We start from the raw sequence: 266,018 nt of genomic DNA, 5'->3' as shown, positions 1-266,018 counted from the left end.
ATCCAGGGTGACTGTGTGCCCCGCTTTTGTTGTTTAAACTGCCAGCAGCTCAACCGATGCAGCCTCCACAGCTCCTCTCCGCCATTTTTCTTCATGTAAATGAAGTAGACGGAGACGAAGCAGCGGCGCCCCCTGCAGGCCGACCGCTGCAGTTTCTTTCCCCTTATGCGTCGACTACCATGCTAATGAATAAAATACTTCAAAATATATTTGGTGTTTAAGTAAACAGTAAGATAAATGCACACTATCATGCTAATTAATAATATATTTGGTGCAATATAGAATATAAAAATAAAGGCTGGGACGGCATGACATGGGACGCTCCAGGCTGCAGCCATACCCGCCTCTATTTATCAGACAAAATTACATAAGGAGACACAAAAACCAGCAACAAACAAATAGACATGGAAATAACACAAAAAACTGCCAGTTCACATAAAAAGTGCACATAGCCTATGTCAATCTCGTCTTTTTTTTATCGTCCTTTTGATCACCTGTTAACTCCATTTTATTTATTCAATTGTCGTTTTTCTGTCCCCATCTTCTATTTACACTATTACAATAATGATGTGTATATATGTGTATGAGTACTGATTTGTTTGTTCTTTTGTTTCTCCTGTTAAAGCACTTTGTAAACTGTTGTTTTTAAAGGTGCTGTGCAAATAAAGTTATTATTATTTATATATTATTAATACAAAAAAAAGAAGAAAAATGACCACAAGTGGATTGAGAGTCAGAAATAGTCCATACAGCCAAGACCAAGTAAGGTTGATGAAGGCCCAAGTCGAAGGCTGGAAATCTGAAATCCTGGCTGATCGAAACATAAAACAATACAGTACAGCACAAAATACAATATAGTCTTATATACTATCAGTTCCAAGGTTGACAGTTTTCTCCTAATATGTCCCATATCTTAAGAAATTGGACATTGGACAGAGTATACCCAATTTCTATAAAAACTAACCTCCCTAAAAGTATAGGCAAGAAACTATGTAATTTAGCCATTTTTAAAGCAAGGAGGAGAAACTGATTTCCACTCTCTCAGGATTACTCTTTTTGTTGTGTCCATACCAAACATGAGGGCTTGCTGTAATGTGGGGGGAAGAGTCAAAGAGTAGTTGGAGCAACAACATATTGCAGAGAGACTGTCAGGGATTACCTGCATGCTGTATGTGTCAATGCAATAATGAAAGAAAATGAAAATAAACAAAAAAAAAATTATGTTAGTACTCTAACTAGGGCTGGGCGATATGGAGAAAATCAAATATCACGATATTTGTGGCCAAATACCTCAATATCGATACCGCAACGATATTGTAGTGTTGACTATTGGTGCTTTCACAAAATATATTTACACAATGAGATTTTTGATAAATAATCATCAGTAATGTGGATATAATGACTGAGTGGGTCAAGGCAAATAATAGAACAGTTACAACAGTCTGATAAGTTCAGAAAATGACATCACTTTACTGTAATGCAGCCTTTAAAACCAGGAAAAGACAACACTTATGTCATATTACGATATTACAATATCGTCCCTCTGGGATGATATCAATAAAGTTTAAGTTGAAGGTATTATTATTCTTGAGGTTGGGGCAAGACCAGAAAAGATGACCGTCACCAGACTTTCCCTATAGGGCTGTACTCGATTAAATAAATTCTTATTTGACTAACACTCATTCAGTTGTACCGACTAATCAATTAGTTGATTTAATCAACAGATCTGTAAATCTGAGTTTCTCCACAAAGAGTCATGCAAAAGCACCACTTTAATTCTTGTGTTTACCAGAGATGTTCTTGTACGTTTCTTGGAAATAAGTCATTCAGCATGAAAAAAGTAAAACGTGACTAATGGACTAAAGAAATCTAAGTTGACTAAGACCAAAAGGACTGATTAGTCGACTAATCGACTAAGAGGGAGCAGCCCTATTTCACTATCCACAGGTAGCCAAAACAGAAGGAAAGATTTTGTTCAGTTTGGTCTTAGAAAAATGCCTGGACTGGACTATTATTTATTATTGTACATCCCCTGATCAATATTATAGTACACCCTGCTCTGTAGCCTACTGTACAGTCTTCCTTCTTTTGCTTTCTATATTATATTGTACATATTTGTTGTTTTGTTATAGTGTCTTTTTTTACATACTTTTTATTTAGACCTATCTATTCTGTGTTTAGGTTTTTGACTTTGCCTTATTGTTTCTTCCCTTTTTAATATGTTTGTTGTATACACAAAATACACCAAGGAAAATCCCAAAGTCAAAGTGAAAAGTTACTCTGGTAATAAATATGAGTCTGATTTGTATTTTATTATTTATACTTAAATTTTTCTTCTTTGTATATGCCCCTCTGGTATGGACAGGTCTGTGTGTATATACTATGTACTTGTGGTCTTTAAATAAAGTGTATATTAAAAAAAGGAAGAGAAGACTCTGGAAGAACGAAGAAGACATTTTTGAATCGTCACTTCCTCTCAAGATCTCGCGGGGTCACGTGACGCTGTATTAGCTCGTCGACTCTGCTATGTTTGTCGTTAGTGCTAACGTTTTAGAAATGCTAACTTTCTCGGTTTTATCGGTTTATTGTGATGCGTGGACGTCCGGCGGCAACTCGGAGAGCCGTTTTTACCGACGCTGCGCGAGGAATTTGACTGCGAAAACGGGCCTGCACGTCACGTGACCAGCATGCGGCTAAACGTTTGATAAAAAAGATGGCGTCTGTGCGGTGGAGCGAAGAGGACAACAAACTGCCGATCTGCTGAGCGCCGCCACCGGGAGCCAAGAGCTGCCGTTACACTGTCAAGTAAGTTGATTTCAGCGTGGGCATACGTTAGGGCTCACACCAATGTCCCGGTTATTAAAAACGTGAACTTTTCGTGGCGCGGTGACACGCAAAGAAAGTATTATATTTCGATTTGTGACAGCTTCGTCTTCGTTTACTCCTCGTTGCTAGTGTTAGCTTAGCGACAGCAATGACACAGAACAACATCACAACAATGCTAGGGTGTACCGTTAGCTTAACCCCGCCGCCGAGCCCGGCTGCTGTGGGTGGAAAGGTTGAGGAAGGACACACTGACAGTCAAGGTTAATGTGGTGTTTTTGTAAACTAAAACTATATAACGTCATTTTGTCAGCAACTCCTTCCAACGTCTATTATTTTCTTTATATCTAGGATGGCGAAGGCATGTCCCGCCCTACGTTGCCTCTGATTGGCTTACTCTGACATCCTTACCCTAACCAATCGCACGCCTCTTGTCTAAATCCAACCAACCCAACCAGAGCAGGTAGCGAGTGCTAGCCATTCAGAGGGAGAGTAGGACGGGTCGTGCCTTCTCCATCCTAGGAAAAAACAATTTGGCTTACCGACAGGCTAGCTTTGAAATTTACCTTATCAACCTGTTTATTTTGTATAACTGTCACCATTAGCCGTTTACTGTTTTGGCAGGTTATATTTATTACACTTAACCTATACACGTTTCTGGCATTATGTACATTAGTTTATTATTTGTATTGCACTCTATAACGTTATATTTATACTGACTACAGATAAGTACCTAGCTAATACAACCCCACTTAAGATATCAGAACGTTATCCCTTTTAATGTAGCTGTATTTTTAATAAATTACCAAAACTATTGCTCTGTAATAACAAGTCTGTACAATTTTGTTACAAAACAACTGCTATATGTTGACAATATGATTACAGCACCTCTTCACCATGCTATTGTTTTTTTTAAATACAGAAATCCGCTTACATATTTATTTATCTATTTACTAGAATGTAATGTATAATTCAGCTTTGTAACATCTGCTTTCCCCCTCACATGCTGCACCTTAAATGGAAAACATTAAACCAAGTGTAGGACAAAATAACCGGTATTACATAGTTTGTGGAAACAGCGGGGATAAGGTTAAAAGATAAGTGACAATTGTGAGCAAGTCTCCGTGGTTACATAACGATTGTAAGATGTCTTTCTTCTTCTTTCATACAGTTATTTCTACAATGTTTTGTATTTAACTATAGTTAAATTAGGGCTGTGTGACTTCACTGTGTGGTGTCACTGAAATGAATGTGAAAGTTAGCCATCGGTTAGCACAGTCAAGCCGTGTCATCCCGGTCCAACCAGTCCGTTTAGCTGGTGCGACTGCGTGTCAGTCAAAGGTAAGCTGGTGCCAAATTAGCCATATTGAACACTTAAGTGTAGCAGCGCTCAATATATCTTGTCCTGTCATACATTGTGCTTGTTTGTGTAAATAATGATTAACCGGCGGAGCTAACAAGGAGTCCGGGGAGAGGGGAAGCTACGTTTGAGTCAGAGGGACCAGGAAGTTGAACGTACCAAAGCAGGGCATTGCAAACACGTGTCTTGTTTTGGGTCACTTTGGAAGCAGTCCTTGCGTGCAGACGTTGCTGTTAGTAATGGCTAAGCCTTGTTCTTCTCTCGTTAATCTCGATTTTGAGTGAATTTAGTTATTTCGAGTAAGTGTTGCGTTTTAGTGTTTCATTTTAGCTTTTTCGGCGTGCGCAGCAGGAGGAGATACAGCGAGGTAAACCTATAATACGTTTCTAATGTTGCTTACATTAGATACAAAAATAGTGTGTTACAGTTAACACACGTTTGCTCTTTTTTTTATACTGAATGTATTACCGTTTTGTTTATCATTTGAAAACTGGGCTTTGAAGTTAACATTGCATTCCGTGGAGGATCACATGTGTGCGCTATGCATGTGGGTCCTAATATCCATTTGAGATTTTTGGTTCATGCTTTTTTTTGGAGGTCACATTTCTGTGTTGGTTTTCTATCTGTAAGCATGCACTGTTGCATCATTTCACTCATGGCTTTTTTTAACTATTATTATTGATGTGCTTATGGTTGTTAACCACTTCTGGTTCACCCAATAGGGTTAAGGGGAGATTAGTCTTTTTGGAACTGTTTGAAGAAACACTCTGGACAAATGGAAACTTCAGGTGGGGTAGGGTGGGGGGGGCAAGCAAACAATCAAATTTCAATGTTAAATTATGTTGTGAAAAGTTTATAGTTTGGTGAAAATGGCATGAGTTGGTAAACCCCTCTCCTTATGTGTAAACATGCATTGTAAACATTTAAAGTTTACAGTTTTACATTTTCTTGGCAGACGAGACATTTATTTTTTACAATCGCATCCATTAAACTAAGCTGTAAATCCTTTAACTGAGAGGCCGGAACCTGCACATGTTCTCTTAAATACCACGTTTAATTGACAATCAAAATTGATACAAATGTATTTTGTGTATTAGGTTAATCTACTTACTTCTATACATCTTAAACATTTTTGGTATAGTTTTATCATTGTTTTTAATCATGTTTATATGTACATTTGTCTCGCAGATGGATCCTGGACAGGATTTACTTCTCGCTGCCCTAAGTGAGAGTGGCATTTGTCCGAATGATATTGGCCTATTTGATGTTGATTCTCAGGATGTTGCACAGCCCTCTACAACCCAGCAAGTAAGATGGTCTTTCTTCTTTTAAAGGAAGAGTGATTTTATTAATGTTTTTGTAGCTAAATGTTAATGTTCTGATTCTCTTGCAGTCTATCTCCATCAGTGCCCTGGATGTTGGTGTGGGGACAGAGTCAGTGGAAGGTGTTCGAGCTGAGCTTCCAGCTCCAGTCCCTATAGTTACTATCAGGGTAAGATTATAGAGAAGGAGCTCCCTAAAGTCCTCTTAATTAATTACAAGTAGGGCTGTCGATCAATTTTAAAATGTTATATCGCATGATTTCCATAGTTGACTCGCGATTATTCACCCATTTTTATCTAAATGTTTCTAAATGTACTTTTAAAAGGGATATTTTTCCAGATTTTAATGATCAAGTGGTATTTGAGACTTGAAGTACTCCGGTGGTAACTTAATTTGTGTAGATGGTATGCAAATAACTTGAGTCTTGTCAATAGAACAATCCCTGCTCGGCTACTAACGTGTCCACCAGTTCAGAGACTAACCTCGCCCTGCTCATACGGCAGTAACTTCCGTACACTCCAGCTATCCGCCGTCTGGCAAGCCAAATGTTATCACGGAGCAAATAACGGTTTCTGCTATCCATGCACAACGTTACTGCTAAATCGCTTCATGATTTACCAAACTAAGGAGCCGCCCAAGGCCAATATCACAGAACGTGTGTGCGTTAATCCCGCATCAACATTTGTTGTGGCGTTAAAAGGAATTTTACGTTATCGTGTTCATTTTGACAGCCCCAATTAGAAGACATTGTTAATTTACAGCCGGTGTTTTGTTTTGTGGTATGTATTAAAATCAAAATTTCTTTCTGCTCAATGTCTCCAACAGCACAAACCTCAGCCATCAACCACCACGTTTGTCTTAAATCAGCTGAATCAGTTGCCGTCACTAGGAGCTGCTGTGACCAAACAATCAGTTACAAACCCTATCAAACATACCATAACTGTCACCAAAGTGGTCCATGTTACTAATTCAGCCCTGCGAGGTTCTTCGAACCCCTCCTCGAGTATTCCTCCTTCAGCATCCACAGTAGTGCCTTCCAACAGAGATCAGGTATCAATTTTGAAAAAATTCTTAAATGACAAAACCACACAGAGAAAAGCATTTCTTTTGGTTATGCTGATTATACATTTTCTTTTTCAGCAGATTCAGTTGAGAGACCTCCTTAGGACCGGCAATGTGAAGACCACCGGTCTCAAGGGCAACAGTCTGATGGAGCTCATGAAGCTAAAGCCTCCACCTAACATTGCTCCACCAGTAGCAACGGCAACAGCCACAGGTCATTTAATGTTATTTTAATGTGCATTAGATTGTTTTTTACAGATAAGGGCTGAGCAGTATCTTTTACATTTTAATTAACAATAAGCAAACATGAAAGTGATGTATGGTTTTATTTGGAGAGGCTTATAAGATATTTAAAGAGGTTATAAAAGACAAAATAATGACCACAAAGCTGTGGAGTTTGGTGTTAATTCCTGTTGGTATGGAGTTTGTATCGCAGGTTCAAATCATAGCAGAACAAAACAGTTTCTCTGTTTACCCCTAAGAGGAAAAAACTTAATACAAAAAAAGTGAAAATTAGTCCGTGTGAAAACTCAATTTGTTTATTTATTTTAAGATGATATATACTTTTATTTGACAGGACAGTGTATAAATGGGGGCAGGGGGAGAGGTGTATAAGATGAAATAACAGTCCCAAGGTCCTGTAGGCCCTACCATTCACATTTCACAAAACATTAATGAAAATGTGTTTGATTTTTTTAAATAATAAATGCACCAGGGCTGCAACAAACTATATTATTTTCATTAAAGACCATTTTTATATCCATTCATCATTTGGTCCTAAACATGTCTGAAAGTAGTGGGGGGGAAATTTTTTTTTTTACATTTGACAAAAAAAGCTTTTAAGTCTCACAATTAAGAAGCTTGAACAAGTTAATGTTTGATATCTTTGCTTGAATAACCTAGTTATCCACTAGGCCTGCACGATTTGGGGAAAAATATGCACGATTTGGGAAAAATATGAATCATGATTTTTTTATGTATGTATGTATGTGTATATGAACCATAACAAAACAACCCAAGCCTGTAAACATAGAGGCTTCAATGAATAAAGTACATACTGGCCTTTTCAGGACAGTAGGCTAACAAAAATAGTGACTTATAACACATTGAACTAAATATGGCCCTGATACAGGCTCTATCTGACCTTTTGAACACGTCTTTACATAATTAAAACATGTTAATGTCAAATGCTTTCAGTAAATTAATTGAGGGAAAAAAAAAAAAAAAATTGGAAGTCATTTAAAAGTTAAATCGTGAATGGGTGAATTGAGATCGCGATTTAATAAAAATTTATTGTGCCACTAATATTTTCTGTTAATCCAATTTTTAATACTTTGAAATGAACTCTTGTCAGTATTTGAGAAACTCGTGAGGTAGCGACGGTGGTGTCTGTTGGTGTTTCAGGTGAAATGAACAATGGGATCAAGAAGGAATTTTCGGGTAAAGATGCTGCCAGGATCTGGAACAATGATGACCTTAAAATGCAAACTTTCTCACATTCTCTGGTGAGTATCATAATATTAATTTTACAAAGCTGTTGAACGTTGGCAAAGTTGCTGGTATGTTAAAGGCAATATTGGGAAGTCAGTATTTATGGTTATGTAAATCTGTTGACAGAAAATCCCAGGGATGAAGGAGGAGGATGAGCCTGAGGAGGAAGAGGAAGACGAGTTGGGTCATGCGGAGACTTATGCAGAGTACATGCCAATGAAATGTAAGTATGACTTCTGTGTTGGGGAAACGGGAACACAGTTAAACAAATCAACGGTGAAAACACTTTGAACTGTGAAATTTCCCTTAATACTTTTCCCGTTTGAACTTTTTTCCACCCATTCAGATCACCAAGACAAAAAAAAAAGTTTACTTGCAAAGCGTAATGTGCAAACAATTGTTTACTCATTACATTGTTTTTTTAATCGCTATCAAAATTCGATTTAATTTGATGCATTGACACAGCAACTCTGAAAACAAGTGATGAGCTTTGCTACACTCAGGCCTAAAAAATTGGACAGGAGTAAATGATAACAGCAGTGCACTGTATCGCCCTTCATCGATGGCACTCACTCAAATCATAGAAAATACAACAGTGTTTCACACAGGCGGAGAATTAACTTGTGGTGCAGGATGTGACTGCGCGGCATCATGCCATCAGATGGCAGACTACATAACAAGATAATTTAGAAAGAAATAACTATTTACATATTTAACAAACCAGTCTAGAAGATAACAATGAAGTATAGCTGCGCTTTGTCAACTAAATCTGGTTGATTTGTCAAAAAAATGTATAGTTCAGAAGACAAACTACCAATTGTTACCCAGAGCTGAAGAACTTAACCTTTAACCCATACTATGATTCATACAGAAAGAAAATGTTATAATCTCAACCCTGCGTGTGCCTCCTAACTCCTGTTAAATCATATTTAACACTAAGGCTATCCAAAGTCTATTCTTGTTCATTTTGGTTGTTATAGATCATTGTTGTTTTTTTAAAGTGTTTTAATCTCTGTTATGGGGAGCCTAATAACATTAAATGCTGTTTTGGACTATACATGTCCTTGTTGCATTCATTAAGATCTCATCTGAACAGATTTCTGTCATAGACCTTTTTCACGGCAGACATGTTGACATGTGATAGTAGGAAAAGCACACGTGTATTCAAAACCATTACTGATGGCTGCATTCCACTTAGGAGAGGTCCTGGTATTCTGCATGCTGACTCACTGAAATAGCTTACTGGGACACTTAATGGAATTGAGCCATCATTAAGGTTATCAATTTCAGCTGTGCTTTTCCTACTATGACAGGTCAACATGTCTGCTGTGAAAAAGGTCCATACTAACAACTCTGGATTGAAGTTCAAAACTTTTACAGCACACTTAATAAAATGTTGTTTTATTTGGGCTAGAGTGCATCATTAACGTTACAGTTAATGGGTACGGGCATGGAGAGAACAAAAACTGAAGGCTCGGTTAGCAACGACCTCACGGAGAGGGTGAACAACCAGACTGTAACATTAAATGATGTTTGGGGAGCTTTCACAGTGGTGTTGCTGCAGCGTTTTTTTACGTTTTATCAGTACAGTTGAGCCCACAGAAAGAAACAACATCACAAACAGCGTGCTACTGTAAAGAATCTTTGCTACTACTAATGTAAACCAGACTGAGCCTTGCATGAAGTAAATCGTTGTTGACGCTGTGACGTGCATGCGGCGGGCGAGTTCACAAGAGGAAGGGGCTGGAGGCAACTGGTTTGTGTGCTATAAAATTCCATCGTGATAATAATAATTGGAAAAATAATGTTCGGATTTTATTGACTGAATTCTGATTTCATCTACCTGGGTGGGGCGCCAAAGTGTAACCTATGTATGGGAAACTCTGATACAGCCTGGTATTGCTTTACGCTCGATCCACTGACCAGTAAGTTTGTCAATGCAGTAAAGATCGGCCTGCGGCATCCTGATCCTGTGGTGGAGACCAGTTCCCTGTCCAGTGTGAACCCTCCAGAGGTCTGGTACAGACTGTCCATCCCAGAAGAAGTCATTGATCGTGGCTCCCTGTCTGCTCTGCAGCTGGAGGCCATAACATATGCTGCTCAGGTAAGCGTTGTGAAAACTTAAACTATGACGAAAGATATTCGTTGACATCTTTCTGTCAAGAGAAACAAACAAGAATAAAATAACATGAAAACGTTTGTCAATAAATAAAAAGTAAATGATTGCGTGAATAACTATTTTATTTTACTATTTTAAAATACATATTTTTAAAACTGCCTATAATATTTCACCATAAATTTTGCACTACTATGCACTTGTATTGCGTTACCTCCTATCTGTATCTTGAAAGTGTTTTATTAAAAATCTGTTATAAAATATCCTACCTTTTTTATTGTCTTAAACTTGAAATACATTTTCAAATGTCTCTTTTTTTTAAACTCTGAGCCTTAACTCGTTTTAATTGTGCATTTTTCTCCTGTGTACCACAGCAACATGAGACATTCCTTCCCAGCGGGGATCGAGCTGCCTATTTGATTGGAGATGGAGCTGGTGTTGGGAAAGGCCGCACCATTGCAGGGATCATCTATGAGAATTACCTTTTAGGCAGGAAAAGATCACTTTGGTAAATACCCCAAATCCTTTAAATCATATTTAACACAGGGAATTATAAAGTATTATTTTTTTTAATAAAAGTTATGCTAACAGACCTATTCTTACATATATCCTCCTCTTTTGTTCAGGTTTAGTGTCTCAAACGACTTGAAGTATGATGCTGAAAGGGATTTAAAGGACATAGGAGCCAAAAACATCCAGGTTCACTCACTGAATAAGGTAAGATACTTTTATGATGCATAGATGAAACTAGTGACAAGTGTTTCCTGGTTTCATAATGTCCAAGAGGTTCATTGAGTGGACAGCTTTAAGTACGTGTGTTCACACCTGGCTGTAGAATGTGTCTCCATATGTCTTTGAGTGACCACTTGTGATCGCATCTCACTTCTGCGCTTTATATGCTTTTGAAATCGCTTTTGTTATTGATGTGTACATTTCAGCTGCTACTTTACCAGAAATGAAAAATTATTACAGAATTTGCGACGACCGATGTAAAAGCACTGCCTACGTGCCGTCTGTGTGCCGAAGGACGTAACTTTTCTCTGCGTGTGGGATGTGTGTAATAAGTTTGGATTGTCCTGTGCAAGAGAAGTATCTGTGTTCAGCCCAGTGCTTTGCTAGCTTCTAACTGTATCTTCATTGTTTGAAGTTTAGTTTCTCTCCTGCAACCCTGTTTGTATTTTCAGATATATGCTTTATTTTACGGGTTTCATGTCGTTAAGTTACAGCTAAAGTAGACCCAACGTTTCCTGATTTTTGCAGCTTCATAACAAAATAATTGGGAATTTAAGGAAATGAAAAGCGTTATCCACAGTTTAACAGTCGCTCCTTTGACCACTCTCTCAGCCTGGCAGACTTCTAAATAGCAACAGGCTTTGTGACGTAAGAATAGGAACATCTATAGTAATATCCACATATTTGTGAATTCAAGTACATATAGCCCCCAGATATGATTTTAAAAACATTCGAGACACAAGATCCACACATTACATGCAGTTTTAAAAAAAATAATTTTTATTTTTGGCTTACGGCATTACCCCATTTCTCAAACGCCATGTAAACCCCTTAACCTGGTTAACAGAGGTAGCAAACTCCTTCAGTAACCGGGGTATTCCTTCATGTATACACCTTAACCGGGGTATGATCGGGTTGAGTGTCTGCACATGCGTAAACTGCCCCTTCCCACTCCGCTGCAGTGTTTTTTTTTAACTGGAAATGATCAGTCAGAGCTGTAAGTCTTAGTCGTTGCTATAATACCATACAACAAAACAGTGATGCACGAATCGGCGGGCCATCGGCAGCAAAGAGCACGCGGTCAATCTGTTGTACGTTGCTCCCGGCCGAGGCAGCAGCAGACACCGGGAGATGGCTAAACAGATTGTCCATCTCTGGGGCTGTTAATAAAGTTAGCTTGCTAATTCCACCCGACACTGGGCGAATATAATGAGCCGGAGAAGTTGTCGGTCGTCTGGCGAGGGCACTGTGCTTTCCTACGCTGTGACAACTGTGTGAATGAAACATTAAGTTAATTTTCATTAACTAATTTTGACATAGGTCAACCGGAAGAAAAAGCCAGTTGTGGGTTGGCAGAGTGGAACTCTACCTACTGTACCGGAGGTAGAGTTGGTCTGTCATTTTTCCCATTCTTCCCCGCTCATGTATACGGAGAGAACTGGCATAACCCGGTAAAACCATACCTCAGTTACTGCTATGCATGTAAACGCACTGTCTGTCGTATCTGGTCTGAGCGATCAGATCTCAAAGCATCGTGAATGCATCCTGGGTTCATTCACACCTGTACTTAAAGCTATCCACCTGTGATTGGGACGAATTTTAAAAACGGGTCTGAACGGTACCAAAGTGTGACTTCATTAAATGTTTATATTTTCAGTTCAAATATGGCAAAATCTCCTCAAAACACAATGGGAGTGTGAAGAAAGGTGTGATATTCGCCACCTACTCTTCCTTGATAGGAGAGAGCCAATCAGGAGGGAAGTACAAGACCAGATTTCAACAGCTTCTCCACTGGTGTGGGGAGGACTTTGATGGAGTTGTATCCTTTTTGAAGTTGCAATCAGTTAGTAGAATAGATGTTACTATGTATTTTTTTTAGTGTGTACAAAACTGAAGTAATTTTGTGGCCAAACTCCATAAAAGTGATTAAAACAATCCTTTTTAGACAATCTTCTTTTTTAGAATGGCTTTGTAATGACTTTCCTTAACCCAATGTTTTTAGATTGTTTATGACGAGTGTCACAAAGCCAAAAATGTATGTCCAATTGGATCATCCAAACCAACAAAAACTGGGCTTGCAGTGTTGGAACTGCAGAACAAACTTCCCAAGGCTCGGGTTGTGTATGCAAGTGCTACAGGTTAGTGGACACAATCAATGGAAATTATCTTTTTGAATGAATTTGCAGTGTGAACTTGGGTGGAGGTGTTGGAATTTGTGCAGTTCTAAAAATTTACTGTTTCAATTTAGGTGCCTCTGAACCACGAAATATGGCCTATATGAATCGTCTGGGCATCTGGGGACATAAAACACCCTTCAGAGAATTTGCCAACTTTATCCAAGCTGTTGAACGAAGGTAAGTTTCTGTTTTTGTGGGTGACGACAAAAAGAAAAGCAAACTTTAGAGCGGGTTGGACATGTCTAAACATTCAACATGTTTTTCTCCCTGAAATTTCAGAGGTGTTGGCGCCATGGAGATAGTAGCTATGGACATGAAACTGAGGGGCATGTACATTGCAAGGCAGTTGAGTTTTACAGGTGTAACTTTTAAGATCGAGGAGGTTCCCCTGACTCAGAAATACATAAACATGTACAACAAATCTGTGAGGCTGGTAAGTACAAGAATAATACCTTTCACACTACCTACCAGGGTTGGGCTAGGGTTGTCTGATCTGGGTTCAACCCTCCTTTTGGAAATTAGAACCAAATTAGTCTACATGGTACGGCTGTGCAATTAATCGAAATTTATTGTGATTATGATTTCGGCTCCCAATGATCACAAAAACTGAATAATCGAGAAATACAATTATTTAGCTCATTACGTTTTGCAAGTAAACTCTTATTTTCTCTTGTGTTCTGAATAAAAAAAAATAGTTTAAATAGGACAAGTATTAAGACAAATTTCACAGTTGTATGTGTTTTTTTTTGTGTTGCTTTATTTAACTTTTTCCACTGTTAAGTTCAATAATTGCAACATCTTTCCAGAAGTCAACTAATTGTGTTCAATTATTGTGATTTCAATATTGACCGAAATAATCGTTATTATATTATTTTTCCATAATCGAGCAGCCCTACTACGTGGGTATATCCCTGGTCATGACAATTCAGAGCTCACCTGGGTCAACCCGAGAGCAATGCATAACAATTACCTTAAGTGCTAGAAATGGGTGGGGCTTTCACGTCCTATTCAGTGAACCGCTAACATCACATACTCCAGTCCATCTGTATACCAGCAGAACTAAGCTGCCTGTGAAAATCCTAGTTATAGACAGTGTATGGTGAAAACTCTGCATAAATCTCAGTGAGACAAAATTTATGTTATTGTTTAAACAAAGTGTTCAGTGAACGTAGCCGGAGACCTGTGACGACGACTCCACTGTCATTTCCAACCAATCATGTAATTTGTCCTGCCCCAGCTGCTAGCGACTCAGGTCATACACAATTCCTATTGAAATCGACCCTAGTCTACCCTGATCAACGCACCTCGCTACCTGGGTTGCGAAGCCGAGTAGATTGAGGGTTACCCCATTCACACACACAGTCGACCTGGGTATGACCCTGATTGAGCCATTCATGTGTGAAAGGGGTGTAAGTTTATAGAAATGCATTTTAAACACGTTGCTGCGATGCTTTTGTTTTTGCGGTTTATAACTAGACTTCATTATGCTCTCCTGCTTCTCCCAGTGGGTGACCGCACGTGAAAAGTTCCAGCAGGCAGCGAACCTGATGGATGCAGAGCAACGCATGAAAAAGTCCATGTGGGGCCAATTCTGGTCTGCTCACCAGAGGTTCTTCAAATACCTGTGCATTGCCTCCAAAGTCCGCAGAGTGGTTCAGCTGGCCCGAGAGGAGGTCCAAAATGGAAAGGTGAGACTAATAAAGTAAAAAGTTTGGGCTGTACAATTACTTAAGTTTAGATTACGATCTAAATTCTTATGATCTCAAATTTGTACAACCACCTGAAATCAGAAAACCCCTGGAGATTACAGAGGCTACTGTATGACTTATGATCTAAACTAGCCAAAGACACTCAGGTCAACACTGCAAAACAAGAGATTAATACTTTGCCAGACAAAAGCTACTTGATGAATTCCTGAAATGGTTAACGTGCTGCCTCCTCTAACATTATTCACATTTTTCCTGCAGTGTGTGGTGATCGGTCTTCAGTCCACTGGAGAAGCAAGAACACTTGAGGCCTTGGAGGAAGGAGGAGGGGAGCTCAACGACTTTGTGTCAACTGCAAAGTACGGACCGACTAAAGATGATCTTTCCCACACAATTTTAAACGGAATAATGTATGTATCTCATTGTACTGACCTTTTTTGTCGTTGTAGAGGTGTGCTGCAGTCCCTGGTTGAGAAGCACTTTCCGGCTCCTGACCGACAGAAGCTTTACAGCCTTCTTGGTATCGACCTCCCAACTAAGAAGACCCCCTCTCCCAGTGACACTGCAGCACAACCAGAACCGAAGGGCAAGAAAAGAAAAGGTCATTATTATTTTTAAGCAATATTGATTTAAAAAAAGTGGCCTCCTCAGAAAATTCATGAAGTAACCGCTGGCTTGTCTTTAAACAAAATGCAATGTCTTGATTCTCGTGAACAGAGTTATGGGCAGTTTAATCACCTTTTTGATGTTCTATAATTTTTTTCCCATTTATAATCTGATCGTATCACCAGGTTCCGAGATAAAAAAGCAGCAGAAAAAGAAGCCTCGCAAGCACGGTGGTTTGTCGGGTACCAGCTCGGAGGAGAGCCAGTCGGAGGAGTCGGACGGAGAGTCTGGTAAAGACAGTGACGACAGCTTCAAATCTGTCAGCTCAGGGGACGAAGACGACGATTTCAACCCATTCAGAGACGAGTCCGATGGCGATGAGGAAGATGGTGAGACTTCGGAGCTGGGCTGTGGAAGAGTTTTTATTCAATTCAGTGCTCAGTTTCCTTCTTAAAACCCCAAAGGTCAAAAATGAATGAGCAAAAACAAATAATAATCACCAAAAAAATAACCGAAAACAAAACCATATCAAAAGAGAACAAGACAAACCGATGCTTGGTGGTAAAACTGGTTTCCTTTTACCATCTGGAGCTAATCAATGTTGTCAATCAGTTCTTTAAGAGGAAACAAAAAATAAAACCAGCCAGGAAGGAAATATTTTTATAATGAACCAGATTAAATATTTTCTCAAATAGATCAGAAAAAAGCTCATTTATATTTAACCTCCTCTGTCTCAATAGGCAGCAGTTGCGTCTGCTATTGTAGTTCGCTAATAACAAAAACATCAACAAATCCCGTCTGAGCTGTGGACCAGAACTCAGACTCTTACTGGGACTCTGAGCTCTGGACCAGGACCTGGAATTAAGACCTTTTTATATCCAATTCAGTGTTTACAGGAAACTGTTATGTCTTCCTTTTTTGTTTTAGATCCATGGCTCATCAGAAAGGAACCAAAGAAAGGGAAAGAGAAGAAAAAGAAAAAGAGAAAGAAGAGTATTGATCCGGACTCCATTCAAAGTGCCTTGCTAGCCTCTGGGCTGGGCTCCACCAGGCCGGCTTTCACTGCCCCCGTTATTCCCGCCAGCACACCGGCCATAGGTAAGCCCGATACCACATGGCAAAGCAGGATTACAGCACTCTGATTCAGCCTTCTGAGATTAATGAATGCCTTGTTTTTACTTCATAAGTCAAGGCAGAGAGTCAGGATAGCTGTCTAACAAGTCAGGATGCAGTGGAACATGCCCAGAAAATGAAGAAAGATCTGCTGGAAAAACTGGAGGAACTAGCTGAGGATCTACCTCCCAACACTCTGGACGAGCTGATAGATGAACTGGGAGGACCAGAGAACGTAGCTGAGGTATAAACATTTGTGGCTGGTGTCTTTGGTTTCTTTTTTTGTTTTGGTTTGTGTTTCTTTTAAATCTGGATCACCTTTTGATTTGTATCTTAACTCCCTTCACTTTTTCTTCAACTGTGTTTCAGATGACTGGACGCAAAGGTCGTGTGGTCAGCAATGACGATGGCACCATCACGTATGAATCCCGCTCTGAGCTGGATGTCCCGGTAGAAATCCTCAATCTCACAGAGAAGCAAAGGTTCATGGACGGAGAGAAGGTAAAGGCAAAGTTAGTTTCAAAATGGAGGAAGATGTGACAAACATGTAACCCAAAAACTAGTTAGAGGTTTGCTGCTTTAATAACTTATTCAGGTGCGTTCACACCAACTTTTTTGGGCACCGACCGACGTCTGTGCTACCGAGGACCGATTCACGCTAACTCAAATGGTGCCAAATTTCGGTACCGGAGAGCGTTTAAGTCCAAGCTTATCTATCATCTCTGCATGTTGACAGAGAGCGGGGCTCCGACACACACGCAGAGCTGTGGTGCAGACGGAGCGAAACTATGTTGCCTCAGCAGTTTAAATCAGTGAGTCACTGCAATGCCGCTAAAGTGGTTGCGAGTGTGGTTACACTTTTTGAAAGCCACGTAGACGGCGTTCGCTGCAAAATAATATTAATGGCGAAAGCGGTGCAGTGACACTTCCTCAGACAGACGGGCACAGCAGTGGTCTCTATGCCCTGGTGACTGACTGACAGGCTGAGGTTGTATGGCAAGGCAACTTTATTGCTATAGCACATTTCAAGAGATAGAAAATAAAAACGGGCTAGAATAGATACAAATACAAGTTGCAGTGTCAGAAATTACACTACTCTTGAACCAGTTATGAAACTGTCTCCCTTTAATACTGATGGCACTATATCAGGCCGCAGCGCAGCCCACTGCAGATGACTCAGACCTGGCTTCGTTTCCACCTTCGACCTGCATTCCAGCGGAGGTGGAGTCTCCTTGCCCAGACAGTTGAAACACCCCCTGGTGTTTAGGAGAATACAGCAACATCAACAAAACACCACAAGGCTTTAGTCCACCGCAGAGTTTGGTTGACAGTTTTCACACCAGACCAAATGAAGCCAAACTTGACACACCAGTTTGTTTAAACTGCACAAAATCGGTTCTGTGTGAAAGCACAATTAGCTGACACAAAAGAGTATCTTTTGCTTCACGAGTGTTGTACTGCACAGTATTTAATTTGGGGCCAGTTAATCGAGTAATTTAATTAGCTTGTGGTTAATGTAAAAATTTGGACAGGACTAACAGGTTTTCATTTATTAAAGACTATCAGCTGCTAATTCCACACTTGTATGTGAAAAATAAAATTGTCTTTCTTTTTTTTAACCAGAACATAGCCATCATCTCGGAAGCTGCCAGCTCAGGTATTTCACTACAGGCCGATCGTCGAGTGAAGAACCAGCGGCGGAGAGTCCACATGACACTAGAGCTACCGTGGAGTGCAGACAGAGCTATACAGCAGTTTGGTCAGTGGATATTAATCTCACTATGAAGGCACAAACAAACTGGTCCGACAAAGTGTCAGTTTGGGCTTGAAAGTTGTACTTTTTTCATAAATGGAATAAGAATGTGGTTTAATACTCGGCTTTGTTGTTTGGTCACAGGGAGAACTCACAGGTCGAACCAGGTCACAGCTCCAGAATACGTCTTCCTCATTTCAGAGCTTGCAGGAGAGCAGAGATTTGCATCCATCGTTGCCAAAAGACTAGAAAGCCTGGTAAGGACTAATAGAACGTATAATAAACTTATACTTATAAATATTTATTTGTGAAAAGGTACTTAAACGTACAATATGTAACTTTCTGCCGCTAGGGGTCTCTCAACCAAAACAATGGACGGTAAAACTGGACTTTTGATGACGTTGTGAAGTTGCGTGGAATTAGTTTTTTTTAGTGTTAAAACACCTTCACTGCCGGTTAGAATCATTGAGAGATATATATATATATATATATATATATATATATATATATATATATATATATATATATATATATATATATATATATATATATATATATATATATATATATATATATCGATCGATATATATATCGATCGATATATATAGAGAGAGAGAGAGAGGGTATATGTAAGGAGATAACATAAGCACGGGCTAATTATTGCTAACTAACATGCTAGTTAACATTAGTAATTAAACCTAAACAGCTAATGTAAGTCAAAACTGCCTGTGAGCTTCTCCTGTACTATACGGTAATTCCTCTACTGTGCGACAGTAAGTCTCGTGGTTATGACCCAATTGTTAGCCTATTTTTATAAAAACGTCCGCTACGGAGCCATAACGTGAAATACAAGGTAATGGAGCCTTTTATACATTGTTGTGTTTCTTTATAAATAAACAATGGACAAATAGAGTCTTTAAACGCTTCAGATGTAAAGTTATTTGCAGTCAAGTGACATAAAAAAAAATGGCGGTCAGCGGAACGCTATCAAGAGGTGATCGCTTTGTAGCAACAAAATGGCGCCATCGGAGGTTCGCGTTCTGAAGCGAAGCTTACCCCCTTGGATAGAATGCATCAGTTCACGGACAAGTTTACCCATTCACGTTTATTCACGTTACGTTTATTCATGTTATTCTAATAAAATAGCTGCAGTTTTCTTGATTAGATTTTTATTTGTAGCTGACCAGTTAGCTAGTGAGCCAGCAAGCTAACAGTAGCCAGCAGCTAAAACACAAAATATTTCACATATCAATGTCACCTTTTGGATGGTTTCAACACCGGGGCGGACGGGGTTTGTTGTAACGCTAGCTACTACTACTAAACGAGGCTGAGAGACGGGTGTGGGGGGGGATTGCCGGGGAAATCTCCGCGATAGCGAGCCAGGCCGGTCGATGCCTGTTGTGCAGCAGCAGAACATCTCCCAGCTGCCCGGAATTATCTCCCCTTCACTTTTCAGTAATCTTAACTTTTCGTTTTGGTGCTTAACCCACCTTTTGTCGGGTTAATTTAGCTAACCGTAAAGACAGCTAAACGCGAAGGGGGGAGAAATTCGGCAGGGAGGAGATTTTCGGCACATACACCGGTAGCGCTACGGAGATGTAGCTACCGCTATGGATGGCCGCTGTTGTGACTCTGTGCTGGGTCTGATATGGTCTTTTTCCCGACGTTAAATTAAACTGCCGTTAGCGTCGTAAGCGCCAGGCACTGGAGATAAGTTCTGGCCGGGGGTTGCTGTAATGGAAGTAGCTGGCTGATAGCTGACTGGGGGCTAACGGTAACCAGCTAGCTTTATGTCCCGAGGCTGTTGTCAGCTGTCATACCGACTAAGTCGCTCGGCGCCGGGGGAGTGAGGCAGACAGACCGTGTTGTGCTACTTTGGCTAAATTAGCATTAGATTAATCGTCTATCTATACAGCTAACGTTAACGTTACTAGTGAAGTTATTCGTGGGTTAGCTCTGTCCTGTTAGCTGTGGTCGAAACAGTCATACTAAAAATAACTATTAGCGTGTTGAACGATGTTGTAACCTCATAATGTTACCCACAAAGCTTTAGCATCAACGTTAGCACATTGTAGTAACGTCAAGCCAGTATCGATATTGAACTTTCAAAATAGATAAGGTCTCTGTTGTATTACTGTGATTAAAAAGTGGGATGTAATTAATCACAAAATGATGCTGTATGGCAAAAAAAAAACAGCATAACAGTTACAAGTATTTTTTTTCTGTGACATTGTATGATTTACAATTACTCCTGAACGTATCATCATGGTGCCAGTGTTCTGACGGAAGTTAGAGTAACTGGAGGGTGAAAGGTTATATGACGCCACTGATGGGCGACTAAAGGAAACGTGCCTGAAAATAAAATAACAGATTTCTCTGGGTTTGACATTTCGTGGAAACATTTAGGATAGTGTAAGAACACAACTCATAAAAATATATAACATAGGTATGGTCATTTTTAGACATTTTAAAGCAGAAATGTTACATATTGTACCTTTTAACGCAAGTTATTTATTTATATTAAATATCAACTTTATTTTTTAAATCTTTGTAACAGGGTGCTCTCACTCACGGGGACAGAAGAGCAACAGAAACTCGAGATCTCAGCAGGTTTAATTTTGACAACAAAGTAAGAACATTAAGCATTTGTCTCAAAAGTTCTTATCAATGTCTTTATTTACCTGTGACTCACTCACGTTTATCTTTGTTACAGTACGGCAGAAACGCTCTGGAAATTGTGATGAAGTCAATTGTTAAGCTTGATTCTCCGTTAGTGTCTCCGCCCTCTAACTTTAAAGGTGATTTCTTCAAAGGTACTTTGATTTATGTCCTATTCCAAACATAGTCCATCATTTCCAACCTATTTTCTGTTTGTTTTACAACTGGTTTACCCCTAGAGGTCTGTAATTGTTATGATTTTATAATATTATTATTATTATTATTATTATTATTATTATCTTATTGATTTCTGTATTTCATTTTTAATTGATGGTTGTTCTTGTGTGGCTATGAGTAACAACAGTATTTTCCTTCTGTAGAAATTCAAAGTGGATTAATAGGCGTGGGCCTCATAAATTTGGAAGACAGATCTGGCGCAATGTCACTGGACAAAGGTGATTTTAAAACTTAAAATGAATGACATTGCAACTGTTCTTGCTGTTAAATGTTATGTGATGCATGTACAGTTTTGTGCACATTTCCACATATTTATCATTCATGTACTTTGTTACTGCTGCAGATTACAACAACATGGGGAAGTTCCTGAACCGTATTTTGGGCATGGAGGTCCAGCAGCAAAATGCCTTGTTCCAGTACTTTTCTGACACGTTGGCGGCAGTTATTCAGGAAGCCAAGAAGAACGGCAGATATGACATGGGCATTCTCGGTAAGCTGGTCATCATCCTTTATTTTATCCTTCAACAGATGTCTGTCACAAACATATATTAAAGCAAAACTGAATAATTTAACCTAGTAAGATGCCTAGTGCCTCAAAGTGCTTTCCTCTGGGAGAAAATCAGTTGAGTCATAACAATCTGTCTGCCCTGAATGTTGGATTTCAGCACCTCATTGGATCTGAAAGGTATTAAAATCATTCTCTTCCTGTCCTCTGTTAGATCTGGGCTCTGGTGATGAGAAGGTGAAGAAGGTGGACTGCAGGAAATTCCTTACACCGGGCTACACTACATCAGGACATGTGGAACTCTTCACCGTATGTTCATACAAATATTTATATACCATTCCCCCTCTTAAGGATACGGTTAGATCGCAGTCACATGACCTGACTTTGTATCTCTTTTCACAGGTGAGTGTGGAGAGGGGGATGTCGTGGGAGGAAGCCACGCATGCTTGGGCAGATCAGAATGGACCAGATGATGGTTTCTATGTTCAGGTATGAGAAGATGATTCTCACTTAGAAATTAGCCCTGCAACCTTTGGACTGGTTAAATTGATGTTCTTGTTGTGACAAATTTTGGACTTTATCGATTTTATCTCCACCTTTTTGATAGAGGAAAATAGTTGGTAGTTCAAAACATTTACAGAGGGTAACATCAATCCTATGTACGCCAAACCAAAATTCAACAGGACTCTTTGTCCAGCAGCAAAAACTGACCTGCTAGCATTGAGGGGTTGGATAATTTCGCAAATAATGGTAGTAGGTAATGATCAGTGGAAACTAGTTACCTGTAATATTGCTGAACCATATTAACAAACCAAATGTGTAATTCAGAAAATGTTATTTCAGGAGAAAGTAAACCGTTTCTTTTTTTTGCACACATCTTGAGATGTGGTACTTCAGTGCAGTGGTAGCATGCACAGCATCTTAACTTTGTAAATGGGTACTTGAGAAAAAAGTTCTGCACTTGAAGTTGGACAGATTTGTAAAAAGTAGTCAGAATAGGTGTAGCAGAGGTTTCCTGACTTTTATTACCTTGCATGGGTCTGAGACCAAGAACACTTGATCCTACATTTCCTATAATCCAACTTAATGGCATCTTTCATTAGACCCTCTCTGACTGGTGTATGCCCGCGTCTTTCAAACTTCACGTCCCCAGTTTGTAATGCAGCGGCGTAGTCAGACTTGACAAAGTTTCTCCAGAGCCACAGAAGACTTTATACTGTAAAACTGTTTCACAGGCTGACTGGTACTGCCCCTGACAAGTAAACAAATCTGCATATGTAAAATCAGTGGAGTACCTCCCTTTTTTTTTCTTTTTTTTTTAAGTATGCGTTTTGTTTACAGATGAGGAACAACAAGAAAACAGCCATACTGGTCAAAGAGGTGAACACCAAGAAGAGGCTCTTCCTGGTTCACAGGCCCAACACCGGCCGACAGCTCAAACTGGAGACCTATGCAGACATCAAGAAGAAGTTTAAAAAGGTTACACAACATTCTTTATATTAAGATTGCTAAAAGAAAAACCATCAAAGCTTCATGTGGTGATTTTTATTTTTATTTTTTTTGCCTTGTTAGGTTTTGTCAGAAGACGCCAAGCAGCACTGGACTGACCAGTACAAGTTGTCAGCAAAGATCTGCGCTCATGCATATTGGTATGTGCACTTTAGATCTGTTAGAGCTACATTGTGTAAGAATTTCTCCCATCTAGTGGTGAAATTGTACATGACAACAAACTGAATATTACTTTCTAGCCCTTCCTCCTAAGGTGGCCAAACCCGAAATTAGCTCTTTCCATCGTAGCCACTCCAATATTAACTTTGGTCTTGTTGCTTTGCCTGTCGCGTTGTCGTTTTAATTATCTTTTTCGCTTCCCTGGCGAGTAATCTCCCAGCTGGCATTCGTCACGGTGCCACTAGGTGTAAGAGGGTGAAAGGCGGAGGTATGTCCCTCTCTGGCTAATGTATTTTAAAGATGGAGGTGCAACATGGCTGCTGTCATTCGAGCGACTCGCTCAGATGTATTCTGAATGTCAGATTGTACGCTTACAAGAATACTTTGATTAGTTGGTTGAAGTAATTACACACGAATGAGCACATATTTGTGAAAGAACAAAGTTTTTTGCTAAGAATCAACTGAAAAAAATTACACAATGTAGATTTAAAGGTCTTTTTCTGTACTTTACCGTGATACATCCCTTATACACTTTCCTGCTACCGGAGCACCAAATGTAGATTAATCTACTGCTGGAAATAGTCCCCAACAAATGCACTATTTTCTCCTGTTAATTTGATTACACTGGGTAGCTGTTTGAGAAAAGTATTTGATCTTTTTTTTTTTTTTTTAAATAAAACATCACATATGTGACCTATTTTTTTAAAAAAAAGATTTACATTTTCAGTAGGAACAAATTGAGATTGAAAATCACACACGGGCTGGAAAATCCAAAGTACTGAAGGCTTGGTGGGTTTTGATCTTTTCGTGGGATTTGTTGATAATTACAAAAATATAGAATATCAACAGCTTTATCCTTTTTAAAAACCAAATGCTAATATGAATGCCTCACTGATAACATTGATAAGTCCACATAAAATATGTTTGTTTTCTGCCCACAGGCGGGGTAACTGTAAGAAAGCATCTGTGGGTCTTCAGTGTGAAGTTGGCCTTCGGTGTCGGTCGTACTACGTTCTGTGTGGCTCCGTGCTCAGTGTGTGGAATGAGCTGGAGGAAGTGCTAACTCCAGTCAGTGGAACCAATGTGAAGGTGCAGATTGTCCGCCTCAGAACAGAAGATGGACAGAGGATAGTTGGTAAGTCAAAGGCCTGCTACTGCATGCTTTCTACCAGAAAGTTAGATGAGAAGATTGATCATACCCCTAAATCGTTAATGTTCTCTTTCGTACACGAGGCCACATTGATTCGGACATTTGCTTCCTCACGTGCAGTTTCTCCGGGTAATGGCTAGATAATTTAATTTCTCACGTGTCTGTTAAAAGACACAAAGACGGGAGACAGAGCCAGGATAACAGCTAGCCTGTAATCTGCCTAAAGCTCATCAATTAAAATGTTACATCTTGTTAATTTACGAGCTTTAGGCAGTATATCTTGTTTGTTGAAACTGTACAAAAATAAGTTGACCACAATGATGGTTTTGTGGGATATTATGTGTCTGACTATTTCTTGGCTTGTCCTGTCATCATTGTGAGGTTTCCAGCTTCATATTTACTGAACGGACACGAGTGGTATCAATCTTCTCCTCTAACTCTCGCAAGAAAGTGGAAAAAGTATAATGTGTATTAATGTGTGCTTTCAGTGTCCACATCATTGGTCTCACAGGCAACGTGTACATACTCCTAGTTCAATCTAAACCCTTTCTTTCTTTCACAGGACTGATCATTCCAGCAAACTGCGTGTCTCCTTTATGTAACAAGCTCTCGACATCAGACCAGTGCCAGCAGCTCGCTGTGCAGGAGCTGCAGAAACTGCAGCAGCTTCATCCCCAAAGTCTCAGTCATGCACCGAACACATAGTTTGGGGGGGGGACCATGTTGAATCCCTTCTCTCGAAGCTGACATCCCAAACTAAAGGGATCTGACTCATGAGTCTCTATCTCTGCACTGCATACTCCAGGACCGCTGTCTGTTGTTCTGCACCCTCACGCCCCTCCCCAAATGGTCTGAGGGTCTGAGGTGACCAACCACACTATCAGATGTAAAGCAGTGGTTGTACAGAGGAAAGATTTCAGGTGTTTTTTCTTTTTTTAAATCTCCAGAGACACTTTTTTTCACCTAGAGAGATTTTGACGGGTGATGTTTTGTCCTCTGACATTCAGAGTGAAAAGAATTGTAATATAATAGTAATGATGGAGGCAGATTTGATATGTAGAGGGCCTGTCGGCCTGTGGCTGTTGAGTTATCCACTCCTCACCCATGCTTTAAGCTGTTTAGTCTGAACTACCTGGTATGAAGCAAAGACTTTTTTTTTTTTTTTTTTTTTTTTGGGTCAGACCAAAGGTGGACGAGACAAAGACCACTATGTCTTCGTAAGTTGAATTCATTCAAATATGGGCATTTAATGCTAAACTACAATCTCATATTAATATATGAAGAAAAGTGTTAGCTTATCACTCCTCCGACATGATTCAGCACTGATAACGGAGAAAGATTTAGTTGTTTGAAGTAGAAAAAGTAATGCAGGACGCCAGTCCAGTTAACTATAGGAAGCCTGATCTGTGCACATGATTTTGTGATTCTCTGTAGCCGTTGTATTCACTCATGAGACAACAAAACGCAATGTCTTTATGGTCAGAATCCACTTGCATCCTAATTACAGACCAGTTTGTTTGCACACACGTCTCAAAATTACTCAAAGGTCTTTGGTTTTTCATTTCAAGTTTAATCATTTTGTTCCGCTTTGTCCACGTTGTACCATTAAAGGATAGGTTCACAAGTCTTGGTACAATATTCAGGTGCACATATAAACATTTTTTTTCTTTCATGCTGTAATATTTAATCCTGTTCATACTTGACATTAAGAGATCCTTTCCTAATACACCTTCGATGTAAGTGATCAGGAACAAAATCCCTCTTTTTGTGTCAAAATGTATTCAAAAGTGTATCTGAAGTTAATAGGAGGCCATTCAAAATTCCCTCTTTGTTTCCTGGATGGACAGCAACCAAAATAGAATTTGGTACTTACCCACCTGATCAGTCTAACTCAGACTGCTGAAGCCTTAAATTAACTTTAGATAAACTTCTGTATAATGTAGATTTTATCCCTCATCACTTACATTTAAAGCACTTTAGTAAGGAATCTTTTTTTTTTTTTCCCTCACTTTGGTTTTTATTGATGATTTCAACATTAATAAACCTACAAAGAAAAACATACAATCACACCTAAAAACGTTTGTTTGGGAGTTACATTTTTAGTCTATCCGTTCTCTCCGTTTCGTCAACTAAATCAGTTGTCCTTTCCGTAGTTTTAGCTGTCCGCAGCTGCATTAGTCTTAGTCCCTAGCTGATTTTGGTCCTGAATAATATCCATTTCTCCAGCTTTTCTTCCATCAGTGCTTCTTGCAATTGCAAACAATGTGTCAGTTTTTTTCTTTTATGTAGATTTCCTCTATCTCTATCCATTGTTCCTGAATAGGGGGATCTACTTCACCTCATTTTTTTGTGATAGCTAATTTTTAACTAGCTATCAGCAATATTTTGACCAGATATCTAACCTAGTGAGGGATCTTTTAATAGCTAGTTTCAACATTAGGAATAATGACGGCAATCAAAATGAAAACCTAACAACTATTGTTTTAAGACAGAATTGGAAAAATTGTGAAACAAGCCTTTTTAAAGGGACAGTTCACCCCAAAATCAAAAATGCATATTTGTCCACTTGCCTGTAGTGCTATTTATCAATCTGGATGGTTTTGGTTTGAGTTGTCCAGTCTTGGAGACATCAGCTGCCAACCGTATCACCGTGCAGTAGGGAAGGTGGACTGGAGGCGCGTGGTCCTGACGGTGCGAGATGCAGTATCAGTTACAGCTCAGCCGAGGAGCACGAGCCTCTCGTCCATAAGCGCGCTGCCTTCTGCGCCGTGATATAGTTGGCCGGTGTAGTTCGGTAGAAAGAAACTAAATCCTACGTGAAACTGCTCACAGCCAGGTCCAGATTAACCTGAGTCGTTCCGGGCCTTTCTGTGTGGAGTTTGTATGTTCTCCCCGTGTTTGCGTGGGTTTCCTCCGGGTGCTCCGGTTTCTTCCCACCATAAAGACATGCATACTAGGACTACAGGTCGTTGTTGCAAATGAGAACTTGTTCTCAATCAACTTACCTGGATAAATAAAGGTTAAATAAAAAAAAATAAAGTAAACCGGGTCATTTCTGAAAAGAGACATTACTGTTGAGTTTTACAAATGTGTTTTTTTTTTTTTTTTTTTTTTTGGAGCACCACGAGCCGACTGCCATCTAGTTCCATTATATTGTGGAGAAGGCAGACGTTACTATCCAGATTGGGGGGAAAAAAAGCACTATGAGTGAAAATATATATTTTCTATTTGGGAATGAAGTGTCCCTTTTAAGAGCCAGGAGTTTGTAACCTGTGCCTTTTGTATCGGCACAAACTGCTTCTCCAGTTAGGCACCTTTACAAAGCACCGACAAGTCAGATTTTGACTTGAGAAAGATTTAGTGTGTGCTGGTCTGGTGATTTTCGACTGTGCGTGGACGTTAGAAAATGTTCCTCAAAGATAAGAATTTAAATGGCAACGAACATCGAAGAATGAGTAATGTTTGTGTTAACAAGAGACCAGGCTTAACCGTTAATCAACACAAATCAGTCTCTCCTATCCCCCTATTTAAAGTTTTAAAATGGTTTATAACCAGCTATAATGTTGTAAGCAGATTTAACGACATTTTGACAAATATAACTTCTCTTATGACAGCAGTTTGTCTTGTATTCATACAGGAGTTATAGTTGCTCAAATACACACTACTTACAACTACTTTAGTGTTACAAACCATTTATTAAATGTTTAAATACTGCTTAAATATGGGGCATTACTGCTGTTGTGTTCCCACATTAAAGAGTTTGTGCTCCCTACTCCCCAGTCTATTATAATCTATACATATTTTTAGTTTGTGTTGCAGGGTAAAACCTTACCTTGACTTATCTCGGAGTTAAAACTAGACCATCACTTTTATTTTTTTATTTAACCTAGCAGCACTGTGCTCTGCTCAGATGTTTTTTATTTTGTTAAAAGGAATTCTGCTCAGGGGTTAAACTCATAAAAAGACCCTCTGAAAAACAAAAGTCTTAAGAGTTTTACACAGTATCTGAAATGCATGACCATAACTCAGATGTTCCTTATACACCTCTACTCAGTAATATTACTGTGTGGCGTATCCTCACAGTACATGTTTGAAACCCACTTCTCTTAGTCCTCTTCTGTCTGGAGCCGAGTTGAGATTAAAATGGATGATTGCTTCTGTTGAATAGTGTGCCTCTTGTGTTGCCTCCTCAGTCCTATATTGCGTTATACTAAACCTGCACTGGAAGGGACAGACCAAAGTCTGGATACATGAGCTGTCCTATCTGACGATAATGATTAAGATGTTTTCTATTACAGTATGCTCCGGCATATCGTTTATCCTGTGGATTAGTTCATGATATTTACTGCGTGTGTTCCTCTAATTCTCGATTGATGCATTAAGAAACAAAAGCAATGGGAAGGAGGAAGTCTTTGTATCATACCAACGTGCATTTGTACACTTTGTAAAAGGATGCAAACAAATTCTGATGAACAGAACTGGGAGAGACTTTACTGAGGTCTGCTCTCTATTTGCAAGTCGTTTCAAATTGAATGTTCTCTCTCTCTCTCTCTCTCGATAGTGATAGATATGTCTATATAGATACATGTTTTTGAATGCCGTCACGGCAGATCTGCTTTACTGAAGTTTAAAACGCTTGGATTTCTTTTGTTTCCCTTTCATCATTGCACGGGTTGCACTACTGACAAGAGTTGTACAAAATTTCAAGATGACCTGTACATGAATGAGTGTGATGCTCAATAAAGCTTGGTATACTTCTACATCCAAGGACTGTTAATTGTGACACAATGTACAAATATAGAAGAAAACCCTCCAAAATAAGAGTGGATTCTTTATAAACCTGAATGCTACTTCACACCTTGGTTGTAAAGGTGCTAAAGAATTAATATAAACACAAAACAATGGATGTTCCCCCCCACCCACAGACAGACATTTTACTCTTCTAATAACTCATCTGTTTCAAATATTTGTATTATGAAGCATAACAACAGCAATACAGTTGTTGCTGCCTCTTTTCAAATACTGAACCAAAAGACAAAGATGTAAAGGCCCAAATAACTCCAACAGAAAGACAAAATAAAACCACAACATAGGTATACAAGTAACTGAAAACAATAACAACCACATAAAAAAATAACAAATGTACATAAAAAAAATCAGGAACAACTTGACAGTGCCCACCCGCCCCTTCCCATCCCAACGTAGTCTCTTCTAACTCACCTGGAAAAATGTTATTAACCTTAAATATACAAACACAAAGTTAGATACCTGACTTTTAGAGTTACTTTTCAGTTTAATTGTTTCTTTGCCTTTTGTGTAAAAACGTAAAAGAAGACTTTTACAATGTGAAAGAAAAATAAAAGTCTAAACACACTTCACTTTTTAAACATCTTAAAAGAAAGCTTCTAAAATGTTAAAAGCTTGGCAGCAGGTAACAATAGGGTACATTATAATTCAGTTGTTGATTAAATTTAGTATTACTGATCTAAATCTAAAGTAAACTGGAGTCATCGAGTGGAAATATAAAATGGAAATGTTCCAAGTAGAGTACAATTTGAAGACAAAATTCTTTGAAACCAAGCATTACATTTCCCAAAAAAACATGTCCTAGAGTCAGAGACTGTCACCCACTGTTATCTACTCATCAGGATAGGGGGTGGGGTGGGGTGGGGGCATCCCACTGCTTCCCCGGGGTCGCAGGTCAGGACACTGAGCAAGGATTGGGCCACACTGTGCTTGTGTGTTCAACCATGCGGTCAGGAGAGCCACACGGGGACACGCTGAGGCTTTCAACTGACTGCTTATTTGAATGGAAGAAGAGCGGACACACAGCCACCCGCCTCCAAAATAAGAGGGGATTCTTTGATTCACTTTAATGCTCTAACTTCTCCCTTTTTTGGTTCATGTAAAAAGCTCTACAGATTCCTATCTGAGACTAAACAATGGATGCGCCCCCACAGACAAAGACAGGTATCTGCATTAACCAGCTCGTTGTTTTTTCTTCTTCTCTTTTCAGTGGAAAAAAAAAAGTGTTCATATTTAATTGAAACAAACGCATCTATAACTCATCTGGATTCATGTTACATTTAACCTTAAATTAAATATACAAAACACAAACTTCGTTATCTGACTTTTAAACCTTAGTGTTTGCCTTTTAATGTGTAGCCTACAAAATGTAAAAGAGGTTACAATGTAAAGGGAAAAAAAAAAAGTCTAAACACACTTCACATGTTCACTTCTTAAACATCCTAAAAAAAAGAAAAGTGTTTTAAAAGTGTAGTTCAAAGTCGTCTGTCCGTCCGATGCTAAGTAAATGTGATAAATATGCGCGTGGAAGCGCGTGTGAATTCCGTCGTTTTAACGTCGAAATCAGGTTTTAACTGTTTTTTTTTGTTCTTCTTCTTGATAACCCGCAATGGATAGTAGCCGTGTTAGAAAGCATAGTGGGTGTCAATATAAAGTGACGGCCATATTTGCCGGTGCCGCTGTTGTAAACAAAAAGTGAGAGACAGACGCTTCACTGAATTTCGGGTCATTTTTATTTCTTTAATTTACAATGTCTTTGGGAATGTCTTATAAACCCAATGTCCATCAGCACATTCCGGGAACTTCTGGGAACCAGGGTAAGGAGAAAAAACGCCGGAAAATCAAAGTATCCGTCCGTTACATCGAGTGTTAAATTCGGGGTCTCGGAGAATACCTGGAGAAAGACCGTGTCTGTAGTTTTTGTCCAGTTATATATATAGGGTCAGATCCTGGGAGCTAGGCTAATTCATATCCGCCATTATTACTAATGTAAAAGAGCGCCGTCCGTGATATCGGTCGGCGGAGGGAGACGGTTGGGATGTGAAACGAGAAGGAGACGGTTCCTTAAACGCGAATATCCGTCGTCCGGGGTCCTGGTCCCGCCGGGTGGGTGCCGTTACACGGTGACAAAAATGTATCACTTGTGTCTTCTTGAGCCAGCCTTGTTCCGTTTCCTCCATGATGCTCCTCGGTCGGTAGCTGCTGATTGATGTGCCTCTGAATGCTTTTAGGACTCTTCGAGGACATCTCGCGTCGGAGGCTGAATATTACAGCCGAACAAAGCAGCAGGGGAGCGGCGAGGGTGGAGGAGAAAAAACCTGCCTAGATTCAGATTCAGTGGTGGGGGTTATGTAAAAAAACATCTTTTAGTAGGAATATAGAGAGAAAAAAAATCAATTTAAAATACTTTGTTACAAGTTAAACTGCTGCATTCAACATGTTATTCAAGTCAGGTTAGGGTTATGAAGAAACATACATTTCACTATGTGTGACAATCACATGTTGTTGTTGTTTAGTGCTGTTGTTGCTGTGTTGTTGTTGCATGCTTGTTACTGTTTTTATGTTTTTCTTTTTATGTATCTGCCTAGCGACAATAGATGAAAAATAGCTATGGTGCTAACTAGGGCTGGGCGATATGGAGAAAATCAAATGTCACGATATTTGTGGCCAAATACCTCGATATCTATACCACAACGATATTGTAGTGTTGACTATTGGTGCTTTCACAAAATATTTACACAATGAGATTTTTGATAAATAATCATCAGTACTGTGGATATTATGGGTGTGAATCACCAGAGGCCTTACGATACGATATCATCACAATACTAATGTCACGACACAATATTATTGCGATTTTAAACATATTGCAATATTCTGCGATATATTGCAATTCATTAACTTTTTTCCAACTTCAAATTTTTCCCAATATAGATTTTTTTCCCCCACCCCTGGTGAATATAATGACTAAGTGGGTAAAGGCAAATAATACAACAGCTGGAACAGTCTTGTAAGTTCATAAAATGACCTCACTCTACTGTAATGCAGCCTTTTAAACCAGGAAAAGACACTTATGTCATATTACGATATCCAAAATCTAAGACGATATCTAGTCTCATATCACGATATTGATATAATATCGATATATTGCCCAGCTCTAGTGCTAACTCTCGCATATTTACATTGTGTACTTGTACTGATGTTCATTAACATGCACTTTCCCTATCTAAATAAACAAATAAATAAATGAAATAAACCTAAAAGTAGTCACTATCAGTGGTGGCGGACATATTTTATCTATGTAGAAATAGTAATACCTCCATTTGAAAATACTCTGTAAGTAAGTACTCAAGTAAAACTCCTGCATTCAAAATCTTATTTGAGTCAGGTATGTAAGTATTATCAAGAAAATGTAAAAAAGGTATTTTATTTACGTAAAAGTAAAATTACCACAATTTAAAAATACTCAGTTACAAGTAAAACTGCATTTAAATTATTACTTATGTAATTAAGCTTTTACTCCGCAAAGTAACTGCATGGTACCAAATGAATAAAGTGGAGTAAAAAAACTTTTAGATTAGTGGTGTAGAAGTAGAAAGTATAAGTAACTAAGAATTGTACTTAAGTACAGTACTTAAATATATATTACATATTAAATATACTTCCAACACTGCCTTGGTCCAGTATTTTTTATTGAAATTTGGGGGGAGTTTAATCTACAGTTTTTCTGAGGATCATTCCAACATAGCTATATAAATCAAAGTTATTATTATTGTTATTATTATTTGTAGACCCATTTTAGGCCAACAAAATGAACAAATGGATTACACCTCTAACGATTAATTGACTTGTTGATTGAAAGAAAATGAATCAGCAACTATTATGATAATCAATTACTTATTTAAGTTATTTATCAAGTGAAAATGTTGCAGCTTCTCAAATGTGAGAATTGGCTGTTTTTACTCTCGTATTGTAAATTCAATCTCTTTGGGATTTGGGCTGTTAGTCGGACAAAACAGGTTCTGGGCAATTGTAATAGTATTTTTCTACTATTTCCTGAAATTCTGCAACAAAGAAAATTGACGTACTGTTTATATGACTGTTTTTGCGCTGTAAGTCTGATGTTATCTTGTAATGTTTGAACAGTTGGAAGCCTCCAGTCTCCCTCAGCAGCTAACCTGGCCACGTTGCAGTCCTACAGGCCCCTTCTGAGCGACTATGGCCCTCCATCTCTGGGATTCTCACAGGTAACTACAATCAAATCTTAATCTGATTATCACAGACTTTTTTTTATCTTAAAGTGCTCATATTATGCTCATTTTCAGGTTCATACTTGTATTTAGAGGTTATACCAGAATAGGTTTACATGGTTTAATTTTCAAAAAACACCATATTTTTGTTGTACTGCCCATTGCTGCAGCTCCTCTTTTCACCCTGTGTGTTGAGCTCTCTGTTTTAGCTACAGAGTGAGACATCACACTTCTGTTCCATCTTTGTTGGGAGTCGCACATGTGCAGTACCTAGGTAAGGACTACTAGCCAGTCAGAAGCAGAGTATGAGGCGTGTCCTGACAGTACCTAGGTAAGGACTACTAGCCAGTCAGAAGCAGAGTATGAGGGCGTGGCCCTGACAGTACCTAGGTAAGGACTACTAGCCAGTCAGAAGCAGAGTATGAGGCGTGTCCTGACAGTACCTAGGTAAGGACTACTAGCCAGTCAGAAGCAGAGTATGAGGCGTGTCCTGACAGTACCTAGGTAAGGATTACTAGCCAGTCAGAAGCAGAGTATGAGGGCGTGCCCTGACAGTACCTAGGTAAGGACTACTAGCCAGTCAGGAGCAGAGTATGAGGGTGTGCCCTGACAGTACCTAGGTAAGGACTACTAGCCAGTCAGAAGCAGAGTATGAGGGCGTGCCCTGACAGTAGCTAGGTAAGGACTACTAGCCAGTCAGAAGCAGAGTATGAGGGCCCTGACAGTACCTAGGTAAGGACTACTAGCCAGTCAGAAGCAGAGTATGAGGGTGTACCATGCTAGCAGCTAGGCGAGCATTATAACGTGTGTTACAAAGTGACCACGTTGGTCTCTGAAGTAAAGGCTGGACTACAACAGAGCTGTTTGGAGCAGTTGGTGAACAGTGTTTTCTGTTGGAGATGGTAAGTCCCTTTGGGGGGGACTTTGGGCTTTTTCACTTTGTAAACCTATAACATGCACAAAATAAGATATATAACACAATGAAGGAAAGGGAAAAAGCATAATATGAGCACTTTAATGACTTAAAGCCCTTTTTGAAGAAAAGAAATTGAAGAACATTTTTTGAAAACACACAGGAAGGTTTCCTTTGACAAATGTCATATTTTAATTGCAGGATTTGTTTGGGGCGTTAAATATGAATACAACAATTACAATCTGGTACGAGAAACAAATGTTTAGGTTGAAATTAAGGCTTTGTAAATAAAAATTGGCCTTTTTCACTTTGTAAACCTATAACATGCACAAAAAAGTTATATAACACAATAAAGGAAAAGAAAAAAGCCAAAAAGCATAATATGAGCACTTTAACTTTGTCCTATTTATCTATCTATTGTTTGTAGGGGGGGGTTCTTATACATAGGGTGAGATCTGAAATAAAGCTACAGTCAACGATGTCTTTTAAGGGATTTATTTCTTGCGAGAAAGGTTCAGTACATCACAGCACAAGGTCTGGGAGAAGGAACAAAGGAAGTAGAGAATCACTTTTCAGATATGTAATTAATCAGATATATGATTTCCTCTTACACTCGCACAAGACAAAATAAAAATATAATGGGCAGTCGAAGCACAGAAGGCAACTGTTCTCATAGGCTGAGCAGCACTCCACATGACTAGTTAAGTGATCTTGATGGGTGAAATGTTAATCAGTTTCTATTCCAAAATAGTTCCTATTGTAGGGACACGTTCCTGTCCTTTTATAATAAGAATATTGTAAGGAGATTTACAGGAATAATGTAAGAATAATCACTGGTTAATTATAAGGATATTCACAGAAATATTGCAATGCCTTAAGTTTTACATTCCCTATTTGTGCATTCTTGCAATTTGTGGTGAACAGTTAAAGGATTACGCCTTCCTTCCTTACTCCTTCCGCATATCAAAAACAATGTGAAATGTGCTGAACCTGGCTTATCTCGTTTCTGTGTGCTCTAACATCAGGGCTCCAGTGGCAGCCAAGTGCCTCAGAACAAATATGCAGAGCTGCTGGCCATCATCGAAGAGCTTGGAAAAGAGATCAGGCCCACATATGCTGGAAGTAAGAGTGCAATGGAGAGACTGAAAAGAGGTAACTCTTGATATTCTTAACATTCAAGTGCACATGTGTGGTACTTGTACTTTACTTGAGTATCTAGGTTATGCTACTTTAAACTTTTTAATCCACTACATCTCAGAGGTAAATATTGTACTTTTTACTGCACTACATTTATGACAGCTTTAGTTACTTTTCAGATGACAGTTTTTCCTCCCCTTCCTGTCAAGTGAAAACCATGTATCTCCAGATGTGCTGATGTTGAATGTTTGTGATAAACTGAAGGATGAAGTCTTCCTTTATGTTATCAGAAAATCCTCCTCCTTCAGCTAAATAAAGTCTTTAAAAAGCCTCTTGGATCAAATGCATCGTCACAAAGCAGAAAAAAAGCTGTTTTTCTGACACCATTAAAATTTGACTTTTTTTATAGATAATGATGCATCGCTGTAGATTAAACTACCCAACAGTATGTAAAGGAGTTAAAATCAGCACCTTAAACATCTACAGCAGTAAAATGCAACATAAAAAAGAATGCAGCGGGAATATTAATCCAGAAACAGCAGACAGAAGAAGAGGAAAACACTGATACTTTCACATTAAGTAAGGTTGCAGGACTTGTGCTTGTAGTTGAGTATTTTCACAGTGTGGTATTAATACTTTCACATAACTGAAGGATCTGAATACTTGCTTACCACCCCTGGAAATGCACAACAGTTCAAGTGCAAAACATACAGTACAGTAAAGTTTGTTCATCTAAATTGTATTTGTCTTTCTTCAAAGGAATAATCCATGCCAGAGGGTTGGTGCGTGAATGCTTGGCTGAGACCGAGAGAAACGCGAGGTCCTAGCTACGGACACACATTCCTCCGTGCAAGAAGAACTAACAGTGGGCTACTCGTGAAAAAAAAAAACTTGCATGGCATTTCCTTCGTGAAGAGGAACTAAATGAACAAAGGATGGAAAAGCAAGCTCCTAGCGAGACAAAAAAAAATATACAATAACACAATTCATGACTCCGGAGGGTTCTGGAGGATCATTTAAATCATGTGTGGGTTACTGGAATTCATATGAAAGGATATCATGTGTTTTTATGCCCCACTTTTGGGATCTTAGTTTTGACTTCATATTTAAAAAAATAAAAAATTTGATTTATGCATGCGAACAGGCCTGGGGGTTAATTGTAGACAGTGCATGACTTGTACAGGGCTAGATGGACAGGGCTTGTTTTTTATAGTATTCTGGTCTGTTTTTCAGACCCTAATAAAACACATGACTGAGTGAGTGAGGGGCAGAAATGTGCCAAATGCATCGGTTCATTCGTGTTGAGGTTGGTTTTGGTATTACAAAAAAAAAATGGAAAATGCTGTTACTTGCATCTTTGTATGTATTTATTACTCAGTGTAATAAATTGTATTTTCAATATAGTTGTCATTGTGTGATTCAGCGCATTTTAGACAATCATCTTCCAGTTGTAATAAACATGTATTTCTGTTGTCTTCCCAAACTCTTCCTTAAAGTGGTAAAAAAAAAAAAAATTAAGTAAGCAAAAGCTGCAGTGATTGTTCTCTTTGCTCAGTGGTTCATGTGATTCACTTTTTTAAAATTTGTATGTGGCATGCTCCTAGGGATGTAACGATACACTCAACTCACGATTCAAATCACGATTTTAAGTGAAAAATATTGCGTTGAAATTCAATCAAGTGAAATCAAAAGTAGACCTTCAGTACGTTTAAACATTGCATGGTGATTCATTTTTTTTGGTCTCAATCGGTTGTAATTTTAAAACATTTATAACAATGTTTAACCGATTAAGGATGCATCGTTATGGGCGCCTGGGTAGCTCACTTTTGAGCGCACGCCCATATATAGAGGTTTGCTCCTTAGGGCAACGGCCGCAGGTTCGACTCCGCCCTGCGGCCCTTTGCGGCATGTCATTCCTCCTCTCTCTCCCCTTTCATGTCTTCAGCTGTCCTATAGAAATAAAGGCCTGAAATCGTTCCATCCCTACCTGCTACTTGATCAAGATACGGAACCCAAAATTTCTCCAAATGTTCGGGCCAGCATCTTGCATGGTAGCTTGCTGCCACTGGTGTGTGTAAGTGAGTGAACAAGTAAGATGCAATAGACAAATTGTCAAACCCTTTTGGATAATAGTGCTATATAAATGCAGTTCAGTTCATTTCATGTTGAAACTGGCAAGCAAAGGGAAACATATGGTGTTGACATACAGTTTTACACTGCAGCAATACTACAGTGTAAAATACTTTTTAAAAGTCCTGCATTCAAAGTGAAAATACAAAAGTATTGGCATCAAAAAGTAAAAGCAATTATTGTTGTTTTTTTTCCCATTTTAGAATAAGGCCCATTTTAGAATAATATATTACATTACTGGATTATAATTATTGATGCATTAATGTGTTCATCACTTTAATGTTGCAGCTGGTAAAGGTAGAGCTAATAATAATTATTTATATACTGCTGGGTAGCTCAATCCATAATAATTATTCATCTAAATCTGTAAAGTAACTAGTAACTAAATGTATCAGATAACTGTAATGGAGTAACAAGTACAATATTGCTCTCTGATGTAGTAGAGTAGTAGTATAAAGAGGCATAAAATCGAAATACTCATCTAAAGTACCCTGAATTTGTACTTGAAAAAGGTAGAACAGTAGGTGGTCTGTAGGTTTTCTCTTCTGTCAGCTTTTGTCCCAACAGATGTGTACACCTCTTTCCCCCGTGAACAGCCAATAGAAACACAGAGTGAGAGTGACAACCAATCACGGCGCTGTATTTTTGATTACAGTTTGACCAATAGCGATGCAGGGCTGTGAACGTTACAGCAGCCAGGGATCACTGCAGTGCAGTAGCCAACCAGCAACCAGCTAACCAACTTGACTACTCACACAGAAATATGGATGAAACGATGATACAAATCAACTGGTACGTTAACTATTATTTGGTTTATCTGCGCCATTCTTTCTTCTATAAACCAGTGTTTATCTTTCGGTTTGTGTGTGTTATAATTTCACCCGCGCTGTCCATCCTGCCTACGCTATGCTTACAAACCTGTAATAAGCCAACTTAGCTCAACTTAGCTAGCTAGCTAGCTAACCAATTGCTTGTCAGTTAGGTAGTTGTAGCTATCGTGTTAGCTAGCCTAGCTGACAAGGAGGAGTTGACAGGCAACTTTAACGAGATGTTGCTTCCGTTGGGCTGGCTGGCTGTCACCGTAGCTAAAGAAGCTAATGTAGCTGGTATTTTTCTTTATTGTTCAAACCGCTGCATGGCTAACAATAGCTGTATGTTTGTGTCTTGTTGATTGTGTTGATGGCTAATGTGGTGGTGGTAACGTTAGCTATTTAATCAAACATGGCTAATGAAGACAAGCTGTCACACACACACACACACACACACACACACACACACACACACACACACACACACACGCACACACACGCACACACACTCACACAGACAGGAAACAGGTTTTGACAGTCAGAGAAGATAGATGCTAATGCAAAACATTTAGACATTAACTTGAATATTTGTGTTAATGTTTATATTTTGTTAACCTGTTGAAATCCACCTCTCTTTGTTTGATTTTCGCCTATTTGTCATAACCATATGAAAAAGCTCATAACAGAAGAACTGCAAGGCCAAAATGCATGAGGCGTCATTGAAACCTAATTTCTTCTAGTTTGTGAAGATGTGCTTGGTCTGGTCGTCTGTAATAAGTCATATTTTAATAACAATAAATAAGACATGCTTTATGCCACACTATGTAAATCACCACACTTACCTTATACATCTTGTCAACAATATCTGCATGAAGTTTCAGTCCTCTAGGCCTAACTGTTGAATGGTGACAGCAGATGTAGCTAAGGTTAGAAATATTACATGGATTTGATGCGTATTTTCAGCTATAATAGCTGTGTAATATACAGATGTTTTTTTAGAAAGATTACATTTAGCTTTATTGTTATTGCCCAAAGTACAGGAATGCAAAGTGCAAAATATACAAGATAAAATACAGAATAAAGAGTAAAGCTTATGAATACACTAGATGTATACCAGGGCTGCAACTAATATTAATTTTCATTTAATTATTTCCTGCACGGATAAGTTTTCATGTTCAGTTCAGGTCAACAAGCTTGAGAGCCTCCATGGCTAAACAGACGCAGAAAGGAGCGCCGCCTAAAGAAACTCTAAACATTTACACAACAACTAATGACAAGATGTCAAAGGACATCCCATAATGTTGGATTGAAACTTGTTTGATTGCACTCTGCGCGGTGAAGAAACACCACAACAATCAGCTCTCAGCAACAAACATGAAGACTAAATAAGTTGAAGAGTTCAAACACAGAATTTAACCCTAATTTCTGTCTATTTCAGTTTACAAAATTTAACAGTGTCTCCAGCGGGGCGCCCAAGTAGAACCTATGTATGGGAAACACTGAAAACATTAAAGAGCAATTAAAAATATCAGTTAAAAAGAATATAAAAACAGCTAAAATATAATAAGACAGGTATGGAATACAAGAATAAAAGATACAATGCAGTGTAACAAATGAACAATTGCTTAAAAATAACAAGATCAAAAAGTCTTTAAAAGAACTGAAAGTTGCAGCGGACCTGCAGTTTTCTGGGAGCTGTTCCAGATATGCGGAGCATAAAAACTTACCGCTGCTTCTCCATGATTAGTTCTGACTCTGGGGACAGAAAGCAGACCTGACCCAGACGACCTGAGGGGTCTGGGTGGGTCATAATGAAGCAGCCGATCAGAACGGCAACATTAGCGTTTTGAAATCGATTTCTAGATTAATCTAGTAACCGTTTGGAAAGTAGTCAAACATTTCCATCCCAGTTCATCAGAGTCCAAGGTGATGTCTTTAAATGAATTGTTTTGTCAGTTGAAACATAAGATATTCAGTTTAATATGATTTAAAAACTGAGAAAAGCAGGGAATTCCATATTTTAGAGGCTGAAAAAAGCATGTCCTGCTATTTTTGCATGAATATAATGTTTAAAGGTGCAGTAGGTAAGACTTTCTGTCATATTTTCTGAAACTGACCCTGTGTTCCAGTAGAACTATATGAAGCAGGTCATTTAAAAAAAAAAAGTAGTGCGATTTGCAAAAATCCACCGCTCCCTGTTCAGATGCACCAATCAGGGCCAGGAAGGCTGTCTTAACTGTGTGTCAATCACTGCTCATGCACACGCATTCATTTTCCCTTGTGGGGGGAGGGGCTTAGGAGACCATTTTGGGCTTTAGCGGAAAGGGGGGAGGGACTAAGAAGTTGTCCATGTTCAAATTTTTTGGCTAAGTCCTGGATCTTCCCAATCCTACCTACGGCAAGTTTAATTGAATATCCAAATAGTAGGTTATTTTTTCTGTCGATCGACTAATCGATTACTTCCCACTGTTAGCTTGAATATCATATTTCCACATGTCTGACTGCCTCTATTTCCCCCTCTCTTGGTTTCCAGCTGTCAGACTGACCCCCTCTGCATGGGCCCATAAACATGTCCACAGATGACAGTATCTCTGAGGATGTGTCCAGCTCGGGGGCTTTGAGCCATTGCCATGTCAGTGCTGACGGGGATGGGGGTAAGGAGAGTGAGGCCTCTCTGGTGTCCTCGGAGGGGACGTCAGCCTCGGGGCTGGCTGTCTCAGAGGGCAGACGCACAACCTCCCAAACAACAGGAGGCACTGTGGAGAGCCGGCCCATGGACATCACACCAGCATGCAACAAGATCAGGTGCAGTAAGAACGGCTTACGGAAAATAAAAAGACTGCAGAGATAAAATATGAAAGAGTGGCCGGTAGATTAGTATTAGAAGATAATTTAAATGTTCTCCCACATATAAATGATGGCCAATGCAATTGTAAAGATTTGAATCTGTTTCCTGTGAAGGACCAATGTTGCAGTTTTCTGAATTTCCCTGAACTTCAAAGATAATAGATTCAATGTAATAGTCAATTTGTCACATCTAAAGAATCATGGGAAGGGACGCAGTATGCGTTTGGTCTTGTTTAGGTGTAGAAAAATAATAATCCTATAGACATACAGTATATATATATATACATATATATTTATATATATAAAATTTAGGCTGAGAAGATGGTGAACAATGTCAATATCAGTTTTTCCCAAAGGCCAAGATGATGTCCTCAAATGTCTTGTTTTGTCCACAACTCAAAGATATTCAGTTGACTGTCACAGAGGAGAGAAGAAACTAGAACATATTCACATTTAACAAGCTGGAATCAGAGAACTTTACTTTCTTTTTAATGAAAAATGAGTCAAAATAATTGGTAATTAAATTAATTTAATAGTTGACAACATCTAATTGATTAATCTTTGCAGCTCTAATGCAAATATTGTTCATTTCTGATGTTCTATCCTGGCTGGTGAACTGTGTATATTATCTATATCCTGTACATATACTTCCAACACTACGGTACAGTATGTGATAGTATGTGATTTTATTGCAGGAGTCTTTGTCTGAGCACAGATGAAGCATTTGAACAAGGGAAGAGCCTCCCATTCATCAACCCAAGCTCCCTTGAGACCCTCAGGGGTTTGGTGCAGGAGATCCAGAGCAGCGGAGAGACCAACCCTGAGATCTGGAAGGATTGTGAGGTGGGGAAATACCACAGAGCCTGAAAGGCAGAAGTTATTGTAGAATGTGGAAATTAAATTGTAAATGCACGCTGATGAGGTTGAATGTTAAGTTGGGCTTAGCAGCTGTGGCAGTTGTTCTTAAGTGCTGCTTTTGGCAGCTGGAAGCCTCATTTCTGAGCTGTCACTTTTATTTTTTTGTGCAGATCACACCTGACAGACACACACGCACACACGCACACACACACACACACACACACACACACACACACACACACACACACACACACACACACACACACAGACACACACACAGACACAGCACCACACTGCAGCTGAACCTTTCAGACACAGATTATGATTTACAGGGAACAGACAACTGTGGTGTTCTGCAACACAAAGACACTTCACTGCAGTATACAGATGAAGAGCCATGTCAAAGGCAAACAAGGAATGTCAAAATGTCAGTGTGTATTGTCTGTGATGGAAATCACCGTGGCTTTCCCTCAGCTGTTTTACTATAAATGAACTTCTTGCTGTGAGTAATGATGGTAAATAACACTTAATTTGATCTTTTTTTTTCTGCAAAAGGGCCGATGGCTGCATCTGTTTCAGCTGGTTGAGAAGCAATACCAAGAGCAAATACTCGCTCAGCAAGAACAATACCAGTGCCAAATACAGGTAAGACTGCATCTAGTCATGTCCTTTTTTTTGGCCATGAGCCACTGTGGCAGGTGGATTTTAAAATCCACTAGCAACACAGGATTTTTACCAGACAATTTTGTTTTACGTAATAAAGGATAAATACAGATATGGGCGTTAAATTCAGGCCCTGGTCATGTCTTATCATGATGTTAAAATATTTGTTTCATCCCGTGGAACAATGACGTGATTCCCCCAGTTGATTCAGGATGAAATTAAGGCCCTGGTTCAGCTCCAGAACCGCCAGGCCAGCATCCAGTTCTCTCCAACTTCGGTGACCAAAACTACCCCAAACACAAAGGACTACATTCTCACCCTCATCTCCGGTGACTGCCAAGTCCCCAAAAATGTGGCCAGTCCCAATGACAGCCTGGCAGCCCCTGCCCATACCCCTTTTAGCTCACCTTCCCCTCCGCTCCAGAGATCAGAGACCGCCAACCAGGGGGAGGAGCGGGCAACCACGGTGCTCAGCAGTGGGTACGGTACTCTGTCTGGTGGGGAAACAGGTCTGGAACATGCTGGGTCTCCGGCCGAAGATGGGGATGGTATTCAAGAGAGGGGGAAGCATGATTGGTCCCCTAACTTCCAGGAAGACGTGGAGAAAACTGTGATTGGGTGCCAGCAGGATTATTCTCATGTGAGGACTCTCGGAGTGGATGGAAATAACCCATTAGGCTACCAGCAGAGAACCTCTGGGTACGTCTGAGTTGTTTAGAAGAAACTTTTTATATAACAGGGTGTCTGCAGGTCCTAAAAGTCTTTAAAAGGATGAATTTAAGTTTCCTAAATTAAAAAAAGCCTTGAAGGAGCGACCTTTTGCTCACCCGGTAGAGAGTGCGCCCCATGTAGGCTGAATCCTTGGCAGTGGCCCGGGTTTCGATCTGACCCACGGCCCTTTGCTGCCTATTTGTACTATCTAATAAAAATCCATAAAAAGCCCAGCCTTCAATGGTAGGGATGTAACTACATTCAGGCTCTACTGATTCAAAATTGATTCATAGAATTCCAAAAATGTATTCATATTTCAAAGTTTTTTATTTTTATTGTATATCTTCTGCAATCACATGGGAAAAGTAACTACATTTACATACTGTGAAATGTTTTTTTGAATCGAGAACCGTTTTTGAATCGAAAATTGATCGAATCGTGACATTTCCTGAATCGTGACATTTCCTGAATCGTGCACCCCTAGATGTAACGATGCACTCAACTCCCGATTAGATATGATTCATGACTTTAAGTCGATTTCACGATTTTTTTTAACAGAATGAGCTGCAGACAAATGACTGAAAACTATTATTTTCTTTATATAAAAATCTCATATGAAAATGTACGGACTTTGTCAATCATTTAAGGCCATATCGTCCCCACAGGTTTTTATGGATATCTTCCTTACTTTGGCCTAGGGCTGGGCAATATATCGATATTATATCGATATCGTGATATGAGACTAGATATCGTCTTAGATTTTGGATATCGTTATATCGTAATATGGCATAAGTGTTGTATTATCCTGGTTTTAAAGGCTACATTACAGTAAAGTGATGTACTTTTCTGAACTTACCAGACTGTTCTAGCTGTTCTATTATTTGCCTTTATCCACTTAGACATTATGTCCACATTACTGATGATTATTTATCTAAAATCTAAGTGTGAAGATATTTTGTTAAAGCACCAGTTGTCAACCTTGGAATATCGCTGCAATATTGATGTATGGTCAAGAATAGCGTGATATCTGATTTTCTCCATATTGTCCAGCCCTACTTTGGCCGCATTCTGTTTGGTATTGTAAAAGCGTCTTTAAAAAGTCTTGAATTGAACTTGAACTCTACAGAAACCCCGTTAAGATATAAGCAACATTTAATCAGTGAAATTACATTTCTACTTACCTTGACTTGTTCTGTTGGCAGCACCAGCCAGCTTTTGACCTCCTGGGCGCAGAGGCAGAAACTCAGGCCCAAGAAGAGCAAAGCAGGACAAGCTTCAGTACAAATCCCCGAGTACCAGGAGCAGCCACCCAGCCTCAGAGAATCTCACGAACAAAACGCCCCAGAGAGCGCCGACATCCAGGACCAGGTACAACTCACCACGTGGTAACAGATAATAAAATCACTGCCCTGCATCTGTAGTGCTTTTTATTGAAGATGCATATGTCTGTTGTGGCTGATACTGATTACATTCCCTCCGCTGAATCTAATGTGCTCATCTCTATTGAGTTTCAGCAGCGAGTGTCCAGGCCATCTACCAGCTCTTTCCCCCTGAGGAGGACAGACAGCCTGTTGTCTGAGGCATCAGGTAACAATTCACTGACTCAGACAAAACACAGAACAGCAAGGCTCGGACAGCGTGAAGAAGTCACTGACAGTGTGACCATAGAATGATCAGTACAGGGTATTTATTACATGTTTTTATAAAAGATAAAGCCCTGTTGCAATTACCACAAGTGACAGTAAGATGGCACTGTTGTACCACTGAGGGCTTCATAATGAGAAATAATGTCAATTCTCGTATGTTTTATTTCATCAAACATTTCACTAATATATGTGTGTCCTTTATGAAAGGTTTAAGGACCAACTTTGTTAGGTGTCACCTGAAATCATTGTGAAAGCAGAGCTGAACAGTTACTCCAGTGTCCATGTCATGTCCCTTAGTTTATTTATTTCCATATTTTTGCCCTCTCACGGCTTATCTGATGTACTCTGTTTTAGTTAATGAATTTAAAGGATAAGTCTGGCAATATTACATTTTTTTCTTATGGTCAACAACTTCTATTAAAAGGCCAAAACCAACAATGTGTTAGTTCGGCTCTCAGCATTTTCTGATTTTTCTACTCTGTCGGTGGCTTTAAGTACCAAACACATTGGTTTCTACTGTAAATCTTCAAAAAGTGTTCACAGATATATCATTTCATTTTTTTAATTGGCTCATTAATATCCTAAAAACAGCTAGTCAGGGTGCCTGGATAGCTCAGTTGGTAGAGCAGGAGCCCATATATAGAGGTTTACTCCTCGATGCAGCGGTCCCGAGTTTGACTCCGACCTGCGGCCCTTTGCTGCATGTCATTCCCCCCTCTCTCTCTCCCCTTTCATGTCTTCAGCTGTCCTGTCACTAAAGGCCTAAAAATGCCCAAAAAATAATCTTTAAAAAACAAAAAATTGTCACTTTAGTTTTCATCAAACAAACAGGAGGTAATGGTGCATTGGTTGGGGACTAATTTCAGCGGCGGATTAATCCACATTATTTGTGACAGCAGGCTGTAGGTGGGATTGGGTCTTTTCATGTTTGTTTTTTTGACAATAAGAATAATACAGAACATCACCAGACTTATCCTTTAAAATTAACTCTATCAGTATGGCTATCATTGCTGGAAATATACAAGACATGTAATTTTAATTTTAAGTAGATTAAATCACACTCCATTCTTCTCTGTGTCTTAGGTCTCACTTATTGGCGTCTGAATGAGAATGAACTGTATCACCCCCTACCGGACAGCTTCGACAGTGGCGCTTACCTCCTTCTGCAAGAAGCATCTATGAGTCTCGTGAGTAACAGTTCACCGTGGAAACGGGGACTGCTCTGATTGGGAGATGAGTTACAGTATGAGTAGTCCAACAACCTAGTAGAGAATAAGATTAAACAAGCAGCTGTGGATTCCACTTTCGCGTCACACTTTTATATTTCCATTTTAGAATTAAAAAAAAGACCTGTAAGACACCGTCGCCGACCTGTAAGCTTTTGTCTTTGAGGAGATTAACTGAGAATATTCAGAAACGACGAAGAAATTCTTAGTCGACTAACACTCATATGATTTGGTCGAATAATCGATAAGTTGATTTAATCAACAGATCTGTTAAACTGAGTTTCTCCACAAAGAATCGGGCAAAAGCACCACTTTAAATCTTGTGTTTAGCAGATCTGTTCTTATAAATTTCTTGGAAATATTCAGCATGAAAAAACTTGACTGATCGGCTAAAGTAATCTTAGTCGTCAAAAAACAAAACGACCGATTAGTCGACTGAGAGGGGGCGTTAGGCTGCTGGTTTGCATTACCTCTCCTCCTAAATGTCTGATCTCTGTCCCTCGTAGACTCCATCTCAGGAGCCCCGGCTGTCTCTCAGAGAGATCTATCAGAACAAGCAGAGACCAGACTGTAAACGTTCAGACTGTGAAGGCTCGGTTACGTCCAGTCCTTCGTCACCACGGGTACGTCCCACGCCTCATCAGTGACCACTTTAGTCCTTGGCTGAGCCTCTAACCCAAACTTTGTGCTTTAGGTGTTGACCTTGGACCCAGCAGCGAACCAGCGGCATTCAGATCGCACCTCTGGCTTCACCTCACCCTCCCACTACAGCAGCCCCTCGTTTGCCGCTCAGCCCCACCTCTCCCCCGGAGTAGGGACCCCTGTAAGCCCCGACAGCATGGTGGAGTGCAGTCCCAACCCCGGAGATACAGACTGCATCTCTGATACCTCCAGCGTTTCCGCTGCCGGACCTTCCCCTTCTAAGGTGCCAAGCTCGTGGGGAAACTTATCCCAGGCGGTCCTGTTTCACTATCAGGATAAGACCCAGCCCTATTCCCACACATCCAGCCAGCAACGCAGAGCCAGTGAGGAGGAGGGCAGTCCCACCCACACCAGCACCCTGAAGCCCTGTTCAGCCTCTGGTGCTACGCTGCAGCCTGCAGGCAGTCCACACATGGAGAGAGCTTCGTCACTAGAGGATCCTGTTGTACTTTCTCTGTGAGTGTTACAGTACATACTAAAGGTGTCACGATTTCGATATTAATTAGAAATATGAGATTGAAATAGAAAAAAATACATGAGGGAATCGTTGATCCTGCTTTTTCTGTCTCTCCGACCGAGGATCCAAGAAGTAAATAAAATGAGATACAATGATAATTAAAATATTTACAACAAATAGAGAAAGCAACTAAATTAAATTTAAAAAAAAATCTGTTTAAAGAAAGAATTTAAATGCATGTATATATACTTTGGGTGGCAGTAGCTCAGTCAGCTTGCTCTTGAGCAAGGCCCAACTGCTCGGGGTGCCTGTCCATTGGCAGCTATCTCACTCCGACATCTGTCCATTAGTGCATGTAGAGGTACTGAGCGTGTGTGTGTATTTCAGGCCTGTGTGTAATGTGTATTATAATAACAACAGAGTGAAAACATTGTAATTTCCCTTGCGGGATTAATAAAGTATAAATCATTATTAGTATTATTATTTGCCTGCTTGAGGATCCAAAGCTGAGCAACCTGGACAGAGACCCTATCAGACCCTGAGACCCTGCCAGAGGATCTCAACCATCTGTCAGGCTCAAAGAGAGCCTTATCATGCAAGCCTTCAGAAATGTTGTTTTTCATTAAAAGAAGTAGTTTGCTTCTAAATGTCTCTGTGTTGTTAAGTCCCACAGAAGTCTTCCACTTTCGCCGGTTTCATTCATCTTCTTCTTTTTTTCTCCTTAGACTTCGGCAGAACCTGAGAGAGAAGCACTCTCGACACGTGGCTGATCTGAAAGCATATTATGAGTCTGAGATTCAAATTCTGCGAGACAAACTGAAACTTAGAGATCTGCCCCTGGATTTAGAGAGGAGCAACCAGGCCCTCACAGAGAGGTGAGTATTTACTTTTATTTGCAGTATATTAGGGCTGCCACCTCTTAGTCAATTAGTCGACTAATCGGTCGTTTTGGTCTTAGTCGACTAAGATTTCTTTAGTCAATTAATCATTTTTTATGCTTATTCATGCTTAATTACTTATTTCCAAGAAACTCATAAGCACATTTATGGTAAACACAAGATTTAAAGTGGTGCTTTTGCAGGATTAATTGTGGAGAAACTCAGTTTTACAGATGGTTAATGAACTACATTTATATTGTGCTTTTCTAGTCTTAACCACCTCTCAAAGCGCACAGCTCTGTCGATTAAATCAACTAATCGATTAGTCGACAAAATCCTATGTGTTAGTCGACTAAGAATTTCTTTAGTCGAGGACAGCCCTACAGTATATAGCATATTAATAGTTTGACTAATAAAAGGTATATTTACTAACATCGTCTCTTCAACAACTGAGGAAACTCCTTATTGGACGTTAAGTTCAGACTTTTTTTTGTCAGGCTACTAGTTACTTTCCAAGGTCGAGAATGAACTTTCACACTGGTTATATTTACAGATTTGTCAATGCATGAGCAACCATAAAATACATATTTTACCGTAGCACAGAAGTCAATCCATTTAACATGTTGCATAAATGCAAATACTTTAATTATGTTCAAATTGAAGGGGGAACTAAACCGGCTGTTAGTTCTGAGGTTTTGATGCAGTATTGAGGATACAAGTGATTCATATTCAAATATTTCAGATGTCAAGGCACACACATGAAGTCCTGTAGGGATGCACATTTCCCCAGCGTGACTTTATGCTTCAATTTGGGTCCATTTTATTTTGTTTTCTAACTCTGTATTAATTTGATTTCTGTTCATCCACAGGTGCAAACATCTAGAGAAAGCTCTGGCTGAGACCACCATTCGCGTTCAAGAACTAGAGGCAACAAACAGCTTACTGGAGAAAAAAATGGTATGATTCCTTAGATTCATTTTTACATTATTTGTCATGATAAGTGGTTTCTACTTGTGTATATGTCTATGTACAGATGTAGATATTCTGTTGTTAAAAAAATTCTGTTTTCCAGCAAGTCTTGTTATTCACGAAAATATAAAATGACTAAAACCAGAGCAAATTCACATGATACTTTTCTAATTACAGGGTCAGCAGGCCCTTTTAAGCTACAAACTCCTTAAATTCCATTCATGAACAGCTTAAAAAAAATCTTGAATTTACGAAGCCTTAATTTCAACCTAAACATTTGTTTCTCGTACCAGATTGTAATTGTTGTATTCATATTTAACGCCCCAAACAAATCCCTGCAATTAAAATATGACACTCTAAAACATTTTCTTAAATTTCTTTGTATTTGTTCTTCAAAAAGGGCTTTAAGTCATTAAAGGGCTCATATTATGCTTTTTGGCTTTTCCCCTTCTCTTTATTGTGTTATATATCTTTTTTTGTTCACGTTATAGGGTTACAAAGTGAAAAAGCCCAAAGTCCCCCCCAAAGGGACTTACCATCTCCAACAGAAAACACTGTTCACCAACTGCTCCAAACAGCTCTATTGTAGTCCAGCCTTTACTTCAGAGACCAACGTGGTCACTTTGTAACACACGTTATAATGCTCGCCTAGCTGCTAGCATGGTACACCCTCATACTCTGCTTCTGACTGGCTAGTAGTCCTTACCTAGGTCCTGTCAGGGCATGCCCTCATACTCTGCTTCTGACTGGCTAGTAGTCCTTACCTAGGTACTGTCAGGGCACGCCCTCATACTCTGCTTCTGACTGGCTAGTAGTCCTTACCTAGCTACTGAGCATGTGCGACTCCCAACAAAGATGGAACAGAAGTGAGATGTCTCACTCTGTAGCTAAAACAGAGAGCTCAACACACAGGGTGAAAAGAGGAGCTGCAGCAATGTGCAGTACAACAAAAATATGGTGTTTTTTGAAAATGAAACCATGTAAATCTATTCTGGTATAACCTCTAAATACAATTATGAACCTGAAAATGAGCATAATATGAGCACTTTAAACACAAGTCGCTGATACCCTGTAATTGAGGTTAATGTAGTCTTTTGCTTTTTAAACTTCACCAAGGGTGTTTTCCTCAAATCATTTTTAATATATCAAGCATATACATACTATTCATATTTTACCATTGTCCTGACTTTCCGTCATTAGGCAGAATGGCCGGAGCGGTACGCTGTAGCGGGTGCGACTGTGAAATCCCTGAAGCAGCGACTAGAAGAAAGCAAACGCTCGGGTAAAGAGAAGGACGCCCTGGCAGCACGTCTGAAGACCCAAGTACGGCAGCTGGAGGAGTCGGTGCAGAAAGCCTGCAGGGAGGCTGACGAGAGGGAGGCAAAGAGGGAGAGAGAGTACAAGATGCTGCAGGATGTGAGTCTGAGTGGGAGAGAGAGAGAGAGAGAGAGAATACAATAAGACTATCATATAATCTCAAACCTCTAATGTTCCCTTTTCACTGGGACCTTGCTGCTATCATTTGTTTTCTCTATCAAATGTCGTGCTGTGTTGTTGATATAATCAGAATACTTTAAAAATTGCTATTTTTCTTTATCTTGAAGATTTATTTTGTCAACAGGGAGGTGTGTAAAAGTTTCTTCCATTTAGGGATGCACCGATCAGATCAGTTGGATCCATACCTGCTCTGTTGTTAAACAAACCAGGAATCCGGCCAGACGTGACTGATCCACATTAATACTTGTAACTTGTAATACTGTGAAACCGGCATTTAGCTCATGTTAGTTCAGTGTAGTTTTTCCGAGAGTTAGGGCTGCACGATTATGGCCAAAATGATAATCACGATTATTTTGATCAATATTGAGATCACGATTAATTATCACGATTATTTGTTATATTATTGTTTGTTGTACACTGCTACTTACATGTCTGCGTTGCGCTCTGATGCCCCGAAACCCACGTTAGAGGCAACATAAACATCGCTGCGAGTCACGATAGTAAACACTAATAACACGTTACACAGCAGGTAACGTCAGCCTACCGTTAGCCACAGTAGTAACTGGATTAAACACGGCTAAAATGCTGACAGCTAAACGGTGTAGTGTGACAGGATTCCAACAGCGGGACGTCAAACAGTCTGCTGCTAAAGCTACGAGCTAACAGACACAAACTAGCACTGGTCACTGCTGTTCAGACGGGAAAAAAATGTGCATTTACTGGTAAACTGGTAAACATCGTGACCAGCTTATGATGACCGACTGCCTGTTGTGGAATTTTCCTCAGGTTCCTCTGTCCTCTGTGACTGTCTACATCTAAAAACTAAGCTGCGCGGTGCAGGGAGCAACTCTGATTGGCTCATGGAGGCACGTGATCAGACAGTTGTTTATGGAGCGCTAGATTGGCTTTGCAAAAACTTTGATAAGGAGCGTTCTATGAACAGAATGACGCATTTTAAATATCACTCGATCATGCAAATTTGATCGTGGGAAGCCAAAATCGTGATCGTGATTTAAATTTGATTAACTGTGCAGCACTACCGATAGTACATTTTCTGCATTTGTCGTGGAGATGTCATTTTGAAACAGTGGACAAAATAGCATTATATTTTATTACATGTTTCATAAAGCCAGATAAGAGAGAATGCATCTTATTAACAAAGAAAGTTTAGCAACCAGAGTAAAATAACACTACGGAGCAGCTCTGCAATGTTAGTTGGTTTTGCTTTCTGAAGAACAAGAAGGAAAAAAAAGAGCCTTGTTTTTCTAATCAGCACAGTTCTGTTTGTCAAGAAGTGATGTGTTACAGTTAAAGCCTCATGTTAAGATACATTAGGACGGTCACAATGCATTTACACACAGCGAGGAACCAGTATGCAGAAGTATCAGGAGAGAAAAGGTCGATAAGTGCATCCCTATTCCATTTGAAAAGCTCTGCGTTAACATTGATGTTCTTCATGATCAAGGTCTCTGTCGCTTTGTTTCCTCAGCTGCTCGGACAATACGACTCTCTGATGAAGGAGCACGTGGGACTGAAGGTAAAAGATCTCTAACTGGGACTGTTATATTATTGTTATATTAGATTATTATTGAAACATGTAAGATTGTTTCAGCAGTGATATACAAAATGTGTTCTCTCCATACCATTTCTTAATCCATCCTTGTGTATCTACAGAACAACCTGGTGTCAGCAGAGAACAAGCTTGACAACGGCAACGATCAGATATCAGAACTGAAGAGGTGAGTGGATTGATTGTAGAGTCTGACACAACATTAGCTGGCAATCAGCTTAGGGTGTTTATCGATGTTTTAAGCCCCCAACGTCTCCTTCCAGGCAGCGCTGCCTGGAAGGAGAGGCTGAAAACACCATTGAGCGGTTAAGGTGTTGTATGAATTTCAGAATTTAATGTTTTTTTCCGTCCAGTGTGGAGCTTGAATTCGTCGTAATCCGTACCAGAAACAAAGTGTAAAAACAACAAGTTAGGGTGTTACTGGGATTATGTGCTATGTGTGACTATTTCTAGGCTGGGACGTCCTGAAGTTGTTGCTGGTTGCCTGGCGATCTCATAGTGACAACAAGATTTTACTTTACCTTGTTTCCAGTCTTTATGCTAAGCTAAGCTAACCTAACCTAAGCGCTTCCTTGTTTCAGCTTCATATTTACTGGGAGAGTAATAAAGATAATAAGTGTATTTTCCAAAATATCAGGCTATTCCCTTAAACATTTAAATACACATCTTGAGCTTGTCTAGTGGTGAAGATTTTTAATAATCTTGAACACTAGCAGACACAAACCAAGAACTTAATGTAAAGAGCTCATAGCAGAGATGCAACATTACAGCCGTAGTGTTGTTATCAGCTACAGACCTGTCACATTGTCACTGGCCGGCTCCAGCTACTTTGTAAAAGAGCTGCAGTGGCGGTTGTAGACAGCTGGGCGATCGAGGGGAGAGGCTAAATCAATAGGGCCTAATGATGGTCTCTGTGCTGTCAAAAATAGATAATAGCATTGGCAGGAACTTTCCATTGCAGTTCAGCTCTGCCTGCAAATTGTCACCAATAGCGGCAGGGCCATGGACTCTGCATTGATGAAGTGTGTCATGTTGATTCAGCGAATTGACGGACAGATAGCAAACTCGGCTCGCAGAACATCAATATATGTGTCACAGGAGGGCTTTTGCACCGAAGCATATTATCTGGAGGGAGAACCTTGAAAAAGAAATAGATTAAGAGGTCCATGGACCTGTGAGTGGCCTTTTATAAAGAGGGAATTGGAAACTAGGAAAGACTACAATGTGCATGCAATCTGGAAAAACTAAAACATGTATTGAATGCGTGGAGGTTGTTAGAGAATCCTAAGAACAAATGAAAAAGACACGTTGAGCCAGGACAGCAATTAAATAAGAATTTCTAACATCAAGCTGACTCTAAAGCTCAGACGCAACCAAGAAAAGACGCATAAATTGGGTTGTGACATGAGGATCCTTCCAGGCATTCCATAAGTCAAAAAGCCAGAACATCGAGCCGATGTTAGACTATCAAAATGGAAAAAGGTTGTAAAATGCAGTAAGATATGCAAGAACATTTCCAGCTTCAGGGTCTGATGGAGTCACATAGTGGAGTGTAAAAAGCTGCAGGAGATGTTTAAAGATTGTTATTAAGGCCTGTCATACTAACACAGGAGATGTTTAGAGATTGTTATTAAGGCCTGTCATACTAACACAGGAGATGTTTAGAGATTGTTATTAAGGCCTGTCATACTAACACAGGAGATGTTTAAAGATTGTTATTAAGGCCTGTCATACTAACACAGGAGATGTTTAGAGATTGTTATTAAGGCCTGTCATACTAACACAGGAGATGTTTAAAGATTGTTATTAAGGCCTGTCATACTAACACAGGAGATGTTTAAAGATTGTTATTAAGGCCTGTCATACTAACACAGGAGATGTTTAAAGATTGTTATTAAGGCCTGTCATACTAACACAGGAGATGTTTAGAGATTGTTATTAAGGCCTGTCATACTAACACAGGAGATGTTTAGAGATTGTTATTAAGGCCTGTCATACTAACACAGGAGATGTTTAGAGATTGTTATTAAGGCCTGTCATACTAACACAGGAGATGTTTAAAGATTGTTATTAAGGCCTGTCATACTAACACAGGAGATGTTTAAAGATTGTTATTAAGGCCTGTCATACTAACACAGGAGATGTTTAAAGATTGTTATTAAGGCCTGTCATACTAACACAGGAGATGTTTAAATATTGTTATTAAGGCCTGTCATACTAACACAGGAGATGCAAATTAGAGCCAGATCATGACAGCAGAGATAATTTATAATAATGCACAGGAGACAGTATTGAGATAAAGGTTAGCTTTGGGTCACATTACATCTGTGTAGAGAGAAAGGTTTTCAGTGGGGCTAATTAACTTGAAAAAAAGAATACCTCAGGATGCTTTAAGCACACACATCCATGTTGTATTTCTGGGCCGTGCAACCTTAATGCTAAACTGAACCCATGATGTGTTACTAAAAGAACATTTTAATAATAATAATAATAATAATAATAATACATTCATAAACTAAATTAGAGACTGCAAAATAGGGCTGGGCGATACGGAGTAAATCAGATATCACGATATTCTTGACCAAATACCTCGATATCGATATTGCGGCTATATTCTAGGGTTGAGAATTGGTGCTCTAACAAAATATCTTCACACTTGGATTTTAGATAAGTAATCATCAGTAATGTGGCTATAATGACTAAGTGAGTAAAGGCAAATAATAGAACAGCTAAAACAGTCTGATAAGTTCAGAAAAGTACATCACTTTACTGTAAGACACCACTTATGTCATATCACAATATTACGATATCCAAAATCTAAGACGATATCTAGTCTCATATCACGATATCGATATAATGTCGATATATTGCCCAGCTCTACTGCAAAATGCTTTACAAGGTCAAAAAAGAAAGAAATACACATAAAAGTGAGGAAAACAAGGTAAACATTTACATGTTAGGGCTGCACTGAGGGACATTTCTTTTTACATTCAAAACTTTCCATTGAGTTTATTTTTTAAATGAAGCTTCGAATGTTTGTCATCATGCATACAGTATATGTTAAATTAGTTTGGTTTTATAAAGAAGTTAACAGAAAGTCCCCTGTCTCACTGTATTGTTAAATCTTGTGATCATGTATTATCTCTGTCTGTCCCCCTCAGAGTAATCTCCAAACTGGAGTCTCAGGTGAAGCAGCTGGAGCACGAGAACCAGGCCAGGGCACGTTATTCTTCCCACAGTAGCACCCAACCTTCTGGGGCTGGGTAAGCACTTCAATGCACTGATAATCTGACAACGGGTTACTTTCTGGTCTTTTACGTATCTACAGTGGGTGTTTGAAACAACTGACGCATCTTCAGGTCCAATGTACATATACACATATCCTGTGTTCTCCTTTAAGAAAAAAAAAACATAAACCAAAATGGAAATTTATATTGTATATTTTGTAGTTTCATGGTGGTGCGCGCGATCACCGTTCTATTTTTTAGAGGCCAGTTATTTCATGGATCCAGGATACTATGCATCCTGATAAAGTTCCCTTGGCCTTTGGAATTAAAATAGCCCCCCCACATCATCACATACCCTTCACCATACCCCCACATCATCACATTACCTTCACCATACCCCCACATCATCACATGATTTTTTTATTCCTCTTTTTAGTCAACTTTAGCGTGGGTGTCCTAATTTTTTCACATGACTGTACCTGTATTCACCTTCTGTCCAAAACGCTCCGTTTTAGCACATGTCTCTTCAAGCAATAAATAAACAAAAACTTAATTTTGACTGCAGAAATGCAGATGCCTCAATTTAAATATTCTCTGAACATGTCCGCAGTCTCCTCCACCATCCTGACCTGCTGCTGTCACCCAGTAAATGCAAGGTAGAGCCAGACGTCACCCGCCGGAAGTCCCCTTGTGCTCTATCTGACCAGCTGAACAGTGGCCGAAAATCCCCGTTCCCTCAAACTAACCAATCAAGTCTCCACAAGAAGTCACATTATCCGTTAAATGATCACTCATCAGGAACTGGAAGCTCTGTGGACACCTCTTCAGCTGGTGGGAGCTGGAGGTAGGTTTTTGTTGCTGTAATTGTTGTGTATGTTTTCTCAAGCAAAGTGTAATGAAGATTTTAGGTGGTTTAACAGCGATTGTGTTCTGCAGGTGTGCGTCCCCCCCAGAGTGTGAACAATCTCAGCCTCAGCAAAGACACCAGGAGCAGAGCCAGCGGGAGGCCGGTCGCAGAGACGGATCCTCCGCCCTGACGCCCATGATGAGGGCCCTGATAGAGCTGGAGGAGACCAGAGCCACAGAGAGCCGGGCCCCCTGTAAGAACAGCTCCAGCACCCACAGTATGACTCGCACTCACTCACTCACTCACTCACTCCCGAGACGTTACCAACCTGATTAATGCTCCAATTTAAAACTCATGTTCATCTTCTTTTTCCTACAGCTTTTTTTACTTGAACATATATGCTAATCAGTGTTTTCCCAGGCTTTGAGGAAGGCTTAGGTGCGCGGGGGTTTTAGATGTCCTTTCTCAAGAAAATGTGACCTTTTTCACAAAAATGAAAGCAATTCTCCATACATTTCATGTCTCTTTGTAGTCGTGTTGTGTCTCTTTTTGGTTCATTTTAATTTTATTTGGGTAGTTTTGGGTCTCTGGGGTCATTTGGCATTTCTTTGTAGTTGTTTTTTGTCTGTTTGTGGTAATTTAACGTCTCTTTGTCACATTATTTTAGACCGGTATTACTCCCAAATCCGTGTTTAAAACGTTGGAAAAACTAGAGCAGATAATGAAAAAAACACTTAAAAAGCTTAAAGGAGAATTCCGGTCGATTTCAACACGTAGCTCTGTTGTTTGTGGTCGCGGAGTGCTGTCAGTAGCGAGAAAAACAAAAATAATCTGTGTTTTTTTTAAATGGAATGGTCTGCACACTGGGTCTCGTGCAGAAAACATAATTTAATAAACAGATTTTCTCAGTGTGTTAATTGTTAGAAATCAGCCCACATGCAAGTGGCGTTAATACATAGGTATTAGACTGATAAGTCAACAAGATACATCTGGCTAAACAACCAATGGGATCAGGAAAATCACTTCAGCTTCACAGTAGTAGCCCAAGGAAATAAACAATCAACACAAAGTTTAATAAAACGTTGAACAATTCTTTTAGGCAAATTAAACAAAGTGTTTGCATGACTAGATGCCACTATAATAAAGATTTGTATCTTCTTATCTTCTTATCTTATCTTCACTATGGGTACTTTGGGGGAAATTAAAGTACCGGTATACTGAAGAGGAAACTATCATGTAGTTACACTGCAAATGGCTAATAAAGTAAATATGAGGTTGTTTCAAAAAGTGAGTGATTGGCTTTAACACCAGCAGGAAAAGAAGAGGACAATGGCTGCAATCAGTTCTATACTGTAGTTTGTGACCGCAATGTTAAGTGACTGGCACCCATCAGACACTATTCTAGGTGCTTATAGTTGTCAATCAGCAAAGCCTGAGATGTTTTACAGAACTATGGTTGACTGCTCCTATTATAAACGTATGGTATTGATATTTTTTTTTCATCTGCATCTGAACAAGCCTTTATTTATATGTATATAGCCTATATAAGTATCAGAATGCCTATTTATTGCCCGTTTTAATATGATTTGGACAAAAAAAAAGTCTGCATGCAGATATGTAAATTGTATTCTTGTTAGGGCAACCAACAACTATTTTCATGATCAAATAATCCTCCGAAGACTTTCTCGAATATTTAGATGTCAGAATATTTGTATAAAATGTCAGAAAATAGTGAATAATGTCAGAAAATAGTGAATAATGCCCATCACACACAAGGTCCAAAGTGATGCATTTATAATGTTTTGTTTGGTCTTACAGTCCAAGAAAGACTGTTATTATTACATAAGACAAAGAACAACAGCAAATCCTCACAACTGAAAGGCTCTAACTAGTGTAATTGTGTTTTGTATTTTCTCAGTGTTGCTCTTGCTTGTACTGTTAATACTGTGTTGAAAAAGGATAAAATATATAAAAAATTGTTTTTCTGTTGATTGATTAATCGACTGATTTATATAGTAATTATAGGCGGATCAACACTCTCATAACTAACATCTTTGTGGGAATTTTGGTACACAGCACACACACAACTCAGTCCTGCTGACGTCATGCACATGTTTTTGAATTGGACCTTATCATCACGTCTGCGTGGGTTTCTCTCTGCAGGGGTCGGCAATCCGAGGACCACAGTCGGATTTGTGGAGCGGCGACACAAAGAGGTGATTCAGGAGCGAGTCGGGCTTCAGGCGGACAGGGACGGGGTTAAACCTGGAGGACTCGTGGCCAGAGGAGGAGCAGCCAAACGAGCTGCAGCTCTGCTGAGAGCTCAGAGGAGTCTGTCTCCACAGGGCCACCGATCCTCCTCACTGCCTCCAGAACATCGAAACAAACTCACGACTACACCCCGTACGTCTTTCTGTGCTTCTCACACTTACCTTCACACCAGGGGCCCTATTTTAACGATCTAAGCGCACGGCGTGAAGCGCATGGCGCAGGTGTGTTTAGGGCGTGTCCAAATCCACTTTTGCTAGTTTGACGGCGGAAAAAAGGGTCCGTGCGCCGGGCGAATTGTTCAAAACGGTTTTTCTTAGTGTCTTCATTAATCAGAGGTGTGTTTTGGGTGTAACATGCAATCAACCAATCAGAGATCATCTCCCATTCCCTTTAAAAGCCAGGAGCGTTTGGACCTTTGAGCAGGCACCGTAATATTTTTATTTGTAATCTTCTGCATGTGTGTGTGTGTGCTGCTGTGCGTCCCTGTGTGCGTAACAAGCATAGTGTGCGCGTGCTGTGCACGAGCCTATTTTACTAATGCTCTGTTAAAATAACACTGAAATGCTGCTTGACTTTAGACCAGGTTTTTGTTGTTCAATGGCGCGATCACTTCCCGCTGCCTCAAGATAGCAATACGCCCAGAATGCACCTGAACACACCTCCCTGTAAGACCGGCACGCCCATGGGCACAAAGATGGGCGCAGGTGCATTTGCTATTTAAATTATTTATATATAATAATATATATTTTGTGTTGCGCTGCGCCTCACCGGGCGCAAGATAGGGCCCCAAGCCTTTAATGTAGATTTCGGCTCAGTTTTTTGTCGACATTTTTGTGTTTTTACAAGCATATATACGTGTTTGCAGGTCATTCATATGTGGTAACATGATTTTTGGCCGCCCTTGCACAAGCTAAACTTAGTTTTTTTTTCTTTTTATTTGTCTAAGGAGCTTTGAAAATACACATAGACGCTGCACCTAAGGGTTATAGGCTGTAACCACCTCTTACCTGTTTTTTTCTTTTTGAACAGATGAAACAAGTGAATTAAAAAGGAATGACACCTCATGAACTTACATGTGATTAAAGTAAACTCATAGCCAACTTACTCCACGAGTTGTGATTGATAAGGAGATATGCTATGTGTCCAACCAAAAACTATAAATAGTTGTCACTTCATATATTTGCTGAAATAGCCAAGCCAATAAATTCATAATCTTCTCTTTTGCGGTTCACTAAACCTCACTGGAGAATGTAGTTTTTAATTAATGATGTATTGGTGTATTAAACTTTTGATTAATCGTGTGCTATTCTCCTCCATCCAGCAAAGAGAGGAACTTTACTCATGCCCATGTCTGCAAAGTCCAGTCCCAAACGCTGCCCCACTGAGAACTACTCCACTGCTTTTGGTCACTCCATGCCAAGAGAGGAACACCTGCACAAAAGGTGAGCAACACAAAACATGTATTAAAGGTACTGTTCTACTTTTTGGGAGATACACTTCTTTGCTTTCTTTTTGAGAGTTAGAAAAGATCGATCACCCTAATGTCTGTGCATTTAGCGTGGAGTTTAGGAGGCAATTAGCTTAGCTCAGCGTGACGGCTGGAAGCAGGGGTCAACGGCTGAAATATCTCAACAATTATGGGATGGATGGTAATTTTCTCTACAGTTGCTGGAGTGAAGAGGCTAAGGCAGAATCGTGCTCATACCAACCACATTACATGGTTACACAAAAATGAATGCATTTAAATTATTTAAAAAGAAATAAATATAAAAAGATATATATATATATCTTCATTTATTTCTGTATATATTTATTTATATATTTTTAAATACTTTTAATCTTTTATATTTTGTTATTTTTCTTTATATTTTCACTTTGTTTTTAAAGTCTTTTACAGATTTTTTCTTTTTATGGCACTCCTGCGGCTCCATACATATATTTATGTACAACGTAGTTATGCATTTTTAGTAAGAGACTTCCTGCTGAAATATACCTTTTTAGACCTTTTATTTACTAATTTACTTATTTATCAGATAAAATAATGCAATAATGCACAGAGCTTGTTAAAATATAGTCTTAGCATGAACTGAGCTATAGGGCTGGGCGATATGCAGTAAATCAAATATCATGATCTTCTTGACCAAATACCTCGATATTGATATTGCAGTGATTTTCTAGGGTTGACAATTGGTGCTCTAACAAAATATCTTCACACATAGATTTTAGATAAATAATCATCTGTAATGTGGACATAATGTCTAAGTGGGGAAAAGGAAAATGATAGAAGAGCTAGAACAGTCTGGTAAGTTCAGAAAAGTACATCACTTTACTGTAATGCAGCCTTTACAACCTGCCAGTGTTAAAGAAACAGAACCGCAGCTTCTTTAACAAGACTTTAATCTATCTGTTACACTGGATAAAATTAATTTAAAAAAAATCACATTATGTTCCATCTACAGGATCGATGGACAAGTTGACCAGAGACGTCATTCATTCCACAGCAGCAGTCCCAGGAAGAGACTCCATTTTTCGTCATCAGACAGAGAAGATGGTAATATATTCAAGCTCTAAGAGATATTTTATTTTATTTAGAGCTGTTCCTCATTAGAGCTGCAAAGATTAATCGAATAATTGACAAGTTGTATTGTAAACTATTTTGATAATTGTTTGAGTAAAAAGTCAAACTTCTCTGATTGCAGCCTGTTAAATGTGAATATGTTCTAGTTTCTTCTCTCCTCTGTGACAGTAAACTGAATATCTTTGAGTTGTGGACAAAACAAGACATTTGAGAATGTCATCTTGGGCTTTTGGAAACACTGATCCACATTTTTTACCAGTTTCTTACATTTTATAGACCAAACAACTAATCGATTAATCAAGACAATAATCAACAGATTAATCGACAATGAAAATAATCATTGCAGCTGTATTCCTTATGTTATGTACAGTACAGGCCAAAAGTTTGGACACATCTTCTTATTCAATGCGTTTCCTTTTTATTTTCATGACTATTTACATTGTAGATTCTCACTGAAGGCATCAAAACTATGAATGAACACATATGGAATTATGTACTTAACAAAAAAGTGTGAAATAACTGAAAACATGTCTTATATTTTAGATTCTTCAAAGTAGCCACCCTTTTTTTTTTTTTATTAATAAGGGAAATAATTCCACTAATTAACCCTGACAAGGCACACCTGTGAAGGTAAAACCATTTCAGGTGACTACCTCATGAAGCTCATTGAGAGAACACCAAGGGTTTGCAGAGTTATCAAAAAAAGCAAAGGGTGGCTACTTTGAGGAATCTAAAATATAAGACATGTTTTCAGTTATTTCACACTTTTTTGTTAAGTACATAATTCCATATGTGTTCATTCATAGTTTTGATGCCTTCAGTGAGAATCTACAACGTAAATAGTCATGAAAATAAAGAAACACATTGAATGAGAAGGTGTGTCCAAACTTTTGGCCTGTACTGTAAATGGGGTGGAAGAAAATGAGTGTAACTGTCCTCTCTCATGAAGGAACACATGAGACTCTATGTCTTCCTCCTCCTCAGACCTCCAGCAGCCAGAGTCCTCCGGCAGCATGAACCCACCGGAGAGACACTCCCAGCTGGGCTGGGAGGACTGTAGGGGATCCGATCTGCGGGACTCCTATGAGGACGCAGCTCCACTTTTCCTGGACAGACTTCACTCGCTGGCTGAGGCAGAGAAACTGTTTGACGAGTTGACGCAAGAGAAACTGCAGGTGAGTGTTTTTTTTTGGGGGGGGTGGTGTTTCTGTGCGAAATGAGCTGACTGTGAAAGACTCGCAACTCATCACATCACACACAGCCACCAGCCGTCAACCAGGACATTTTTTTTTATTAACTCAGCGAAGGACATTTAGTAAAAAGGACTCTGTGTAGTTCAGTTTAAAGAGCCTTGTATCTCGGACACACAGGCCTGAACAGTACAACTCTAATCCCCTCCCGACCTCTTATGTAACACGTACTTCATTGTATTTTATACCGCTCCCAAATGACTTCTATTTTTAGGAAGTTCATGTCCACATCCCCCCTTTTACCCCTCCCTCAGTCCTGGTCATTCAGTGACGTCTGCCCCCCCCCTCCCCAGGTTATCTGATGAGTCCAGTCAAAGGGTTTCGGCCAGTCATGTGCCGGTTGTTGCATCAATATAATGATTTTTGTTATTTAATGATTGACCTATTTGTGTGTGTGTGTGTGTGTGTGTGTGTGTGTCGGGCAGATTGAGGCAGCTTTGAGCCGGATGCCTGGAGCAGGCGGCAGAGTGACTCTACAGACCAGGTTAGATGAGGTAGGACACCACATATTGATTATCTTCTTATCATTTTCCCATGTTTGTTTGTTTTGTAATTAGGTCTGAATGGTTAGGAGTTTCCTTATTAAAGTACTGATTTTCTCTGTTTTATATAATTTAATATTTAATATTTTTATATTTTATTATAAGCGGACGAAGATGGATGAATATTTTATATATCAAACGAGTATCCACTTAGAAAACTTATCCTGTCTTGTGTCTTGTGTCTATTTTAAATACATTTTAATTTTAAATAGGGTTTAACCAAACTTCTTCCCATTACACAGCTATGACTGTAATGGAGACTTGATAATGTAATGTGTGTAATGTAACTGTAGCTGGTTGCAGTCAATGCTCTGCTGCTCTTCAATAATAATATTGAATGTGTGTGTGTGTGTGTGTGTGTGTGTGTGTGGTTCCACAATAAATAAATAAAAGGGAAATATCAGCATACACGCAAAAATGACAGTGCTGACAGGATGCAATTAGTAAGGCTAATAAATGATAATTAGTATAACTTTCACTTTGAGTAGCTATAGCTGCTTAAATCAAAATAACCAAATAATATACCAAATAACACGCATCAGCTCCTTATTTAATTTCAACAGCCTTCTTACTGCTGGGATCTCAGTAACTTACAGTAGTTCTCTAATACACAACCATTGTAAATACTCCGATAATGATTATACAGTGTTATGTGAGTACACACATAAGCACAATAGTAGTGTAACACTAATAATACTAAGCATTAGCCTGCTGCTAGTGAACTTTATGCTAACATATTGCATTTCAACTGAATATCCCAGAACATACAATGTGCATATAAACCTAAAGGCACCAAAATACACATGTACAAACAACACCAGTGTGCTCACATGTCTCTGAACGCACACATGTACGGATGGTGACACAGACAACAACTATACACTTCACAAATATCTACGATGTACTTCTCCCGGCCACTCTCACTACTAACTTAAAAACGAAAATGATCAGCCAGCCAATTGATTAACAGTTTAAATAATTTTAAACCACGCTAGCAATATGGCTCTCTCCACATTTTGCTACATTAAAAAATAAAACTATTAAAGGTGCTGTAGGTAGGATTGCGAAGATCCAGGACTTGGCCAGGCAATTTGAATATTGATAACTTCTCAGTCCCCCCCCTTTCCGCTAAAGCCCAAAACAGTCTCCTAAGCCCCTCCCCCCACAAGGGAGAATGAACGCGTGTGCATGAGCAGTGATTGACACACAGTTAGACACCTTTAATCGATCATCAAAGTAGTGCCAGTTCATTTTCTGCTCTTCTTTCCTCGTCAGGTGGCCTTAGAGAATCGTCTGGAGGTACTGAATCGTGAGCTGGGATCCATCCGCATGACTCTGAAGAGATTCCACGTCCTCCGCTCCTCTGCCAACATATAGCAATGTCTGTCTTTTTACATCACAGTGTGGATGCTACAACTTAGTGTCTTGGTTTTATACACTGCACTGATTGTCTCTTTCTGTGCCATACGTCCGTCTGTACAGCAACTCCACACTATCTTTTTTTTATTCTTAATTACTCTGGGATATTTTTGATATGTCTGAAAGATATTGCAATTTTTGGAGTCTATTTTTTTAGTAATACACAGATTTGTAAATTCGTTTACTTTTTTAGTCACAGAAATATTAATATGATGTGTTTTACTCGCCATATTCAGGTGACGATTTTTAAATCTGCTATGTGAATAATAAAAAAGGACTTTCCAGCAGAGACATTCATCCACTTGAGAAATATCACTGTCCATGTTTGTTCATGTGTTTGTGGACATTTTTGACATGAGGTAAAATGTATTTATTTTACGTTTTTGTGCATATTTTATACATTTATTTCTTTTATATGTCCTTTTTTTCTATTTGTTTCGGGCCAAATGTATCAAACTTGAAGGAATTATTTGTTTACTTGAATCAATTTGCCTTTATTCTTTTTTTACTTTCCATTACTGCTTGTCACTATCTTTTTATGTTCCATGTTTCCTACAGGGTTGGACCTCTGAAATTAGAGCCTCTTGTAAAATCCAAACCAGCACACTTTTTCAGCACACACACACACACACACACACACACACACACACACACACACACACACACACACACACACACACACACACACACACACACGTGGTTGTTTCTCTTTGATCAATGTTTGTGCATGGAATTTCTTGCACTGCTTCCTTTTGCCATGCAGTTTTACTACCTGACATGACCTCCACTGGAACTATAATGTTGTTGTTGCACAATAAATTAAGCTTTTTTTTGTTTTGATAACTAGAGGTATTTTTTCATGACTGACTACTTTATTATTTCCAAGGTAAAACACACTGCTGTGATTCTGAAGTAAAAACACACGTCAGATAAAAATATAGATAATTCGTTTTGGTCAAAAAATAATTTAATCAAACCTATAAATAATATTCCAGCGAATTCTAGAAGCGGCGCGATTTCATTTAATGTCAGAACGCGGGTTCGGCCGAGGCGGCGCGAACTGACGTGACGTAAGACGCGTCCTAGTGAGAGTTGAAACTGTTTTAAGATTCCCTCGTTTCGCGGTTTTAAGCTAGAAAGGTACTACGTAGACTGGAGGAAGCTAACAGAAATAAATGGAGTTTCAGGTCAATTCAGAGGACCGACCGGGTAGTCGGAAGCCGAGGTGGTGAACACACGCACGCACACACACAGGTCCGAACTTTCTCTGCTAGCTAGCTAGCTGACAGCTAACCTAACATCTCTACAGTTGCTACATTCGCAAATAAAAAAAACGGTCACCTCTTTCTAATGGTTACCTAGCTACATTGGTGCCATAGACTGTATATTATTAGCTAGTAGAGATGGCCGATACCATTTTTTGCTTCCCGATACCGATTCCGATACCTGAACTTGTGTATCGGCCGATACCAAGTACTGATCCGATACCAGTGTGTCATATATTTTATTATGTTTTAACAACTGTATACTACTATCCCTGTATGGATGTGATATGATGTATAACAGCTGTATACTACTATCCCTGTATGGATGTGATATGATGTATAACAGCTGTATACTACTATCCCTGTATGGATGTGATATGATGTATAACAGCTGTATACTACTATCCCTGTATGGATGTGATATGATGTATAACAGCTGTATACTACTATCCCTGTATGGATGTGATATGATGTATAACAGCTGTATACTACTATCCCTGTATGGGTGTGATATGATGTATAACAGCTGTATACTACTATCCCTGTATGGGTGTGATATGATGTATAACAGCTGTATACTACTATCCCTGTATGGATGTGATATGATGTATAACAGCTGTATACTACTATCCCTGTATGGGTGTGATATGATGTATAACAGCTGTATACTACTATCCCTGTATGGGTGTGATATGATGTATAACAGCTGTATACTACTATCTCTGTATGGATGTGATATGATGTATAACAGCTGTATACTACTATCTCTGTATGGATGTGATATGATGTATAACAGCTGTATACTACTATCCCTGTATGGATGTGATATGATGTATAACAGCTGTATACTACTATCTCTGTATGGATGTGATATGATGTATAACAGCTGTATACTACTATCTCTGTATGGGTGTGATATGATGTATAACAGCTGTATACTACTATCCCTGTATGGATGTGATATGATGTATAACAGCTGTATACTACTATCTCTGTATGGATGTGATATGATGTATAACAGCTGTATACTACTATCCCTGTATGGATGTGATATGATGTATAACAGCTGTATACTACTATCTCTGTATGGATGTGATATGATGTATAACAGCTGTATACTACTATCTCTGTATGGATGTGATATGATGTATAACAGCTGTATACTACTATCCCTGTATGGATGTGATATGATGTATAACAGCTGTATACTACTATCTCTGTATGGATGTGATATGATGTATAACAGCTGTATACTACTATCCCTGTATGGATGTGATATGATGTATAACAGCTGTATACTACTATCTCTGTATGGGTGTGATATGATGTATAACAGCTGTATACTACTATCTCTGTATGGGTGTGATATGATGTATAACAGCTGTATACTACTATCCCTGTATGGATGTGATATGATGTATAACAGCTGTATACTACTATCTCTGTATGGATGTGATATGATGTATAACAGCTGTATACTACTATCTCTGTATGGGTGTGATATGATGTATAACAGCTGTATACTACTATCCCTGTATGGATGTGATATGATGTATAACAGCTGTATACTACTATCTCTGTATGGATGTGATATGATGTATAACAGCTGTATACTACTATCTCTGTATGGATGTGATATGATGTATAACAGCTGTATACTACTATCCCTGTATGGATGTGATATGATGTATAACAGCTGTATACTACTATCTCTGTATGGATGTGATATGATGTATAACAGCTGTATACTACTATCCCTGTATGGATGTGATATGATATATGACAGCTGTATACTACTATCCCTGTATGGATGTGATATGATGTATAACAGCTGTATACTACTATCTCTGTATGGATGTGATATGATGTATAACAGCTGTATACTACTATCCCTGTATGGATGTGATATGATGTATAACAGCTGTATACTACTATCTCTGTATGGATGTGATATGATGTATAACAGCTGTATACTACTATCTCTGTATGGATGTGATAGGATGTATAACAGCTGTATACTACTATCTCTGTATGGATGTGATATGATGTATAACAGCTGTATACTACTATCCCTGTATGGATGTGATATGATGTATAACAGCTGTATACTACTATCTCTGTATGGATGTGATATGATTTCTATCTCTGTTGTCGGTCCGGCTCAGGTTAAACTCTTTGTGAAACATGAACAAACACAAACAATGAATGCCCCAGAACTTTATTCTCCAGTTTAACAGTCAGTTAGAACAGAAAAATAACATAACTAAACTACTTTAACGTAGATTTTCTTTAGGGCTTTATTACGTGGTATCGGATAGGTGCATAAACTCCAGTACTTCCCGATACCGATACCAGCGTTTTAGGCAGTATTGGAGCCGATACCGATACTAGTATCGGTATTGGTACTGGTATCGGTATCGGACCATCTCTAATTATTAGTAATTAATATTAACATTTTAATATTGGTCTATTATTGGTACGGAAAATATAATTCCATACATTCTGTGAACACTAAGGTTTGATTTAAAAATAGGAGATAGGGTTTAAAGGCATCTGCTGACAAACATAAATAAGTCTTTTGTGGATTAAGTTAGCAATGATCTGAGGACACTAAAATACAGCTAGGATGTTGTTCCAAAACATAATTTAACAGCCAAAGCTTTGCTATTTAAAATAGCGTTAATCAAGTTGTTTTAATCAAACTGAAAACCTTTTCTGCCCCAGTTCTCAAGAGCCAGAGAAACTTTATATCCATAAGGATACATATAATTTGTTAGCTAACTATGTGACCATGTATAAAACATCTAAGAAATTGCCTTAAGAGTGGGCCTAAACAGTTGTGCAGGAAGTATTCAGATCCTTTACTTAAGTAAACAAATAGCTAGTAGCACACTGTACATTAAAGTAGAATGGCCCATTTCAGAATATTAGCCTATTATATCTGATGATAAATTATTATGCTTTAATGTGTTCATTATGTTAATGTTTCAGCTGGTAAAAGTGGAACTAATTTAAACTATATTCTGCTGGCTAGTTCAATCTATAATAAAACTTTATGATTTATATTTATTAATTATCTGCAATATAATGTTGAATATATTTAGCGCAGTAAAAAGTGCAATAATATTGGCTTCCACAATGCAGTGGGGTAGAAGTATAAAGCAGCATAACATGGAAATATGATAACTAAAATGTACTTTACTATAAATATATTTTGATGTATGTATACGTACATTTTGAATATAGATGAGTAGGCTATTTTTTCCACCACTAATTATTAGGAATATTTACGCAGGAATTGTATAATAACATTTTTTATGTGCTTTGTCATGAGAAACATTTTAAATGTCATGATCTTATTTTCTTTGCTGTTTTCTGTTTACTTTGTGACTGTCATGAGAACATTTTAAATAGTCACAAAGTAAACATAGATAAAACAGTAAACAAAATAAGATCAGAAACAGACATGGAAAAAAAAACAGTTGGAGGTAGGGCTGGGCAATATAGAGAAAATCCATTATCACGATATTCTCGACCAAATACCTCAATGTCGATATTGCGACGATATTGTATGGTTGACTATTGGTGCTTTAACAAAATGTTATTTACACAATGAGATTTTTGATAAATAATCTCCAGAAATGATTTAATGACTAAGTGGGTAAAGGTAAATACTAGAATAGCTAGAATAGTCTGGTAAATTCAGAAAATGACATCACTTTACTGTCATGCAGCCTTTAAAACCAGGAAAAGACTAGTCTCATATCGCGATATCGATATTGCCCAGCCGTAGTTGGAGGGCTGCCAGAGTATCAGAGTGCAAGATCAAAGTTTATTCAGATTAAGAGCACAGCATTGCAGCAAAACACACAAAACTGACATTTAAGTCTCATCAAGCAATATCAAAAATGTAGTTTGTGAATTCCCTTTGTTAAAACTAATCTGGTCCATTTTAGCCATAGAGAGCATTTCATTAAGCACCATGACCTCCTGAAAAACCATGGGGACAGTGGAGAGACTTCCCATAATAACCAACATGTTACCGCCTGCAGGCGGCTGAGCGCCGCTGGGGGGCGCCTTTCTCCTCTTATGTCCGACAGAAGGATGTCCTATCTTCTGATGTAACTCTAACCTGGATATATCACCAGCTACCGACAACACAGCGAAGCCCAAGCACCGGACACAACAGCCATGCATTGGGATGATGGAGGAGCAGCAGCGGGACAGATAGGCGGACACACCGGGGATTGAACGCTCCGTGATAACAGGACGGCCAGCGCTCACAATCCAGTGTAAAATATACACCCCATCACCGACGCTATCGGCTTCTCTGCACTGCGATGTGAGCTGGGGGAAAATACACCTTTTAACTGACAACAGCGATGTTGCATTCAGGCTTTATGTGGAGATCCAGCTGAATAATCGGGACCGCAGATAAACTCAGAGCTGCAGGTGAGTCATGTTGTATACATAATAACACGGTGTCGCCACTAATTAACTCTAAGATTTCTCATTAATTAGGGAAATTGCAACGATGCAAATGTTAATTAATTCCCACCGTATTTATTTGTGGCAGTGTTTGAATGAGCTGAAGTGGCCAGTTGGCGTCCGTCATTGTGGCTTTAAATTACCAAAACAGCTGATCAATATTACGATTCTGGTAGTTTGAAGAGAATGCTATCGTGTGTATGTTTGCGTGCTGTGCAGATATTGAGTCTCATATGTGACAGCCTTCTGACACTGAAATTACAGGTTGCATAAACCTCACAGAATATCTTGTACATTTCCTCCTATATTACAAAACACAGACAGACATCTCTGCATGTAACACACCCAATATAATGTAAAATGCCCAATATACATGGGCATTAAACTGCTATATTTCAGTTTGCATGGCTTTGATTAACCTGTTAGTGAGTCCTCCACCTCCGAAACCTCTGTATCCACCATCAAGTACAATGCACACTTCAGACCAAACTTGGCCCCAGATTAACTCTGTGATTGCTAGTTTGTCAAAATTTGATTAAAAGCAAACTTATTTAGGAATATGTGCTATATGAGCACAACATAATCTGCATTTACAGTCGACTAGATTATTACGCTGAATTCCTCTACAAGACAGGGTGACAAAATGAATAGTCTCGCATTTCCAGCTCTATCTCCACAGCGCTGTGGAGTAAGGTCTGGCTAAACCACATATACATACTAGGATAGGGGAAAAAAACCGCTCTGGGTTAATTGCATTTCTTTAAACCAATCACAATCATCTCGGGTGGCGCTAAGCTCCGGATGCAGCGACGGTGGCTCTGCTAAATGGTCTCGGGAAAGAACTTGTTTTGGTGGAACATTTGCACCCCGCAAAAAAAAACTCCACATACAATATTAAATGAAGTTAACTGTTCACACAATACAGTAACGTGAGCTATTTAAATTAGCTGATACATGGTTCGAATTTAAATTGCTCTTACCAGTGTATCTCCGTGTGTACTTTGTCCACAGCAATCCCACCAATCGGTCCCAAAACGTCCCAGTTAGAGAGGAAATGCCGTAAACGTATTCTTTGTAAATCTTTACAATCATTCCCCGAAAGAACCGAGCAGACCTGCCTTGTTGCACGATCCAAATTGTCTTCAAAACTTGCCATTTTCAGCGTGTAGCTCGAGCATTGAGAAGGGCAACACAGAGAGAGCGATCAGGAAATTATCCTGGAAATGTACTGATCCAGACTACAACATGCAGGACCCACAGTACTTGCCTTTGTAATTAATTTGTGCAAATGTCCAAGTAATCAAACCACTAACAAGACTAATAGTCTGCGGTCATGTTAGCGACTCTGTGTAGCTGCTTTAAGATAAAGGCTCATGTTAGCAGCAGTCCGTCTGAATTCATCACACATTGTTAGGTCTTTCTCCTTTTCTCTCTCTTTTCTTATCCTCTTTCTGTTAAGCACATTATAAATTAATTTTACTGTCTCACTCACTCACAGTCTGCTGTTTCTTTGGATTCTTTAATAAATCAGATAAAGACATACCTGTATAAACAGGCGTTTGGGTGACTGGTATGCACCATGTCTGCACTTTCACTGTTATTGTGTAATACCGATTGTGTATCGTGTTCTCACTCTGTATTGGGTTTCTTGTGTTTGCCCCTGTAAAGCACGTTGGGACATAAGTCTGTGAAAATCGCTTTATTAATACATTTTAGTTACTCACATATTTACTTACGTATATGCTGTATAAAACTTGACCTGTCCTTGCTACAACTGTCCTGTACATGCTGTGTCTCTTGAGCTGGAGCTATTCTTAGACACTGAAGGGGAAAACACTAACGAGGTACTGTTGTCCGTGTGATCTACATTGAGCCTGTAACTTATTTTGACCGATGCTTCTAGGAAGAACACTTTTAACCTGGAGGGAGTTTCTTAGCCGGCCTGTCGCCACAAAGCTTCAAGTAATCAGTGTTACCACATGGATTCTGTGCGGTATAGCAAATAATTATATTATTCCCAAAGCATTAGTGCCTTAACTTTTTGATATTAATGAACGTCCGTTACATTCAAGCCGTTGCCAAATGAGTTGCTACAAAGCTAATTAAGACCATCAGCTCCACACAGCTCTCTCTGGATCTCTCAGTGTGACGATGGTCAGAAGATTGTGGCGTCCGGCGACTTTCCAGCGCAGAAACTGGAGTGAAGATGATGACCTCTTCTGAAGAGTCCATCATGTTTTTTTTAATCCTCCGTGTCCTCCTTGGCTACTAGCAACTCTGCGCGATCACAGAAGGCTTGTATCATGTGGATGCGCCGACAGTTTTGTTGTCATTACTTAGAACTCCTCATAAGGGCGACATAAACTACGCACTCTAGCATTAATGTAGGCAGTTTTGATAATTAATTTTATTTGCTGATTTCATTCAACAGCAAATACTGCTTTTTAATGACTGTATGCACATCTATGAAAACAAAACAAAGAGTCAACAGCCTTTGAGCGTCAAACATGCTAACGTGCTCATAGTGACAAAGCTAACATGCTAATGTATAGCAGGAGTAATGTTTACCATGTTCTCCATCTTATAGTAGGGGTGGGAATCACCAGAGGCCCCACGATGCGATATCACAATACTTATGTCATGAAACAATTTTATTGCGATTTTAAACATATTGTGATATTCTGCGATTTATATTGCAATTTATTACTTTTTTTTTCCAACTTCAAATTATGTCGCTAAAGGAAAACTTTCTCAACATTTGTTTTATCTAAAAAAATATAAACTTCTCTGTTTTGTTCATCTCACTTAAATTTTATTGTTCAGTCCATCTAGTGGACTGAAAAAACAATGGATTTTATAATTCTAGTACCAAAAAATTGAATTCTTGTGTGCAATTTATATAATAAAAGATAGATATTTGGCGTCTGTGTATCGATACCGTATTCCTGCGGATAATATTGTTGTGTCATGGTAGAAGTTCACTATCAATACAACCATCTGAGCCACTGCGTAATGTACTGGTCCTGTTTCTAGGGCCGCAACTAACGATTCATTTCAGTATCGATTAATATGCTGGTATTTATCTATTAATCGTTTGATCTGTAAATGTCCAAAAATAAAAAAAAAAAAAAAAAAAAAAGTCCTTCCCAGTTTTTCAAAGTTAAAGGTAATGTCTTTATATGTCAACAAAAAAAGTTTAGTGTGATATAAAACAGAAAAGAACAAGAAACCTCCATGTTTGAGAGGGCTAAAAAACAATTTTTGTATGAAAGGTTATTATTATTATTGCTTAACGATCAATCAGTGATGAAAATAGTTGGCAATTATTTTTCTGCCAATCGACTAATTGTTCTGTCGACTTCAGCTCCGCCGGTTTCCTCCCATTTCAGGTTCAGTGTGCATGATTTTAACGTGCGTGGTTTGTGAGTGAAATAAGATGGAGCCTCGCAGGATCTGATTGTCAGGCCCAAATGATTAGGTTTGCTTTAATGAATGCTGTTAGGAAGTGGCCACCGCAAAAAAGAATGAGTCATGGTATTGATTGCCACCCCCTCCTTCACTTCCTCCTTCTCCCTAGCCTCCTCTCTCTCTCTGTCTTGTCTATCCATCCATCCTTCCTTCTCTTTTCCTTTATCTCACCCCTTGAAATTCATCCTTTCTTGCCATCTCCTCTTCACAGGACACATATTTTTACCCCAAAGATACGTCAGACAGGATTGTGAGGAGCATGCAGCCGAGCTGAGCGTTGCATACCAATACGGGAGGGGAGGGTGGGGGGGTCTTGTCACGAGATGCCACGTCATCACAGTGTGTGGAATCTATTTTTAGCAGGGTAAACAGAGGGATTCCAGCCCACTGATCATGGCTTCACAGTCAGGACTGTGTGTGTGTGTGTGTGTGTGTGTGTGTGTGTGTGTGTGTGTGTGTGTGTGTGTGGGGGGGGGGCTGGAGACGCGCTCAGATGTGAATGAACAAGGCTTTTTTTTATTTAGTCCTGTCCGATATGCCTCCCCTCTTCCTCCCACCGCCTCGGCCTGCCAGGGAGACACACTTCACCACAAATAGGTTGTCTGTCTGTCGCTTTCTCCTCCTCACTCTGCTTCACATGCAGGCACATATGCACTGTGTCTCTCATATGGAGTACTGCAGCAAGCATACCAGCGGTGAAAAATAACCAGTAATAACAAGAGGGCTGACTTTATTTGTGAAGCACTCAAAGAGCTTTAACAAAGGACATTAGAGACTGTAATACAATTAACCAGTAAAAAGTAAAACAAGATAAATGACATAATATATAGGTAAAATAATACTTTACCTAAGGCTTTGGATACTTCCTGCACACAGAACAAGCTGTAAGGAGCTCAGCAGTGTAGTTCTGGAAGTGAAAATCCCATTAATTTCCTTCATAAGGATTTAGATCTTTGGCTGTAATGTCCAAACCAGGGGTCTTCAATGTTTTTTAGGCCAGGGACCCCTTAGCTCAAAGAGAGACGGAGTAGGGACCCCCTACTGAATATATTGTAAACAATTGAGTTGCATATTAAACTGGGCCGAATGGATGAAAAAAAACTAGCTGCTAGCACTGAAGTCTATGAGTTTTTATGTGCACAGTCTTGTACCTTTGCCTTTTTTCAGTTCTAAAAATGTTCTTCTACACCGAATAAATTGTTTTATGGTCATGATTCACCTCGTAGTTGGTTGTCTTGATTCCAGGCTTGAAACTCAATGAGAGATATTCAATTAAATTCATATAACTTTATTTATCCCCTGGGGGCAAGGAGTAAATAGATATAATGAAATACAGAAGAGCAGCAGCAACAAATGTTCAATTTGTATAATAATAAAATTGATTGTCTGACACAAACTGTGTGTTTGTTAAGGAAAGAAAGAGCGAGTAACTCGGGGAAGGACGGAGAGAGAAGGTTGGCCTTGCCGGCGTCCAGAGGGAAGCTACTCAAATGCAGAGAGCACAGCACGGGAGGGGTCCTTTAGGATTGGGCCTGTTTTTAGCCTGCGGCTCACAGAGGGTGAAAGAAATGGGGAAAATCACTTCTGGAACCAGAGCCGTGTGCGGCCACTGTTAAGCTCCATATAGACTCACATTGTCAGGGTTAACGGCGGACAGTCAGATGGTGCCCTCGCAAGAACGCTTTAAATATAGATTAATACCTCCATGATGTCCCCAGTTGCTCCGGAGGGCGGGTCATGTGAGACCAAGGTTGGGGAGTGGGATTGTTCTGACAATCTAAAGCTGTCACGTTTGGCCACGTTTGCGGTGCTCTTGGAGTGTGTTTGAGCACTTACTCTAATTAACAATCCCTGGGCTTTGTTCGGGTCCAGCGAGGCGTTGTGTCCTCATCAAATATTCAGACGCACACACACATATTCGGTGGTATGAAAGAGGTACAAGCAACCTGCTTACCTGACACTTAGTGCGTCCTTCTGTTAGTTAAAACTAATCTCTGTGCATCTGTTTCCTCAGAGATCAGACTGTGAGGTGGTCCCGTGAACAAGGGGGTGGTCAATTTATTCTAGATCTCCGCACAAAAAGGATCGAATGCAGGTATCGTTTGACTGGAAAAGTTTGGTACTGCTTGGTACTGGGTTATTTTGGCCGAGTACCAATACCCAGCCCTAATATTTTGTTCATAAAAATAAATGAAAGTTTTTATAAAAATTAAAGGAATTTACCAAAGTTGTTACAATATGTTGATTTCATATTTCAGTCTTGACCGAAACGTCAAAATTGCTGCTGGAAACAGTTCTGTAACATCTGTGTAATGATGTCATGTGAGTCAGACAGTCAGACATTTATAAATGTGAGTAATCAAGAGATGGATCTGTAGTCTTAATAGATGCTAAATCTCCGGCATGAATGAAAGTGGGTGAAAGGACCGGGTGTCACTGCAGTCTGGCTTGTGACTGAGCGCGTACCGCGCTACACCGGCCTCAGAGGCCTGGAGTCGGGCCAAACAGTAATGTATTGGCCCCAGAAGTGGAACTCCCCCCACGTTTTATCTTTGGGCCTTCAAATCATGTTCTCTGCTGTCCTACAGTTTCTGTATCTACATCTCATGAACAACAACCCTCCTCTCTTCTGTCTACCTTCACCTGCTTGACCCTCTTGTTCCTCTGTGTAGGTGTGTGTGCATGTATTAGTGCTCAGGCGTCATGTCTCAAATTTAAAACCACAAGCCATCATATTTGTGTCTCCTTTTCCTCTTCCACTCCACTACTCTGCATTTTCCCCGTTTCCTGAGCCTCCGTTAGTTGAAGGCGAGGCTATCAATGGTTAAATGATGTGTTGATAGAGTAAATTGTCAGTTGCTGAAAGTGGGTGCTGAGGCTGCTTCTCTGATTTTAACAGCCTGCTGTTTTCCTCCTACTGGCTGATATTAAACATTTAAAGGTCCCATGGCATGAAAATTCACTTTATGAGGTTTTTTTTTAACATTAATCTGCGTTCCCCCAGCCTGTCTATGGTCCCCCAGTGGCTAGAAATGGTGATAGGTTTAAACCGAGCCCTGAGAATCCTGCTCTGCCTTTGAGAAAATGAAAGCTCAGATGGGCCAATCAGGAATCTTCTCCTTATGAGGTCATAAGGAGAAAGGTTACCTCCCCTTTCTCTGCTTTGCCCACCTAGAGAATTTGGCCCACGCATGAGAGAGAGAGAGAGACATCATGGCTTTCAAACGAGCAAAGTGGCAGTTGGTCAAGGCCACACCCCCACCCTCCACCTTGCCCCCCTCTCTCTCCTCCTCAATAGCTACAGACACAGAAATGGTACATCCTAAGGAAAGCTCATTGTGGGACTGGCTCTAGTGGCTGTAATTCAGCACCAAGCCTGAATTTAAGGAAAGAGAATTCAGATACAGTATTAGGGGACCACTAAGGTCTATATAAAAGAGACTTCAGATACAGTATTAGGGGACCACTAAGGTCTATATAAAAGAGACTTCAGATACAGTATTAGGGGACCACTAAGGTCTATATAAAAGAGACTTCAGATACAGTATTAGGGGACCACTAAGGTCTATATAAATAAGACTTCAGATACAGTATTAGGGGACCACTAAGGTCTATATAAAAGAGACTTCAGATACAGTATTAGGGGACCACTGAGGCCTATATAAAAGCATCCAAAAAGCAGCATGTCATGGGACCTTTAACTTCAAATGTATTCATCAATGTCTGTGATTGTCTCTGATGCTGTTGTGTTACGTCTGGTTTTGTATCCGTCTTTGTCTTTGCCGTCCTCTGGTCTCAAAAACCTCTTGATGTCAGTGAGACTGATTAAATACAGGTGACACATAGATACTACTACTGTATGTAGTGGTTCTGTTTAAAGGGCTTTATGCTGTCTTCAAGACAGAACAACAACAACAAAAACAGCTTTGTAAAAGCTGTCCCTGTTGCTGTCTTTAAGCTTTTAATGAAAAAGTTGTTTATTTGATTATCTAAACCAAACATCAGGAAGCTAGCAACATAAATCAGTGAATTTCTGTTTCTTCATTCCTCAAATGTTTGTTTTAAAGTGAGCACCATTTATAAGTGAAGCAATCGAAGGCCCAGATGAACGGTGTGAGCGATGATTAGCCGAGCTCCCTCTCCCTCCTCAGACAGTGATGCATCGCCGCCATTTACCAGAACGCAGCAAAGCAGAGCAATTTGAGAAGCAGCAGAACTAACCCCTGACAGCAGCCCCATCGCGCTGCTCTCTGCCTGCCCTCCACCACCACCGCCACCACCGCCCTGAGCTAAAAATAGCTCGTCCTCTCTCTCATCACCTAGCCATCACGTCAGAGTTCACTCTCATTTGCTGCCCGCACCTTTTAATGTTGTGATGTTTTGACAGTGTCAGATGATTGCATTAGCTGTGGGGTGAGCGTGTTTGGCATCCATTAAGGAAAAGAGATTAATTTTATACACCGGAATCTTTCAGTTTTTAAATAAGGTGGAGGTTTCTTTCTTTCTTGTTGTTTCTCAACCTGGATTGAGGAAGGAAATTGTTTCGAAACATGACTTCTGGTATTTATGGAATATTATGAAAGAGCTGTGTGTGTGTGTGTGTGTGTGTGTGTGTGTGTGTGTGTGTGTGTGTGTGTGTGTGTGTGTGCGTGTGCGTGTGCGTGCTTGCATGTCTTAAGCTCTGAATTCGTCATACTGTGCATGTCTTATTAAATTAACATTAGCAGAACATCTTTGAGTCTCATCTCGGCTGTTTCTCATTCACAGGAAGAAGTAGTGGAAACCATCGCTGGAGATGGACTGCAGGTTAGTGACAACATCTCCTATCTGTAGTTTTGATAAACCAAGCAGTTTCTGTCAGCTTAGAAGTGTTAGAAGAAGTATTTAGATCCTTTACTTAGAATAGAAGAACCAATCCAACGATGTAGAAATACTCCATTACAAGTAAAAGTCCTCCATTCATTCAAAATCCGACTTTAGTATTAACAGCAACATTTACTTAATGTACTCGTACTGCAAAAAAAAGTCTTTATTTCTTACACCAGAGGTCAGATTCCAGTTTGTGGAATAGAAAGTCACTTTGTCACTTATCATTTAGACTTGTTAGGGTTCTCCAGCAGTGGTGAAAGTATTCAAATCCTTTACGTAAGAAAAAGGAGCAACACAACCGTTTACAGTTTACTCGTGAAGGTAAAAGGTAATGCATTGAAAATGTTTCTTAAGTAGATTTTATCAAGAGAGTAGAGCAATGACCCCTGTTAGTGTTAAACTGTTTATTATATTAATTCATCTTAGCAAAGTTTAGGTCAACATTGCTCTGTAACTGACATTGACGACTCTTGTCTTCTTGTCCTACTGTTACAATATATACACACGATAAGTAACTCACATTTTTTTAAAGATCTTTTATGGGCATTTCTGCCTTTAATGATAGGACAGCTCAGACATGAAAGGGGAGAGAGAGGGGGGGGAGACACGCAGGAAAACCGCCACAGGTCGGATTCGAAACCCTGGACCTTCTGTGTCGAGGAATAAACTTCTATATATGCGCGCCTGCTCTACCAACTGAGCAAACCGGCCACGTAACTCAACATTTTACAATAACTCAAGTACAAAACTACAGTACTTGAGTAAATGCACTTAAACCTTCCGCCACTGCAGCTGAGATTATTTTGAACCATTTCATCTCACCATCCGGTGTGATAATGAAATTGAATCTCAGCTGAAGTGAAAAATAAATATAGAAACCTGCTGGGGATTTACCCAAACGCATGCTGCAGCCGCCGGCACGATGTCCAGAGAAAATGCCGTCGGTAACATCACAGGAGCTGACGCACGGTAACCTGTAACCCAGGCCTCGGTTTGATATGTGCAGGATGAGTAGCAGGAGTGTCTGGTGAGGAAAGATGTGTTTGACAAGATCACAAATTAACAGCCGCGGTAGTAGCAGATGTTCACGTTGTGTAGCGGGACTGTGGTGTTTAGGGGTTGATTCTGTTAGCGTGTGTTCTGCTGATGCTCAGATAAAGTGTGTGTGTGTGTGTGTGTGTGTGTGTGTGTGTGTGTGTGTGTGTGTGTGTGTGTGTGTGTGTGTGTGTGTGTGTTGGGCGGAGTACCCGTCAACAAGACATTTCATTCTGACGATGTACATCCCTGCAGCTTCGCAGATAAAATCAGAGGCTAAGAGCGAGGAGGATGCTGGTGCACAAATCTCAAAGCTCATTCTCGGCCTCTCTTCTTGTTCGTTGGTATGACAGTAAATTTAATCTCGGTCCAGGTTCCCCTCTTGTGATCCGTCGTAGTAAATGTCTTCCGGTTCATCCTCAGAGCTAAAAGGCCTCACAAACTCTTGATTCTTGTGCTGGTGATTGTGTTTAAAATGTCCCTAAAGATGAAGCAGCAAGCAGCAGCAGCGACACAATCCCCTGTAGAACATGTCTGGCTGCAGGTGGGGTATTTTTAACCTCAAACCCACTGAGACGCGTCGGCTGGATGTAATTAAAGTGACGTTTATAAAGCGTAGACATGTGAGTCACAGAGTTTATCCTACGCTCGCAGCGCTCACTCAGTGCAGATCAGGTCTCATTCAGAGAAATAGCTTCAGTTTGTGTCTCTGACGTGTTAACAATTTTTCTCTAACTTAAACTATTTTGAACATACAAACACAATTTAACAAAATCATAAACCCTCTCCCACCCCCCACCCTCCGCAGTCTCGAGGAAAACAAAAACAAACAAATAAGCAAAAACGAAAAACAGAGATCACACCTTGCCTAGTCGCTCTCCTCTAATTCTTGTGATGCGGAGGTCATTAGGACTGATTCTGCAATAGGGAGTAGGAATGCCTTTAGAGACGTATCTCTTCTGAGGTGTCCAATATGTCCTGTGGCATATGTTGAAGTGGATCTGCTGGTGATTTGGGTTCTTGGAACAGTGGGAAATATTGTCCCAAACAATTAATTACGTTCCCCTCCGAGCTCAGCTCTCGCTCCCATTTCTTTACTATTCGGAGTTCTCCTACGGATGCTTGCATCAGTTTAGCATAAATCCTGGACACTAATCCTCCCACAGGAGAATCAACAAGCCATTTAATGATTATGTGCACCTCAAGATTGTTCCCCCATGGTACTCCATAACATTTTAGGGCTGATCTTAAGCGAAGATAAAGGAAGAAGGATGTCCTAGGGATCTCAAAACTAGCTCTCAGGTCCTCAAAGCTCAACGTACCTTCCCCATTGATTAACTGGTCTAGAGTATAAATACCTCTGTCACTCCACTAATTACATTTGTTGCCAGACATTAAGTGTATGGTGTGCCAAATTGGGGTATTCAAATGCCACTTATTGGTGTAGCGTAGTTGCTCCGTAATTGGTCACTGTGTTGGTGATAATAGGGCCATAGACTAGCATATACTTTTTTGGACACACCCCTGCAAAGACGAGGTCTTGCAGTCTTAGACTTCCAATGAGGTTTTGCTCTATTTCTCTCCATGGGACTGTAGATGAGGGGTCCATCCACACTCTGAGGGCCCATAGCTGAAAGGCTCTGTAGTACACTTTAAGGTTGGGGAGGGCCAAGCCTCCCGTGTTTGTGGTACGTTGCAGGGTAGAGTATTGATATTGATATAATCAATTAACCGAGAAAATAATCAACAGATTCATCGACTATGAAAATAATCATTAGTTGAAGCCCTACATGCAGCAAAGGGGCCGCAGGTCGGAGCCAAACCCAGGCCCGCTGCATCGAGGAGTGAACCTCTATATATGGTCGCCCGCTCTCCCAACTGAGCTATCCAGACGCCCAAATTGAAGTAATTTAAGTGTAGAAAAAAGCTGCTGCAGTATCCACATGTAAATGTAGATTGTAGCCACTGAGGTACTTGAGGGGCGTTGCAGCTACAGTCTGGAATGAAGGCGCACGGTTTTGCTCATATACTGATTTGTCAGTCATAAGAAAAGACCTGTGTTCGCACCGCTCAGCTGGCTCATTTAAATTCTGTGGCTGACGCGGGTGATAAAAATACACAGCAGATAGAGCGGGATGGTCACGACGCCCTGCAAAGAAGATGCATAATCATCAGAGCAGGTGATCTGCCTCTGGGAGCAGAGATAAAAGTGATTCATGCACATGTCTTTACTACACCTCACTTTCAAACGTTACATACTCTAGGATCACATTTAAAAATGAACATGTTTGAATTAAGCCGTTAGGGATTTGTGTGGATGTGTCAGCAGAGCTTTGCTGGGTGCTTTATGGTTTGTGTGTTTCACTAAGTTCAATATTATATTAAGTATATTAAGTATTTATAACTATTCTTGATCATAGCTTCCTCTTGAAAAATGAGACGAGGACTGCAACAATTAATACATTAATTGTCTAGTTTAAGTCATTTTATTAAAGCAATAATGCTAAATTCCAGGTTCCAGCATTGAGGATTTGTTGTAAAATTACTATCTTTGGTTTGGACTGTTGGTCAGACAAAACAAGACATTTGAAACCAGCAATTTGTATTTTGGCATTTTGTAGATGAATCAGTCAATTGAGGAAAAAATGGGCAGACAATGATTATAGTCATTTCTTAAAGCAAAAAAGCCTAAACTTCTCTGGTTCCAGCTTAACAAATGTGAGGATTTAATGTTTGGTTCTCTTTTATATAATTAATGTCATGACAAAATGAATATCTTGACAGAACAAGACATCTGACAACATTCCCTGAACTTGTTTTCTTTGTAATTTTATAGAGCATTCGTTGCACAAGAATGTGGCATGTTGTACAGACAATCTTTTCTGTTTTTTTTAATTAAATATGTGGCAATTAAAAAATGTTAGAAAAGAAATCATTCAACAGTATATATAGAAGAAATAGAAATAAGTAAAAACATATCAAATAAATAAGTAAAATGAAAACTTACCACACAACTCTTCATAATACAATATTGTACATTCATTTGGTTTGTAGTTAGTCTTAAGGAGTATATATATATATATATATATATATATATTAAAGATGAATTCTATCAAAAAGAGATTTGTATTAGTGAAAGATTGTGGAATTTATCCATTAAGAGTAAAAGCAATTAAACACAGAGCCTTAATGTATCATTTATTCTTTTCTCTCTTATTGAAAACACATTCCTATATATCTATCCAAAACTAACTTTATAAGGGGAAATCAAGCGGAGAACAGATTCTGGCCTCAGCGTTAGAGAATGATGCTCACTGAAAAGGCAATCAATCCGGTGGGCTGCACCACCGACTTGCTGCATCACAACAAACTCCAATCGGGCTTCAGCCTCATGCGTCTCCATGGTGACCGAGCTTCCACAGTCATGAGGAGGTGGAGACAGCGAGGGAGTGTGAGGGGGGTGGAACAGAGGTGGATGGGGAGGAAGAAGAAGAAGTAGAAGAAGAAGAGGAAGAGAGGGAATCAATACCTTCTCTTATTCACAGTGAGGATTTAAAAAGTGAGGCTCCGTCCCAATCGGGGGGGGGGTGGGGGGGGGGGGGGCGAGCCAGCGGTTGATTGGCTGACAGCAGACGGCCGACGAAGGAGCGACGTGCAGGCATGGGGTGGAAGGATGCCTGAGCTGCTGGTCTCTGTGGGACCAGGATCTGCAATGGCCCCTAAAGCCTCTGGCTCAGTGGATCAGTGGGGTAAGCTGTGCTGTTGCAGGTGTTTCCCTGTTACGAAAACACAGGTAAATTTAAATGATGGCAACATGGATGCATGCCTGTTGGACACTAGTCCAGACTGATGGACAGAAGAGGAGGTTGAGGAGCTGCAGGTGGCTGCAGTTTGAGGTGGGGACTATAGGCGGCTTTGTGATTTTTTTTTTTCCTGCAAGGAAAAAATATATGTGAGACGAGCGATGGATTGATGTGTGGGATTTATTCGTAAGGATGGATGAAGTGAGTTGTTGCAGCGAAGCTTCTTGTCGTCTTGTGCAACACGTTTAATGATTATGTTGGGTGGTTGTGATGTGCTGCACGTTCAGTGAGTTTTTCATCTCCAGGTAGTGTATGCTGATGGGAGGAAGCTGTGAAAAATCTATCACTATAGGAGGCACAGAAAAGACATTAAGTAACATTTGAAACAGATCATCTTTTGCCAAATGTTTTGCCCTAAATATTTTGTAGGTGTTAAGTGCAGTTTAGCCACAGCAGCTGATGATCACTGCATGTTAGTCAGCTGATTTTCATGAGATTTAATATTGTGTGAACCTGCCTGGGGACTGCAGATGGAAACTAGCATTAGCTAACTCTGGTACAAAAAATCTTTTTGTAAGATTAATGTATTTTGTACATTATCCCTGACAAATAAACTAATAAAATAAAAAATAAATAAATAAAGTATGCAAAAAGAGCGTACAGTACAGTACTTGACTCATCTAATTAATTCTTTACATCATCCAGATGTGAAGAATGTCGTGGTGTGTTTTAAATCCGTGTGTGTGTGAAATGTTATTATCAAAAGCAGAGATGAATCCCGTCAGGAGATCTTGTTAGCGCAGCTAGACTCAGGTAGTTTTTCTAACCGCTGAAGAAGCGAATCAGATGCATCCTGGTGCATCACACATGAAGGGTTGGCTTTTTGCGCTTAAATTTGCTGATCACAGTGTGACAGATACATATGGTTCATATGTATACTAAATATGCAGTATTTATATGTTTTTTTTCCCCTTGTGTTTTCATGATTATGATAATTCATTCGATATGCATTCAGCCAATCTGTTCTGAGGACTTTAAAGTGGCTTTGATTTTCATAAATTAAACATGACCGACACACATTAAACAAGGACTTCACATATATACGGGTTTCCACGTCGTACAATGCTCACGCACGCCAGGGAATAACACAGACTTCTTATGATCTTATGACGAGATCCGTTAGAGGAATTGTTTTTGTGCCTTGAACTGCTCGATTCACCAAAAATAACGCATGAAAAGCTTTTAATATCCTCCCCCACAAAAAGAGACTTCTCTCTTTCAGTTCAGTGTGCAGAATTAACGATGAGCATGAGGCCAGAAGCGATCTGGCATATGTCTACAGTGCTATATATATATTAATGGTAAACAGCAGGAATTTGAAACATGCTAACAAAACTAATATCCAGAATGAGGGAACTTCTTTGCGCTCAACTTTAATATAATTCTTTCATCATTAACATTGCTTTTCTTCATGCTAACGCTACTGTTTTCATGCTTGCGTTTCTGTTTATGCTAACATTACTTTTGATGCTAATGTCTTTTTATGCTAATGTTTTAATGCTAATGTTACTTGTGTGAGGAGGGCTTCTGCCCCCAAGTGGCCAAGAAGATCGGTTATTAAAGGTTTAAGGGAGGGTGTTGACCCGCCTCCTCAACTAGTGTTGTATGTAGCCCTGCACACCATTACACGTGATACGTAATAATAACTTTTGCATCTCTGCAGAACATCTATCAGGTCAATTTTAGAGCAGTGGTAGCTGCAGAAAAAGCTTGCAATGGGCAGAAAGGTGTGGAAATATCCAGCTCCAGAGATAAGTGGTCACCATTCAGTCTGAAACATCCACAGTCAGTCTCTACGGTGAGACACAGGGTATGCGTTTAATGTGAAAAGGTGGACAGTAGGGTGCATTTTTCAGGGGGTCGGTTGAGCAGAAAGTCGCCCTACAGGAACAAGCTGCTGGCAGGCGATGCTGTGTTTAATGGACCAGAGCTGTTTTCCTCTGAGTCGGTTGCCACGGTGGCAAATTTGGTGCAATTTAACTGAAGGCTTTCTCAGTCTGCCATCACACAGGTCTGTGAGCGAGGGCAGCTTGCGGCCAGGCACCCTCTTAGTGGTGCAGATGAGACATTTAGTTTCTCTGCGGAGGCGACTGTGACTGTGTTTTTCAGCTGCGAGCTCAATTAGGAGGCCTTCGAATATAACTAGGAGACTAAAGGATTGTTTGAAATTTCCCAGTGGAAGACAATCTCCTGTTGGATTATCTTGAAAATGTTTTCACACAATCGCGGCAATTTGAGCCACCCAGCAGTGCTTGCCGTTTTCTACAGAGGCCAATCTTCCTGTATGATTGGCTTCATGTTTTATTCCTAATGCCATAATACGAGGTGCAAACTTCATCAGTTAAATGGATTAGAGTGGATAGAGGTACACAGGGAAAGCGGAAAGCTAATTTCCTCCATGCTGCGGTTTGTTTGCTTTGTGGGAAATTGGCCATAAGCCCAGGGGATCTTTGTTTAGGTTTGAAGCAGTGATGGTCATTCCCAAAGTAATTAGAGGGAATGGGGCCATTTTCAGAAAGAGTTATTGAAGGAGATGAAAAACATTAGTCACATGTTGATAAAGTGCTTCCCGTTCTTCTATAAAAACATGATTGAAGTATGCGGTTGTCTGCCAAGTCGGAGCTCAGTATTTTAACATTCTACTGTCGGGGTTAAGTGCTCAGTTTGTTATAGTAATGACTTAAGAAAAGCTTATTGTGGTTTGTGTTGCTACTGGGCATCCATTATTAGTACATACTGAAATACACAAACGCACTTATGTTAGAGACACACTGGATGACATTAAAAGCTTGTTTTGAAGTGGTAAAATGATCTGTACTTTAAACAGTGTTATGTATGTTTCTGAATCGGGTGGATTTTGTGTTAGACAGAACAGAGAGACAAGTCTTATCCCAGTTTTGTAATAAAATATTGAATGGCATAAATGTGGCCATGCCTACACTGCAGTTCGGTAAATGTTATTCAAGCTGACGGTTGATCATTTTCTCTATGGTGTGTCAGTGTGAATTAAATATCTTTTGAGTTTGGAACAAAAAAAAAAAAAAGATGTTAAACAAGAGAAGGAGTTAAGAGTGTCCTCTTGAGCTCTGGGAACTTGTGATGGAGATTTTCCTGTTTTCTGTAACATTTTATAGCTTAAATGGATAGTTTGTATTTCTACAGTAGATGGCAGGAGTACCGACATGGAAGCTAAGCACTGTCCTGCTGTGGACGGGGGGCAGCAGCTGAACGTATTTTAGACACCTGAAAAAATCTCTATCAGTTTAAGTGTACGCTATATTTATAATATTTCAGCGCTTCACCTTGCTGTCAGACAACCCTTTACGACGGGGAACTGAAGCCGTTATCTCTGCTCTCTTCAAAGCCTCCAGACTCCTTTGACAAAAATCATTTTACGTCGCAGAACACAAGAGTTGTGGAACTAACAAAACTAACATCATAACATCCTCGTTGTAAAACAGTCGTCCTCTTCAGTTAGTGCTTATCTCTTTCAGTGAATGCTGGCTCCTGTATCTGATGTGCTGACTCACAGCTCACTTAGCTGATGGAGGCAAACCAAACGGCTCAGTCTTCATGCATGGCTCTGTCTATCTGTTTATGTGTCAGTTTTCATCTGTCTCTGTCTCACATTTTGCTTTGTGGGGATTTCTGTGTCTATTTATAGCTGTTCTTCTGTCGGTCAAGGACTTATTCTTCACAGGATTCAGTGAGAAACGCCACTCCATTTCCCAGCTGTAATTGTATCGGAGTACAAACCGCCGCAGCACAGAACATAAGGTCGTACGTTACTGCCACTGGGAAGCAGCTCGGATTTGAATCTTCATTCATGGTTGAGACAGCGCACTGCAGTTTTATTACCTGTAGCTATTGTTTATTTTATGCATCATGGGAATTAAAGAGCCTCACGACGATTTGGAGGACAAAATGTTTGTTGATTCTCTCACTGTAGGAAAAGGCTGTTGGACGACAATGTGAAGCATTGAAAATATTCTAAATGTAGCGTACACTTTTTTGTGTCTAAAATGCACTTAGCTGCTGCCCCCTGCACAGCAGGACAATGCTTAGCTTCCGTGTCGGTACTCCTGTCTGCTTCTCCAAACTGGGGGCGTGCCGGCCGCCATCTACTGTAGCTAACACGATGACTATGGAGAAGTAGCTCGTACAACCACACTTCAAAAAATCAGACATTTCAGCCTGAACCAAAAGCTGCGGACAAACTGACCGACATTGCGGTCACCCTGAGAGCTTAGAACAGCTTAAATAAAAAAAAATGTTAAGTATTAAAAAGCTGATGAAGCCCAATGTTGTTGGCAGGAAGAGCCTCTACGCTAAATTCACTGTCATGCTGTACTTCCTGACCCCTACGATTTGTCTGCTGCAGCAGCTCGACCAAACATGCATAGCCTAATCATGCACAGATGGACAGACGGTGGGACACAACCTACACACACACACACACACACACACACACACACACACACGCACACACACACGCACACACACACACACGCACACACACGTTTGTGGCACTATCTTTGTGGGGACCTGTCATTGACATAATGAATTCCCTAGCCCCTTACCCTAACCTGAACCATCACAACTAAATGCCTAACCTTAACCCTTACCCTAACCTTAACCATCACAACTAAATGCCTAACCTTAACCCTTACCCTAACCTTAACCATCACAACTAAATGCCTAACCTTAACCCTTACCCTCACCTTAACCATCACAACTAAATGCCTAACCTTAACCCTTACCCTAACCTTAACCATCACAACTAAATGCCTAACCTTAACCCTTACCCTAACCTTAACCATCACAACTAAATGCCTAACCTTAACCCTTACCCTCACCTTAACCATCACAACTAAATGCCTAACCTTAACCCTTACCCTAACCTTAACCATCACAACTAAATGCCTAACCTTAACCCTTACCCTAACCTTAACCATCACAACTAAATGCCTAACCTTAACCCTTACCCTAACCTTAACCATCACAACTAAATGCCTAACCTTAACCCTTACCCTCACCTTAACCATCACAACTAAATGCCTAACCTTAACCCTTACCCTAACCTTAACCATCACAACTAAATGCCTAACCTTAACCCTTACCCTAACCTTAACCATCACAACTAAATGCCTAACCTTAACCCTTACCCTAACCTTAACCATCACAGCTAAATGCCTAACCTTAACCCTTACCCTAACCTTAACCATCACAACTAAATGCCTAACCTTAACCCTTACCCTAACCTTAACCATCACAACTAAATGCCTAACCTTAACCCTTACCCTAACCTTAACCATCACAACTAAATGCCTAACCTTAACCCTTACCCTCACCTTAACCATCACAACTAAATGCCTAACCTTAACCCTTACCCTAACCTTAACCATCACAACTAAATGCCTAACCTTAACCCTTACCCTAACCTTAACCATCACAACTAAATGCCTAACCTTAACCCTTACCCTAACCTTAACCATCACAGCTAAATGCCTAACCTTAACCCTTACCCTAACCTTAACCATCACAACTAAATGCCTAACCTTAACCATAACCTAATTCTATCCCTAATTCTACAACCAAGTCTTAACCCTCAAACAGCCCTTTAAACATTGTGGGGTCCAGCATTCATTTTGGCCCCACAAAGCTGTCAGGACCCCTCAAGTATACGGGACTCCTGGTTTTTGGACCCCATGAATATAGTTAAACAAGAACACACACACACACACACACACACACACACACACACACACACACACACACACACACACACACACACACACACACACACACACACACACACACACACACACACATACACAGACACACACACACACACTTTTGACATTTCAGCTCATCCTCTTTTCTCTTTCACATTAACAACATCAGATTTACAGTCTTTAATCCGTCTGAGATTAAGTAGCCATAGTCATACAAGTCTTCTTTACTCAACCCTATGTGCTTGTTAAAATGTAACTCTATCGCTACATTTTGGTTAGATGGGTGTTGATGTTGGAAGAAATGATGGAAGCGTTGATTTTTAGGAAGCAGGCAGGCCATTACCTCTTAATACATACTCAAAGGATAAGTGGTGGAAAAAGTATTCAAAGCCTTTACTTAAGTAAAAATAGTAATACCAAACTACAACAGTCATGCATTCAAATTCTTTGTTGCTTTATATCTGAAAGTATAAAGTAACAGCAATATTAAATGCTATGAAGTACCAGGCTTTAAATGCTACACTGGCTACACTTGGCTGATTCTTCACTGTGTGTGTAGGGACAGTTGGGATTTAGGTTGCTGGGGGATTTCAGGGATGTTGCTAGGTCAGTGGATTACCTTGTAATAGATCTTTAGGAGGGCTGGAGGAAACAGAGCGTTGGATTGTGTACAAGAGGTGGGGGGGAGGTTTAATCCTTGAGACAAACATGCTAACTCCTCCTCTGGCTTGTAAGTAAAGCTGGAAGCTAAAATCTACATATTCTTAAACCGTTTCTCGTACTCACTGAAAGTCTGTTCCTGTTTCTCCTCTCTCAGGTGTGAATAACGATGACTCCCATCCTCGCTGTTTGAACATGCTGCTCGGGTAGCGGAGCCGATCGAGAGGAGCGTCTACCCTGTTACACTCCTTCCCCTCTGGACACACACACACACACACACACACACACACAGTTGGCCCAATTCAAGCACAACCATGCTGATCAAGGAGTATCACATCCCCATGCCGATGAGTGTGGAGGAGTACCGCATTGCTCAGCTCTACATGATTCAGGTGAGTGTTTTTTCTCACACAAAAAAATCAAACGAAAAAAAGCTGTTTATTTTATCTTAAAGTAAAGGGTTTGATGTAAAGGGTTTAAGTCTGGTTTGTTAATAAAATACAAAGAAGCTGGAAATCTGGAGTATTTCCTCAGATTCAGATCATGAGTTCAGAGTTGAGGTATGTGTCTGAAGCCTTTGGTAGAGGGAGGAGGTCAGGAGTTTAAAGGGTCACCGTGTCATACTGTACCAGAACATGAGCGCTGAAGAACATGGGCACAGGGGCAGCGTTGCTCTGCACACCAGATGGTGTTTCCATATGCCTGTGGATTGGGTTTCACGTAATAAGTGTGAATACACAGACAAGAACACACGTTCAAAAAACTGCACTAAAGGGTATTTTGTTTTGTGAATAAATACAGAAGATTTAACTCAAAAAAATATGTTTTAGTCTAGTCAAATTTTCTTTGGAGCCATAAATCATGGAAAAGAAAGCTACAAATGTAAGTGTTTGAAAACAAATTTATACAATAGCTGATTATGGAAAGAGCCTAAATGGCCCATAAATAATGGAGTTGAGTTTGTTATTATTTGCATATTACTGCATAAGACTAAGGCTGGGTATCGTTGAAAAATGATGATCCTGGTACCCTTTAGAGAGATACCAATACAAAGAGAGTACTTCATCTGATACCCATCATGTAAATTAAATTCCGTCAAGTCCGTCAAATGCAGTGCGCTCGACGTCACCACACCACAGACCGTATGGGTTGTAGCTAACGCTGTAAAGGGCCAATCACACGCTGTGACAAATTGACAGGAACAATAAAAAAAATCCTCCTCCTGAAAATCAGCTTTGATAAAGCACATTATTACACACACACACACACACACACACACACACACACACACACACACACACACACACACACACAGCAGGACCCCCTCCTACTCAGCGTCACAGCTGAAAACGGTTGCCACGGCAACTGGTGACATCAGCTGCAGCATGGCAGCCGCTGCCATCATGGTTTGTGATATGGGTGGAAAGAGAGAGAGAGGGAGGGAGAGACGAGTAGGGAGGGAGGACAGACAGACAGACATGATGGTGCAGTCGGTGTTACCATGACAACATTATGTCTAGCTTCAAATTACTAGATACCCTTTAAGTTATATGATCGCCCTCATGTTGTAATAGATTTTAGTGTTTAAATAGATCCCTAGTTTGGAAACACTGACGTTGATCTGCACTGAAAAGAGATCAGTGAGCCACACTGTTGCACTGGGTGACATGTTCCTTCATCACCATGAGCACACGCACGCACGCACGCACGCACGCACGCACGCACGCACACACACACACACACACACACACACACAGTAGTTTATTTTGACTCAATCCCAAACATACTGTCTCAGTGGAGTAACAAATGTGGATTAATCCGCAGATGAAAATGTTTCTCAATAAATGCTCTCTTTCCTCCGGTTTGTTTGATAAAAACTACAGTTACCAGCTGTGTTAGCAAATTCACTTTTTTTTTTTTTTAAATAACTAAATGTCTTCAGCAGGAAGACACAGTATAGGGAAATTAGAAAGTATTGGGACTCAGTGTTGGTTTGGGTCTTTTCATTAAATGTGTTGAGAATAAGATGGAGTATCACCAGCTTTACACCTTTTACCTTTTAACTAACTCACTTTCACTATATTGAACCAGAGGGGATGTAAAAATAAAAATAAATTCCCAGTCTCTTTGTAAAAAAAGTTGATGTCATCCAAGGATTATTACTCTTAAGAAACTGTTTTACAAAATCTGTCCAAGATACCAATAGAAAAAACAGTCCATCACACATTCATACAGCCTCAAAAATTACCATAGGGTTCAATCATTTGAACAGTTTCAAAAAAAAAAAGTTATTGGATTACATTTCACAGATGTGTTTCTGTTATTGTGTTGCGTTTCTCCTAAACAGCTAATTATAGCTGAGGTAACAGCTGCGGCTATGCTATGACGATGCTAACATGCTGCTGTTTAGCAGGTATGATGTTGACCACGTTCACATATACGTTTTCATTAGTTTTGCAGATATTTGGTCGTAAACTAAAGCGTAAAACATTTTAACCTGATGATGGCAGCCGTTGAAAAGTCAGAGGATCACCAAAGTCATTACAAGTAATCCTGAGAGGGACATGAATGTTTGTATCAAATTCAAGCCACCCAATAGTGGACAAAACATTTCACCAAATTGTCAACCTGTTGGTGGCGCTAGAGGAAAAGTCCGAGGATCATCCTCTGGGGATCATGAAACTCTGTACAGATTTACACGACGGTTCATCCAATAATTGTTGACAGATATTTCAGTCTGAATTAGAGTGGTGGACAGAACAGACAGCCATGTTGGCTAAAAAATAACCACAAACATGTTGTTGCTCAATTTTTAATGGGAACCGATGATCATCTTTTTTTAACACTATTCTTTTCATAATTTAGTTCACTTGTTGCTGCAGGATATGAGTTCTCATTGCATCTTTGTTTTTATTTAACCACTGAGCTGACAGTTTGATACATGAGTGTTGTCTGTTTGCCAGTTTCAAACTGAAAGCAAACACAGAATTTGAAAAATGTATGGGGTGTATGAAATGTCTGAGCAGCCAGTGATAACGTTTGATGCATGCTACTGTTGCTCCAGTGCGTATGCCTGAGGAGGGGAGTTGTGTACCCCTGGTTTATGCTAACCTTGCGGTGTCACATAAATTATTCAGGGGCATCTCAGCCCGGCAGAACGAGACCCTCAGCAAAGCCAGGCGCATTATAATTCCACAGAGTGTCTGCACAAAGCTCGTCGCACTCCCCGAATTGTACGTGGGATCTGTTTTCTTTCACTTCTCCTCTTTTTTTCTTCCCTTGTCAGCTTTTCAAACCCTGTTCTCCTTTTCTGGATATTGGCTGAACACTTTTGTTTATTCAGATTTCTTTCTCGTGAACAGTTTGGGTCCTTGTTTCAAACTGGATAAAAGCTTGTCAACGCTTTTCTGACACATCTTTCCTTATGTAGACCTTTTGGTAGTCGTGGCACATCAATGCTTATTAGTACGTTCAAGGACTTCAAGACTTTGGCAACTTTTTAGCTGCGACCAGCAAGCTCTAAAGCTCGCTCTGTTGGTTGGTTGTTTGGTCAGTCGGTCCACAATTAACTTTTCATGTTTGCACACTAACTTAAGCATTTATAGAGTGTGGTCTAGACCTACTCTGTCCGTAAAGTGTCCTGAGATAACTTCTGTCATGATTTGACACTATAAATAAAATTGTTGAATTGAATTTACTGTAGCTCGAAGCACAGCTGAGCCTTAGTCCAGCCTCACAGAGCTGCTGTAGGCTCTTAGGCTTGTGTGTGTGTGTGTGTGTGTGTGTTAGGGCTGCCGATTATTTTCAATGTCGACTAATCTGTCGGTTATTTTCCCGATTAATGGATTAGTTGTTTGGTCTATAAACGTCAGAAAATGGTGGAAAATATGGATCATTGTTTCCCAAAGCCCAAGATGACGTCCTCAAATGTCTTGTTTTGTCCACAACTCAAACGATATTCAGTTTACTGTTACAGAGGAGAGAAGAAACTTGAAATTATTCACTTTTAAGGAGCTGGAATCAGAGAAAATGTACTGTTTTTCATAAAAAATGACTCAAACCGATTAATCGATTATCAAAATAGTTGGCAATTCATTTTATAGTTTATTTGTTTATTTGTTTATTTAAAAGGATCCCCATTAGCCGCCGCCGAGACGACAGCTAGTCTTCCTGGGGTCCAAACAATACATACAAAACGTATGTGAGTAATTACAATCACAATTACTCACAAAAATATCATATATTAATACACATAAAAAATAACAATACAAAAAGTACTGATTAGAATAATAGTAAAATAATACAAAACAACATAGCACGTTATACAACAACTCTCAGCCAATCCAGACAATATTATGATGTTGAATACAAATATAGTCTTAGTCTTTTTTTAAAACCAGTTTTTCCCTTGATATCCCGAACCCCAACTGGAAGATTGTTCCAAAACACAATTGACCTATAAAACACGGTCCTCTTCATAGAGTCAGATTTAGGTAGGGGTAAAGAAATCTGTCGACTATTCGCCCCTCTTGTGTAATGTGAGTGCATATCTGAATAGTAAATTATATAGTCATAAAGAAATTTTGGAATCCAGTGTTAATAATTCTATGAAAATATCCTAACATATTAGCAGATAGTCTGTGCTTGACCACCAGCCAAGCAAGACGTTCATGCATTTCTGCAACACTAGTTCTCAAAGAACAACCAAGGACCAGTCTAGCAGCCTTATTTTGAGCCACTTGTAATTTTTTTAAATGACTGCATGATGCAGCAGACCATACAACAGAACAATAATCCAAATGACACAAAACCAATGTACAAACAACACGACTAAACAACCGTGAATTTAAAAATTGTGCACATTTCGCATTACTGCAACAGCTCTGCCCATTTTAGCAACAACTTTGCTGATGTGATCAGACCATGACAATGTAGAATCGAGCCAAAGTCCAAGAAGCTTCACCTTTTTCACTTGCTGTACATTTTGACCATTAACTTGTATATTAATTTTAGGATTGTCAGATAATCTATACTTAGAACCAAATATTATACTCATAGTTTTTGAAAGATTTAGTACAAGCTTATTTGTGTTGATCCAATTATACAATTTGCTAATTTCACAAGACAGAACCTGATTAAGCTCTGAACATGTAGGGGCTGCATAATAAAGAGTACAATCATCTGCAAACATAGTTAATGATGCCTTACTGAGTATATACGGCATATCATTTGTGAAAATTGAAAATAACAAAGGTCCGAGGCAACTTCCTTGAGGAACACCACAATCCACGGACTTGCTACAAGATAATGCACCATTAAAATAAACTCTTTGCGACCTCTCCGACAAATAGCTCTTAAACCACTTAATTGTTGAGGAAGTAAAACCATAACTAATAAGTTTAGAAATCAAAATGTCATGGTCAATCACATCAAAGGCAGCACTAAAATCCAGTAGTAGTGTACCCACCAGCATTGAGTTATCAATTGATGTAAGCCAGCTATCCGACATTTGTGTCATTGCAGTGCAGGTGGAATGACCATACCTATAAGCATGCTGAAACATAGTGGTCAAATCATTGTTAGTAAAGTAATCTCGCACTTGCTCAAATACAATCTTTTCCAATAATTTACTTAGAATAGGCAAAATACTAATAGGCCTACTATTTGGGCCACAAAAAGTTGATTTTGTGTCCTTGGGTAAAGGGATTATCTTACCCTCCTTCCAAAGTTTTGGACACACACCGCTAACCAGACATCTGTTAAAAATGTGACACATTGGTTTAGAGATATGTCCAGCTGCTAACTTCAACAGCCGACTATCCAAGTTGTCTGTACCAACAGACCCTCCAACAGTCAAAGATCTCAACAACATTTCCACCTGCACAACATTAACCTGATGAAATTCTAAACTACACAGTTTATCTTTCATAATACACCTTTCAATTAGCTCATTTGAGTTGGAATCAACAGTGTATTTCATTGTCTCTCTAAAATTAGAAACCTTATTAACAAAATAATCATTAAAATAATTTGCAATCTGTATTGGCTTAGTCAAATAAACTCCATTCAATTCAACAAAAGAAGTACAAGTAGATTTTTTTCCCCATGATTTCATTAAGTACATTCCACATTCTCTTACTATCTGTACCACTGTCTTCAATTCTCTTCTGAAAATATTTTTTCTTTTTCACTCTATTCTCCTTGGTCACCTGATTCCTTAAAATACAATAACATTTTCTGTCCTCCAGAGAGTTAGAAAGAACCGCAACCTTTTTAGCCTCTTCCCTTTGAGCCATTATGCTCTTTAACTCAGTATCAACCCAAGGAGCACTTTTGGCTTTAACTGTAAATTTCTTTAATGGGGCATGATTGTTAACAACTTTCATAAAACAATCCATAAATAAATTAAGGGATATATCCACATCATCAATATCACTTATCAAATTCCATTTAATATTATCCAATTCATTTAAAAACACTCCTCATTAAATACCCTATAAGATCTTTTCATAATAATTTTAGGACAGGCTCTAGGTAGCTTAGTTCTCCTGGAGACAGCAATACAGTTGTGATCACTAAAGCCAACTGTCACAGAAATAGGTGTTGAGCACATATCAGGATTATTAGTGTAAATATGATCAATACATTTTGATATTAAAGATCCTGTATTGTTACTAGAAACTCTTGTTGGTTGATCCATTAGTTGAGATAACCCACAGGTGTCTGTCATGGTTTTAAGCTTATTCTTCAGAGGACAAATCTCAGATAGCCAATCAATATTTAGATCACCCAGCCAGTATATCTCTTTGTTTTCCTCAGTCACCTTGTCTAGCATATTACATAAACCATTTACATACTCTATCCTGGCACTAGGTGGCCTATAACAACAACCAAGAATAATCGGTTTTAAATTTGGAATATGTACCTGTAACCATAACACCTCAACTTCATCAACCATTAAGTCCTGTCTCAGTTTAACAGGGAAATGATCCCGTATATAAATGGCCACACCACCTCCAAACCTGTTTCGATCATTTCTATAAATTGAAAACCCCCTATATCAACATCTGAATTATCTATGAAGTGATCCAAATGAGTTTCAGAAATCATGAGTAGGTCTATTTTGTTTAGTTGCAAAAATAAAGACAAGTCTTGAATTTTGTTCCTTAAACTACATATATTAATATGTGCAAGTATTAAACCTTTAGGTAGTTTATTTATGCTGGTCATCTTAGTTAAAAGTAAATAAGTCTTATATTATAATCCAATTAAATATCTTGTACCCTAAGTTATTTTATCTTCATCAAGTAGGCTACATACATATAAGTCCTGAACACAGACTCACATACATGTACACAAACATATAAAACTGATCTTTAAAGCCCATTAGACCAATAACTGACTTTGTCCATCCCTTGGGATGATGATCAGTTTATCATACTTCAAACTCGCCTTATCCCCTCTCTCTCTGGCAGCTTTAACCTTCGGCCACAACTCTTTCCTCCTCAGTTGCACAGCTTCCGAGAAATCTTCGTTAATGTAGATCTTGGTGCCCTTTAATTTCTTGGCAGAAGAAAGAATCAGCTCTCTGTCCTTAATGCGAAGAAGTTTAACAACAATTTTCCTTGGCCTTCCCCTCTCCTGAAACTGACCAAGTCTCTGGGCACGCTCAATGTCCATATTTATTCCATCTAAGCCCAAGTTTTTTGAGAACATTTCTCGCACCTTTTTCTCTGATTCACACCAATTCTCTCCTTTCTCGTCAGCAATGCCATCGATTAAAATATTTGTTCTCCTGTTCTGATTTTCAATGTAATCCAGCTTGTTGAGCATTGCATCCAATTCCTGCTTGGAGGTAGTAATGTTTGTCTCAAATGCCCTTATCTTTGACTCAATCTCCTTGCATCCCATCTTCTCCTCTTCAAACTTTGATTGGGTAAATTCCAAGCTGGTCTTCAGCTCCTGTACATCTCTGATAACACCATCCAATCTTTTGTTAGTTCCATCCATAATCAGCTGAATGAAACATTTGAAGTTATCTTGCTGCTGCAATAACATATCTTTATAGATCCCTCTCTGCTGCTCCATTAATTGAGAGAGTACACTCATTGTAACAACAGCGTCATCCTCACAAGGAGATGTTTTAGCATTCTTAGGAGGCATAATGTGTCTTACCAGGATGTACCGGGAGTTGATGAAAGTAGCAAATGTTGATGGTTACAGATCTGTTTGTCCAGGTCCTAGTAGGCCCAAAAGCCCATCAACTTGGGCTGCAGCGCAAGCTCAGCAAATAGTGGAAATATTGTCCCCAATATTAAGCCGCAATTTAAATAAAATGCAACTTGAGGCAATTAACCACTAAATTTGAGAATACAATAAAGGATTCAGTAGATTTTTGTTAGATTCTAAGAGGCCAGGTTCTCAGAGAAAACTCCAGTTGACGTGTGCGTGTCTGATTGTGATGACAGTTAAACACCGGAAAACACCTGAGCAGCAGACTCAGCATCTTTACATCTTCAGGTTTAGAAACGCTTCCACTATTATTGTACATGACGGTTGTTTTCGAGTAACGCAGCAGAGAGGAAGCTGAAGGTTATATTACCGCGAGGTGGATATATTAAAACTGCTGACTGCATCTTTAGCTTTAGATCTTAAGTCTTGGCTGTCTCTGACTGTTGTGACACTATTGTGCAAGAGAATAACTCATTCCACGTTCTACACAGCAAAGACCTGTAGTACTGCTGTTCATAATGATGTATAAAAAGTCCCTACAGACATGCTGAATAGTCGACTCTGTAGCTCTAAGATATGTGTCATTAATACAGATCCTGTGTGCTTGGACTCTCTCCTGTATTGCAGCAGACACAAGGAGGGTAATTCAAGGCCCTTAGCTCCTCACCTAAATTACATTACCTGCTGGATTACAGCAATTTTCCAGCTCTTTGCCTCCTCTGACCTTCATTACTGATATCACCTCCCCAAAGTCTTCAGGAGAGAGAGAGAGCTCCGTGTTCAATCTGAGCTCTCATTCTTGACCCCGAGCACCCCACTCTTGCTGTTAATAATGATCGCGATGATTTGTATTCACGTAGTGCTGTTCCTCGACTGGCCGCACATTACAGCGGAAGGAATAAAATAGCTTTTCAATCATCAGTTTGACACCAGAGTACAGTATCTACAGTGCCGTCATCTGGCTGATTCACCTGTAAGATTAAAGCCTAGGAGGTTATGCCAACAAAGATTTAAGATGTATTTAATTGATTAAAACTACACTGCCTTAGGTAACTTATATCTTTATATTCATTTATAGCTTCATCCATCATCATTGTTGTGATGTTGGGCTTAATCATACAGCTGACGCACATTTTGACTGATTACTGAGAAAAGATCATATTTTTATCAACTGGAAACGGCAAATATTTGACATTTTCTTATTTATAATTTCTTTTCTATCTATACTACAATAAAAAAAACGTTATTATATACAGTAACTATATGTAACTGTATATATTCCTTGTAAATACAGTTTAGTTTTCCTTTTGATTTCTTCCATTAGTGCTACTTGATAAATTTCTATTCTATTCTAATTCAAATATTTTTAAATATGTGGCCGGGTTTGCTCAGTTGGTAGAGCAGGCGCACATATATAGAGGTTTACTCCTCGACGCAGTGGCCGTGGGTTTGACTCCGACCTGCGGCCCTTTACTGCATGTCATTCTCCCTCTCTCTCTCTCCCCTTTCATGTCTTCATCTGTCCCGTGGAAATAAAGGCCTAAAAATACCCCAAAAAATAATCTAAAAAAAAATAAATATCTGTGAGTGTACTACATATAATTAGTGATATAATTGATCACTTCTAGACGGACTAATTGATTCATTTACGAATCCTTTCAGCACTGGTTGATTCCCTTTTCTTAAACTCAAAGGTAGATAATTGGGATCTTGTATCAGATCCTGGAGGGATTTGATATATTTTACCAGCCATATAAACACAACAAGTCGGTTACAGTCTAAATTGAGAGCCTCTTAAGGAGATGTTGTGTGTTTATAAAGTGATGCTGTAATTCACATCTCCCTCTGTGGAGCAACAGGCTTAAATCACAGCTCAGTTGTTCAGGATCTGTGGGGTGAGGGTTGAACCATCTGCTGTCTTTTATTATTAGTGGAGGTAACATGCTGGGGAGAAAAGGAAACCACTGATTTGACTTCCTCTACACAGTGAGTGTGCCTCACCTGAACTCATCTTTAAAAAATATACTTAACCGCAGTGGTGTAGTCTATGTGATACGCAGGTATACGCAGTATACCCACCAAGAAATCTCCAGGATTTCCATGCACCTACTTAAAAATGCCCAATGACACGTAACAACATAGTTTCATTATATTTTGAATTGTCATTTGTGTTTTTCTTCTTGACATAGGCTAAATAAATGTATTTCACCGTAAATTGGTGCATAAAAGTGTATCAGAATATGTATATATACATTACAGTATACCCACTACAATACATTAGAATACACCACTGCTTAACATAGTTTGGATTATTTAGCACAGAAGGGGAAAAGAGAAGAAGAGGCAAAGTTGAGCTGTGGAGAAATTAGGAGGGTGTGACTAAAAGAATTAAAAGAGAAGCAGTTTCTTCCTTTTTTCCCCGTGTGGCAGCGTTTTTCTTTCCAGCTCATCACTTTCCCTCTGCTGCATCATCCATCCAGCTATGAGGGTTTCCACAAGGTTGGAAAAGACCTGGATCAGAGGCAGGAGCGCTGTGTCAGGGTCTCAGGGGTTTCATTTGAAGTGGAAAGGAGGGAGGATGGGAGGATGGGAGGATGTGTGTCAGGCTGAACGTCTGGATGAGGTTTTGCTTGCGCTGCCTCAAGTTTCGGTTTGATTCACTCAATAAAATATATCCCAACAGTGTGTGAGATTATACCATTAAATGCACATCCCTTCCATGTCAAAAATACAAAATCGAAAGCTTGACAGACCTGCTGAGCTTAACTGTTAACGCTAAGCTATGATTGTTTTTATTTCCAGTTACATTTTCCTAAAAACAAAGGACAACAATTTTCCTTAAAGATTGTTGGAGGTGGCCGGGTTGGATCAGTGGTAGAGCAGGCGCACATATACTGAGAGGTTTATTCCTTGACGCAGAGGTCCAGGTTTCTCACCTAGCTGTCCTATCAAATAAAGGAGGAAAAAGCCCCAAAAAAAAATCTTAAAAAAAAAAAAGATTGTGGAGGCCGTCTTTGCTTAATTCACAAAAAGTAGAAGTGTTTTTTAAGCCAGTAGTTTCTTCGTAACTCTGCCGACAGACAAACCAACAAGCAAACCAAGCAGAGAACATGACCTCCCTTGTGGAGGTAATAATTATAATATGTAGATGCCTAATAAATGCATGAAATGTCTTTTCTGGAGTGGGGGGTTGAATCTCTGATTTCACTGCTAATACCAAACCTACACCCAGAAATAATATAACGAAATGTAAGACAACGTAATACTTTTTTGAATGTATGATGACTCTAAGCAGCTCCTTTGTCTCCCCTCCTCCCCTCTGTCCGTCTTGTCCTCTTTCTGCCGCCTTGCAGAAAAAGAGCAGAGAGGAGAGCTGTGGCGAGGGCAGCGGTGTGGAGATCCTGGAGAACAAGCCTTACGAGGACGGCCCCGGCGGCTCGGGTCAGTACACGCACAAGGTCTACCACATCGGAAAACACATCCCGTCGTGGTTCTGTGCCATTCTGCCTCAAGCTGCCCTCCGAGTGGAAGAGGAGTCCTGGAACGCCTACCCCTACACACGAACCCGGTGAGACCGCCACACAAAAAGCAGGAAAAATGACTCATCGCACATATTAAAAATGACGAATCGTCATTTGGACATGAAGATATTATAAAAGTGCTCGGACACTAAAATCATCCCTGTGCTAAAACATTTGTTCACACTTAGGGATGCGTTGCATAAAGAGACTTTAGGCAGCTGGCATTACTTAAAGTAGAAAGACTGAACTCTTTGTAATAAAACGTTGTTAATGGTTTTTATTTTATGGCTTCTGGATTCATAAATCTGAAGGAATGAAATACTGTAACAACTGATATTGCTGATGGTGCCTTTTTTTTTGTTGGAACAATTTCAGCTGATTAATCAACTTTTTATATCCTCCAGATAACTTGATTTGTGGATTAATAGACCAAATTAATAGACCAAATTGTCACGGATTGGTGTATTTCTTCAAGTATTTAATTTTTTTTTTGCCATAAACTGCCAAAGTGATGGAAGAAGGGGCCTCGGGGACACACATGCCTACTTCTTTTCTTTCTTTTTTTTTCAATGCAATTGTATACAATTACATTACTGTAGAATTCCCATCTCCGTTTCCCTCACCCTCATCACCCCCCACCCACCCCAAACAATCCTTGGGTCTACTTTTAATAATGATAATATGATAATAGTAACTAGATAGAAGTAAGTTACATAACGTACATGAGATCAAATAGCCATTGATCAAATGGACTAGTATTATTGTAACAAATACAAAATGATAAGAGATGTAAAAATTAAATAGATAAATCAAATCACATGTAGGACACATCAACATCAGGCACACATACATACGTCATGGGCAAATTTATGGGGACAACAAACAAGCTGTAAATAAGTAAACAAAGAAACAAGGACTAAAAAAGAGACAAACAATAAAGTTTGTTAAATAAACAACCGTTTCTCTTTTGTTTCTCAGATATACCTGTCCCTTTGTAGAGAAATTCTCTATAGACATTGAGACGTATTATAAACCAGATACTGGAAATCAAGTGGACGTCTTCAATATGTCTTCTGCTGAAAAGAGACAGAGGACTGTAGGTGAGTCATGCACACAAGAACACACGCTCTGCTACCTTTGTGAAAACTCCCTGAGTAGACTTTTATTTCATTGTGAGCAGGATCAGGAGTCAAATCTTCACAGTGTTACTTGCAGTGAAAACGCAGACAGCGTAATGTGGACGAATACAGCCTGAGGGAGTGTTGCGTCTCTGAATACTAAAAGTCACTGGGATGAAGGAGAAATGTGCAGACACATTCCCTGCAGGGAGTTATTACATGAAAGTCACACACACCTTTTCATACAGGTGTTCAGTCATCGTGACATCTGTCCTGCTCATACCTAATGCTGACATCTACATCAGTGTGGCTTTTGTGTGATTCATAATGACTTTTTTCCCCCCGCCTTTCAGACCCCATAGACATCGTGAAGGACTACATCCCTCCTCACGAGTACCTGGCGGAAGAAGACCCTAAACTGTATCAGTCCGTCAAAACCAAACGGGGTCCGCTGTCAGACGACTGGATCGAGGAGATCAACCAGAATCCGGGTGAATGTCCCGTCATGTGTGCCTACAAGCTCTGCAAAGTGGAGTTCAGATACTGGGGCATGCAGTCCAAGATCGAACGCTTCATACACGACGTGGGTAGGTATGGCAGATGGTGTGTGTGTGTGTGTGTTCGTTCTTCCTTTTTCTCTCTCTTTCTCAATGAGTCAAGTCTTACTGTTACCACTAAAATGTAAGGCATGTTCCTGAAAAGTCCGGGTTAACCATGAAAAGTCAGGAATAATGCTGAAATGTACCGAATTCATATTCCTGAAAAGTAAACCCTGGAAATTGACAGTGACAACCCTGGAATAATGGGAACAGTGAACGTTTTTAGAAAAGTGAGGGCTAGCCCTAAACAATTGAGAATAACTCTAAGAAGTAAAGGATAACCACGAAAAAGTTGGGAATATTCCTGAAAAGTCACTGAGAATCCTTAAAAAGTTGTTAATAACTCATTTAAAAAGTAAAAGGACAACCATGAAAAGTCAGTGATGATGAAATGTGGGAAGAACTTTCAAAGTTTAGAATAACTCTAAAAAGTACAAGATATCGTGTAAAAATAGGTCCCAATCCTAAAAATAATAATTTTGAGATGTTCCTAAAATGTCAGAAATGCTGGAAATAATCCTGAAAAATCAGTGATACTGCTGAAAAAGTAGGGAATTAACCAAATAAATCAGGATAACCCTGAAACTTATAACCTTGAAGATTTAAAATAATCCTAAAATGTCATAAAGTAAAAGAAAACATAAAAAGTCAAAAGATATTTAGGATTTTTCTGGGTCTTTGTGTCTGCAGGTGTGTGTATATGAAAATGATGAGTAACCATAAGAAAACAATAGACCTGATCTCTCTAATAATAAACCACTGATTAACGAACGGTGAGTGGGAGGAATAATAAGAGGGACAGGTAAAACAAATAAATAAAATACTAAAGCTGCCTTATGGAAAGTGTTTGAGAGGCAGGAGCACCGAGAAGAGTCTGGCTCCCTGAGATAACACAACAGACCGGATTAATTTCCTGCCAATGTTTTCTGTTTCACTGCTGTGATTTAAGACTGTTTACACTGTTTACGCTCTCTCGGCCCTCGGCTCACTTCCTCGCAGCGTTTACTTCCAGACTAATGAAGCAGCAGCTGCTCTATCTTCATGGCATTCTCGCTCCGAGTCTGTCTAATCAACACATCTAAAACCACAAGATGTCTTTTCTTTTTTGTCCCCATTGCATTGACTGCCACTTCAACACGCGTGCTTGTAAAGAACTTCTCCTTTTGTTTATGTGCTAATATAAACCTGCAGCTGTTTACCGGGCTTCTTCCTTAAAATATTCACCGCATCTCATCTGCATTAAAGCAGATTTTTTTTCTCACTTAGCGTCTTTATTAGAAATTGTGCTGGAGGGGTCTTTGGGTTGTATAATGCAGAAGCGTTCAAGCTTTATCAATGTGTCAGAGGTTATTTCCACTGGATATTAATTTAATAGCTTTCTTTGTTTGCTAATTTTGGCTTTTATTGCCAGGTTGGGTGTTTTAATCATAATCAGGTTTCATAACCAGCTGGTGCTTGTTTAGACATTGATTTAAATTTAGAAATTAAAATCTCCTTTGATGGATCACCTTTCAATCTCGTTTAGAGGATCCAGGGATTTCTCTAGTCTGTTTTTTTTTAATTTGTAATGTATTTTCAGATATGAAGAATATTTTTTTTAATGTCACTGAGATCAAGATCAAGAATTACGTATCGAGAGAATACCAAATATATCTGTTTGTCAGAGCAAATGTATACTGTCATTTCCCCTTTAAAGTGAAACTCAGATACATATACATATATGTGATTGCCCCACTACAGTTATGAAAAATTAAACAAGTAAATCACATATTCTTGCAGCACTACCACAATATTTTTATTTTTATTATTTTTGTCAAAAAAGAAAATTGTTTAGAAACTTAAATAATTGATTTTGAATTACAAAGACTACATTGCAGTCTGATTTTTTTGCATGCTTTATTTATTTAATTAAATGTTCTTTCTTGCAGTTTCTGGTTAGAGATGTAAACTAACTGTAGCGTTATCTTAGTCTTGGTTTTCTATCAATGAAACCAGTCTTAAGTACAATAAAAATCCAGAAGTTTAAGCCACATTTCTTATTCATTATTCATTATTATAATGTGTTATTTGCTAAAAACATTCCTCCTTGGTCTGGTTGGAGAGCCGCAGATTTCATTTCATTCTCCTTTGCTCGGGACCTTTAACTGACATACTTAACTGTGAATCTGTATTTGCCAAACATAGCTATATATTAATTTAAGGTTAATCCAATTTAATAGATGTATGTCACAGAAATATGATTTGCTCTTCACTAAAATGGCAATAAATCTGTGTTGCTGTCCGTCCAGGTCTGCGTAAAGTGATGGTTCGAGCCCACCGGCAGGCGTGGTGCTGGCAGGACGAGTGGTACGGCCTGACCATCGAGGACATCCGGCTGCTGGAGCTGGAGACCCAGCTGGCTTTAGCAAAGAAGATGGCCCAGTACAGCCTGAATGAAGAGGGGGGAGCAGAGGCTGTCAGCCAGGACCAGGAGCAGGGAGCTGAGGCCGTGGGATCGGCTGCAGAGGCGGAAGGAGGCGGAGGGAAACTGGGAGACTCACTGGAGACACGAGGGGAGCTCACCAAGCAGTGGTCAACGTCCTCTCACTCATCCAACAGGTCAACTAAGAGAGGCGGTGAGAACCAGTTTGGGCTTATTTAATACTGCTTTTGGCAAACGTTGTATAAGAATAACATTACGAGCTGTTGTGTTGTGTGTGTTTACAGGGAGTCCGTCTCACCAGAGCATTTCAGAGTGGAGGATGCAGAGCATCGCCCGAGACTCAGACGACAGTACAGACGATGAGTTCTTTGATGCTCACGGTAAAATCATCACACTCTGCGTGATACGGAGCTTTACTTCTCGGGACTTGAAAAGCTGCAGTTTTTATTCGGAGACAAACTGAAACCAACACTGCACGTTTGCTACCACCTAACAACTTAACTGCTACTTTCTTCTCCGCTCTGATCGCCGACACCTGTCTGCTCTGAGCGCATCCACCGTCACTGTCTCCACACTCGCTGCATACACACTAAGCACTGAGCTATTCCTTATCGGAGCTTCACCGCTCCTATAACACGACGATAGCCTGCCAGAAGTTTACGTAATGGTCCAAAAGTCTGATACATCCAGAAACAAAATGCTTTTACACTCAAAACAAACCAGACAATGGTTCAATTTGATCACGACCAAGACTACCTCTTTTCATCAGATCATCAGGTTCGACCTTGTAACTGAAAAGTCAGAAGGCCTGGCTGGTTAGTGTTAATGCACCCTTAGACGTGTTCTGTGTGTCTTGCAGAGGACTTTTCTGACAACGAGGAGATGTTTGCCAAGGAGATCACCAAGTGGAGCTCCAACGACCTGATGGACAAGATAGAAACAACAGAGGCAGATGAAGCACAAGGTAGGCGACTCTCCTTGTGATTGAGTTTTGAGTTTAGTTTTATTTATGAAAGGGGACAGCGCAAATTAATAAAACACATGATTTCCCATGGGTTGAAAAAAGCCAGAATTAGCCAAAAGGCTATTTTTCATCTGTAGTCCCCTGCCTTCAATGTTAAAAAGGCTTTTTTTTAAATACAAAGAAACAAAAAGACAACACAAGCAAAACACAACTCAGCACAAGACAAGACACAACACAGAAGCAGAAAAATGTAAGCAAAGCAAAACAACAGGGTATAAAGTGAAAAAAAAAAAAAAACAGACACAACCATTAAGAACAATAAAAGCAGTATTAAACTAGGAGGAAACAAGTCAAATTCATGTATGCTGACTCTGTTACATAGTTTACTTTAAATAGAACAGGGAACACTTATGGTCACATCAGATCCTGTACCGACAAATAGGACCTTACATTATTGTTTAAGTCATCTTTCATTTCCTGAATGAATTTATGTTTTCACAGAAACGTTGTATCAGGAGTCGGGCGGGGAGTACGCCGCGATGAGTAATGAGGAGAGGCAGATGGAGGTACAGTTTCTTTACTTTTCTCTATTTTCGTCCATTTCTCTCTCTCTCACACTCACACCCTTAATTAAATAGCTTGTAGATAACAGTTCTCCTCCTCAATTAATTTTCAGTCGTCCTGCCAGTGTAGTGAAACTAGGATCCACTCGCTACTGCAGCCATCAGTGGAGTTTTATTTAACCAGAGGTTGCAGCAAATAGGGCGCTAAGGCTTCCAAAGTTTACACTGTGTGAGTTTGTATAAATGCTGTGTGTTGATGCTGTTGTATCCAGTGTCGTGTCTCAAAAAGGCAACAACATCAGTCCATTTGGTTTTCCAGTAAACTAAATGTAAATATCAGTCCTGTAGCCGGTAGAGCGTGAAAGGCTGTGTTGTAGTGCACAGTTCTTCCATTAAAAGAGAGTAGAATTAGACATCTTAGGTACAGAGCACATTATAGGACATGTAATACAACATTACATCTACAGGGTTTCCACACGTCATCTACAATCTGGAAAACATGACAAAGTTTTCAGTCATGGGGAAAAAAAGAAAATGCCCTAAAAAAAATTGTGTTCTCATATTTTCCTTCAGCAGAGAATGAACTACTAGGCTATCCATCACAGCTCCCCAAAATAGATAACATTGCCATCTGAAGTCATGTTCAGGATCAAATTAACAATCAAATGGTTTTTAATAAGGCTGTCAAGTTGTGGAAACGCTGTGAGCACACCCCCGAGTCATGTCACACGGTAGCACAAGCAGGTTGGATAACATTACAATTTAAGTGGTGAAACTGAATAATGTAAGTTATATTGTCATTCAAATTTAAACATTAGTCACTGCTGGCTGGTAACTGTGGTTAGACAATGGTTCCTAAACCCTTTCTGCCGGGCCCCCTGGAGACAGACTGACTGACAGAACACGCGATGCGCCACAATCAGCTGTTTCCCCATGAAACGACAACGAGACGACAAACGATTCGACTGGGAGATTGGCAGTTAAATCAGGCTCCTTAGATGGAATTGTGGTCACCACTTCATACACACTACACATTTTCTTGTCTTTGTTTTTGGTAGTTGTGGTGTTCGGTTTGGATTAATTGTCAGTGTTTTCACAAACATGTCCATGCTTTGCTAGCAATGCAACAGAACCAGACATTATTTATTTAAATTTAGCCTTGCAGCACCCACCCTGTTATATGTCCAGGACCACTTTAGGGGGTGCCCCCTTTAGTTTTGGAACCACTGACGTAAGAGATGATTTCATGATTTCATGATTTCTAAAATGTTAGAGCCATAGACTGTACAGCTTTTAAATTAGACTTCCACAGAGAGGAACGTATTAGTGGAGGGCGCGATCCCTTTCTGTCATACCAGCTGGATCATCACTTAAAATGTTCCGGAAAAGTCCTTCACGAAAGACTGGGACCCTGATTTAGTGTAGAATACATGATAGAACTCATTAGTTACTAGTTGCAACCAAGAAATAGTCCGACACATAACCTGCTGTAAGATGTTGAATGTTGTTTTTTTGTAGAGATTTACCAAGATACAACATGTTAATTAGTGAGCTGTACAGGTGTTTCCACCTGTTTCCACTATTTGTGCTAAGCTAACTGGCTACTGGCTGTAGCTTCATATTTAACGAACAGATATGAAAGTGATAGGTGTGAAGTGTTTTACCCTGCATTTGTCTCCCTCGCTGCTCTTCTCTCCTTTCCCCATATATTCCTGTAATCTGCTTGCTCCGTCATCTCTTTTCACCCTGTTTCCTTCCCGTCTGTCCTGTACCTGCAGGACTGTTTGTCTCAGCAGTGTCTTCAATCGTCCAAAACTCACGTCCTCGTTCTGGTCCTGCACGGAGGCAACATCCTGGACACTGGCTCTGGTACGGCTGCAACAAAATCCTGCAACATTAATATGAAAGTCACTCTTGTTAAAATCAATTCCTCCATTACTCCATGAGTAATTCAATCAGATAGACTTAATATTGTTATAATAACAATGGATCAAAAGGCTGTTTAATGTGAAAGGGGGGTTGACCCTACAGAGAATTATCACCTGAATCTGTTTCTCTCGGCTCTACAGAGCGTTTTAGCTTTCAGCTCATTGTTTTGTCCTTTCCAGCAGCTGTTATCAGCGAAAAAAAGCTCTAAAAAATGATTGTACACCATCTGCACAGTGCAGAGCAGCAGACAGACATAGTTAGAGACTAGCCGGTGAACATAGTGGAGCATTAAGCAGCTAAAGAGACAGATATTTCATCAGGAGTTGGTAGAGACTTAATTCATTAGGTGTAAACAAACACCACCACTCCTAATGAATCATCATGTTGCTCTTGCTGAATGTGGAAATAATCAACTATTTGCTAACAAGTTCAACATATCAACTTAAAATGTTATGATGTGTCAGTGTTATGTTTACAGCTTTTTTTTCTGCTGCACTCAAGCAGCCAAAGAAGTTCACTCGTTGCAGATTTAAAATCACATATCTTGTGAATCAGAAATGATTGATCTTTTCAGTGGGAAAACACATCATTACAGCTCTAAACTAGAGCAGTAGACCCAGGTCTCATGGTAATACAAGATACATCTGAGGATGTGCAAAATGAATAACATCATAAAAGACATTTCTGATGCACAAATTCAACTTTATTACTCTACTTTGATTCAGATCATTTTAACTTCCTCAGAACTCTTCAAAATTAAGAGTGAGAAAGAAACAAAACCTGCGGCTATTTGACAAATGCAACTTATGACTATGGATCGGATCGCTTTGTTTTTATTGGTCACAAAAGTTTGGGAATCAAAAGTCCTCCAAAAATATTTTATATCTTTATTGTCTGCAGGTGAACAGAACAGCAAGCAGGCAGATGTGAACACGCTGAGCGGAGCCTTTGAGACCGTGATGAGGGTCCATTACCCAGCGACGCTGGGCCGTATCGCCATCCGGATGGTCCCCTGTCCTGCTGTCTGTGTCGACGCATTCTCACTAGTCTCCAAGTGAGCCATTATTACTCTTTAAATAATCTGCTGTAATGCATTCACTACCTGCTGTGTGAAACCCACATACGGACGGATAACAACGCGTCCTCTCTGATTGGCAGTCTCAGCCCCTACAGCTACGACGAGGGCTGCCTGTCCAGCAGTCAGGACCACATCCCTCTGGCTGCTCTGCCCCTGTTGGCTACCTCGGCGCCCCAGTACCAAGACGCCGTAGCATCCGTCATCTTAAGAGCCAATCAGGTGTATAGCGACTTCGTCAAGTCTGTAGAAGGAGCGTCTTTTAATGGCCAGGTCAGTGTGTAACCTCGCGCTTCATATTTTCTCCTCACTGGTTTGGTGACTGACGCTGATTCATGGTTTTTGCAATCTGTTTTCCAATGCAGGTGTGTGTTATCGGGGACTGTGTCGGAGGTATCCTGGGGTTTGATGCTCTGTGCAGCAGCTCGGTGACGGTGTCAGAAAGCCAAAACAGCAGCAGACGGGGCAGCGCCATCAGTGTACAGGTAACAATCTCAACTCTCTGGCAATAAACAAGACTAAAACTGGGTCTATGCTCGCAAAATGTGTCACAGCACTTGGTCATGCACCTCTGAATTGCTTCTAACTAGGCGCATTCTGCACTTTTTGTAAGAGATTACGTGGAAAGCTGTGATGATTAGGATGGCTGTGTCCAGTTTGTTAAACATCGAGAGGCAGACAGTAATTTTGACTTGGAGGTAGGCAACAGTAGCGCTCATAATTTTAGTCAATAATGCAATGTTTGGCAGTACGTCAGTGTTTACTACTGTTGCCAGGCAGCCTTTTGTATTTATTTACTTCCGCTCCCTACTACTTCTTCTCTACTTCTTGCTTATTCTCAAATAATTTAGTTTGTACTTGCCCCAGCGTTTCGGAGAGTACTGCAACAAACTTGTGCGGGTATAAACAAAGCTTAAGCTTAAGAGTCTACAGCCACTAAATGTGAGCTAAATGCTAACGTCAGCATACTAAATACCAGCAAACCAACCAAAAATGTTTAAGATATTTGAGTTTTGAGTAAATGGTGGACTGACCTACAGTTTCATCCCTACAGCCATGCTGCTAGTGTATCAAACATCTTAAACTGTAGAAACTGTTTTAACCATTTGGATCCCTTTTTGTTTTCTCTGTCTTTCAGGACACAGACCTTCTCTCTCCGGGCATAGTCGTAAACAGCATCTCTCCTTCCACGCCCTCCCTTGAAGGAAGCCGCCATCTCAGCCGCAGCAACATCGACATCCCTCGCTGCTCGGGGCCCGACGACCCCAAGAGACAGCTCCCACGCAAGCGCAGCGACTCCTCCACGTACGAGCTGGACACCATCAAACATCACCAGGCCTTCCTGTCCAGGTGAGACATGGAAATAGACACAAATGTCACAAACTCTCGGACAGATTTCAGCCAGTGTATGTAGCGTTCATGTATATTAATTGTAGTCAACAAAATTTTTTTTTTTTCATTTTTATGTCTTCTAAGCATTTTGAGGCTACAGCTGTCGACGTCTTTGTTTTGTATCGGTCTTGTCTGTCACGAGGTTAGTGGAAAAGACAGCATTTATTTTTTTGCAGTAATACAACAGACTGACTCTCTTAACTCACTATGTTGTTCCTGCTCACCTAGCATTAATATTAGCACAGCTCATTCACCCACTTGTCCACTGAAATACTGTTCACTGTCTGGGTTTAGCTTAAGTGGAGAAGCTAAAATATCAGATAACGTCGTGATATTTCTTTAGTGAACATCTACAGGAGGATTTAGATGATTTAGTCTGACCATCGACATTAATCCTGCAATTAGTCATTCCTTTCAATACCAACACAAAAGTAGCCGTGCTGCTTGCAGGTTTTTGTCGTTTGTCTTAGCTCCTTCTTCTTCTCAATGGATTGTAGATTCATTTAGTTCATAAAGATTTTGCTTTAAAACAATCTTTTGTTCATTTGTCTATTGTCTTTCACATTATCGTTGTTGATGAAAAATGGAACACATTTTGTCATAAATCTTGGTTGGTGACTTTTTAGAATAGTTACTTTTCATTTTGTTTTAATCATGAAAAATAGGTCGTTAACAAATGTTTTCGCCCTAGTTTTATTAACGACATTAACACTGATTGTATGAATGTTTTCCAGTCTTCACTTCAGTGTGCTCCACGGGGAGCCCGGGTCACGGCGCTCCAGCGGCAGCACGATGCTGGAAGGAGGCTCTTTGGGAAAGTTTGACTTCGAGGTGACTGACTTCTTCATGTTCGGCTCCCCTCTGGGTCTGGTGCTCGCGCTGAGGAAGACTGTGGTGCCCTTGTTGGATGGTGAGGAAGCTTTTCTACTTTGTTGTGCACCTTTTGATTTTAGTTTGGTTTATGATGATGTTCCTCATGTATCTGATTAAGCGTATACTGTAGGTTTAAAAACAAAAGGTCTCTTGTAATAACGTTCCTTTTGCCAGATGAACAGGAAGTGGTTATTTGTAGCCTTTGATGTTTTTTTCCTGCGTGAGATACTCGTCTCCAGCAGCTGGAAAGCAGGTGTCAGCAGTCAGAGGTCACGTTTCTGATCTCAAAGGATGAAAAAGATTTGGCTGTGAATCTAACTATTGTGTTTCCTTTGGGGTTTAAAGGAGAGAGGTTACTGACCTGCAGCTGCTGGGCTAACAGCTGGACTAGTTTCCAATTAGATAGCGTATGATTTAAGTTGTTCACAGAATAGGAGGTTCTTTGTTTCTCTTTTTCATTCATTAGTTTTCTCAGCCATTTCTTTTTTGTTCAGACTGAAAGGGGTAGGCTGAAGCTGCACGCTCTTCTTACTATACATACAGTAGTTTGTTTGGCATTAAAGTCACAGACACACATCATACTATTCTTAACATAATTTGTGATTTTACGGAGAACTCATAATTTCTTTGTGAGCTTTAGAGGTGATGGTTTGCTAGGATAGAGCCAGGCTAGCTGTTTCTCCCTGCTTTTCAATTCAATTTTATTTATAGTATCAAATCATAACAAGCAAGCGTTCTCTAAGGACACTTTACAGATAGAGTAGGTCTAGACCACACTCTATAATTTACAAAGACCAAAAACCTCTTTTTAGGGAGAATCCTCGGACAGACCCAGGCTCTTGGTAAGCGGTGTCTGACAGTGGCAATAATAGTCACAATAAAGATGATGGAACAATGACCAGAAATAGTAGTTGTAGTAGTTCATGGCATAGCAGGGCACAGCAGATCATAGCAGAGTGTAACAGGGCATAGCAGGGCGTGGAGCAGGACCACCAGGACAGCTGCAACATAATCTTAGTACCTACATATAATCAACCAGAGATGAATAAAAGTGAGTTAGTTGGTTCCTAGTGATAGCATTAATGTATCATCTAACAGTTTTATCTTTCTTAACTCTGGCTGTGTTCCTCCCCATTCTCCAGTGTCTGCTCTGCGTCCGGCCTGTCAGCAGGTTTACAACCTGTTTCATCCAGCCGATCCCTCGGCCTCCCGCCTCGAGCCTCTCCTGGAAAAGCGGTTCCACCTGCTGCCTCCCTTTAGTGTCCCTCGTTACCAGCGCTTCCCTTTGGGCGATGGACACTCGGCTCTCTTGGGTGAGTCCACACAACCAGACATCGGGAGACATTGCAATGCACTGCTGTACTACATGTAAATGAGTTTGTTGTATCTCTTTCTTCCCCCCTTTCATGTGGCCTCCTAGTTGAGACCGTGCAGAGTAACCCTCAGCTTCTGATGGATTCTGTTGGTGCAGTTTCCCACCGCTGTCAGGACAGCACCGTCAATGAGACCTCCATCCCTGTGCCCGTCCTCAACTGGCAGCTCCACACAGACAGTGTGTATCTGTTTCTGTTAGATTCTATCAGTCCTGTTGCTCTCTTTATCCCTCTCGTTTTTGACGTATCTAAAGGAAAATCCAGTAACTCTTTAAAATGTACCTGTTCTAGTGAGCTTTAGATAGCTTTCTGGTAGGCGGATAAAGACTGAAAACAGGTTTCCCCGTTTTCAGTCTTTATGCTAAACTAAACTAAGCTACGGTAACCAGCAATCTTAACTTTTTTGTAGCAACTGCCACTTACTTTGCTGACTCACAGCTCTGTTAACTGCTCTCATAAAAAGTTGTACTTTATTACATTAGCAAAGGGGCTGCTCTTCAGCTAGGAGGATCATACAGACTCAGACGTGTATTTTTATGATAAAGGGGAGTAATCACAGTTTGTTGGACTTAGCACCTGGACTACAAAGATGTGTGTGCTTGCACGCTGATCATCCTTATAGTGTTGAAACCAACAGAAATTATGCCAAAGCTGCAGAAATAAGACCCAAATCGTATTTTCTTTTTTACTGGAATATTTCTTGTTCATCTCTGCAGTGAAGAACACGACTAACGCCTCTCTTCTGTCTCTGCAGCGGATTCTCTTCACTCGCACATTTTTGTGGACGGCCAGCCCACATCACCGGGGGTCCCACACCTCCGCTGCCACCGCAGGGCCAGCGAGGCCAGCATAGCCAGCCAGGTGTCGGGCTTAGCTGACGCTTACAACGCCTCCAACATCGCCACCAGTGAGTTGACTTCTAACCTCCCGGGTGTGACCCAAGTCTTGGTCTACAAGCTTGACAGTTTATATGTTGACATTCTCATTTCCTCCCTCCAAACGTCCCCTCAGCACACAAACGTGAAGTCAGCCTGCTGTCCCAGCTGGCTCTTCCCTACAATAGATTTGTCTCTCGGAGCTCGTCTCTGCGGTCGCGAAAGACTATCCGTCAGGTGTTCCTGAAACCCAACGGTGTGGCGCGTGAGCAGAGCTCGGACGTTAGCTCTGACATGACCTCTGACCTCACCGATGTCACGTCCGAGACAGACGTCAGCTCGGCACCCCCGTCACCAGGGGTGCTGAAGAACATAGAGCAAGGTACCCCGGGAGCTGTAGTAAGAGTACATGAGGGAAGGATGCCAGTCTCCATCCTCATCCCCTGTGCTCTTTCCTTTCTCCTCTGGTGTCTTCCTCTCCCCTCAGTCTTCCTCAGTAGTCCTGTTTCCAAAAATGACAAACAAGACCTGCAGTCTTTTCTTAACCTCAGCTTCATGAGAACCACTTCTGTTTTTTTCTTTTTGCAAGACAACCAGAAATAAACTTTGGCGAGGTTCTCACAGAGTCTGAGCTATTTTTATTTCTTGCGAGTGTGCGTTCAAAACCTCTTTACAACTCTTCACCCTCCTAGTGCAACCCTTTAAACTGTTCTATCTTTTAACTTCCTCCAGTTTATGATAACCCCAAACTGTTCACCTCTGGATGAGCAGAATGTAGATTTGCAGTCAACTTTTTATTTTACCACACCACAGACAAAGATCAAGATGCTGGATGCACTGATTCCTAAACTCACTCTGTCTCTCTTTGTTCCACCTTTCCCTTGTCCCCCCCGCTGTAGTTGCTTCTCGGTGGTGGGGCAGTAAGAGGATGGACTACGCTCTGTACTGCCCTGATGCCTTGACAGCGTTTCCGACTGTGGCTCTGCCTCATCTCTTCCATGCCTCCTACTGGGAGTCTACAGACGTTGTCTCTTTCTTACTCAGACAGGTTCATAGATGCTTTCTGCTATTAATATACATTTTATTTCAATTTCTTTTCAATTGAAAGCGTATATTTAGCCATGCTAGTGGCGTGGCTCTAACGATCGGGACCCACCACTGTGATGTCTCTATCTTTTGAAAGGATTGCAATGAAATTTTGTACAGACATTCATGTTCCCCAGAGGATGAATCCAACTGACTTTGGTGATCCCCTGACGTTTCCTCTAGCGCCATCGTGAGGTTGACATTTGTTTTTTAGTGAAATATCTTGACATCTATTGGAATGATTGCCATGACATTTGGTAAAGATAATAATGTCCTCAACAGAATAAATTGTAATAACTTTTAACTAACTATAATCTCCTGACTTTTTATCTAGTGCCATCATCCGGTCAAATTAATGATTTCAAATACTTTGGTTAGGGAATTTGTGAAGTCTGTTCCAGTTTTCTTCTGTAGTTTATAAAATAGATTTTGTTTTCACAGTTCTCCACAGCACTGCACATTCAGCTACAATCTAGAGTTTAGTGCAAAGGACAAAGCCATATATCTTGTTCAGTGAAATTAAGCACTCCAGCTAACATGATGCTACAGCAAGTTTAATGCTTATTTACAGGGTTAGGGTTTTAACATTTATTTTCATTGCAGTGATAAACCAGAGTATACAGATGAAGACACAAAGAAAGCAAGCAGAGGAAGTGCCTACTTTAGGTCCAAAATAAAATAAAAATCTTTGAATTAAATACTTTGCAACGACAGACTGCTGTATCATCATATATTAGCTTTGGCTGAACTGTGGCGTGCTGAGGAGAGCAGAAGCTGAATGTATGAAGTTTTACTACCAGAGTAAAAAAAAAAAACAGGGATAGACTAAAAAAGGCTCTGTGCTTTTTATTCAAAATAAATGATCTTCCCTAGGTAATGAGACACGAGAACTCCAGCATTTTGGAGCTGGATGGTAAAGAAGTGTCTGAATTCACTCCGTCCAAACCTCGAGAGAAGTGGCTCCGCAAGAGGACTCATGTTAAAATAAGGGTAAGATCTTTCGTACCCTCTTAAGTGCATTTCCTACAAGACATGTTTTGGATAAAAACGAAATGCAGTAAATGTTACATGGACATGTCATCCAATTTTGCATTTCAGAACGTGACAGCTAACCACCGAGTGAACGACGCCGTGTTCACGGAGGACGGAGCCCAGATGGTGATGGGACGTTTCATGTACGGCCCTCTGGACATGGTCACCCTCACTGGAGAAAAGGTACTGACGACCGTTCACCTGTGACGAAAACAAAGACAAAAAAAAAAAAGACGTTGTTATGTAATCGCGTCACAGTCTGTGTCATCGAGGTAACGCAGCGTTGAAAGATCTTTGTGTTATTTCCTGCAGATTGACATCCACATCATGACCCAGCCTCCCTCTGGAGAGTGGGTTTACTTCAGCACAGAGCTCACCAACAGCAGTGGACGGGTCTCTTATGTGATCCCTGAGAGCAAAAAGCTGGGTATCGGAGTGTATCCAGTCAAAATGGTCGTCAGGTATGCAAAGTCCTTATTATTTCACGTAAACAAAAACATTGACTTTACTTGTACATCTCCTCCTTTTACAATAACTTCCATCTTTCTCTTTCAGGGGCGACCATACAGTTGCAGACAGCTATCTCTCTATTGTTCCACGAGGAACGGAGTTTGTTGTATTCAGTATTGACGGGTCATTTGCTGCCAGTGTGTCTATAATGGGCAGCGACCCAAAGGTTCGAGCTGGAGCTGTGGATGTGGTGAGGTAAGGATCATACCCAGAACTCTCTCTTAGCAATTATATAACGATACACACAGGTTATCTAGGTGCTTTAAACCGATATCTGCATATAAATGCATAATCTGTAGGCAACTGGACAAGATTTGAGTATCGGAAGCATTCTGGTTCCGTTTGTAGTCCGTTTGTAGTCTGTATAGTACTGTATAATCAAGTTTGGGTGGGCTTTGGTGTGCAAGAAGGTAAACATTCCGTGTGGAGAGCAAAAGAGGCGGAACGCATTGGCCGAAATGCAATCTTGGAACCCATCGGCTTTCGTCTTAAGGCGATTTAGCTTTTCATCAGCTTTTTAAAAATGTATTCATATGCAGATATCTGTTTATAGAGATATTTATAGTTTATTATCTTCTCTCAACTCCAACTCCAATCTCGAGTCTTAAGTTGCTAATTGGACCTGGCGCACAAAAGAGGAAGTCTTTGCCTTGATATCAGCTGGCTACACCAGAACACCTCAACCAAAATGTTAGCCGCTGTAACCAGAGACTAAATCTTCGTCAGACTGCTAGCCGATGGGTTCAGAGATGACCTTTATTATACAGTTAACTGTAAATGCTAAGGACGGTAGCTACATGTTCATTGTTGTTTATTTTTTCTACTTCAGTAGTTAAGTGTTCTTTTTATATATTTCGATACCCAGGTTCAGGTATCAGGAAGGAAGAAATGGTATCAGAACATCTCTACATTTATGTTGTTGTTTTTTGCAGGTACTGGCAGGACTTGGGCTATTTGATAGTATACGTAACGGGTCGTCCTGACATGCAGAAGCAGCGTGTGGTGGCTTGGCTCTCTCAGCATAACTTTCCTCACGGCATCGTCTCATTCTGCGACAGGCTGGTTCACGACCCGCTCCGACACAAGGCCAACTTCCTCAAAGGCCTCATCAACGAGGTAAGTCAGGCCACTGGGAGTTTGAGGCCGCTATATAATAAAATCCTGGAAGTCTCTAAAAGTCACCCTCCCTCTTTAGGCCCACATGAGGATCTTTGCAGCCTACGGCTCCACCAAGGACATATCTGTGTACTCAACTATCGGCTTGCCTCCGTCACACATCTACATAGTGGGAAGGCCCACGAAGAAATTGCAGCACCAGTGTCAGGTACTGAATAAATCCTGATAGCAAAGGCATACATTTACTGCATTACACCCTATCAAACAGTCAAAGTATAGTTGTGTTGTTTTGTGCAGTCCATGCGGTGAATCGATGGTAATAAATATACAAGTTAGTTCATCATATTCAACATTTTAACCATTAACCAAGCCTCTTAATCACTATTACAATAGAAATGTTCAGAATGTGACAGTGATCTTTTACTTCTACTTTTCCAGTCATGGAAACACTTGGAAATTGATTCAAATGACCAGAACTTGGAAGTAATTTATGTTGTCCTGGAAAATTGTAATTGTATTTTAGCCTCTCACTCGCCTACGTAAACCTAGGTGCGTATTTTATTTGAAACTCGACTGTTGCTGGGATAAGCTGCATGGTATGACACTTCGAGGCAGGTTTACCAGACGCGGAGCTGAGCGGACTTGCAGCAATCTTTTCGGTGTCTATTCTAGGTGACTAAAATGATGCGGATAGGATTTAGTTTTCATGGGGCAAAATGTCTTACTGTAATTGGGTTAATGGGCCTCTGAAGATGTGTTTGATCTCAGTCACTGTCGGAGATACATACATAGAGGTGTGAATCTTCACTGATCTTTCGATTCGATTGCGATTATCATGTCAGCGATTCAATTCGATATCTCGATGCATTCTATTAAAGCCATGTAGGATATTTAATTCATAGCTTTTCAAGCTTCAAAAACAACATTCTGCAGTGCTCTAATTCTAAATAAATTTGATACATGAAACTACAGCACTGAGCACATGGCACTTCCTGAATGTGCAAAACATAACCGAATATGTAAACAGAAATGTTGTTAGGCCGACATTAAATTGTAAACGGAAATAATCGATTATGAGCGTGCAGATTATCGATGCAGCATCGTCCACGTCCATGATTTGATGCATCGATTATTTGATTAATTTCAACACCTCTATACATACATACAAATCTGATTGCCGTTACGTCTCTTCCAGTTCATCTCGGATGGCTATGCTACCCACCTGTCCCAGCTGGAGTACAACCAGAGATCTCGTCCTGCCAAGTCCGGTAGCACCCGCATGGTCCTCCGCAAAAGCAGCTTTGGGATGGGTGCAGCCGGAGGAGACTTCCTTCGCAAGCGCAATCACATCTTTCGCACCATCTCTCAGCAGCCCGGAGGGGCGGGGTCGGCCTCTACGAACCAGCCGGGGCGGACCGAGCGAACCCTGAGCCAGTGCGAAATGGAGCGTGATCGAGGGGCCGGGCCAGCGACCCAGAGGAGCATGAGTATAGCCGCAGGGTGCTGGGGCCGCAGCGGGAGCGCCAAGGAGGGCAGCGGAGGGTTACTCGGCCCGAAATAAGGTTTGAGGTGGAGCTGTGGTGTTAAAGGACCCGGCCTGAACCACCACGATCTCTGGATTGGACACAGAGAGAAGGGTGGAAGAAGACGAAATGGATGTAGGGTTTGTATTTTAGAAATTAAAGGGACAGAGACGGATACAGCATGAACGACACAATTCTGTAGCATGACTCTTTTACAGTAATACTTTTATAGGAAACATCACTAACTATTCAAAAAAGATGACGAGGAAGGATTAAATGAAATATTGTAAGCCTTAAACTAATCTTGTATAACGGGACCCCACCTCCCCTTTCCAAACACACACGTAAACAACACACTGTCCAAGCATTCACACTCTCATGAGCTCAGGACAAACTGCAGAGCCAGATTCATCCTCAAACAGCCGAGCACGTTAACCGGCAGCCGTGGCAAAGAGCCGATGGCTTTCACGTCTGATTCTGTCCCACTGTCAGCTAGGCGACAACATGTTTCAAACACAACAACTCGCCTCCGGAAATGACTGGCAATAAGTACAGAGTGTCGAATACAGAGTCAGTTCATCCAAATTACAAAAAAAAGACAAACATATTTTCTCACTTACCTCTTGTGGTACCTTTCCATGCGGGTAGTTTTGGTTTTGTTCGTCCAGGATCCGATATGTCAGAGATGACTGCCTCATTTTCTTGCTGTGAGCACCACAATTGCATTCAGGTGGAGACAGACATCTTAGACCGGGCACATAAAACTCAAATTGTCTGCATGGCTAGATACAATCTGAGGTAAGTGAGAAAATATGCATTTTTATCTAGTTTGGGTGAACTTATCCTTTTAAAAACCTGGGAGCTGGATTTAAAAATCATGAAATATAGTCATCGTGAATTATCAGATGTGAAAGTACTTCTTGTCTTTGTCACAAACAATTTTGTTCCTCACTAATATGCTACATGTGTTTAAATACATAATGCTAGTTTTCATTCCCCCGTGTGTGTGTGTGGGGTGGGGATACTCTGTAGTATTATCCCTTTCAGTGTGGCCTCTGGGCCATCCAAGGCCTTAATATCCAACAACACACTTGCTCCACCGATGGAACAGACCGCAGACAAACAGGGCATGCAGCATTAAAGCGACAACTGAAACTCTGTACAGTCCACAGCAACAATCCCTTTATATATTCATCTGCTTGCAATACCTCTGATCCACCTGTTGGTGGTGTTCTGTTCCCCACATGTGCTGCTGCTGCTGGGACAGATGTTTTCCCCGGCTTTTTGCTCTTTCGGACGGATGGGGGATTGGATGTTATGTTTCTGCTGAAGAGCCTGCTTCATTTCAGGCTGGATGCCAGGAGGGACGGAGACATTATTCCCATACAGCTTTCACTTACAGAGACCTGTTAATCTTTCAGTATTTTTACCAAACGGACTGAAGAATGGGCCGGTAGTGATTCAGCATGAATGTTGAGAAGACTGGATCGATCCTTTCGGTGGTGAATGTGGAGAAAATCACTGGTGCCCTCATGAGAGCAAACATCCTGTTGTTGCTTCTGTCTACTAAACTGTATATTTTCATACAAATGGGATGTAGATGAAGAGGAATAAGGAGGAAGAAGCCACCTTACATCTCCAATCAAAAAACTAAAACATTGCGCACAAAATAGTTTCCAGTGCTGATGCCACCCTCCCTCATTAAAGGATAGGTTCGCAGTTTTTCGAGTTTTAAAACAATAGTGAAGGTATAGTATTAACAGTTGTTCCTTCTGTTTACACTCACCATTACAACATTTCTAATGTGCTTCCAGTGGAAGTGATGGGGGACGAAATTTTTCTGTGTAAGAACTTATTTTTGTATGAAGTTAATATGAAAGTTAAGCAGAGTGAGTTAGTCAAATCAAGTGGAAATCTATAGACTTTTTTTTTTAGTATGAAATTAGATCAAAACATTTTGGACAATTTCAGGATGTATCACAGTACTGAGTGAGCTCTGCTAACAGAAACCAAAAACTCACCCCTTCCTCCGGAAATCGTGTCATTTTTCATTTTTGATACTCTCGAGCCGCCTCTTGCCGTTCCTTGATTTGTCTGACGATTCCGGCATCGGCCTCTTACCGACAGAAGTTCCCGAACCTCGTTGTGTCTCTCCAGTTGGACATATTTGTTGCCTTTTTTCGGATGTTTGTTTTCTATTGGTAGTGCGTGAGTCAACAGAAATTTCATTTACACGCCCACTCGCTCGCTGTAAATTCCCACACTTTTGGGCTCATTTGGAGATTACACAAACTTTGTAATTGGGACCTGGCAGGGTAAAGACCGCTTGATGTCCGGTCCAACTAATGTGGACATTTGCGTTCTCACATACAGCTCCGCTGGGTAATGTCTAGATAGGTTCAGGTTTTGCAGTGCATGTGTAAAAGGGGCATTAGATAACTTTAGATTACTGGATTTAGTCCCCCATCACTTAGAGTGGAAGCACAGCAGGAAGGGATCTTTTAATGGCCAGTATGAACAGGAGAAATGATTAAAGCAAGCAAAAACTGTAATGTTTCAATGTTCAAATGGGCACCTGACGTGACTATTGTTTTAAAAACGACTTGAGAAATTAAGAACCTCTTCTTTTAAGCTTTTGGATGTGTGGAGCGGTTGTACCTTTTCATTTTACTATGCTGTTGTTTTATTTATGCCCAACTTCCACGCCACACAGTAGTGTCTGTTTCCACTCTCTGTGTGATCAGCAATGTCTTCAACCCAACACGAAAGCCAAAATCATTCTCTAAATACTGTAGTTAATCAACTGTGTAACCTCATTGTTGTTTTTTGCACTAGTTTACGGTGGAAATATACTGTAGTTACCATCTCGTGTTGCTACATTTGGACACCTCTGTAGTGCATGACACATTTTGTTCATTTCAGGGTATACTGTATGTGCAGATAGGCACACGTCTGTACATTTTGTCAGAATATGAAAATAATGTAAGTACACGTGCCAAACGGTAAAACGGCCTAGAGGAGAAGTATTCAGACCAGGGGTTTTCAACGTGTGACACCTCCGTCCTCATATTACTACCCTTTGTCTTTCTATTTGGAGTATCATCGTGCTCTAAGTTTCGGAGCTTCGGTTCCCACAATGCTTTGGGAGATGTAAACAGGACGCACGAGTTATGCTTACTACAGCTTGAGCTTCATTTTTTTTAAGCTTAAATTTGTTTACATTTTGGCAATTAAAAGTATGCCGGATTAGCATTAGCACTTCCTATCATAATGTACCCACAGATGTACAGACAACTATCACTGGGTTACATTAAGGAAAACTTTAAAACCTGATGATTTTCAGGCAAGTTCTGAAGTTATAAGAAGCAGCTTTTTTCTGTGATTTCTAAGCATACTTATGAATGTTAATTGGCAGAGGTCCACTGGAAGTGTAAGTCAGACTGAATCTAAAGATATGTGTTATGTTTTTGTGTTAAGAGTTGACTGAATTATGACTCCAAGAATGAGTATGAGTTGGGCACTAAGTGTTTTAGTGTGCTCGGTCTGGACCGGGGGAAAACATTATACCCTGTAGCATTTATCAGCCGTTTCGGTTCCTTTCCACACCACACGGTTTGCTCTGGTCCGAATCAATTGATGAGTTGGTGAAACGAACCAAAATGCAGCAAAACAAGTCACGTGAGAACATTCACATCATTGACCAGATGTGTCTTTGAACGCGTTTCCTAAACTGCTCTTCGATTGGTCAGACTTAACATGCGGGAAAATTCCAACAGAACTCGTGGAAGTAGACAAAAAGAGGAGAAAAGCCAGAAGACAACACGCCACTTTTGCAAGTCTTACTAAGGAGAGACAACTAGCCCTGGTCATCGTAGCACAGCGCAGCTGACTACGGCAACTAGTTTAGTCCAAAAAAAATGCGCAGTTTTTCCAGCAGTTGGGTCTGTTCGAGATCGGATCACGTTCTTACCACAAACTAACCGCTGCAGGACCGTTTGGTCCGCTTTTGGTGCGCATCCGAGTGTGATTGCTGCATTCACACCTGCCCGAACGGACCGCACCAAGGGGGGAAAACAAACTCTAGTCCGATTCAACCGAAATGGTGTGAAAGCCTCTTTTAAAGTACCTTTTAGAGCCTTCATGAGTTGTGTGCCACAACCCCTGCTGCACCAGTTGCAGACAAAACTACGCTATCTAACTTCCCATTGTTTTCTGAACACCTGCATGCACCTGTCTCTTTCATCTCGCCCATTGTCTTTCCCCCCCCTGGGAGGCGGCACCGTTTGAAAACCCCTGATTTAGACCGTAACCAGCCTTCTATTATAGTAAGAAGGGGAGAAGTGTACTGGGAGCATTTACTTACTGCTCTGACTGGACTTTGATGCTTTTTGGTGACTAGGCTATACCTTTTTTTAATATAATGTTGTCCATGTCTGAGAAAGAAAAGTGGCTTTGACCGAAAACTGAAGGTGTCTTTTTAATCTTTGAATTGTGAGCAGAGGCCGAGCATGTTGCTGTAGCCTAATCATGGACAATAGGCTCTTTAGGCCATTGACTTTTAAATTGAGTTTCCGTTGTGCCGTGGGGTGGCAGATTTTTGGCTACAAACACATTGTTCCCCTTTTTAGCCGATTTGGCTGATGAGTTGAATGTCCGCCCCTTTTGGATTCTGAGACTGTTGTTCAGGGGCCGTGGCTGTGTCCGTGTACATACTGTAAAGATGTATATGTAGGAGTTATTTATTTACATAAAGATCATGATGCTACTCTGGAAATTTCAGGTGAAACGTATTTGAAAATATGTAGCTTTTTTTTTTTTTTTGTCACTTTGGCGGTCATTAAGACAACGGACCATCACAGAAAGGATTTTAGTTTTTAGCAGTGCAATATTATCGTTCCAATCGCAGCCAGGCTACACCGCTGTCTCCGCAGCTCAACAGCGAGCGCCCACTTTCTGAACGGCTCTGGTTCCGTAAGTGATTTTCACTATTCAATATATCCGTTGACGTTCCATTAAATGTTTATGTAACAAGCCTGGAACCAAGCCAATCAGCTACGAGATGAATCGTGACCATAAAAGATTTGATTCGGCGCAAAAATAACATTTTGAAAACAGCAAAAAAAAAAAAAAAAAAAGGCAAAGGTACAACAAGACTGGGTACAGAAACGATCAGAGACTTCAATAGTAGCAGCTCGCCATAGCCACTCGCCGGTGCGGTAAACATTGCCATGTTAACAGCGGGCTACCACCAATCAGACACGTCGCTGTTGCGCTTAGAATTGTGGGTAGTGTAGTACTTCTCCTTGACATCGCGAATAAAAACATGTTTTTCTTAAAACAAGGTTGATTTCATACAGACTTCCAAGAAACTGTCTTTTCACAACCTCGTAGCTCGTGGTCAGTTCTACCTCGAATGGTTTAGACATTATGGCTGATAATCAAAACCCTTATGGAGAAAATGAACGGGATTTTTACTTCCGGAACCACACTGTTGAGCTCTATTCAAGCTACAGGCAATCCACAGTCTGAAATCTCATGCACGCACGCACGCACACACACACACACACACACACACACACACACACACACACACACACACACACACACACACACACACACACACACACCTGCAGTTGTGTTTCACACCTCGTGAAAACTATTTGTATCTGATCTACTGTTGACCTCTGCTGTCGCTCTTTACAACAGTCAACTGCTGAGCATTTTATAGGACTTACCGTACCTATTTTTCAAACTGTAGTATTTTACAAAACCTTTGAAATATAACTGGAGACTGGTTTTTCAGTGAGCAGTGATGGGTGCATGATAAAAGTGAAACCCCATAAACGAAGCAGCTCTATTTAACAAGCTGTTGCATGTCATCCAGTCGGATTGGAAGTACTTAACCTTCATGCTTAACAATAATACACCAGTTGTCCACTATGTCCTCACTGTTTAATGAAATAAATATCAAAACATTCTGCTGATTATATGTGAGAATATTACAATTTGTTTGCCACATTTGGATAAGACGCTTAGAGACCTACAGAGGTTTATCTTCAGCTCAGTTTTAGAGATTACGTTCAAGTTTGATATGCTCTGATTTTAAAGTATTTCACTTTATTTTAACCCTCTTATTTAGCATTTATAAGCAGTACAAACACATACTGTAACACATAACACTATGTAGTTGTATAAGCAATTATATAATTATTACACTGTTTATTTGTAACAATTTCATCTCTTCCTACAGCAGAGTCTTCTCTAAAACGCTCTGAAGAAGGCTTTGTGCCGAAATGTTGATTTATTGTGATGTTAGCCTAATTAAATAAGTGAAATGACATTATTTTGTCCACTTTAACTTAACATTTTTTTTTTATAACTGACTACAAACATAGTGTTACAACCCTTTTATTCAGTGTTAATATTGTGCTTGTAAATGCTAAACAAGGGGCTTTAAAATAAAGTATTATTTCTCTGTATGCTGTTAGCACCTGTATACAAAAGGCCATTACCTCTTCTTACATGATTGGAAAGTGTTATCCTTTTAATTCATAACATGAACTGATAAAAGCACTGTGTGTAGTTGATTAACAACGCCAGTTAGTTGTTTTCAGACAGAGGATACAGTAGGTACTAATGTCTCCTATAGTTCATATATGTGTTCAGGCACATATATGCCCCGGCTCTCTCTCTACCATTGTCTGTTCTGTGGAATAAATACAATTGGACGGTAAATCTACATGTGTACGTGTGAGTTTATTAGCCATGCTACAGTGGGTCTGTTGGTTGGCTTCAACATTTTCCAACATACAAAGTAGCTCAACAAATATCAGATGGGTTGTTATGAAATATTGACGCTTTGGGGTCAACATTTGTGGTTTTGATGGAAAGAAATCGACAGCTAATATTCTCTTCTACCCATCCCTTTTCTTCTACAGTAGTCTTCATCATCTAGTCAAAATTAATACATCCAATACTTGACCAATCACCTACAAAACTAATGACATTTACAGCTGTACCTTATTTAGTGCTAACTGCTAATTAGGCTAACATGCTGTAGCAGCTTGACAAAGATTATATTTTTAATTGTGTTCAGTCAACCCTACAAATATGAAACCCAAAGTTCAACCCCAATGTATAAATTTAAATGTTAGTACTGTTTATTAACTTAAATGAGTCCTTAACAGTTGGAAGTCAAGTTTAACCCTCTAGTCGTAGTCCCGTCCAGGAAGTAGTCAGGAGACGAAGACAAAAGAAATACTATTAAATTGAATAAAACACTAAAAATTCAATGGGAGAAATTATAATATTTTTACCTGTGAAGAATGTTGTATGGCTTCCATATAATACAACGTCCATGCATCCATGCTGTTTTGGGGCAACTTGGTTTAGCTAGTTGTAAGAAACCCATATTTCTGATATAATAAGTGTTAACAACAGATCAACCTCTTCTTCTCTTAATACATCCATGATGTCAACAAACACACAAAAAGTTTAACAGTGAACGCAAAATAATGGCCAACAAAAAAACATAACCAAGGGACCCCTCTTGAGTTATAAACCAGCTGTGAGTTTTCTTCGGAAACACCGTTGTTGCCATGGTTGTTGCCATGGTTGTTGCCATGGTTGTTGTCTGCAGGTGAGCAGCAGCAGCCGGCTCCAGGGAACAGACCCAACAGACGGCCTAACATAGGGAGCCGGGCCGGGCCGGGCCGGGCCGGGCCGCTTGTTGGTAGATTTATTTATGGGGCGGAGGAAATGAACTACGAAGGACGGACGTTTTGTGTTGTTGCCAGCGGTTACGAGTGATTTGAAGCTAACCGACTGTGTCCCTCTGTTCGACGGACTGAACTTATTCTGCTGGTAAGTGACATAGACAGTAATAAGGTAAGTGAACGCGCCATTTTAGCTTGGACCCGGAGCTGAGCAAGAGGGTCTGGCAGCCAGACCCCTCTCGAGCTGAGGCGCGTATACGTGAGCGCTTTTTTCTACGTTTTTGAAGTTTGTCACTTTTAAAAAAAAAAAGAGTTTTTGTTGCGTTTTGTCACTATTTTCGACCTGCCTTCCATTCCTTCTTTATTTCTACTGTCTTTTTCTCCGAGTTTTTCTAAGTTTTTTATCGCTTTTTAAAAAACAATTCCGCCTTTCAAGGTTTTTGTCACTTTTTTTTTTCGAAGTTTGTCTTCCTTCTTTCTACTGTTTGTTTTGTTTTACAAGTCTGTTGCTTTTTACGAAGTTTTTATCGTTCTTTTCTAAGTTTTTGATACTATTTTCCATCTCTTCTTGCCTTACTTCCTTCTTTCTACCAACTTTTTACGCTTTTTTAAAGGTTTTTGTTGCCTTTTTTCATCAGCATTTAAATGTTTTTCAGTGACATGGCTGTTTTAATCTTTGTGTTGCTGCTTTTTTTTTTTTTTGCTACACATCATTTCTCATAATGCAGCCATGAAGATATTTTCATTAGACCCTCCCTTAATTTGTTTTATTGTATTTTATGCCTGTGTGAGTTAATTTTTATTCTGGTCAGGGGGTACTTGGCTTAAAAACACAATTCAAATGGGCAACATTATCGAATAAAGAACCTTGATGATAATCAACCTGCGATGTTTTAAAGACCCTTACCGCAGTTCTGAAGGTAAAATATTCTGTCCGCTGTACGATAAAAAAATGTAGGCCTACTAGAGATATTTAGATACAATATCTATATTTTGAGACCCTTTTTTAGAAATATTTACAGCGAACAAATTTGGGCTGAGAACCACAGACAGGGTAGTAATTAAACTCGGAAATAATTGAGAGATTGACTGTTGGGTCTTTTCATTGGATTTGTGGACAAAAACATAAATATGTAGTGTAGCGACCCTGCAGGACTGATATGGGAGAGATTCGGGGGGGGTGTTCATTGGGGGAAGATGTTGCCCTAGTTCAGCTGCTTGGTCAGGTTGGTGAGGAGGCGGGAAGGTAGGGGGAAGTTTTAGGAGAGGTAGGAAGCTAACGAGGTAGTCGGGGCCGGTGTTCTGACGATCTATGCTGCCTTGTCGAAAAACGCTACCGTAGCGCAAATCGATAGTAGAGTCTATCGAGTCGCGCTGCCCTATCGAAATGTGCTTCCTTATGTGTCCCCATTTCCAATTGTGCAGGCAGGCTGAATCCCATAGAGGTATAGCTCTAACAGTATTGACATCTTATGTTTATTTGAGCATATTTTGATACTCCATTATATATTTATTGAATATTTCAGTGGTAGCATATTCTGATATGACAAATATACCCTATAAAATAATGCTTCCCAACAGAATCATTATATATTGCACCACTACTCACTCCATGTGCACTGTAAAGAGATAAGGAGCATATTTTGATATTCTATTAAATTATATTTGTTGAATATTTCAGTGGTAGCGTATTCTGATAGAAAAATATACCCTATCAAAAGGCACAATGAATAAATGATTTATTAGATATTACTCCATTATCCACAGTATCGACCACATGTCCGACCGCAAGGATGCATAGATTTATGGGCGGGGAATCAGACCACGCTTGTGGGTCGTGCGCATGCGCAGAACCGCTAAGTAGCACATCTCGATAGGTAGCATAGATCGACAGAACACCGGCAGCTCTTTTGTTGTTGTTTTTTGGCACTCTTCCAACCCTGTTATTAGCCTGTGTTCGAGGGTAATAAAGCCCGGTCCATCCGGTTAAACTTCGACCACTGTCTCCTCGTCATTCAGCTACCTAGCCAGCCGTGCGGCAGAGCCGTAACGCTACATTGGTGTCAGAAGTGGGATCAACCACGCTTCCCTTCCCCGCACGATAGCTGGCTACCACCGCTAGCCACCACCAAGGAAACAGGATGGCTGAACGTAACGGAAAACCGGACCGCTATGCCCTATACACTCCCCCTGAAACACCAAAGGGGAAGCCGGCAATGACCGGCGACCAAGTTGTACGGAGAAAGGTGGGGAAACAACTCACTCACCCCTAGCTACATTGCTGACGGACGTTCCCGAAGCTATGAGGAAAAGTCCGTTTCAATTTCGTTTCGGAGAATTAAATGTAAACAATCCGGACGCACGCAGACCTTGCATCAGTCGAGCAGTCATCGATGATGTCACTACTCAGGCAGATCCCAAAGGTAAAATGGATGGCCAACCAAGTTCTATCACAGAGTTAGAGAAAGACATTACAGCTAGAATAGAGGAGGGCTTTATGCAAAGGATGAGCCTTGCAATGGAACGTGCTTTCAGACTTTTCCTGGAAAGCTCTGTGACTAAACCTCAGGAGTCAGAGGCTCATGCTAACGCTTATCAGGTTAACGCCAATAAGGAACATGTGGGCACCAACCATGCCAGTGTCAAAACGGACACATCCAAAAATAAGCACGCTGCAGTTGCTACCCATGATGCTAATGTTCCAGTGGGTGGCTTGGATTCACAACCCGCCCACCATTCAGTGAGGGTGCCAGTTCAGTTTGTCAACCTGTGGAGAGACGTGAAAAGTGTTGCTCCCTTACTGCCACCCCAGCTAGTTCACCTGCGGCTGCTAACCAACCAGGTGACCTGTTACCAGCTTTGACTGCCGCACTAACCGCGGCCCTAATGAGGGTGCAACAACCATCCCCCAGACGTCCGCTTAAAGGTTGGGCGCTATGATGGACTCACTTCCTGGGAAACATACTGGGCCCAGTTTGGTCTTCTAGCAACCGCAAATGGCTGGTCCCCATCAGAGAGAGCCGTCCATTTGATCTCAGCATTGGAAGGTGAAGCTAGGAAAGTGCTGCTAGATGTGACTGCGGCGGACCTGGAGAACCCACAAGCTATATCCAGGGCACTAGAGACGCTTTGGGACCACCACCCCCGCAGTCGTGATGCGGCAGAGGTTTAACGAACGAATGCGGGCACCTGGAGAAACGCTAGCAGTGTTTGCAGCGGAGCTGCGCTACCTCGCTCAAAGAGGATTCCCTGAGTTTGACGATGAAACACGCTTGGTGCTAACTAAGGAAGCATTCATTCGTGGCCTCCTTCCCCTTCCATTGCGCCAACAAGTCCGGCTTGCTGACCCACAGACCCTGGAAGCAGCTCTAGAGAAAGCACTGGCGGTGGAAGACATCCTCATAGAAGGTTTCGATAACCTACCCGGACAGGTGTCAACAAGACCCAAGAGTCAAGCTTCTCCGCAGATTGGACCAACCTCTCTGCCGACGGGCCCCGGACGTCCTTCCCCTTCACCTGAAGATCGACAGAGGCAAACCTGCTTGAGGTGCAATCAGGGGGGTCACACATGGCGCTTCTGTCCTGTTCTCGATTCTGCTTTGGGTGTGCCGGCATCGGGAAACGCTCAAGGCTCGGTGTAGAGGGGAGCAACCCGAGCCAACCTTTGCTCCCCAGAGGTTGTGACAATCATTCTGCGGTAAAAGCGCTCCGCCTCCCTGTCACTCATGCCCTTAGCACGCAAAAGGCCTCAAACAATGATAGCTGCCGAGTACCGATATTGGTCAATGGCCAATTGACCAACGCCCTGCTCGACTCCGGCTCAACCGCAACTCTCCTTCCTGCCAGCTGGAACTCTACCCCAAGCCACCAATGTCCCACTCACCACAGTCGCAGGGGGAAAAGCCCCCATGCTAGGACAGTGTGAAACTCAGATCCAAGTGGGGGCTTATTCCACCTGCCAACCAGTCTGGGTCGCTGAAGTAACCGAGAGTTGTATACTTGGACTGGATTTCCTGTGTGAAGCAAGGGCTATACTGGACTTCCAAACACGGACAATTATGTTCCCTGATGGGGTATCTATTCCCTTCCTGAGTGACCCTCACATCCCCAAAATGACTAGTTATTTAGTTAAGGACGATGAGGAACAAGGAGAACCTTCCCATTCTCCAGACTCTTCTCGGGGGAGGTTCCTTCGGCAAAAAAGCCCTTGTCCACTAACCGCTGACAGCCCCACAGCCCTTGTCCCATCGGACAACCAGCCACCATTACCTGCAGTTATCCAGACCGCAAGTGTAGGCCCCATTTCTGAGAAAGAGACAGCAGCCAGTGCAACTGTCAAGGACCTGTGGGAGAAAAATCGTGCAGGTCTGAGCTCCGAGCAGCAGAATAGGCTCTGAAGAGAGTCCTGAAGAGATGCTGGCGTGTGCCAGCCACTGGAGAACCACAATGGCAAGTGGTTGTACCCTAAAACCTCCGTGAGGAAGTGCTTGAAGCACATCATGGTAGCCCCGGAGTTGGTCACTTTGGGGTGACAAAGACCTTCTATTGGGGCCAGAGTAGGAGGGATGTGGAAGACTACTGCCGCCGATGCGATGCCTGTACTGCCCGTAAAGGCCCCCAAGGTCAGTCCCGTGCACCCTTACAGCAGCACCGGGTAGGGGCACCCATGGACAGAGTGGCCGTTGATGTGCTGGGGCCACTCCCCCGTACTAGTAGCGGGAACCGATATGTGCTAGTCGCCATTGACTACTTTACGAAGTGGCCCGAAGCATACCCCCTTCCTGACCGGGAGGCGACAACCGTGGCTGAGGCCTTGGTACAAGGAATGTTCAGCCGCTTCGGAACACCATCTCAGCTCCACTCAGACCAAGGGCAGAACTTCAAAGCACAGGTGTTCACCACAATGTGTAGCCAGCTTGGCATCCGGAAGACGAGGACTACACCGCTGCACCCACAAAGTGACGGATTAGTGGAGCGGTTCATGCGGACCTTGAGTGCCCAGCTAGCCCTTTCCACTGCCCCGGACCAGAGTGATTGGGACCTGCAGATACCCCTCATCCTCATGGCGTGCCGCAGTCCAAGAATCCACCGGATGTACTCCTGCATTGTTGATGCTCGGCAGAGAGCTGAGAACGCCGACGGACGGCCACCAGATGCACCCGATGCCTCAGCAGGGCCAGAATATGCCAGGCAGTTACAGGACCGATTGGAGACGGCCCACAACTTCGCCAGGCACCAATCGCAGCAGGCCGGGGTCCGTCAAAAACGAGGCTACGACGTGCACGTCAAAGGACAGGACTTCCAGGCTGGGGATCTTGCCTGGGTGTATGGACCCAAGAGAGTTAAGGGCCGCTGCCCTAAGTTGGACAGCACATGGATTGGTCCCTGCTACGTGGTCCAAAGGGTGGGCCAGGTTGTGTACCGCGTCAAACTGGCTCCAAGAGGACGCACAGTAGTTCTACACCGGGACAGGATGGCATCGTACCGAGGGACCCAACAGCCGGCTTTCCCAGTGACACAGACCGGGGCAACCGAGGATCACCGTGCCGCAGAAGAGGCCCACCAATACGGCAGCGGAATGCTCTTCGAGGAGAGGTGATGACACCGCTTGGAGCTGTAGTGCCAAAAAATGCCACTACCGCTCCTAGACCTCCCCCGGAGGATCAGGGAGTTAGGAGGTCGCAGACGGAACGGAGATTGCCGGGTCACTTTCAAGACTTTGAGCTTCCTCGGGGACAAGGAATTAGCGAGGGGGGGGGGGCAGTGTAGCGACCCTGCAGGACTAATATGGGAGAGATTCGGGGGGGGTGTGTTCATTGGGGGAAGATGTTGCCCTAATTCAGCTGCTTGGTCAGGTTGGTGAGGAGGCGGGAAGGTAGGGGGAAGTTTTAGGAGAGGGAGGAAGCTAACGAGGTAGTCGGGGCCGGCAGCTCTTTTGTTGTTGTTTTTGGGCACTCTTCCAACCCCGTTATTAGCCTGTGTTCGAGGGTAATAAAGCCCGGTCCATCCGGTTAAACTTCGGCCACTGTCTCCTCGTCATTCAGCTACCTAGCCAGCCGTGCGGCAGAGCCGTAACGCTACAATATTATTAAACTATTTTGTCAAAGACACACATTATTGCCACATTATTTTCTGCAAATCATTGAGCTCTTGATAAGTTCCCACAAATGATTAAAGAACAATAGAAACAGAAAAATGTAAGAACTCTAGTGTCTGTAAAATGTGAATAAAGTCTGTCAGAAGTAACAAATACATCATCATCATTACTTTTAAACGTGTTTACAGAATAAACAAGTACAGCAACAAGAAGTAGTTTCTTTATTTTGGCAAATGAAAAATTACTGTTTCAGTAATCGTTGTATGGAACACTGAAATCAAGAAGGGCTTTGTCTTTGATTATAGTGCCCCCATCAGGCCATTGAATGTAATGCAAGTTTAATTTAGTTTTAAGCTTTCTCTCAATCAGACATATATTACATACAGTATCAACACAAACACACAGTGGCTCATTTTACACACAAACTCCACATGCCCTGTTCAACCCTGAGCTGTGACAAGAGGGACGAACAGGAATAAAATCCTCCAAATATTGCACAAAATGACAAAAGTTGTTTATAAAATTGGCCAAAGTGAGGATAAGCTATGATTTGACTCTATAAAAATTTATTTTAAACATAATTATTCACCTTTTTTGTTTTAAAATGAAGCACTTGTGACTTGTCACACATACAAAACTTTATAAATACACTTCACAGGGGGATAAAAGAGCAAAGACGGTCTGCTCTTTGGTTTTACAGATGGACGGATGCATGATGGGAAGCGATGGCAGCCTGTACAGCAAAGAGGTTGAGGACAGAAGACAGTAAGTCATAAAATCACAGCTGAGCTACATCAGCTCTTGACCTCCTCAGCGGCAGGCCTTCACCTTTCTGAAGTCAATATTACAGTGAAATATATATTTGATGTGTTTCTATAGTGCACGAGGCCTCTTCGGGGTTATCTGTTGGCTAGCTTGCTCCTCTTCCTGGAGTGCAGAACGGAAAGACTTGACTTTATCTGAAAGAGGAGAGAATATCACAGCATAGGTTACCAGTGGTGGAGTGTAACTAAGCACAGTTACTGTACAAGCACTGCACTAAAAAGGACACATTTGCGCTATTTGTACTCAAGTCTTTTCTTCTCATGCCACTTTCTACTGAAGACCTATTCAGTAGGGGTGTAAATCGCAACTTTTATTACGATACAATATTATATCGACTCTTTGAACAACAGTTTTCTGATATCACAAGTCTGCCATGATTTTGATTCAATTCAGGGGACTGCGATAGATACGAGTGAATAATCATAAGCCCTTTTAACAGAATCAATTACGTTAATATCAACTCACTAAAAAGCACCTAAAATATAATTTGACAATTTTATTACCGAGCTCTTCCAGACATTTAAATGGAAAAACAAACTATTCTTTTTAATAAAAAATAATAAATATAACATTGAAGTTTAAAACTAAAAGGTGCATTTTAAACATATGTATCGATATTTTAAAGCCTTTTTTAACATCGTGGCCAGGGGACTATTCATTTGCACTGTCCCCTTCTCAAATAAACTGAACTGAATTTTCATGCATCGATGATAGTGGATCGTTTGGCTATGATCGCTTGAAAATATTTAATTTTCTTATCTACAAAAGAGGGGGTCCTGCAGAACAAGAATGGGAACCACGGGATTCATTTATTGACAGACATAAAATGAAAACAATTTTGATAATTGTTTAGTGATTTTTCAATCCAAAATAACTGTAATATTTGAGTAATAATGTTGAGGTTTGGACTGTTGGACAAAACAAAGATTGTGAAGGTGTCCCTTTGGGCTCTTGAGTAATTGTGATGCCATTTCTCACTATTTCTACAAACCAGATGAACAAATGATCTCTACCTCTCAGCTCAGTGAGAATGTCAATCTTCTGATCCAGGATTTGTTCTAGTTGAGTTGCAAATGATTCAACATCGTAGTCCACTTCCTCCGTCATTTCCAAAAGCACCTTCTCGTCTTCCAGCCAGCGGATCGACTCCTGTAAGGACACGCTGCAGTTTATACTCTTCTGTGTTGTTTAAACTTTATAATGTAAAAAAAAACCAGGCTGATAAAGAGAACGGGAATGAACATCTGCCCTAAATTTGAACTCAAATGGACATTAGATATGGATTACTTGAAGGAAAATATGGTCTGTATTGATCTATAGGTTTTTGATTCTTACAGTATCTGTCAGGTTTTAGACACATTTATATAGATGGATTTGCACACTTTGCACATTAAAATAAGGCTCTTTGACTTTTCTGAGCTTCCTCTATTCCTGAAGGATCTACTGTACCTGGAAAACGGCCCTGTGGTCCTCCAGAACCTGCTCCTCCATCTCCACCAGCTGAGAGACGGCTTCATGGAAAGTGAAGAGCTGCGGGGAAACCTCTTCCTCCTGCAGACAGAATGGCCATGTTTGTTTTTACATCAGTGACACTGTGACATGATGGGACTGCAGTCTGCTGGAACCCCAAAAACTGTGTGGCTCTCTATAACGGCCAGTATGAACAGGAAGAATGATTACGGCAACCAAAATCAGTTTAAATGGACATATGGGAATGTGAGTATTATTTTTAGACTTGACCTATCCGTTAGTCGCTTTGTTAAATCAAGGGAATGAGTATCTGTTTGTCTTACGTTCTGTTCACAGAGCAGCTTCAGATCGTCTCTCTGTGGAGAACTGCCGACCCCCCACTGAGCCTCCAGCACCTCCAGCTGGTGATGTCCTCCCTGATGGATGTCCATCACTGCTGAAGGGTCCACCGTCAGCTCCTTCACCCTTAAATATCCGATTTAAAGGTTGGTAGTTGTATAGAATATGCAGACGTGTTGCCGGGGTTAAATGCTCAAAACATTTCAGTGAAACAACAAACACTACAGACTGACTGCATGCAACCCTGGATAAAATAAAAGCAGGTCAACATCAACAAGTTAAACTGGTAATGCTAAATAAAAAAAAATAAAAAATCCTTTCTATTAACTTTGGGATAAAGTAATGTTGGGCCAGCATTATCATCCTACTGTAAAGGCTCTTGTTAATGCTCCGCAGCGAACAAGTACACGGACAGCTGCGACCCCACGGGCAAATACTCAATCTGTTTATACTATCCACTAGGGGTGGGAGGGGAAAATCAATACACAGACAGTAAGAAAAACATAGAACATCTGGCTGAGACTGAAATATATTTCTATAGCTCTAAGCGACTTGGGTTTTAATGAGTAAAGTCGTATGACAATGTGGTGGTAACTTGTTGTGAAGAGCGATGTGGAGAGAAGTGCTGAGAGACGTAGTAAATCGATCATACTCATAAGTAGGGGAGAGTTCGGAGCGACTCCCTCCACCTCCGCTCTGGGAGAAGGGAATGTCTGAGGGACTTATCCCAAACTCCTTCACTCTGGAAACACGGCAGGAGAGAGACAACACACACAAACCCAAGAAGAGGAGACAGGAGAGGATCACATTATGCTTTGCAACTATTCTCACATTCATGTAATTTAAAGCTTAAAAAAAGAAAAACAATCTGATTTACCTGTTGGCATATCTCAGCGTGTTCAAGGTGTTTTCACATGACGCCATTCCAGGAGAGATGGTCGCAATCTGTGCAGGCAAACACCATAAAGAGAGTTAGATCGATATTTATCAACAAAACTGTTAACTGAAAATGATTATATTTTCAATAATGCATTCGTCCACAGGAGGTACAATAATATATGCACAGCTTTGCTTTTGTCCTACCATGCATGTTCTGGAGTTTTCTCCTATGAAGGAGTCGCGCAGCACTTGGGTTAACTTGCTGGCTCTAAACGGAGTGTGAGGTTTGTTTCTGCCCAGCGCTCGAATGCACTCCTGCAGACAGACAGACAGACAGACAGACAGACAGGAACATCATCAGTGGCAGTTAGCCTAGACGACTGCAATTTTGCTAAGAGGTTGATTGATGAGGACTGAGGAGGAGACCTTCAGTGCCAGCAGGCTCTTGTTGATCTCGGCTCCTTCGAGGCGAGTCTGCCGGTCCGCGCTGGACGTGTCGGCTCCTCTCTCGTTCCCCGCCAGGTCAATGAGGGAGAACTTTCCGTGCATCTTCCCCCGCCGACGGAGAATGATCTGGAAGACGGCGTGGCTCCGAGAAGAGTGAGCGTTGGCCGAGGTCTGACCGGAGGTCCTGAAGGAGACGCAGAGACACGGAGCTTATCCTCGAGGACCGGTCCAAACCTTTCAGAACTAACTTCTGCTCATGCTGCCGTTTAATTTAAACGGTGGTCTCCTACCTGCAGCTGTTTCCCACTTCAATGAGTTTGAGGACGTCCTCTGTGCACTTCACTTCCCTCTCCTGTAGCCCCACCACCTGCACCTGCTGCTTCCCGTCCTCCAGGACCCGCAACTTGGTTTTGTTGTTTAGCAGGTCAAACACCTTTTTTTTTTTTTTTTTTTTAAACACAAACACAAATTGGTTTAGGACTGAAAATGCATCAGAGAGTTTTTTAGTCAGTTATGCTTGCATCAAAGTGTCAGAGGCGACACAAACTCAGTCTTCTTCTCAAATAAATCTATTAATAAATGTGTTAAAAGACACTTGCCTTCCCGCTGTAAATCTCAAAAAATGTTGCAAAGATTTGGAGATCCAACTTCTTGTAATTTGGTTTCTTAATCATGAGAAAGACATCTCTGGCTGCACAAGGAAAGGAAAAATAGAGACTTCAAAATTCAGTCAGAAGCAGTAAGCAGCAGTGAGAATCCTGTAAAGGTACGGGAGAAACTAACCAGACAGTGCATAGATCCCTTTAGAGCAGTCCTGGTTCTTTCCCGAAAAGTCCCCTCCCATCGTCTAAAAGAAGATACGAGTTAAAACAGGAAATGAGCACTAACAGGGTTCCCAAAGGGTCTTAGACGTATTAAAAAAGTATTACATTTAGTATTCTAAGAATTTAGGCTTTAACAGTATTGAGTTTGGTTTAGAAAGGTCTTCAATTTTGTCTTGTCCTTTCGTAGGATTAAATAAATGCTGTAAAGTCATAAATAAGTATTTTGTGTGGGTAAATTCACTTATTTTCATAGCATAAGAGCTCTTAATGCAACAAATATATAATTAATTTTATCTTATTAGAGTACAAACACTTCGCATAAACATTTTATTAAATTCAGGTAATGTTACTTGATAATACTTCTTAAAATCCACACTGATTTTCCCTTATATGGCCATAAAGTTCGTATTAAATTTCATCCTAAGTGGTGTAAAAAAGGTCGTTAACTGTCTTAAATTTAACTTGAAGAATCCTGGGGGTAACCTGACTAAAAACATTTAGTTTCGTTAAAAAATCAGAGCACTCACGTGTGTTTTTCCACTTCCAGTTTGTCCGTAAGCAAAACAAGTCGCCATCCCCCGCTCGAAAATGGTTTCAACTAGCGGCTGAGCAGTGAACCTGAGAGAGAAGATTATTTCAAAATGTCTTTAATTTATTCCATATTTAACCTTTTGGGGGTTCTATAGAGAACCAAATTACCTGTAAACCATTTCATTGGTGGAGTTCTCATCGAAGGCATAGTCGAATCGGAACGTTTGGTTCTCCAGGTAGCGGGTCAGGTCGACTTTCTGCTTCGGCTCGTGGACCATTACCACGTCCTTACTGGGAATGGTGATCACATCCAAATCCTTCATTGTCAACTCTACAGAGACGTGGACAAAGAGAGTTTTTATTAAAATTTCTGTTAATGCACAAACGTACGCTTCAAAAAGATGGCAGTTATTAAAACTGTTCAGACAAGGCTGTTTAGAGGCATACAATTTGCTTTACTTTCTGTCCAAACACATTGATTGTATAAAGCTTCTCTGATTACCTTTTTTATTGAGTGGACGTGCCCGTACACACACACATATCCTGTGCTCCTCGATCTGAAACATCAAAAGGTACAGATAAATTGGACTTTACATCATTTGTCAGAGTTTAGACATTTAACACATTTATTTCTCCTCAAGTAGCTGTAAATTTGGAAAAATCAACTTATTCTACGCTGACGGTTTTACATATATTCTGTATTCGCTTGTTTCAGCTCTTTATTGAAGCTATATGATGTTTACACCGAGTGAAATATTGCAACCACAATATTTTGTAGGGCTGCACCAATTCATCAAATGGAAATATTCTAGATGTCTTATGCATCATTTTATACACATTTCCCCCAAAATGCAACCAGCCATGTGGTTTATTTGGAAGATTTGGGATCTCAACTAATATTTAAAACTAAGTAATGTGTTTTTTAACTATGTTTGGCTGCAAAGCATGAGCTTGTCATGACTAGTGGGGTTAAAGGTGCTAAATCTAAAGATTAAGCTGGTTATAGTGTAGTTGATGATAACAAGCTCCACAACAAGCAATAAAGCTGCGTTCTTTTGGTTAAATACCCAGTAGTTGTTTCTAATTAAGATCGTATGGATGTATGTACAGCTGACCTAATATATAAATATGTCAAAGTCACTTCTTATCTGATGTGTAATAACTGGATGACTGGTGATTATCAGAATCCTTTATTGATCCCCTCTGGGAAATTGTTGAGTTGCAGTTGCTCATAGTCAAAATTAAGTCAAAATAAGAGTAAAAAAATAACTAAACAATAAGTGTATATAGCTAGCATAGCTAAAGTGCAAGAAAGAAAAGTAAAGTAAGATTAGGTTATGGAGGAAATAACCAGAACTGAATGTCCTTAAATCTAGGGCTACATGATATGAGGAGAATATGCTATAACTTTGTTGAATATTTTGATAACGATATTACTTGCGATAAATAAACCGTGTACTCAAAGTGTTCTCAGTTCTGCCTTTCTGCTGCTTTCAGTATTCTGCTAAAATACAATGAATTGCTTGTTGAATTTAAAACAAAGGAAAGGAAATAATTTCCAACATTCTTTTATTGAACAAACTGAAGACTGAATTGAATATTCAATATGACCTTGTGGAATAGACTGAACAATGACATCCAACAGAGCCATAATATCATTCAGTTCAAAAATAGATAAAGAAATCATTACTTGACCAATACAGAAAGGAATAGACCGAAACATAGGAATGGAATTGTAATGTAAAGGTATTGTTGTATATTGTTGTAAGTTAGTGTAAGACCTGAAAGAGTGTAAGCTGTATTTGCACATCTATTTGTTTTGTAATAACATGATATCGTGAGGTAGGGGCAGGACCTAATAAGCTGTATGCTTCCGCCTACTCCTTCTCAAACTAATGACTTACTTTAGTAACTAAAACTTTTTTATTTATTTCAAGATAAACAATAAATCAAATCAAATAATCAAGGCATCACCATCTTAAAAAAGAATGACATTTACATTTTAAAGTCCAGCTTTCTACTGACATTTTCTCTCAACCTCTTTCGCAATATGTCGCAGCCTTTTGCGATATGGTTACTGCCCCAGTTGATATAGCGATGACGATTAAAAAAAACAATAAATCGTGCAGCCCTACTTTAATCACTACTCAACTATCTGGACACCCTTACTTGTTTCTATTAACTGAATCTGGAAAGCCAGCCCTAAACCAGACTTACCAGGTCGTTGCTGGTTAAAGGCCTGTAGTCCAGACTGGCTCGGAAGTCTCTGATCATACACATGATTTCGTAGTTTGGTAAATTGACATCCACCTCCTGAAATGGAACAAAAAGCAAAAGTAACAAGTGAACTTACAAATGAAACATTGTATGCGTGTGTGGGTTTGCTCCTCACTTGTGCCCTCTTCTCTCTGAGCTCTTGCTGCTGAAGTCGTCTCTTCTCCCGTTTCTCCTGCAGTTTCTCAACTTCCTTCACACAGTTAGATTTCCTCCGTGCTGGAAGGAACGGCGGAAAACAATCACAACAAAAAGTAATTTGTTTGCAAATACTACATGAAAATGCAGCAAACCAATAATATATAATAATATAATATAGTACTTTTGCATTTGATACTTTAAGTACATAATTCTGATAATAATCACACTTCTACTTAGATAAAATAAAAGCAGTACTTTTACACTCTCACTTTGTTACTTAAACAAATAAAGAGCTTCTAAATACTTCTTACGCCACTGGTTGTTAATAGTTTTTGGACAACGATGGAGCTTTATCACAGTGAAGAATAAAATATATCAGGCTTCGCATACATGCATAATGCTTGTTTGAAGATTCACATTCATTGTTGGTTTTAAACAGTTACAAATATAGTAATCTCCAGACTTATTGTTAGAAGTGATTCTGCTGGATTTCAGATGTCATGCTTAAGAGTGTTGAATCTGAAGACTTATTTTATATTTCAACAGCAGTGTACATTTATGCTAATTGCAACATCCACAGCTGGAAACTTAAACAAGTGCTGTAGTATGAGCCCAGAAGCCGAGCCAGTGAGCGACTGTGAAAGAGCCTTTGACGCCCTCGCGCTCACAGCTGTGTGGGAGCATGACATCACTGGTTGTGGCCTCTGCAACATAACCCTCCACCAGAACATAACAACACACTAGGGCTAGTTAATCACATTTTGACTGTGATTTAGCTCCGAACATCACAAAAACAATGTAATTTAGATAAACTGATTTTTTTGCACGTTACATTTTGCAAGTTAACTCCTATTTTGTCTGGTGTTCTGAAAAGGGAATTCAAAACGTTCTTCTTAAGTATTAAGGGAAATTTCACAGTTTTCACTGTTTTTTTTAAGTTCAATAAATGCAACACCTTTCCAAAAGTCAATGAGTAATTGTGTTAAATAATCAGGATTTCAATATTGACCAAAAAATTGTGATTATGATTTTTTTTTCCATAATTGAGCTGCCAAAGTTTTTATTTGATTTCAGTTTACTAAAATATTTTTAACTGCGTACTGTCGTTTTAGTTTTGGTTTTAGTTTACTATAGTAACCCTGATGTGGACTTGATTGAACCTGGGACATGTCTGATCCAGATGGAGAGGCTGTGTGTTACCGTTCTGCAGCTGTAGCAGCGACTGGTTGAGTGCAGACTGGGGAGCGATGGCTGGGGGGGGCGGCTCTGCAGCCTGGCTCTGATGGCTGGGACGGGCCCGGGTGGTTCCCACCGCTGCAGCTGACAAGTAGACAGAAGATCCAAGATAATAGTCATGCATTTGTGCAAAATTATTAAACAAACAAACTACATAATCTATAATATTTCCCACTCAAATCTACTGGTATCTTTTCATGCAGATAGTTTTGGTTTTCTTTAGAGCGGAAACGATTAGTCAGTTAATCCATTAGTCAATCGTCGAAAAATAAATGACTATTTTAATCATTTGAATGAATAAATGGTTTATTTCGTTTTACATTATGATGAAGATAGCACTACAATTTGGAAGAATATGGAACTAACAAAAACATAATTATACATGTTTACACCAATCCACTTCACACAATATAACTCACACAATGAATAACTGAAAATGGAATAGGCCGAACCAGCATGACATCGTGCTAACACAAAAATCACATCCGGGGAGACAAATAGCCGTTGATTTGAATTGTAGAGCGATGTGAAATCTGCAAACTTGTTTATTTATGTCTGTTGTAATTTACAGCCATAACTGTAACATATAAAGATACATATGTAGTCCGAGCTGTCTGATGTGTCCGCTGTGTTTCTTTTCAAATCTGGCGTTAGGAACAGCAACATCTCACCGCCGGTTGGACTGACTGCTTGTTTGGGTGCTGTCATTGTCTGTGGCACAAGCTAACGAAGCGTTGATATGTGAAAGCATCAAATATGTATTTTAGATGAAGGGGATGAGAGTGTATCCAGTTGTTCCTTGACTTTAATCAGCGCCGTTAAAAATTGACTGTACGGGACGACACAGCAGTTTTCTATCTGGAAGTTATTGTAAACAAACACTGTGATTGGATCTATAGGCTGAAGATCAAGGCTTATTTTTGCCAATCCTTTACAATTTATAAAAAAAAAACAGAATATCAGCAACGATCTGTGCTTTGATATGTCTTTTTTCCCTTGATTTCTAGGTGGATCCATTGACATAAATGTGTGATGAGCAGCGGATAATATAATGATGTCCTCACAAAATGTAAATCACACTGAAAAAATATGAGTATAATGTATGTGTGTCCAGATTTGACTGAGTTATGAAGGTGAATGACTTGTAACACAAATGGTGGCAATCAGGCACTAAGGGTTTTAAAGAACACTAAGCGAGGGAGAAAGTCGGTTTGAAAACCTCTGATTTAAATCCAACATACCTCTATTCTCCCGTGGAGGATTCTCAGCTTTAGGTATTGCTGTAGTCCGTTTGGTCTGAAAATATAAAAACAAAGAGACAGCACCATTAACCATTACAGAGTTGAAAGTAGACTGAGTTCAGAGACACTGTTCAATAACACTGCAAGATTTAAGACCTACAACAGTGGGTATCTGTCCCATTCATAGAGAATTACATGCTGAAAACATTACGGCAGTTAGCATAAATGGTCCCTAAAAACGTCTTTAGCAAAGTCTAAACCAAACCTGAACCCTTGACAAGAAAGTGAACACAAAACTGACTTGCAAAAAGTCTTTAAACTGAACAAAAACAGTTTGTTTTCTTCCAGTCATGAATACTAATCTATGAACATGCCATTGTAACGTATTATATTAGAAAAGGATTGATAATGAGGAGCAGACCTTGGGGAGTTTGCTGGTTTTGGCAGCATTGGAGGGAGGAAGAGGAGCCTCAGGACTCTGTGGTATCTCCTCGTCAGGAACAACATCTGGATTCAGAGCAAAGACACTCTCCAGATCAATCTGAGGCAGAAAGAAGACAAAGATTGATATTATTATTATAACCTAATCTAATTCAGATCAAGATCTCTCTCACAAGAGAGCCAAAGTGAAACCAGAACTTCAGTTCAAGTTTATTGTCAAATGCATATTAGTACGAAGTACCACAGCAATAAAATACAGTTTGCCTTGGCACTCTCTCAGCACCAGTAAATAATAACAATTATAAAAAACATAAATAGCATTTAAAAACATCTAGAAATATCCAAGCACAATAGAAATAGTGACTAAGTTCAGACCACAGCCCTCCTTCCTGTTGTGCTATCATTCAATAACCTTCCTGGTTCTGTTTCAGTGGTCAGAAAAACCTCATTCAAAATCCTACTAACATTTTTAACAATTATAATAACTAAACATCCAGCCCTGGAGTAGAGTCTTATCTACAGTATTTCGTGTAGCTCGCTTCATATTCTTAGAGATAAGGATGGTAGTTTTTTTTAGAAACGATGAGAAATGTTTTTTAGCTGCCTTTAACGAACATCATTTCCCATAAACCCTAGACCTTCGTGGACTAAATGTCACAGCTCGTCAGAAGAGGCAAGTTAGTTCAGACAGGTCTGTAACAACACAAGTGTAGAGAGGACCGAACAGAGATTACAACTAGAAAGTAGTGCTGCTCAATTATGGCATACTCATAATAACAATTATTTTGGTCAATATTGAAATCACGATTATTTAACACGATTAATCATTGACTTTTGGAAAACTGTTGCATATCCTGAACTTATAAAATAGTGAAACAGTTAAAACAACAGTGAAAACACCTTGAACTGTAGGGCTGCTCCCTCTTAGTCGATTAGTTGACTAATCGGTCGTTTTGGTCTTAGTCAACTTAGATTTCTTTAGTCCATTAGTCATGTTTTATGCTTTTTTCATGCTGAATGACTTATTTCCAAGAAACGTACGAGCACATCTCTGGTAAACACAAGAATTAAAGTGGTGCTTTTGCATGACTCTTTGCGGAGAAACTCAGATTTACAGATCTGTCAATCAAATCAACTAATCGATTAGTCGATACAATTGAATGAGTGTTAGTCAACTAAGAATTTCTTCAATCGAGCACAGCCCTATTGAACTGTGAAATTTCCCTTACTACTTTTCCTGTTTGAACATTTTGAATTCCCCTTCTGTACACAAGAGAAAATAAGAGCAAAATGTAAAATTATCGTTTTTAGCCGAAATCAAAATTCAATTAATTGCAAAGCCTAAAAAGTTTAAAAATTACTTTAGAGGAGAGTGTAGGTCAGTTTTATGGATACCGACGCATGTACCCGCGTTGTTGTGTTTAGGGCTGGTATCAGTAGATACTTTTTCATTTTACCAATGAGTCCTGATTTCTTCTCTTCTTATTCAACGGTTGCTCAGAGGGATCTGTGTCTCTTTCTGCCCTTTCAGTTGTCAGTCTGGCTGAACAATTGTACAGCGTTTTATTCTCCATGTACAAAACTAAATCACATCTATTTGTAAAGAGGACTTTCCACAACCTAAAAGCATCAGACAGCATTCAGACATGTACTGTAGAGGAGTACTCTCAGACATCTGACTGGACACAATAAAGCTTTTGTGGCAGGAGATTATAGACTTTTGAACGGCAGTGTATATTCTTATCAAAATCATATCTGCGGTATTATCGTGTTTGAATGCACAACAAGTTAAGCTGACCTTACACAAAACGATTTTTCGAGCAGAATGAAATCATGAGTTGCTGCTTTCCTTGTCTCAATCGTTTGGGGTAAGGTGGTCATAAAATTGTGAGCTGTCTTAAGTCAATCTCTTTGCTGTCTCGATGTTCTGACAAAATCAAACGTGTTTGATATCATCTTAAGTTTTAAGTTATGGTAGTATAATCTTTTAGTCTGTGACTAAAAACTCCATGACGTTATTACAGATTGTCTTTAGATGTGAGATTGTGTCAGACCTTAGTCTTTTTCAGTGTCTTCTAGTGTTTGGTAGGCATTAGTCACACATTATTTTCCAGAACCAACAAACTGACAGAAAGAAATTCGTAAGAGAGGCACATAATACAGGAAGTTAGTAGCAGCTCTACCTCTTTCCCTTTGGTGTCTCCATTCTCGATCCACTCCACTGTCACACTGTCATTGTCCTCATGCAGTGATGTGACCATCGCCTGGTGTATTCGTCCTGCAAAAAGAGAGGACGTAAAGAGACGCTAGGCCTGCTCAGTGCTGCATCATGGGACTGTAGAGTAGATATTTGCTGCTTTAGCCTTTCATATACAGGAGGAAGACATTAACAAATCAAATGAACCATGAGCTGAACACATCTCTAGCTGAGATGATCATTTTCAGATAATTTGATACAGGAAGAAAATAATATAATATTTTGGAGTCACATTTTGACACTAAAATAAGAATACTGAGATGCTAATGGGTGTGGCTCATGATGGATGATGAGGAAGACTTTCCCACTGTCATTCACAACTTCAAGAGCTGCATTTACTGGCTCTTCGATTAGATTCTTGGCAGTCTTATCCACACTTTTATATGGTAAAAAAATGAGCACAACGCTGTTTTTAAAGCAGGCTATTTTAGTGCCAGCCAGAGGAGGGGAGAGGCCCCCTGCATGCAGCTATCCTTCAGCCCAGGATTCAGAGGCCACTGCTGGATGATGCAGTGCAGGTTGGAGCGGGTAACAACATGCATACTGGAGGGATAACAGCCATGATGCAGAGGAGAGGGGAGAAGAACCAGGGCAAGGCAGGGAAGGGGGGCAGGTGTCATTTTTTTGGCCGCAGAGCCGCACAGGTGAACGGACCCGGCAGCCCGCTCCACTGGCCGGCCGACCAGCCGGTGTCTACTTAACTGACAGTCGACAGTAGCATGACATAAAACATTTATGTTTGCGCAAACACTTTACTCGACGTTTTTTATTTGAAACGGTGAAAAGATGTAGCAGCTTGCTAGCTTGGCAGAAGCCGTTTTAAACCGTTTTTAACAGCGGTAACGTTAGCTCGTTGCACCCGGACCCGCCGGATGGAGAGCGGTGTCTGTGTCTGTGTGTGAAGAGCTAGCTACCTACCGTCGCTCCGTTTTATCTCCACGTAAATGCCCACGAAGATCTTTCCGAATACACCGGCCATCTCTCCTCGTGGGTTTTTTTTTTTTTTTTTTTTTTGCGTGTGTGCGTGCGTGCGTGTGCTGTCTCAAGTTGTGTGCTGCTGCTGCAGAAACTGAGGTCACTAGCGGTCAGTCATAGGAGAGGCAGGAGGAGAGCAGAGGGAGCCGCTGCGCAATGCGCATGCGCGAGTGGTGAAGTAGTAAGAAGCATCTTCTGTAACGTTACTAGCAGCGGTGGAAAAATACTCAGATCTTAAAATACTCTGTTAAATACAAGTCCCCAAGTATAAGTCTGTAAGTATAATCAGGAAATTGTAATTAAAGTTTTAAAAGTAAAAATGTCCCCTGGGACTGTTATTATATATTCTATCTTCATTAGATTGTTATTACTCATGAACTAATGTAAAATGGAATGGCGCCCCAATTACCCAGAGCCCTAATAATAATAATAATAATAATAATAATAATAATAATAATAATAATAATGCATTTTATTTATATAGCACTTTGTAATACTCAAAGACACTTTACAAAGTTTTTAAAAGAAAATACAGATACGAACATTCACACACTTAAGTGACACCTTCACAATGTTTGTTTTGTCCAACCAACAGTCTAAATCTCAACATTAGTAGCCTACTGACACATTACAAAATACAAAATCAATCAAAGTAATTAGAAATAAATTAAAATGATTAAAAATAAATTATATTTATTACAAATATTCATTTAGAATATAAGTAAAAAAGTTAATTAGAATATTTAACAATACATTTAATTTTTACATTTACATTTTTTTTTAAATGATTTACCCAGAGCCCAAAGGGAAACAAATAGGCTTCACAGTTCCATAGTTTGTTCCACAGTCCAAACCTCAACATTATTACTGAAACATTAACATTGTTAAAAGAAGAAAAGCGCATCTTCACATTTGAAAAGCTGAAGGAAATAAGGAAATATTTTTGCTTATTACATTTATTTCATATATTAATAATTTTCTGTCAATTGAAAAATCAGTTAATCGGCTAATCGTTTAAACTGTACTGTTGGGTAGTTTAATTTATAACAAAATGTGTATATACAATATATAACATTATTATATATTTTGTGTAGAGTTATTGTTCCGTTACATACAAACAGAATGGAGATATAGCTAACGGGTTGTAACCTATGGTTGTAATGTCCTCTCATTGAACATAAGATGGCAGCAGAAGCCAATTTATCAGACCAACAGATTTATCTGGGTTATATAGTCTGGGTTATAGAGTGCATTATGCTGTTGTCTCATTTTCCTCTTTTATTGTAATTTATACCAATAAGTTTCTGTTTTAATGCACTCGTCAAGCTGTTTCATTTGTTTTAAAATCCCTGGATTTTAAAAAGCTACAAAGCTTTCCCCTTCCTCCCATTACACTTTAAAAAAATACAATCCAGTATTTCAGATGACTGAGGCTAAGGTACCCACACAGCCGCCCTATCAGATGAACTCACATACTCCTACAATGAATCCCAAAGTATGTTTGATTATGGCTTGAACAACTGACCTATGGGAGCGTTTTTTTTAGGGGAGGACAGTCACTTTGCATGCATGTCGTAATGCTGCATGTGTTGCCATATGCATGTGTTTTTAGTTGCAGCGTGTGGAGCTTCCAGGGCCACTGTACTGAACAGCATTTTAACCAACACTTTCACTCCTAACACCAGATTGTCCCACCTTCCGACTGAAATATTCATCTGGGAGAGTGCTGTCATGATGAAACACACGTTTTAATGCTTACAGGAGCACTGCCCTGGGCTCTCTTCACAGCATCAGTCACCTACCATCAAATCAAAGCTGCATCTGAGGGGTGAAAGTACGAACAGGCCCCATATACCACACAGAGAAAGACAAAAAAACAGGACTGGAGTACAGCAAAAATTCAGCTGTGAGCAAACACGCAGCTATCGGCTCAGTTGTGCTGATGATCCAGTTCAGCTCTCTTGTCCTTTGTTTAGTTTGTCGCAGATGTTCCTGCCTCTCTGTGTGTGAGGGAGGGAGCGTGCGGGATGATTTTCACCGTGGTCTACTGATCTCCTCGCTACATTAGGCCGGGTCATTCCTGTGATTGCTGCAAAAAGCTGCCAGTAGACCAAATGAATGTCTCAGGAGGAAGACTGGGAGCCAGCACACGCATATATTTACAGGCCAGAAGCAAAACAACACAAAGCTGAAACCAGTTTCAAAAGCTTTTTGTAAATGCAACAAATATTAACCGTATAGGACATGTGTATTTTGTGAGTTAATTCCAATTGAGCCTGAATTTCCATAATCATGATTAAGCATAAGATAGTATTCTCAACAAATATGTATCCTTCCTCTAGTTTAATCAGATACATCATCTCAAAACAATAAATTAACAGACCGTTATTAAGCTGTAGTTCAAAACGGGAAACGACAATAACAAACATCAAGCTAGCAAGCTACACACTTAAAATGGCAGGTTTTAAAGAATATTTGGATCGTGCAACAAGGCAGGTCTGCTTGGTTCTTTCGGGGAATGATTGTAAAGATTTAGAAAGAATATGTTTAACGCATTTCCTCTCTAACTGGGACATTTTGGGACCGATTGGTGGGATTTCTGTGGGCGAAGTACACACAGACATACACTGGTAAGAGCAAATTACTTTTAATTTGTATCTAGCTAATTTAAATAGCTCATGTTACTGTATTTTGTGAACAGTTAACTTCATTTAATATTGTATTTGGCGTTTTCTTTTGCGTCTGGAGCTTAGCACCGCCCAGACGATTGTGATTGGTTTAAAGAAATGCAAACAACCCAGAGCACTTTTTTCCTCCTATCCCAGAATGTATCTGTGATGTAGCCAGACCTTACTCCACAGAGCCATGGAGGGGGTTTATTGCTGTAAATACATCCAGCAGAAGTGTGTCTTAAATCTGGACCTGGTTTGTCAGATGTGTCTGGACCAAAGTTCCGCAAACAAAAAACAGCTAAGAAAAAGGAAAAGCATCACTTATTAAGAGCGACTGTCTGGCTCAGGATCGTAAAGGCGTAGTTGTCCATCAGTGTCCAAAAGTCTCCCCAGAAACAAATGTGACTGGCTGCTTAAAATTCCCAGAGGTTTTTAGTTATTAATTATAGCAATTCAGGCATCTCTAATCCAGGTGTAGGTGATTAATAGTAGTCTGAGAGGTGGAGGACGAGGCCTTCAGCAGCTCTAACGCTATAAATCTACACTTCTCAAGGAAAGACGCAGCATTCAGATGCATCTCTTTCTGAAGTTATATCCATCACTCATACTCTAAAGTATGTGTTTTTACTTTAGGAAGCTCTTTTGCAAACTTTTAATCCCTTAGCTAAGTGTTGTAATTATTGATTTATTAGTGTATTTTCAGGGTCAGTGCCACAGACTTTTGATTTATTGTAGCTTGTGGCTCTGCTTTGTGTGTCCTCATGCTGAGCTCCAGGATGTGGGAAAGAAATCCTCCACTCTCCACTTCATTCAGTGTCATGTATGTTTTTTTTGGAAACCAAATGCATCTCAATGAAGATGAATTTATTTCTCACTGCTTTGATTTCGCCCTAATCAAACTGAAGTTTGGCTGCTTAGAAGTTTCACAACAACATGCATTTTTCATAAAAGACAGATCACGGAAAACAGATACTGTAGCGGTGACATATTTTGTGCTGAATACACCATGCATATTTCATAACAAAAAGTGTTTTCTCTCCGCAAGCTTTGTCAATGTGCGGACTCAAAGGACCTGGAAATGTGAGAAAGTGGAGGTATTCATCTATTGTTAAGCGTTTGTTTTTGTACATAAATCACAACTTAAATCATAGTCAGGTTAAATCACATCGCCTGAAAGAATATCCCATTATCGCTAATGGTATCTTATTTTTATTATACCCACATTTACATAAAAAATAATCGGCAGAAAACCACTCTGCCTTACAACGAAAAAGAGTAATATTACAGAAGCAGTGAACTTGAGAAAAAAGGAGTTTTCATTGCAGATAAAAAGACTGTAAGGCATTCATTTTAGGCTGTTTATTTTACCCCTGAAACACCATCGCCATTGCACATAAATATAATATACAGTGTATATATATATATACACGTTTGTATATACGTTTGACCCGGAGCCGTTCTAGCCACTATTTGAGTGTAAAATGAAGGATGGAGACGAGAATGTGCTGCCTGGATCATTGATTGGAACATTTAGCTACTTGTTACTTCTTCCTGCCAACCCTGGCTACCGAAATCTGGTGCCACTGATGTGTCTGCTCTTCTCTCTGATGCTCTGAGACGGACGATACAGGCAACACAAACACCGCTGCACGGGACGCTAGCTAGTTAACACTATACTCGACAGCAGCTAACGTTAGCCTACCGCTAGCTAGTAGCTGGATTAAACACTGTTAAAATGCTGACAGCTAACGCTAAACGGTGTAAAGTTTGACTGTGTTTTACTGTAGAGGATTCAACGCCGGTATGTAACAGTCTGCTAGCCTGACCAGCCAGCTGCCACTAGGGTGCGTCTAGATTTCTAGGCTAACAATCTGCAGCTGCCGTCGGAAAAACCACACAGACGGTGCGTTCAATGAAACTGGTAAACTACAGTCTTGTGGTGCATTTTAAGTTATTGTAAATGTCCTTTTCCCATCTGGTGGTTGTTTTTGTCATTCAACAGCAATTTATTATCAAATCATTTAATTTTGACCATATGGCCTTAGCAATAAACAAGCCCTTCTTTAATGTCACCGACTGTTGTTTAGTACCCTTCTTTTTTTACTTTCTTAAAAAGTATCGGTTCAGGCACCGTTAATTATGTATGCTATTAATTTCGATTAATTAATCACAGAGTATGTAATTAATTTGATTACATTTTTTAATCGATTGACAGCCCTAATATAAACGCTTACCTGCGTCACAGAGCTTACAAAGCGGAAGTGAAGCAGACTAATGGCCGTTTTACAGTAGCCACAGCCAAGCTGGCGCGTGCCATCGTGACGTCAAAATGACGTAGATCTTGCCGGCGCGCCCGGATTTATAGCACGCGAAGTGAAGCAGACTAATGGCCGTTTTACAGTAGCTGCAGCCAAGCCAGATTTATAGCACGCAAACAGAGGTCACACACCACTCTTTTTTTCAGCGGCGCGCGACAAAGTGGAAACAGGAAGCATGAACGAGTTTGAGGGCAACATGATGCCAGGACTCTCAGAGTGACTGCAAGTCTCTCTTGTAAACTTACCGGGTTAAGATGAGTTCTTTTATGGTGAATGAAAGGTTCGATCTGACGAAGTAGCTCATCGAATCAAATTGAAGCATTGACGTCAATGATGCTGCCAGTTCTGCCGTTGTTTACCTTTTTCTTCTTCTCCAGCCTGGCGGACTAGCGTGTAGCTTCTGTAGTTTCAAATGCATGGGCAAACTAAACTCTGGAAGCCCTAGTTGAATGATAATACCAAGTTTCCCCAGAGTGGTTATGCCGTGACACTACCTATGTATAGTATAGTGGTGACATCACAACTGTATGGAATTCCTGACGGCTCGTTTAAAGGCCCAGTTTCTGAATACAGGTGTGTATTTTGTGTATTTTTCTGTGGATTGAGCGTTTTGATACTTTCACAGTATTTATATAGCACTTCAACCTGCTTTATAATCAAACAAGACATGGAAATTGCACTTTTTACAATATGCGACCTTTAAAGCTTTAGTGCGTAACTTTTTGATATTAATAAACGTCCGTTACATTCAAGCCATTGCCAAATGAGTTGATACAAAGCTAATTAAGCCTATCAGCTCCACACAACTCTCTCTGTATTTCCCAGCAGGCTATATGTTAACAAAATGATGTCGTCCAGCGACATTCGAGTGCATAAGCTCGAGTGATGCGTTTCACGTAACCCAAATTAAAAGATAATTACCTGTTCTGAAGGGTCCATGTTTTTATAATGCTTCGTGTCCTCCTTGATTTGACGGGATACACGCTACTAGCAACTGCGTGGAGGAGGGGTGGGGGTGGTGCGTGATCACCAAAGGCTTGTGTCATATGGATGCGCTGACAGTGTTGTTGTCATTACTTAGAATTCCTCATGGAGGCGACAGAAACTACACACTATAGCTTTAACTAAATGTATTCAGTGACTGTGTTTTGGCTTGTTAGGGCAGCATAATCTCACACACACACACACACACACACACACATGTAAATGTATGCAAAATGTGATGCATAATCATATTAAATGGTAAATTCCCGTCTGCTGGCAGTGCAGCGCAATCACTGCCCGTCATCTTTCAACTGTCATCTGCTGCAGTTTGTCACAATCCAGAGCGTCCCACTGACTCTCTGGCTGACAGCTCTGAGGCCCCACTGAAGGAAATCAAATGCATCTCACACACACACACACACACACACACACACACACACACACACACACACACACACACACACACACACACACACACACACACACACACCGTTTGTGAAATATTCATTTTCAAATAAAAATTGACAAAGAAATGTAATCTTAGTTCAGGGAGCCGCTGAGGCTTTGTCGCTGGAGAAAATTAATTGTTGCCCGCTCAGTGACGACGTGTGACAGTTCTTGAATAGTATGGATAATGGCTTTATCATCCCGCCATGAAACAGCCATATTGAAATAAGTGACAAGCAACGCAACAGGAAGGGCACACAAGCTGCAGATAACAGAGAGGAATCGATGGAATCACGTTTAAAATAGCGTGAACATTATCTGACAAGACATCAATTTTCAGAGTGTTGACAAGTCTCAGAAGTAAAAAAGATTTCAGAGCAGCCAGAGACAAAAGACTCCACTAAATTTAACCCAGTTTATGGCCCAGTTGATGGTGGATTGGTGGAGGGAGGATGGCTGGGAGTATTGGATTTCTGTGCCACACGACTCTAATGCATCTCATTACAGAGACGGTCCAGATAGATTTGGTTTGGAGCGAGTATCAGGTCAGAAAGAAATGCATTAGATGGTCTCAGCAGCTGCCAGAGTGTCTGACTTCAAAATAAACTCGTAAAGCACTTAATTTAAAATCTAAATTCAAATTAAACTATTGTTTAAACAAACAATATGGTAAATACATCTGTAACATATCTATGAAATAATGCATTATTTATTATTATAGGTATTTGTAATGGACTATATGCACGGTTTCAGGGTTGAAAACCATACCTGAATTTTACCCTTAAATAAAGTCTTTAAGGTATGAAGTAAAGAAGTAATTTAGCTACCAAAAACCCTTCAAACCGTGCATGTAATCCATTAAAAAATACCTTAATACAGGTGTACAATCAATTAATTTATCCATTAATTATCCCCTTAAATCCAATAATAACTTAATTTCATCATTATTTGGGGATTTTAGGGGGTTTTGTTTCTGATGTTAGGTAATAATTGTGTATAATGATCTTGTATTTTATGACATTTTATGTCTCATTATACTATCTGTAATGTCTGTACTCTGATGAACCCATAAGCCTAATCCTTCAAGTGAACAAAGACAAGAATTTAAAGCCAAAGAAACTAAACGTCTTAAATAGTTTGGAATCGTCAAACGTCTGCTAAGTATCCTTAAAAAAGATTTTACTGATCTTTGCTTTGTAGTTTGTTTAATATAATCGGAACAAAAGGCAAACAAAGAAGTTGTTTGAGGTTGTTATCAGTCTTAAAGAGAACAGACTGAATTGATATCCATTAAGCCAGCTCACTATATGCCAATCAAACCGTCAGAATAACACATTCTCAGCATGTCAAGGTATCAACTGGATTTAAAGGAGCATTTTTGATGTCAGCCACATCAATCCATGACCTGAAAACAACCGAGCGTCTTTGCTTCGTTGCTATTCCCCCTGAAGCTCGTCTCTCCTGGGCCAAAGATTTGACTCAGGCGTCTAAGAATCCGCCCATGAAAACATAATGAGCAAACATGGCAGTATAATAGACGAAGGATTGGGGTGATACTGTGCTGCACACAGCCCCACCACACACTTCAAAGTAAAAGCACCCCTATCCCTGGAGAAGTCTCTCGCTCCTTAGCATCTTCCCCCTCCTGCCCTCTCCTTCCTCTCAGTTTCTGCCCCTCCAATTAAAAGTCTCTGGCCTGTTTCCTGACAATCACTATAATGCTGCGCAGCTTATTGGTAGCCTAAATAAAGATCTCCTATATGAATTATAAATGAACTAATTTCACATTCGATTGACCTACGCAGTTACGCAAGGACATTGTTTAGGCTGGATCCTTTTATGCATAAAAGAGCAGTGCGTGCGGTTAACGACAAGCATAACTTCTTCTTTTTTTTTTTTCTTCATTAAATGACCTCAAGAGAAGATAGCTCTAACTGCCAATGAAACCCTGGGGGGGTGTTGCAGCTCCAGTGAACAGGACTAAGGGCCCCACCGTTGCCAGAAACCATTACCGACTGAAGCCGTTCCGCCGCCGTGGTCTCCACCATGGAAATGAAATCAGTAAAATGGACGGTAATTCGATTGCCTCCTTTGTCCTTAACAATGCACTGCTCAGACCTTTCAGTTCTTCGGCACAGATCTTCAGATTTGACAGTGATTATTAATTAGCAGACATTGCGGTGCACGCAGTGGATGACATGTGCTTGTACGGGTCATCTCGGAGTCAACAACGCACTAACTGCTGACGTAACATCTCATGTCGGGGGAGAAGTATTCAGATCCTTTACTTACTTAAAGGAGACCTATTATATACCGTTGTCATGTTCCTACTTGTTTTTTGTGTTTCTACTAGAACATGTTAACATGCTTTAATGTTCAGACACAGACACGCCCCTCTGAGTCTGTTGAAGATCTTGTAAAGCTGTCAATACTCTACATGTCACTTCATGTCTGGGTGAAACTATAGCAGAATGTTTAATACAGGGAGCCGATATTGGCCTCTACACCACAGGTGGGTCACATCACGTCACACTGGAAAGACTGTGTGAATTCACATGCACTTAAACTAGAAGAAGCATGGCCTTTACAAAAAGAAGGCAAGTGGCAGACAGGGGAAATTCCCCAGCCCCAAACCGCCTTCAAAAAGACTTTCATATGCAGTGTCTGTGCAGATCATGAATTATCCATGTTTGCAAAATAGATCCCTTGCAGTAGCTGCAGTACAAGAAATATTGGTATGTAAAATAATGCGAATGATCCCCCGAAATATGTATGCATGCACAGTTAGTCTAGATTCAGGCTGTGTTTTCTACCAGACAAATTAGCTTCCTGTGAGAGCCAAATGTCAGGAGCAGTTTGGTTAAATGAAAGGAGCCTTTTATAGAAGCATAATTGCACGCAAAATGTAATTCATTGTGTTACATTTTCATCGTAGGACATGCTTCAGTGTGTCCCCTCGATTCCTGCACACAAACTGTAGACACAACACCAGCACAATAATGTGTGTCTGTTAATCCTCCAGAAACCAAAGCAAACAGAAAAAAGCACTCTCTCAAGCCTGACAGGGGAGGCTGTGGTTGCTAAGGGAAACGCCTATGAGAGACAGTGATGGCCGACACCTCGGGGACCGGATGGACTGATAGGTAAGCTAGGGGACGCGTGAGTGTTTGTGTGTCTGTCCGTCTGTGAATGTGTGTTGTTAATAAAAGAGTGTGATTAAGTTGAGGAGGCCGACTTCAGCCATTGTTTGTGGATGGGTGGTTGGTTCACAGAGGGAGTAGTCTCGCATTGCCAGATCTCCACAGCGCTGTGGAGTAAGGTCTGGCTACACCACACATTGGAGAAAAAAAACGGTCGTGGGTTGTTTGCAATCGTCTGAGTGGCGCAAAGTTCTGGACGCAGAGACGGTGGCTCTGCAAAATAGTCTCGGGAAGGAATTTGTTTTGGTGGAACATTAGCACCCCGCAAAAGAAAACGCCTCATACAATATTAAACAAAGTTAAAGGAATAGTTCTTATCACGGTCTCCCCTGGCTGTAGATAGGTGGGCCAACGCATTTTGTTTCTCAGTGCAAGTAATTAGGTTGTTTTTTTGTCTTTTGTTGGCTCACTTTTAGTCACAACATGCTAACCGGCAACATAGGATTCCATTCACTACGCTAAGCTAACTAGCAGCGGCGCTGCCGGTGTTGCACCGGACTAAAACGATGCGTGCACAAAAAATGCGTTGGCCCACCTATCTACAGCTAGGGGAGCCCGTGATAAGCCCTATTTCAACAAACGGTGGAGTATCCCTTTAACTGTTCTTTGTAAATCTTTACAATCATTCCCGGAAAAAAAAAAAAAAAAAACAAGACTGCATTGTTGCACGATCCAAATTTCCTAAAAGACTTGCCATTTTTCAGCGTGTAGCTTTCTAGCTCAAAGTCTGTTGTTGTTTACCAAAGAGAACTGAGTTAGACAACGGCACACACACTTTAACGAAAAATCCGATGTTGGAGGGTGGGAGGCTGACAAATGTTTGCTGTGAGTGCATCTCAACACTCAAGTTCCTTCCTCGTGTCACCCTTTCTGCTTTCTCTAAAGTAAAACCATAGACTACTGTATAAAGTAGTCTATGGTTCTATGACGTAGCAGCAGTGACGTCACCCATTGGTTTGTGGACTGCTGTTTTGAAGCCTTGAGTTTGGCAATTTGGTCTTAGCCATCTTGTTGTTTTTTTTTCAAACCGTACGTGACAATTTTTGGTTGATTATAAAAACTGGATACAGCGTTCAAGGCAGCGCTCTGTTCATTATTTTGGAAGTTACTCAGTGGAGCATGAAGCCATCATGGAGCCAGAAATTACTCAGATGATCAGCGCTGCTTCCGCATTGTGCGGCCCACAGAACAGGCGCACTAGAGACCTCCGCCGGCTGAATATATGTATAATATGTAATCTGGTTTAGCAGAGGCAAATTTTTTCTGCTTTTTGCTTTCCCGTTAATCATCTAATAACCCTTTAAAGTACGACCTTTTGTGAAGCTTTACAATATTGAATTAAGGGGATCAAGAGTTCTTTACACAATTCATATCCATTGACATTTTGTGAGCTCACGGGTTGCACATTGTGCCCCTGTGGGGAAAGCAATCGATGGCCTCAGCATTTCTCTGTGGACCGAGGGAGTGTGTTTACCACACATGGCAGGATCCTGTTGCTGTGCACACAGCTCCGTAGATTCACACAAGGTGAAAAGGTGGCCAAGATGCTGTTCACTCATCTATTCTGCTCACGTTTGGACCAAGAAGGCAGACAGACCTGGGGGGAAGGAGGAGGTACCTCCAATGCTGAACCCCCAAATGTCATGGAGGGGGCCGGCACATTATTGCCATGGAAACCTAGCCTCAGTAATATTTGGTTTTGATCAGCAGCGAGGCTCTGATGAGATTCCTCTCACCTGCTTTCTGCTCTCCAGGTGATTGGGTTTTCAAAGTTAGGGAACAGATTGTCATTCAGCTCTTGTGGGATTAGTTTTAACTCTGGTGATAATTGGACTGGGGAAAAGAGAACTCCATCTCCATGTTTTTTTTCCCTACCTTTTTCCATATGGAGTTCTTCTCAGTGTATAAGTTTGTCCCAAAGCATTTCTCTGTGCTGGAAGAGAAATATTGTGCAATCAGAGCTCCAATGTGCTTCTAAATTACATTATTTCCAATAGGCTGATATTCACAAAACAACACACCTGAGTCATGAACAACATCAAGATTACTGTATCTAATACTGCACCGGCCCAACTGCCTGCGATATGAACCCTTCTGTCTAGACACCCATTACCCGCCTGCACCTAAAACTGTGGAATCAATACCAACGCAGGGACTCATAATGGCCCAATTACTGTTCGTAGGTTTGTCAATTCCACGTCTCTGAGGACGCCTGCAAAAGGCCACAGCAACATGCTGCGTGCAGGAGTAATGCCATACATTTGTAATAATAGTGTGTGTGTGTGTGTGTGTGTGTGTGTGTGCGATTGTGTATTCTAGGCTGCACCGCTGTAACATTTAAAAGAAACAGATGCCTGAGCAGCTGTGTGTTCAGACTTTTGTTCATATTGTGGTTTGAAACAACAGCATTAAGTTTGAATATCTGATAATCATTGTTGGAAATTAACTAAGTAGGCTATATTTACTCGATTACTGCAGTTAAAGGAATAGGTCAGGAAATAAAAAATCTGTTTAAGTATATGCTATACTGTCAGACAGCCCTTTACCATGGTGAACTGAAGCCGTTATCTCTAATCTCTTCTCCGAGTTGCTGCTCTACCTCTGCCTCCATCTGTTAGTTAGTTTGTTTTACTGTGTGACTTTGGTAAATCCGAACTTACCCTTTAAACACCGAAGGCACACAATAACACACATATTGTCCGATATATTGAATTTTTTTAAACTTGCAGCCTCAAATTCCAAGTATTTACATATAAAATTGACTTGACTTATTGAGTTGCTGAGCTCATGCTGAACACACACACACACACACACACACACACACACACACACACACACACACACACACACACACACACGATGGTCTATCAGTACTTCAGAGTTTTCATACATTATTATAAATCTGTAACTTAACAGTGACTTCTCTGGAGGTTAGTGTAAAGTCGTTGTTATCGTCGTTCTAATAATGTATGCATGAGAGTCATTTCATTTTGTACAGTTTAATTAATTACTGTAATGTGTGTGTGTGTGTCTCTGTGTGTTTGTGCTTTCTCTTCATTAGCTCTCTATCCCTCATCAGGACCTTGTTCTCCTCCACCTTTTTTATTTTGTTGCATTAGTACTTTTACTTAAGTAAACGATCTGAATACACTCTCCCACCCCTGCTCTCAGGTATCTCACCTGTATTTGAGTGACAGCAAAGGTTTCGTTGATGTAAAAGATCCGACATAAGTTGCCCTCCCAGCCTGCCGGCTTCTCGCTGGAGGTCTGCGTCACACTGAGGAAAGGGAATTGAAGAGGCAGGCTGTAAGAGGCTTCTTTTTGGGACCATTAGTCAAAGGCGGGGACACTATCAAGGCTCTGATTACAATGGTGTGGAGTATTCCCTCAGGGTTCTCTCTTCTTCATTCATATTCTGCTCTTTAAACATCCCATTCATCAATTACCACCACTGCACCACCACACGGTCGCCATTGTTCATTTAGAGACACACACACACACACACACATTTTGCAGAGAGAGCACAAACACCCCCAAAAATATAAAATCCATTATCACATGCATGCACAGATGCACACAAATTGAATGTTCTGCTGGATGTAGCTGCTACAAAGACAGTTCTGTAGATCTGGAGAAAAGTGCAGGTTTTTTTCTGTTTGTCGTCACTATAGTCTCGCATTGCCAGACCTACCTCCACAGCGCTGTGGAGTAAGGTCTGGCTAAACCACAGATACATTCTGTGATAGAAGAAAAAAACCATTTCTTTAAACCAATCACAATCATCTCTATGAAATAGTCTCGGTATAGGAATTTGTTTTGGTAGAACATTTGCACAAAAAAACGCAATACATATACAATATTAAATGAAGTTTACTGTTGACAGAATACAGTAACGTGAGCTATTTAAATTAGCTAGATATACGGTTAAACCTAATTTTCCATGTGTACCTATTCCACAGCAATCCCACCACTCGGTCCCAAAACGTCCCAGTTAGAGAGGAAATGCCGTAAACATATTCTTTCTACATCTTTACAAACATTCAATGAAAGAACCAAGCAGGCCTGCCTTGTTGCACAATCCAAATTTTCTTCAAAACTTAAAGTGTGTAGCTTTCTAGCTCAATGTTTGTTATTGTCGTTTCCCGAAGCGAACGGAGTTAGACAACGGCAACACACCGAGAGTGGAAGGTGAGGTACAAAGCCTGACATCCGGTGGTGGCTTTATCCTGGAAATGTTCTTTCGTTGATCCAGACTAGTCGTGAAGTAACACTTTTGACTAAAATTAGAGGGGAAGAGAACGGAGTTAGACAACGGCAACACGCATTTGCCAGAACATCCGGTGTTGAAGGGTGACAAATGTTTGCTGTGGGTGCATCTCAATACTCAAGTTCCATTTTCAGTGTGCAGCTTGCTAGCTTTGTTCTTGTTGTTTCCTGTAGCGAAGAGATTTTGAGAAAGGCAACACACAGAGCAGAAGGTGAGGGGCAAAGTGGAATCGTGGAAATGTACTTCTGTTGATCTCGACTGTGACTGGATACTGTTTTCGCCGCCTTAGTTTGAGGAATATAAACACTTTTTAATCATTTTGTATCCATGCTAGAGGCATAGCTGTCGGTTGGTTTATCCGTCTGCCCACCACTTTGGTCCAGACTGAAATATCTCAACAATAGGATGGATTGGCACGAAATCTCTAAACAGTCATGTTCCCCAGAGGATAAACTTTGATGATCCCTTAACCTTTCATCTAGCGCCACCTAATGATGGCCCTAAACACTGACCCCTCAGTATATGTAATTTTTAGGAGCACAATGCCAGCACAGAGCAATATACGTAATATATAACTATGGGGCTACTTTTTTACACACACACACACACACACACACACACAACACACATTTATCATCACAAGCCACCTAAACAATGAACCTCACCAGCTACGTAAACAAAGGCAGCAGCTCTGAACGATGCAGAGCTGGACTCCACAAAGACACCGTCCCCCTCTGAGGCTGACAGCGTCAGGGTTCATTTGTCAGTTTACAGATCACTAGCTCCTCTAAAAGACACGGAGGGCCACAACCCCAATTCTGGGATGAACTGGGATGGGGGAGGTGGGGAAACTGGAGGAAGTGGGGGAGTGTGCACTCACTGGAAGAGTCCAAGGAGGAGGAGGAGATATTTTCCAGAAATCCTGTGCAGGTTTTGCAAATTGTCGCTGTTTTTGTTTTTGTCATTTTAATTTTTAAAATAATTGGTCCCCCTTTACTGTGGGTTTCAGAAATATTTAAACCGTGACAAGGCAATTTTGTCTGACTTCATCTGAGGTAAATAGTAGGCTAAATGTATTGCTTTAAGAATAAAAAATATAATTGGAGATCTTATAAAAAACAATCAGACAAGTTTTATTAAGGGAAGATTTATTGGAGACGGTTTGAGACACTATAGATTTTTATGAGAACCATCAGGAACCAGGATTATTGTTTGTTGCTGACTTTGAAAAGGCGTTTTATAAAGTACAATGGAAGTTTATAAAACAATGTCTTGGCTTTTTTAATTTTGGGAATAATTTAATACAGTGGTTTGAAACTCTTTATAATCATCCTGTTAGTCGAGTGATCAATAGCGGTCATATATCAGACACTTTTATATTAATGCAAGGAGTCCGTCAGGGGTGTCCTTTGTCGCCATATCTTTTTATTTTATGTATTGAAATTCTGGCTAATTTCCAGTACTACCCTCCAGATACAATTCAAGATATTCAGACACAGTTGCTATGGATGAATTCAAACATTATGGTTGGAGACAGGCCATTGTTGTGGGAGGAATGTGTTAAAAATGGGTTAATTTTTGTCAATGACCTTTTAGACTTATCCGGAGATTTTATTTCTTATGAAAACTTGAGAATTTTTTTTAGCTTTTCTCTCGATCGGTTACAATTTAACCAGCTAATTTCTGCTATTCCCCAAATTTGGAAAAAAAAATTGCAAAATGATAAGAAGAATAAATTAATGGTTTGTCTCCCACCAATAAGATGTTATATCTGGTGCAAAGATAAATAAAATAATATATATTTGGAAATTAAATATCACAGGCACTGCACTTTTTCCACACAGAACCTGTCTGTTTTGGGAAGACGAATTTAATGAACAAATTTTGTGGAAAGATTACTTTAAAACAATCTATAGAACTACAATTGATTCATATTCCAGAATATTTCAACTTAAAATCTTTTATAAAATTATTGCAACAAAAAAGTCTCTGGTTAAATGGCAGATAGAAAAAGACCCTTGTTGCAGGTTCTGTGGGGATGAGGAGGAAGACCTGATGCATTTGTTTTATTTTTGCCCGCATGTTGTTAAACTTTGGGCCAATATACAGATATGGTTAAAGTCTATGGATATTGTTTTGCGAATCACACCTTTTGTTACCATCAATATTTTGTTATGTGTATATGAGGGTAAATGCAAACACTTTTTGAATATGATTATTTTGATAGGTAAAATGTTTATTTTTAAAGCTAAAACTATATCAAATTTATGTATAAAACACTTTAAGAATAAAGTTTATCATCAGCATATGCTGGAAACAATTATAGCAACAAATAACAGAATAATTGAGCATGAAAAGAAATGGAATGTTTGTTTACTTGAATTAGAGGATTGATTTATGTTAATTTTTTATTTTCTTTGTTATTAATTTTGTTTGCTCGGGGTTTGTTTTTTTGTTAAAACACTATGAATGTGGAGTTGATTGTGGTGATGATTGTGGTATGAATGCATGGAGGAGTGGTAAGGGTGGGTGGGGGGTTTGAAGTTTGTTTTGTCTTTGTAATTCTTAATTTGTTCTACGTATTAGACTCTAAATAAAAAAAAAAAAAAAAAAAAATAGTAGGGTAGTTAGATAGTAAATGCCGTAAACATATTCTTTGTATAAATCTCTACAATCATTCCCAGAAACAACCAAGCAGGCCTGCCTTGTTGCACTTGCCATTTTCAGCGTGTAACTTGCCAATATTAGGCTTTATCCTGGAAGTTGACTTCCCTTGATCAAGAGGATGAGAGTGAGTTATGACTCAGACATGGAGTACAAATGTTGACGTAAATTTAGGCAATTGTGCGCTAACAGTTTAAAAGTAGCCTACCTTTAGAGCCTCCATGAGCTGTGCATCACAGCCACCGCTGCTGCTGCTGCAACAACTGCTGACCATGATGGTGAGTGTGCCAAATCAGCAGACCAAGCTACAATAACTAACTTCCTGTTATTTTTAGAGCACCTGCACGCACCTGTCCCTTTCACCTCTCTCTCTCTCTCTCCGTGCCCCTCTTCAACTCTCCCGCAACCCCGTTGGGAGAGGCGCCTCCTCACAATTTAAATACCTCGGGGCTATACGGATAGAGGCAGCGAGAGAGAGAGACAAACAAAGGGTGGTAGACAAGAGAAAATCATCACTGTTGTGTGCCGTCTGGGTCCAGATGGAGAATAAAGCATGCTTGAGTTGCTCGCAGCTTGAGAAGTAATTACAGTCATTTTACCGGGCTACGTATAGACTACACACACACACACACACACACACACACACACACATAACACACACACACACACATAACACACACGGTGATATATATAGTTCACATGAATAATAGACACACCAATGCAAACATGAACACTGCATACCAATGAGCAGAAAGAAAAAGACAATTAACTGCTACAGTGTCTGTAGTACTGCAGTCTCTAACTTTACTAAAGTGGCTTTTTAGAGCTTTTTCTCTGAGAACAGATGTCTGCAGCGGCCTAAAATGACGTTATGACAGCAGTGAGAGTGAACCAAAACGGTACAGTTAGGACCAGACAGCTAAACACTAGCCAGGTTTCCAACCACTACCATTATGCGACCACAGCATTATGTATCAGTTATAAAATATACAGAGTTGCAATTATAAGGTCTTAAGGATATTAGAGCATGGATGACTTTTTCTAAATCTTTAGGCGATAAGAAAGTCCTGACCTTGATTTCATTCTGTTCTAGTGTTGTGCAAGTTCACTCGTAACAAGAGCTAGCTCAGAGTTCGGTTCACACAGATTAAAATTAAAGCTTTAGCGCGTATCTTTTTTATATTAATGGAAGTCCATAACATATAAGCCGTCGCCAAATGAGTTGCTACAAAGCTAATTAAGACTCTCAGCGCCACACAACTCTCTCTGGATTTCTCAGTGTGACTATATGTTCAAAATATTGTGTCATCCGGCGACTTTCGCGCTCAGAAAGATCGAGTGAAGATAACGACCTCTTCTAAAGAGTCCATCATGTTTTTTTAATCCTCCGTGTCCTCCTTGGTTACAAGCAACTACGTGGAGGAGGGGTGGTGGTGGGGGGTGGTACGTGATCTCGGAAGACTTGTATCATGTGGATGTGGCAACAATTTTCTGGTCATTACTTAGAATTCCTCATGCAACACAAACCACGCACTCTAGCTTTAACTAGCTGATGTTAATAAGTTCACAGTCCCACTTTTTTTTTTAACTTCACTTTATTCCAGAAAGCAGCTACAGGTTGTGACAAATGAAATATTTTTCTCAGAACTATGACAAAGTTGTTATAACTAAACTCTCAGCCCAGTTCCATTATACTTTTCCCCCTGAGATCTTACATTTCAGAGATGTTTCAGAGGTAAGACAAAAAAAATGTCCCTTTTTTTAAATAGTCGATTAATCTTTGCAGCTATAGTCGGGGCGGAGGATGGGTCAAACAAACATGTCCCGTGTGAAACCAAAAGTCCACGTTAAGTTGACTTTTTTGAGTTTTGTATGCTTTTGTAACTAACGCCACAAACCTAAGTGACATAACTAATGTAGTTATTATAACCGAAACTACAAACAGTATTTTTAACAAATATTTTTGGTATTGGTGGAGTCTACTATTTATTAAAATCTGCAACTGCACTGCAGCTTTAAGGACAGTGTAAAAGATGACAAAACAAACACATTAATGCATAAAAAGTCTCCTGAGTTTTAAAGGACTTATCACACACAGTGGTGGAAGAAGTATTCAGATCTTTCACTTAAATAAAAGAAATACACAAAAGCTTTTATGGATATTTATGACCAGAGTTTATAATTAAAGACTTATTAATACCTGCAGAGCTTACGCCTTCCACATCAAACCTGTCAGGTAATTAATAGTCGCCAGTTATTCACTCACCTACCAAGCCCGAAAACCCGCTTTCAGTCGAATTAAGAGATCATTTCATTTCCAAGCCATTACCTCATGAAAAGAAGCAGCCTGAATTCAATATCAAAATTGCCCCTCTTGATAACATTCGACCTGCAATAATTCCTCTCCGTCTGATGTAACATGTAATGATATAAATCTCACAGCTGGAGGCGCGGTGGGTCTGGGGGGAGCTTTGAGATTTACGATAAAGAAAAAATTAATACATTAATGTTAATTTATATGCCTTTGTTCAATTTCACCTGAGGATATCTCTTACCTTTACATTGTATTAAAGCGTGAGGAGCAGTTAATTCATGCGTTACCAGACTACATCTGTGGTCTCAAACTTAGTGTTTAAAGATTGCTGCTGATGTTTGACTGGGTAACTACCCGTTAAAGTGATTTTCCTCTTCAGTGCACAGCAGGATCTGGTGTAATCAGGCCTTTCTGGTTTGTCTGGCTGGCAGAATTCGTGTTTTTATTATCAGTCCAGTCCATTTACAGCCAGTGGTACAGTTTCATCTTTGCTTCTGCTTTCTGATGGCTTGGCCTCAAGTATTGCTGCTTGTAGCTTTCTTCAGAACCATTGTTCCCCAAAATTACATAAAAGATTAGAGGAACAATAATCTTTACATTTGAGAAGCTGTCCATTCTGTCCATGGACCAACTGATTGATCGATTAATTGCTTCAGCTCAACTTGTATATATTGTTGTTGTTATTGCATAAGGACAGGCGAGGCAAATGTATTTGTCCAGCATAATTCATACACATGGCAACTCAAAGTGCTCGACAGAGGCATAGAAACACATTGTAAACATAAACATTAAAAGTAAATTCAAGACAAAAAGGAGAGTTAAAACGAGAGAATGAATACAGTTAAAAATGTGAGGGCTTAGCTAACACTGGCACATTTACAGAAAGGTTGATTAATGTGTGTTGTCCTTATTAATAAAATAAATGAAAATGAAATGTACTTTCCACCCCTGCTGCTGCAGAATCTCGAGGCTCACAATATATCTTCTTTTTCTTCTGAGTACCCGTCCTGATCTCTCTATCTCTGCCTCAGGATGAGATATTGTGTATAAATCTGTTCATCAGCAGTAATGTGTCACTTCTCAGTGTCAGCCTCAGCCCGAGAAGCTGGGATAAAACAAGGTTTTGGTGTCAGCTTGTCGGACGTGGAGGAGTGAGGCGGAGACAAAGGTGACACGAGGAAGATGGAAAAGATGAGACTCAAACCCCCTCAAAGCCTCTCAACATCGGACACTCAACATGAACCGGAGGGCCGCAGCCGAGACATGAGAGAGAAATGTGGAGGATGGGAGCCTGGGCGGGCCATTTACTTAAAGCTCCAGTGTGTAGCATGTTTAGTTGTTCATTATCAAAATCTGTGTTGCCCGTTCACAAACTTTGTCCTTTTTCATAATTTACCGACACCATCAATTCCAAGTTTTCCTTTTGGCTTTACATTTTACATTTGTGTTCGCATGAACTGGAGTAGACGCTCCATATTCATGCTCCATCTTGAAATACGTTAGCCGGTGAGGGACATACAGGACGTACTGCTCCACCTTTATGTGTGTGTGTGTGTGTGTGTGTGTGTGTGTGTGTGTAAGAGACATACAGGACATACTGCTCCACCTTTCGTGTTTTCTCTGTCACATGATAAACTCACAGGTGCTGCTAACGCTGCTAACGGGTATCGTAGCTTCTCAGCCCAGGTGGCAAGTTTGAAGAAGGAAACATGGAGGACCACACGTATTCAAAATCCAAATTTCAGGAACAGGAGTCTTCTTCTTCTTCTTCTTCTTCGCCCAGAAAAAGAAAAAGGAGATTGAAAAGTGCGTCTTTTTGAAGCGTGAAGGCTACCGTAGCTGTAATATGTACTTTGAACTGCGTGGTGAGAGAGAGTTGATTGCGATATACGATTTCAACGCTAGATAGGAGAAATTCTCACACATTGGACCTTTAAGTACTAATTCAAGGTACTTGTACTTTACTTTAGTATTTCCATTTTATGCAACTTTATACTTCTTTTCCTCTACAACTCAGACATAAATATTGCTCATTTTACTCCACTACATTTGTCTGACAGCTTTAGTTACTTTACATTTTACAGTGTTTCCTCCCCTTCCTTTCCAGTGAACACCATGTACCTCCAGATGTGATGATGTTGAGTGTTTGTGATAAACTGAAGGATGAAGTCTTTTCCTTAAGTGTTGAGAAAATTCTCCTCCTTCTTAAGCTTAATAAAGTCTTTAAAAAGCCTCTTGGATCAGCTGGGAAATGCATCATCACAAAGCTGAAAGCAGGGCTGTTGAAAAGTTGACTATTAAGAGATCGCACTCGAGTGTTAACGAGGCTGTCTTCTACCAAAATGATTGTTCAGATATTTTTTAAATCATCATTCACATTTGACAAAAAGGCTCCCGTTGATCCTAAAGAGCTGCACTATCAGCAGCACCTGTTAATGCCAATCAACAGGCGGAGAGGTCCGCTTTGTTGCTAGGAGACTGAAGAGGATATATTCAATCGGCCCCAGCGAGACTCTGATTGGTCTGTCATCACTGGCCGCCGGTGTAACTGACCATTAAAGTAATTAGTGATGGAGTCATAACCATTTTTGATAAAGCTAATTTGTATAAATTGACCAACATAGCTATTGGACTTTTGCATGGTGGTCAAGCAGTTTCACCGAGTGCACAAACATAGAAAGAGAGCTCCTCTGTGCGCTGTAAAAACATCAAACAACTTAAAAAAAAACCTGCTGTACATCTAGAGAAAAGATTCTAACATAATTACACTGCTTATTGAAATAATTCAATGAATTAAGCTGCTGTTTCACCAGATTCTCTCCTCCTGAAGCGTTTTATTGTGAAAAAGGGTGGCCTTTTAGGAAACACCTAATTGCTCTTGGCTGTTTCGTCTCGCTGTGACATTTATGAAAACTTTATGGACAGGAATCACTCCAGCTTGTGACATTTTGGATTCCCTTTTAAAGCTGTAAATATGAAGGTTTTCTACGGGCCACGGGACTTTAAAATGAAAACAGCAGCAGAGCCTGGTTGGCACAGATGAAAGAGCGATGAGAGAAAAGGGAGTGAGTGTTTTCATCCTGTGAGAAAAGGTCATAAATATGATGCATCATGATGGAGACAAAGGTCTTGTTTGGTTTGAAACTGAAATCTGTTCACAGGTTGTTGAACTCTGAAGGTAATTGAAATGATGAAATAATAAACGGATGTTCAGACTAGCAAAAGTGATATACTGCTTGGCTTGTGTTTGATTTGGATGTGTAAAAAGGGCAACAGTTCAAGGTTGAACAGAATTAACTGGCATTGTAAACCACGATGGCTAACACTCCAACAAACAAACATTTCTCAATAGCACAGGATGAAGAATTTCCAGTAAACCCAGTAAAGGATACTGAAATATCTCATTTGCCATTGTAGCATCTTTCAAATTGTGGTGCTACATGTAGCAGGATTTTGGTGGAAGAAGTACTCATATCTTTTACTTAAGTAAAAGCAGAAATATCGCTCTGTAAAAATCTGTGACATCTGTGGGAGGTGGAGCACATTTAAACTCTTTGATATTCTCACAATCGCATAAAATGGCCAGCACAACATTTCTGCATGTGTGTGTCAGACACCCAGTCTAATTACCTAATTTGGCGTGACAGTCATGGTGCATTCATTCAAAGAGATTGAGGAGACACCAGCTCTGACATGGATTAGAAATAGAGCTGCTAAAACCAACTCTGACCCATGCTGCTTAGAATACTGCTAATCTCATAAAAAAGCTACAATTACATACAAATAATGTTCTCACGAATCATTTGTACTAATAGCTACGAAAAGTAATGCACTGTAATTCATATGTATTCCACGTATTTATTACTGTATGCACCACAATGACTGCCGCTTTATAAGAGCGTGAAGATCAATGTATAGAGGTGGTCGGGGTGGAAGTTTGGGTCATAAAAAAATGGAGCCGAGTTCATGTCCTAGAAGAAGAAGAAGAGACTAACACAACACTTTTCTTTTACCAGGAGTACTACTGGTACAAACATTTTTCTAATCTTTTCCTCCCGGCTCACACTCACCCTTTCTCTGCTAAATTTCACTGTAAAGACCGCTAAACTTAACAGTAATGTGACAGGTCGTCACGTGACGTGACGTAATTTTGTAGGATATTGTATGTATTGTGTGTGAGTTTTCGTACGATATCATATGAGAATATGAGAATGCATTGAATAATGTTGTTGGTCATCTAATTTGTCTACACAGACAGCACCAGTTAATGCCTTTTAAACTCAGTTTGCATTCCTCTCTGCTTTAAAGCCAGTGAGGACTGTAATCTGACTGCAGATCTGCAGTTTGGGGCTACTTGTGTTGTGTGGCAGGTGGACTATTCTCTCTGCACTCACCCCACTGAGCCTTCATTTGCATACCGGATCAGATTATCATTACATTATGTATTCCAAGGACAAGCCTTAGCGTGATGGATGATTGGTGCAGTCGAGTAATCTTCACCAAGGTGCTTTGTCCTACCTCGTATTTCTGTCTAAAAAATAAATAAATACCTGGAGCAGCAGTGATGTACCGCTCTGCTGCTCCAGGGTCAGACTCTCAGTCCACAGACTCTCGTCGTAGCATAGGCCTCATTTACTCCACCGTCTCACATATTCCACTTCTTGATTTCTGACTCTATTGACCTTATGACCATACAATAGTATATCATATACAATATAGTATATCTGAGAAAGTCATAAAAAAGTCATGTCATAGTTTGTCAGAAGAAAGTCGTAGTATAGTATGTCATTGTCACGATCCTGCTCTGTGGCCAGAGGCTTTTGGACTTTTTGATTATTATATATCTTTAAGACCATGTGACAGTACTGTGTTTTACTGTGTGCGTTTTCTGTGTTTGTCCTGTGGGTACCTTATGTGCCTCTATAGCCTTGCCCAGCATGTCTTCCCTTGTACACCTGTTTTGTGTCTAACCTTGTCAGCCTGCCTTTGTGTTACCGGTCCTCGTCTTGTTACCGCTGTCATGATCCTGGTTTTTCTTTAGTTTCCTGTTCTGTTTTGTAGTGCCATTTCTCATTTGTCATGTCTTGTTTGACTTCCTGCCTTGTTTTACTTCCTGCCTTTGTGATCATGTGCAAAGCCCTCTTGTCACCTGTCTCTCATTGCAACCTTCATCGGGTGGATCTCAAGGCTGGATCTCGCTTCCCATATTTGATAGCTCCTCAGTCCTCGGCTGAACCGTTGTTCTGGCCCTCCTTCAGGAAGGCCGTCTCAAAGCTCTTATTCCTGCCCCAAGGAGCCAGGATGGAGGATAGAGGAGGGATCTCTGAGGAGCTATGAGTGAGGATACACGAGAGCAGCCTTCCTGGAAGCCGCCCATGCAGTTGACAAATTTGTGTGACGCTGCAAAGGAAAGGATGTCTCATCCCTCTAAAAACACATTTCCTCGTTTCCTTTCTCTTTGCATGATTTCCTTATGGCTCTCCAATGCTTCCTTGGCGGGCTGGACTAAGACGTGAGGAAGGGAAGCAAGTGAAGTAAACGTGGATGAAATTTTAGGACCTGGGAAGTACCCATTGTCTTGTGTATTTAGTCTAGGTGCTCCCTGTCTAGATTGTTGTCTCTACCAGTGTAGTTTCCTTCCTAGTGGTTTTGCTTTTTTTAAGTGTAAGTTTTTTCTGTGTTGGATTTTTAACTCAGGAAACTTTTTGTTTTACGCTGTTTTGCCTAAATAAATCTTCAGAATCTTCCTGCTGCCTTCTTGTCTCTCCAGTCGTGACAGTCATAAAAAGTCATAGTATAGTATGTCATAAAAAGTCATAAAGAAGTCATAGTATGTCATAAAAAGTCATAAAGAAGCCAGAGTATAGTATGTCGAAAAAAAAGTCATAGCATAGCATGTCTAAATAAGTGAGAAAAAAGTCATAGTATAGCATGTCTAAATAAGTGAGAAAAAAGTCATACTATACCATGTCAAAAAAATCATAAAAAGTTCTAGTATGGTATGTTGGAAAAAAGTTATAGTATAGTATGTCTATAAAAGTGAGAAAAAAGTGATAGTATAGTATGTCGAAAAAATTCATAAAAAGTCATAGTATAGCATGTCTAAAAAAGTCATAGTATAGTATGTTGAAAAAATCATAAAAAAGTCATAGTATAGCATGTCTATAAAAGAGAGAAAAAAGTCATAGTATAGCATGTCTATAAAAGAGAGAAAAAAGTCATAGTATAGTATGTTGAAAAAGTTCATAAAAAAGTCATAGTATAGTATGTTGAAAAAATTAATAAAAAAGTCATAGTATAGTATGTTGAAAAAATTAATAAAAAAGTCATAGTATAGTATGTTGAAAAAATTAATAAAAAAGTTATTGTATAGTATGTTGAAAAAATTAATAAAAAAAGTCATAGTATAGTATGTCGAAAAAAGTCATGGTATAGTATGTCAAAAAAATTCATGAAAAAGTTATAGTATAGTATGTCGAAAGAATTCATAAAAGAGTCATAGTATAGTATGTTGAAAAAATCATGAAAAAGTTATAGTATAGTATGTGGAAAAAAAGTCATAAAAAGTCATAGTATAGCATGTCTAAAAAAAGTGAGATAAAAGTCATAGTATAGTATGTCGAGAAAAAGTCATAAAAAGTCATAGTATAGCATGTCTAAAAAAGTCAAAAAAGTCATAATATAGCATGTTGAAAAACTCATAATAAAAGTCATAGTATAGTATGTCGAAAAAAAGTCATAGTATAGCATGTCTATAAAAGTGAGAAAAAAGTCATAGTATAGCATGTCGAAAAAATTCATAAAAAAGTCATAGTATAGTATGTCAAAACAATTCATAAAAAAGTCATAGTATAGTATGTCGAAAAAGTCATAAAAAGTCATAGTATGTCAAAATAATTCATAAAAAAGTCATAGTATAGTATGTCGTAAAAAGTCATAGTATAGTATGTCGAAAAAAAGTGAGATAAAAGTCATAGTATAGCATGTCAAAAGATCATAAAAAAGTCATAGTATAGTATGTCTAAAAAAGTCATAGTATAGCATGTCTAAAAAAGTCATAAAAAAGTCATAGTATAGCATGTCTAAAGAATTCATAAAAGAGTCATAGTATAGTATGTTGAAAAAATCATGAAAAAGTTATAGTATAGTATGTCGAAAAAAGTCATAGTATAGTATGTCGAAAAAAAGTGAGAAAAAAGTCATAGTATAGTATGTCGAGAAAAAGTCATAAAAAGTCATAGTATAGCATGTCAAAAAAATCATAAAAAGTCATAGTATAGTATGTCGAAAAAAGTCATAAAAAAGTTATAGTATAGCATGTCTAAAAAAGTCATAATATAGCATGTGGAAAAACTCATAATAAAAGTCATAGTATAGTATGTCAAAAAAAAGTCATAGTATAACATGTCTATAAAAGTGAGAAAAAAGTCATAGTATAGCATGTCAAAAATAAATCATAAAAAAGTCATAGTATAGTATGTCAAAACAATTCATAAAAAAGTCATAGTATAGTATGTCAAAAAAATTCATAAAAAAGTCATAGTATAGTATGTCAGAAAATTCATAAAAAGTCATAGTATAGTATGTCAAAAAAATTCATAAAAAAGTCATAGTATAGTATGTCAGAAAATTCATAAAAAGTCATAGTATAGCATGTCTAAAAAAAGTGAGATAAAAGTCATAGTATAGTATGTGGAGAAGAAGTCATAAAAAGTCATAGTATAGCATGTCAAAAAAATCATAAAAAGTCATAGTATAGTATGTCGAAAAAAGTCATAAAAAAGTTATAGTATAGCATGTCGAAAAAAGTCATAATATAGCATGTTGAAAAACTCATAATAAAAGTCATAGTATAGTATGTCGAAAAAAAGTCATAGTATAACATGTCTATAAAAGTGAGAAAAAAGTCATAGTATAGTATGTCGAAAAAATTCATAAAAAGGTCATAGTATAGTATGTCAAAAAAAATCATAAAAAAGTCATAGTATAGTATGTCAGAAAATTCATAAAAAGTCATAGTATAGTATGTCAAAAAAACTCATAATAAAAGTCATAGTATAGTATGTCGAAAAAAAGTCATAGTATAGCATGTCTATAAAAGTGAGAAAAAAGTCATAGTATAGCATGTCGAAAAAATTCATAAAAAGGTCATAGTATAGTATGTCAAAAAAAATCATAAAAAAGTCATAGTATAGTATGTCAAAACAATTCATAAAAAAGTCATAGTATAGTATGTCGAAAAAATTCATAAAAAAGTCATAGTATAGTATGTCAGAAAATTCATAAAAAGTCATAGTATAGTATGTCAAAAGAATTCATAAAAAAGTCATAGTATAGTATGTCAGAAAATTCATAAAAAGTCATAGTATAGCATGTCTAAAAAAGTGAGATAAAAGTCATAGTATAGCATGTTAAAAAATAATTAAAAAGTCATAGTATAGTATGTTGAAAAAAAGTCATAATAAGTCATAGTAAAGCATATCGAAAAAAGTCATAGTATAGCATGTCAAAAAAATCATAAAAAAGTCATAGTATAGTATGTAGAAAAATTCATAAAAAGTCATAGTATAGTATGTCAAAATAATTCATAAAAAAGTCATAGTATAGTATGTTGTAAAAAGTCATAGTATAGTATGTCGAATAAAAGTGAGATAAAAGTCATAGTATAGCATGTCAAAAAATCATAAAAAAGTCATAGTATAGTATGTCGAAAAAAGTCATAGTATAGCATGTCTAAAAAAGTCATAAAAAAGTCATAGTATAGCATGTCTAAAAAAGTCATAAAAAAATCATAGTATAGCATGTCAAAAAATTCATAAAAAGTCATAGTATAGCATGTCGAAAAAAGTCATAAAGACATCGTAGTATAGTATGTCTAAAAAAGTCATAAAAAGTCATAGTATAGTATGTCGAAAGAATTCCTAAAAAAGTCATAGTATAGTATGTCGAAAAAAGTCATAGTATAGTATGTCAAGAAAAAGTCATAAAAAGTCATAGTATAGTATGTCGAAAAAAGTCATAAAAAAAGTTATAGTATAGCATGTCGAAAAAAGTCATAAAAAGTCATAATATAGCATGTTGAAAAACTCATAATAAAAGTCATAGTATAGTATGTCAAAAAAAGTCATAGTATAGCATGTCTATAAAAGTGAGAAAAAAGTCATAGTATAGCATGTCGAAAAAATTCATAAAAAAGTCATAGTATAGTATGTCAAAACAATTCATAAAAAAGTCATAGTATAGTATGTCGAAAAAGTCATAAAAAGTCATAGTATGTCAAAATAATTCATAAAAAAGTCATAGTATAGTATGTCAAGAAAAAGTCATAAAAAGTCATAGTATAGTATGTCGAAAAAAGTCATAAAAAAAGTTATAGTATAGCATGTCGAAAAAAGTCATAAAAAGTCATAATATAGCATGTTGAAAAACTCATAATAAAAGTCATAGTATAGTATGTCAAAAAAAGTCATAGTATAGCATGTCTATAAAAGTGAGAAAAAAGTCATAGTATACATGTCGAAAAAATTCATAAAAAAGTCATAGTATAGTATGTCAAAACAATTCATAAAAAAGTCATAGTATAGCATGTCGAAAAAATTCATAAAAAAGTCATAGTATAGTATGTCAAAACAATTCATAAAAAAGTCATAGTATAGTATGTCGAAAAAATTCATAAAAAAAAGTCATAGTATAGTATGTCAGAAAAATTCATAAAAAAGTCATAGTATATAGCATGTCTAAAAAAAGTGAGATAAAAGTCATAGTATAGCATGTCAAAAAATCATTAAAAAGTCATAGTATAGTATGTCGAAAAAAAGTCATAATAAGTCATAGTAAAGCATGTCGAAAAAAGTCATAGTATAGCATGTCAAAAAAATCATAAAAAAGTCATAGTATAGTACGTAGAAAAAGTCATAAAAAGTCATAGTATAGTATGTCAAAATAATTCATAAAAAAGTCATAGTATAGTATGTCGTAAAAAGTCATAGTATAGTATGTCGAAAAAAAGTGAGATAAAAGTCATAGTATAGTATGTCAAAAAATCATAAAAAAGTCATAGTATAGTATGTCATAAAAGTCATAGTATAGCATGTCTAAAAAAGTCATAAAAAAGTCATAGTATAGCATGTCTAAAAAAGTCATAAAAAAATCATAGTATAGCATGTCAAAAAATTCATAAAAAGTCATAGTATAGCATGTCGAAAAAAGTCATAAAGACATCATAGTATAGTATGTCTAAAAAAGTCATAAAAAGTCATAGTATAGTATGTCTAAAAAAGTCATAAAAAGTCATAATATAGCATGTTGAAAAACTCATAATAAAAGTCATAGTATAGTATGTCAAAAAAAAGTCATAGTATAGCATGTCTATAAAAGTGAGAAAAAAGTCATAGTATAGCATGTCAAAAAAATTCATAAAAAAGTCATAGTATAGTATGTCGAAAAAAATCATAAAAAAGTCATAGTATAGTATGTCAAAACAATTCATAAAAAAGTCATAGTATAGTATGTCGAAAAAATTCATAAAAAAAAGTCATAGTATAGTATGTCAGAAAATTCATAAAAAGTCATAGTATAGTATGTCAAAAGAATTCATAAAAAAGTCATAGTATAGCATGTCTAAAAAAAGTGAGATAAAAGTCATAGTATAGCATGTCAAAAAATCATTAAAAAGTCATAGTATAGTATGTAGAAAAAGTCATAAAAAGTCATAGTATAGTATGTCGTAAAAAGTCATAGTATAGTATGTCTAAAAAAAGTCATAATAAGTCATAGTAAAGCATGTCAAAAAAATCATAAAAAAGTCATAGTATAGTAGGTAGAAAAAGTCATAAAAAGTCATAGTATAGTATGTCGTAAAAAGTCATAGTATAGCATGTCTAAAAAAAGTCATAAAAAGTCATAGTATAGCATGTCGAGAAAAGTCATAGTATAGCATGTCAAAAAAAGTTACACCTACTACACCCTGCTGCGTCCTACTACACCCTGCTACGTCCTGTGACACCCTGCTGCGTCCTACTACACCCTGCTGCGTCCTGTGACACCCTGTAACACCCTGCTGCGTCCTGTGACACCCTGCTACGTCCTGTGACACCCTGCTACGTCCTGTAACACCCTGCTGCGTCCTGTGACACCCTGCTGCATCCTACTACACCCTGCTACGTCCTGTGACACCCTGCTGCGTCCTACTACACCCTGCTACGTCCTGTGACACCCTGCTGCGTCCTACTACACCCTGCTGCGTCCTACTACACCCTGCTACGTCCTGTGACACCCTGCTGCGTCCTGTGACACCCTGCGCGTCCTACTACACCCTGCTGCGTCCTACTACACCCTGCTACGTCCTCCTGTGACACCCTGTCCTGCGTCCGTCCTACACCCTGCTCGTCCTACTACACCCTGCTACGTCCTGTGACACCCTGCTGCGTCCTGTGACACCCTGCTGCGTCCTACTACACCCTGCTGCGTCCTACTACACCCTGCTACGTCCTGTGACACCCTGCTGCGTCCTGTGACACCCTGCCGCGTCCTACTACACCCTGCTGCGTCCTATTACACCCTGCTACGTCCTGTGACACCCTGCTACGTCCTGTAACACCCTGCTGCGTCCTACTACAACCTGCTACGTCCTGTGACACCCTGCAGTGCTACACCATGAACTACTACAACTACTATTTCTATTCGCTGATCCAGTATCTTTGTTGTGACAATTATTGCCACTGTTCATCACACCCCCAACCGGCACCGTCAGACCCCGCCTACCAAGAGCCTGGGTCTGTCCCAGGTTTCTCCCGGAGAGGGAGGTTTTCCTCGCCACTGTCACACTGAATGCTTGCTCTTGGGGAATTACTGGAATTGTTGGGTCTTTGTAAATTATAGAATGTGGTCTATACCTACTCTATCTGTAAAGGGGCCTGAGATAACGCTTGTTATGAATTGATACTATAAATAAAATTGAATTGAATTGAATTGAATAGTATAGCATGTCTAAAAAAGTCATAAAAAAGTCATAGTATAGTATGTCTAAAAATTCATAAAAAGTCATAGTATAGCATATCGAAAAATGTCATAGTATAGTATGTCTAAAAAAGTGAGATAAAAGTCATTGTATAGTATGTCTAAAAAAGTGAGATATAAGTCATAGTATAGCATGTCGAAAAAAATCATAAAGTCATAGTATAGTATGTTGAAAAATACATAAAAAGTCATAGTAGAGTATGTTGAAAAAAGTCATAGTATAGCATCGAAAAAATCATAAAAAAGGTCATAGTATAGCATGTCTAAAAAAGTGAGAAAAAAAATCATAGAATAGTATGTCAAAAAAAGTTTAAAAAAGTGAGAGTATAGTATGTCGAAAAAAGTCATAGTATAGTATTTGACTTCTTCATTTTGGGTATGCAACCTCAAATCAAACAGACCATGATCAGGTTGGAACCCATGACCATTGGGGTCTTCCAACCAGCATCACATCGCACTGAGCCATCTTATCTGACACCCTCACCACTGTTTTGTAGCATATTTCACTTCTTCATTTTGGGTTTTAAAATTAAATGACCCTCACTGGGTTTGAACCCACAACCTTCAAACTTCAGGCAAAGCACCAGTTATTCATCTCACTAAGCTATTTGCAGTTCTAATATAGTGGGTTGATGTTGTATTTATTGATCAACATTACTGAGGACAGAAAATGAAAAATTCTGGAGAAACAGCAGGGGTTCAATCATTCAATCTCAGATTATGTTTATCTGTGAAGTCAACTTCTTAGCTCAGTGAGCTACACCAAAAATGTTTGCTTAAAATCTTATATATATAGTATAGCATGTCGAAAAAAAGTCAAAAAAATCATAGTATAGCTGTCTGGAAAAAGTGAGAAAAATGTCATAGTATAGTATGTCGAAAAGTCCTAAAAAGTCACAATGTCAAAAAAGTCATGTCGAAAAAGCCATAGTTCAGTATGTCGAAAAAAAAAAGTCATGAAATAGTACATCATAAGGACACAAAAAAATCATAGTATAGCATGTAGAAAACATCACGAGTCATAGTTTAGTATGTCGAAAAAAAGTAATAGTATGTCATAAAAAAAAACGTATCACTGTATATGCCTATTGATAGCTGTGTAGGATTAAAGAATTCAATAGTATTCATTAATTTTGTTATTTATAACTAGTGCTATTAATCTCATTCATACAGTAACCATCATGTCTTCATTTGTGTGCTAAAAAAGGTCAAATTTGTGGATGTACTGCATTTCTCGCTTTAATTTCATGGCTTTCTAGATGACCAACCCTTGTGAAATCTCTTAATAATCAAAACTTATTATTTTGTCAAACCACTTCATTTCTAAGATCAAAAATTGCCTTTCACGCGCGACCCTTAGTTTCTGTCATACAGTTTATAAAATTAAAACACACAGACTTCATCCTCTCAAAAAAAAGAATTTAATCAAAACAAAATGTAGATTCATTAATAAGTTTATAAAACAGTGATTTAGTTACATAAATAAATCGATCAGTGTATCAAATCTTAGTTTCAACTTCATGAGCATGTTGACACGGTTGTACAATCATTTACCTAACTTAATAAATAAAAAGGGAGCATATTTCTAAAGAAAAAAGGCTACGAACAAGAGACAACACTGAAAAAAACTGATGAAATGGAGCTTTTAAAGCACAAAATACAGTTCAGCTAATAAAGAAATTAAAAGACACTAAAAAAAAAAAAAAGTTTGTAGCCAAAGTTGTATTGGCGTATGAGAAACGTTTGGTAGTTAGAACTCCCATTTGGTTATTTTAAAGCATTAGGACAAGGCAAGAAAGAAGGCTGTTCTTGTGTGAGGAACTCTACAAATGAAATTAAAGAGGAGTAAAATTAAAACAAAATTGAAAATACACAGTCAAGACCGAGAGTAAAGAGCAACTTTCTGTCCTGCACAGAGTCGGGATGTCAGAAGAAGAGGACGTGGACGTAAAACAAAGCTTTTTGTGACTGAATCACTCGGATGGAGACGAGAAGGCAGATTTCACTTGAACATCGCAGCTGTGTGTCGTCTCGGCTTTGCTTCCACAGTTGTCCCTTTCTCTCCACTCCCACAATCCTCAATACATGTCTGTGTTCAGGAGAATACACACTTTGCATGACCACTTCCTGTCCTGGTTTCTACAGTTCATTACATGTCCGCAGAGCCAAACTCCAGCCAGTCATGTACTTCTGTTGTGAATTGGCCCCTGATGCAATGCAAGGCGAATGTTTTTTAAAGTCCTTCTGATATGTTTTTTTTTCTTCTTCTTTTAAAAGTCAAAAAGTACTGCAGCTTCAAGTATTGTGCCTTACATAGAATATTCTGTCATAAATTAGTTAACATATACATTTTTCATTCATTTTTCAATATTGAGACATATACTTTCATATATACAGGACAATAAAATGCTTTTGTTTTCTTTTTTTTGTCTGCTTATTTCTTTTTTTTTTTAGAGCAATCCCTGAGAATGTATATTGACAGTTTCCACAAGACAGTTTGTGTGTTTCTGTGACCGTAAAATGAGCATAATGAATGTTTGAGACGACACTGCAAAGCCAAAACGATCAGCTTGAAGATTAAAACAAATATCGAACCCAGTAAAATCAATCTTTTGATTTCACAGATCAGATGGGCGAGGACTCGGAGGGGGGAAAGAGTAAAGCTGGATCCTTTTAACAAGAGGTACTTATCACTTCAGATGGAGTTTCTCCATTTGGTTTAAAGCCATTTGTATTCTTTGAGGCTGTTGAACGTTAGCTGAGGGAAGTAGGAGGAGTGCAATGTGGATATTTTGCCACTGGACAATACAGTATAATATACACAGTGTAAAACTCTCTCTCGCTCACTTTCATACATACTGTATATATATATATAAAGGGAAACACACAAACTTTCACAAATTGACTCCTTCTGCAAACTTAATGGTTTTTATACACATCAACACCAGCTGTTGCTTTTATGGTTTACAGTGTTTTTTCTTCTTCAATTTCAAACTTGTCATTTTTAGGAGAAAAATGTACCCTAAAACGTAATTCATATCTTATTCCCATCATCCTGGGATGTCCAGTTAGTCTGTGCTCCTGCGTGGGAAGGAAAGGGAGGAAATATTCACTGTGAATGAAAGTCACTTTTTCCACATCACAGTCTTAATTATTCACCTTCAGGAAATTGTGTTCATTATCACATTCAACCGCGCAGTGCCAAATCACAGGAATAAGATCTGCATGAATGTTGTCTTTAGGGTGACTTTCACTTCAAGTTAGAAAGGATGTAAAAAAAAAAAAAAAAACAACAACCCAAAAGGGCGATTTGGTCGTTTAATCACCCAAATCTCTCTCGAACGAGCATCATGAGTTTCTTCTTGCCCTTGTATATCTGTTTCAGGTTGTCTATGAACTGTGTGAACTGAATGTGTCCGTCGTGCGCCATCAGGAACGTCTCTCTGGCTTTACTGAGGAACTCGATGAACTCGCTGTAGTGGCGCGGGCTGATGTGCGTCAGCCGAGAGTGCGTCGTGTTGATGTAGGCTCCGATCGTGGCGTCCAGCAGCTGCCTGAGCGGAGCCTTTTCCAGAGGCATCAGCTTCCCAGAGTTCCTGCGACTGTGCAGCGCCACCATGCCCGGCGTTGTTAACGTACACCGCCGCAAAATGTCCGACAAGACGGTGGCGCACTTCACGCTCTTCACCACCAGGGGGATGACGGAGGCCAGTTCGTTTTTCCCCAGCGAGTGGCTGAGTGCACACGCCCAGAGCACGTCGTTGATCGCCGGGTGCGTGTCTTGGTTGTAGCTGAGGTTCAGGTGAGTCATGGCTAACGTTGCTAGTTTGTACGCCCTCATGGGATAGCCGCGGTGCTCCATGTAGCGTGCTATTGTAAACAGCTGTGTGTAGTTCATTCCTGTGGCGGCTGCGTCTAGAACAATCTGATAGGCTGTCTCGAAGGCAATGTGGTCCTTCTCGCAGAGCGTCAGAGCTGAAAGGGCACAGTTTTGGGGGTCCTTCATGGCACACTGCAGGGCCAGGGTGCGGGCGGAGTTGGCCAGGTTCTCCTGCTGATGGCAGTCCAAATGCAGGCGGACGATGGTGCTGTTGGACATGACGGTGGTAGCCACGACGCTGGTGGCTTCGGTCGGGGTGAAGAGGGTGAACCAGCTCTGCATGATGCTGTCCAGCGCAAACACACCTAGATAGAAAAAGGAAAAGAAATCGGAGTTTAGGATTTAGAAATGTTAGAAAAGTTTTGGGGTTCCCCAAGGTTCAATAATAGGTCCTCTTTTCTTTTAATTTGACATGCTTCCATTTTGTAATGTTTTCCCTAAATATCATGTCCTCTTTCACTCTACGAATGACACGAGCCGGATGAAACACCATAGTTGAATTCTTAAAGCAACACTAGAGAACTTTTCCCTTTTCAGTCCCCCTACAGGTTGGAAGCAGAATTGTCCATTACATTACATTGTCCAGTTCATTCGAACTACAGATCCGCTACCCAATTTGGCAAACTTGCATAATGTAATGTAATGTAATGGACAATTCTGCTTCCAACCTGTAGGGGGACCAAGGCGGGAAAAGTTCTCTAGTGTTGCTTTTAAAAAGGATGAGTCGTGACATTTTAGATTTTTAGACAAAAAAAAACTCACAACAAGAAGGGCACTCAGAAAGCGCAGACCTCCACCAAGGCAAGCACTATCTCACAATGGCAATGCAGTGTGAATTTTCCCAGTTGGGAACTCATTTTTCCCATTATCAGTTACTGTGGTCCTGCTCTCTGAAACAAGCTGCCTGATGACAACAAACAAACCACCAAACAAGCCAAACCAAAAACATAATCTCTTTGGCAGACGTAAATATAAAGTTTCTTTTTTCTTTTCTTTTTTTTTAAAAAGGCTATTAAATTAAATTAATTAATTTATAAATTAAAAAATCCTACCAAAATAAATAAGTCACCTTTTACCTTCAAATTGGATATCCTGTTTCTAATTCTCTGACATTTTATGGCCTGGCCCCACTCTACATCACCAACAGGGCATGTTCTCAATAAGTCCATTCAAACTCACAGAAACAGGGACCCCTTGTCACTCCCCTTACATTCACAAGAAAGTCCCTCTGGACACAGCTTCCTGTCCACTTCAGGGAAATTCCGCCACTAGGTTTCGGTATTCAAGTCCAAACACGAGGTCAAAAGCCCACAATCTTCTATAATTACTACCCTGCCAGTCATTCCTTCCGTCCCGCTGAGATCCTTCCAAAATCCACTTTTAACGACTTGTGAAGTATGCCGTGGTTCACTAACCCCTCCTCAGCGGTGGCGTGAAATCAAAGACCAACTGCTTCAAAAATAACTAGAGCTGCAAAGACTAATCCATTATTTGTCAACTACTAAATGAATTTGCAACTATTTTGATAATCAATTAATGGTTTGAGTCATTTTTTATGAAGGAAAAAAAAAAAAAAAAAGTATAAAAGATTTCTCTGATTCCAGCTTCTTAAATGTGAATATTTTGTAGTTTCTTCTCTCCTTTGTGACAGTAAACTGAACATCTTTGAGTTGAGGACGTCATCTCGGGCTTTGATAAACACTGACCCACATTTTTCACCATTTTCTGACATTTGATAGAACAAACAACTAATTGGTAAAATAATCAACAGATTAATCAACTATGAAAATAATCGTTAGTTACAGTCCGAAATATTGCCACCATTGTAATCTACGAGAGCTTTACATGAAAAAAACAAACAAACAAAAACTCACCAGCTTCAGTAGCACAAGTGACCAGCCATCGCACCATCTCTCTCCTCCGCCAGTTCAAGGTAGACAGCGTCATTCTCATCACCTGCAAGAAACCACGAGGTTAGCTCAGAGTCTAAATGATATTAATTGTTTTTCTGTATGTGTTTCTGTGTGTGTGTGTGTGTGTGTGTGTGTGTGTGTGTGTGTGTGTGTGTGTGTGTGTGTGTGTGTGTGTGTGTGTGTGTGTGTGTGTGTGTGTGTGTGTGTGTGTGTGTGTGTTATTTACCTGAAGACCCAGCTCCAGGGAGACTTTGAGCAGCGTGATGTCTGGCAGGCTGTCCATGAGAGTGGCGATTTTGAAGGCATCCTGGGCCAGTTTGAAGATGTGGGACGAGGAGTGGATGTTCTTCTGGATGGACTCTAACACTGTTTGGAGCTTACGAGCATCGCCTGGTGACACAACAGACAAACAAACAGAAGCAAAGTCATTCTCACCTTCCACTGTAGGCTTGAAATTCATCTTTTTGTCTAATATAACCCATTTTATCTGATATTACATATCATTTTTGCAATCCAAGGTTGTACTTCGGTTGCTTGCAACATTTAGTGATGAAAAAACTGGAGTGACAGTGTGGAGATGTTAAAAGCTATTTATTACTCAGTTTATATATTTATGCGCATAGCTGTCTACAACTTGTCACATGTACATTTACTACATTATCGCACAACCTGTTAACTGCTGCACTATTTTATATCTTTAGGTCTTAGATTCTAATTTTATTGTGCCTTTCATTTCTTTTTTATACATATGACCGTAAAGAATTTGAACAGTGCTTTTTGTAGTTTAGCTTCACTCCTACACTAGTGTACTTTCAGATATCAGACTTATTTCCCTGTTTAATGACTGCTTTCAGCCATATCAGAGCTGTGATAAGTTACTGCGGATACACAAAAACCTTTATTGTGAAGCAGCAATAGAAAACATAATGCTCCTGTCATTGGAGCTGGATAAACTTAGAGATGCTATTCTCCAATTAAAAAAATTTGTCAACACAAGTCACAGTGAGATGGAAGAAGCTGCACTGGCGCCACGGAGGGAAGCCACACTGTCCAGACAAAGATGAAACAAAGCTGAATTTAAATCTGCAAAATATCTTTAATTAAATAATTGTGTTGGTGCCGCTGATTTTCCGCCATTCTTTTGGCTGCTTTGGCCGTGAAAAAAGGTATTAATTGCAGTCTACGTGGTATGAAAAAGGTCTTATGTTTTATTTTGGGAACTCTGCAGGAACAATAATGGTCGTGGTTGCTCATAGCTCAGCTATACCTAAATCGGTACATGATGGCCAGCTTTTCACCCCCTTTGTGGTGGTTTGGAACAGCTATAAATGCTTTTGGCACTCTTTTGAACTAGTCTGTTTTGAGCATACAAATACAAACAGCTGTGCATGTGTGTACCTTTAGCAGCAGTGAGCATGGTGGAGGCCAGTTCACACTGTTGGGTCTCTATGTGGCTGAGAGTGAACCAGCGGGGGAGGCGGTTGGGCACCACTGACACTATATGTTGAGGCCGAGAGAAGTCTCCGGAGGGGGCCGTGGACTCCAGGACCGGCAACCTGAGCACAGAGGAGAAAACAACTTTTTATTATTATTATTAATTCTTTGTTAGACGTAAACACACAGGAACTGATCTGAAGAACATTTAATGAAGAAGTTATCAGAAGTTCCTTTTATAGAATCAATGGATAGTTTTCCTCCGGTGGATCTTCGCCTCAGGCTGAGAACACTGAGAATAACGTTAAAAATAACCGCTCAACTCCTGTCAGATCTTCTTATAGCTGCGGTGAAACCACATTTTTGTCATCTAATATTTAGTGGGAATGCTGTTCAACACAATTCCAACTATTGTTATTTGGTTCTTTATATACTTCTTCTTCTTCTTCTTTTTATTATTCCGTACGTTTTTTGGCTCTCCGTAACTTCTGCATACTTTCAGCTATTTAAACCATTCAACTTTTCAAATGTTCAGCTCTTTCAGCTAATGATGGGACTTCTTCAACTTTTTTTCTACTATTTATACTTTTTAAAATATTAAGCTTTTTAACACTTTTTTTTAACATTGAAGTGAATGAGAGCAGGCTTCAACTCCTTAAAATCTTCTTCCGCTCCCAAAAGTTTCAGCTCCTTCATACTTTCACCTACAGACGCCAAACAAACTTTAAAATGTTCACAAAATATTCAGCTATCCGGCTTGTGCTTTTCAGTTTGATATCTTTTACAGTTTTTGTGAAAAAGCTGTTTAAGTTTAGTGAACTTTTCAAGATTTTTTTGAGTTTATAGCGAGTGTGTATTGCACGAGCTAGAGTGGATAATGTCACAGCTACAGCACAGCGTCTTAAAAAAAATCATCTTAGTTCCTTCTCTAATAAATTGCTTTCACGCCCACAATATCTACTTGTCATACACAATTTATACATCAAAACGTAGGTATTTTCGTCTAGTTTCAGAAAATCAGTTAAGCGATATGTTTTATACTTTGGGCTCAGCAAGCTTCCAAACGATGAGAGTAACAAATTTCCCTCCATCCTCTGCAATGATAAAAGTCCTCCATATTTTCCAGTGAACAGCAGAAGGAACCACTTTTTTAAAATCGCTGATATGCCCACATTGTTACGTTTATCCTTATAAATTTTATACCGATACGTTCACAAAGGCCTTGTGGTGCTCAGGATGACGTCATTTGACTGATAGCAGTTATAGTTTTTCCAGTCTGACCCTTTATTTGAGAGCTTGCTCTCAGTGTCTGAAGTGCTGCGGTGTACTACAGGAGACATATTAAGACCAGGTGTGATCGTTAACAGATCAAAGAGATGTTTATAAACATGGCCCAGGCCCTTAGTAACCATGACAACCCTTTCACAGACAGTCTACCTGATTACTCCAGGCTTGCTGTAGGAGTCAACTAACTAGACTAACTATGATCATCAGTCTATATCATTTGTGTTCCACTTCTGTCTGTCTGTCTGTCTGTCTCCCTCTCTTTCTGTATGCCTCCCTCCCTCCTTCTCTTTTCTCTGTCTTCCTCCCTCCTCTGTTCCCCTCCTTCCTTCCTTCCTTCCTTCCTTTAGTCTTCCTCTCTCCTTCTGTCTCTCCCTCCCTCCCTCCCTCCCTCCCTCCCTCCCTCCCTCCCTCCCTCCCTCCCTCCATCCCTCTCTCTCTCTCTCTCCCTCCCTTCCTTCTTCTGTCTCTCCCTCCAGGGTCATTTGTGATTTCATCCATGTATATAGCCCGTTTCTTTTCAGGCAATATATCCACCTCTCAGCTCTCTAGGGTCATGCTTGTTTGTTCTACGCAATGGATATGGCTGATAATAATAGAAAGTCTTTAAACTTTCAGCCTTTTTAGTCAGTTTTAGTCAAAGTTGCTCTTTCTTTTCCTCTTCTCTCTTTCCTCTCTCTCTCTCCTTATTCTCTTTCTCTCCTCATCTCTTCTCTCCTGCTCTCTTTCCTCTCTTTCTTCTTGTTCAGCCCCATTCTTTTCACCTAATATATTTCACATCTCAGCTAGATTGATGCTTTTTTGTTCTATGCAGTGTATATATCTGATAATAATAAAAATAGGGGTGTCCCCTACTAAGGATTTACACATTCGAATCAGAATTGACGAATCTTTCTCTTTCGCATTAATTCTTTAAAACCTTCACCGTCCACAACATTCACTGGCCTCATTGTGAAGTGAAATAAACTCAGCAATTTTGTCCGGGATTTCTCTTTTCCTTTTCTCGGGCAATGGCGGTCTCAAATCTAGCTTTCTTTGAGTTAGTTTTGGCGCAGCTCCGGTACTACTACTACTACTACTACTACTACTACTACTACTACTACTACTACATGAACTGCTGTCGTCAGTCTGATACTGTGGGTGGATCTAGAAAAAAGACTAACATATTTTAAGTCCCAACATATGATATTGCTATTCGTAAATTAAAAGCGCCATTATATATGAAAAAGTGAAACGTCTTTATTGGTAATAAACGTTCCCGTTTTATGTGGAAAGCCATGTTTGTTGTTGACGAGTGGTAGGACATGAGCTGTTGGCACAACTTGCATTTTACTTTTTTTGGATCATCTTTTACCATTTGAAAGTGCATCCACACTTTAGATTTTCTTTTTCCAGACATTGTTAAGTAACGTTAATCTCCTCGTCTGATGCTCCTCGTCTGTCGCGGATCAGGGAAAGTGAAACTTAAATCTTTCACATGGTTGGATTTACACACACACGTAAAAAATATTTATTGAACTTTTCTTTCTTTCTTTTCACGTTTTTTTTTTTTACAGCATTATCATAATTAAAGGCTGTATATAACTTAATATAACCGTACAAAACCAGTAGTTCTGTGTGAAATTAGACATTGAGCACCCCCATATTGCCAAAATGGTATGATCCTCGTTTCATAATAACACCCGCGAAGATCCGACTGTGAGATTGGTGGTCAAATCAGGCTCTGCATATCGATGCATCGAATCTTCGACTATTCGGGGTCACCCCTAAATAAAAATATTTCTTCTTTTAGCCTTTTCAACTTTCATCTTTAACAGTATTACAGTATTAATTTGTTTCATATTTCTGCATATGAGTTAGAAAATCTACTCAGACCTCACAATGTTCTACATATTTTGTACACATTATTCAACATTTAAAGCAAACAGTTCAGTTTAGCATAAACTTTTAACTTTTTAATGAAATTCATACTTATTAAACCGATTTCCACTTTTTCAACTATTCTCACTACTTCAACTTCTTACGGATTTAAGCTATTCAACCAGTTTAGCTTTAGCAATTCAGCTATTCAGCATTCCCACGCATTTTCTGCAGGAAATGCATTTTCTAGTTCTCCTTTGTAATTTAAGTCGGGAATTAAAAAAAATATATAAAGATTTACATGTCATAAAAATCAAAGTGGTTTAATTTGGGCGAGAGCATATAAAGTTTCCTAACACCCGTGGCGGTCAGGGAAGAAACCAACAGCTTTTATTTATTATTCACACATTTTTATAAAACTCGTTTTCAGCAGCGTTGAATTATTTAGTGAATATTCCAGCAAAAGGAGGTTTTGTCATTAAACAGTGCCCCAGATAGCTTCTAAATCTGCCTCTCTTTTGCCTCTCTGTCTCCTTCACACTCGTTCACACACGAACCAGATGAGATTAAAGGAGGCAGAGGAGCGGAGTTACATTTAAAAGGTTGTGTCCAATCCAGGGCAGTGTCTCCCTGCTGCATTCTTTATTTCGGTTCCTCCTCTCATCACTCGGAGCACGTCCAGCCGGGAACATCTGTAAACGCATCTTTTTTTTTCTCAATTTCACCCCTTTGAGCAGACCTTTTTGGCGTTTTTCTTTCCCAAATACGCTTTCCAGAGTGTGTATGAATCTTAAAACGACGGCTAGCTATGTCAGTGTATACGAAGAAAACTTTTCCAAAATGATCATGGGACTGTGAGCCAGTGAAGTTAACAATAATACCTCTAACTCACTCTGTGACCGGCACTTTTAATGTCAGCATAGGCGAATATGCCGCATAATTGTTGTCATTAATGTGTATTTATGTTGATTTATTCCAACCATGAAATGATTATTTAAAAAGACGTTGAAGCAGAAGAGCTTCAGCCGTTTAGATGTTGTTTGGGTGTTTCACTGTGGACACGGATCTCTACTATAATGTTACTGCTACTACATTGCACATATCTGTACATGTTGTTCATGCATTGTTCATATTACATAGCCATATTTATTCTGCTCTTATAACACTGCAATATATTTCTTGTCCACCTTTCTGCTCTTTTTGCACTTTTGGTTGGACGCAAACTGCATTTCACTGTCTTTGTACTTGTACTCTGCCCAATGACAATAAAGTTGAATCTAATCTAATCTACTAATATGGCCTGAAAATGCAAATCATTTTAGCATCGACCAGCGTTTTAAGGATTACACAGCGTAGTTTAACGAATCATTTCTGGCTTCATCTATCTGTTAAAGTGACGTATTTTTGTTATTCAGAGATCAGAGTCTTTTACAGCTTTATTCAGGACTTTTCATTAAGGCTGTGTCACTGATGGATTTGAAACTTATTTTGCTGTTAAAGCCTAAATTAAGGACCGTCGTGACCGCCCGCCTCTCATAGTGAATCCACGGATACATTTTAACATCAGTTTAATCATTTAGCGATATTAGCAAGATAATTCTGCTGCCGGTTTTCGTAACATCCAACATGGACAAGCTTTGAATGGCATGACAAATGTGGGACCCTTTTTGTTTAATTCCTATGTTTTATTAGGTGTGTAATGTGTTTAGCTGGTCATTACTTATTTCATGAACATTTATAATATAAAAGACAGTTAGTCAGATTATTACTGTGGTTTTTTTAACCTTGTTTGGGGATGTTTTACAATTTTTTGGGAGAATAATCTCCTTAACACCTTAAAACTGTCCTGTTTCATAGTAACATAAACTATCTTTGAGCATAAGAGGAGGAATCTAAACCAAGTACGTTTACTAAAGTACTGTACTTAAGTACAATTTTGAATGCAGGTCTTTTACTCTTTTTTTTCACACGGTGGGGTTGCTACTTTTACTGAAGTAAAAGATCAGAGTACTTCTTCCACCTCTGCAAAGGATGAAGATTAAAATAATACATTTGTTACAGTGATCTTAAAAGACGGTACAAGACATTTATTTCTTCTCTCTTCAGGTTTCAGCCTTTATGTTAACATGGCTGCATTTAACTTGTCATTAGGTTCGACGATGCTGTTAAATTGCAGTCAAGACTTTTACGTTAAGTGACCAGGACCATGACTTTAACATGCCCATCAGATTAAAGTAACGAGGTCTTAAAGGTGGCTACGCAGCAGCTTTAAACAAGGAAGGGTTTCTACTCACCGCATGGCCCTCAGTGCAATTTTGTACGCCAGTTCGGCGTCATGAGGTAGCAGGGAGGTGAAGAGATACTTGGCAAAAGTGTGCATGGGGACGCTTTCTCTGTAGAGTAGCTCCCCCAGACCACTGTAAGGACCAGCTGGAAGAAACAAAAGAAAAACGGTCACGCTACAGTTCAGTCTGTACAGAGTCAACGTGAAGAGAGACATCAACGAACAAACGCAGAGCTGCACGATAGTTCCCATATGACCGCGCAGTGACCTTGTGTGTATGAGATTAGTTCCCATCCTGACATGTTAACAAACGTTTGATACTGCGGTTTTAAAAACACACACGGCTCTGAGCAGCGTGACTCAGCTGTGTATCAGACTGATGATAACTTCGTTGGTCAAACACCACAAACGTACAGAGACTTTTGTCCTGGCCTCCGAGCAGGGACTTCCTGACACATCATGTGGCTTCTAAAACTTGTGTAATGACTTATTTTTCTCACAATTAGTCACTAGACGCCTTTTCAACACGCAGCTACTCGCATATGTTAATCTTGTCCCAACTAACAAAAACTCCCATACGTTCTTAAATAAGTCAGACCTTTACAAGCGCAATTAAATCAAAGAAAAAGGAGCAAAACTCAAACTTTAGGCCTATATTTGTTTATTTTATATCTTTGTTACAGTTGCAAACTCTTGCTCCAAGGAGTCTTCTTTTTTTTTTTTTTTTTTTTTTTATACAAATTACCCAAAAATTAGATGGATTGCATACAATGCTCTTCGCACGTACAATTCATGATCACTTCTTTTATTGAATTTTGGATGTTTTATTCAAGTTTTAGCATTTCAAAAAAATTGAAATGGTTTCAAAACTGTATTCTGACTAAACTTTGACTCTTTGAAGGCTCCGATTATCCATCAACATACGTTCCCCTAACATTAGTCTAAATATTTCATAATTTCTGCTTTTTTAACTCAAAAATTAGGTATCATTTCCTACAAATGAGGATTATTGTCCTTGAATTCCAAGTGTAAACCAAGTGGTAATAACTTGATGTTAGTGGTGTTTGGTGGTTGGGTAACAAAAGCATCAAACGTGTCGAAGAAATTCATTTATTTTTATGTTTTATTTTGACCCGGGAGGACAACACTGTCGACAGGAAGACAACACACGGGTTAACAGACTTTTAAATGCTTCAACGTTTGAGTCTTACTCACCCTCTAGCAGGGAAGCGGCTTGTTTCCGGAAGATCTTCACCAACGTGTGGTCTAAATCGACTTCTTGAAGCTTGGCCAATAGCTGCTCTTCGTTGCGACACACTTTCTCCTGAGCGTAAAGGCCGTCCGGCATCACCCTCTGCTGCCCTAAACCAATCAGAGCCGTCTCCACGGCCAGCGACACAAACGAGTCTCCCTCCTCCAGGAAGCGCTGCGTCGGGAAAACAGGATGCTCCGTCCTCCTACCTGAACCCAGTGGGCCTGAGGGGGAAGCAGAGAGAGTGGGTGAGAGATGACTTAGCGGGGTGGGGGGGGGGTGAGATGTTCCCTTTGGGCTGGGGATTGAGCCGAGTATTGATAAATCTATCGATCTATTTGTTCATTCCGGTGTTCTTTTTCAGAGTGTGTATCCTCCTGAGGATGGTAATCATGTGTTTTAATGGCTTAATGATGTCTTGGCAGACCTCACCGTTCATCCCAGGAGGCTATACAGTCCCTAATGAATACACACACACACACACACACACACACACACACACACACACACACACACACACACACACACACACACACACACACACACACACACACACACACACACACACACACACACACACACACACACACACACACACACACACACACACACACACACACACACACACACACACACACACACACACACACACACCAAGTTTTAATTGAAAACTTTCCAAACTTATTCCCTGCCGTGGCTTTGTCACTTCACTTCATTCAGAAGAGAAACAAACTGTTACAGAGTCCAGAACAATCTCCGTCCTTTCTAGCTCTGTTGAAATTCGTCTCGCTGAGCTCCCTGCATAATTGATGCTTTTTAATTGGAGTGTTTTTCCTGCTGCATTTCTTATTCATGAGCTGTTATTGGAGGATGACTGCAGGCCAATCAGCATGTCTGTGTCATCGCTGCCGATTACAACCTGAGGGCCCGCAGCTCTGACAGGAAGTCACAATCACTGCAGTGTAAACGTTGGACGCACATTCGTGAAAATGCGCGTTTGTGTATCTAACTCAAATGCTGAAGTGGCATTTTGAGGGTTTTTTTTTACTTGAGTGTTTCCATTTTTTGCTACTTTATACTTTAATTGCACTACACCTCAGAGGGAAATATTGTACTTTGACTCCAATGTTGGAGCAATTAGATTCAGATTTTACATTAAAACACAACAAACGAAGATTAATCTAGTGGTTCCCAACATATTTGGCTTAAAGCAGGGTCTAGTTGGGGCTCCTTGTCAGATATAAATAACAGTTTAAGGCCCCAATAGGTGATAATTATTATTATTATTAACGATTACAGAAAAGTCCGAAAAATGAATACATATTTGTGTATTTGCTTGGTTTCTGCTTCTTCTCTCTCCCTTTAATCACCTCTCGACCCCTCAGATTTATCTGGTGACCCTTTGGAAGGCCCGACCCCAAGGTTGGGAACCTCTGGACTAAACTATCTAACTGTATATAAAGTAGTTAACGTAGCTCCACCTGGAGCAGCTACAGCAGTAACATGCTGCTCCAACATCGATGCTTCAGTGTTAATATCTAATAATGTCACATAGACTCAGATATCAGTCACAGGAGACATTTTACTGCACAATAAGTACTTTTACGGATGATAATACTTCTGAATGCAGGACTTTAACTGGTAAAGGAATAAATTCACATTGTCCTATTGGTACTTTTATATTTTATATTTATAATAAAAGCATCTGAGTACTTCTTCCAGCGCTGTGTATCTGTGTATGTACCTGAGAAGTCGAGCAGAGTGGCGGCTCCGTCCTCGCTGCCCCTCCCAGTCTCCATTAGGGTGCTGAACAGAGTGCCGATGGGGTCCAGCGGGTGGCCCACCCAACCCTCCAGGTTGGTGACTGACGTTATGCCTTTATGAAGCAGCTCTGCAGTAACACAAATACAAATAGATTTATGCTTACTATCAGGGTTTCTACAGTGTTTGTAATTTAAGACTTTGAGTGCATATTTAATACCGGTTTCACTGTCATTCCGGTCAAACCAGGGCCAATAAGGCTACAGTTATTTGTTTAGGTACATGTTGACATCATGTTTTTGTCAGTACTTCCCAGCTGTATAAAACAATAATTCCTTGCAATGTAATTTATCAATTAACGTAACCTGGATCCACAATAGTGGCTGAAAATTGATGGCAGGAGTAACTTAAAGAAAAGCTTTTATTTTATAATAATTTCTCCCAAAAGCAGGCGATCACATACACAAAAAAGTAATAACTAATGTTTCTGTCCACGACAGGCAAGAAAAACCGATGGAAGTGAGATTCAAGACTTTTCTTTTAGGGAATTCAATGTTTTTTAAGACTTTATTTTAGACTGTAAAATGGTGTTATGCTGAAACACTGAGTGTCAGGAGATGAGGCATAAAATGCTATTTGGATATACTTATATTTAAAGGCAGAGCTAATAAAACACACTAACAGGACATCAGAGGAATATAAACACTGATAGGCTTTTCGCAACACAGCGTCACATCAATTTCCCGCCGGAGTTTAAAGTGCCCATATTTCAGGTTCATAACTGTATTTAGAGGTTATATCAGAATAGGTTTATATGGTTTAATTTTCAAAAAACACCATATTTTTGTTGTACTGCACATTGCTGCAGCTCCTCTTTTCACCCTTTGTTCAGGTCTCCGTTTTAGCTACAGAGTGAGACATCTCATTTCTATCCCATCTTTGTTGGCAGGCGCACATGCGCAGTAGGATCACATCATGTCCAACTTTGCGTGGAATAGCTGCAGAACAGGGACATGCAAGTAGTTCTTTTGTAGATTATGGTGAACTAGTGTGTGTTGTAGCAGTGTTTTGCGATTTAGAATGAGCTAGCATGCTAGCGCTAGCATGCTACGGTTAGCCCCCTCGTTTCGGCTAATGACGTAGAAAGCTGTGCAGATTTTGACCAGCTCACCAGGAGACTGAAGGCAGGACACATTCAGAAATCAAGTTTGAATGCGTGTGGAAGCACCAGAGACACAAAATAACACCCCAAATCCCAGAAAAAGTGATTTTTTCATAATATGGGTACTTTAAATATGTCAACTCACGCAAATATGCGAGGAACGCTGCAAACTTGTGTCTTTCCATTGACTTAGTATGTAATCGTGCCCTGGAAATGCCACGTTCTCACTGATGGATTACGGAACTTATTTTTATTCCAGTTTTAAAATAATAATATTAATAATAATAATAAAAAAATAAAAAAACTTAAATCATGCTAGAATTGTCCCTTAAACTTTGAGTTTTCTATGGCCACAGAAGCTTTGTATACAACAATTTTAACTTTAATAAGCCTTACATTTGTTACGAGCCAAAATACATAATATTAACAACTGGATGGCAAAGTAAGAAGCATCAGTTAAACGTAGAGAATCAATGCTGAACAAAAGGCTGAAGCAAAAACTGACCTTTTTTGTGAGTGCGGAAGAACTCCAGCTGATTCTGCTGTTGCCTCCGCAGCGTGTTGACTATTGCGATGGCGAGCCGGAGGGCTTCCTTGGGGTAACCGTGTGATCTCAGCGCGTCCACTCGGGCACACGCAGTCGGAACGTGCTCTGCATCAGAGGAAGAAAAGATATGCTGATGTCTCCCTCTATTAATTTCTTATTCATTCAAATTCAAATCCCTCTAAACCACCGCTCTCTCTCTCTCACCGTGCCACAGGGGCCACCCTCTGGCGTCGAAGAGGGAGCTGTTGAGGTTGTCATGGTAACAGTAGTTGGTGTAGTGGTCCTCGGTGATGATGTGCTGCAGGTGGGGGTCCTGCCAGTGCAGGTCGCAGGCCTCGATCGCTCGCGTGAACACCGTCCGGTGAGGTCGAGTCAGTGAATCTGAGAGAAACGAACACAAGATGGCAGATGTTAAAACTGAAGTTAGTTACTGTAGTTTAGCCCAGTTTAATAACACAGTCAGCAGTTGCAGCAGCAGCGATTGTGACGAATGCTCATGGAGGCTATTTAAATACTTTTAACCACTCCGACTGCTGCAATTTGCATCAATATTCATTATACGTCTCAGAGTCATAACTCAGTCAAACATGAACACGCAGACGTGACACACATATTTGTGGATTCAGTGAATGTTACGCTTTCCAATGATATCATTACCCCTGGTGTCCATCCCAGATAAATGTCCATAAAGCCACTTAGTCACAGAAAAAAACTTTTTATAACCAGACCTTGCCTGAGAAAGTTGTCAAAGAAATCCAGTGATAGTTGTCTGTACATCCATGGGTACACTGTAAACATGAACTAGTTACGAATAGCTAATTTAGCATACTTTTAATTGGGCCAAAATGTAAACAAATACAGGCTAAAAAACATTATTCCTGTTTACAGCCCCAAAATTATGGGAACTGTACAGTAGTTCTAAAAATTTGAAATAAAAAGTAAACTGATAATATTATAGGCTTGATAAAAAAAATATTAATATGAACTTTTTTCCTGTTGCATTATTAATATTTCTTTGAAAATTACTCTCATGTTCTATTTATGTAGATATTGGGGCTCACAGTGTCAGACGGCAGGATTTAAAAATGTCAATAACAAAACAAATGCAGGGCCATTACGGACAAAACAGCAGCAGTAATAACCGCGCCGGTCTTCTCAATGGAAACATTTGTATCACCGTCTGATTGAAATGCTCGTGCGTCTGAATTTTCTCAGATTTGATGGGAAAAGCTGCAGGACCTCAATTGTGTTATTAGGCTCATTCTATTAGCCACACTAAAAAGTTAATAAGGCTCACAGGCACAGAGATTGAAGGAAGGAGACTTGGTTAAAAGATAAGGGGAAGATACACGACTCAATAGTGTTAATACAGGAGGAGGAAGAGGAGGAGGAGGAGGAGGTGCTGCCATAGGGAGGAGAAAGAAACCTTCAGATGTGATATATGAGAGGATTTGGGAATAATTAAAAAAAAAAAAAAAAAAAGGCGAGGTCTCTTTTCCGGGTGTCATCTCACCTGGGTTGCCAGGAGGGCCCTGGGGTAGAGCGTTGGTCAGATTGGTCAGCTCGCTGCCATGGTTACCGTCCTCCAAGGGGCAGACATCAACGCTGTTCCACCTGCGAAGCTGTCGAAGCCAGAAACCCTTCTGCTCGGGCTTATAGTGGGGGTTCAGCACAATGCACATCCACAGGGCTCCTACACACACACGCACACGCACACACACACACACACACACACACACACACACACACACACACACACACACACACACACACACACACACACGCACACGCGCACACACGCACACAACATATCATTAGTGCACAACATACAGTATTATTCCAAATTTTGTGGCAAAAATATAAATGGCTAAACAAACTGCATCATTATCACCTCTTTAAAAAATAGCTGAATAATGCAAAGTTGAGTTGCCCAGTGCTACTTTGTGCACCTAGCGATTATTTTCCATTATCGATTAATTGTTTGGTCTATAAACTGTGCAAAAAAGTGACAAATGCGTCACTTCCAACAATGGTCTCGGTATTGCAAAACAGGTGTGTATTTAAAAATGTTTTAAATAAAAACAGCAGTTTAACCTAGATAACAGGCTATTTTATATTATTATATTGTATGATTAAATTGGAGGCGGGTCTGCGAATTGGTTCTGCACACATAATAAGAAGTATAGTTGCGACTAATGATTATTTTCATTATCGCTTCATTTGCATATTATTTTCTTGGACTATGAGGGAAAAAAACAAACAAAAATGACCGCTATTATTTCCCAAAGTCCAAGGTGATGTTTTCAAAGGTCTTATTTTGTCTGAAAAAAACTGTCCAAAACCCCCAAATAGCAGCCGATCCTCACATCGGAGAAGCAGAAAACGGACAATACTTGGTATTTTTGCTTTAGAAAAATACCAAAACAACGAATCAATCTTAAAGAAGTGTGCAAACGTGAGCTTTGTCTAAAAACACGAAGACACCGAGTACAGATTGGAAAAGGAACACACAAAGAGAAAAGAAGAGGGCACAATGAGCACGTCAAAGGATAAATTAGGGATGACACATGACAAAATGAAACAGGAGAAGAAAAGAGAGGAAGTGAAGTGAGAAAAAAACAGGAGGAGAGGTGAGGGGAGGGAAGGGGGAAGTGAATGCAGGAGGGAGGCTGAGGATGGGGGGATGGGACAGGAGGAGAGAGGCTTTATTCTCCGTCTCTTTGTTAGCGCTGGTTCAAGGACAACAACGAGGAGGGAAAACAGAGCGCCGAGAAAATGATGTCAGACACGAGTGACGAAATGCAGAGCAAGAATCTACAACAGCAGGGAGGTTGTGTGTGTGTGTGTGTGTGTGTGGGGGGTATTAATTAAAGAAAAACAAAAACAGGGGGGGGGGGATGGTGTGAAATGAGAGGATTGTAATGTCATCCGATACATGTTGCACCACAGTGTTGGTTATGAGTGAAGCCGGACTTATTTTTAAGTCGTTTTGATCGCTTTCCATCGCGAGTAAATAAGCAAAAGTCATTGTTCTCGTTTTCTTCTGCACAGCTAGGGTCATATCTGTGACAGGCAAACGGAACAGGTGCATTTATATATACACACACACACACACAGTATATTAGGGCTGTAACGCTTTGTGCGTTTGTGTATGCTGTTAGCAACAACTGCTTAGGTTAGCGGAACAATTAGTTTTTCCCGCTGTACCGAACTCAGACCGAACCATGACTCCTAAACTGGGGTATGACCGAACCAGGACTTCTGTGTACCATTATACCCTTAATATATTATTTTTTTTTTGGTCTGTTTAAAATAAGGTTTACTGAAGATTTACATCACAAAGATGTGAGATCTCCGTTCCAGTCACGTTAACAATTTCCAACAGCCCAAGGTGACGTCTTCAAATGTTCTACTTTTTCCAGTTAAAATATATTCAGTTTACAATTATATCAAACAGGGAAACGCAAATAAACTGAAACGGAAACATTTCAGAGGTCAATTTCTGTACCTGAACTCGAGGACCCCCTTGAAAACGAGATGGTTCATCTCAAGGGGTTATTCCTCTTCAATAAATAAATGTCAAATATTTGTATTAGCAGATTTTTTTTGTCCACCCAACTAATAAATGAATTGCCTATAAAAGTGCCATAAAATGGACATACAAATAAAGTACTTTAAAGTTGCATTGAGGAACAACTAAGCCACAAAATAAGCTGGTGTGTGTGTGTGTGTGTGTGTGTGTGTGTGTGTGTGTGTGTGTGTGTGTGTGTGGATGTGTTTGTGTGTGTAGGTGTAGGTGTGTGTGTGTGTGTGTGTGTGTGTAGGTGTAGGTGTGTGGGTGGGGTGTGTGTGTGTGTGTGTGTGTGTGTGTGTGTGTGTGTGTGTGTGTGTGTGTGTTACCTAGTTCGTCCCACAGCTGCCTGTACTTGTCAGTCATGGTGGTTCCCTGTTGCCTCCACAGCGCCAGCCTGGGGTCGCCCATGAACTGCTCTGTGATCAGCGTTAACATGCGAGCTCCGTTGGAGTCCCTCATCTTCAGCATCTCTCTCACCTGCAGAGACGTTGGTAGGGGGGTGGGGGGCATTGTGGGTAAACGTTGCCGTTCAGCTGCCACAGCGACAGTATGATGCCGTTTGTTGGAAATGATTCGGTTACCTTGCTGAACAGTAAGTTGAGCTGCTTCCCCGAGCCGTGGTACCCTCCCTGGGAGAGAAAGAGCTTGACCTGCTCCTGAACCTGCTCCTCGTCCAGATGCCAGCAGTTCTCATCGTCCACGCTGGCGCCCGCCGTCGGATCTGGAGCTCCTGCACCCGACAAAAGGAAGTCAGTCATTACAAGAGCTCCATGTCATCAAACTAAACTGATGCTGATTTTCATTGATTTGTTTACTTCATCCAGTGGCAAAGAAGTACTCCTATTGTTTTACTTAAAGTAAAAGTACTGATACCACAGTGTAGAAATACAGGTATTATTCAAGTATAAAAGTATTAGTAGGGCTCGATTAAAAAAAAATGTTCGCCAAAAAAAAAAAAAAAAAAAAAAAAATCGATATTTGAGTGCTCTGAAATTGATTCATAAAATCCCCAAATCAATCTTTTTTTATCTTCCTTTTCACCATGGATGTATAACCCACCACAAACTGTTTGGGGGTCAGTTTGTAACGTAAACATTAACCTGGTGCATTATTAAAAAAAAAGCAGAGGTTCTCTGAGTATCTCTTTTAAATCCAAGATAAATTGGTATTGTAACAGAGTTTCCCTAACCTAATTTATATAGAATCTGTAATGTAATCAAATCGGGACCTTGTGAATGGGAATCAATTCCAAAAATCATTGTGGATACCCAGCCCTAAGTATTAGCATCATTATGCATGAGGACCAATTTCTGAATCATATACAGTATATCATATTATTGGTTTATAATTACTGATGCATTAATGTGGTCGTTGCGGCTGGTAACGGTAGAGATCCTTTTAATTACTTTATGTACTGCTGGGGAGCTTGTTTATCTCCCCCATGATCAATTTAGTCTTAATCTATAATAAGTCATCATAAGTTATTTTTTATTATTAACCTGAATCTCCAAAGTAACTGAATCTCCAAAGTAACAAAAGTTATTAAATAAAAGTATTAAGTAGCAGAAAAAGCAAGTACCTCAGTACATAGGTACAGTATTTGCTAAATGTACTTAGTTTCTATCCACCACTGGCCACATTTAAATAAAAATCTGTCTTTTAAGGGAGGAGCAGACAGGAATATGCCTACATCAGCACATAGTTCACCTCCTGCATTCATGCATTGCTGGTTAAGCTGATCAATACTATAAATGCTGCAAAATCTGTAACAATAACCAGCCGACAAGACTTTACATGTTTCACTGGGGAGGATTCGACCCATCAAACTATCTATTTTCCACTGTATGCTGAAAGTAAGGAGAATACAGCCAAACTGCAATCTAACCCAAAGTAGAGAGATAGATTTTTATTGATCCCCAAAAAAAGATTAGATTGCAGTTTGGCTGTATTCTCCTTAGTACTTTAGCATACAGTGGACAAGTATACAACTAACAAGTACCTGCAAAGCAAATCTCCCTCAGACAGGGATCGTCAATTTAACATAATATTTAAATATGTACAGTCATTAAACTACTAAGATTTAAGTTGCCGGACAAAAACCATGTCAACGTAAACCAACTGAAATGAGGATTATTACATGCACTGTGACACAAAGTGTTTAAGATTACCACAAAAAAGGAAAGCGGCACATATTCTACTACAAAAACACATCCCAAAAATAGTACTTTTACTACATATTCAACCAAGTATCCAAGATCAACTGAGTTCGCCATGAAATACACATTATTCACCAGTATACAAATACATAGTACAACATATGTAAACAGAAAGGTATAAAAGTATAAACAGAGTCAAATTTTTGTTTTCAAGATATATTCTACAAACTGTGTTACTTAAAAGGTCCCATGGCATGAAAAATTCACTTTATGAGTTTTTTTTAACATTAAGACACAGAAATGGCTCATCCTAAGTAAAGCTCATTGTGGGACTTGCTCTAGTGGCTGTAATACCGCACCAAGAGTGAATTTCAGGAAAGAGACTTCAGATACAGTATTAGGGGACCACTAAGGTCTATATAAAAGAGACTTCAGATACAGTATTAGGGGACCACTAAGGGTCTATATCAGAAAGATTAGGGGACCACTAAGGTCTATATAAAAGATACAGATACATTAGGGGACCACTAAGGTTTATATAAAAGAGACTTCAGATACAGTATTAGGGGACCACTAAGGTCTCTATAAAAGAGACTTCAGATACAGTATTAGGGGACCACTAAGGTCTATATAAAAGATACTTCAGATACAGTATTAGGGGACCACTAAGGCCTATATAAAAACATCCAAAAAGCATAGGACTTTTAAAGGCTCTGTGACTCCAAAACACATTCTTTCAACTTTCCTCTTCCAAGTCAAACTTGACCAGATTTAAGTGTGTGTGTGTGTGTGTGTGTGTGTGTGTGTGTGTGTGTGTGTGTGATCAAAGTGTTTTCCACCTGTTCTCCCTAAACAGCTTATTTTTCCTGACTCATCTCTGAAGACGTCAGCCTCCAGATGGACCTCCGCTGGTGCGAGCTGGAGGAAATCTAACACACGTACCTGCATTAAGCTTGTGTGGGTTTGCGTGCATGTTAAAAAGGTGGGAGGATATCCGGTTCTTCCACTAAAATCACAAACAGCCAGCATTATTCCAGCCCCTCCACTCACCGTGAACCTGGTTGATCTCCGAGTTCTGGGACAGGATCTCGTCGGCCAGTTTTTGTGCCGTCGGCAGCACCTCGGTGTGATGCACTGTGATCAGGTACTGAACAAACTTCTGCAGCTGATCTCTGTTCATTTGGAATAGAGTCTCTGAGATGGGCAGACGCAGTTTGACCTGCTCGGGCTTCCGTACTCGGTACAGCGAGAGCGCCACGACGTGGGCGCAGTAGAAGATGTCCTTGTTGCCGCAGCCGCACGTTACCGCGGTGATTTTGCAGCGGTCGAAGCTGACGCTCACGTTGCAGAGCAGCTCGGGCTCCGAGGATGTGGCAGGTTCCCTTACTGTGCCGCTGAGGTGAAACCCTGCAGAGAAACAGAGAACAGATTTACAGTTAATCATCTGCATGTAATGAGTAAGTAGCTTTCATACAAAATAAGACAAACGCTTAATTTAAACCTACAGTGACTCATTTTTTTTAGTTACCAGGGGCCAGTGGAACAAGCTGTGAACCAAACACTGGCATGTCACTCTTTACGTCAATGTTTTAGCCACCTGGCCAATATTAGCTCTCTCTTAGCTACGTTTTGGTCTCTACCAAGCTGCTAAACGCTCCTCTGTGTTCACCAGATAGGGGCTAACTGTGTCCATCTGTCTTTTTGTGCTGGACAGTGGGTTTTACGTTTTTATAACTTCTTTTCCCCGCTGAAATCTGCTGCGTGCTGAGGCTGAAAATAACGCTATGAGAGCGAAGAGAGTGAACCAAAACCAAAATAATGAGTTAAAAGTTGCTCTGGTTTTGAAACATCTGGCCAAAGGACTATAGTTGGAAATTAGCCGGCTGGCTAACACTGGAACATTTACAGAAATGTTGATTAATGTTCGTTGTCCTTTACATACAATAAACATGTAATCCATTCATATATTATATATATAAGTGTTGCTTTAAATGCCCAAAAATAAAAAGGGAACTTGCACATCAACTACTTTCCGCCTGCCATCAATGCAGAGACTCCCCATCAGTGTGGTTCAACCTAACTTTAATCCTGTCAGGAAAGTGCTGACAGGGTGAAAAAAAGTAAGAGAGAGTGCGAGAGAGAGATATGAGTGAAAGGACAGGGAGGCAAGCGCAAAATATTCTCATTTCCTTTTCATTTCCGTTCCACAACACCTCCACTGCTTTCCCTTTCTCCACCAGGCAGAGAGACCTGCTACTATACAGTAACCCTCTCACAAGCTGAAACCTATAGGTCTCATTGTGCGTTTGGGGGAATGTAAAGTCGCAGATGTCAATATGGATTTGACCTTACACTTGTTGAACTCAGATTTCTTGGAGCTCCGGTATCGGATTCTGTGAAAGGAAAATAAACCCTGATGCTTTCTGATTGGAGAGAAGAGGAGGGTCATTTTCCATCTTAACAAAAAACCCAAGACTAACACATTGGAAAACACAGTAGCTGCACGTGGGAGCTACAGTAGATTTAAATACTGTGCTGAGACCACGCAGACGGACATGAGATGACTAAGCACGCAAACTATACACTGTACACTATGACCAAAATAACTCCGTAATGACGAGAAGTAGACAACGTTAGTGTGTGAAAGTGTGCATCTGACTGGGTTAGAGGGTTACCAGTGATAACAGATGGTGTCAGAACCACGGTCAGAGCCAAACTGTGGCAACCAGTAAGAGTTTATCATCGGTGTGCGTACATTTACTGAATGTCTGTACTGGATCAGTTTCACTGTAAGGGAAGGGTTAGGGTAAGGAATGTTATGTAAGTCTGAAAAACTACTCGATATGTAAGATAAGATAAGACTTTATCCAGCAGCATTGCAGTACAAAGTAGGAAAAAGTGCAAATATGTAGAGTGCAAATAAAAACAAAATGTGAACGATTAAAGAGTAGTCCTGAAACTAAGGATTATTTTCATAAATCGATTAATCTGTCATTCATTTTTTCTGATTAATCGATTAGTCTTAGTCTATAAAATGTCAGAAAATGGTGAAAAATGTCGATCAGCGTTTCCCGAAGCCAAAGATGACGTCCTCAAATGTCTTGTTTTGTCCACAAGTCAAAGATGTTCAGTTTACTGTCACAGAGGAGAGAAGAAACTAGAACATATTCACATTTAACAAGCTGGAAGCAGAGAAACTTTCACTTTTTTTTTCATCAAAAATGACTCAAATCAATTATCAAAATAGTTGGCGACTGATTTATTAGAGGACATCTAATCGATTAATCTTCGCAGCTATAGTTGATTATCAGTAAGGTGCAAAAGTCAAATGTATAAAATGCCCGAAATGTAAACAGGGTGACAGCAGGGGCGTCGCACCGGTGGGGGATGTGGGTGTTTTAACACCCACACTTTTCCCGGTGAGAGGGTTCAACACCCACACTTTTCCCGGTGAGAGGGTTCAACACCCACACTTTTCCCGGTGAGAGGGTTCAACACCCACACTTTTCCCGGTGAGAGGGTTCAACACCCACACTTTTTCTGCAGTGATTCCGCAGTTTTGCACAAACGCCTCGCGTCGAACTGCCGCCGTAGCTACGTCGCAGGCTGTGTGTAGCGATAGCAACACTCCGTTTTTCATGGCAACGGTGTGTACTTCGCAGCAGTCTTAATCATCCTGCTGATTCTAAAAGCGCAATCTCATTGGCTGATGCCAATTTCTGACAACGTGATTCGCTTAGAATGGTCACGTGACGTGCTCTGACATTTCTGCGGTAGTTCAGAATGTCAAAAGAAGTGTGTCGAAAACGGTCGAAAATCACCTCAGAGAAGACGAAAACAGTTGTTATTAGCAAGAAGACCCAGCAGGGGATTACACACTGAGACAGCAGATGAAATGTCTTCACATAGTACGCCAATGTGTCAACTATCGTTCAGAAAACAGGAGTTTTCAGACAGCGGAGGTAATCAGACTCTCTCTCTTTCTCTCAGCAGTTTACAGAAATTCATAGCCTACAATACATGTCATATATTAAATATGTAGGTGTCACATATATACTATTCTAATATAATTACTATACAATACTAAACAAATCTGTAATTTTGGGATCCTAAGTGGTTGTGAGTCCCTCAGGCTGTGGCAGGCAGATTATTATGTTTAGCTGTCAGTAGAGCTGCTGTCCCCTCTCCTAGGAGAACTACCAGCTTCTCTTCTGGTGTCAACTTTGGGAAGTTTTATTTTTTGGGCTATTTTTCCAAGGTGTAAATCTCTTAGTGAAGATAGTTTTTCCCAGTGGAGGAGGAAGTGCATCTCTGTCTGACCCAGTTGGTGGTCACTGAGCCTGTATTTAGTATGGATGGTAACTGCACCTTTTTAACTTCACTAGCAACGTTAAATGAAAGCTAATATGTACGAGTAGTTTCCCATGTAAGAAGTATAACGTTCTGTAACATTAGCTACATTATAGCATTCATAATAAACGGCTCATAATATAATTACGTATGTGGTAATTTGCATAAATAGCACAACAGATCTAAACATAGGGTATAGCCAGGTGAAAAGGTCTTGTTGACATATAACAGTAAAAGACTTAATGTAAAGGTCTGAATGGAACCCACTTAGGCTACCCATGAGCATTAATACATAGAGGCAGGAAGAAGTGCTTTAAACCAGTATTGATTATTGAGTGTATTAAACCAGTATTATTATTACAGAGATGGGGTTTGGGGCTGAGTCAGTGGGACTGTTTCTGGGGGATGAGTCTGAGGGAAGAACAAGGGTAAGGAGAATGCAGAGGACAAAAGGTAGGTAAAATAAAAAAGTGAATCCCCAGAGACAGTCCCACGGACCCAGCCCCAAACCCCATCTCTGCAATAATAGGCTAATTAAGAAATGCTGGTTTAAAGCACTTCTTCCTGCCTCTATGTATTAATGCTCATGGGTAGCCTATGGGTTCCATTCAGACCTTTACATTAAGTCTTTTACTGTTTTATGTCAACAAGACATTTTCAGCTGGCTATACCCAATGTTTAGATCTGTTGTGCTATTTATGCAAATTACCACATACGTAATTAGATTATGCTCCGTTTGCCCATGTTAACAAACAGTACGACACCGTTCTTTCTACACAGACTATAAACGCGAACTTATTTTTCGTGTGTTTTTATACTTTTCTAGTATCACTCATTTAAATGGGAAGCTTTTTATATCTTGTATGTTATACATTTTGTACCCCTCTGTCATTGTATCCATCATTTTTATTGTTAATAAACAAATCGCATCCATCCCCCTCACTTTTGAAAAGCTTGCTACGCCCCTGGGTGACAGTAAGTGTCAAAAACCGGTCTATGGTGGGGTAAAGGTGGTGTAAATCCAAAACAAACACATGCCAAAAAGTAAACAGTTAAAGGTGAGGCTCCTAAAGAATCAAAAAACCCGTGCAAATACTAGCAGCGTTATTCACCCTGGAACAAGCTGTGAGATTTGATTTCCACTTTGCTCAAATGTATACACACACACACACACACACAGCTGCTGGACGGAAGATCGTTGTAAACAGAGTAGGTGTCTGTCTGCGTATGTGGTGAAGCTCGTGTGATGCAGAGCCAAGACACAATATGTGAGAGTGAAACTTGTACAGAAAAAGAAGAGAGAAAAAACAACAAAGTGCCAGTTCTTACTGGTGCTGCTGAGCAGATGCACAAACGCACACTGGATCACAGTTCACACAAACTCCACATCCTGTCTTTTTCACACACACACACACACACACACACACACACACACACACACACACACACACACACACACACACACACACACACACACACACACACACACACACACACACACACACACACACACACACACACACACACACACACACACACACACACACACACACACACACAGCATGGTGCTCTCCGTTACGCAGTCCTGCCCCAGTCATGCCTGGCCCACAGCTGAACTACGACGTCACAGAAAGAGAGAGAGAGTGACTCGAGGAGGAGGGCCGCTGTGCTGCTGGAAAGAAATTGGTATGCCCTCAGCTGAGTGTGTGTAAGTGTGTGTGTGTGTGTGTGTGTGTGTGTGTGTGTGTGTGTACATGCAGGAGTGTATGCTTGGCAGCGGGCCAAAGCCCTGAGCTCAGCATTCTGTAATGCACTTCCTCTCTCTGTGTCTGCGCTTCACAGCTTGCATAATACAGCTCTGTGCACCGCATAGCAACCACACTTAACTCCTTCCCTCCCAACAGCAGAACACTAATGAGTCTGCAAAGTTCCCCGAGTTATATTTAGGAATTTTTTTAAAGACTTTTATAATACCACACAGAATGTGCATGTTTATACCCGTTTATCAATCATGCTGGCCAAAGTAGACCAGCAAAAGATTATTCGATGAATCGATTAGTTGTCAACTGTTGTATTAAATCGGCAAAAATGTTTATCTTAAATTGGTTTGAGTCATTTTTTAAGAAAAAAAAGAAGCAAATATTCTCTGATTCTAGTTTCTAAATTGTGAATATGTTCTAGTTTCTTCTCTCCTCTGTGACAGTAAACTGAATATCTTTTGAGCTGGGGACAAAACAAGACATTTGAGGTCGCGTCTTGGGCTTTTTGGGAAACACTGATCCACATTTTCACAATTTTCTGACATTTTATAGACCAAAACAACTAATCGATTAATGTAGAAACTAAGACACTGTTAAATCGATAATGAAAATAATCTTTAGATGCAGCCCTAGACCAAAGTACGACAGTATGATGGACAACCACATTTATTTACTACGTCCCTAAGCTGACGAACCATCTAAGAAGCAGTTATTGGAAAGGTGATTGGATGACCCATCTGTCTATCACGTCCGCCATCGTTGGCCGCTGATTGGTTTGGTTTGCTGCTGTTCGGACACAAACGCTTTTACTTGAAGCCTGACTAGATGGATTTTCGTGCGACATGTGATCCCGGGATTCTCGTGAGAATCCAGCTGCCATGCAAGGTAAGTACGTATATAACAATAATTCCTAAGAATATAATTAGTTCAACATTTGGGGAAATATATTGGTTTTCTTTGTTACCAAGAGTTAAGATCGAAACCATTATCATGTCTATCCATTAAATATGAAGCTGGAAACAGAAGATCAGTTAGCTTAGCATAAAAACAAGCTAGCATGAAGTCACTGCATCTGACCAAGAAACAATTCAGCACATAACCTTCATAAAAACACAACTTGTTGTGTTTACACGTTGGTTTATCTACAGATTAAACAAACAAGAGGAGCTTTAGATGAGCTGGTTGAGGGATTTTCTTACCTTTGAAAAACCCAGGCTAGCGGTTTCCAGTATTTGTGCTAAGCTAAGCTAAGCTAAGCTAAGCTAAACGGCTGCTGGCTTCGGCTTTAAAATATCAATGTACAGCCATGAGAGTGGCATCAATAAGGGGAATGGATCCAATCAAATAATGGATGGATTACACAACTGAGTTTTTGCACAAAAAAAAAAAGAATCCATACTTCCCAGCAGCTGCAGCTAGCAGCGGTGTTTGCTGCAGGTCTGAGGGTGAATGCAACTCTACAGAAACAGGATTAAACGGCCTCCTGCAGCAAAATCCAGTGTCTAAACAATCCAACTTTCCGTTTATCGGTGTATAACATCTCCAGATAGGCTGCAATCGGATATGAAAACATTGTATAAATACCATTCCTGTTCCTATGGCAGGCAAGAGGCAATACAGATACAGAAAAAACTATTTATAAATTAAATTTCAGACTTTTTAGTACCTATAATGTAGTTTCTTTTTGTTGAAGAAACTACATTCTATGCTTTTTTTTTTTTCTTTTTTTTTTGACTTTTCAAGACCTGCAGATTACTCGAATACACTCGCCTGGAAACCAAGGTTTAACACTTCACTCCCAATTAAGCCCGAGGTAGTCGACTTAAGCCGTCTCTATAGGATTAAAGTAAGGAGGGGAAAAACAAGTGTGAAAGAGCAGGATCTCAGCTCCCTACAGAGTTCAGCCTGAGGAGACCTTCAGGCAGGCGGTGTGCAACATCGCCCACTAAAGCTGTGGCTGCAGGGGGTCATTCTCAGCTATGTGGCCAAAGCCTTCATTTAGCTCTCAGCACACAAGAGCAGGACCCACCCACCCACCCACCCACCCACCCTCCTCCCTCCCTCCCTCCCTCCCTCCCTCCTTCACACACCAGTCAGCCATTCAGGCAGCTCAGCCTCAAAAGCTGGCCAGTCAGGCGTGCGAGACAGTTCCCGTTCAGACCAGAAAAAAAGCAATCCGGCGATTTTCTGCAGGGTGGTACGGTTGTGTGGGGTGTCACTGAAACAGCCCCCCAATGTAGCACAAGTAGACTTTATATTTTACAGCTTCATTATACCGAGAAAGAAAAGAGACGGAGGGACTGACTGATCCACAAACTCCCGACGCACTTCACTGCTTGTGGTTCGATTTCTACCCTCATAGTGTTTTCAAACTTTCTTGTAGCAGTGATGTTTACGGTTTACTCTATGGCCCCAAAAGAGACTGACAAGTCTGATCTTTTTTTCGCCACCCCCTGCGGCCCCAACAAAAGCACTACCCCCATACAAGATGAATGGGAAGACCTGCTTTTTCGCCCGACGCAGCCTTTAGTGAGAGCCTCTCAGCCCAGTTGTGGTTTGTGTGTGTACTTGTGGTGACAATGGGGAACCTAATCGGTCACCCGTGGAGATGCAGAGGTGCCTCTGGGGCTGCAGGAAGGAGAAGTAAACAACCAATCAATAGTCACGGTGAGCGGATTACCATCTGTCCTTAAAAACAACTGGGTCCACATCAGCTTCCCATTACACTTATAAAAGTTTATGGTGGTGTGGCTGCTATGTTAGTGTTAAATGATTTCTGTAATGCTAGCAGAGGCAACATTAAAAGGGTAATTACATTTATGTTTTCAACCTGGAACCTATTTTCCCATGCACTGGTGTCTAAGTGAACAAAAACCTTCAAAAACTGGTCCAGTATTGAGCGAGAACACTGCAACCGGTCAGCCCCTAACCATATATTTTGTCCACTAAAAGTGCTGTTTTTGACGCTGACAGGCTGGGATTATTATTCCGAGTGTCTGACAACATTATGGAAAGGATCCCTGCAGAGACAGACATTTTTGAGTAAGATCCTTTTTGTTTAACATGAAACAGCCCCGAAAGGGAAATTCATGTAAAACAAGGTTGAAAAAGTTACAAAGTTACCATTTAAAAGTTACCATTTAAAAAAAGAGAATCAGGCTGAAACATTTGTCTGCCCATTGATTGGATTATGACGCCGCCATGGGAACGGATACCAAATATGTAAAAAAAAAAAAAAAAAAAAAAAAAAAAAAAAAAAAAAAAAGTAAAGAGGAAAGCCAGCTGACTATTCGCTAAACGTTAGCAGCCAAAGCTAGGCACAGCAGAGCATGTCAAGCTTCGGTCAACTGGGTTCATACCCAGCAGCTAACAAGGTAATGGAAAAGGGGGGCTAAAGTGTGTGTGTGTGTGTGTGTGTGTGTGTGTGTGTGTGTGTGTGTGTGTGTGTGTGTGTGTGTGTGTGTGTGTGTGTGGGATGCACCTAGATGCAAGCTCAAAATGAGGTCAATGAGGATTTGAGTTAACTGGGTCAATCTGTGTCCCTCTTAAGCGATCGCCAAAAACTCCTTACAATATTAGCATACTAATCAATGCTATCTGGATATCTGTGTGTGTGTGTGTGTGTGTGTGAGACCATAAATACACTTGGCACTAATCATTTCTGACAGTAATTTAGCCAGTCATCTGCTTCTTCCTGCGATCCAATCTGCTGCTTTTGAAACCGATCTGTAGAAATAACAAACCGCACTGAAATACAACACGGAGGAAGGAGTCCTCCTCGACCGAGCGGACTGAAATTCCTCAGCTCTGTCAGAAAAAAACAAGAGGCGGCCTTTACAACGCATGAGACATTGCAAACGGCCTCGTCACTCGGACAAGAAAACGACTCCTCCAGAAGCCGACGTCTTACAGCTCCCATTTCCCCCGGCCCGTCTGGCCTTGTAGCGAGCACCGGGAGAAAACTAGAAAAGTCTTTTTGAAAAGAGCCAGCGCACTCTAACGAATGAGTCAGTCTGTCGGTGAGAGCAGAGAGAAAGACGGGCCTTTTAACAGTGCAACCACCTCTCAGTGGCTTTTATCAGAGCAGATCCTAGTGGTGGCAGAGCCACACATGAACCACTTACTGAAACAACTACCAAAGCACTCAGAGAGGTTTATCTCGTCTAGGACTGTATTATAAAATGTACTTATTATCGATTCACCTGCCGATTATTTCATACATTTTTGGGTCTATAAAATGTCTAAAAAAAAGTGAGAAACGCGTGTCATAATTTCCCACAACTCAACTTAGTGTCTTCAACTTAGGGCTGGGCGATATGGAGAAAATCTAATTTTACAATATTTTTGACCAAATACCTCGATATCGAAAAAACCCTTAGGATATTACGATATCCAACATCCAAGATTATATCTAGTCTCATATCACGATATTGATATAATACGGATACATTTCCCAGCCCTATTTCAAATGAGGGCTGCAACAAACGATTATTTTAATTGTCAGTTAATCTGTCGATTATTTTCTCAATTAATGGATTAGTTGTTTGGTCTATAAAATGTCAGAAAATAGTAAAAATATGTTTCCCAAAGCCCAAGACTACATCCTCAAATGTCTTGTTTTGTCCACAACTCAAAAGATATTTCAGATTACTGTCACAGAGGAGAGAAGACACAATAACATATTCAGGAAAAAAAAAAAAAAATGACTCAAATCATAAAGAAATAGATTATAAACAAAAATAAATAGATTTCAAGATGTAGTGGACTAGCAGAAACATCAAATGGAAAAACTCAAAGTACCTCAAATTTTTCCTTAAGTCCAGTACTTAAAAAGGTCCAATGTGTGTGAATTTCTCCCGTCTAGCGTTGAGATCATAATATATCACAATCAACTCTCTCGCCCCACGCAGTTCAAAGTACGTATTACAGCTACGGTAGCCTTCACGCTTCAAAAAGCATCTTGCTTTTTAATCTTATGGAGCGTCTACCCCAGTTCATGCAAACGCAAATGTTAAATTTCAAGCCAAAAGGAATACTTGGAATTGATGGTGGAGGTAAATATTCATGAAAAAAGGACAAAGTTTGTGAACGGGCAACACAGATTTTGATAATGAACAACTAAACCCGTTACACACTGGAGCTTTAAGTAAAAGTATTAATAACTTCGGAAAACAACCACCAGTTCACATTCAGCTCCCTGATGGAGGCTGCTCCTCCGTGGAGGATCACGGACACACAAACATGCAACCTCGCCCGCACATTTACGTCTTCGCTAAGATAAATAACGGCCGTTGGAGGTTTCACAACAAGCTTCTAGAGAAGGGACAGGAGAGGAGATTTTCCCTCCCTGGTTTTTTCCCTCCCTTTTAATAGCATTTGTTTGAGTGCTGTCTGTTCCCGATGTGCTCGCTGAAAGTCATTTGTTTAGCCTCGGAGGACCATCAGCGGGCCAGCCAGAGCCTCTCCTCTCCAAATGCATTTGTTCCCACTCCAGAGACACCGCCCGGCCTCCACGGAGATCCTCGCAGAGCTGCTGCTGCTAATGAGCACAGGAATCCCATGAAGGCGCAAATAAAATCTAATAAAAAGCTTTTAGTCTTTGCTTACATGTTGATCGGATTGTCGTTTATTAAATCGCGAGCGAGCCTCTGAATCACGTACTTTAAAAAAAAAAAAGGAATAGTTCGACATTTCTTGCAGAGAGTTTGAGGAGAAGATTAATACCAATCTCTTGTTTGTACATTAAATATGAAAGCCAGTTAGCTTAGCTTAGCATACAGGCTGGAAACAAATAGCCTGGCTCTCGAAGCAGCAACTCTAAAGCTCACTAATTACCACGTTATATATCTTGCTTGTTTGAAAAAAAAAAAAAAAAAAAGTTGAATTATGGTTTTACGGGGACTTTGTGCCGGATTATTTCTTGGCCCGGTGCAGGGACTTCCTGTCAGGCTAGCCGTTTCCTCCCCTTGTTCCAGTCTTTATGCTAATGAGTTAACTATCTCCTGGTTACAGCTTCATATTAATGTACAGACATAAGAGTTGTATTAATGGTCTTATCTAACTCTTGGCAAGAAGGCAACATTCTCCTATAATGTTGAACTGTTCCTTTAAATAGCTACAATCGATTAATTGAAGTTTATGTATGGTGCTAGAGTGCCTTTGATATCTCTGGTAGCATCTACAGGAGCTGAATGAAAGAAAAAAAAAAAAAAAGAGGAAGATGAAAGTATTCTTAATCTTCTAAATTATTTACATCACGTCTTTGATCACATCAGGACAGATTCTGACAAAAATAACTAGGAAGAAAAGGAAAAACTTGATGTGGGAATAGGCAGCACATGAGTGAGGCAGGCCAACAAAAGGCCGATGGGAGAAGCCCACTCTGTGAACTCTGTGGGAACAAATGCATCGGGAGACGTTGGGTCTCTGAGTGGAGCTAACTCGGAGTAACCTGAACTTTGGTGGTGCAACTCCAGCTGTTTCTGCATTTAGTTTTTCCCTTTAATGTCCCCGTTTCCCTCCTCTGGAACAGCACTCGCTATCAGCTGAGATAACAGCCTCCACTCTGCTAACTAAAGCTGTGACATAAAAAAGGTAGGGGAGTAAAAAGTACAATGTTTACCTCAAAAATGGAGTAGGTAGTAGTAGGATTTAGCTGCTGAAGAGGCAGATATACAAACACGACTCGATAATATAAAAATGCAACTGCTCGATGTGTAAAACAGCAAAAAGTTCTCGGTGTCAACTTTAACATGAAGATATGTCAATGTTGTGTTCACAGCTTGTTTACTGTATCTTTTTATCTTGTAAAGCCCTTAAATGTGAAGGAGGTGTCAAACTGAAGCTACAGTGCTGTGACCACACACACACACACACACACACACACACAGTGTGAGCATCAGTGTGACCTCTGGCCTCTGAACTGACAGCAGTTGCTTCCTTAAGACAAGCACAGAAAGCTCGAGAACACCAGTGTGTGTGTGTGTGTGTGTGTGTGTGTGTGTGTGTGTGTGTGTGTGTGTGTGTGTGTGTGTGTGTGTGTGTGTGTGTGTGTGTGTGTGTGTGTGTGCAGTTGAAGCAGCATGTAGGGAGGATGGCAGATAGTAGAAAATTGAAATAATATCTGAGCATCATCAGACCTAGTCACAAAAACTAGGATATCTAAATGTTTAGATATTATTTTTAAATTGTAGATAACATTTATGACCCAAAGAGCGTCATGCAAAAGCCCCATATGACGCCTGTACCGTAAAAAAAAGACTTTACAGCAATTGTGTATAATTAGAAACAAACAGGTGTGACTGAGTCAACCCTTTCCAGTAAGTTAAGTGCATTTTCATAGCTCCATATTCTGACACTACATTTGCATGCATACATATATAAAAAAGTGAGACCAGAGAGGTCATAATGTGAGAAGCAAAAGGGTTCACTTCCTTCATGTTGTTGCGTTGAAATAAATTATGACTCAGGCCAAACCACAAGTTGTTATCACTGACAGAAACATTTAAGATCTTGTACAGGAAAAATCAGAAGCAGTATTAATTAATTAAATACTTCATCTTGCCTTCTTTTCCAGGCCTTTGAGACAAAGTTGGTAAACTTAAACCAGCCATTTCAACGTTTGCTCTTTGCTCTGTACACCGGAATATTTCAGACCTTTGTCAAGCCATTTCATGAAACATTAACTCTCTTAAATCGCCATGATTTGGAAAGTACAAAAGAAAAATGGGACTCATTTTCCACTTCACTCGAATCACACAGCTCACAAAACCGATAATCGACCAACCTCCATGTCCAGAGAAAGAAAACTAGCTCTCAGCTGTGTAGTTCTCACATCTGAGGAGCCTAAATCATAACATCTTTGGCACTTTGGGTTTAAAAAAAAAAAAAGAAAGTACTTAAATAATCGATTCTGAAAACAATTGCTGATTAATTTTCTTTAAAAATCGATTAAATCGCAACAGCTGATCCGCTGACTGTGAATAAGTCTGTACTTGCAGGTTTTTAAGGACTTGCTGCTATGACAACAGCTCCAGGTTAGGGTTTAAAGCAGCTTATAAGAGCTGAGAAATCAAATGAAGCATGTATGTATCTTTATCTTTGCTGTACGCATGTGTGTGTTGAGCAACTAGCCCAACGACATAGTCTGGGCTTGTCTTTGTCTGAAGCCCGGCGAGAGAAACCGTTTAACTGTCAGCGTAACGTCTGTGAGAGGAAAGAATACTTTCCTACATCGTCACAGAGAGGGAGGGGCCCCTCGCTGTCAAAACAGGATGCAGGCCACGCCATATCATCAAACCAGAATCACACACCCTCAACCTCCTTTTCTATTTCGGCTAAACTGACGAAATAAAGCTTGCTCAACACTTCTAGGAAAAGCAGAGTGACTGACCTGCGAGATAAACAGTCATCGCTGCTAATCAATTTGCACTCTTTCTCTGTGTCTTTTTTTTGTTTTTGGGGTCTGTTGCCGCACATTATCTCGTCTCTTCCTGTCCGAGCACCTGCAACCAACCAGCTCTTTATCCGCGCTGCATCTCATCTACCAGCTGGAGCTGCCTTCCTGTTCAGCTGCCGTGTGATTCGTCATCACACACACACACACACACACACACACACACACACACACACACACACACACACACACACACACACACACACACACACACACACACACACACACACACACACACACACACACACACACACACACACACACACACACACACACACACACACACACACACACACACACACACACACACACACACACACACACACACACACACACACACACACACACACACACACACAACTCTGCTGGTGAATACAAATGATACCTGTCAGTGGCTGGAGAATAACAAAGTAGATCAAGTAAAACTTTGGGGTACTTTGCTCGAGTATTTATGCTACCTTATACTTCTACTCCACAACATGTTAGAGGCTAATATTGTACTTTTTACTCCAGCACATTTATTATATAATAGCTAATAGTTACTTTAGAATAGAATGAATCACTTAAATTATTTTTTAAGCAAAAATGCAAAAAAAAGTGATAGTTCCAGGTTCTGTGTTTTTTTGGTCTTACATTACAGTAAGTTAACTATTTTTGGTTGGTCGGACAAAACAAACATTTCATGACGTCAGCGTGTTCATTACGATATTGTGACGATCACGTTTCATGTTGTTTTTGAATGTTTTATAGATTAAACCTAATTAGGCTAATCAAGAAAATATTCATATATATATATATAGATTAATTAATGATGACATTTCTTGAAAGTTGGAAACCTACTGTTCGACGCCCAACAAGGTAAAACTCTCAAATATTTCACACAAAAAAAACAGCAAAAGATCACCGAAAAGTCCCAAAAAAGAATTATAGTATCAGAACTTCTTTTTCTCTCACATTAATCATCCCACAACCCTTCAGATTCATCTTATGACCCTTTGGAGTTGGGAACCTCTGGACTTAACTATCTTACTGTATATAAAAGTAGTTAAAGAAGCTCCAGCTGGGGTGCCCGGATAGCTCAGTTGGTAGAGTGGGTGCCCATATAAAGAGGTTTACTCCTCGACGCAGCAGGCCCGGCTTCGACTCCGACCTGCGGCCCTTTGCTGCATGTCATTCCCCTTCTCTTTCCGCTTTCGTGTCTTCAGCTGTCTTGTTGAATAAAAGGCCTAAAAATGCCCCAAAAATAAAAATAAATAAAAAGAAGCTCCAGCTGGAGCAGCTAAAACTGTAACGTGCAGCTCTTACATTGACGCTTGATATCTAATAGAGTCAGAATCAGACTCAGATACTGTATCAGCCAAAGTACTTTTACTTTTAATGTACTTTAAGTAAGTAGGACTCTGAATGCAGCGTTTCCTTCTCCCCTCATTTGAAGTCAGCATGCAGCTGCACACATTCATCCGATCGTCCTCCTTCAACCTCCACGGCCCCTCCCTGCTGTAAACCGAATTAAAGCCCAGAGTCGATACGTTTTTCAAGTGCATCCCGTTTCCATCACACGGGCCGACATTACTCGCCTTTAACAGATGAAAACAATGACTCAACTTGAAACCCCAGAAACATACCGGATGAGTTTTGCAGGGCTTGTGGGAGCTTGTGTCATCTCGGGAGGTGTGCAAGTGTGCATGTGAGCTTTGTAGAGTGACTGTTTTTTTGTATTTTTTTTAAAAGCGATAGATTATTAAATCTAATTTCCATACAAGCTGCAACAACGATTACCTTCATTATCGAATCCTCTGCCAATTACTTTCTCCATTAAAAGGAGCACTGCACTGATTTTATACACGCAGGTTAGTTTGCTCTTCTTGGAGAAAACTACTCTGTTGCATAAAGTCTCCTGTGGGTCTTATTATTATTATTATTATTATTATTATTATTATTATTATTATTGGTCCCATTAATTTTTCCAATAGACAATGTCAGGTGACCTACAGATGAAGCTTTTCTACAGCTTGGATTGTGATTTTGAAGAAAAAATTAAAAAAAAGCATAAGACATAAAAACATCACAGGAGAAGTTAACAACTTCTTTTTTGTAAGAAACATCCAATCACAGAGCAACATGCTGTTACGTGTGGCTAAAGAGAAGCTAAAGATTTGTTTGGTTTTGCAGCTTAAAAGGACTTCTTGTTCGGATTTTGGGAGTCGTATGGCCTCTAAAATAACAGAAAATAGCATCAAATCCATCCCAATTTCTTAAAGCCCGAGCGGAAAATTGTTTCATCCGACAACAGTCCGAACCCCAAATATATTCAGTTTATTATCACATGAGACAGGAGCCAGAACAAGAGAACGGTAAATGGCTGCATATATAAGATCCACTAATCATAATGATACACTTTTGGACTTTTGCTTGAAAAGTGACGTCAACAGTTGTGCAACGGTTTTCCTGAAAGACGACGGACACACGATCGAATGCTTCCAACATGCACATTTAAACCTGGTTTTACCTGTCTCATTTTGAACACGCAGTACCTGTCGAAGCGTCGAGGCACTCGCCCCGAAAAGCAGCAACGCGTGTGTGAGTCAGGGAGCTATGCTGAAGGTTGGGGAAAGGCCTGCCTCTACAGCTGGACCAGGAGAACGAGATCATTCTCTTGTTATTACAGACACAGACGTGGGTGCAAAAGGTGAAGCCCGCAAAGAGGCAGAATAATAAACTGAAACCAGACAGGAGATCCCCAAGTGAAGCTGATGCAGATTGCAGGAAGCGGATGGTTTTTAGGTCCTGTGACGACAGTGTCGGTTCACAGTCAATGGGTTAACATTATGCGACACTGAGTCTGAGTACATTTGTCTAAGCAAACACCAGCACGATTTCTCTCCCCGGGCCTGACAAGCACAGGCGTATAGATCCTGAGAGCAGATGGCAGGAGCATTATCTGGCAGAGCCGGTTCACATGCAGGAGGGGGGCATGCGTGTTTCGAGCCAAACTTCAGTTTGAATTCTCCAGTTTTTGTGTGAGGCAATATATCAACTATACAAACAATTTTCCATTATTCAAAAAGAGGATAAAACGGTTTGAATCGTTTCGTGGAATCAGTCAAGTCCAAACTTTTCAACCCTTTATAACATCGCGGGTTGTGTACCGCTAACAAAGACATCCGTCCCTTTACAACATTAAACATTTGGGAGAACCCATTGTGCCATTTTGTGTGTATTTCACAGAGCTTTAAAAAGGGAGACTCAGCTCGTTGTTTTTCTATCAGGCCCACAATTTTACTTTTGTGGTTTACTCTCACAGCGTCAATTTTCACAGAAAAAAAAAAAAAAAAGAAATGCTGCTGTACACTACCTGCTCAGCAGTAAACAGCACATACACAGACTAGATGGTGAACATAGTGGAGCATTTAGCAGCTGAAGAGTCAGAGATTTCTCTCAGGAGCTGGTAGAGACCAAAAACAGAGCTACAAGAAGAGAGATATTGGACACTCATGTTGCTCTGTAAATGCTGGATGTGCAAATAAGCAAACAACTTCGCTGTAACTACTTAAAAAGGGGATCATATGTGTTCACAATTACTTATTTTTTTATACACTACCAGTCAAAAGTTTGGGGCCATTCCTCTCCATTCCAGACAGAATACCAGCTGAGATTAGTTGCATTGTTTTTTTTAACCAGGGCAGCAGTTTTCAGATGACATTATGTGCTTACATAATTGCAAAAGGGTTCTCCAATGTTTTCTCAGTTAGCCTTTTAAAATGATATCAGATTAGTAAACAGAATGGGCCTTTGGACCATTGGATGAATGGTTGCTGATAATGGGCAATGTAGATATTGTATTAAAGATCAGCCACTTCTTTCTACAACAGTCGAGAACCATTTTGCAATTATGTAAGCACATAATGTAATCTGAAAACTGCTGCCCTGATTAAAAAAACAATGCAACTGATCTCAGCTGATATTCTGTCTGTAAGGGAGTGGAATGAACATTTCTAAGTGACCCCAAACTTTTGACCGGTAGTGTATATAAAAATATGCAAACACCACTGTGTGCAACCACTGTAACACCAATCCAACTGGCCAAAAACTTGCAGGTTTGGTAATCACAAATTTGGCCAAATAAGTGCAAACAAACAGAGGAAATTCATTTTAATTTCCACTTTGACTTTAACTGCTTTAACGCTGTCTGAGGAGAAGCGAGAGAAGCGGAGGACCATCAGTCTTCATTAAACACGCTCCGGCTGTGAGCTTTAACGTTACGGCCTTTGATGGATGACACCTTTAAGTTCCCATTAAAAAAGGTAAGCATTTCTCATAAGCAGCTACCGATTCACACTCCGGCTGCCTGCTCAAAGACAAAAGCTTCTCATTCAGTCTCCACACAGCAAACGCTGCTATTTTTATTTCCTCTCTACACGAGAATCAAAAAGATCAAGAGGAGGCAGTTTGGCGCTGGATGACCTCGAGAAAATCGTGAGCAGTGCCAATATGTTTGAAACAGCTCGAAGCACTTTGCCTGTTATTAACTAAAGTGCTCTGTTTGCAGAGCTGCGGAGGTCCGAAGGGCGCTCCTCTTCGGAGACCGTCCTGTGAGGCCCGGCGTTCCCATGAGGCGAGCACAGCGGCACGCTTTGACTTGCTGAGACAGAGTGGGGTTAACAGAAACTCCCCAAAGAAAAGAGACTACGCCACTGTTTTCTTTGAGAGGCAAAGTTGTATCTAGTGCTGAAACTATTAGGCAATTCATCAATTAGCCGATGAGTTTGATCATGGATTTGTCTATGAAAGTAGTGAAAAAAAGCCTGTTATAATTTCTCTCAGCTCAAGACGATGTGTTCAAACTGCTCGTTTTATTCCAAGATATTCTATTTACCATCATATCTGACCGAGAAAAAATCGTAATCATCGATTAATTGTTCCAGCTCCTAACCCAGAATATTTGGGGTTTAGGGATTTCAGGGACTTTTTAGTTGGACAAAACCAGATATGTGTAGACGTCACTAAATGGTGATGGATGTTTTTCACTATTTTCTGACATTTTATCAGAATAAAACTATTAATTGGCAGATTCATTAAAACATGAAAATAATGGGAAGTTGCATCCCTAGTTGTTTACATTAGCAGCAGAATTATTTAGCGTTCAAGAAGAAGCGAGGCGAACAAAACGTGATCTATCGAGCAGACGGAGGTAAACTAGTCCCCCCCCCCTCCTCCATCAGACTCCCTGCTCCGCCGCCTCTCCTCTCCCTCGAGTTGAAGGTTAATGATGAAGGAATACGGCAGAGGAATACCGATCAGGGAGACGTGGATGGATGTGGAACCGGTGCTAAACCAGTCTCAAACAGCTGTGGCGAGAGATTAGGAGCAAGTTATAACTTCCGACCAACCTGAAAGGATAAGGTTTGATATTCAGAAGTTCACCTCTTCATATATATATCCCATGAAAAAAAATATATCAAAAAACAACAATAAATTGATCCTACTCACATATATTAGCCTGATATCTTCTTCCTTTGGGCCATAGAGCTCCACTGTTGTCCAAAACACATCAATGAGCCACACTGGTGCACTGGCTGAACCCCCCCTCCCTCCACAACAAATTCACTATTTCTTCCTGTTTGCTTGATAAAAACTACCGTAAACATCTGAATTAGGATATTATACTTTAAAAAAGTTCAAACTATATATTTGTATGATGTTTTTAAAGATTCACATTTTCAGAAGTTCTTTAGAGGGAAGGACAAAAGCATTGCCTGCATGGCAAAAAAAAGCCATGAAAAGACCAAAACCAACATTGCTTTTAGTCTTTTCGTGGCATTTTTTGACAAAAAGAAAAAAAATACGGAATAACACCAACCTTATTCTTTAAAAGTCTTATTCTCTACTGAAAATGAAACGGGTTTTAAACAGGATAAGTCAATTATTAAGCTTCTTCTATCCGTTTGGAGGCCGAAATAATAATTAAAAAAACGTAGCTACATTCCTCGTGGTGTTTGACACTGACCTGGAAAATACCTGGGCAGAACTCCAAAACTTCAACCAGCAGCCACAGAATAACTAAGACGGACTCGGTAATGTGGGACATTAACATCCACTGCCTCTGTCCGTAATTTTATACAAGAATGGTCAGTGTATTGTAAAACAATTTTTCAAAAGTGTCAGGTTTTGCTTTCGTTGCAAACTACGCGCCTGATGTAGCTCCAATAAAAATTGATCTTGCCGAGCAGAAGCATGCTATGCATACACCATTAATGCAGATCAACAACTTACAAGGCTGTGTGTGTGTGTGTGTGTGTGTGTGTGTGTGTGTGTGTGTGTGTATCTCCCTTAACATACTTACAAAGCGTTGCATCATTCAATAGGTGTGCGCCGATTCATTGATTCTTCATAAAATTGCAGATGAGAGAGCGAGCCGGTAGTAATCAGTATGTACACAAGAAGGCCTGAAGCCTCATGTATGCATTAGTGTGTGTGTGTGTGTGTGTGCGTGTGTGAGAGATAACACAAATTGTGCTTTGATGTGCTTATCTGAAGTTTAATTCCATAGAGTGTGCTGAGTTAAGCAGTCAAGTGTATAGATATGAACTGCATCACATTATCAGAGATTTAGTTGAAGCGGCGATAATCAATCAATAATTTTTTATAAAAACAATATGAAAGGGGGGTCCTGTTAGCGACTAGCTGGTAAACACTGTGGAGCATTTAGCAGCTAAAGAGCTTCACGTTTCAGATGGTTAGGAGTTGTTTTCAGGTCCACCTAAAAGACTGAACTTCTAGTTTCATTTGAATAACGGATCCAGGCCCAAAGATGTTAGCTTATTTGAAAGTATTTGACAGAAAAAGCTGTACAGTATCAGAACAGAGTTTCTTCTTCTCCTTCTCTCTCACATTAACCATCTTTCGACCCCTCAAATTTATCTGGTGACCCTTTGGGGAGGGGTCCAAACTATCTAACTGTATATAAAGTAGTTAACGTAGCTCCACGTGGAGCAGCTACAGCAGTAACATGCTGTGCAGTGTTAATATCTCATAATGTCACACAGAATCAGAGATCACCGGAAACATTTTACTGCAGATACTGTAAGTACATTTGGTTTAAAATACTGATACTTAAGTAGGAGAACTTTTACTTGTAATAGAGCACTTTTAGTTAAGGGATTTGTTCTTTGACTTAAGGATCGGAGTCTTAGGACACTGCGCCCCACTGGATGATTGCCAAGCCACCCGGTTCTTTTTGGGGCCGACCTGGCACCGTTTTGACTAGAGAGAGGCAAAGATGGACAGATTAGTTGTCAACTATTAAATGAATCGGCAACTATTTTGATAATCGAGTCATTTCTAAGGAAAACAACAAATTCAAGGACGTCACCTTGGGCTTTGGAGAACACACTTTCATAGATCAAACAACTAATTGAGAAAATAATCGATGGATTAAATCGGCAATTTAAATTACTCGTTAGCTGGACTTGGTCTCATTCCCGTGACGACAGAAGTGCACCAGAGTGACCTGGTGAGATTTCACCGTGTGGTGACAGTTTGCCGAGCTGCCGGCAGCACCAAACCCAACATCTGAGCACAGAAACAGACACCCGGTAGACCACCAATCCACAGACTGCAGTGACAACAGACTATCGGTCCATATCACTCCCTCGGTCTGCGAAGCAACAGGCCTGTGACAAGACTTGAGCACAGAGTCTCAAATTCTGCACTTCAGTGTATAAAATGACAGTAATGTTGATGTATAACCAGTTCAGGGGCAGCTGAGTTTTAATTGGTAGGGTTGTGCAAACAATCACACACACACTCCCTCAGCGACATGCACAAATCTCTCCCAGACAGAAAATACATGCTCTTACTTTTTAAACTACAGTTCCTATAATTTGGGAGTTTTAAACAATTATGTTGCCATAGAGGAATTTAGTTAGCGGTGGGCTACAAAAAAAATCAATTCTACTTTCTAGAGAGTGAAAAGATGCAATTGTAACTTATATTTGTTTACATTTTTGGCAAATTAAAAGTATGCCAAATGAGCTTCTAGCAGTTCCTGTGTGTAGTTTACCCACGGATGGAGAGATAAAACTATCACCAGATATCTTAGCGACTAAATAAAACATGCTGCTTCTCAGGCAAGTTCTGGAGTTATGAAAGAGTGTTTTCTTCAAGGATTTCTAAGCAGATTTATGGACGTTTATTTGGGATGGACATCGGAGATACGTCGCAGTTATGACTCAAAGAATGAGATCCATTTTTGACGTAAATTGTGGCACTCGCACAGTATCTTTTGCCCAACGTCTCTCCCTCACAGTTTGAAAACCTCTTTTTTAGATGAATAAATAACAATAGATGAACCAAACCTCATTCTCCGATCACAGAGAAAACAAGTAATCAACAGATACACTTTGGAACAATAAGCGAGAGGACATTTTTTAACCCAAAATAATTACAGGTTGGGATTTCTCAAATATGAATATATGATGGCTTTCTTTGTCTTCCATATAAGTAGACTGAATATCTTAGGGTTGTGTCAGCCGGAGCTTTTTTAGGCCACTACGAGGAACATTTTTCACAATTTTCTGACCCAAGAAGTAATCAAAGCAAATCTATAATGAGAATAACAGTTAGTTTAATCTTAAATTCCTCTAATTCCTGGCTGAATTAGAGGAATTTAAGATGAAACTAGAGAAGATGAAAGAGGGAGGGATTAACATTATCCCATCAATAACAACAAACACTGCATACCAACAGCATTGATGTCTTAATGACATTTGACCTGATACTGCAGAAGGAAGCCCATTACCATGAGATCAGACGCAGAGAAAAGGGCCCCTAAAGGTATGAACTTGACCTCCTGTAGAGTGCAAGCAGCTTAAATGTGACCTAATAACACGGGTAACACGGCTAACAAACATATTAGAGCACATGTTTTCCCACCGTAGACACAAACCAACCTTACTCAGGTAAATGTAATAGTGTACATTAGTTTACATCCCTGATTTTTTTTCCTCCTCCTCCAGTTTAAAAAGTTGTTTTTGACGAAAGCGTGTGCAGCTAAGCATAAACAACTGCAGCCTATACTTTACCGTGTAGGTGAAGCCTATACTTCAGCTCAAACATATACCTCAACGTGCACCGGCGTGGATGAACACAGACCACGTCATGTTTCATGATGACACCTTCAGTGTCAACTATTAAATTAAATCAGCAACTATTTTAATAAATCAATTACATCGGTTTGAGTCATTTCTTATGAAAAAGAAGAAGAAAAATAAAGTGTTCTAGGGTGAACAACGCTGCTAGTATTTTGTGCATGGGGTTTTTGATTCTTTAGGAGCCTCACCTTTAACGGTTTACTTTTTGGCACGTGTTTGTTTTGGATTTACACCTCACCATAGACCGGTTTTTATTTCACATGACACTTACAGTCACCCTGTTTACATGTCGGGCGTTGTATAAATTTGAATTCTGCGCTGCTGATAATAAACTAGAGCTGCAAAGATGAATCGATTAAATAAATTTCCAACTATTTTGATAATCGATTAATCGGTTCGAGTCATTTTTGATTCCAGCTTGTTAAATTGTGAATATTGTTCTAGTTTCTTCTCTCCTCTGTGACAGTAAACTGAACATCTTTGAGTTGTGGACAAAACAAGAGGACACGTCATCTTGGGCTTTTTGGGAAACACTGACCGACATTTTCACAACAGTCTGACATTTTATAGACCAAACGACTAACCGATTAATCGCGAAAGTAGTCGATAGATTGATGATGAAATGAATCGTTAGTTGCAGCCCTGGTCCAAGAGGCAGCGACTCAGCGAGGCCGGAGAGAACATTGTGTTTGAGTGCCACAATCAAAAGGGAACATGGTTGGATTTAAAAAAGTGTTTATGAAAGAGAAGCTAATCCTCTTATATTGACCACATCGCTGGAATCTGGTCTCGATGAGAACATCCAGGATGTCTTATTATGAATAGCAAAATCTTTTTTTTGGGCTCCTGGGATGACAATGTGTCTCGATCCACTAGTTAAATCCAGATTAAAATAACTCAAGAACTGCATCATAGATTGCCATAAAATTTTGTTTTTCCCCCAGCAGATGAATCCAAAAGGACTTAGCTCTAGCATCAGCGTAAGGTCCAATACTTTGTTTTATGACCAAATACCTTAACACACAACGGCATACCCATCATCCACTGCTGTGCTTTGGGTTTTGGGCAACTTAGCAGCTGTTAGCATGCTAACAAGCTACACTAATAATAATAATAATAATAATAATAATAAATGTAATTTATATAGTGCTTTTCACGAACTCAGATGGTGAACATGGTGAATAATATTATACCTGCTTAACATTTGCATGTTAGAAAGCTTTTAGCATCGCAGTTAAAGTACCAGGAAACATTTGCTCACTTCTATTATTATCTATATAATATCTAATAATTATCTATTATTATCAGCCTCTGGTAAAGAATTAAATAGATTGTAACTATATATTTATTATTCAAGCTGTTGCTTCCTTTTTTAACCCCACTACATGACAAATATCCTAGCAGATAGGCATACAACACCTTCAATTTCAACTTTCCCTTTTTTATTTTGCATGTAGCCCGGATGTTTTGTCCTTTACGTTGTGATTTATGGCATCATTAACTCTTGTAGACTCTTAGCAAAATGAGTGATGTTTTGTATCTGTACCTGAACTGCTTTTTGAACAGTTTCCTATCAGAACTGAAACCTGTTCTGAGTTACAAACATTAAGTGATTAAAAATCACACCTTGTCTTGCCTTAGGGCCTATAAACAGCTGGGTTCGAGAAAGGTTTTGAAGTTAAAATAGTTTATTTGGGGGAAAGTCACGTTATGTTTGTGGTGGCTGAAGCTGTACTATGGCTGGACATTTCGTTATACCTCAGACACAGCTGTTTTCCATTTTTGTTGGATTTTCTTCTGTAATAAATGCAGAAAATATACAACATGTTGTAGAACACTGCTGTTTCTGCACACAGGAAATATTTCTGCTTTCTGACCCTGAGTGCAAACCGATTTAGACAGAAGGCTTTCATGTTCTCAGCTGCTTCTCGGCATGAAACTCGACTGCAAAATGACTTCACACCGGAGCAGCTCGTCTTCCTCTGTGAGTTTATAAAGAGATTTAAAAGAGATAAAGGAGGATGTGGAATTGGTGTCAATAAGAAGCTGCCTGAGCTTTGTTAAGTGACAATCCAGTTTGTTTTGGACCACGGCGTCATGGGTTATTGGCTGAAAATTGATTTTAAAAAAAGGCCAATTTCCAATCTCATTTTATGCATTCATCAGTAAAAGTCTTTACATTTTATGGGCAAAAGAAATGACTTTGCCTTTCCTACTTTCAATTAGAGACTCAATGAAATGTTTAAGGTAATTAAATCGCTGATGGCAAGCATAGCAACAATTAACGACCGGTTATGAATAAATTATTGCATTGTACTGTAACAATGGTGGAAACTGTATTTGCATTTTTTCTGTTGTTAATGTTTGATTTTTTAAAGTTGGTGCATGTTAACAAGCAGAAAAAAATCACAGAATTATTATTTCATTATCGATAAATCTGAGGATTATCTTCTCCATTAACTGTTGGTTTATAAAACATAAGGAAAACCGGTCCCTGAGCCCAATGGGAGGTCTTAAAATTGCTTTTTTTTGTCCAACCAACAAAAAAAATAAAAGATTCAGTTTACTATAATGGAAGAAAAGGAAAAGCCTGAAATTCTTACATTTGAGAAGCTGGAACGATCAAATTATTGGCATTTTTTGCTCCAAAAATGTTTTAAAATGATTAACTGCTTGTCAAAACAGTCGATTTATTTCAGCTCTAGATCTATTATCATTGTTTGGTATTAAACTGCCTTCAGCCTAGAGTGTATTTGGAGGAGCAGCACACTTCAGTTATTTCTTTGGTGCTGGTAGTCCACCTCGCAGCTCAATAACATCACCACCAGCAATGATGTTGGCTCCAACCGGGGAATAGAGTAGCCCTCATCTCTAAACTTGAGAAGCTGCAGTATTTGCTCTTGTGAAAAAAAAAAAAAAAAAAAATGGCTACCTTTATCTTTGTGCTTTATGAGGGGTCCACAGCAAATGTGTGCCAATTCATTTCCTCCAGGTCTGCTGCGAGAAAACCTCCCTCCTGTGGTACAGCCCACACGTGGGGAGATTACATCCTTTATTTATCACTTCTTGGCTCTATTTTTCCAGCAAATTCCAGGCTAGGGTGCAATCAGCCAAGAAAGAAACCCTCCCTCCGTGTGAGTTTTTGTGTGTGTGTGTGTGTGTGTGTGTCCTCTTTGTAAGCATGCCGATCGAGCCCCCCCCCCACCCCCCTCACTCTCTGGAATAACAACCCAGATTCGGTTTCTTCTCTAGAGAAACATTTCCCAATATCTGGGAATATATAGGCCTCTTATTTTGGCAGGACAGAGGCTGTGTGTGTGTGTGTGCGTGTGATGAGAGTGTGTATTCCCTGCTGCCCTTCACAAAGCCCACATGCATTTAAAAGTGTGGAGGGGGGGGGGGGGAAGAGGGACGTGTCATGCAGCAACTGAAGTGTTCAGATTGCATTACAATACAAATTAACCATGCAGAGTAATGGGATTACAGTCCTCGGCGCTCTCAGGGACGGTGTCCCGAGTCTGGTGAACTCACAGGTGACAGACACAATCAAAGACCCCAGGCTGACCATGTAATGATATAAGGCTGAAAACTGAAAAACCAGCCCTTCAACTCAACAACACGCCTACCACGGCCAAAGCTCTCTCCCTCTCTGTGGTCGATTACAGACACACACAAAGACACAACCCCGAACCAATTGGCTGCAAACTGGTGTGAATCACGGCCCTTTTAAAAAGAAGCGTTGTGCTCAATACGCTTCCTCCTTTCCAAATCTCTTCTACTTAACAAGGGAGTGAAAAGATGCTTTTGTTTGCCTTCCTTTTGGAGGCGACAGGAAGCTTGAAAGACACAAATGAACATGAAAATAGGAACAAAGTGCCAAACTCACAATGGGAATGCAGGGCATTTGATATGTGTGCTGGGTAATTAAAATCTCAAAAAGGAGGGCCTAAGCACATTAAAATAGTACAAAAAACACAACCAAAATTACATTAAATGTAAGGTTACAGAGTCGTCGATTTGTGTTGTTGGAGGAGTAAAAGTTGTCATGCACATGCAGCTGTCAGTTCAGCACACAGGTGTCTGTTCCTGTTTCACGCAGAAAGAAGAAAAGAAAAAAAGCTCCTTTCAGGTGGTTTTAAACAAACTGACATACGGTGACTGGTCTTTTGCCATTTGGAAAGAGAGCACATCTACTTATGTAATGGCTAATCTGCTAAAACATTCCAGTAATAACATGCCAGAGACCCACTCGATCACGACAATGTGAGACTGAATATTGACTGCTCTCCAACTCAATATTTCACACCTATTATTTCTGCTGATCAAAAGAAATATGTAAACTGACAAAGACACAACGTGCATAAACAAGCATTTGAACTGTGCCACACACAGGACAACTCATTCAAATGCAATGTGTGTCAGTTGACAGTATCAACCCAGCCCTGAGCACTTCCTTTATTACTCAATACTTTTATGTAATCATTTAAAAAAAAAAGGATTTTAAAAAGGTCAGGCTGTGTTTCTGAACAGCAAAACGCACATAATGTAAGACATCAAGCAAGAAATTGTGATAAAAAAAGAGCTTTAATGCTTTTTAAATCGATATTTAATTTCTGAAATTAAGGATACATTGGTGATTTCTGATACTAAAGCAGCTTGACAAGTCTCGTGACTTGACCCCACAAGAGCTTTAAAAAAAAAAAATCTTACTTTCGTGTCTTAAATTGACATGGTTGAATCTCCCATTAGCCTAATTTATTAACGCCTCTAAAAACCAGCAGCACATTTATCCTTTATCATGTGGAAGTTTCTCAATGAAGTTTGGTGGCGTTTAAATGTGAAATTGTGGGGATTCCTCTTTTGTTAAAGCCACAGCGTGATTTTCAAACGCAATTAGAGGATTTTGAGGCTTTGTACCATACATTTCACATTCAAACTGCCCCCAAGCAAAACAGGATTTAAATGCCCCAGTCACACATTCCCATTCATGCACACAGCAGAGTTAAAGCCCCATTGTGGGCTCTCGCCTGAGCGCTTCACCCTTTGTTGTCAAACCCGGGTCACTTTATCTATCCATATTACTCGATATCCACACATGAAATCATTTAAATGGGTCGTGTTGTTGTTTTCTTGGTGATTAATTGTCAGATAGGGTTATATTTTTACTCGAAATGCCCCCCGGTCCCATCACACCACTCACCGACTTGCAGTACGTTGTCCACGCAGCCGCTCTCCAGCAGAGCGATGCCCCGTCGGAAAGGCAGCCGCGTTTCGTCGCTGCTCTCCCCGCTACTTCCGATCTCCTCCCCGCCGGTGTTGAACGACGAGTACATGCAGATTTCCCGTTCGCTCCTGGGGAAAGACCAGTAAACGATCCGTCTCTGAACGGGCTCCGGGATCCGCTCGAAACGCTCCTCTACCCTTTGAAACGGCCACTTCTCCGCGACTTTCCTCGCCGCGATGTCCAGGAGAGTCTCCGGGTTCTGGGTCTTGCTCGATTCGCCCTGGGTGGCCCCGGAGCCGCCACAATGCGCCCCCGCGGCCCGCTGGCCTTGCCTGCATGCTGCGTTGTACCCCGGTCTACAGCAGAGCCGCTTGGCTGGGGGCTGCTGCACGCGCTCCGCCATGATAGCTCCGCTTTAACGGCGACGGAGGAAGTCAACGCACCATATGAACGGTACGGGGACGGGAAGAGGTTAGCCACGGCTTGCTTGTTGGCCGTGTATGGCCAGATCATCCTTTTATGGAAACATGGGGGCAGGGCTTCTCCGAGCTTGTCAAACCCCTTTGTTGACAAATTAAGAGAAGGCGGGGTCTGTCCGGTTAGCTCCGTGCTAAAAAAAAAAAAAAAAAAAAAAGGACCGGATGGCGGAATTCCCGCACGGCCGTTAATCCTTTGTGAGATTTGAGACCAGAAAAGCGTTAAAACGGGGTTAAAAAAGCGACCGTATTTGTTTTCAGGCTGCGGCGTTAAACCGGTGGGTGTTGCAGATATTACAGACGGAGAGGCGAGCTGCTTTGTCTGGAGGTGGAGAGCTTGAAAAGCCGGAATGAGCGATGCCTGCGGGGCGGTGATCGGGCCTGTCAACACCGGAGCCTCGTGGTTTGGAGGGAGGGGACAGTGAACGCAGCACCGCCCCCCCGTGTGACGTTTAAAGTCCCCCGGAATATGGAGTTCTTTAAAGAAAACACACATTATGTGAACTAATGGACAGAAGAAGTACTCATATACAGTATTTTGCTTTAGTAAAAGAAGCAATACCGCCCAAGGTGGGATGTAACTAAGTACATTTACTCAGATCAAAATATCAGAAGTAACATTGCACAGCAGAATAATAACAATAACTTTTTTATAAAGCACTTGCACTTAGTTCCAAACTATGGAAACACCGGAACACGTGTCTGTATATGTTTTAAGTATTGTGCATAGCTTTCTTTGTGTCTGTGTATGTTTATTATGTTTCCTTTATGTAATATGTGGTAGACAGTATGTCTGTATGTTTTTTTTTTATGTTTTTATGTTTGTGTGTACCCTTCTTGTAATATGTTATGTGTACTTTTATATTTGGACCTTGAGTCTGTAAAAATAAAGTTATATAAAGCATGTTTAAAAACCAAAAGCAGGATATCCCGAGGTCAATAAAAGAACAGAGAGCTAAACAGTGTGGCCATATCCCCATTAGCAAGACAAAATGGGGTGAATAAAAACAGGAAGACAAAAGACGCAAAACATAGTAGTGAGAAGACAAAATAAAAACAGTAGAAAACATGACAAAAATAAACAATACAATAAAAAAAATCAATAGCAATAAATGATAAAAAGATAAGAGACAATAAAAAGAGAAGACATCACATAAAAGAGAGTCTATAAAAATGTGTTTGGAGAAGTGATTTAAAAGGGCTCACTGATTCTGCGAGCCTTATCTCCTCGGGCAGGACGTTCCAAAGTCGAGGGGCCTCGATGGCAAAAGCACGGTCACCTTTAGATTCAAGGGCTCCACCTGAGGATCTGCAGGCTCCACCTGAGGATCTGCAGGCTCCACCTGAGGATCTGCAGGCTCCACCTGAGGATCTGCAGGCTGCCAATTGGCTCATATTGGGTCACCATCTATGTAGCTTGGAGCCAGACCCAGACGACTTACGACTAGGTGCGGTTTACTAGCACTTTCACGTGGAATGGATACAGTATGTTGTATTGTGAGCTTCTTTCCCCTTTATTATCTGTGATTGGTCTGCTTGGGTGTACTTTGGACTTCCAGGCATGTTCCCCGGATACTTAAAGGGATTAATACAATTATACGAGCCGGTTTATCTGTTTTGTGCTGTCCTTAGCAAATGATTTAACTTTCAATATTGAGTTGTTGTTTTTTCTTCTTCTTCCTTCTTTGTGCTGAATTAACCTCAGTGATTCCGTTCTGTTTCTTTAAAGTCTATGTGCTATACCCTAAAACTTGAAAATAAGAATAAAACAAATAAAATGAAATCAAAGTGATCAGTACAATGTTAAAATCAATTTTAAAAGGAACAGGCAGCCAATGGAGCGAAGCCAAGATTGGGGCGATGCAACATCGTCTGTTGCTGTTGTGTTCTGAAGAATGACCCCTGTAACATTGTTCTATATTACATACTATATATATATATATATATATATATATATATATATATATATATATATATATATATATAATATGTGGGGCTGGATAGGGCATAACCTGAGGAAACCACCCTCAAGCACGGCCAGACAGGCTAGTAATTTTAATCTGTAAAAATACTACAACAGTAGGGCTGCATTCAATGATTATTTTCATTGTTGATTATTTTCTCCATTAATGAAAAATGTGGATCAGTGTTTCCCAAAAGCCCAAGATGACGTCCTCAAATGTCTTGTTTAGTCCACAACTCAAAAGATGTTCAGTTTGCTGTCACAGAGGAGAGAAGAAACTAGAAATTATTCACATTTTAACAAGCTGGAATCAGAGAATTTTTACCCTTTTTTCATAAAAAAAATGACTCAAACAGATTAATCGATTATGTACCTGTGTAAATATACTTAGTTCAGTTACTGATAAAACAATATAATACACAATGCGGGCTTGTATTTGTGTCTTTGATCCTGATTACTTGTACGTGAGCGTTCTCGCCCCGGGCCAACTGGACGGAGCTCACTATGGATAATGGTTGTGTTGTTGGGCGGTTGGGCCCCAGTTGCCCTTAAGGCTCAACTGCTGGATTTCAGTTCGTAAATCATTTTGTAACTTTGCGGCGGACCCGGGCAAAGGCTTTAATAAAAACTATATCAAACTAGCGTTCTTTTCACCGTTAGTCTCGTTTGAGAAACATTAAACATTAAACATTAAAAAGTTACATAATAGTAACTTTAATTTTGTTGATATACTTTTTTTTAATTCTTTTATTCATTTTTGTTTAAATCCTTTGAAATAAAGATAAAAAAATAAAACACAATCCTGAAACTCACCGTCACTATTTATGACTTTAAAAGAATGGTTCTGGATTTAGAAAAATACTTATTTGCTTTCTGGCAGAGAGATAGAAGAGAAGATTGATACCACACAATAAATAACCAGTAAATGTGACACAGACTGGAAACAGGGAAACGGAGCTAGGCTAGCTGTTTCCCCCCGTTTCCAGTCTTTGTGCTAAACTAAGCTAAGCTAATTGGCTGCCTGCAGTAGTTTCATATTTTCCGTACAGACACAAGTGTGGTATCAATCTTCTCACACAATAATACTGAGATTATCTCACACACTAACGCTTGTGTCCCAGCAGCCTCAGCCAAATATGTTGGATATCTCCTTTTGCTCAGCACCAGGGGAACATTTCAGTCATGATTTGAAAGTGTTTTATTCATGCATAAACACTCTGTTTGTCACTGTAATGAGTTTATCGGTCTTGTTTCCTGCCATGTTTTTTCCAGTTACAGTACCACCTGCTGCTCCTGCAGGACAGAGTTATCAGCAGCCTCATTTCAGCACACTTGCTCCATGCTGTGTAAATGATTAAGGCCCCCTGGTTGACAATCTTTACTATTGTCTCATTTTACCCTGCAGACAGCGCATGTAGAAGCACAGTAATGACTGATCCCATTCACTCAGCATGGTGGTAACGGTAGGTGGGCTGAGAGAGGAAGGCAGCAATACAGACACACGATACACCGTCTTGAGTGAGATAGTCCCCTTCCAACGACTGAGTTTACATTCATCTTTTAGGCATTTCTCTTCCACCGTATTACATTTAAATTTCAGACGCTCATTATGTTAATACGGTTCTTGTATTTGCTTCGCTGAGAGTGCACACGCTTCATCAAGACACCTCATTTAACATCGGAATTCGACCAGGCCCTGCACCGTTGTTTCGTGGTCCGCCACGCGTCATACCACACCGGGAGCATCTCAGAAGCGGCGCCTAACTCACAGAATTCATTGTTTGGTAATTTTTTTTAATATTTGTGCTTCTACCATAAAAGTAAGTTGTCTACATAGTTAAAAGGGTTTAGTCCAGTTCTGAACGACACGGAGCAAAGATTTGTGGCTGTGTTTTAATGTAGTTGTTGTGGACAGTGTAGTGATGTGATATAGGCTACAATCGGGAGTCTGCACAGACTTTTTATTTTTAAAATTAACCAGATGGTCTAGTCCTTCAACTTCCTGCCCGGCCTGTTGCCATTATGCCAAAAAATGTGTCTATATCTACGACGTCCCACTTCCGGGATTGCTCTGTTGGATTTCGCACTCATTTATGCTCGATATCCGTTACCTTGGGCTTTCTTTGAGTTGGCATTTTAAACTCCGGTGGATTCATGAGGACTATGGTTAACTGCTCCTCAGATCTCTGCAGGGTAAATCCAGACAGCTAGCTAGACTATCTGTCCAATCTGAGGTTTCTGTTGCACGACTAAAACAACCTTTGAACGTACACACGTTCCACCAAAACAAGTTCCTTTCCGAGGCTATTCTGCAGAGGCACCGTACGGCACTTAGCTCCGCCCAAGACTATTGTGATTGGTTTAAAGAAATGCCGATAAACCAGAGCACGTTTTTCTCCCAACCCGGAATGCTGTGTGGACTAGCCAGACCTTCCGCTGCAGAGCTGTGGAGGAGGGTCTGGCAATGTGAGACTAGTCATAAATAGACCTGAGTTTATTGTACCTCCCTGACTAAAACCCATGCATCGACATACAGCATCATATGTTAAATACTATTCAGGGACTCGGGCATAAAGAATGCTTTAAGACTCCCATTAACATGCTCGCTGTGGATGGACTCTCTCTGCTCAGCTAAGACGTCTAGTATGGGTGATAATGACACTGTGGCTTACTCCTGGGGATAATCTCACACACACACACACACACACACACACACACACAATACAACACAAACCATAGTATCTTTTCACGCTGGGCTCATTTGCATTCTCATCAGTATGCATGAAATTTCTCACTGAACTTTAATACCCTAACTGCTGCATAATACACTTTAATGAGCATAAAAGTGAGCATGACAATTAAAACTCGCATTAATCACTGAACGCTGAGGGGCGGGGATAAGGGGATGAGATGAGAGAGAAGGGAGGGAGGGTGTGGGAGGATACGGAGGACTGGGGGGATGAAGAGCACTCCAGAGAGGATGGGTGGGGGAGAAAGTGAAGTGAAAAATGAAGAAAGGATGGATAGTGAAGAGCATAAAAAAGGAGGAGGGGAGAATGAAAGAAAGACGATTGAGGGGAGAGCTCTTATTCTAAGTGTTGGGGAGCTGGAAGAGGCGTCACCACGGGAACAGAGGATGAACGATGTGTTTTTATCTCACAAGTACGTGGACGAGCGGGGCCCTAGTCTTCCCGTTAGTGCTCCTTTTTTTTTATTTCTCCCTTTGTTCCTCTTCCTCTCTAAAGAGTGACAGGGAGTCTCTTTCACAAAGAGGATTATGTCGTGTATGATAATGAAAACCAAGCAGGGTTTTTTTCCCACCTTTACCTTCCCCCCACCATGCCCCTTCTCCTTCTTCGACACACATGATTTGGTGGTTATGAATATTCAACACAACGAACAATGATCTCATTTGGATGTTTAACACCTATGATCTTTCCCCGAGAAAACAACGCTACCACGCTCAGCTGTACATTTTATTCTCCTCTTTGTTCGCGCTGCATGTGATTGCAGATTTTTGCTGCCGATAAATAAAGTGCTGTTGTCTGAAATCTCACTGTCAACACAGAGTCAATGTCAAAGAACCATTATGAACAAATGCTGCTAAACACACAGACAAACAGTGGTGGAAAGTATCTAAAGTACATTATTTACTTCTTCTCAAGTACTGTACTTGGAGGTACTTCTCCATAGTTAGTGTACGTATTTCTCCAGTTTGGAGAAGCAGGCAGGAGTAGCGACACGGAAGCTAAGCGCTGTCCTGCTGCCTCCTGGACGGAGGCAGCAGCTAAACGCACCTAAAAGCATCTCTATCAGTTCAAGTCTACGCTATTTTTAGAATATTATCACCGCTTCACCTCGCTGTCAGACAGCCCTTTACGAAGGGGAACTGAAGCCGTTATCTCTGCTCTCGTCAAAGCCTCCAGACTCCTTTGACAAAAAGTCATTTTACCTCGCAGAACACGAGAGTTGCTGCTCTACCGCTGCCTCCATCGGTAAAGGTGCGTTCTTTTTGTTATGTAATCGCGACTAGTAGCTCGAGTGTGACGTCACATCCGTGTTGAAAAACGAATAACCGCGGGGTTGTTGCGTTCTTTTTGTCACACGATACTACGAGTCGGAGAAAAGATGGATTTTTAAAACATTTTTAGTAACGTTTAGGATTCTATTCACCCAGTTATTGACATATTACACAAATATCAGTTTGATACATGAAAATCACGTTTTGATTAACGTTAACGGTAGGCTACTGCTCTGCTTTCTGCTCAAGACTCGGCTTAAAGCCATTGTTGTCATATAGCAACCGAGTGTCTCTAGTCAATTTCAGCTGCACAAGCTACAAAATAACTAATTAGGCGGTATTTAACTCCTAATAAGACTGTAGAGACATGCCTATAGGTAGCAGTATACAGCACTATGTTTAACTCCTAATAAGACTGTAGAGACATGCCTATAGGTAGCAGTATACAGCACTATGTTTAACTCCTAATAAGACTGTAGAGACATGCCTATAGGTAGCAGTATACAGCGCTATGTTTAACTCCTAATAAGACTGTAGAGACATGTCTATAGGTAGTAGTATACAGCGCTATGTTTAACTCCTAATAAGACTGTAGAGACATGCCTATAGGTAGCAGTATACAGCGCTATGTTTAACTCCTAATAAGACTGTAGAGACATGTCTATAGGTAGCAGTATACAGCGCTATGTTTAACTCCTAATAAGACTGTAGAGACATGCCTATAGGTAGCAGTATACAGCACTATATTTAACTTTTGAAGTATAATTTTGAGATACTTCTACTTTTCTTTAGTATTTCCATTTTACGCTGTACTGTATACATTTCAGAGGGAAATTCTTATCCTTTTACTCCACTACATTTATCTGACATATAGTTTACTCTTCAGATTTAGATTCAAGATGGAATGATGTGTTTCCAACCTTTTTGTCTTGGGATCTCTTGCAAAAAAAACAGCGTCTAGTTGAAGCTTCTGGTCATGTAAAATGGAGCTCTGCTTGTAAGATGTTTTGGAAAATGACGATTAGGTGGCAGTGACCTGAAATGATCTGAAAAATGTCCCTTATTTAAACTGCATCTTATGTATGAAAGTACATATTTGGAAAACATTAATATTAATATATTGTAAGAAGCTGAGTTTCAATTAATTAATCAATCAATTAAGGAGCCGATGGGGTGAAGAGGTTGCAAACATCTTTTGGCAAGAAAGAATTTATGAAGATAATATAGATGCATTAGTAGCAACAATTTAATGATATAATATATAACAACAGCCACAGGGGTGATTTTTCTGCAGATGGAGTACTTTTACTTTTGATACTTGAAGAAAAATTTAGCTGATAATACTTCTGTACTTTTACTTAAGTAAAAGATCGCAATACTTCTTCCACTACTGCAGAAAACCCATAAATACAGACACAGATACACATTTTCACATGCAGCAAACACACTGAACTGAGCATGAATTATTTGCTGCTTAAAATACTGTATACTTTATTGTGTCCCTAAACATGTTAATTACTGCATTTAAATATAAAGATGATTTCATGCACGACCCGGCACACACACACACACACACACAATAATCGAATCAACATTTTTGTTGCAGAGTTGACACATTTCTTAGTTTGACCTCCTTTGTCCTCCCTTTAGCCGAACCCAGAAGGATGTGTGTGTGTGTGTGTGTGTGTGTGTGTGTGTGTGTGTGTGTGTGTGGCAGCAGGAGGCATAATAAAAACTCCATCTGCATTTCCATAAATCAGAAAGGCAGGTTTGTTGTCACCCAGTTGAGGGGCCTGAGAGCAAGGCCCTGGGCCTGTAGGGATATAAGACTGTGTGTGTGTGTGTGTGTGTGTGTGTGTGTGTGTGTGTGTGTGTGTGTCTCTGTACTGGTGTCCACAACTCATCTTCGGCGCTGCATACACTTAATGTTTAAAACATACTGAATAGTCTCTTCTCATATTTTGCCTTCTGTCTGTGTCTCTCTTCCTGTTTCTGCCCTCCACCCGCTGTCATACAGATCTGAGCTGCCCACTTCTTTATGCACCTCCAGTCCTAATATCTCCAAAATATACAGCATATATCAAAGATTTAAATATATATACATATAATTTCTTGGCCAAGTATGTGTAAACACACATGGATCTGACTCTGGTTTTAAGCTGCTCTCAATGTACTTACACACAGAGCAATTTGCCTAAAAACAAGGAAAACAAAGCTGAACAAAGAGGTGAAAATAAACACAATGTAGATACAAGAAGGTGACAACATGTTACTGCAATTAAATATAAAGATGACTCCATGCATGACCTGGCACACACACACACACACACACACACACAAGCGCACACACTATGTAGATACATACAAGGTGACAAAATAGGTGTAGATATAAATATGTCAATATGCAAGTTAAGTGCAACTGACGATTATTTTCATTGTTGATTAATCGATTAGTTGATTGGTCTGTAAAATGTCAGAAAATGGTAAAAAAAATGCCGATCAGTGTTTTCCCAAAAGCCCAAGACGACATCCTCAAATGTCTTGTTTTGTCCACAACTCAAATATATCCAGTTTAAATATTCACATTTAAGAAGCTGGAATCAGAGAATTTTTACTCAAACCGATTAATCGCTTATCAAAATAGTTGGCGATTAATTGAGTAGTTGACAACTAATCGACTAATCTTTGCAGTTCTAATAATAATGCTAACATGCTGATGTTTAGCAGGTATAAGGTTTAACATGTTCACCATCTTAGTTTAGCAAGTTAGCATGCTAACATTTTGCAAACTGCAGCTGAGACTTGAATGTCATTAGTTTTACAGGTATTTGGTCATAAACCAGAATATTAAAGTATTTTAAAGTGTATATTAATGTGCACTCAAATGCAAATATGCAAAATGATTCACATGTAAATACATTTTAAAATGACCCACGTGCACAGAACATGCACACGCACTGCACCACTAACACCCAAAGTATGGGTTTAAACACTAACTAATATTAATAAACATCAACACTAGTCGATCGATTGCTTTTATTCCAAGACTTGAGCGTGGAGCGTGTGTCACTGTCAATCAACTCAAGCTCTTCTTCTAATATTTAATGTGTCTTGTGATTTGCTCACGGCCGCGGCGAGAGTCATTTAACATAACGTAATGCTTAATAATTCATGCTATAATGCTAATATAATACTATTAATATAATAATGTAAACTATGTACCATACATGGTTTTTAAAATGAGCTGTCCAAATGAATAATTTATTGCACGAAGCTGGTTAATAAATGTTTTAATAACACTTTCAAAACCTGTAAGTGTAAAACGAATGAACACAGATTTCATTCTCAGCACAGACAGGATTTAGTTTTACCCATATCTGTTATTTTTGAAGCAATATGCAGCTCCTTCACGACCTTGGTCAAATGTCATATAGTCTAGTCATCTTTTAGTTTTTTAACATTTCAGCGGTCACCAAGCCGTCAGCCTGCTCTGAAATATCCAATAAACTCCATTTGATTTAGATGTTTCTCTCAGTTTATCACCCACTGTCTTTGAAGCTCATTTTAGACTTTAGTTTCAATTCTGATAACCGGATTAGGGCTGGGTACTGAACTTTGATACTTTTAGGCACCTCCATTGTATATCCAAAATATGGCTAGTCATTCAATACCAAATTTCAATACCTAAAGGAGTAAATTATCAATAAGCCAATGAGCCAATAAGCATGCAGCATGCTTCTACCAAGACCTAATAATGCTTGTGATTGGCTGTTTAAGGCTACATGTTGTAGAGATACATGTCAGAGAGAGAAATACTTCAGCACCTGTTTCTTATTCCAAACTTCTAAATTCAACTTCTACTTCTACTCGTTGTCTACGTTGTGCTGGTATGTAGAACAGTATTTATCCAACAAGGAGGTTCCAGTTATATATTTTTTAGCACTTTTAAATAACTTAAAATATTGTAGGAAAGCCAGGTCCTCCGATATTACGGCTACAGCTTCATCGTCAAATGTGATGTGTAAATCTCCATTTTAGGGTTACAACTTTTCATAGAAAAACCATAGATAGTATATAAGAATGGACCAACAGAGCCCGTTGCTCTGGACGGAGACCAGTGAAGGATATTAGAAGCACTTTTCCGGTGATCGCTGAGCGTTACTGAGCAGCCTCCAACTGAGAGAGACAACGTAGATGTGACGTGAGCAACCTGTCTGAAAGTTGGAAGTCTTCTGGTAGCTGTGCCAAGAGAAATCTCAATCATTCCCAATCTTACAGAGACGGAGAGCGTAGGTATATGTAAGGAGTTATCTCCTTACATATACCTACGCCCTCTGTCTCTGCACAGTCATAAGCACAGTTTAATTATTGCTAACTAACATGTTAGTTAACATTAGTAATTAAACTTAAACAGCTCATGTAAGTCCAAACTGCCTGCAAGCTTCTCCTGTACTATACGGTAATTCCTCTACTATGTGACACAATCGTTAGCCTATTTTTATAAAAGCGTCTGCTACGGAGCCATAACGTGAGGTACAAGGTAATGGAGCCTTTTATACATTGTCGTGTTTCTTTAGAAATAAACAACGGACAAATAGAGTCTTTAAACCCTTCAGACATAAAGTTATGTGCTGTCAAAGTGACGTCAAAATGAATGGGAGTCAATGGGATGCTAACGGGAGGTGAGCGTTTGGTAGCATCAAAATTGGGCCATAGGAGGTTCGAGTTCTGAAGCGAAGCTTACCCCCTTGAGATAAACTGACAAAGTAGTTGCAGATGAACTTCCTCTTTATAGGCCAGGGGTTCTCAAACGTATCACTCAAAGGTCCGAATCTACATTATTTTTTTTTTTAGGTCGGGGATCCAGAACTATTGGCAATAACAAAAACAGGTAATCAACTTACTCACACACATTCAAGTTGAGTTCTCTGTTTTCCTGGTCAACTTTTGGACCGATACCACTATCTGGAATTCTGTACGGGTACCTTCATTTGGTAGCCTACTTTCTCTCTAATAAAATGTTTATTTCAGTTGTAAAAATAAGTCCAAACCTATTTATCTTTTTAGGGAGGGAGATATCAAGTACAGTCCATTACACCAGTACTGTATATTCAACTTCACTAACGGTTTATTGATCAGTATAAAATGTATTTTAAAATAGAAAATGTTAGACCTTATAAGGTATTGTATTCATAACCAGAGGGCTGGGTACGGTTTGACTTATTTGATTTGTTTCGGATGCTGACCCCGGTCCTTACTTTGAGAAGCCCTGCTATAGGCTAATTGATTAAACGATTGTTTTATTCCTAATCCATTTTTTTTTAATTCAATTTACAAAAACTTCCCTCGAGCAATTGTGTGACACGTCTCTTAACGATTCATCTCAAAGATTTATCTTTAGATTTATCTTTAGATCGTCTCTGTTTTATTTCCTAATTCTGTATTTAAATAGTAGGTTAAACGGGGACAGTGGATGAGATGGAGGGAGAGAAAAAAAAAAAAAAAAAAAAACTTGACCCAGAACCTCTGGGCATGTCACGCAGCAATTTAAATTAATTTGAGACTCAAATACGTCTCCAAGCCCATCATTTAACTCTCATCATGGTTTATTTTATTTTTCAATTACATGAAGGAGCATTAAAACGGCAAACCTTATCCGCTGAAAGTTAATCAGAAAGTTTCAAAAAGAGTGAAGTAAGTAAGTTTCACAAAATCATCTTGTGTGAAGAAAGCCCCTTCCCTCCCCCCCAAAGATGTCGTCACCCTGCTTCTCAGCGGGACTGTGCTCGCCAAAGATAAAGATAGCGTGGGCGTCCCATCTGATCTGATCCAGTGGGTTTGCAGTGGTGAAATTGATCCCTGCGGTAGATGCGCTGACAGGCCCGAGGAGCCAGTGTTCAAATGGATTTGGAAGAGGAGAAGAAGATAGCGAGGGCTTTCTGTTTGTTCTGCCTCTAAATAATACAGCACAATGACAGCCAGCAAACAAAAGCATTTGTGTAGCGAGGAGCGATACCGGGGATAGGATATATCACAGAGGAATGCTTAAATTACAGATGAGAACGGAAACATGTTTTCTTTTCTTTTTAAAGTTTTGTTGTGTGTTAAACATTGGGCCAAACCAGTGGGGACGGAGACAGTGTTCCAACACCCCAAAAAACTGGGCTGCGCTCCCACATGGACACATATCCCTTTTTTTTTCATATTTGCCAGAATAAAATATCTTCGAACTTTTCTTTTTACATTTAATTGCATTGCTTCGGGGTGAAAAAAAACAAATGACAGCCATGTGATTGTATCCATATTTCCTGAATGTGATTAAACATAAATGTATAAAGTGTCGGCGGGGAGATTTATCCCTGAATAATTGACAATACTGTATTATACCGCTGTAGGAATTATTCTGCCTTAAAATGCTCGTTTCACTGTGCATGTGTTTTTTAACATTCGTGCATCTGAAAAATAATTGAAGGGCCTGCACGTAACTGAATATTTCATCCCCCTGCCGCCTCTTTTTCTAAATTTTCACAGGCTGAACGATGGCTTTTGCACCCAAAAAAAGAAGGATATGAATTTTTCAGGCATTTTAAATAATTAAGCCCAAAGTGTTTGGGGCGGCAAAGCCCTGATAAACCAATCTGAGACGGAGGAGAGAGGAAAAGGTCTGAGAGGGACATTAGAAATTTATTATTTTATCAGCAGCTATTTATTATTAACATAGAGAGATCCAATTAGCATTCATAGACAAAGGGACTCCTGGGAGGATGCCCTGTGGATTTCAAGGTGATACATTCAAACTGAGAAGTTAAAAGGAGGGGAAATATCCGCTCCGGCCCCTGATCTGCATATTAGCAAACACCTTCCAGTGGGTGAAGTCAGCGTGATTTCTTCATTTTCTTGGGGTGGATTTTGTGAGCGGATGGCAGATTTAGGACATTAAAAGGAATCATTGTGACTTCACAAAGTCACGCACTAAATACTTTAGGTTAGGATCTCGGGAAGGTCAATATTTTGGCGGGGCCGCCAAAGGTTAAAAAACACATCTCTTTCAACTGCACTTCGCATATATATATCTATATATATAGATATATAACTATTCTTAAAGCTGCACTTTCATATGTCTCTTTGTAGTTTTGCTTATTTGCTTATTCTTGTACTTACTACTTGTTTGCACCTTCAAGGTGGAAAGCACTTAATTGGAAGTCGCTTTGGATAAAAGCGTCAGCTAAATGACATGTAATGTAATGTAATATGATATAATGTAGATAGCCATGACATTTTGTACAGACATTCCTGTTCTCCAGAGGATGAATCTAATGACTTTGTTGATCCTCAGGCTTTACCTTTAATGCCACCATGAGATTGACATTTGTGGTTTTGAGGGCAATTTGTTCAACAACTATTTGAGAATCAAGACCAAACTTTGCATCACCTCCAATATCATCTTTATAAGATGATGAAAATATGAGTCATCAGTGTTGTGTTTACAGATTGTTGCACTGCCCCCAAGTGGCCAAAAAAAGACATCAGTTCAGGTTTAAAGAAAAAAACATGGTGGAGTCATTTGGCGTATTCCACTCATGGATGTATTATATCGACTGGATCCATCCATCCATCCATCTTCGTCCGCTTATCCGGTATCGGGTCGCGGGGGGAGCAGCTCCAGCAGGGGACCCCAAACTTCCCTTTCCCGAGCAAAATTAACCAGCTCCGACTGGGGGATCCCAAGGCGTTCCCAGGCCAGGTTGGAGATATAATCAATCCACCTAGTCCTGGGTCTTCCCCGAGGCCTCCTCCCAGCTGGACGTGCCGGGAACACCTCCCTAGGGAGGTGCCCAGAACCACCTCAACTGGCTCCTTTCGACGCGAAGGAGCAGCGGCTCTACTCCGAGCTCCTCACGGATGACTGAGCTTCTCACCCTATCTCTAAGGGAGACGCCAGCCACCCTCCTGAGGAAACCCATTTCGGCCGCTTGTACCCTGGATCTCGTTCTTTCGGTCATGACCCAGCCTTCATGACCATAGGTAAGGGTAGGAATGAAAACTGACCGGTAGATCAAGAGCTTTGCCTTCTGGCTCAGCTCTCTTGAACTCCTCTCTTGAACTCAGCTCTCTTGAACTCCTCAAGGAGCTCTCTTGAACTCCTTGAACTCCTGGAGTGCCTACCTGGAGTAGGCACTCCATCGGTTTCCTGCTGAGAACCATGGCCTCAGACCGGTCTGCCACTCTTTTGGCACCGTCCCAGACTTCCACGCAATGTTGAAGAGTCAACCAGGACAGCCCCTCCACACCCAGAGACTTGAGCATTTCTGGACAGATCTCATCAATCCCAGGGGCTTTGCCACTGTGGAGTTGTTTGACTACATCAGTGACTTCCACCTGGGAAATTGACGACAATCCCCCGTCATCCTCCAGCTCTGCCTCTAACATAGAGGGCGTATTAGTCGGATTCAGGAGTTCCTCAAAGTGCTCCTTCCACCGCCCTATTACCTCCTCAGTTGAGGTCAACAGTGTCCCATCCTTACTGTACACAGCTTGGATGATTCCCCGCTTCCCCCTCCTGAGGTGGCGAACAGTTTTCCAGAAGCACCTTGGTGCCGACCGAAAGTCCTTCTCCATGTCTTCTCCAAACTTCTCCCACACCCGCTGCTTTGCCTCTTTCACGGCAGAGGCTGCAGCCCTTCGGGCCCTTTGGTACCCTGCAACTGCCTCCGGAGTCCTCCGAGATAACATATCCCGGAAAGACTCCTTCTTCAGTCGGACGGCTTCCCTGACCACCGGTGTCCACCACGGTGTTCATGGGTTACCGCCCCTTGAGGCACCTAAGACCCTAAGACCACAGCTCCTCGCCGCAGCTTCAGCAATGGAAACTTTGAACATTGTTCACTCGGGTTCAATGCCCCCAGCCTCCACAGGGATGCACGAAAAGCTCCGCCGGAGGTGTGAGTTGAAAGTCTGTCGGACAGGGGCCTCCTCCAGACGTTCCCAATTTACCTGCACTACCCGTTTGGGCTTACCAGGTCTGTCCAGAGTCTTCCCCCACCCCCTGACCCAACTCACCACCAGATGGTGATTGGTTGACAGCTCCGCCCCCTCTTCTTCACCCAGTGTCCAAAACATACGGCCTCAGATCAGATGAAACGATTATGAAATCGATCATTGACCTTCGGCCTAGGGTGCTCTGGTACCAGGTACATTTATGAGCATCCCTATGTTCGAACATGGTGTTTGTTATAGTCAATCCATGACTAGCACAGAAGTCCAACAACAAACAACCACTCTGGTTTAGATCAGGGAGGCCGTTCCTCCCAATCACGCCTCTCCAGGTGTCTCCATCATTGCCCACGTGTGCGTTGAAGTCCCCCAGCAGAACAATGGAGTCCCCCACTGGAGCCCCATGCAGGACTCAGTCAAGATCTCAAGAAGGCCGAATACTCCGAACTCCTGTTTGGTGCATATGCACAAACAACAGTCAGAGTTTTCCCCCACAACCCGCAGGCGTGGGAGGCGACCCTCTCGTCCACCGGGGTAAACTCCAACACAGCGGCGCTCAGCCGGGGGCTTGTGAGTATCCCCACACCCGCCCGGCGCCTCACACCCTGGGCAACTCCGGAGAAGAAAAGAGTCCAACCCCTATCCAGGAGTATGGTTCCAGAACCGAGACTGTGCGTAGAGGTAAGCCCCACCAGATCTAACCGGTAGCGCTCCACCTCCCGCACCAGTTCCGGCTCCTTCCCCCACAGAGAGGTGACGTTCCACGTCCCCAGAGCCAGCGTCTGCTGCCCGGGTCTGGTCCGTCGAGGCCCCTGACCTTCACTGCCACCCGTGTAGCAGCGCACCCGACCCCAGCGGTTCCTCCCACAGGTGGTGGGCCCATGGGATAGAGAGGGAGTTGCCACGTTGCTGACGAGCCCGCCATCTGGGCCTGGCTCCAGACGGGGGCCCCGGGCTTCCTCCGGGCAGGGTAACTTCACCTTCTCTACGTTGGCTCACAGGGTTTTTGAACCATTCTTTGTCTGGCCACTCACCTGAGACCACTTTGCCTTGGGAGACCCTACCAGGAGCACACAGCTCCAGACAACACAGCCGTCAGGTTCATAGGGACACACAAACCTCTCCACCACGATAAGGTGATGGTTCCCGGAGAGGAACTGGATACAAGATTATAAAATGGCGCCCATTCAGTTCAATGGAGATGCTTGCCCAGCGCATACGCCAAAAAGGTTTCTAAGCCTCTGGGTTAACTTCTGTTATGCGGCCCACTGAATATGCGCAGTAGTGTTTGTCCCGCTGGCCCCGCCCGCAAGTTCCCGATCGGCCCAGAGACTTTACATTGTGGTGATGTCACAGGTTTTTAAACCACTTTTCTCGGGCTCAAGGGGAGACCTTGTTTGCAGTTCAAGGTGTCCTGGCAACAGTTTCACAGACGTCTCTTTTACAATGGCGGCCTATGGGGAGAATGCTTTTTGGGACCGCAAAGGGATTTTTGTTGCTGCAATACCACCAGTGGCCACTAGAAAGAATTGGCGGAAGGACTAAGCACTGTTCCTGGGGGGCTGATTCCAGTATAGTAGTCATATTTAGCTTTGTAGCAACTCATTTGGCAACGGCTTGAATGTAACGGACGTTCATTTGTATCAAAAAGTTACGCACTAAAGCTTTAAACTACAAATAAAAATAAGGGATTCACTATTTTAGATTTTTCTTCCTGGCTTTGCAAAAAAGGAATTGAAACTGAATTTAAACCTCAAGTTGGGAAATTCATTTTTACAAAAAATGATTATCAAACGAAAAAGAAAACTCCAAGAACTTTCCTTCTGGTAGTGGTCGGTGGTGTGTGTGTGTGGGGGGAACTTGGACTCTTTTGAAGCCTTTGAGGTCTGTCAAAGACTGAGCAAAGTCAAGCGTGACCAGACAGAGAGGTGTGTGAGACAAAAAAGAAAGAAAGAAAGAAAAAGATCCAATATTCTGTCTGCTTGATGTAAGAGAGCACCTACATTGATGGATGGAGTCTCGCCCCCCTCCTCTTTCAAATCCCATAAGAGGAGAACAGCTGAGAAAGACATCCAAGCCCACCCCCATCATCTCAAAACACACACACACACACACACACACACACACACACACACACACACACACAGTGCATGGCCTTTATGAAAATATCCTAAATTCAATCAGGATCTGCAAATTTCATGAGCTGGCCATCCTCCTCCTGAATTTCTTAACAGGATTGTCAAAACAATCAAGGCGATGACATGTGACACTCTTGAGCGCTGAATCAGAAAATCAGTTATTCCAGACTGAAACCGTCTTTTTTCTTAATGGACGAATATGTTGTTATCTCACACCTTCACATGCTCTAACCTCTCTCTGTGTCCAGCCCCAACAATCTTACTACATTTGAACGTTAAGGGGAAGATGTAACACCACAGGATTGTCTATTATCATCTGGTACTTGAGGGTATATTGAAACAACAAATATATATATACAGTGAGGAAAATATGTATTTGAACACCCTGCTATTTTGCAAGTTCTCCCACTTAGAAATCATGGAGGGGTCTGAAATTGTCATCGTAGGTGGATGTCCACTGTGAGAGACATAATCAAAAAAAAAAAAAAAAAAAAATCCAGAAATCACAATGTATGAACTATTTATTTGTATGATGATGTATGATACAGCTGCAAATAAGTATTTGAACACCTGAGAAAATCAATGTTAATATTTGGTACAGTAGCCTTTGTTTGCAAGTACAGAGGTCAAACGTTTCCTGTAGTTTTTCACCTGGTTTGCACACACTGCAGGAGGGATTTTGGCCCACTCCTCCACACACATCTTCTCTAGATCAGTCAGGTTTCTGGGCTGTCGCTGAGAAACACAGAGTTTGAGCTCCCTCCAAAGATTCTTTATTGGGTTTAGGTCTGGAGACTGGCTAGGCCACGCCAGAACCTTGATATGCTTCTTACAGAACCACTCCTTGGTTATCCTGGCAGTGTGCTTTGGGTCATTGTCATGTTGGAAGACCCAGCCTCAACCCATCTTCAATGCTCTAACTGAGGGAAGGAGGTTGTTCCCCAAAATCTTGCAATACATGGCCCCGGTCATCCTCTCCTTAATACAGTGGAGAACTTGCAAAATAGCAGGGTGTTCAAATACTTATTTTCCTCACTGTATATATATATATATATGTATCTGAAGTCTCTTTTATATAGACCTTAGTGGTCCCCTAATACTGTATCTGAAGTCTCTTTTATATAGACCTTAGTGGTCCCCTAATACTGTATCTGAAGTCTCTTTTATATATACCTTAGTGGTCCCCTAATACTGTATCTGAAGTCTCTTTTATATAGACCTTAGTGGTCCCCTAATACTGTATCTGAAGTCTCTTTTATATAGACCTTAGTGGTCCCCTAATACTGTATCTGAAGTCTCTTTTATATAGACCTTAGTGGTCCCCTAATACTGCATCTGAAGTGATGTCTCTCTCTCTCTCATGGGTTGGCCTAATTCTCTGGGTGGGCAAAGCAGAGAAAGGGGAGGTAACCTTGCTCCTTATGACCTCATAACAAGCAAGATTCCAGATTGGCCCATCTGAGCTTTTTTTTGTTAAAAAACCTCATAAAGTGAAATTTTCATGCCATGGGACCTTTAAGTGTTTGCAGAACAAATGTTATGGCACTCTCGTTCATATGGCAGAACATTTAAAATAAAATTGTGCTATACACTACTTTTAACCTCATTATTTGATTTTTGCGTATAAGAATTTTTTTTTATCTTTTTACGCTATGCTGCTATTTGGAGAGGATGGCTCCAACAGAATTCCGTTGTATCGCATACAATGACAATAAAGATCAATCTAAAACCTCAAATCTCAACCTCATGGTGGCGCTAGAGGAAAAGTCAGACAATCACCAAAGTAATTAGGATTCGTCCTCTGGGAACCATGAACATCTGTACAAAATGTCATGGAAATCCATACCACATTTTGTTTAAATATTTCAGTCTGGAACAAAATGGTGGACCAACCCGACAACCGACTATCTAGCATGGCGAAATAAACGGCTGACACGTTCTACGTTTGTACAGTTTGCCGAACAATACTGGGGGTGACAAAAGGAGTTTGATAGGCAAATGTCACCGTCACCATGACAACATGTATGTTCTTGACAGGGTCGTTGGAGGGAATATAGATGAGATTAAATGAGGTCATTGGATTTCATTAAAATCATCATTTGCAATTATAATTTTGAGGAAACCCTTCCAAGAGACATTGAAGGATTTTACTTAAGCTCTTCTCCGCATGTTCAAAGAATCGCCTTTCTTTCTCTAATTCCTGTCCTTTCTTCGACCTGCGCCATGCAGACGGTGCAAAGGATGCTGGGTAATGTCAGTGGATGTGTGCCTGGAGTGGTGGAGCTCCTCTGTGACCAAATACTCATCTCTTCTCTCACCCAAAAGAACCCATTAATATTTCAAATTAATGCAAATAACATTAAATGATGAATAATTGCCCCATATCAAAATTCAATTACTGTTAAACACTGACGAATTGCTGATGGAAAATTATGAATAATTTCTTTGAGTGAGTGAGAGAGAAGGCCTGATGGGTGAAAAGTGAGAACAAAAGAAGGGCGTCACAAAGCACACTGACATTTCATTACATACCTTAACGTTGCCTGCCATATGTATCAGCCGCTCCCCCTGCAATATGAAATGTATTTTATAAGACAGAAGACCTTGGAATGGTTTATAGACAATTCAAATTTCACCTCTTCAGCTGCAGCCATTCGATCTTTTAATGAAAAGAAAGAAACGTGTTCATATGATGTGTGCAAAAAAATGATGAAAAGACAGCGAGTCGTTGAGGGCAGGTAATTGAACTGGGGTCAATAAAGAGTTCTTATCTTGAACCTATAATAACAGAGATGGCAGTAGCTTAGCCTGTAGGGAGTTGGGTTGGGAACTAGAGGGTTGCTGGTTCAAGTCCCTGTACGGACCAAATTATGGTTGTGGGTTGGTAGCTGGACAGAGGTGCCTTTTTTTAATGATTATTTTGTTGGGTATTTTCGGCCTTTATTTTTGACGGGACAGCTGAAGACATGAAAGGGGAGATAGAGGGAGAATGACCTGCAGCAAAGGGCCACAGGTCCAACCCACGGCCCACTGCGTCGAGGAGTAAACCTCTATATATGTGCGCCTACTCTACCAACTGAGCTATCTGGGCGCCCTGCCAAGGTGCTCTTGAGCAAGGCACTGAACCCCCCCAACTGCTCGGGGCGCCTGTCCATGGACAGCTACAGCTCCCTCACTCTGACATCTCTCCATTAGGGCATGTACAGGTACTGAGCATGTGTGTGTATTTCAGGCCTGTGTGTAATGTGTATTATAATAACATATGAAAACATTGTAATTTCCCTTGCAGGATTAATAAAGTATACATTATTATTTATTATTATTAGTATACATGTTATGCATTGGTTGATTGTATTATGTATGTATGTACTAGTAACTAGTCAGTAAAATGTGGTGGAGTAAAAAGTACAATATTTCCCCTCTAAAGTGGGGTGAAGTACTGTATAAAGTAGCAGAAAAGGGAAATACTCAAGTGCAAGTACCTTAAATATGTACTTAGGTACAGTACTTGAGTAAATATACTTAGTTACTTTCCACCACTGATCAGAGATGAATGTGCCAGCTCCAGTAAGATGAAAGCAACACTAGGATCATAAAACAAAGTGAAGTACAGTCTGTAGCATCAACAAACCAACAGGATGAGTCCAAATAACGGCTCAGGATTCAACTCCAGAAATCTTCTAATGCGTCGATAAAGGCGCTTGTTCTAAAGACAGCGATCTTCTAAAGAAGTATGTACTCAAGTACTGTAATTAAGTACAATTTTGAGGTACTTGCACTTTACTTTGGTATTTCCATTTTCTGCTATTTTGTACTTTTATTTCACTTCAGAGGCAAACATTGTCCGTTTCACTCCACTACTCTGTATACTCTCTAAATACTTTGCATGCATGAAAAGTATTACAAATGGTATATAGAGTATATATTTACACAGTAGTGCTTTGATCAGAAACAAGGTTTCCCTGACTGACACTGAACTGAAATCACCACTTTCAGAAAATAATATGTTTTAAACTGTACTCTGATTTTTGACCAAATCAACCAAAAATGTTATTAACAATTATTTGACTTCTAACACTCCTTCTCAGGTCTGATTGTTGATTCTTTATTTTACGTCTTGTTGATACAGTAGTTGATTGTTTATTTTATGTCATGTTAAAATTGTTGATTGTTTATTCTATGTCTTTTTTTATTTATAGAAACTTATTTATTTATTTTTTTATATTGCATTTTGCACCGGGGGTCCGAGAGGACTGAAATTTCATTTGTGCCGTATGTCATGCATGTATAGCACATCTGACAATAAAGCTGACTTGACTTAACTTGACTTACACTGTGTGTTCCTGCAGACAGCACTGATCAGATGTGTTGCCCCATTTGTCAGGCATAACTTACAGAGTGGACTGAAACTTGACACGCATATTGATTATTCAAAACTTTGCTTCGAGGTTTTATTGATTTTAGGCGTGACGGTTTTACATTATATACTTGTAATTTCATTCCTTCTTATACCTACGCCGAGGATATTTCAGAAAGCATTTATTTTAATAAATGACGTGCTGAACTTATGTTTAAATCTTCTATATTATTACTAGATTTAAATGTCATCATCATTATTTATGTTTATTATATAAATATGTAAAATGTATGGTAAAATATAATATACCTCCCCCTTTCTGCATGGTAAAATGTCAATATTCTGTATTCAGTTGAAGAACAGTTTCTCTTTTTTTCCCACATTTTCAACCGACTCCCCTGTCAGGACTGAACTATGATGACATTATTCATCAGTTTCTAGGAAACAGCTGATGTAACTGTTTAGTCAGTAGGTGGATGTCATGTTTCTGCCCTGACTGTGAGAAAGAATTTCCTCTCGGGTAAATTACTCACCGAGTACAGGAACAACCAGGACTGTGGTTCAACCCTCTCCTGATACTACAGCGCCCCCTTCAGGCATCTGCAGAACAAGCATCAGTTAAAAAATAAATAAAAAAACCTGTTCAGGACTACTTCTCTGTATTCCCTCAGATTAGGACTTCACTACCTAAAAATAATGGAGCTCATCACAATCAACACATCAACAATTTGTGAAATAATAAAAAGACTCTTTGAACAACATGACGCAGGCGAAGGAGAAGAAATGATCTCCAGGTGAATTTAACAGATGTGGAAAGTATTTCAACGTATGCTTCTTTGTACTTCAACTCCACTACAATTCAGAGGCACATATTGTACTTTTTACTCCACAAAATCTACCTGACAACTTCAGTTGAAGGTTTTATTTGCAGAAAAAGATAGCTCCATTTTTATTTATTGTACTAATCATGTTTTTTGTCTATTGTCCAGTCCAGAGAATATCAATCAAACTAGTGGTTGGTTTTATTCATTTTTAGAATAGCTTTTATCTGTTTTTATTAATGAACTCTTCAGTTACTTTTCAAATTAAGATTTTGAAATACTAGCGCTACAAAGACTAAGCAATGAATTGTCAACTGTTAAATTAATCACCAACAACTTTAATAATAGATTAGAGTTAAAAATGTCTCTGATTCTAGCTTGTTAAATGTGAATATTGTTCCTAGTTTCTTCTCTCCTCTGTGACAGAAAACTGAATATATTTGAGTTGTGGACAAAACAAGACATTTGAAGACGTCTTCTTGGGCTTTGGAAAACACTGATCAGTGTTTTTAATAAATGTTCTGACATTTTATAGACCAAACAACTAACCCAAAGTCGAGAAAATAATCGACAGATTAAATCGACAATACAAATAATCCTTAGTTGCAGCCCTATAAAATACATTATTCAGTGGGGTGCAACATAAAAAAAAAACAGTATCTATTTGGGGCTCCTTGTCATGTTTCACATCTCTTTCATTCAGTATTTGATGAAAAAAAAAAAAAAAAAAGACGAGAAAAAGTCCGTCAAAATAAAACATATAGGGGCACCCTGGTAGCTCACCTGGTAGAGCGTGCGCCCCACGTACCAAGGCTGAGTCCTTACTGCAGCGGCCACGGGTTCGGCCCTTTGATGCTAGTCAACCCTCTCTCTCTCTTAATCTTTCCTATCAAATAAAGGCAATAAAAGCCCAAAAATGAATCTTTAAAATAAAACAGATGTGTATCAGAACTTAAATTCTTCTTTTTTTTTAACCCCTCTGTTTTATCTGGTGACCCTTTGCAGGGGCCCAACCCCTACGTTGGGAGCCACTGGCCTAAGTGTACATAAAATGTTTTTCTTTTTTAAGATTATTTGTTGGGGCATTTTAGGCCCAGGACAGCTGAAGATGTGAAAGGGGAGAGAAGAGTTGAAGAGTTGAAGCCGCCACCACCACTGCAACAAGGACAAGTATTACCTGTAGGATTATTCATTGCCACATGATGGAGCCAAAGTAGCATTATTGTGTTGCAGACTGGTTGAATGTTTTCTGTTCCACTGCTGGGCCAAGATATGCCAGACTGGCGGAGTACCAAAACCACAATGTAAAAAAAACAACTAATTCCAATCCAAGTAGGTGTCCTGCATTCAAAATCTTACTTAAGTATAGAAGTATTATCAACCAAATGTACTCAAGTATAAAAAGTACAATAACTCTCCCCTATGATTGACATGATATATTACATTATTAGAAAATACTCATCAATGTGCAGCTGTAGCTGCTCAAGGTGGAGTTGATTTTAACTACTGTTTGGTAGTTTAGTCCAGTCCCAACCATGAAGTTGCTTTTTTGTTGAATATATTTTACTAGACTGGGTAAACCCAAAAGATTGAGCTTGGTCTGGTGGTAGCCAGACTAATACTTTACCTCTTTGAGCCTTAAACTGTTATTTAAATTAATAGAAACCACCAAGAGGTCTAGGATGGACATTTCCCATTGGTGAAACTCCAGAGCTGTGGCCAAAACTGTCCCATTTACTTCATAGAGCACTAAACATTTACTGCCCTAGACATGAAACGTAACAAGGAGACCTGAGTCGACTCACACATTTTAATCTGATAAGTAACTAGAAGGGCACTCCGAGAACACAGACCTCCACCAAGGCAAAGCCCAATCTCAGTGTTAATGAAAAAAAATCAAAAAAAACAATTGTGTATCTGCCTGGTGATGCGGATCCGCTCCAAAGTGTTATTTGTTGTTGCTTGGCCCATGCTACACTCCTCCACCAAGTTTCATGAAAATGGGGCCAGTAGTTTTAACGTAATGCTGCTAACAGACAGACAAACCGACCTGAAAACATAACCTCCTTACGGGAGGTAACTATAGCTGCCAAATAAATAGGCTATAGTCTATTAAAAAATAGGTTTTCCTTCGGAAATATAGTGAAATAGAAGCATAAAGCAACATCAAATGAAAAAAGTGAAGTACAAGTACCTCCAAATTGCACTCGTACTAGAGGTGTGAAAAAAAATACACAATATACAGCATAGTATCACGATATTTTCCATGACAATACTGTATCGATACACAGACGCAAAGTATCGATCTTTTATTATATATGTGTTGGTCAGTCTGTCTGCTTGACAATACCATTTTGCAGTGAGATGAACAAACATAAAACAGATGTTGACAAAGTTTCCTTTTGGGGACATCATTTGAAATTGGGAAAAATTTGAAGTTGGAAAAAAGGTGATACATTAATATATCTCAGAATTTTGCAAAAAAATTTAAAATCGCAATATCGTATTGTGACATAAGTATCATGATGATATCATATCGTAAGGCCTCTGCTGATTCCCACCCCTAACTCGTACAGTACTTTATTCAGGCAACCACACCAACCTGATAAGTCACTTCCTAAAATAACAAAAACATCAGTAAATGAACAGTTTATACAATTCAATTTTATTTATAGTATCAAATCATAACAAGAGTTATCTCGAGACACTTTACAGATAGAGTAGGTTTAGACCACACTCTATAATTTACAATTTACAAAGCTCCAACAATTCTAGTAATTCCAATAATTTAACAATAACTGTTGCATTAGCAGTGGCTAATGCAACAGTTATTGTTAAAACTTTAACATCATTTTCCCAACACTGAAGCCTTAGGCAAGCCCGCAAAACTATTTTAAATCTGACTTTATCTACTCCTCTCACAAACAGACTACTTCTAGACAACACACTTATGATTACTGACTCAAGCTGACAGCAAGTTAGTGACCATCATTTCTTTCCACACTTATTCTACCTTTTGTGAACTCAAGCTGAACTAGAGTGCCTTTAGCGCTTATGAACCAACTCCCAGAACATTTTGTTGTCATTGTTGTCATTTGTTTTTAGAGCCACTTCACCCCACCCCCCATTTTTTCAAGCCCGTCTTCCTTTTTTTCCTTTCGCCTCTTAATAGAGCATCAGATTCCTTGCGTGAGAACGTCGTATCGGGTCCGGTTGATTGTGATATTGGGTTGCTTTATTTTTCCTTAATCTTTAATCCCTCACTCAGACGGCCCAGTCAGCCTTTTCTTCAGGGGCAGCTTGGATTTCAGAGCTGGACTAAGTTAAAAAAAACACAAAAAACCCCAGCTAAAATAGAGGTCGTTTGCGTATAATCCAAAAAGTAAAATGATGGTTTAGCACTGCATGAGGTGACTGCTCACTTAGACAGGACTTTGTTCAGGGAGAAACGCTCTAAGCACAACACAAAGAGTAACCTGAGGACATGAAACAGGATGCATTAACCTCTTTGTTTCCAAAAGAAAGGTTATATTAAAGGACTATGTCTTACAAGAGGAAGGAAATGACGTCTATGGTTAATTATCTTCAATTAGAAGCGTGATCAATAATTATTAAGTACAGTGTTTGTATAGTTATCCACGCTGCAGGGACATCCATGACTTTCCTTGCCACTGTTTTTTTTTTCTAAAAGCTTGCTCTTGGGGGAATTACTGGAATTGTTGGGTCTTGGTAAATAAAGTGTGAGGTCTAGACTATCTACTCTATCTGTAAAGGGTCCTGAGATAACTCTTGTTATGATTTGATACTATAAATAAAATTGAATTGAATTAAATAAGCCATCAACGTCACAAAAAAAATTAGGAGCAGGCGTTTCAAACCAAAATTTTAAGCTTTTACACACCTATCTGCAGCATGTCTTTATGATCATTTGCAGTCAGTTACTCAAACGGTGGAAAGAGTGCTAGAATATCCTACTCAAATTGAAGTACCCCGAAGTCACTTACATGTAAATAAATGACTTGCATTTAAAACTAACTATGTACTAAAGGAGATCATGTTAAAAAGGGGAACTCTTCCTATTCAACACTTGAAAATGGGGCTGCACAATATATCATTTTTGTATCGCCGTGGCGATATCAATTGCCTAGATAAACATATCGCAAAAGGAACTATCAGCGGAAAACGGCACTTTAAAATGTAACTGTCACTTAGTGCTGCCCTTAATGGTGCTTTCATTTGTTTTAAATCCAACAAGCAATTTGCTGTATTTTAGCAAAACTGAGAACACTTTTAATATCTGTTTATTGGGGAGCCCTGGTAGCTCACCTGGTTGAGCATGCGCCCCATGTCCAAAGGCTCAGTCCTTGGGGTTCAATCCCAACCTGCGGCCCTTTGCGGCATGTCATTCCCCCTCTCTCCTCTTTACTGTCTTCAGCTGTCCTGTCAATAAAAGGCCTAAAATGCCCAAAAAAAAAATAATTAAAAAAATTATTATTTGTTGCAAGTTATATCGTTATCGCGATATTCGAGGTTATCGCATATTTTCCTCATATTGTGGAGCCTTACAAAGACCACTCAGCCTGTAAAAAAAGGTGAATGTCTTCTGTGGCCCTGAAGGGAGCTAAAAGGAATACTGCACCCATTCATGGTACTACTAGAACATCGTCTGACTCACGAGAGAGATGCGAGATTGGCTCTGACGTCACTCGAATCCGCGTGTTCGCATAAATCATCCCGCATGCACACTCCAGTCGCTGTGGGATAAGACATAAGCGTGATGAGGATGACAGAGATATCTATCTATTAGGGCTGCTCCCTCTTAGTCGATTAGTCGACTAATCGGTCGTTTTGGTCTTAGTCAACTTAGATTTCTTTAGTCTATTAGTCATGTTTTATGCTTTTTTTCATGCTGAATGACTTATTTCCAAGAAACGTACGAGCACATCTCCGGTAAACACAAGAATTAAAGTGGTGCTTTTTCATGACTCTTTATGGAGAAACTCAAGATTTACAGATCTGTCGATTAAATCAACTAATCGATTAGTCGGTACAATTGAATGAGTGTTAGTCGACTAACAATTTCTTTAATCGAGCACAGCCCTTCTCTCTCTCTCTCTCTCTCTCTCTCTCTCTCTCTCTCTCTCTCTCTCTCTCTCTCTCTCTCTCTCTCTCTCTCTCTCTCTCTCTCTCTCTCTCTCTCTCTCTCTCTCTCTCTCTCTCTCTCTCTCTCTCTCTCTCTCTCTCTCTCTCTCATGGAAGTACACTTGTTTGGAATAAATGGGCATTTATTTAAAAGGAGGATGGTTTTCTTTTATGGTAAAGTGAAAATGGCAACAGGACCGATGTTTTCCCCCAAACCCTGAAAACAGTCAGGCGGACATCTTTAATCTCTTCAAACTAAAAGCACGTGAGCGGAGCGGAGCAGTGAGAATTTCCGCCTCTCACTCAGTTGTTTGTTCAACTCCGACCCATCGTTCAAAGCCGCTCCGCTCAGCGCTAAGTCTGACATCTTTAATCCCTTTAAAAACAAGAAGAAGAAGAACAATAATTGAGATTGTAGTTTGGCCGCTGTGCCCAGATATATCGATTATAAATAATATTCAAATGATTTAACCATGCAATAGCCTGAGCCAGGCTAAATGCCAACAACATAAGGCTACTGTCAACAAATCAAAGAATGTATTAAAGTGCTCATATTATGCTCATTTTCAGGTTCATAATTGTATTTAGAGGTTGTACCAGAATAGGTTTACATGGTTTAATTTTGAAAAAACACCATATTTTTGTTGTACTGCACATTGCTGCAGCTCTTCTTTTCACCCTGTGTGTTGAACTCTCTGTTTTAGCTGTGAGTGAGACATCTCACTTCTGTCCCATCTTTGTTGGGAGCTGTTTGGAGCAGTTGGTGAACAGTGTTTTCTGTTGGAGATGGTAAGTCCCTTTGGGGGGGACTTTGGGCTTTTTCACTTTGTAAACCTATAACATGCACAAAAAAGACATATATACATATATACATACACATATATATATATATATATATATAACAATAAAGGAAAGGGGAAAAGCCAAAAAGCATAATATGAGCACTAACAGTTGACAACTTATCGATTAACCTTTGCAGCTCTGCGAGTGAAATCATTACGCTTCCGTACTAATCTACTTTTTCTTCGCACTGTGCAAAAATAAAATAGCATCGACTGTGCCGGGATTCAGGCGATTCCGCCTTGCCTCCATGATGCGCCCTGCTGCGCTGAATGAGCGCTCGCTCGCAGCACTCGTTGCAGGAATGCACAAGATTCTCCTCGCCAGGCGCCGCAGCCGCGGGAACGAGCGGTCCTGTTTCTCCCAGAAAGAGAGTAAATTGTCCTCCGATGACTCCTCGCACGCCACGTTCGTGGCGCAGTACTCCTCCACCTCGTCCATGGAGGGCGTCTCGTCTTCCCATTCCGTGAAATCGACCTGCTGCTTTTTGGCTCGCCCGCTGTCATGTCCGCCTACAACAGGAGAGGTTAGGCTGGTATCAGAGGCACAGTTTTCAGACCGATCTCATATTCAATGTGTGTGCCATTTTGGCGTGTTATCAAGACGCATAATTGCTTTTTAGCGTGTTTCTCAACGCCGTTCGGCCGCCATTGAGCTACATTACGTGTGAATTTTCGCTGTAGCGAGTTGTATGAAAGGGTTTAAGTCGGCAGATGGGTAAAACAGGACTTTCACCCAGGAGAGCCGGGTTCGTGTCCCACGTGTGGTGTTTTTCAGCGGTTTTTTTTTTTTTTTTTTTTAAGCCTTCCCCAATGTTTCTTTCCTAAACCCAACCGTTTGTTTTCCTAAGCGTGCAGTGTTTCCTCTATGTTGATGTGACCGTGGTGGCCCCCCACGGCAACATTTCTGCCCCGCCCCACGGTATCAGAAATAGGGCTGCGTTGTTAGAGTATGTGTCGGAGAATAGCGCGGACACACAAGGATAACTAGCCAGTTGAGATTGTGTGTGTACGTCCTTCAGAACTGAAAGTTGTATAACTTCTGTTGTCAGTTCATTGAAGCCTGGTCTTGCAAATTTAAAATTAAGTTAACTGGGGATTTTCGTTGTTTGTGTTCATCACCTGCGAGCTAAATTGCACGTGGCTGTTGATTCAATAGCGATTGCTGAAAAGCCCTCGCCCACGTTTGTATTTGAGGAGCATTATTTACATGCTGAAGTAGTGACACTGCATTAAGATGATATAATTAATAGCTGGTTTATTGTTATTTGCTAGAGAATGCTTAGCCTATATGTCAAGATCACGTGGCGACGCCACGTGGTGTGTATGTTTACATCGGCTGTATACAGCGTAGACATACACGTGGAGAGCTCAAAATGCGTCCAGATTAGGGCTGGGCGATATGGACCAAAAGTCATATCCCGATATATTTTGGCTGAATATCGATATACGATATATATCCCGATATTTTTTCGCAAAGTGAGAGCAACTGTTCAGTCAAAGTCAAAGCCAAATATGACATGTCACATGTAGTTTCATAAAAACCGATTATTTCAGTGAACAGTTGCAAAATCAAATGAATAAATAATAAACAGGTTTCTTCACCTGGTTCAATGCTCAGCTGTTCAAATAACAATAAAATGTGAACATAAATACTGTATAACAACAGGAGTACTTTTTTTTTTAAATCAAAGCTCCGTAAGGTTTGTTTTAGTTTTTTTAGTAATTGTTAAATTTTTCTTCTACACATTTTCAGCGCTTATTTCTACGTCCTATATTTTCTGATATAGGGCTGGGCGATATAGAGAAAATCAGATATCATGATATTCTTGACCAAATACCTCGATATTGATATTGCGGCGATATATTCTAGAGTTGACAGTTGGTGCTCTCGCAAAATATCTTCACACTTAGATTTTAGATAAATAATCATTAATAATAGAACAGCTAGAACAGGCTGGTAAGTTCAGTAAAGTACATCACTTCACTGTAATGCAGCCTTTATAACCAGGAAAAGACACTTATGTCATATCACGATATTACGATATCCAAAATCTAAGACGATATCTAGTCTCATATCACGATATCGATATAATATCGATATATCGGCCAGCTCTAGTCCAGATAACACGCCATTTGGCTTTAGGAAAGTGGCGTGTATGTTTACGCAAAGTCATGATGCCACGTTGCGGTTTTTTCGTTGTTTAGTTTCAAATTGTTTCCAAGTGGGTTTGCTCATTTCAGTTTTTAAAAGGTTTGATTTATTTTTTGTGTTGTCATCAATGAGCTGCTCCTTTGTAACCGCTACAATCAGACTGTACAACAGCAGTGTGAACCACGGACTAAAACACACACACACACACACACACACACACACACACACACACACACACACACACACACACACACACACACACACACACACAACCAAGTTTTTTTTCAAATCTCAGTTAAGTTCAACCTCGCACACAGTAGTACTCTGCAGCTCATTCGGCTAAAAAATATCGTAGCGTGAACTTAAAATTGAGTGAGTTGTGTGCATCCTTACATCCTTATATTTCAGGTTACTAAAATGTATATATTTTTTTACACCTAGGTTTAGTTTAACCTTGCACACAGTAGTAGAGCTGGACAATATATCGATATGAAATTGATATCGTGATATGAGACTAGATATCATCTTAGATGGGTCTTTTCCTGGTTTTAAAGGCTGCGTTACAGTAAAGTGATGTACTTTTCTGAACTTACCAGACTGTTGTAGCTGTTCTATTATTTGCCTTTACCCACTTAGTCATTATATCCACATTACTTATGATTATTTATCAAAAATCTCATTGTGTAAATATTTTGTGAATATAGTCAACACTACAATATTGTTGCCATATCGATATTGAGGTATTTGGTCAAAAATATTGTGATATTTGGTTTTCTCCATATCGCCCAGCCCTACACAGTAGTATTAAGTAGGGCTGGGCGATATATCGATATTATATCGATATCGTGATATGAGACTAGATATCGTCTTAGATTTTGGATATCGTAATATCGTGATATGACATAAGTGTCTTTTCCTGGTTATACAGGCTGCATTACAGTGAAGTGATGTACTTTACTGAACTTACCAGACTGTTCTAGCTGTTCTATTATTAATGATTATTTATCTAAAATCTAAGTGTGAAGATATTTTGCGAGAGCACCAACTGTCAACTCTAGAATATATCGCCGCAATATCAATATCAAGGTATTTGGTCAAGAATATCATGATATCTGATTTTCTCTATATCGCCCAGCCCTATATCAGAAAATATAGGACGTAGAAATAAGCGCTGAAAATGTGTAGAAGAAAAATTTAACAATTACTAAAAAAACTAAAACAAACCTTATGGAGCTTTGATTTAAAAAAAAAAGTACTCCTGTTGTTATACTGTATTTATGTTCACATTTTATTGTTATTTGAACAGCTGAGCATTGAACCAGGTGAAGAAACCTGTTTATTATTTATTCATTTGATTTTGCAACTGTTCACTGAAATAGCCGGTTTCTATGAAACTACATGTGACATGTCATATTTGGCTTTGACTGAACAGTTGCTCTCACTTTGCGGAAAAAAATATCGGGATATATATCGTATATCGATATTCAGCCAAAATATATCGGGATATGACTTTTGGTCCATATCGCCCAGCCCTAGTATTAAGTCACCAGTGGCTTAATGCATGATGTGTCAAATTAATCGTCAGCCTAAATGTACCTTGTCCTGCCGCTGATGATGCATTGGTGACCGAGGGACCTTCTTCTGCTGCGTTCTGGGGGCCGCTGGGTTGTTCATTTAGGCCTATGAGTGCCCGCACTTGCCTCATAACCTCCCACCTGTCCTCCGGAGTCAACATCTTTAGTGATTTAAATCTGGGACAGAGAAACGTGGCAACCTTGTGAGTGCGAGTTATGAGCATATTCTCCTCAAGCAGGCTGGACGCCCGAGCACGGAGCGGGACCATGTACGACGGATCTCCCAACTTGGGCTCGCAGTGTTTGCTGAGTTTGAGAAACCAAAGCAAAACTGTGTGAATCACGGGGTGTTTCTCTCCCTCCAGCTCGTTTATGGCCAATTTGAAGAGGGTGAGGAATTCAATCAAGTGCAACAGCTGCTCCTCAAAAATGCCCTCCATCCGATGCAGCTGACCTTTGTCTTCCAGGAGCTTTCGGATGTCGCTGTACGTTTTCAGCACAGCCTCCAGCATGTTGACTCTGCTGTTCCAGCGAACTTCACACTCTTGGATCACAGTGTGCGTTAAACTGGCGACAACGCCCGTTTTCTTAAGAAACGTCACGAGGCTTTTGCAGTTATCCAGCAAGGTCAGCACATCTTTGATGCCCTCCGGTGCATTCTTCTCACTGAACGTTTGCCTCAGCACCGTGTTCAGTATGTGTGCAGAGCACGGGATCCAGTGGTAGTGCTGGAGTGCAGCCTTTATGTTAGGGCCCTGGTCGCTGACAAAAAAGACTTTTTCCCCCGGTACTCCATAATTTAGCAACACAGTGGTTACTTGGTCACGGATATTTTCGCTGGTCTTCTTTAGAGGACAGTCAAATTCCACTGTAGCCAGGATGTGACTCTCCAGGTGCCATTTCTCACTGATGTAGTGACATGTAAGCACTGTGTACGCCCTTTTGTTGAATTCATCCGTCGACATGGTAACAGCAATCCCACCGTCTTCTATAACTTTGTGGATAACTTCAGATAGTTTCTCTTTATCTGCAGCAGCCCGTTGCTTTGCCCGGTCACACACAGTCTGGCGATGCGGTATGACGCCATTAGCGTCAACAGCACCGTATGTAGCGCCAATGTTTATTAGTGTTTGGGCCACCTGGACGAAACCTTTGCCGCTGACAATATCGAATGGGCGCATATCGAGGCAACACAGGTCCACGCAATCATCCACGAAATTAGATTTAACTTCACTTGGTACTTTTTTGCTCTCTCGACTGACGAAAGAGGTCGTTGTGTTTGGCAGTCTCGGCTGGCTTCTCGTAGTGCCACATTGGTGGTGTACCATGTTAGAGGTGCCCGTTTTGTGGCTATCGTAAACATACAGCGCTTCGCAGGCGTTGCATATGACATACCCAGCACTCGAGTCGTCGGCGTTAAGCACTTCGCGAAACCGCTCCCACACGGAGCTTCTCCGTCTTTTATTTTTTCTTGTCTTTAACTCTCCTTTTTTAATTTTCGCTCGGATCTCTTTTGCCTCCATTACACTCTTCATGCTGCTCATGTTGCTGTGATTTGAAACGAAGAAGGACCCCGCGAAGAGTCTAGTCTCCTAATTCGTGCCTGACGGGAAATTATACTCTTTAAAAGCCCGATCCGCGGATTAACCGCGGATATAACTGCAATCCGCGCATCACTAATTAACAGTTTTAAGAAAACGATCAAAATCTAAATACGGCAGAAACCAGATATATTGTACTCTTTGTATTACATGTATTTTGCTTGCTAAAAAAAAAAAAAAAAAGCAGGGCGCCGACAATACCCACAACGCAACGCGGCAGTTTATCTGAAATGGTGCGTTCAGTATAAACTGGGAAATCGGAATTTAGACAATAGGCTGTGCAAATTCAAGATTAAACAGGGCCGTGTTTACCGTGTTCACTATAAGAGTCCACATGGACGCCCTCATTGTTGCATTTACGACTTCGTAAGTGAAAAGTTTCTGAAAGCTCATGGCATGAGTGTACACTACTTTCCATTTCATAACGAACTCAGTTCCATTTGAAAGCACCGTTATGTACCTTACTGAAATTATTAACGTAACTAGTAAACTGCGTAACAACACTTCATATATATTTAGGGTTACGGTTACATCTCGTTACTTATACTGTGCGCCGCCATTTATAAAGTAGATTATTGCTGCCTTTGGCTTTATATTTATTCATTTCAACGTTGCGTTGTGTGGCACGGTTCCATAGATAGGTCACCGTTTGTATGTTGATGCTTGCTCAGTTAACTTCTGTAACCACGTTCTGTGGGTACAATCTAGCATATGGTGCTAACCTAACGCTAACCTTTTTGTTTGTAACGTTAACGTTACCTGCTAATACGCACGTTTACTGGAAGGTGTGAATAAATGATCGGGCATTTGGATACATGCAAAACCAGAAACAGACACAATTTTACATTTGGACATAATGCACACATGCAGTTTAACACAGGTGGTTGTGATTGATTGAATACATACCTGCTCTCGCTGTCAGCTTCGGTAACATAGCTTACGTTATGTTTGCCCAATTTTACGGCGTATTGTCCTGCTGCTTTCGTGTTGTCCTCTCAGAAAGATGCTTGGAAATCTGAAAGTCTTTTTCTTCTTAATAATAAC

The 266,018-nt window shown here is 40.1% G+C and overlaps 7 protein-coding genes and 2 long non-coding RNA genes across 17 annotated transcripts in view; 5 read left to right on the top strand and 4 right to left on the bottom strand.

The window, feature by feature from the left end:
- kmt5aa (lysine methyltransferase 5Aa) overlaps positions 1-150 on the bottom strand; it is a 7,479-nt gene extending 7,329 nt beyond the window's left edge. The window contains exon 1 of the mRNA XM_028601979.1: positions 1-150. This exon is cut by the window's left edge and continues 151 nt beyond it. Within this exon, the coding sequence (XP_028457780.1) occupies positions 1-95 (95 nt within the window). The 5' untranslated portion in view covers positions 96-150.
- A 2,331-nt stretch (positions 151-2,481) lies between these two features.
- Positions 2,482-25,641, top strand: sbno1 (strawberry notch homolog 1 (Drosophila)). Of its 3 annotated transcripts, none has more exons than XM_028601755.1 (33): positions 2,482-2,805; positions 5,372-5,491; positions 5,577-5,675; positions 6,332-6,556; positions 6,647-6,782; positions 7,973-8,073; positions 8,186-8,282; positions 10,003-10,163; positions 10,550-10,683; positions 10,802-10,892; positions 12,565-12,726; positions 12,910-13,045; positions 13,156-13,261; positions 13,364-13,517; positions 14,590-14,772; positions 15,052-15,149; positions 15,240-15,391; positions 15,582-15,785; positions 16,324-16,494; positions 16,584-16,753; positions 16,879-17,010; positions 18,133-18,268; positions 18,407-18,519; positions 20,820-20,891; positions 20,976-21,060; positions 21,301-21,375; positions 21,501-21,647; positions 21,877-21,971; positions 22,065-22,151; positions 23,004-23,141; positions 23,235-23,311; positions 24,272-24,465; positions 25,043-25,641. In XM_028601755.1, the coding sequence occupies exons 2-33, from the start codon at positions 5,372-5,374 to the stop codon at positions 25,183-25,185; spliced, it is 4,194 nt and encodes a 1,397-aa protein (XP_028457556.1). In that variant the 5' UTR covers positions 2,482-2,805; the 3' UTR covers positions 25,186-25,641. The 3 variants fall into 3 exon arrangements, with proteins under 3 accessions (XP_028457556.1, XP_028457554.1, XP_028457555.1); XM_028601753.1 differs by having other exon boundaries at positions 20,976-21,075; XM_028601754.1 differs by lacking the exon at positions 2,482-2,805 and adding an exon at positions 4,325-4,550 and having other exon boundaries at positions 20,976-21,075.
- A 4,555-nt stretch (positions 25,642-30,196) lies between these two features.
- Positions 30,197-36,556, top strand: cdk2ap1 (cyclin dependent kinase 2 associated protein 1). 2 transcript variants are annotated; one of them, XM_028601963.1, is made up of 4 exons: positions 30,197-30,450; positions 33,433-33,533; positions 35,475-35,601; positions 36,346-36,556. In XM_028601963.1, the coding sequence occupies exons 1-4, from the start codon at positions 30,423-30,425 to the stop codon at positions 36,411-36,413; spliced, it is 324 nt and encodes a 107-aa protein (XP_028457764.1). In that variant the 5' UTR covers positions 30,197-30,422; the 3' UTR covers positions 36,414-36,556. The 2 variants fall into 2 exon arrangements, with proteins under 2 accessions (XP_028457764.1, XP_028457763.1); XM_028601962.1 differs by lacking the exon at positions 30,197-30,450 and adding an exon at positions 30,761-31,103.
- Positions 36,557-38,416: 1,860 nt separating this feature from the next.
- On the top strand, positions 38,417-65,526 carry mphosph9 (M-phase phosphoprotein 9). 5 transcript variants are annotated; one of them, XM_028601613.1, is made up of 24 exons: positions 38,417-38,508; positions 41,059-41,330; positions 42,068-42,215; positions 42,786-42,875; positions 43,096-43,592; positions 44,807-44,972; positions 45,122-45,191; positions 46,334-46,437; positions 46,983-47,099; positions 47,171-47,634; positions 48,361-48,510; positions 49,383-49,470; positions 50,683-50,898; positions 52,469-52,516; positions 52,654-52,718; positions 55,711-55,812; positions 56,387-56,620; positions 56,713-56,900; positions 58,787-59,026; positions 60,216-60,336; positions 61,354-61,445; positions 62,457-62,647; positions 63,148-63,216; positions 64,540-65,526. In XM_028601613.1, exons 2-24 carry the CDS (start codon positions 41,095-41,097, stop codon positions 64,639-64,641), a joined length of 3,798 nt encoding a protein of 1,265 aa, XP_028457414.1. In that variant the 5' UTR covers positions 38,417-38,508; positions 41,059-41,094; the 3' UTR covers positions 64,642-65,526. The 5 variants fall into 5 exon arrangements, with proteins under 5 accessions (XP_028457414.1, XP_028457413.1, XP_028457415.1 ...); XM_028601612.1 differs by having other exon boundaries at positions 45,119-45,191; XM_028601614.1 differs by having other exon boundaries at positions 45,113-45,191; positions 56,713-56,876.
- A 261-nt stretch (positions 65,527-65,787) lies between these two features.
- Positions 65,788-127,004, top strand: pitpnm2 (phosphatidylinositol transfer protein, membrane-associated 2). Of its 2 annotated transcripts, XM_028601871.1 has the most exons (29): positions 65,788-65,937; positions 70,001-70,400; positions 78,672-78,710; positions 90,224-90,458; positions 101,652-101,866; positions 102,798-102,919; positions 103,291-103,524; positions 105,825-106,151; positions 106,243-106,338; positions 106,818-106,922; positions 107,424-107,488; positions 109,264-109,354; positions 110,315-110,468; positions 110,573-110,762; positions 110,855-110,974; positions 111,628-111,839; positions 112,616-112,791; positions 113,897-114,067; positions 114,175-114,306; positions 114,882-115,034; positions 115,139-115,384; positions 115,902-116,050; positions 116,962-117,078; positions 117,187-117,303; positions 117,433-117,581; positions 117,676-117,825; positions 118,563-118,746; positions 118,826-118,954; positions 119,942-127,004. In XM_028601871.1, the coding sequence occupies exons 4-29, from the start codon at positions 90,381-90,383 to the stop codon at positions 120,305-120,307; spliced, it is 4,248 nt and encodes a 1,415-aa protein (XP_028457672.1). In that variant the 5' UTR covers positions 65,788-65,937; positions 70,001-70,400; positions 78,672-78,710; positions 90,224-90,380; the 3' UTR covers positions 120,308-127,004. The 2 variants fall into 2 exon arrangements, with proteins under 2 accessions (XP_028457672.1, XP_028457673.1); XM_028601872.1 differs by lacking the exon at positions 115,139-115,384.
- Positions 106,792-111,903, bottom strand: LOC114571083 (uncharacterized). The gene is made up of 3 exons (XR_003694613.1): positions 111,637-111,903; positions 109,150-109,373; positions 106,792-106,879 (listed from the first exon to the last, which is right to left on the bottom strand). It is a non-coding gene; the product is annotated as an uncharacterized LOC114571083 (long non-coding RNA).
- Positions 127,005-134,287: 7,283 nt separating the features above from the next.
- Positions 134,288-148,098, bottom strand: LOC114571081 (kinesin-like protein KIF2A). Its single transcript, XM_028601873.1, has 21 exons — positions 147,905-148,098; positions 146,913-147,007; positions 144,710-144,829; positions 144,289-144,343; positions 143,012-143,131; positions 141,789-141,889; positions 141,614-141,709; positions 139,899-139,953; positions 139,565-139,727; positions 139,393-139,483; positions 138,825-138,888; positions 138,641-138,732; positions 138,332-138,474; positions 138,021-138,225; positions 137,799-137,909; positions 137,593-137,660; positions 137,368-137,457; positions 136,700-136,841; positions 136,356-136,457; positions 135,920-136,055; positions 134,288-135,040 (listed from the first exon to the last, which is right to left on the bottom strand). Exons 1-21 carry the CDS (start codon positions 147,963-147,965, stop codon positions 134,955-134,957), a joined length of 2,196 nt encoding a protein of 731 aa, XP_028457674.1. The 5' UTR covers positions 147,966-148,098; the 3' UTR covers positions 134,288-134,954.
- On the top strand, positions 134,772-136,973 carry LOC114571082 (uncharacterized). Its single transcript, XR_003694612.1, has 3 exons — positions 134,772-134,846; positions 136,344-136,622; positions 136,713-136,973. It is a non-coding gene; the product is annotated as an uncharacterized LOC114571082 (long non-coding RNA).
- A 32,152-nt stretch (positions 148,099-180,250) lies between the features above and the next one.
- zswim6 (zinc finger, SWIM-type containing 6) lies at positions 180,251-231,490 on the bottom strand. Its single transcript, XM_028602257.1, has 14 exons — positions 230,870-231,490; positions 203,003-203,359; positions 200,378-200,526; positions 200,123-200,273; positions 197,736-197,915; positions 196,427-196,603; positions 196,181-196,327; positions 194,497-194,643; positions 192,716-192,976; positions 191,511-191,646; positions 186,037-186,194; positions 184,865-185,028; positions 184,600-184,681; positions 180,251-183,030 (listed from the first exon to the last, which is right to left on the bottom strand). The coding sequence occupies exons 1-14, from the start codon at positions 231,294-231,296 to the stop codon at positions 182,168-182,170; spliced, it is 3,399 nt and encodes a 1,132-aa protein (XP_028458058.1). The 5' UTR covers positions 231,297-231,490; the 3' UTR covers positions 180,251-182,167.
- Positions 231,491-266,018: the final 34,528 nt, after the last annotated feature.

This window comes from Perca flavescens, chromosome 16, assembly GCF_004354835.1.
Source record: "Perca flavescens isolate YP-PL-M2 chromosome 16, PFLA_1.0, whole genome shotgun sequence".
NCBI lineage: Eukaryota > Metazoa > Chordata > Actinopteri > Perciformes > Percidae > Perca > Perca flavescens.
Note: the sequence above shows the minus strand (reverse complement) of the source record. Positions and strands in the feature narration are given on the sequence as shown.

Coding starts and splice junctions, on each gene's coding strand:
- mphosph9 (XM_028601611.1), top strand. CDS start 41,095: ATGTCCACAGATGACAGTATCTCTGAGGATGTGTCCAGCTCGGGGGCT. Junction 46,438..46,982: donor AAGAAGCATCTATGAGTCTC/GTGAGTAACAGT, acceptor TGTCCCTCGTAG/ACTCCATCTCAGGAGCCCCG. Junction 63,217..64,539: donor TACAGACCAGGTTAGATGAG/GTAGGACACCAC, acceptor TTTCCTCGTCAG/GTGGCCTTAGAGAATCGTCT.
- zswim6 (XM_028602257.1), bottom strand. CDS start 231,296: ATGGCGGAGCGCGTGCAGCAGCCCCCAGCCAAGCGGCTCTGCTGTAGA. Junction 192,977..194,496: donor CACTCTGCTCGACTTCTCAG/GTACATACACAG, acceptor CTTCCCCCTCAG/GCCCACTGGGTTCAGGTAGG. Junction 183,031..184,599: donor CACTTGTGCTACTGAAGCTG/GTGAGTTTTTGT, acceptor TTTTCTATCTAG/GTGTGTTTGCGCTGGACAGC.
- LOC114571081 (XM_028601873.1), bottom strand. CDS start 147,965: ATGGCCGGTGTATTCGGAAAGATCTTCGTGGGCATTTACGTGGAGATA. Junction 137,458..137,592: donor ACGCTGAGATATGCCAACAG/GTAAATCAGATT, acceptor CCGTGTTTCCAG/AGTGAAGGAGTTTGGGATAA. Junction 136,458..136,699: donor AGCTGCTCTGTGAACAGAAC/GTAAGACAAACA, acceptor TTCTGTCTGCAG/GAGGAAGAGGTTTCCCCGCA.
- cdk2ap1 (XM_028601962.1), top strand. CDS start 31,037: ATGTCTTTGGGAATGTCTTATAAACCCAATGTCCATCAGCACATTCCG. Junction 31,104..33,432: donor GGGAACTTCTGGGAACCAGG/GTAAGGAGAAAA, acceptor ATGTTTGAACAG/TTGGAAGCCTCCAGTCTCCC. Junction 35,602..36,345: donor AATGGAGAGACTGAAAAGAG/GTAACTCTTGAT, acceptor CTTTCTTCAAAG/GAATAATCCATGCCAGAGGG.
- sbno1 (XM_028601753.1), top strand. CDS start 5,372: ATGGATCCTGGACAGGATTTACTTCTCGCTGCCCTAAGTGAGAGTGGC. Junction 10,893..12,564: donor AGGTTCACTCACTGAATAAG/GTAAGATACTTT, acceptor TTATATTTTCAG/TTCAAATATGGCAAAATCTC. Junction 20,892..20,975: donor GGTTTAATTTTGACAACAAA/GTAAGAACATTA, acceptor TCTTTGTTACAG/TACGGCAGAAACGCTCTGGA.
- pitpnm2 (XM_028601871.1), top strand. CDS start 90,381: ATGCTGATCAAGGAGTATCACATCCCCATGCCGATGAGTGTGGAGGAG. Junction 110,763..110,854: donor GAGCGTCTTTTAATGGCCAG/GTCAGTGTGTAA, acceptor TTTCCAATGCAG/GTGTGTGTTATCGGGGACTG. Junction 110,975..111,627: donor GCAGCGCCATCAGTGTACAG/GTAACAATCTCA, acceptor TCTGTCTTTCAG/GACACAGACCTTCTCTCTCC.